Below are 288,358 nucleotides of genomic sequence, written 5' to 3'. Positions count from 1 at the left end.
AATGGTATCACCTGAATCTAGATCTTCACTTTGAATGGACCTAGTGAAATAGATCACGGATTTAAGATCATACATGGATTTATAAATCCTACAGACAGAGGAGCCTGGCAGGCTACAGCCCATGGGATCACAAAAGTCAGACACAACTTAGCAACTAAACCACCATGGATCTATATATGAATTATATATACATAATACATTAATTACAACTGACTTTCCAACAGGGGGTTTAAAAACATGAGTTGGCATCATAAGCACCTGTAAGTACCAGTGATAGATATTTGCTTTAATCAATCCTAAATCCATATGTCATACCCTGTACTTTAAGATTGAGTGGATCAGCAATTTGTTTTCCCAGGGTCACCATCTTCTGGGCACAATCTTTAATTTCTAATATTATTAAATCTGAAGCTTCATTAGGCAAAGTATCTTTTGATATCTGGCTTCTATCAAAGTTCTGGTGTTATTACTATTGGTCAATTTTTTTTTCTCAAATGTTCCTGGGCACAAACAATCCCAGTTCTGGCTTCCTTTCAGGCACCACAAATTCAAGGGCAGAGCTCTTCATCACACTTCTCCAATGTAAGAAGATCTTTAAAACATATGGCCTTCAATTCAGTCACTCAGTCATGTTCGACTCTTTGCAACCCCACAGACTGCAGCATGCCAGGCTTCCCTGTCCATCACCAACTCCTGTCCATCAAGTTGGTGATGCCATCCAACCATCTCATCCTCCATCATCCCCTTCTCCTGCCTTCCATCTTTCCCAGCATCAGGGTCTTTCCAATGAATTGGTTCTTCACATCAGGTGACCAAAGTACTGGAGTTTCAGCTTCAGCATCAGTCCTTCCAGTGAATATTCAGGACTGATTTCCTTTAGGATTGACTGGTTTGATCCCCTTGCAGTCCAAGGGACTCTCAGGAGTCTTCTCCAACACCACAGTTCAAAAGCATCAATTCTTCGGCTCTCAGTTTTCTTTATGGTCCAACTCTCACATCCATTTGGCCTTAGGATCCTAAAATTATAACTGTCTATGACTGAAACTAAAAGTGAAAAGATAGGGAAAGATGAGATAATCTGTCTGAATACTAAAGACTGAATGTAACACAAATGCATAAAATTCATAATGAAATCAAATATCTTTCAGTTTAAGGGAGTAGAAATACATTGTTTTAAAAAAATAGAAGCACATTATAAATTATCTGTGTTATTCAGGAAAGATACATTTTATCACTATTTACATAGGTGATACAATTAATCAATTTAATTAATGATACACCTAGATTTATGGTGGGCTTCCCTGGTGATTCTGACAGTAAAGAATCTGCCTGCAATGTGGGAGACCTGGGTTCGATCCTGGGTTGGGAAGAGCCCCTGGAGAAAGGCATGGCAACCGACTCCAGTATTCTTACCTGGAGAATCTCCATGGACAGAGGAGCCTGGCGGGCTCCAGTCTATGGGGTCACAAAGATTCGGACACAACTGAGTGACTAAGCACAGCACACATTTATGATAATTTGCTTAGCCTTATTGCCCAAGTAGAAACTGTAAAGAAGGTTAAGCCTCATTCAATAAATATTTACTGAGAACTAAGTACATAGCAAATACTATCCAAAGCTCTGAGGAAACAAGATAGGCACAGTCCTCAGCTGTAAAGTCTTACATTTTATTGGATACAGGTGACCAAAACAAGACAAAAATAAATAAAGGAGATGTGCATCAGAGAGTGGTAATTGTATGCAGAGAATTAAAAGAGGTGATATGATGGCAGTGTGTGGCTACTTCAGATGGATTGGTTGGGGTGAGCCTCTCTGCAGATGACACAATATGACCAACATCTTAGTGACTAAGCGGCAGTCCTGGAATGATGGGAGGAAAGAGAACCACCCACCAAGGAACAGGCCTCCTGGAGGAACTGAAATAAAGCTAGTGATCCTGGGGTGTATTGTGCACAAGAGGGGAAGCAGCATGACATGAGGTCAAGGAACCCGGGACTATATCATGTTTGGATTTTATCTACCATGGGAAAACTTCGTTGTGTTTAGAGCAAATCTGACTCATACTGTTAATGAACATTCTAATTTCCCTGTGGACAGTGAACTGTTGGGAAAGAGTGGAAGCAAAGGAAGTTGAGAAGAAAGTTTTGGCATACAGGAGAGAAATGGCATTTGCTTAGAATACAGTGACACTGGTGACAGCTGTATTATTTGGTAATAATGCATGATGTAGCTGGTCCTTGGGTGAAGGTAACATGATGCTGCATAAAAAGTGATGTGTGCAACATGTCCTTGTGTAAATGCATCAGGAATAAAGCAGAAAACAAACATAAGGGTAGAGGATGTTTCCCCTCTCATTTTTGTGTACATTTTCAAGATGCAAGTAACTGAAATTTAGGCACTGTCTGCACACTGAAAATGGAAAGTCTCAGAACCACCACTGTTCTTGGGATACTTGTTAAAATAAGGTATTCATTGTTCTTGGGATCCTTGTTAAAATAAGGTATCATTCATGCTATGACTCAGGATAAGAATCTTCTGTGAAAGAAAAGACTTGGTTCTACTCACAACAGACCAAGAGGTTAAAACGCTCTTTAAAAAAAAAAAAAAAACCTGGGGGGACTAAGAGAAAAGAATAGTCAAAAATAAATAAATAAAAGTGTCTAGAAAGTCAAAAAAGAGGGAGGAGGAGAAAGCAAAAAATCAAAAATGTAAAATGTATCCAAAGGCACTGATGAAACCACTTCTTAAACAAGTAGGTAGCAAATCAATCCAGGATTTCTCCAAGCCAGGATTTCTCCAAGCCAGGATAGTACTGTGAAAGGCACCAGAGATCATCTGGCCCTCAAAAATATTTGATGAATTAACTGAACTGAATTATACAAAGAAGAAATCTTTGCCTTTATCCTCTCTAAGAGCTTTACTGGCGATTTCAGTTCCATGCTAATCATAAAATTTGAAGTATTAAAATAATAATTCAATTTCAAAAGTACCTTGAAATATGTATCTGCCATTCACTTGTCTCTATGAATTTATGCTCTGGAAATTTCTGTTTGTGAACTTCTTCTGTTAGTCAATATATGGAGATATAACTTCTTGTTATAAATTAAAACACACTCAGAGTTAAATTTTCACAGTTGGAGAGTTCTGCACCTTAGGTTACTTTAGAAACCATTACTTATATTAGACTTAAGTTTCATTACTGAGTTAAATAAATTATCCCAATTCCTTCCTCTATAGACTCACAATTTTATAGTCTGAAACTGCTCTTCCTTTAAGGCATATACTACATTTTGCTCTTACTTTGCCTGGCTGCCTTTTTTTCCTTCATAGTAACAGGAATTAGTTTTAATCAGAATTTCTCTTCTATAGGTTTTCATAACATCAACATTGTAGTAAAGTAGCTTTTTATTTAAAAAGGAATGTAGTTAAGTTTCCTTAGGCCATGATGTACATAATTTCCTTAAAATAAGCTTTTATAAAAGGCAAAATATTCTATGTCTTTTTTTCAGAACTCACTTGATCAAATTGTATAAATACTTTCAGGCCTAATACCATTAATATACTACATATTTCTCACCAGCTTCAGCCTGATTCAGTGCTCTTGGCTTTCACTTAGGAATAGCACCAAAACTTTGAAGAAAGGCTTCTTGTAACACCAAAAGCCAAGCTCTGCTTCTTCTCAACTATGCTGTAATTATTTCAATCAGTATTTCAAGAATTAAACACGTTAGTTCTAGATCTCTATTCATGCAATTATTCTTAGAAAAAATTCTCTCCAACTTTCCTTTATGATGGATCTTCAAAAGTTAAAATTAAGTAGGACAAGGATGATCTTATATGCAAAATTTTAAATAAACGGAGTTTGAGGCCTAAATTATTCAATTAAGTGCTTAATTGTTCACTTTCAATTGAGGGGGGAATAAAAGAAGAGGAAGGAGGAAAGAGTAAACTCCTATAAGTAAAATACAATTTTCTTTTAAACCTGAAATAGTAGTTTTCAAAAATAAATCCAGACTTTTTAATTGTCTCAATGTCTTGCCAAGAGTAAGTATAACACAAACAACAATTTTTGAAAAGACTTTCATAGCTATCCTATGGTCATTCCCTCCCATTTTGTGGTCAATAGGACCTTATTATCTTTGCATAGTTGACCAATGGCAGGGAAAAAATAAATAAAGTAAAACAAACAAGCAAAAACAAACAGATAAAATCTAAACTTCATCTGTGCTATGGTTTACAAATGCATACTGAATAATGGAGATATAGCCTTCAACAAAACACTAAATAAGGCTGCTTCTTCCCTCTAAGGAAAGTTAATTCACACTGAGGAGAAATAACTCAACCGATTACTTCTTTCTCGTTACAGATGGTGGAAAAATTGGTAACAGTCAGAGATGATGACCCACTGTCAAGCACAGGGTATTGGTGGGTTGTCCATATTCAGGGCTCAGCTTGGAGAGGCCCAGAATGTTTCTTTTAATAAAGTGGAAGAGATTTGGGGGTGGGGAGTAGGAGATGTTTCCAGGGGCCAAGAGAAGAGAGAGAGATTTGGTGAGAGGCAAATATCTTGGCAGTTACGGAATATAGGATAGTTTAGAGGATATATGAATTGTATCCCCTTCATGGATCACAGCCTTGTCATGGCAAAGGGGCTTGCAGAACTCAATGAAGCTATGAGCCACGCCATGCAGGGCCACCCAAGACGGACTAGGTCATAGTGGAAATTTTGTGGAAAATTTTTAAAGACATAGGAATACCAGACCATCTTACCTGTCTCCTGAGAAACCTGTATGCAGGCCAGGAAGCAACAGTTAGAACCAGACATGGACGAACGGACTGGTTCAAAACAGGGAAAGAAGTACATCAAGGCTGTATATTGTCACCTTGCTTATTTAACTTCTATGCAGAGTACAATATGCAAAATGCCGGGCTGTAATCAAGATTGCAGACAGAAATATCAAAACTTCAGATATGCAGATGATACCATTCTAATGGCAGAAATCTAAGAGGAACTAAAGAGCCTCTTGATGAGAGTGAAAGAAGACAGTGAAAAAGCTGGCTTTAAACTCAATATTCAATACGTGTAAATCTATGGCTGATTCATATCAATGTACGACAAAACCCACTGAAATGTTGTGAAGTAATTAGCCTCCAACTAATAAAAAAAAAATAATAAATAAAATAAATAAATAAATAAAACATCAAAAAAAAAAAAAAAACTAAGATCATGGCATCTGGTCCCATCACTTCATGGCAAATGGAAGGGGGGAAAGTGGGAAACAGTGACAGATTTTCTTCTCTTGGGCTCCAAAATCACTGTGGATGGTGACTGCAGCCATGAAATTAAAAGATGCTTGCTCCTTAGAAGGAAAGATATGACAAACTTAAACAGTGTATTAAAAAGCAAAAACATTACTTTGCCAACAAAGGTCCATATAATCAAAGCTACAGTTTTCCCAGTAGTCATGTATAGATGTGAGAGTTGGACCATAAAGAAAGCTATGTGCGTGCGTCCAACTCTTTGTGACTCTATGGACCACAGCCTGCCAAGCTCCTCTGTCCATGGGATTCTCCAAGCAAGAATACTGGAGTGGGTTGCCATGCCCTCCTCCAGGGGATCTTCCTGACCCAGGAATCAAACCCACGTCTCTTATGTCTCCTTCACTGCGGGCAGGTTCTTTACCCCTAGTGCCACCTAGGAAGCCTCTAAAGAAGGCTGAGCACCAAAAAATTGATGCTTTTGAACTGTGGTGTTGGAGAAGACTTTTGAGAGTCCCTTGGACTGCAAGGAGATCAAACCAGTCAATCCTAAGGAAAATCAACCCTGAATATTCATTGGAAGGACTGATGCTGAAATTCCAATACTTTGGCCACCTGATGTGAAAAGTCAACTCATTGGAAAAGACTCTAATGCTGGAAAAGTTTTAGGGCAAGAGGAGAAAGAGGTGACAGAGGATGAGAGAGTTGGATGGCATCACTGACTCAATGGACATGAGTTTGAGCAAACTTCTGGGAGATAGTGAAGGACGGGGAAGCCTGAGGTGCTACAGTCCATGGGGTCGCAAGGAATCAGAAACCACTTAGCAACTGAGCAACAATGAATTGTCTAATAATCAATTATAAATTGTTTGCATTACAGTGCTTCCTACATCTACTCAAACCACTAATAAAGGTCACTATACAAGTGGGCTTGTTAGTGGGGAGGAAGTGTGGGGAAATCGAGGAAAAGGAATCTTGTGACATTTGGAACACCAAGGCTACAACAGAACAGCACACTCAGAACGGTGAAGTGACTCATCAAATTGACAGCTGCAGCTGAATACAAAGATGAATAAAGAAACATAAGCCGTCCCTCAGAGCCCCCAAAGACCTGGGAAGAATGCTAGAGTCCAATGACATGGGTTGAACTCAAACTTCTCTTGAATCTCTATATTGGAAAGAAAGGAAGGAAGGAAAGAAGGAAGGGGGCAAAGAGAGGGAAAGGAGGGAGTTTTGGAGGTAGGGAGAAGTGGTAAGAGTACCTCTCTAAAATTTGGATTTTATTTGTCTCTAGAAATCTCTAGGCAGAATTAGTCCCCTTATAAAATATGACCTCTGATGGCAAGACCATCTCACTAAATCCTCCCTACAGCATCAGCATGGAGGTGGCCTGGCCTTTTTTAGCTGGTCCCACTTTAATAAGTGTTATTTAGGCAAATAGTATAATTGTGAGTTTTTAAATGTTTTCCAATATACTATTAAAGCATTTCTATTTCTCCCCACACATTCATTTGTTTCACAACAATAATTCTGTTCATCCCATTTGGTTTTCCTTACTTTTCAGGAAACATTGCATTGGGCTTTAAAAATATGTTAAAAACAGTCACTCGTTTCATTCAGCCTGCCGTTGCAATAATAAAGCTGAAATGACAAAAAATAAAATTCACAAATTCTATTGCAGAATGATTTTCATTTTCTAAGAGTGATAGGTGATCTGTATACATAAAAGAAATGTACCGTATTTTTAATTTACTTTTTCTATACATTAGCTTTGGAGTTTGGGAGATCCAATGACTTGATATAGCTTAGTACATGCAGTATGTTGTGTCAGTTTTTCTTATAGCAGAGAAGTTGGCAAACGGCAGCCCTTTGACCCGAAATATGTAATAATAATTTTATTGAAATACAGCCAATTCATCTATTCATTTGCTCTACAATAGCAGAATTGAGTTGTAGCAATAGAGAGCATGGGGCTCACAGAGGCTAAAATACTTAATATTTGTCCCTTTACAGAAAGTTTGTAACAGAAGCAGTGCTAAAGCACTGCTAGATTAACTAAATACAGAGACAACTAGACTGAGTTAGCTATAATGCCATGGATGTCTATTTAAGCAAACCAAAATCCAAGCCTGTATATGCCTCAAGGTTATGAAATGAAAACACTAAGGACAACCCATCACAGACAGCCTACCTTAACTTAGGCTTTAAGTTATAACCAATCAATTAACTTCCTTTCTTTGCTTCCGCACCTCCTACATGTCAGTCTTCCCTTTCTCCTGTTGGTGGAATGCTCCAAACTACTTCCATTTGGATCAACAGTGTCCAATTCAAATGAACAAATGTTCAAGTAAACACTTAACGGTCTTAATATACCTCAGTTTATATTTAATAGCACATCATTACTAGTAGTTGGTGTCACGGTCTGTATAGGTGCTCAAAAACATTTCATAAAATATTAATCTCAAATTAGTACACTGTGTTAGATTTTAGTATTAATTCTCAACCTGGGGTAATTTTTCCTCCCCTCCCCTGGCAATGTCTTGGGGACATTTTTTATTGTAACAAAACTGACGGGTGGGAATGTGGGCCACAGGCATCTATTGAGTGCAGGTCAGAGAAGCTGCTAAACATAATACAATACAGGGGGCAAGTTTCCCACAACAAAGAACTTTCAAGACTAAAGTGTCAATAAAACCAAGGTCAAGAAACCCTGTGTTAAAGGATGATTTGAAGCTGACATTTTGGGGGACTCAGGTGAGTGAGGAGTCCAGACAATTTAGATTCCACACACTCTCCAGTTTAGAATAGATATCCATGCCATGTTCGGGGTGGGGTAATGTGTTTTCTCACCATTTCAATACCAAGAGGAAAGATTTTTCATAAACAGACATATCCTATTTATGAAAACTCAACATTCAGAAAACTAAGATCATGGCCTCTGGTCCCATCACTTTATGACAAATAGATGGGGAAACAATGAAAACAGTTACAGACTTTATTTTTTGGGCTCCAAAATCACTGCAGATGGTGACTGCAGCCATGAAATTAAAAGACGCTTGCTCCTTGGAAGAAAAGCTATGACCAACCTAGACAGCATATTAAAAAGCAGGGACATTACTTTGCTGACAAAGGTCTGTCTAGTCAAAGCTATGGTTTTTCCAGTAGTCATGTATGGATGTGAGAGTTGGACTATAAAGAAAGCTGAGCACAGAAGAATTGATGCTTTTGAACTGTGGTGTTGGAGAAGACTCTTGAGAGTCCCTTGGACTGCAAGGAGATCCAACCAGTCAATCCTAAAGGAAATCAATCCTGAATATTCATGGGAAGGGCTGATGCTGAAACTCCAATACTTTGATTACCTGATGCGAAGAACTGACACTGGATAAGACCCTGATGCTGGGAAAGATTGAAGGCAGGAGGAGAAGGGGACAACAGAGGATAAGATGTTTGTATGGCACCACCAACTCAATGGACATATATTTGAGCAAGCTCCGGGAGTTAGTGATGGACAGGAAAGCCTAGCGTGCTATAGTCCCTGGGGTCGCAAAGAGTTGGACATGACTGAGTGACTGAACTGAACTGAGGCATATCCTAAACAAGTAAAAAAAAATAGACATTTAAAAAATTGAAGCAAATAAATCTTTCAAGTTTCACTACCCACTAAACATGACAGTGAACAAGTGGTTCTAACACCCATTTTAATAATGTAAAAGTGGAGAAGCGCAAGTAAGCACATTGTTCACCATCACAGAAATCAATCATGACGAAAGTAGCCTCAATGACTCATTTTATTTTCTTCCCCACCCCCCATCCCACTCACAATGGCCTCTTCCCCTAAATCCTTTAACACAGTGATGCATTTCTGCTGAGCTAAATCACTGTCCACTTTGTCCCACCATTTCACACATGGGCTCCTGCAGCAGTCAATCAAACAGCAACAATTTGGGGTTTGTGGGTTTTGTTTTGTTTTTATCTTTTACAAAGTGGGTGGATATTCCTCTTCCTACTTTTTGTATGTTGCCACATCTATTAGTGTTTGTACCAAAGCAATGGTGTCTGAGTGAATACCAGTCACTCAGCTCTTTCAGTTTTTATTCAAAGCTGTCCTTCCTCATGCCCACTCGGGCTTTTACAAACACACTTCACAGGTCAGAACCCATAGGAAGGAGTCCATGGGACTCTAGACTAGAAAACAAATCATCTGCAGACAACAAGATGCCAAGCTGAAGTCAAAAGTCCTGCTTCCTTCTGAAGATTAAGCCTGTTACTGGGTCAGCTTTCACTGTCTCCTTCCTTTTTTTCCTCAAGGAAGGCATCCTTCCCCAGGAAATATCCTCAGCCCTTCAGGCACCAAATGGACTGTGCCCTGCTGGGCTTCAGATATGCCCAGACATGTCCACATATTTCTGCTCAAGCAAGACCTTAGCCATAACAGCATTTATAAATTAATACTTTCACCTGACAAGTAATCAAAACTATTAGCATCAGCCCTTCCTGACTGAGGAAAGTTGGGTAACAGACCAACTCTTTGCTTACCAAACTCCTTATTAACTCCAGTTCTTTTCAAACAATCCATATCCAAATATTTAACTTCATAAAAATTAATACTAGAGTAGGAATCTCCCAAGTGAACACATATTCAATGGAAACTATGGAGTATACTCAGAGAAACTAGTCAGATGATTCTGTAGGTAAGTGACTTTATGAAATCAGATATTATGCAACTTTAGGGAAAAATACAATAAAACCGTATTATGAGATACCTTCCTATATCACTTATCCAATTACACTGTGGGACAAAATTGTATTTCTCTATTAAAATGAAATATACTTTATTTCCCCCTCCTATGATATAGAAAGTATATTGAGTTATTTTCCTTGGTAAAAGTGACTTAATGGTGATGAATCATACTTGACTACCTTAAAATTAATTCCTGATATACTGCATTATTTTTAAATAAGTGAAATAAAAGGAAAAAACTAGTTTTATATTGAAAAACCCCTATTTCCTATTACTGTGTTAATGTGCAGAGCAAGAGCAATTTGTGTATTATAATTACATCTTTTTCCTCTCGAGATTCAGCAGAGGATATGCTAAATTTTAGAAGCTCAAACAGAAAGACCTTTGAATAGGTTTAGAACTGCAAAGATGAAATGCAGAACTGAATATACAAAGAGGTAAAACTCAGGGTCATTCTTGGGCTTTGTCTCCTGGGAGTCACTTCCAGTGGCACCAGAAAGATTTGTATAAAGCAGTACATTGCACATAACAGCAGGGTGGACTGTCTATGATCATGGAATCTTGGAGACTGTGTGCTGCCAAGGTTCAAAGAATGAAGAGAGAGGACTGCACAATGGCTTATGTTCTAAGAGAGAATGTTCTGCTATATATAAATGTGAATTGAAAAGTGGCATTTTAGCAACTTTATGAAAATGGGAAATATTTAGTAAACTGAGTCTGTGTTCTTCTCAGGGTCAGCTAATGTGACTTCAGAAACCATTCTGCTCAGTTAAACATGCATGAAGAAGTTGTATTTTGTGTAAATGTATTTCCCAGCATGATTAGAGTTCTTTCAAGGAGATACCTTATTGAATAGGTTTTTCAACTTCACATGTTCACATTCTTGAAAGACTAATGGATCCTTCATTAAGGAGATCACAGCTTTTCAGGTGTCATGCTTGAAGACACACAATGAATTGGTCATTAAGGAAATCCAGCCACGCAGAAAGGACAGAGAACAACGGGTTGACTCTTCTAATGACTCAAACAATGTTGGCAGAGCTGCTTTCACTTACAGGCTGGTTTATAGTCGCAGAGCAAGCATTAATTTTTCAGACATAACAACTAGGTAAAAGAATCAACCACCTCAGGAGCAAGTGACCACCGTCTAGAAAAACAGTTCGTATACAGATTTTTTTTTTTTTTTTAGTCTTAAAACAGATCTATTTACACCTTAATGCTGTCCCATCCTACTTGCCCATACATGTGACACTTCTTAGACATAAATCAAAGTAATCATACGTAGATAACTACTTTCTCATTAGATCATATACATTCAAGAGAGCACAGCTTTAAGATTATTACAATATTTTGTAATAAAAATGCATTTTTCATTTTCTTAATCATTTTACATGGATTTGTAGGCTGAGTCAGATTTGATTGTCTTACTAGTGACGAAAGACACTTGACTGGCCTATTGTGTCCAGTTATTCAGGCCTTAACTTGAAACTCTGTAAGCAATGAGTAGATCTGCATTCCTTCATCTGAGATTATCTAAATATTTGAACTCTAGATTTTTCTGTGCCTGGTGGAAAGGGAGACAAGGATTAGGGAGGAAACCCAGTGTCTGGCAGCAATTTCACAACCCCTTTCTCTGCCTCTTTGCCACTGTCATAGGGAAAAAGATTCTGGTGGAGGCTATTCTTTCAAGGATAAGCTGACAATTTACTAGGCCCCTATAAAGAAAAAAAAAAGCACTCTGGTAATGTCTCGATTAATTCTGAGATTTTTTTTTTCACCTTGTGGTGCTTCAAGGCCAAATGAGCCTTCAAGGAGGTCATAGGAACCTAAGGACATAAGAAATGCCATAATAGGTCAAATTAATGAGCCAGTTACTCTGATAGGCTTTCTCTGAGAGAGGCGACAAGGTACATTTTGTGCATGTTGTCAATTTCAAAATATTTGCGGCTACAAGCTGGAGTATTTCTTAGAGCAGGTATCCATTTCAAATGCCGTGTTCCTTTTACTGCATCTTCACTTATATATTCATTTAAAACTGTCTGAAAATATTTTAATCATGTACAGCATTTTTTAAATTTTTTTACTGAAGGATAATTGTTTTACAGAATTTTGTTGTTTTTTGTCAAACCTCAACATGAAGCAGCCATAGGTACATATACATCCCCTCCATTTGGAACCTCCCTCCCATCTCCCTCCCCATCCCACCCCTCTAGGTTGATACAGAGCCCCTGTTTGAGTTTCCTGAACCACACAGCAAATTCCTGTTGGCTATCCATTTTACATATGGTACTGTAAGTTTCCATGTTACTCTTTTCATACATCTCAGCCTCTCCTCCCTTCTACCCATGTCCATAAGTCTATTCTCTATGTCTGTTTCTCCATTGCTGCCCTGTAAATAAATTCTTCAATACCATTTTTCTAGATTCCATATACATGTGTTAGAATATGGTATTTATCTTTCTCTTTATGACTCCACTCTGTATAATAGGTTCTAGGTTCATCCACCTCATCAGAACTGACTCAAATGTGTTCCTTTTTATGGCTGAGTAATATTATACTGTGTATATGTACCACAACTTCTTCATCCATTCATCTATCAATGGACATCTAGGTTGCTTCCACATTCTAGCTATTGTAAACAGTGCTGCAATGAACATTGAGGTACATGTGTCTTTTTCAATTTTGGTTTCCTCAGAGTATATGCCGAGGAGTGGGATTGCTGGTCATGTGGTGGTTTTATTCCTAGTTTTTAAGGAATCTCCATACCATCTTCCATAGTGGCTGTATTAATTTACATTCCCACCAAGAGTGCAAGAATGTTCCCTTTTCTCCATACCCTCTCCAGCATTTATTGTTTGTAGACTTTTTGATGATGGCCATTCTAACCAATGTGAGGTGATATCTCATTGTGGTTTTGATTTGCATTTCTCTAATAGTGAGCAATGTTAAGCATCTTTTCATGTATTTGTTAGCCATCTGTACGTCTTCTTTGGAGAAATGTCTGTTTAGATCTTTTTCCCCCTTTTTGATTGGGTTGTTTGTTTTTCTGACATTGAATTGTATGAGTTGCTTGTATATTTTGGAAATTAATCCTTTGTCAGTTGTTTCATTTGCTATTATTTTCTCCCATTCTGAGGGCTCTCTTTTCACCTTGCTTAGTTTCCTTTGCTGTGAAAAAGCTTTTAAGTTTACTCAGGTTCCACTTGTTTACTTTTGTTTTTATTTTTGCTACTCTAGCAGATGGGTCATAGAGGATCTTGCTTTGATTTATGTCATCAAGTGTTCTGCCTATGTTTGTTTACCTCCAAGAGTTTTACAGTTTCTGGTCTTACATTTAGGTCTTTGATCCATTTTGAATTTATTTTGTGTATGCTGTTAGGAAGTGTTCTAATTTCATTCTTTTACAGGTAGCAGTCCAGTTTTCCCAGCACCATTTATTTAAGAGGCTGTCTTTACCCCATTGTATATTCTTGCCTCCTTTATCAAAAATAAGGTACCCATAGGTTCATGGGTTTATTTCTGGGCTTTCCATCTTGTTCCATTGTTCTATGTTTCTGTTTTTGTGCCAGTACCATACTGTCTTGATGACTATATTTCTGTAGTGTAATCTGAAGTCAGGAAGGTTGAATCCTCCAGCTCCATTCTTCTTTCTCAGGACTGCTTTGGCTATTCAGGGTCTTTTGTGTTTCCATATGAATTGTGAAATTTTTTATTCTAGTTCTGTGAAAAATGCCATTGGTAATTTGATAGGGAACCTCATTGAACTAAAGATTCCATTTGGTAGTATAGTCATTTTCACAATATTGATTCTTCCTACCCAGGAACATGGAATATCTCTCCATCTGTTTCTGTTGTCTTTGATTTCTTTCATCCATGTCTATAATTTTCTGCGTGTGGTTCTTTTGTCTCCTTAGGTAAGTTTATTCCTAAATATTTCATTCTTTTTGTTGCAATGGTGAATGGGATTGATTCCCTGATTTCTCTTTCTGATTTTTCATTGTAAATATAGAAATGCAAGAGATTTTTGTGTATTGATTTTGTATCCTGCAACTTTGCTAAATTCACTGATTAGCTCCAGTAATTTTCTGAAACTATCTTTACAGCTTTCTATGTACAATATCATGTCATCTGCAAACAGTGAGAGTTTTACTTCTTTTCTGATCTGGATTCCTTTTATTTCTTTTTCTTCTCTGAATGCAGTAGCTAGGACTTCCAGAATTATGTTAATAGTGCTGAAAGTGGACACCCTTGTCTTGTTCCTGATTTTAGAGGGAATGCTTTCAGTTTTTCACCATTGAGAATAATGTTTGCTGTAGGCTTATCATATATGGACTTTACTATGTTGAGGTAGGTTCCTTCTACACCAATTATTTGAAGAGTTTTAATCATAAATGGGTGCTGAATTTTGTCAAAGGCTTTTTCTGCACCTATTGAGATTATCATATGGTTTTTATCTTTCAATTTGTTAATACAGTATATCACATTGATTTGCATATATTGAAGAATCCTTGCATTCCTGGAATAAACCCAACTTGATCATGGTCTATGAGCATTTGATAGGTTGCTGAGTTCTGTTTGCTAAAATTTTGTTGAGGATTTTTGCATCTATGTTCATCAGTGATATTGGCCTGCAGTTTTCTTTCATTGTGTTGTCTTTGTCTGGTTTTGGTACCAGGGTGATGGTGGTGAGAGAGTCAATTACTAGGCAAGTTGATAAGAAGTCCGGGGTTCCCTGAAGAGAGAGGGGTCTGGGGTTCTCGAGGAGGAGATAGGGGTCTGGAATTCTCAAGGAGGAGAAAAGGACAAACTTTTATTTTTCTCTCTCTACATTCCTTAATCTTAGTCACATAAAACGTTTTTTTCTTTAAGCCTGAAACTGATGATTACACACAAACAACTCAGTTTAAACTCTGTGCTAGGGATTATATAACAACAGTGTATCCTGCCTGAGGACAGTTTCTCCTTCCTGAAAACTTCTGAGTAATCCTCATATCTTAGAATGTATATTATAGGAGTGGGTCTGGTAGGATCTTTCTATTGTTAAATTCTAATCCTGTTATCCTAAAATGTAAATTGTGGCCATGGGTCTGATAAAATTTTCACAAACTTGAGACATTCTTTTGATTTATTGTAATAACTAATTTAAAAGTATATAATTCCCTTGCTAAAGACTAGTGAGTGGGGCACTCTCCATCCCCCTTCTGATGTCTATGTCGGAAGCTTTCTCTGTTCTTTTTTATACTTTAATAAAACACCGCTACACAAAAGCTCTTGAATGATCAAACCTGGTCCCTGGCCCCAAAGTTAAATCTTCTTTGGAGATCATGAATCTGACACCGTTCACCATAAGCTATTAGTGGCCTCGTAGAATGAGTTTGGAAGTGTTCCTTCCTGTGCAATTTTTTTAAAGAATTTTAGAAGGATAGGCATTAGCTCTTCTCTAAATGTTTGATAGAATTCTCCTGTGAAGCTATCTGCTCCTGGGCTTTTTTTTGGGCCGGGGGCGGGGGGGGGGGGGGGTTGCTGGATTTTTTATCACAGCTTCAATTTCAGTGGTTGTAATTGGGTTGTTCATAATTTCATTTTCTTCCTGGTTCAGTCTTGGAAGATTGAACTTTTCTAAGAATCTGTCCATTTCTTCCAGGCTATTCATTTTATTGCCATATAGTTGCACATAATAGTCTCTTATAATCCTTTGTATTTCTGCATTGTCTTTTGTAACCTCTCCTTTTTCATTTCTAATTTTGTTGATTTGATTCTTCTCTCTTTTTTCTTAATGACTCTGGCTAAAGGCTTGTCAATTTTGTTTACTTCTCAAAGAACCAGCTTTTAGTTTTAATAATCTTTACAATTATTTCTTTCACTTCTTTTTCAATTATTTCTGCTCAGATATTTATGATTTCTTTCCTTCTACTAATTTTGGAGGGTTTTTGTTGTTGTTCTTTTTCCAGTTGTTTTAGGTGTAAAGTTAGGTTCACTATTCGATGTTTTTATTGTTTTCTTGAGGTAGGTCTGTACAACTATAAACTTCCCTTTTCTGCATCCCATGGGTTTTGAGTTGTCATGTTTTCATTGTCATTTGTTTCCAGAAATTTTTTGATCTTCCTTTTGATTCCTTCAGTAACCTGTTGGTTATTTAGAAATGTGTTGTTTAATCTCCATGTTTCTGTATTTTTTACAATTTTTTTCTTGTAATTGATATCTAGTCTCATAGCGTTCTGGTCAGAACATATGCTTGATATGATTTCAATTTTCTTAAACTTACTGAGGTTTGATTTGTGACCCAAGATGTGGTCTATCCTAGAGAATGTCCCATGTGCACCTGAGAAGAAGGTGTATTCTTCTGCATTTGGATGGAATGTCCTGAAGATATCAACGAGATCCATCTCATCTAATGTATCATTTAAGGCTTGTGTTTCCTAATTAACTTAGGAAAGTTAATTATCTGTTTTGATGATCTATTCATTGGTGTGAGTGGGGTGTTAAAGTCTCCTACTGTTACTGTGTTACTGTCAATTTCTCCTTTTATGTCTGTTAGTATTTGTCTTATGTATTGAGGTGCTCCTATGTTCAGAGCATAGATAATTACAATTGCTATGTCTTCCTCTTGGATTGATCCCTTGATCATATGCAGTGTCTTTCCTTATCTCTTGTAATCTTCTTTATTGTAATGTCTATATTATCTGATATAAGGATTGCTACTCCAGCTTACTTTTGCCTCCCATTTGCATGGAATATATTTTTCCATCCTCTCACTTTCAATCTATATGTGTCTTTAGGCCTGAAGTGGACAGCATATATAGATAGCATATATATGGGTCTTGTTTTTGTGTCCATTCAACCAGTGTCCTTTGGTTGGAGCATTTAATCCACTTACATTTAAAGTAATTATTGATACATATGTTCCTATTGTCATTTTCTTAATTGTTTGGAGTTGATTTTGTAGGTCTTTTTTCTTCTCTTGTATTTCTTGACTATATAAGCCCATTTAACATTTGTTGTAAAGCTAGTTTGGTGGTGCCAAATTCTCTTAACTTCTGCTTATCTGAAAAGCTTTTTATTTCTCCATCAATTTTGAATGAGATCCTTATCAGGTACAATAATCTTGGTTGTAGATGTTTCCCTTTCAGTAGTTTAAATAAATCCTGCATTCCCTTCTGGCCTGCAGAGTTTCTGCTGAAAGATCAGCTGTTAAGCGTATGGGGTTTCTGTTGTATGTTACTTGTTGCTTCTCCCTTGCTGCTTTTAATATTCTTTCTTTGTGTTTAGTCTTCTTTAGTTTCATTAGCATGTGTCTTGGCATGTTTCTCCTTGGGTTTATCCTGTATGGGACTCTTTGTGCCTCTTGGACTTGATTGACTATTTCCTTTTCCATGTTGGGAAAATTTTCAACTATAATCTCTTCAAATTATTTCTCATACCTTTTTTTTTCTTCTTTTGGTACCCGCTATTAATTGAATATTGGTGAGTTTGATATTGTCCCAGAGGTCTCTGAGACTATCCTCAGTTCTTTTCATTCTTTTTACTTTATTGTGCTCTTCAGAAGTTATTTCCACCATTTTATCTTCCAGCTCACTGATTCACTTTTTGCTTCAGATATTCTGCTACTGATTCCTTCTACAGTATTTTTAATTTCAGTAATTGTGCCGTTTGTGTCTGCATGTTTATTCTTTACTTCTTCCAGGTCTTTGTTAATTGATTCTTGCATTTTCTCCATTTTGTTTTCAAGGTTTTTTATCATGTTTACTATCATTATCTGAATTCTTTTTCAGGTAGTTGGCCTATTTCCTCTTCATTTATTTGGACTTCTGTGTTTCTGGTTTGTTCCTTCATTTGTGTAGTATTTCTCTGTCTTTTCATAATTTTTTAAAAAACTTATTGTGTTTGAGGTCTCCTTTTTCCAGGCTTCAGGGTTGAATTCTTTCTTCCTTTTGGTTTCTGCCCTCTAGGGTTGGTCCAGTAGTTTGTGTAACTTTCATACAGGGTGAGATTGTGCTGAGTTTTTGCATGTTTGTTTGTTTTTCCTCTGATGGGCAAGGCTGAGTGAGGCTGTAATCCTGTCTGCTGATGACTGGGTTTGTATTTTTGTTTTGTTTGTTGTTTAGCACAGGGCATTACTGGTGGTTGGGTGATGCCAGGTCTTGTATTCCAATGGTTTCCTTTGTGTGAGTTCTCATTATTTGATACCCCCAGGCTTAGTTCTCTGGTATTCTAGGGTCTTGGAGTCAGTGCTCCCACTCCAAAGGCTCAGGGCTTGATCTGGTCAGGAATGAAGATTCCACAAGTGGTTTGTTATGGTATTAAGTGAGATTAAAACAAATATCTAAAACCAAGAAACCAAAGATGAACCTGAGACAAGCGGCAGTTACAAAATCAGGCAAATAATAATTAAAATAATGGAATATGCACATATACATATATACCCATGAGCAAAGTCAAAACAGTCCAACAAAAATAATACAATAGATTGACCCAGTGAACAAAGGAAATAAAAAATTATATTTACCAATTAAGAATAAAAGTAACTAAAGCACAAACTGGAAAACAAAACTAAAGCAAGGTGCCAAGTGGGGAATAAAGCAATGAAAATAAAACTAACAAATATGTTGAGAGGAAAGGAAAGAAAAAACAGATATGCAAAGTTAAATAGAGGTAGATGAAGATTTGTATACATTAAAGATTAACTGCAAGGGGAAAAGAACAGTAGGAAAAGCAAACAAAGGAATAAATGTAGAAAAAATATAATTGGTTTCAAAAAACTAAAAATTAAAATTATATTAAAGAGAAAAGAAGATTAAAAAGATGGAAGAAAGAAAAAAGGAAAACTCCACAGAACTGCAAAAGCCCAAGGGAGATGTAGAGGTTTATAACAACAATAAAAATGTGACTGAATATACACATATACATATACACCCATAAGCAAAATCAAAACAGTCCAACAAAAACAAAGTACAATAGATTGACCCGGCAAACAAAGGAAACCAAAAATTATGTCTACCAGAAAAAACTAACTAAAGCACAAACTGGAAAACAAAACTAAAGCAAGGTGCCAATTGGGGAATATAGCAATGAAAATGAAACTAACAATTATGTTGAGAGGAAAGGAAAGAAAGAATAGATATTCAAAGTTAAATAGAAGTAGATAAAGAAGGCTTATATATATTAAAGATTAATTGCAAGGGGAAAAGAACAGTAGGAAAAGCAAACAAAGGAATAAATGTAGAAAAAATAATAATGTTTTAAAAATTAAAGAAAGAGAAAAGAAAAAGAAAAAAAGGAAAACTCCCCAGAACTGCAAAAGCCCAACGTAGAGGCAGGGGTTTATAACAACAATTAAAAAATGGACCAAGAAGAAAAAAAAAATGCTCAAAAGCTTAATTAGATTTCATAGTGCCAGTAAAATCGACAACTACAACAGAGGGGGAAGGGAAGGGAAAAAAAGAGAGAGAAAATCCAAAAGAATCTACAGAACAAGTCAAAACATAAGAATAACAAATTTGTTTTTGAGTCACTGCTGTCAGAGTCCTTTCCCTCACTGAGAGTCACAGTTCACCTCACCTCCCTAGGATACCCTCTAACACTGTGCTGATCTCTGGACCTACTGTGGTGGTAGCTCAGATTCTAATCTGATCCTACTCCTCTATGTTCTTGCCTCCAACGTCCACAGTTATCAGAACTAGCACGTTTTCTTTTGTGGGAGCTCTCAATGACCTTTTATATATTCCATAGACACAGAGTCTGCCTAGTTGATTGTGTGGATTTAATTTGCGGATTATACAGCTGATGGGAGGGTTTGGGGTCTTCTTCATTAGTCACACTGCCCTGGGTTTCAATTGTGGTTTTATTTCCACCTCTGCATGTGGGTTGTCCACTGGGGTTTGCTCCTGAGGTTGCCCTGGAGGACTTAGGTTTGGCCCAGTGGGGGGCCAGATGTGAAGGTGGTGCAGCTGCTTGGGTCACAGGGGCTCTGGCAGCACCGGTACTCAGGGGAGTGGGTGGCTAGGGCAGCAGGAAATATAGTGCTCCAGAAGGGTATGACAACCGGTATTGGCCCATACGCTCCAATATTCTTGCCTGGGGAACCCCCACTCCGACAGAGAAGCCTGGCATGCCACAGTCGATAGGGTCACAAAGAGTCGGACATGACTGAAGCGACCCTGCGTGCATAGACGCAAGACTTTTTTTTGCCTGCGGCAGCTCTGCCCCAGTGAGAGTTGAGCGCGGTGGCACTGCTACTTGGCTTGTGGGGACCCTGGCAGCGCCAAGTGTGCAGGGACACGGACTGCCTCCACTGCAGGAGTTATGGCCCTATCAGAGTCTTTTTTCGAGCCTCTCGTAGCTGGCGATCAGAAGGCCTCTCTGGCCAGTCTTTCTCCGTAGCTCCGCCCGTTCAGGCACTTAGAGGGCTCCCTTGCCTGGGGTCCTTCTCTGCTGTTCAGCACGTCAGGCACATAGAGGGCCCCCATGGCTGGGGTCCTACTCTGTAGATCAACGTATCAGGCACTTAAAGGGGCACCCTGGGTGGGGTCCTACTCTATAGTTCAGTGCATCAGGCGTTTGATGGGCCAGCCTCTGTATTGCTCAGCTGCCAATGCTGGCATGTGGGGGGAGAGAGTCTATAGTGTTGGCTCCATCCCTTCTGCGTGACTCAGCAGGTTTCCACGGCTTCCCAGCTTTCCTCCACAGGCATTTCCCACCACAGTCTCCTCCCTCACATCCCTTCGATCCATCTCTCCGCAGTCAACAGCAGCCCTTGCCCGGGGGCTGCTCTACAATCCCTAAACTCCAGCTCCCAGCCGCTGTGTCTTCCAGGGGAGCCACCTCCCTGTCTGCGGTGTGTATGGCTGCAGCAAGGACTCTCTGATTCTCATTCCATTTAGGCTGCCACAAATCAGCTGTTTCCCTCTCAGCCTTAAATGTTTCTCCTCTGATTCAGATAATTGCCCCAATGTGGGGATCAGACCCCTACTTCAGTTCCCCCTCCCTCCGAGGGCAGGTCCAGTCCTGCTAACACTCCTGTTTTTCCCCCTAGTTCCTTTGTCCTACCAAGTTTTGCGTGGTTCCATATATTCTTTTCCACTGGTCAGGTACTCTTGTCCGCTCTCAGCTGGTGTTCTGCATGCACTTCTCTGTGTGAAGGTGCATCCCTGATGTATCTGTAGATGTACTCCATGTCCACCTACTCCACCATCTTGTTCCTCTTCTCATGTACAGCTTTTTATATAGTCAGCTCTATAAATCTCTTAAACCTTAAATTTGGCCTAAACTACTTGCTTCGCATTTCCAAGGGTTTCCTGAGAGAAGTACTGTATGCTGGGAACTGGTAGACCAGTAACTGTGATTATGTGTACTCCATCTAATTGAGGTCTCTAAAATGACTCAATTAGATATTTAAATCCTTCTAAACAAGGGGTCAGCAATTGTTGATCTACAACTCTTAGCACTTCTTGCCAGCTTCTTATGGCCCAGGGTTAAGAAGTTCCTTCTTACAGTCTACTTAAATATTTTCTGTTGTCTACCCAATTTCCTTCTTTTTATCAGAAACAGCAAATGATCAGGATTCTCCTCACAAAAAGTAAATAAATAAATAAGCATTGTTTCTCAGGGCTTAACAACAGGAGCTTGACCGCCAAGGAAACAGGACATGCAGCCGACATGGGTCCATGAGCAGCTGGGCTTGTGGAGATGTACTTTTAATTGACAACAAAAAAAAAATCAGCAATCCAAAAACTCATTGAAAAGGCAAGAATAAGGAGCAAAATCTGTATTGTATTCTTTTATACACCAGAGTAAAATAACTTTGGTACAAGATCTGTGGCATGTTTCCCATAAAAGAAAACACAATGAAACACAATGACATTTTATCAGCTTGAAAGGAAGCAAGTGTTTGCTATAAAACAGATGGGAGGGGCCATCCATGTCTTGAGTTGCAGAAAGGTCCAAGTTATGATCTCTGGGCCCTTGCTAAACTGCCTTGTATCTTGCCTCAGTCCTATAATAATTTTTGGTTGGTCTAAAAGAGAATGGCTTGGTCTCAGAGCTGGAAGGGACCTGAGAGATTTTTTCTTGTTTTATAGATAAAGAAACGAGCCTGCAGAGTTTCATTTCAATGGTTCTCTTGCAGCCACAGAGCCATTTTTGTTGTTGTTGTTGTTTTGAAAAGCTAGGTGTTACATGCAAATGTGACTGCCTCCATACAACCATGGATAGCAGGCCTGCTCTGCTACAACGGTATGGATGGGACCTGTTCTTCCTTAGGACCACCTAAGATCACTACAAGGATAATATCTTCTTTTCAATAATACCCTGTTTTCTTCTAAACTCACACAGCACATGCATTTATTTAGTGAGTAATTAAAAAATAAAAGGCAGACCATATATACCCAGATCCTCACTTCATTTCTCAACCTACTGAGTAATCCAATAAATTATTTACTTTGGGATCACTTGGGTTAAACAGCATTCCCTGCATACTGTACGAGGTGTCTTTGATTTCAGGCTTGTTTTAAATAAATAGTTCTATGAAAATAGAATGGCCTTAACTTTCAGCCCTGGAAATAAACAAACAGTCTCAATCAATGACGCTGAGAAAACCATTTAACATTTTTCAAGAGACTAAGAAAAGAAATATTTTCATGCCTACAACATTAAGTCAGAAATAGCCTTTGGCACATATATAGTTTGGTATTTTCAAAGGTTGTGGGAAAATATAAGTAAAATTAGCAAGGCTACCATGACAACAAGCATTCAGAGGCAGACTTTAAACTCTGGAAATCTCAGAGGGAAGGAGAGGAGGGTCCCTAGGACAGTTCATTAGAGAAGAGGAATCAAGCGTAAGGAGAATTATTGCTAAATGGACAGATACTGGAACAGATATTTATTGTAATGGATTTCCTGTAGTGCCAAATTTTATTGAAAGGGCACTGTAACTGAAGAGAGACCATTTGCTTGAAATTATGTGTTTTTTGCAGTATTGAACTCAATGTGGAAATATATGTCCTACATTTTTATTTCTGCAGGTTGTCATCTGTTTTTGTTTAATGGACAAGAAGCCTCATGTTTGGGAGTAAGAAAAAATACATGGAGTAGTTGTGTTTTTTGTTTTTTTTTTTTAAATTGAGTTTGCCAAAGTGGCTGAGTCAGCACCCAGGAATGGTCACTGAGACTCCCAGTGCTCTATCACAGCATGTTTTCTTCTTTTTCTATTTAAATGAGCTCAGTTCAGTCATTCAGTTGTATTGACCCTTTGCGACCCCATGGACTGCAGCAGACCAGGCTTCCCTGTCCATCACCAACTCCCGGAGCTTGCTCAAACTCACGTCCACCAAGTCGGTCATGCTATTCAACCATCTCACCCTCTGTCATCCCCTTCTCCTCTTGCCTTCAATCTTTCCCAGCATCAGAGTCTTTTCCAGTGAGTCAGTTCTTTGCATCAGGTAACCAAAGTATTGGAGTTTCAGCTTCAGCATCAGTCCTTCCCATGAATATTCAGGAATGATTTCCTTTAGGATTGACTGGTTGGATCTCCTTGCAGTGCAAGGGACTCTCAAGAGACTTCTCTATTTAAATTTCAAGCCCTAAATACATACATTCTTTCATTCGGTCAATCAATATTTACAGGCAATTGCTATGTGAAGTGAGTATGTGAAAGTGTTAATTGCTCAGTCTTGTCCGATTCTTTGTGACCCCATGGACTATAGCCCACTAGGCTCCTGTGTCCGTGGAATTCTTTAGGCAAGAATAGTGGAGTGCATAGACATTCCCGTCTCCAGAGAATCTTTCTGATCCAGGGATAAACCAAGTCTCCTGCATTGCAGGTAGATTCTTTACCATCTGAACCACCAGGGAAGCCTAATTGCTACGTATTGCTCCTCAACAGCTGTTGGGAATACAGGGTTGAACAGAAAAGAGGGTGTATATGAGTTACATCCCAGTCGAAGGGAGCTAGAAGAGAGAGAAATAAGTAAACAAACACATAAACAAGAAAATATCTAGACAAGAGGCCCAGCAAGTGCAAAGGTCTTGAGTTAGGAAAGAGTATGGACATGCACCAAGAACAAAGGAAAGCACGTCTACCTAGGACACAGTCAACCAAAAGGAGTGGACTTGTTGAATATTTGAGGTAGGGTTCAATGCAGTGGGAATTTTCCATTCTTGTCCCCAGTCATCTGTTTTTCACACGTCTGTCAGAATGGTATGAAAACATAATCTCTCACCTGTACTAATGCAGTAGAGGTAGATTCTCTATTCACAAAGAATAACAAAGATAAAACTGCTAGGACATGATGGGAACAGCTTGCGTGTGGCATTTAAGGGAAAGGGAGCAGTAACAACCCTATATTTTCGACCTGAGACAGTGAATGAAAGGTGGTGTTATTTACTGAGATGAACAAGTTAGGGAGAAGAAATTTGAGAGAAAACTGCCTGATGGACCTATAATTTGGGGCATCCATTAAATATCGAAACAATAACAACACGGTCAAAAAACAGTTAAATACACAGTTCATTTCTCAGGAAAAGGATCATGGCTGACGATTCAAACTTAGACGTCATCACCCTATAGACAACACAAAACAGTGGACCCAAATGCAGTAACTTGATGTGCAAAAAGGATTCAGAACCTATAACCTAGTGCTGGGTCACTTCAGTGTAGAAGTGGGGAGTGAGGGGTCAACAAGGAGCTTGGAAAGAAGTTGTCACAGGAAAGAACATAAGGTTAATGTGTGTCACAGAAACCAAGCCAGTAAAGTATTTTCAGAAAGGCAGACCTGGGTCAGATACTGCAGAGAGGTTCTATAAGAAGAAAACAGAGAGTTGGATTTGGCAACTAGCAGGTCATTGGTGGGCAAGGATAAGAATCTTTTTACCACATGGCATGTGGGCCCCTATTTCCCCAACCAGGGATTGAACTCATGCCCCTGCATTGGAAGTGCAGAGTCTTAACCACTAGACTCCCAGGGAAGAGACTAGTTTCCCTGAAGTGGCAGAGATGACTTCAGTTTTAAGTGGATTAGCTTATGAACCATGGGTGTAGAAGGAAAAGCCACAAGTCTATGTAAACATTTGATCAAGGAGGAAGCAGAGTTTTGTTCAACAAGGAAGTAGAAAAAACTGGGCACCTACTGGAAGGAAATAGAGAAGCAAGGGATAAAATTTGAAAACACTTAATTGCCCCCCCCAAAAAAGACTTAGGGAGATAAGCATGATCAAATTAATTTTACCTCCCAGTAGTCTTCTAAACTCTATTTAGGGATTACTTTCTTCTTTCTCTGGATGAAAATTTAGGTAATCTCATAACTTTCCTAATAACTCTTAGTGATTCCAAACTCCTACCTTAAGTCACTAAACATGATCTCAGTTTAGTAATTAGAAGGTCCAGTACTGTTTAAGAGTCAAAGCCTCTAATTTCATTCAAAGACATATATATAAATTATGGGTTTATGGAAAATTTGGATACAGAGCTCTAATCTTAAATCAATAATGCTCATAGAATTAACAAACTATAAACTTCCTAGATGACATCAGAAATGTTGGGAATTTAAGTGAGTTCATTCTCTGTCACATCTCCACTCACGGCTGGCTGCTCTTTCTCATCCTTTCTGGGTTCAGAGGTGAGGAGGGAGGAGGCAGAAGGGAAGGAGATAAAGAACACAGGAAAGGGTTTACATGACTTAGGATGTGTGCTTAGTCACTCAGTTGTGTCCGACTCTTTGGGACCCCATGGACTGTAGCCCCACCAGCCTCCTCAGCTCATGCGATTTTCCAGGCAAGAATACAGGAGTGGGATCCTGCCAACCCAGGGATAGAACCCAGGTCTCCAACATTGCAGGCAGATTCTTTACCATCTGAGCCACTACATGCCTGGTGCTGTGAGTATAGAATTTAAGGGGTAGGTAACCACTTTACTAAAACTCTGGAAATTCTGCATATAGTTTGGGACCTACTCTGGAATGCAGAATCATTTTATTGTGGTGCTCAGCTAAACCTGAAAATTTAATCTTATTGCATATTTTTTAAAACACAGAATAATCTAAAACACGTTCACAGGTTGAAGTGAATGATCAGGAGGGAAAATGATCCAAAACTATCCAATAAAGAGAAAGAAATTTTACACAAGGAAATTTACTGCAGTAGGAGAGGGTGTAGGATCAAGTGAGCCACAGGAGGGACGTGATTGTGTGGTTCTCAAGTATAACACAATCAGTGTTTCCAATGAAGATTTTTAAAATTTAAAATGCAATTTAATCTCATTTTTATAACTATGAAGCAAATATTAATGCTTGTGTCTGTATAACCCATTATCAATAATATTGTACAGTCTTTATACCAATAACACTAGGAAAACAAAAGTTTCCAAGTATTTTAAAGATATCATAAGCATTTAATTTAATGTTTTAAAACAATTTTATAAAGCTTCCCTTTATTGTTAAACATCTAAAAGGTTCACAAAGTCTACCAAGTTATACCAGAAAAACAAAATAGGTACTGACCTGTAATCCTGCATTTGAAATTTCAAAATCCAAAAAGAGCTGAAAAAGTTCAGGCTTTTCAGTTTAAAAGATCTGACCTGAACTGAAAACAAGTTATTCGATCACCCCTGAGTAGGGGTGATCTTACTGTGAACATTCATAACTTTTCTGGGAAAATATTAATCTGTTTGATTATGGGGGTTTGCCCCAAATCTTGCTAAAAATATTGCATAATATATAGTATGGGCACAATATTACATTTTAAAAACTGAGGAGTAAGGGGGAATCTGGCAGTTCCCAGTTCATGTACTGTTGAAGCCTGCCTTGGAGAATTTTGAGCTTTAGTTTGCTAGCATGTGAGATGAGTGCAGTTGTGCAGCAATTTGAACATTCTTTGGGATTGCCTTTCTTTGGGATTGGAATGAAAACTGACCTTTTCCAGGCCTGTGGCCACTGCTGAGTTTTCCAAATTTGCTGGCATATTAAGTGCAGCACTTTCACAGCATCATCTTTCAGGATATGAAATAGCTCAACTGGAATTCCATTACCTCCACTAGCTTTGTTCGTAGTGATGCTTCTTAAGGCCCGCTTGACTTCACATTCCAGGATATCTGGCTCTAGGTGAATGATCATACCATCGTGATTATCTGGGTCATGAAGATCTTTTTTGTACAGTTCTTCTGTGTATTCTTGCCACCTGTTCTTAATATCTTCTGCTTCTGTTAGGTCCATACCACTTCTGTTCTTTATTCTGCCCATCTTTCCATGAAGTATTCCCTTGGTATCTCATTTGACTTCGCATTCCAGGCTGTCTGGCTCTAAGTGAGAGATCACACCATGGTGGTTATCTGGGTCATTTAGATTTTTTTTTTTGGTATAGTTCTGTGTATTCTTACCACCTCTTCTTAGTATTTTCCACTTCTGTTAGATCCATACAGTCTCTGTCCTATATTGCGCCCACCTTCGCATGAAACGTTCCCTTGCTATCTCTAATTTCCTTGAAGAGATCTCTAGTCTTCCCCATTCTATTGCTTTCCTCTATTTCTTTGCATTTATCGCTGAGGAAGGCTTTCTTATCTCTCCTTGCTATTCTTTGCAACTCTGCATTCAGATGGGTATATCTTTCCTTCTCTCCTTTGCCTTTAGCTTCTCTTCTTTTCTCAGCTATATGTAAGGCCTCAAAGACAACCATTTTGCCTTTTTGCATTTCTTTTTCTTGGTGACAGTCTTGATCACTGCCTCCTATACAATGTCACAAACCTCTATCCATAGTACTTCAGGCACTCTATCAGACCTAATCCCTTGAATCTGTTTGTCACTTTCACTGTATAATCATAAGGGATTTCATTTAGGTCGTACCAGAATGGTCTAGTGGTTTTTCCTGTTTTCTTCAACTTAAGTCTGAATTTGGCAATAAGGAGTTCATGATCTGAGCCACAGTCAGCTCCTGGTCTTGTTTTTGCTGACTGTACAGAGCTTCTCCATCTTCAGCTGCAAAGAATATAATCAATGTGATTTTTGTATTGACCATCTTGTGATGTCCCTGTGTAAAGTCTCCTCTTGTGTTGTTGGAAGAGGGTGTTTGCTATGTCCAGTGCGTTCCCTTGGCCAAACTCTATTAGCCTTTGCCCGGCTTCATTTTGTACTCCAAGGCCAAAGCCTGTTACTCCAGGTATCTCCTGACTTCCTACTTTTGCATTCCAGTCCCCTATGAAGAAAAGGACATCTTTTTTGGGTGTTAGTTCTAGAAGGTCTTGTAGGTCATCACAGAACCTTTAAACTCCAGCTTTTTCAAAATTAGTGGTTGGAGCACAGAATTGGATTACTGTGATAGTGAATGGTTTGCCTTGGAAACAAACAGAGATCATTCTGTCATTTTTGAGATTGCACCCAAGAACTGCGTTTCAGACTCTTCAGTTGACTGTAAGGGCTACTCCATTTCTTCTAGGGGATTCTTGCCCACAATAGTAGATATAATGGCCATCTGAATTAAATTCACCCTTTCCAGTTCATTTCTTTCACTGATTCCTAAAATGCTGATGTTCACTCTTGCCGTGTCCTGTTTGACCACTTCCAATTTACCTTGATTTATGGACCTAACATTCCAGGTTCCCATGCAATATTGTTCTTTACATCATCAGACTTTACTTCTATCACCAGTTACATCTACAACTGAGCATTGTTTTTGCTTTGGCTCCAATCTTCATTCTTTCAATGATGATCAAGTTGGATTTAGAAAAGGCAGAGGAACCAGAAAGCAAATTGCCAACATCCATTTGATCATAGAAAAAGCAAGAGAGTTCCAGAAAAACATCCACTTCTGCTTTATTGACTACACCAAAGCTTTTGACTGTATGGATCACAACAAACTGTGGAAAATTCTTGAAGAGATGGGAATACCAGTCCATTTTACCTGCTCCTGAGAAATCTGTATACAGGTCAAGAAGCAACAGTTAGAACTGGACATGGAACAACAAACTGGTTCTGAATTGGGAAAGGAGTACTTCAAGGCTGTATATTGTCACCCTGATTATTTAACTTCTCTGCAGAGTGTATTATGCGAAATGCCAGACTGGATGAAGCACAAGCTGGAATCAAGATTGCCAGGAAAAATATCAATAACATCAGATAAGCAGATGACACCATGCTTATGGCAGAAAGCGAAGAGGAACTACAAACCTCTTGATGAAAGTGAAATAGGAGAGTGAAAAAGCTGGCTTAAAACTCAACATTCAAAAAATGAAGATCATGGCAGCTGGTCCCATCACTTGATGGCAAATAGATGGAGAAACAATGGAAACAGTGACAGACTTTATTTTCTTAGGCTCTAAAATCACCACAGATGGTGACTGCAGCCATGAAATTAAAAGATGCTTGCTCCTTGGAATAAAAGTTATGACCAACCTAGACAGCATATTAAAAAGCAGAGACGTTACTTTGCCAACAATGGTCCATCTAGTCAAAGCTATGGTTTTTCCAGTAGTCGTGTATGGATATGAGAGTTGGATCATAAAGAAAGCTGAGGGCCTAAAAATTGATGCTTTTGAACTGTGGTGTTGGAGAAGACTCTTGAGAGTCCCTTTTACAGCAAGGAAATCAAACCAGTCAATCCTAAAGGAAATCAGTCCTGAATATTCATGAGAAGGACTAACGCTAAAGCTGAAACTCCAATAATTTGGCCACCTGATGTAAAGAACTGACTCATTGGAAAAGACCCTGATGCTGAGAAAGATTGAAGGCAGGAGGAGAAGGGGACAACAGAGGATGAGATGGTTGAATGGCATCACCGACTCGATGGACCTGAGTTTGAGCCAGCTCCAGGATTTGGTGATGGACAGGGAAGCCTGGCATGCTGCAGTCCATGGTGTTTCAAACAGTTGGACACATCTGAGTGACTGAACTGACTAAGGCGGGAATCTGAATTCTTAAATTTTCCCAGCCCCAAAAGTTTTGGATGAAGACCATAAACCTTTCGTATAAACTAAAATGTAGTACTTTTGTGAATTTAAGACCACTTAAATTTAAGGAATCCAAATTTACAGAATTCAGTATGAAGCAGAAACCCTGCCTTTAGAAATAGTAGAAAGAACTTTTTTGTAACCTTGTCTTACCTATATCACCAATAGCACACAAAGACTCCAAGGAACAAATTAAAGCAAGATAAAGTGCATTCTCTCCAAAGAAAACTGAGCTTTTCTGCTAGCTTCCTTATTTCATCTGGCTTACAACATTAAGCATGGTAATAACCAGAGCTCTTTTTAAAGTCATTTGACCAATCCAGCCTTCAGATCCCTAGAGTTCAAGCAACACAACACAGTAAATCTACTTTAGTAATTTGAAATATGGATTACAAATAAAAAAGGAATCTACATTTAATCTATGTCTAAAAACCAAATCTTAAAGTCACTGAAAAGGAGGATAAAGTTTATGGTGCATAATCTTATCCTCCTGGAATTTTGGCTGACCATCAAAATACCTTTTGATACCACAAATCTGCTTTAATCTTTAAAAAGTTCTGCACTTGACCAGAAAGGTTTTCAAAAGCGATGGTGCTGAAACTCGCTGTGCGGTCAACCATTGTATTTGAAGTTCTGCATCACTCACTGGGTTATCACCTAAGGAAAACAGTGCATTCTACTCTCTGAGAATCATGACTACACAAATGTCTGATATCCTGTGTGTCAAAACTGACTCACAATTAAAGAGAATAAATACAGACATGCACAAATGATAGATATTATTTTTCAACCTGAAATGTGGAAACAAAAAACCTTTTTAAAACCTCTTAAGGACAAATAAAATATTAAAGAAACTGAGAATGTCGCAGTTCTGTGCTCTTTTATTCATCCCTTTGGAACTTGACTATGGTGGAAACAGGATTAAAAAATAATGTTCAATAATAAAATGTGGTAATTTGCTTAGAAATTATTAAAATTTCTAAATTGTATAAGAATTCATGCCAAAGCATCAAGTGTCCTGTGGTCAGTCTGCCTTCTAAAATACAAAGAATAAAATATAAGCTTAACAGAGGGCTAAGACACAGGGGCTAATTATATCCCCAGAAAAACAAGATTATAAAGAGAACTCCCTATGAGAATATTATCTTGATGCCTGTATCTCTGCTGTGTACAAAAATATTATTATAAGGTAATTAATATTCATTTAGGTTTTGTTTCTCAATTTTTTTTCTGCATGAATTTCTAGCAATTATAACAGAGAAAAAGGAGGGGAAGAGGATAGAGGCAAAGACGAAATCAAGATGGTGAAGAAGTAGAGCCCATAAAACTCTCCCATTACATACCCTAACCAACTGATGTGAACACTAAGGACAGCTTTATTCTGAGATGCTGGGATTTTGGGTGTCTGTTTCTTTCATCTCACATTCTGTTTTTCTTGGTCATGTTGTTTAGTCTACATTTTTATTTTATTATAGACTCTACACCTTCCTAACAGTAAGCATTCCATCCTGTTTTTTTTTTTTTTAATTTCAAGCACTCAAAATCAATAAAAATAAATATCCAAAGAGGCTTAGGAAGTAATTTCCTAAATATTTTTTACTAAATAAGGTTAAAAATAAACAAAAACCTAGAGTTCATCAAGTGAGATGATGTGTAGTTGGCATTAAGTTTTAGACTTTCAAACTCTTAAGTCATTTTTATTTTTTTTAAAAAAGGCATAAAATGACCAAAAGTACTAGGGTAATACCAAGACCAACAGAAGACATTGTTCAGAGGTTTACTTTTTCCTGGGTGATAAAATTTGCTTTTCCAGTTTCTCTTCCAGTGTCTTGACAAAATAATGATATGATTTAAGAACATAAAGCTTACATTTCATTGTAGCAATTTCTGTTTTCATAGACCTGAGATTAGATGGAGCTGCCCAAGTTTGCACTGCATATTATTAAGGACAGTGCTTCTGAGGTCCGAGCTATTGTTACAGTTCTATTTTCCAAATTTTTAAGTGGGAAATGTTTGTTTCACTCAAGCTCACTAATTTTGGTTTCCAGGATACTGACCTTTCATAATTAGATGTAAAAAACTTAAAAGTTAAAAAGGCAAGCTAGTAGAAATAATGAAAGTATCTATTCAGTGGTGATGCCCCTCTCTGGTTAACATGACTGAAAAGAATCTTTTCAGACCCCAGGTGGGAATAGTAAGCAGTCTTTCTCATACCCTTTCTTCTTTTTCTGTGACTACAATACTTTCTGAGTCTGTTTAGGAGTGTGTTTCTAATTCATTCTTCTTAGCACAACTTGCCTCAAGTCATTTCCTATTTCCTCTCTTGCTGTGAGCAGAGACACTTCTCTGTAGGAGCCCCTGTTGGTCCCAGTGATCACCTCCTTGGACAGAGTATGTGCAGATCCTGCTCTGGGCAGCCAGGAGGATGTCTGCTCCTGCCAGGAACAAGCCTTAACAGAGTGGTAATAAACAAACAGAGGAGGTAACTCAATAACAAAAGAGAATACCTCCCAAGCTTCAAAGTCTTTGAAAAACAAAAGCAGTCCTATTAGAAACTTTTTTGAAGAATCCTGATGACATTTTACAAAGCAGAAGTCTAGCCTAGTGTCCTTTGTCTACTGTTTAAAAATCTTTACTGTTGAAATTAAAAGAAATCGGAGAATAAAGATCTGTTTTTTATTAAGAAAATAATTTAGAGTACATCCATTTCTTGACCTCACTACTCATTATACTTCCATTAAGGGCATTACTTTCCACTTGGCATATTAGTCACTTTAATGCTAAACTTTTGCTCAAAAAGACATACACCCACATTTTTTTAAATTTACACTAAATGAAAATTATTTTATTTGGGCTTAATTTCCCTCAATCGATTTTGAAAATGGGCTTTTTGATGTATACTCAATGCAATAAAAACTACCTACCACCCGGGGTCATTCTAATCCCTTTCCAAAAAAAAGAAAACACTCTCTTAATTGCAGCCATGACGGTACTGTGGTTTCAATTTTTCTTTTCTTTTTTTTTAAAAATTTTGAAATCTGTCAGTGAATTCATCGATACCAATGGAGAAATATGAATAGACCAAGTGATTATTTAACACACTTAAGATGATGTGATTTTTGCTTTGTTGTTATGAATTGTTAAATGCACACTAAGTTCAAAAGTGAATAAGCATATATATTTTCAAAAGAAGTCAAGAGAGCACATATGGAAGGGGAAGCTATATCTCAATTATTATAACTGGGTTAGGATTATACTGTATCATTCTACTACAGACAATAAAAGCAATAGATTCTGATATCGAAAAAAAATTATGATTTGACAATCTTAACTTTCACACATATAATTAAAAGCAAATCGTTCACCTAATGTGCATAGAAATCTCACTGTTCTGTGTGAATAATTCATGTATTGACCTGCAAACAGAGTTTAGCATCATTTAGACTTTCTAAAGAAACATATAGGTAGAACAAAAGGGGTAGCTAGTAAAAGATATAACATCTTTCTTAATATTCCCCCATCAAGTCCTCCAACTGAAATAAACCAACATAGAGAAACGTAAAAGCGTGTGTTTTGCAAACAATCCTTCAGGAAATGGCTCCCAACTCACTTTTCTAATTGCATTTACAGTTTAGGGTTATACACAGGGACTCTTTTTTTTTTTTCATTTATTTTTATTAGTTGGAGGCTAATTACTTTACAATATTGTAGTGGTTTTTGCCATACATTGACATGAATCAGCCATGGATTTACATGGACTCTTAATTCTCCTCCCAGCCCTGTTGGGAGAGTTGTACTTCCTGCCCACCTGAGTGAAGTCTGTCAGGTCATTTGCCTTGCTTTGACCAGTGAAAGAAATGTGTCACTTCTTAGGAAAAGGTGTAAGATTCACATTCTCTTTTCTGTGGGAATTTCTTGTCCAGACAGAGCCTTCATTGGCTTTGCCTCCTGACTAACAACGATAAACAGTGCCTCTTCTCTGTCAATACACAACGAACGTGTAGCCTGAGTGAGAAATAAACTTGTGTGGTGTTAATCTACTGAGATTTGGGGGACTTTTTTTTTTTTTTTACTAAAGCTCAACATTCAGAAAACTAAGATCATGGCATCTGGTCCCATCATTTCATGGGAAATAGATGGGGAAACAGTGGAAACAGTGTCAGACTTTATTTTTTTGGGCTCCAAATTCACCGCAGATGGTGACTGCAGCCATGAAATTAAAAGACGCTTACTCCTTGGAAGGAAAGTTATGACCAACCTAGATAGCATATTAAAAAGCAGAGACATTACTTTGCCAACAAAAGTCCGACTAGTGAAGGCTATGATTTTTCCAGTGGTCATGTATGGATGTAAGAGTTGGACTGTGAAGAAAGCTGAGTGCTGAAGAATTGATGCTCTTGAACTGTGGTGTTGGAGAAGACTCTTGAGAGTCCCTTGGACTGCAAGGAGATCCAACCAGTCCATCCTAAAGCAGATGAGTCCTGGGTGTTCATTGGAAGGACTGATGCTGAAGTTGAAACTCCAATACTTTGGCCACCTCATGCGAAGAGTTGACTCACTGGAAAAGACCCTGATGCTGGGAGGGATTGGGGGCAGTAGGAGAAGGGGAGGACAGAGGGTGAGATGGCTAGATGGCATCACCGACTCAATGGACATGTGTTTGAGTAAACTCCAGGAGTTTGTGATGGACAGGGAGGCCTGGTGTGCTGCTGTTCTTGGGGTCGCAAAGAGTCGGACACGACTGAGTGACAGCTGAACTGAACTCAACTGAACTTAGTGTACCCTAATCTCATAAAGAAACAAGAACATCCTACTGGAGACAGCAAAGCCAGCCAACACCATAACAAGTTTATTCAAAATGACATACATCAAGTTAACAAATCTATAAAAGGCCACTTATTTTTTCATCTTAAAATCCACATCTTATGCATTTTTAAAGATGCATTACTTTCCATTAAAAAAAAAACAGCGATATTTTGTTATAGTGAGGTTTCAGCAGTCATAGGCATTTAAAATAGTAGTCAATAGTACTAACTTTACATAGTACCCTAAAACAGTTTAAATTCATGTTTTATATTAATTTCATTATGATTGAGAAAGGTCTGATTTCAAGTTTCTCAGTTTTATTATGAATGTTGTATAAGGAATAATATGGCAATTCATATGTCAATGCTGATCAAAGCACACTTTGGAAAATAATAGTAGAGTTAGTGAAAATATTATACTTAAATGTTTAAGAGGAAATTAAATACTATCTCTATCAAAGAGAGAAAATGGCTTTATTCTAGATGCTCAAATACATTATCTTTAAGTGAAAAAAAAAGTTGTGTGTTAGATTACTTGTCAGAATCCTAGAAATGTCTCAGAGAAATTATTTGGAAGTTAAAGAGCATTAGCTCAAGGTCTCAGTGTACTCACAAGAGATGACAGTATCGCAAATCCCTGCTGAATGGTGTGGCTTCATCAGGCCTCTCAGGAAAATAAAATCTCAAAGAAAGGCACAGAACACTATAAGCCACGAGACAGGACAGTGCCATGAAGTGACTGAGCATTCCACAAAGCTGGGCAAATGACACTTCCAGACAGTTTTGGGCAATCTAACAGAGAAATGTGTGAGAAATACTAGAATGCAGAGTCATCCAACACCAGTTAAAAATCCAACAAAGGCAAAAAGTCCTAATTCTTTTAGCAAATATTAGTCCTATAGAAATGTGCTTGTGTGTATGTGTTTGAGTGTTGTGTGTTCTACTGCATTTGACAAGTATTTATTGAGGGCTTATTGTGTAAAAGTATCTAGACTTAGCAGATGGACAATACAAAGATGTTTGCAAAACAGCCCATGGTCTCCAAAACTTTACAACCTATGCCATGCCAGGGATTCTAAGTCTTAGTGGCATGATACATATCCTATAGAGCACTTTGCAACTCAGCCAATGCTTTATTATAAATACTTAAAAATACTTAGTTGAATGAATAAACAATAGCTAATAAATCCCATGAATTTACTTTTTATACATAAACTGCAATTTCCGAAAACTTGTCATATCTTCCTATTGTAATATTCACAAAGCCTCTTGCAATATAGGTTCCCTCTACCCCACAGGATGATGAATTGTTAGAGAAATATTGTGAGTTATGATTATCATACTACAATTGAAAGCATTAACATTAATTTAAAGCCTTACATAATAGAAGAGTGAATGGCTGAGCTACAAATGACCAAGAGGAAAAAGGAATTAATTGGGATCACAATTCCAAGGAAGAATATTGAAATTAAAAAAATAACCAATAAGATTTTGATTTTATTGTTAATTTGAAACAGTGATGACAAGTATTTGGAATTTTAGTCTTTAACTTGTATACTCTTTGTATCCCTAAAAATACAATCAGGAAAGTAACATTTATCAAACCTCAGTCCTATAGCAGATGGCATACATATGTGCATACACATGCATATTTACATATTTCTTTCTCCCATTTATTCCTAACACCAGCCTTATGGAAAATGTAGCTCAGTCGGTAAAGAGTCTGCCTGCAATGCAGGAGAACTAGGTTCAATCCCTGGTTTGGGAAGATCCCTTAGAGAAGGAAATGGCAACCCACTCCAGTATTCTTGCCTGGAGAATCCCATGGACAGAGGAGCTGGGCAGGCTGCAGTCAATGGGGTCGCACGAGTCAGACTGGACTTGGCAACTGAACTACCAACCCACCACCAGGATGTGTTAGGTTGCAAATAACTAACAAGAAAAACCTACATAAACTGGCATAAAGGTTTATTTTCACTTCAAAGAGACTTTGTTGATTAATATAACTTTTCACTAATGTCCTCAAAAACCTTTTAGAGATGCTATTCAAATTTCCTTTGAGCTATACCCAGTGTATCTGGGGCTTCCAAAGTGGCATTACTGGTAAAGAACCATGCCTGCCAATGCAAGAGAGATATAAGAGATGGGGGTTCAATCCGAGTCAGGAAGATCCCCTGGAGGAGAGCATGGCAACCCACTCCAGTACTGCTGCCTGGAGAATCCCATGGACAGAAAAGTCTGCTGGGCTATGGTCCATGGGGTGACAAAGAGTCAGACGTACTGAAGCAACTTAGCACGCATACACACAAGCAGCATATCTACTCTGTTTTCTTGGTTTCGGAGATCAACCCTATTGTCTGCTACTCCTAGCAGACACAAAATCTTTCAACAGAAAAGAAGAGTTGTCTCTTCCTGTGTGTTTTCTTGTGAGCAGGAAAATCTCTCCCAGAAGCCTTGCAGCTCACTCCCCTCCCTCCATATATTATTAGCTACAGTGGGTCACACACCCATCACTAAACCTTTCCCTGAGAAAGTGACTGATGTAGATGGTTATGAATTAGCAGCAGTCCAGGGCCTCCTCTCTGAGCACATGGCCACATAGGAGACAGTAAACAATTCATTCAAAATCAGAAATTGGCCAACAAAGCATAAGGTGAACATGGAGAGTAGGAAATCAAGAGTATCTGCTATAAACTTATTCCTTTCCATGCACAAGTGATCCTATTATTGACAAAGTCCTTATTTGCAAATTTTACTACCCACTAAAATTTATTTGTAACCCCAAGAGCAACACTCACAGTACTTTTGTAGTCGCTCACAGGCGTGTGTGGAGCAATGAAAATTCTAAGTCACCAGACATGAACCCATTCCTGACTAAAGACAAAGAAGGTGACACTCTGCCTTATTTCAGCTCTCATACTATAAGCTAGTGTTCCTTTGTCTATTTAGTGCATTTTTTAAAAAAATTTGTGCCCTTTATTGGCAATTTCATACTATTTTAAATGACCCCCAAGAAAAGAAGTGAAATGCTGTCTAGTGTTTAGTGCAAGAAGGCTGTGATGTGTCTTACTACAGAAAATATGTGTATTAGATAACCTTCATTTAGGCATGAAGAATAGTGTCATTAGGGGCTTCCCAGGTGGTGCTAGTGGTAAAGAACCCACCTGCCAAGGCAGGAGACATAAGACAAGCAAAATCAATCCCTGGGTCGTGAAGATCCCCTGAAGGAGGGCATGGCAATCCATTCCAGTATTCTTCCCTGGAGAATCCCATGGGCAGAGGAACCTGGCAGGTTACAGTTGCACGGAGTCGGACACAACTGAAGCGACTTAACATGCATGCCTGCACAATGTCATTAGCCATGAGTTCAATGTAAATGAATAAATAACATATATTAAGTAAGATGTCTTTCAACAGAAACACATAAAACAAAGTTATATATAGATCTATTGATGGACATACTGTGACCAGAGGCTCAAAGGAACCTTACCTTGTAATGCCTCCAGTATCCACTGATTTAATGTGCACAGGAATTTTACAGAAAATAACTACCACAAATAATAAGGATTGCCTACATAAAAAAAACTTAGATGTAACTAGGTTATACAACCATAAGTAGAAGGCAAGCCTCAAATCTAAATTTTATCAGGATTGTTACAAAATTTGGACTTTACCCTGAGAGCAATGGAAAGACACTGAAAGGCTGTAAGTAGGGAGAAATTTGAATGGACCTACATTTCTGGACCATCATTATAGAGAAGGAAGACTGCATTCAGGGAGATCAGGTAAGAGGCTATTGCAGTAATCCAGGCAAGAAGTTATGATAGAGGCATGAGAGAGGAGGAGGAGGCCATGGCCTAGAGTATAAATTATCTCTTAATCTCCCTCACCTATTTCTCTCCTCCACTGACCTCTGATGTCTTCTGAGACCACAGAAAACACAACACCCAATGAAATAAAGATTGGTCTCCAAAACATGATGTAAGAGGAGTTTGAGAGGGAAAAGCATGCAGAACAGAGATAAGAAGAATCAATGTCAAAATATTGCTGGGTACCAGCTAAGTTTGGCTCAGTTTCAGATTCTCACCTAAAAATCTTAGTAAGAACCTAGTTCACAGCCTCTATTAATATTAGAGCATTAAATTTTAATAAGTGGAAAATGGAATTCATAAGTTTTCTCAGTTGCATCCAATTGAGAGTTGACCAGTCATTTGTGATTTTACACATCTCTTGGTTGAAACAGAGTTACAAATACCTGACTGAACACTGGGATACATCATGCAAATGTGTGACTCTCCCTGGAGGACTCTCTGTCCCCAAAGTAATGACTGAATTACAATTGAGTTATAAATATGATAGTCCCATCTGTGATCAACATTAAAATTTTCCTGATGTAGTATTTAAAGTAAATATATCCCAAATCCCCCAAAGCCTTTAGGACTGTTGCACAACTGAGAAGTTAAGTAAAATAAGAATTATGATTTTTAATTTTCACTATCATGTCACATTTCAGTTGGAACATTTTGGAATTTGAAGTCTTGTCAAGTCTCCATGGAATTATCTGAGAGAAGCAGAAAGGAAGGAGAGAAAGAGAAATGTTCACAGCAGAGGATGGTGAATTTTGGAGCATATTAAATCCTTTTCTCTATCCAGTATCAGTGTCCAGTGTATTGTATTGCCTAGTTCTTATGCCATGTGAACAATCGTAAATTACTTCATGGTTAAGAATATTGTAATACATTGTGCTACCATATCCAAGTCATTAATGCTAATATATGGCCACAGGCAAACCTTTGCTTATTGTACACTTGAACCATGTGCCTGATATATTACAGAAATATATACACTTGGATAACTCACTGTACTATAATCCTTTAAAGTAAACTAACAAACTGTCCTTTGAAACTCTTAGCCTTTTAGCAGGCTCATTAAAACTTTTTAGATAATACATCAGTTAGAAGGATTATCAATGAAATTAGAATGAAGGGAATCATTTAGATTATTTTCCAAGTATTGAATTTTAAAAGATACACAGTGAGCATGTATTTAAACTGATTCCTACTTCTGTTGATACTTTGTACACGGTTTGTGCTGAGTATCCCACAACTAGAATACGGCATTTTTCATATTATATTTATCAAGGTAAGTGCTAGCTGCTGTAAAAGATGAGCTCCACCTTCTCTGTGGTGTAACACAACAGAAGTTTACTTTTCACAGCAGGATCAACCAAGGTGTTGTAGGTTGGGCAGCCTCCCACATGAACACTCAGGACCCATTCTTCTTCTATCATCCTTAGGGCTCTGCCCTTCGAGGTTTAGGAAGTCCTCTCTATTCAGCTGATGGACTGTGAAAGAGCCCAAGCTCACCTGTTTCTTAATCACACTGGTCTGGAAGTCACTTCTCTTTATATTCCATCAGTGAGAACTAGTCATGTAGCTCCGTCTACAAAGGGAAAGACACTGAGAGATGCAGTCCCTGGCTGGGTAGCCATTGCCCAGCATTATCTCTTCACTAGGTGGGGCCCATAGGCTGTTCAGCTAGGTTTCTCTGCCACACAGAAGTGTACAGTACAATAATCTGACTGACATAGATCATTCAGTGATTACCACAATGAATTTAGTGAATGAAAATCAATCATCTCATGTATTAAATGGTTATAAAATTAAATATAAAAAGTATCTATGTTTCCTTATGATGAGAACTCTTAGAATTTACTCTCTTATAAACTTTCACATATAACATACAGCACTGTTAATTATATTTATCACATTGTACATTACATCTCTAGGACTTTTTTATCTTTTAATTGCAAGTTTGTACCTGTCAACTACCTTCATCTGATTCCCTCTCACCCCACCTCCACCTTTGGAAACCATAAATCTGACTTTGTTTTTTCCTATGAGTGACTTCGTTTTTGAAGCATAATTGGTGACAATACGATGTCAGTTTCTGGTACACAACATTTTGTTGTTCAGTCACTCCATCATATCAAACTCTTCGCAACCCCACAGACTGTAGCACACCAGGCTTCCCTGTCCTTCACCATCTCCAGGAGCTTGCTCAAACTCATGTCCGTTGAGTAGGTGATGCCATCCAACCATCTCATTCTCTGTCGTCCCCTTCTCCTCCTGCCTTCAATATTTCCCAGCATCAGGGTCTTTTCTAATGTGTCAAAGTACTGTAGTCAAAATAATAGCCAAAGTATTGGTGCTTCAGCTTCAGCATCAGTCCTTCCAATGAATATTCAGGACTGATTTCCTTCAGGATTGACTGGTTTGATCTCCTTGCAGTCCAAGGGACTCTCAAGAGTCTTCTCTAACACCACAGTTCAAAAGCATCACAGTGATTTAATATTTCTATATATTTCAAAATAATCACCATGATAAATCTAGTTACCATCTGTCACCATTCAAAGATATTACAGAATTATTGACTATATTTCCCAAACTGTACATTTCATACCTGTGACTTATTTATTTTGTAACTGAAAGTTTGTGTCTCTTAATCTCCCTCACCTACTTCTCTCCTCCCCTGACCTCTTTCCCTTCTAACAACCACCTGTTTTTTCCATGTATCTATGACTCTGTTTAGCTCTGCTTGTTCATTTGTTTTGTTTTTTAGATTCCACATATGAGTAAAATCATAAAATATCTGTCTTTCTATGTCTTACCTATTTCACTTAACATAAAACTCTCCGGGTCCATCCATGCTGCCACAAATTGCAAGATTTTATTCTTCTTTTTGACTGAGTAATATTCCATTGTATGTGTGTATACACACACACACACACACACACACACACACACATAAACATACTTATCCATTCATCTATTTGATGGGCACACTTAGGGTGCATCTTTATCTTGGCTACTGCAAATAATGCTGCAGTGAACATAGAGGCACATATATCTTTTCTAATCAGTGACTTTTGGTTCCTTTAAATACCGATGAGTAGAACTGTGGGATCATACAGTAGTTCTATTTTTAATTTTTGAGTAATTCCTATACTGTTTTCCATAGTGGCTGCACCAGTTTACCTTCCTGCCAATACTGCGCACAGATTTCTTCTCAACAGCCTTGCCACACTTCCTGTTTGTTATCACTTTTATAATATACACTCTGATAGGTATAAGGTGATGTTTCATTGTGGTTTTAATGTGCATTTCCCTGATGATTAGTAATGTTGAGCATCTTTTTCTGTGTCTGTTGGCCATCCATATGTCATCTTTAAAAATATGACTACTCAAGTCCTAGGCCTAATATTTCCTGCTTTCATAAAAATATAGAAAGAAATTTTAGGTACTTCTAAAAAGGTTTTTAATTTGGCAGGTCTCAGCATCTTGTAGTCTGAGGTCCACTAGGATAATGATCTTATTTACCTACATTATTTTCAGATCTTACCAAATGTCTAACCAAGATTCATACTGATATAGCCTGGCTCCACAGATCAAAACACCATCATCTGCTCTGAATATGAAATTAAGAAATTGTGGGATCTAAATCTTACTTTTTTCTTCACTACTAAAGAAATTACTCAGGAGTCAAGGAAAATAAGTATTTACAATGTGACAAACAGGGAAGTAAATAGGAGAAGAGTTGTATGAACTATAAATATAAAAGTTACCTTGAAATGATCAAAAGCTATTTTAAGTAAATTAAAAAAGGATCCCATTTAAGATGAGGGAGGGAACTCATAGAGCCATAGGAAAAAGGAAATAACATGCCTTTGGGCTCAAAAGAAATTACGCTGAACTTCACCACTAGGATCAGAAGAGAAGAAATAATGTAAAAATATTGATGACCAAACTGCCATGCTTGATAAAGTTCTTGCTCCCAAAGGTCAATTAATTCACACAATAATAATTATTTTAAAAGCACAGTAAGAATGCAGTGAAGTAAGGGGATGTTTTCTATGAATACTTTTTAACAGACAGCTGGTAGAGCAATGCCAAACAATGTTCAAACTACCACACACTTGCACTCATTTCACATACTAGAAAGATTATGCTCAAAATCCTTCAAGCTAGGCTTCAACAGTATATGAACCAAGAACTTCCAGATGCTGAGAACTTCCAGATGTACCAGCTGGATTTAGAAAAGGCAGAGGAACCAAAGATCAAATTACCAACATCCGTTGGATCATAGAAAAAGCTAGAAAATTCCAGAAAAACATCTACTGCTTTATTGACTACACCAAAGCCTTTGACTGTGTGGATCACAAGAAACTGTGGAAAATTCTGAAAGAGATGGGAATACCAGACCACTTTACCTGCCTCCTGATGAATCTGTATGCAAGTCAAGAAGCAACAGTTAGAACTGGACATGGAACGGCAGACTGGAAACGGTGTACAAGGCTGCATATTGTCACCTTGCTTATTTAACTTATATGCAGAGTACATCATGCAAAATGCTGGGCTGGATGAAGCACAAGCTGGAATCAAGATTGCCGGGAGAAATATCAATAACCTCAGATATGCAGATAACACCACCGTTATGACAGCAAAGAGGAATTAAAGAATCTCTTGATGAAGGTGCAAGAGGAGAGTGACAAATCTGGCTTAAAACTCAGCATCCAAAAAACTAAGATCATGGCATTCAGTCCCATTACTTCAGAGCAAATAGATGGGGAAACAAAAGAAAGAGTGACAAACTTTATTTTCTTGGGTTCCAAATCAATGTATATGGTGACTGAAGCCATGAAATTAAAAGATGCTTGTTCCTTAGAAAAAAAGCAATGACAAACCTAGACAGCATATTAAAAAGCAGAGACATTACTTTGCCTACAAAGGTATGTATAATCAAAGTTACGGCTTTTCCAGTAGTCGTGTATGGATGTGAGAGCTGGACTATAAAAAAAGGCTGAGTAGCGAAGAACTGATGCCTTCAAACTGTGGTGCTAGAGAAGACTCGAGATTCTACTGGACTGCAAGGAGATCAAACCAGTCAATCCTAAAGGAAATCAACCTTGAATATTCATTGGAAGGACTGATGCTAAAGCTGAAGTTCCAAAACTTTGGCCACCTGATGTGAACAGTGGACTCATTGCAAAAGACCCTGATTCTGGAAACATTGAAGGCAGGAGAAAGGGACGATAGAGGATGAGATGGGTGGATGGCATCATCAATTCAATGGACATGAGTTTGAGCAAACTCCGCGAGATAGTGAAGGACAGGGAAATCTGGTGTGCTACAGTGCATGGACACAAGTAGGACATGACCGAGCAAGGGAACAAGAAGAACAAGATGACATCAGGTAAGGATTCGGAGCAAGTCTAAATATAGTCATCGACAGACAACAAAGTGTAAAAACAAACATTTTTCATGCTAGCATGGAGGTTTATCTATAGTTCAAGTAGAACTCCAATTTACCAGAAAAAAGGGGGTCCACCTAAAAATATAATTTTGCCACCTTCACAAGGTTCTAAAATTATTTCAAGCTTTAATTAGAAAATCTAAAGAAAGAAGTTTCTATAGAATAATGGAATTCTGCTCTGTTCAGTGGGGCCACCCTAAACATACCTCATGTATTTCTCAACTAGTGCACAACAAGGATGAAATAGAATACTTTCAGGTTAAAAATGGTATTTAGTGGATGTAAAGATAACCTTTTTTAACAGCACAGTTTGGCATGCATTTGTTTTTAATTTAAAACAAGTTAAAATTAATCTTGCCTTAAAAGTTTCATGCCATTTTTTGGGATGATTGGAGTTACCCTGGAGGGTAATGAAACTGGAGTTGGGAATCAGGTTTAGTCTTTAGAGAGAAAGAAACAATGTTCATAATTCCAAAATCATTTCATTAATGGGTGTATATGGTCTGAATTTTCAAATTTAGGGAGCTGACCATATGCTCCCTCTCCTTTGAAAGAAATAGTGGCAAACTGCCACCATTTGACATGGAAAGAACTGGAAATGTATAGTAACAAGAAATTATAACTATGAATATGAGTTCATTATGCATATTTCCTAATATAAATGTGTCATCTCTGTGGTAATTGCAAAGCTTTTTTTCTCCTAAAGTTACAGAGTAATGTAGCCTATCTTGGAGTAACCAACAGGTCAGGCAGAAGCTGAGTGCAATCAAGAGAGAAAGACTAGAAAAACAAAATGCCTGCAAAATAGGCAGCATAATCTACTGGAAAGAGTTGCTCCACAATACAGGAGCATTACCTGTGATTTTTATTGTGTGAATTGTTAATAAGACATCAGGTTCCAGTAGCAACAATATTCACTAGGGACTAGATTCACTTCCTAGGTTCAAATGAACAGCATAGTCTTACAGACGTCTAGAGAAAGATATATAACCTTGTCAAAAACACAGCATATTTTGTTTAAATCATGTATTAAAATAAATCCAGAAGTCACAGTAAAAAAAAAAATTACCTGTAATCATGCAAAAAAAAATCACATATAATTTGTGCACTAAAAAATACATATTGTTTTCCAAAACAAAACAAACAAAAAAAATATGCTCTCTAGTTAACTTTTTTTGTATTAAGCCATTTTAAAAGCATTCTAACATAGAATTCATGGCATTCAAAGCAACTTTCACACCTGATCTGAAAAAGCTCACAGCATCCCTTGGTGTTCAGGAAGGTAAAAGTATATTCTTTTTACTCTTTTATAAAGAAGGAGTCAGTGAGCAGAGAGATTATGTGGGTTATCCAAAGTCACAAGGCAGAAAAGTGGCAGACCCAGGAATCAAACCTCTAATGACCCATGCTGTCACAGAAAGGGGTTGTCAAGCAGACAAGTGGTCTAATGCGCACTTTCACCTTCCAACATGTCTGAAACATGCTTGGTGAGGGCAAACAGGGCCCTAACTCATTCTTACGGCTGCAAGGTAATAAGCCTAAAATGAATTAAAAGGCATATCATGCCATGGCCTTGGGAAAAAACATCCTCTCTCATTGCCATTACAGAGAGAGACGAAATCATATCAAAGTAAGCTAGACAGTTAAAAGGGAATAGGAAATAAAAAGGAAGTGGCCAAGCGGTGCTGGTGGCAGCTGTCTGAAAGGGAACATCAGCAGGATCAAATAACAGAACTTTCTTAGTTGATTCTTAAAGGCACAAACTAAAAAAAAAAAAAGCACATACACAACGTTATGCAGAATCTAAATACACATCCACACACTCAGTTTAGTTTTAGAAGGTATAATGGCGAGCCTCTCACAGGCAGGCCAGATTAAGCACCAAAACCAAATGTCTTTGAAGTCAGAGAAGATAGTCACTTACATGGCCTAGTTTGAGATGAGTTGAAAGCTCAAATCTCTTCATGCCTGGTATGGGGCCTGAAATCCCCTCCAGGAAAACCATTTCTGAGGATTCAGGCTTAAATGCAAACATGTGACAAAGGAGGGATAATTCTAATCTAGAGTTACCCAGTAATACAATAGTTTAAGGGAATATCTGGGAAAGAATCAGACATTATAAAGAACACAGAAGGGGAAAAGGTGAGGAAGACTTCAAAGGAATTTACTGTGCCTAGAAAGGGTGAGCCTTACCACTCAGGAAATTGCTTTGTCAATTTATGAAGCCTGGAGAGCAACCTGCTAGGTGGTATAATAATGAATTTTTATGATCTCAAAAGGTTCCAAAGCAGCATATTAAGTAATTGGTCTAACCACATGCAGTTGGTTACCTGTCTAAAATCTTTCAGAGATTTTATTCCCCTTCACCTTTCCCCTCTACCCTCTCACCCCCTTGGCAAAGCCCTTACACATTTGGAGCCTGCCTACCTGCCAGGCTTCATCTCCTACCTTTCTCCTCTGCACAATACTCTTCCCCTACATACATAAGAAAACTGAAAGTGTTAGTCACTCAGTCACGTCTGACTCTTTACAACCCATGGACTATAGCATGCCAGGCTCCTGTTCATGGGATTCTCCAGGCTACCTAATGGCTATCTACTCCAGGATTCTGAATACTGGAGTGGAAAGCCATTCCCTTCTCCAGGGGATCTACCCAACCCAGGGACTGAACCCAGATCTCTTGCATTGCAGGCAGAATTTTTAGTGTCTGAGACATCACTTTGCTTACAAAGTGATATAGTCAAAACTATGGTTTTTCCAGTAGTCATGTACAGATGTGAGAGTTGGACCATAAAGAAGGCTGAGCACCAAAGAATTGATGCTTTCAAACTGTGGTACTGGAGAAGACTCTTGAGAGACGCTTGGAATGCAAGGAGTCAACCCTAAAGGAAATCAACACTGACTATTCTTTGGAAGGACTGATGCTGAAGCTGAAGATGAAGCTCCAATACTTTGGCCACCTAATTCGAATGTCTACAAATTAGAAAGGACCCTGATGCTGGGAAAGATTGAGGGCAGGAGAAGGGGACGACAGAGGATGAGATGGTTGGATGGCATCACTGACTCAATGGACATGAGTTTGAGCAAACTCCAGGAGATAAGTGAATGACAGGGAAGCCAGGCGTGCTGCAGTCCATGAGGTCACAAAACATTAGACATGACTTAGCAACTGAACAACAACACACACATATATGCCATATTCCAGGTGCACTAAATTTTGTGAAAATAGCAAATTTTCTTATCTCTATAATCTTTCATCCACAGTTCCTTCTGTATTGATATGCCCGAGGTCAGGGGCGGCGGCCAGGAGGAGTTATCCCAAGTCCAAGGTAAGGAGCAGCAGCTGCGCTTTGCTGGAGCAGCTGTGAAGAGACACCACACATTCAATGTAAGAGAAAACCAAGTAAGATGGTAGGCATGAGAGAAGGAATCAGAGGGCAGACAGACTGAAACCACAATCACAGACAACTAGTCAATCTGATCACACGGCCCACAGCATTGTCTAACTCAATGAAACTAAGCCATGTCGTGTGGGGTCACCCAAGATGGACGGGTCATGGTGGAGAGGTCTGACAGAATGTGGTCCATTGGAGAAGGGAATGGCAAACCACCTCAGTATTCTTGCCTTGAGAACCCCATGAACAGTATGAAAAGGCAAAAAGATGGGACATTGAAAGATGAACTCCCCAAGTTGGTAGGTGCCCAATATGCTACTGGAGATCAGGGGAGAAATAACTCCAGAAAAGATGAAGGCATGGAGCCAAAGCAAAAACAACACCCAGTTGTGGATGGGACTGGTGATAGAAGCAAGGTTCGATGCTGTAAAGTGCAATATTGCATAGGAACCTGGAGTGCTAGGTCCATGAATCAAGGCAAATTGGAAGTGGTCAAACAAGAGATGACAAGAGTGAACATCGACATTCTAGGAATCAGCAAACTAAGATGCACTGGAAAGAGTGAATTTAACTCAGATGACCATTGTATCTACTACTGTGGGCAAGAATCCCTTAGAAGAAATGGAGTAGCCATCATAGTCAACAAAAGAGTCCAAAATATAGTACTTGGATGTAATCTCAAAAACGACAGAATGATCTCTGTTCATTTCTAAGGCAAACCATTCAATATCACGGTAATCCAAGCCTATGTCCCAACCAGTAATGCTGAAGAAGCTGAAGGTGAACAGTTCTATGAAGACTTACAAGACCTTCTGGAACTAACACCCAAAAAAGATGTCTTTTTCATTATAGGAGACTGGAATGCAAAAGTAGGAAGTCAAGAAACACCTGGAGTAACAGGCAAATTTGACCTTGGAGTACAGAATAAAGCAGGGCAAAGGCTAATAGAGTTCTGCCAAGAGAACACACTGGTCATAGCAAACACCCTCTTCCAACAACACAAGAGAAGACACTACACATGGACATCACCAGATGGTAACACCAAAATCAGACTGATTATACTCTTTACAGCCAAAGATGGAAAACAAGACCAGGAGCTGGTCTTGTTCATGAACTCCTTATTGCCAAATTCAGACTGAAATTGAAGAAAGTAGGGAAAACCACTACACCATTCTGGTATGACCTAAATCAAATCCCTTATGACTATACAATGGAAGTGAGAAATAGATTTAAGGGACTAGATCTGAAAGACAGAGTGCCTGATGAACTAGGGACAGAGGTTCGTGACATTGTACAGGAGACAGGGATCAACACCATCCCCAAGAAAAAGAAATGCAAAAAAGCAAAATGACTGCCTGAGGAGGCCTTACAAATAGCTTTGAAAAGAAGAGAAGCTAAAAGCAAAGGAGAAAAGAAAAGATACATCCATTTGAATGCAGAGTTCCAAAGAATAGTAAGGAGAGATAAGAAAGCCTTCCTCAGCAATAAATGCAAAGAAATAGAGGAAAGCAATAGAATGGGAAAGACTAGAGATCTCTTCAAGAAAATTAGAGATACCAAGGGTACATCTTATGCAAAGATGAGCTCAATAAAGGACAGAAATGGTATGGACCTAACAGAAGCAGAAGATAATAAGAAGAGGTGGCAAGAATACACAGAAGAACTATACAAAAAAGATCTTCACAACCTAGATAATGATGACGGTGTGATCACTCAGCTAGAGCCAGACATCCTGGAATGTGAAGTCAAGTGGGCCTTAGGAAGCATCACTACGAACAAAGCTAGTGGAGGTGACAGAATTCCAGTTGAGTTATTTCAAATCTTGAAAGATTATGCTGTGAAAGTGCTGCACTCAATATGCCACCAATTTGGAAAACTCAGCAGTGGCCACAGCATTGGAAAAGGTCAGTTTTCATTCCAATCCCTAAGAAAGGCAATGCCAAAGAATGCTCAAACTACCACACAACTGCACTCATCTCACATGCTAGTAAAGTAATGCTTAAAATTCTCCAAGCCAGGCTTCAGCAATACATGAACCGTGAACTTCCAGATGTTCAAGCTGGTTTTAGAAAAGGCAGAGGAACCAGAGATCAAATTGCCAACATCCACTGGATCATCAAAAGAGCAAGAGAGTCCCAGAAAAACATTTATTTCTGCTTTATTGACTGTGCCAAAGCCTTTGACTGTGTGGATCACAAGAAACTGTGGAAAATTCTGAAAGAGATGGGAATACCAGACCACCTTACCTGCCTCTTGAGAAGTCTGTATGCAGGTCAGGAAGCAACAGTTAGAACTGGTCATGGAACAACAGACTGGTTTCAAATAGGAAAAGGAGTACATCAAGGCTGTAAATTGTCACCCTACTTATTTAACTTACATGCAGAGTACTATATGAGAAACGCTGGGCTGGAGGAAGCACAAGCTGGAATCAAGATTGCCAGGAGAAGTATCAATAACCTCAGATATGCAGATGACACCACCCTTATGGCAGAGAGTGAAGAAGAACTAAAGAGCCTCTTGATGAAAGTGAAAGAGGAGAGTGAAAAAGTTGGCTTAAAGCTCAACATTCAGAAAACTAAGATCATGATATCTGGTCCCATCACCTCATGGGAAATAGATGGGGAAACAGTGGAAACAGTGGCTGACTTTATTTTTCTGGGCTCCAAAAATCACTGCAGATGGTGATTGCAGGCATGAAATTAAAAGACGCTTACTCCTTGGAAGGAAATTATGACCAACCTAGTTCAGTTCAGTTCAGTCACTCAGTCATGTTCAACTCTTTGCAATCCCATGAATCGCAGCACGCCAGGCCTCCCTGTCCATCACAAACTCCCGGAGTCTACCCAGACCCATGTCCATCGAGTCAGTGATGCCATCCAGCCATCTCATCCTCTGTCGTCCCCTTCTCCTACTGCCCCTAATCCTTCCCAGCATTAGGGTCTTTTCCAATGAGTCAACTCTTCACAAGAGGTGGCCAAAGTATTGGAGCTTCAGCTTCAACATCAGTCCTTCCAATGAACACCCAGGACTGATCTGCTTTAGGATGGTCTGGCTGGATCTCCTTGCAGTCCAAGGGACTCTCAAGAGTCTTCTCCAACACCACAATTCAAAAGCATCAGTTCTTCAGCACTCAGCTTTCTTCACCGTCCAACTCTCACATCCATACATGACTATTGGAAAAACCATAGCCTTGCCTAGACGGACCTTTGTTGGCAAAGTAATGTCTCTGCTTTTAAAACCTAGACAGCATATTAAAAAGCAGAACATTACTTTGCCAACAAAGGTCCCTCTAGTCAAGGCTATGGTTTTTCCAGTGGTCATGTATGGATGTGAGAGTTGGACTATAAGAAAGCTGAGCACTGAAGAACTGATGCTCTTGAACTATGGTGTTGGAGAAGACTCTTGAGAGTCCCTTGGAATGCAAGGAGTCAATCCTAAAGGAAATCAACCCTGACTATTCATTGGAAGGACTGATGCTGAAGCTCCAATACTTTGGCCACCTAATTTGACGTGCCAACTAACTGGAAAGGACCCTGATGCTGGGAAAGATTGAGGGCAGGAGGAGAAGCGGACAACAGAGGATGAGATTGTTGGATGGCATCACCGACACAATGGACATGGATTTGGGTGGACTCTGGGCGTTGATGATGGACAGGAGGCCTGGCGTGCTGTGGTTCATGGGGTCGCAAAGAGTCAGACATGACTGAGCGACTGAACTGAAATGAACTGAACTGATTGTTAGAGACTCAACTTGGAGCATTTCTCCTGGAAGCCTCACCCAGACTAGGGAACATGACCCTTTTATATGTTCCAAGTACACCATATACATACAGATCCCAGTTAGAACTTTATTACAAAATACCTCAGAAAAGTGAACAAAAACAATTACAGAACAGATACACTCTAATCACTTTACCAACTAACTTACATAGCTAAAAACACACAAAAAGAACCCAAAAGGTTTTTCAAAGAAAAGCAATACCGCATCCCATAATTCAGAAAATCAAAGTAAAAGAGTTCAGTGTTAAAAGCAGAATCAAAACACTTGCAAAGGATCTGCATACAAGTAAGTTCCTTCTTTAGTTCTTAGTTTATTCCCAGAACACATACTGGCCCCAGTGACAATAGAAAGAAAAATGCAACGTGAAACTTAAACTTTGAAAAACATAAGATTTTGTGCACCTATCGTGCAAAATTTGTCTTCCCTAGAATAGCATGTTTAGCCCACTAGTTCCTCAAAAAAAGAAAAAAAAAAAAAACAGAAGAAGGTGATTATTGTGACCTCTAAATGAAAGTATCGGCCTGAAGCTGGACCTCTAACTTGAAAATAAATACACCAATAGAGTCAAGAACAAATAGTAATTCACATTAAAAATAATTAGCTAGAACAGCTGGGTTATCAAAGTGACCCTTTCTTCAGGAATGAATCTGAGAAAATGTAAAATATTATAAATTGCTTAATTATACTTTTGGTTCTCTAAATAGTTGTGTGTTCTTTTACTCAACTTGTTATTCTTCATGATGGTCATCTGCTTTTTTTCTATACTTTGTAGAACACCGTATGTACATAGGAAAAGGTTGTTACTTGGAAATTAGTGATTAATAATCACTCATTCATTGTAATTGATTCTGATTATAGAGAATGACACAGAGAAGGAAAGTACAATGACCTGATTTTTATTTCTGACTCTGAATTTGACCATGCACAGTCATTTAATTTAACTAGAATTCTAGTTAACCTATTATTGAAGTATGGAAAGAATAGATGAATTGCAACCAACAACTGAAATAAAAGTATATGAGGTAAAAGTGTAAGAAGACTCATTATTACTGATGGTTGTCACATTTGAAATATACATGTCTATGAGGGGGACTCTTTTTAGAAGTATCAATACACTCTTCTATAAAATAAAATATTTCCTCTTGACTGATAGTAAACGGCAATGCCAATATACACGAGAGACAAAAGTTCCCATAATTTTGTTATGAAGGATGAAGAGATTTAGCTACTGGATGACCTTCACTCACTGGAAACTCTGAATATCTGCTTTTCAAGTAGTTTTCTATATCTAGAGACACCATCCAAGTTGGAATTAATAGCCTGAACTTAGGCATGATTTAATCAAAATGTCCTTGGTGCCCAGTCCAACATTTCAATTTAAGAATTGAAATCCAGTTTCTGCATTTTAAAAAATCAAATCTATTCTCTACAGAATTATTTCTACAAAACATCTTGGCACCTGCAATGTTGAAAATAGATCCAGTCCTATTTAAGAGAAAGTAACAGCAAATCGGGGATTTGTACAATGGCAGTAAAATTCAGTTAAGTGTGGTTGTGCCAGGTTTTAGTCTAGAGACAGAGGTTTTTATAGCACATTATAAACTCCTGAAACGGGAGGTTATTAGAGGATCAGTTCCCTAACTATGTGGTTCTAGCAGGCTCTGCTCTGTTGCACTCTTTATTCTCCTGCTGGGAGCTCTGTCTTTTGAGGTGCAGAGCACATCCATCAGCCCTTTTCAGCTGTTAAGGTACTTCATTTATTCTAGTGTTCCCTTCATCTTATTCCCCTGCCTCTGTCCCCATGGACCTCAGAGATCTACAGTTCTCTTTGGCCTCTTAAAAGGCATAATGGATCACCAGCTGAACCATCATCACACAGCCCTTCTTGCAGGAAATTATTCCTCTCCTGCTTCAAATGTTCCTTCCTTTCACTTGGTGATTCCCTTTGCTGCTGTTCTTACTGTGTAGTTGCCTATATGCAAAGACGTAAAACTTGGTCAAAAGTGCTCACTTTCCTTTTGAAGTTCTCTCAGGTATTACAGGTCCTTCGATCTTTGCCAACAGGAAAAGTATATATATATATATATAATGTGAAAATACTTGCTCAAGAAAAGTAAGTGCTAATATCATTCCATATCTATTATTTTGCCCCTAACAGATTATTATTCAACTATTTGAAAATTGAGCTCTATTGTCTTAGTATTAGAGCCCTCTCATGTTGAAAAGCACTTCCCTAAATACAATGATCTGTTTTGGTAAACAAGAAAGCTACTAAATTTTATGAACAATTAGAGAAAATAAAAGGTAGCAAAATTCACAAAAAAAGAGGTAATCTCAAAACCCTTGAGACTGTTCATCATCTTTCTATTCTAATGTCTATTTCTGTCCCACACTATTTTTATTAATGAACAATGTGCTGTATGGACTAATACCTCCTGGAAAATCATCAGAACAACTGACCCTTCTTGAATAATCTGGGGTTTAAGGGGCTGACTCTGTTTGCAATTAAAAATCCATGTATGGTCTTCTCTATCCCCAGTTCCTCCATATCGGCTGTCCAGTATTCATGGATTCAACCAACAATGCAGCATGTAGTACTGTAGAATTTACTACTGAAAGGAAATCTTAGTATAAAAGAACCCTTGTAGTTCAAACCTGTGTTTTCAATGGTCAACTGCACGTGCTAGTGGAAACACCACTAGGTTGCTGGCTAGAAGACATGAACTCTAGCCTCAGTGCTTAGTCACTCAGTCATGTCTGACTCTTTGTGATGCCATGAACAGCAGCCCACCAGGCTCTTCTGTTCATGGGATTCTCCAGGCAAGAATACTGGAGTGGGTTGCCATTTCCTTCTCCACCAGTCTCAGATCTATGCTGATTAATCAGCTGGCTTTGTGTAAGTCACTTAAATTCTTGGGGCCTCAGTTTCCTCATCTATATTAACAGCAAGTTAGAGTAGATCACTGTGATTCTTTTGAAGTCTAGTGCTCTAGCCGGAAATTTAGACTAGCTTCTCCTTTTTTCATTGTTCAATTCTTATCCACTCTTTGGGCTTCCCAGGTGGTTCAGTTCAGTTCAGTTCAGTCGCTCAGTCGTGTCCAACTCTTTGCAACCCCATGAACCGCAGCATGCCAGGCCTCCCTGTCCATCACCAACTCCCAGAGTCCACCCAAACCCAAGTCCATTGAATCAGTGATGCCATTCAACCATCTCATCCTCTGTCATCCCCTTCTCTTCCTGCCCTCAATCTTTCCCAGCATCAGGGTGGTAAAGACCACACCTGCCAATGCAGGAGACATAAGAGGCACATTCGATCCCTATGTCAGGAAGATCTCCTGGAGAAGGAAATGGCAACTCACTCACTTTATTACCCCTTTCACACACACACAATTATATTAGAAAAATCATGTACATGAAAATAGTCCTTACATGTTGTTTACAGATATTTTGTATCTTTTACTTCATTTTTCAAAACAGAAATAGTTTGTCTTTTATTATTCTTATCAATGTTTATCATAAGATAACTAGAAAATGTAGAAATGGATAAAGAAGAATAAAAGTGGGCATCACTGGTAGCAGTGTGGTGAAGAGTCTGTCTGCTAGTGCAGGAGACACAGGTGTGATCCCTGGTCTAGGAGGATCCCACAGGCCACAGAGCAACTGAGCCCACACACCACCTTTACTGAGTCCGTGTGATGAAGCCCGCGTGCCTAGAGCCTATGCTCCACAACAGAAGTCACAGCAGCGAGAAGCCCATGCACTGCATCTACAGAGTAGCCCCCACTCGCTGCAATTAGAGAAACCTGTGCAGCAAGGAAGATCCAGCATAGCCAAAAATAAACTTTAAAAAATTTTTTAAAAAGAAAAGAAAAATAAAGGTCATTCAAGATGCTACTAGTCAGATAAAATCACCACTTGTACTTAGAGCATAATCTTCCCAATTTTTTCTAAATGCAATTTTTTTCTTAAAATATTCAATGTTATTCATATTATTTTATACCTGATTATTCAACTAAATATATAAATATTATATTGAACTAGATATGAATAATCATAGTATTCTATACCCCGATTTTTCCATTAAAAATGTATCACAGATCTCTTTTGATATCAATAGATAGATAGGTATCTGCCTTCTCATGGATAAGTAGTATTCCACTTTATAAATGTACATGAAACATTTAACATCCCCAGTTTATGAATATCTAGTATTTTCCTATTTTTTCTATTGAAAGTAATACTGCAATCTTCATCCCTGTGTGATTTATGTGTTTGTTGAACTATTTTATGATGAAAAATTGCTGGAAGTGGAATTTTTTAATCAAAGGGCATTTTAAAGAATTTTGGATATTGCCAAATAACTCTCCAGAAAAATTAATCCAATTCAGAACCCAACCAGAATGGTATAACGTAAACTCCCACACACATACATAGACATACACCCTGGTTTACCTTGGACATTGCTAATTGCTTTAATTTCTGCTAATTTTGTTGTAATGTGAATTCATTTGCAAATGCAATTAAACATCCTTTCATATGTTAGTGAGCCATTTTCATGTCTTCTGTAAATTTTTTCTTTACATACTAAAAATATTAGCCTTTTTATTTCTTGTATTTTGTGAGTATTTTTCAAGATAACTATTTGTCTATATCATTATAGCTGTGGAGAAATTTTTATGTACTCAATTTTGCAACAGTTCTATTTGCCTGGATTTGGAGCCCTACTTAGATATGTTTCACATAGATCAAGATTATAAAAATAGTCACCTATATTTACTTTTATTCTTTTTCATTTTTTCATATTAAAACAGTTAATACCTACATATTAAATATCTACATAATATCTTCATATTAAAACAGTTAATATCTACAGTCAGTAGACTTTCCCAACAAATTTATCATCTATCTTTTCTTCCATTGTATTAAAATTCCACTATTATCACAAACTGAAGCAGCATGCTTGTTTGGATCTATTTCTGGAGCTACTAGTCTATTGTATTAGTCTGTGCACCCCTATACCTACACCACACTCTCAACTAATGCTATTAATTTTGCAAGATTCTTTTAGCTTCTCTGAACCTCAGATCTTCATCTACAAGATGGAGCTAATAAAACCTATGTTTAGTAGGCATCTGACATGCTCTTTAGCCATCATCACTAGAAAACTGTCCCTAAACTTGGAGAACTCCTCACCTAAAAATTCTTGTGAGAGGCACTGTCATTCTATAGACAACTTACAACACCAAATACTCACTTTTCCACCATCTTCTGAAGCAAAGCTCAGTCAAGAGCCGGATTCTACCAGTGGCAGGCACACAAATCAGTTTTGAGTCGGTAACTGAAACAAGGAAAAGAGTCCATGAGGAAGAATCTCTGGCTGTGAAGGCAGCTTCCACACTTGCTGGAGTAGCAGCAGCAGTAGTGTCTATGATATAAACCCAGGGTAAGGAGCAGTGGTATCCTCCCGGGAGCGCGTTTTTCATGTATCCCAGGGATTCCAGAAGGCTCTCAATATCCTTTCCTGCTTAAGCCAAATAAAGTTGGTTTCTATAGTTTGCAACTGAAAATCCTACCATACACAACCATCCCTGGCTGTTTTAGCAATGAAATGAGAAAAGGCCCGCATTCTCAGCATTTTCTCTTTCTTTTTGACTCCCCATTCTACACCCTGATCTGTCCACCAAAAATGCAACTGAAAATGAACTGCATCAATGAGCTTCCTTCTCTTCTGGTTTCCAGTTGAGTTCAGCCAATACAAAGTCTCAGCATGAAGTGTGATGGAGAAAGGAGAGTTGGGTGAAAGTATTCACACATTCCCCTAGTTCTTTCTCTAAAAGCTTACTGTTCACTGACTGTTTCCCTCTATTGAGTTGGAACTCCTGACAGTCAGTCCTCTGATTTCTATTTTCCCCACAGATCTGAGAGTCATGAAAGTATTCTAATTCTACTCCTACTATCCCTGAGGTAACATAATTCCTTACAGCTTACAGCTTTTCTATATAATATCCACACATTTTTTAATTGTCCTACTATTAATTCCTTCCCAAATTTTCAGTTTTAGTATGCTTTCTGCTTCTTGTTTAGGTCCTAATATACAAGCAAAAGCTCCTACTACAGTCCCTGGATTATAAGAGAATTCAAGAAATTTTCCATGAGTGAAAATACCAACTGTTTTCCTTTTTTCTTATTCCATTAGCATGATAATGCAAGGGAGGCAAGAAGAAATTAAGAGTTAGTTTTATGAATGTCTGCAGCCCTCTGGTGTTTTCAAACAAAGGTTAGTGGAGTCTTCTGTCTCCTAAGACTGAGTAGAACATCTAGAAGCATGAACCTCAAGTAGAAATTTGCTCAGCTCATCATCCTCAGTAGACATTCAACCAAAATTTCTCAAACTCTGGCTCATGCCCATTTAGATCCATCAAAGGTGTCAGAGTATATATGCATACATACAAATACTACCACTGCCTTCACCCACAGCCACCCTCAAATTTAACAGGTATCTGTTTTACCTCTAAGAACTTCCCTTTCCCCCATCTTACTCACTGATGTCAGGTTTGGTTTTGAATGGATCATAGTACTCTATCAAACTGTGTGGAAAATTCTTCAAACTCTTCAGAACAGGGAAAACTATCCCTTCAACTATTCTTTCCATGTCCATATAATAAATGATAGTAGATACTACTTAACTGTCCAGCTTTTGTATCAATATATAAGTGTGAAGTGCAATTAGCCATTGAAATAAAATTGGTAATGAATACTAATTACTTCATTCTATGAATACTGGGGTAATGTATTCCAGGACTTTCCTCATTACTTTGAGAAATTGAGAGGTGGCTATATAGCAATCTACAGAAATTCTGAAAACTACTTAAAGCGTCAGACATTAGCTGAAGTTCTGTATAATTGGATCTGTTCTGCACCCCTTGCATATAAGTTTCCTTGATGCAGAGCCCTGAATGCATAAAGAAAGGAGAATGTAGAAGGAAGAGCAGCTTCAATCTGCTTTGCTGTCATTTGGATCTTTCGAGTTCTGAATTCTTTTGGCAGCTCTAATATAACAAGAGCTTTTCCTTCAGTGACTATAAAATCCCCATTTGGAATGTTTTTTCTCACACATTTATGTGAACATTGCCAATGGCTACTTTTCTTAAAATTAATTCTCACCCTAGATAATGATTTACAGAGGTTTACTGAAGTGCTGATAGCCAATACTAGGAACTGTAAAATAGATATCTTTGCCACAGAAGAAAAGTGCTTTATGTACTCATAAGTTCAAAAATCAACAGTTTCTGAAATAAATATTGAAAAATGTCACTCTTTATAATTTATTATATTTTATGTTATTATCAATAACTCCTATCATCACAACAAAAGCAAAACAAAATCACATTATAAGGACAGAAAATTTTTTATGTAAAGAGGATGCTGATTGTTGGGAGTACAGAGAAAACAGAAAAATTGTTTTTCTATCAGGCCTACACCTGAAGTAAAACTAGATTCTGTTTTCAGCTCTGCAACTGACACTATAAAAAGTCACTTGACTTCTCTTGATTTCTGTCATCTGCAAATCAGTAAGTTAGCCTAAATTATCTCAAGGACTCCTCCCTACACCAATTTTTTGGTGATTTCCCATAAATAACCCATAAATTTCACCAATGGGAAATTAAACTACATCAAATCTAACCCCTCCCATTCTTTAGCAGTAGGAATTTCTTTTAGAACTCCCTTTACTTGAAGAATTACTTTAACTTTTAATATAATAAATAATACTTTAAATTGAAAGTCCTAGATATAAATCACAGTTGGCATCAGGTAATGTGAGTTTTGCTTTTGTGCCAAAAGTATCTGTGGTAGCAGAAGCAGAAGACACTTCTTAATAGGTAGCAGCTTCCTGGTGATGTGCAGTGCCCAGCAGGGATAGTCTGGACAAATCAAATTCTAATCAGAAAATGTGAAACTGGAGGTTTTGCCATTTCTCCCTGGTACTACAAAAGTCCATGCAGATCCTCACTGTAGGGCTGAGGCAGGAGGCATGTGCCCTGACCAGAGCCTCTCATTATTTGACCCTGGAATGCCCCGGGCTGTAGATGAGAGACTGCGGAAAATGTAAAGAGTGCCCCATTTGCAACCCGAGACACCAGCACAACTTGCTACTTGCTCAGGTCTTCAGGATCATCAGACGATGAATAACACGATATGGAGCCATATTCTGTCCTATTCTAGTCCATTTATTTCTGATGAGCTCAGGAGCAAGTGGACTGAATACATGAAGGTCAGCCAGCGCTGTGGCATGGTGAGACGGATGAGGGAGTTAAACTTCAGCTCCCAACACTAGTTAATGGAAATAATAGAATCAGACAAAATTGGTAACAGTTTGCAAGGAGTGACCTCACTACAAACTAATACATACATACGTTTCCATTTCTTTCATTTTCAACTACTACTATTGACAAATACTGTGAATGAATCTGCTGTTTTTAGAACCCCAAAAACCATTACTTTCTGTCCTCTCTCTCCCTCCTCCTTTTTTCTCTCTCCCCCTTCCTTCCTCCCTCCTTTTTCTTTTCTCTCCCTAAAAACAGAAAAACACACTGGCAGGAACAGCAGTGGAAAGGCAAGGAAAATCTACTCCAGAATAAATTGGTTGTGCTGAAACATTTGTAATTAAGCATGATAACCAATTACAGAAATACCTGAGGTAGTTTCAGTGATTCTCTCTCCCGTATCAGAGGTCTCCTAATCAATTTGAAATAACCAGACGCTCCTATAGAAAATAAGCAAGATCACAGCACTTGCTAATGAGTCTCAAAAATGGATTTCACTGCATGAAAATGTTCATTGTCAGGAGAGAGACTGTTTTCAGAATCTCGTGGGTCATTTTCATTTGCATTTGATTGGAGAAAAGTCCTTTGTTCTTTTCTCCTTCTTCACATCCTTTAAAACACTATCAATTTTTTTCTAGTGATTTAATATTTTTGTATCAGTATGTTGTACCAAGCCCTAAAAATACACCAAAATAAATCCTTTTGTGCTGAAGTAGCTAGTATCCACTTCAATTATTGCTTAATTTCACTGTTTTGAATGAGTTTTCTTGAATTTAAATTTGCAGATGTATGACACTGAGCGAAATTGTTTGACATGAGTTGCAATCATGAACTCTGAAAGAGACACAAAGCCCGATGGTGTATCGTGTACAGCAGTGTTTCAGCAGATCTCAACTATAGTGGGAAAGCATTTTGAAGGTCACTATTCAAACACACAGGTAGACCTTTAAGAATAGGTGACAGTACATCACAAGTCTGATGAGTATCTGCCTTTTCACAGACAAAAAACAGGGGCAGAAAAGGCAGATACCTGAAGAGGAGAGAACATGATACTTCTGATTTCTTAAAAGCATCCCTACCTAAGACATCTGTAGCTTTGCACTGGTCATCACATGTGACCCACTTATTAATTTCTTAGTAAGTTGATGGTATAAATTTGCTTCCCCAGAACATATTATAAGGAGCTCAGTATGTCTTTTTCTCTCTCCTTTCTCTTCTGTCCTATCCTATCCTATTATACACTGAACACTCTGTTTCCTCACTTTTTTCTTTCCTCTTAGCTGTTCTAGCTCTCTGGGTATCTGCAAAGCCTGGAGGACAGAACATATTCTATCCTCTCACATCTCACTCAGGACCACAAGAAGCAGAAGATATGCAGTCCCACGTGTGCACAGCTTGGTCATTTCACAGCACTCCTAACCATGCTGTTTCCATGTCACCTCTTTTAAAAGAAAAAATTGCCACACTTATGAATAAATATTCTACTCAGAGACACACACATGTGTTTGCCAATAGTTCATCCTCCAAATTTTTTAATTCTAGGATACAAGAAATCTTTATCCCAACTAGTATCACAACTCTTGCTTATCTTCTTTAACTTGACAAAATAATTAAATTTTTCCAGATTAGCTAGAAAACTACTCTTCAGACTCATTACCAAAAAAAAAAAAAAAATTTAAGACCCTTTGACATTCTCTAATACATTTCAGTTTGTATCTCTCTGAAAATAAAGCACATCATACGAAGAGTTGACTCACTGGAAAAGACCCTGATGCTGGGAGGGGTTGGGGGCAGGAGGAGAAGGGGATGACAGAGGATGAGATGGCTGGATGGCCTCATCGACTTGATGGACATGAGTTTGAGTAAACTCCGGGAGCTGGTGATGGACAGGGAGGCCTGGCTTTCTGCGATTCATGGGGCCTCAAAGAGTCGGACACAACTGAGTGACTGAACTGAACAGAACTGAACTGAAAATAAAGAATCCAGAAGTGCACACAAGATTTTGGATGGGGTCTGACCATTGCCAGTGTGGCGACCTTCACCTCCATCCTTCTTTTCTCCAAATAAGTCTATGACTCCATTGGCTTGTATGACTCCTGATCACTGATGATCCTTTCTAAGAATCTTCTACATACAGATGTTCAACAGGTATAGGTTTGTTGTTGCTACTGGAGATAAAAAGTTTTTACTTTTAACTCCATTAAAGCTGACTCATTGGAAAAGACCCTGATGCTGGGAAAGATTGAGGGCATGAGGAGAAGGGGGCAACAGATAATGTGATGGCTGGATGGCATCACTGACTCAATGAATTTGAGCAAACTCTGGGAGATAGTGAAGGCTAGGGAAGCCTGGCATGCTGCAGTCCATGGAGCCCCAAAAAGTTGTACACAACTTAGCGACTGAACAACAAATTTCATCCTGTTAAAAGAAGCTTGTTAAAATATTTTCAGGTTTTGATTCTGTCATCTAGTATATTTGCTATCCATCTCAGCCTTGAGTTGTTTCCAAATCTGATAAGCATAAATTTTATGTATTCACAGACAGCATTGACATATGAATTTAACAAGATATGGCTAAAGGCAGAGCTCAGCAGCCCAGTATGAGAACCCCTTTCAGGTGACATCCCCTAGTTAATCAGCAGTCATTAAGTAACTCTGTAATTGTTGTTGTTCAGTCACTCAGTCGTGTCCAACTCTTTGTGCCCAATGGACAGCAGCACGCCAGGCTTCCCTGTCCACCATCTCCCAGAATTTGCTCAAACTCATGTCCATTGAGTCAGTGATGCCATCCAACTATCTCATAACTCTGTAATAGTGAAGAACAATCTGACTCCAAATTACCTCTGTTTCTTTTACTTTTAACCTCTGAGCTTTGTTGCCTGTGCTTAGTCATGCTGGCTCTGTGTTTTTTGAAAATGAATATCGTCTGTAGCCTGAAATATGCAAGATACCCTATTCTCAGGGCTCTGACCTTAAAGAGTCCATTCATACAGAGATAAAAAGTTGCAGAACAGAGAATAACATGTTTTGTTGGAGGTTTATAGGAACATGATGACCTGACCCGTATAGATAGCTGCAAGAACAAAGGATTCCAGCACCAAGAAGTCTGCAACAACCAACCTCCCCCCTTCCTCATCTTGCATTTCAAAGTGCTTTACTGAGACCCTTCCAGAGTTTGGGGCTTGGGGGCATGAGCCACCCCTTCCTCATCTTGCATTTCAAAGTGCTTTACTGAGACCCTTCCAGAGTTTGGGGCTTGGGGGCATGAGCCACCCATCTCTTTGCATGGCCCTGCAATAAAATTTCCTCTGCTCCAAACTCCACAGTTTTGATTTGTTTGCCTCACTGTGTGTTGGGCACCCAAATGTGCATTCAGGAACAACTCTGCAAAGCGCCATCTAGGTACCAAAAGAGACACAAAGTGGTCCAGTTTACTCTTTCTAATGAAGAAGTTGTCAAGGATTTAAGCAGATGTGACAAGAGAAGCATCTGTGAAAGATAAGCCTGAATAAAGTATACATTAAAACCTGAAGAACCAGAAGTAGTAACTTATAACACTATTATAATATTATCAAACAAGAAAAACTATACTACACTTTTTATTTAAGAAGAGAAATTATTACTCATAAATGAGATGATTATATCAATTTATCTTCCTTATTCCTAATAAAATTAAGTAATTCTACTAAGTTTTCAGATGAGATTATCCATGATAGCCTATTCTCAGCAAAGAGATATTACTTTACTGACAAAGGTCCATCTACTCAAAGTTATGGTTTTTCCAGTAGTCATGTATTGATGTGAGTTGGACGATAAAGAAGGCTGACTGCAAAAAAACTGAGGCTTTTACACTGTGGTGTTGGAGAAGACTCTTGAGAGTCCCTTGGACTGCAAGGAGATCCAACTAGTCCTTCCTAAAGGAGATCAGTCCTGGGTGTTCATTGAAAGGACTGATGTTGAAGCTAAAACTCCTATACTTTGGCCACCTGATGCGAAGAGCTGGCTCATTGGAAAAGACCCTGATGCTGGGAAAGATTGAAGGTGAAAGGAGAAGGGGGCGACAAAGGATGAGACGGTTGGATGGCATCACCAACTCAATGGACATGGGTTTGGGTAGACTCTAGCAGTTGGTGATGAACAGGGAGGCCTGGTGTGCTATGGTTCATGGGGTCGCAAAGAGTTGGACATGACTGAGCGACTGAACTGAACTGAACTGAGTCAGGGAATAACTCTCTAGGGAAAAAAAATGACATTGATATTCTATTGGATCAGACACTAGAAGGGTAAAATTTTGCTTAATGAATTAAGATTTTCACAGGTGGGATTTTGTAATTCAAAAGACCTACATCTATAGTGTTGCCTCAAATTCCAGATAGTAAAAAACTCAAGCAGACACATTCATCAAATTGTTCCCTTGTTAAATGCAAGGAGTTCTTGTCCCTAAAGTTGACCAATGCTTCCTAAAAACTTCAGTGAAAAGACAAAACCAATTTTATGCTCACAATAAATTAGAAATGCGACTTACTAAGTTTCTTAAGAGGAATTAAACATGATAAATGTTTGGCTAAAAATAGAAACCAAAATGGAAATGAATGAGTATTCCCTTTCCTGTGTTAAGTGTCTCTCTTGGAATCTCCTCTTTTTAACGCCTTGCCCTAGGCTAATTTGTCTGGAGCAAAGTTCACTTAGAATATGCACAAAAGAACACAGAGTGTCATCACCAAGCAGGAAGCTTCTGAATACATTCACTATGTCCATAAAATCCAAAGGCTCTGGAATGTCTGTCCAAGCAAGTTGTAGCTTTCACTTCCTGGGGAATACATTCAGAAGAAAAGAGGGGGAAAAAAAAAAAAAAAAAACAAGGGAAGGTGAGACTTGTAGGCTAGCAGGAAAGCTGTAACTCAGACTCGCAAGTAACGCATTCCATTGAGTCACAGAGGACTCAGAGACAAGCTTGTCATTACCAAAGTCATTCACAGACTATTCACTGTTATCCCCAGCAACTCCTCTCTTCTCACGTTGCTTTTATAAAACTGGTTGACTAAACTTCTCTAAATACTAAGCACATCAGCACTTAAACCAGAATAACAGAGCCCTTTTCTGCTGCCCAAACTCACCACAAGATATTTAAACAGAGACTAAAGAAATCTGCTTAAAAAAACATTTTGTAACTATTTGACTCTTTTTTCTTTAGTTTCATGAACTTGTCATTCATCTCAAGCAGGCATTTTGAAATTTAGTCTGATGTTTTTCATTTTAATGGACTAATTTGATAAGCATCATTAAGGCCAAAAAAATTAATATAATCCAATCAAATAATTCTATAGATAGCTATTAAATGTCAAAACATTGCTAAATAGCTTAATGCAATGGGGGAAAACCAGAAGAATCATATATTAATCTCCTAGACTTTTATTGAATTTTTCCTGAAATAATACACTATTAAAGAATTTTAAAAGAAGTATGTAATATTTATCCCAAAATCTTTTTCCTCTGAATATAAAGAAAAAATAATCATTTTTAATGAGATTCTGTGTTTTTATTTACACAATTCACAGTTAATTTGAATACTATTCTCCTAGTCCATCTTTCACAAGTGAGTTCTAGTTAAGAAACATTTTTTAAAGAGCCTTCTATCATACCTAAGTACCTTCCTAGGCTCTAGGATTAGAAATACAAAGGCAAAGGTCAAAATTTTTTCCTTAAAGAAATCATGTTTTCCAGGGAAAACAGATATAAAGAGAGATAGCAACTATTCAATATGACTTATGAACAATATAAGTAATATTGAAGTAATACAAAATAAGGTATAATTACCCCACATAATGATCAAAACAAAGGTATAGTGGGACTTTTATAGATTTCATTTGGAAAATTCAGAATGCTGCCTTGACCATTTCCAGCATGATGCATCACCCCTAAGAGTTCTTGTGGTTCAGTCACTCAGTCATGTCTGACTATTTGCAACCCTATGGACTGCAGCATGCCAGGCTTCCCTGTCCTTCACTATCTCCTAGAGACTGCCCAAATTCAAGTACCTTGAGTTGGCTAAGCCATCCAGCCATCACATCCTCTGTCATCCCCTTCTCCTACTGCCTTCAGTTTTTCCCAGTATCAGAGTCTTTTCTAGTGAGTCAGCTCTTCACATCAGGTAGCCAAAGTACTGGAGCTTCAGTTTCAGCACCAGTACTTAAAATGAATCCCCAAGAAAAAGAAATGCAAAAAGGCAAAATGGTTGTCTGATGAGGCCTTACAAATAGCTGAGAAAAGAAGAGAAGCGAAAGGAAAAGGAGAGAAGGAAAGCTATGCACATCTGAATGCAGAGTTCCAAAGAATAGCAAAGAGACATAAGAAAGCCTCTCTCAGTGATCAATGCGAAGAAATAGAGGAAAACAACAGAACAGAAAGACTAGCAATCTCTTCAAAAAAATTAGAGATACCACGGGAACACTTCATGGAAAGATGGGTACAATAAAGAACAGAAACGGTATGGACCTAACAGAAGCAGAAGATATTAAGAAAAGGTGGCAAGAATACACAAAAGAACTATACAAAACAGATCTTCATGACCCAGATAACCACGATGGTGTGATCACCCACCTAGAGCCAGATATTCTGGAATGCGAAGTCAAGTGGGCCTTAGGAAGCATCACTACAAACAAAGCTAATGGAGGTGATGGAATTCCAGCTGAGCTATTTCAGATCCTAAAAGATGATGCTGTGAAAGTGCTGTACTCAACATGCCAGCAAATTTGGAAAACTCAGCAGTGGCCACAGGACTGGAAAATGTCAGCTTCCATTCCAATCACAAAGAAAGGCAATGCCAGAGAATGTTCAAACTACCATACAATTGCACTCATCTCACACGCTAGCAAAGTAATGCTCAAAATTCTCCAAGCCAGGCTTCAGCATTATGTGAACCGTGAACTTCCAAATGTTCAAGCTGGATTTAGACAAGGCAGAAGAACCAGAGATCAAATTGCCAGCATCCACTGGATCATTGAAAAAGCAAGAGAGTTCCAGAAAAACATTTACTTCTGTTTATTGACTATGCTAAAGCTTTTGACTGTGTGGATCAAACAAACTGTGAAAAATTCTTAGAGATGAGAATACCAGTCCACCTGAGCTGTCTTCTGAGAAGTCTGTATGCAGGTCAAGAAGCAACAGTTAGAACTGGACATGGAACAACAAACTGGTCCCAAATCGGGGCTTATTTAACTTATATGTAGAGTACATCATGTGAAATGCCAGCTGGATGAAGCACAAGCCGGAATCAAGATTGATGGGAGAAATATCAATAACCTCAGATATGTAGATGACACCACCCTTATGGCAGAAGTGAAGAAGAACTAAAGAGCCTCTTGATGAAAGTGAAAGAGGAGAGTGAAAAAGTTGATTTAAAACTCAACAGTCAGAAAACTAAGCTCATGGCATCCAGTCCCATCACTTCATGGCAAATAGATGGAGAAACAATGGAAACAATGACAGACTTTATTTTGGAGGCTCCAAAATCACTGCAGATGGTGACTACAGTCAGGAAATTAAAAGATGCTTACTCCTTGAAAGAAAAGCTATAACCAACCTAGACGGCATATTAAAAAGCAGAGACATTACTTTGCCAACAAAGGTCCATCTAGTCAAAGCTGTTTTACCAGTAGTCATGTATGGACGTGAGATTTGGACTATAAAGAAAACTGAGCACCGAAGAATTGATGCTTTTGAACTGTGGTGCTGGAGAAGACTCTTGAGAGTCCCTTGGACTGCAAGGAGATCCAAACATTCCTTCCTAAAGGAAATCAGTCCTGAATATTCATTGGAAGGACTGATGCTGATGCTGAAATTCCAATACCATTGCCACCTGGTGTGAATAACTGACCCACTGGAAAAGACCCTGATGTTGGGAAAGATTGAAGTCAGGAGAAGAAGGGGATGACAGAGGATGAGATGGTTGGATGGCATCGCCGACATGATGGACATGAATTTAAGCAAGCTTCGAGAGTTGATGATGGACAGGAAAGGCTGTCATGCTGCAGTTCAGGGGTTTGCAAAAAGTTGGACATGACTGAGTGACTGAACTGAACTGAACGGACTTGCCATGAAATGATGGGACAAGATGCCAAGATCTTAGGTTTTTGAATGTTGAGTTTTAAGCCAGCTTTTCACTCTCCTCTTTTTCCTTCATCAAGAGGCTCTTTAGTTCCTCTTCACTTTCTGCCATTAGGGTGGTATCTTCTGCATATCTGAGGCTGTGAAAATTCTCCCAGCAATATTAATCCAGTCTGTGAGTCATCCAGCCCAGCATTTCACATGATGTACTCAGCATAGAAGTTAAAGAAGCAGGGTGACAAAATACAGCCTTGATGTACTCCTTTCTCAATTTTGAACCAGTTCATTGTTCCAAGTCTGTCTCTTGGCCAGAGAGCTGAGGCTCACCTGAATGAACTACAGGCCTGTGATAGTGTAACCGGTCACTTAAGTCAAAGACAAATTATCTAATTGGATGGCTCCCATTATGGGAATAACTGCCCAAGGGTCCATATAAATAACAAATCAGTTATTTAGGGAGCACCCCTGAGTAACCAAGGCCCTCCTCATTTTGGAAAAATCTTCACAGTCATCTAATCCACAAGTGGTATCTTCCTAATTCAGTCCCTCAGGTGAAAGTCAGGGTGTTTTTGGGAGAGAGGCAAGGAAATGTTTGGCTTCCTCACAAGCAATGGAGTCCTGGGGCACATGTGCTACCTTTGGAAAGAAAGTGTAATTTCCACTTGTTGGGCTCTCCCAAGTGATATATTCATTAAAGAGAACAAGTTGACAGTGCCTCCAATGTGGTCATCTGGTTGGCCACTAAGTCTTAGGGGTACCAGATCAGTATTTCCTCTCTGTCTATGCCACTAACCAGGTGGCATTTTTCCAGGGAAAGGAGGAGGGAAAAATATCAGGAGATACTAACAGGTATTTTGCATGAGAGTTTCAGGGTCTGGTGTCATTCTGCTGCTTCTGACGGAATTTTTAGTAGTGAGAACAGGGAGCAAATTATAGTGAGGGTTATGTAGTAGGGGATGGAAGGCCCTTCCAGTCAACTAAATTTAAGGTGCTTACAACAGTTTTGGAGAACTGAACTGTGGCACCTCCCTTCTTGAAGAAGTTTTCAGGTATGAAGCTCCTTCTTCCTCTTAATTTACAGGGTATAAGATGTTCCCTCCCTAGATGTCTGGGTTGTCCTGTCTCCACTGCCACAAAGTTGTTATGTCTTCCTAAAGTAACTTGACCTTTTTCCCCATCATCCTTACTCTCAGATCTTTCATCCAGAAATGTGAAGTGTAAGAGAGATAGAATATCATTATCAAACTTACAGTGGCCCCAAATGTCCAACCTGGGCCCACTAAGCCATCGTAGAGGTACTCATGGGGGTAATTATCACTATGTTCTGAAGTCAGTAGACCACTGTGCTCATTATGCTGTGATCTAACACCACGTCAGTCTCACAGAAGAACCTAGGCTGCTGAAGCAGAATCTCATTAGAATCTTCTGGCATTCCTTTTGGTTGGGCTGCCACCCAGAGAATATATGAACAAAATTGGCTTGGAATTACTCTCAAGGGTAAGAAGAGGTGGCAAAATACACAGAAGAACTTTCCAAAAAGATCTTACTGACCTGGATAACCATGATGGTGTCATCACTAACCTAGAGCCAGATATCCTGGAGTGTGAAATCAAGTGGGCCTTAGGAAACACCACCACAAACAACATTAGTGGAGGTGATAGAATTCCAGCTGAGCTATTTCAAATACACGTGACAGACTTTCCCAAGAAAGACATCCTCCTGGTGGAGCCAAGGCAGAGTCCATGCAGTAACTGATTCATCCTGCTCTATCTTGATCAATGCTTTGGGCCAAATGGAAAGTCAATATAGACACATAAGGAGAAAGCCACCTGGGTTTCTAAACCACATCCTGATGGTTTATAGGATGTGTTCACCTGGAGTAGCTTTAATCTTATTAACTGAAAATTTCTATTTCAAACTAATTTTGAAGGATAATTTTTAATAAATAGATTTTATTTTTAGAGAAGTATTAAGTTCAGTTCAGTTGCTCAGTCGTGTTCAGCTCTTTGCGACCCCATAGACTGCAGTACGCCAAACTTCCCTGTCCATCACGAACTCCTGGACCTTACTCAAACTCATGTCCATTGAGTCAGCAATGCCATTCAATCATCTCTTCCTCTGTTGTCCCCTTCTCCTCCCACCTTCAATTTTTCCCAGTATCAGGGTCTTTTCCAATGGGTCAGCTTTTCGCATCAGGTAGCCAAAGTACTGGCATTTCAGCTTCAGCATCAGTCCTTACAATGAATATTCAAGACTGATTTCCTTTAGGAAGGACTGGTTGGATCTCCTTGCAGTCCAAGGGACTCTCAAGAGTCTTCTCCAACACCAGAGTTCTAAATCATCAATTCTTTAGCGCTCAGCTTTGTTTATAGTCCAACGCTCACATCCATACATGACTACTGGAAAAACCATAGCTTTGACTAGATGGACTTTGTTGGCAAAGTAATGTCTCTGCTGTTTAATATACTGTCTAGGTTGGTCACAACCTTTCTTCCAAGGACCAAGCATCTTTTAATTTCAGGGCTGCACTCACCACCTGCAGTGATATTGGAGCCCAAACAAATAAAGTCTGTCACTGTTTCCATTGTTCTCCATCTATTTGCCATGAAGTGATGGGACCAGATGTCATGAGCTTAGTTTTCTGAATGTTGAGTTTAAGCCAACTTTTTCACTCTCCTCTTTCACTTTCATCAAGAAGCTCTTTAGTTCTTCACTTTCTGCCATAAGGGTGGTATCATCTGCATATCTGAGGTTATTGATATTTCTCCCGGCAATCTTGATTCCAGCTTGTGCTTCATCCAGTACAGCATTTCTCATGATGCACTCTGCATATAATTTAAATAAGCAGGATGACAATATACAGCCTTGATATACTCCTTTCCCTATTTGGAACCAGTCTGTTGCTCCATGTCCAGTTCTAACTGTTGCTTCTTGACCTGCACACAGGTTTCTCAGGAGACAGGTAAGGTGGTACAGTATTCCCATCTCTTTAAGTATTTTCCACAGTTTGTTGTGATCCACACAGTCAAAGGATTTAGCATAGTCAATGAAGCAGAAGTGGATGTTTTTCTGGAACTCTCTTGCTTTTTCTACGATCCATCAAATGTTGGCAATTTGGTCTCTGATTCCTCTGCCTTTTCTAAATGCAGGGTGTACATCCCAGAGTTCTCAGATCAGGTGCTGTTGAAGCCTGGCTTGAAGGATGTTGAGCATTATCTTGCTAGCATGTGAAATGAGCGCAATTGTGCAGTAGTTTGAACATTCTTTGGCACTGCCTTTCTTGGGGACTGGAATAAAAATTGACATTTTCCACTGCTGAGTTTTACAAATTTGCTGGCATATTGAGTGCAGCATTTTCACAGCATCATCTTACAGGATGTGAAATAGCTCAGCTGGAATTCCATCATCTCCACTAGCTTTGTTCGTAATGATGCCTCCTAAGGCCCACTTGACCTCGCATTCCAGGATGTCTGGCTCTAGGAGAGTGATCACACCATCATGGTTATCTGGGTCAAGAAGATCTTTTTTGTACAGTTCTTCTGTGTATTCTTGCCACCTGTTCTTAATATCTTCTGCTTCTGTTAGGTCCATATCATTTCTGTTCTTTATCGTGCCCATCTTCATATGAAATGCTCCCTCAGAATCTCTAATTTTATTGAAGAGATATCTAGGCTTTCCATTCTATTGTTTTCCTCTATTTCTTTGCATTGATCACTGAGAGAGGCTTTCTTATGTCTCCTTGCTATTATTTGGAACTCTGAATTCAGATGGGTATATCTTTCCTTTTCTCCTTTGCCTTTCACTTCTTTTCTTTTCTCAGCTATTTGTAAGGCCTTGTCACACAACTATTTTGCCTTTTTGCATTTCTTTTCCTTGGGTATGGTCTTGATCACTGCCTCCTGTACAATATCACAAATTTCCGTCCATAGTTCTTCAGGCACTCTGTCTATCAGATCTAATTCCTTAAATCTATTTGTCACTTTCACTGTATAATCATAAGGGATTTGATTTAGGTCATACCTGAATGGTCTAGTGGTTTTCCCTACTTTCTTCAATTTAAGTCTGAATTTGGCAAAAAAGGAGTTCATGATCTGAGCCACAGTCAGCTCCTGGTCTTGTTTTTACTGACTCTATAGACCTTCTCCACTTTTGGCTGCAAAAATATAATCAATCTGATTTCTGTATTGACCATCTGGTGATGTCCATGTGTAGAGTCTTCTCTTGTGTTGTTGGAAGAGGGTGTTTGCTATGACAGTGCCTTCTCTTGGGAAAACTCTATGAGCCTTTGCCCTGCTTCATTCTGTACTCCAAGGCCAAATTTGCCTGCTACTCCAAGTGTTTCTTGACTTCCTACTTTTGCATTCCAGTCTCCTATAATGAAAAGGACATCTTTTTTGGGTGTTAGTTCTAGAAGGTCTTGTAGGTCTTCATAGAACCATTCAACTTCAACTTCTTCAGCATTACTGGTTGGGGCATAGACTTGGATTACTGTGATATTGAATGGTTTGCCTTGGAAACAAAGATCATTCTGTCATTTTTCAGACTGCATCAAAAGTGCATTTCGGACTCTTTTGTTGACTATAATAGCAACTCCATTTCTTCTAAGGGATTCTTGCCCACAGTAGTAGATACAATGGTCATCTGAGTTAAATTCACCCATTCCAGTCCATTTCAGTTTGCTGATTCCTAAAATGTTGATGTTTACTCTTGCCATCTCCTGTTTGACCACTTCCAATTTGCCTTGATTCATGGACCTAACATTCCAGGTTCCTATGCAATATTGCTCTTTACACCATTGGACTTTACTTCCATCACCAGTCACATTCACGACTGAGTGTTGTTTGTGCTTTGGTTCCGTCTCTTCATTCTTCCTGGAGTTAATTCTCCACTGATCTCCAGTAGCATGTTGGGCACCTACCGACCTGGGGAGTTCATCTTTCAATGTCCTTTCTTTTTGCCTTTTCATACTGTTCATGGGGTTCTCAAGGCAAGAGTACTGAAGTGGTTTGCCATTCCCTTCTCCAGTATTAGGTTTATAGAAAAACTGGAGAAGAACAGAGAGTTCCCATATATCTACTCCTCCACCAACTCCCCTCTATACACACAGTTTGCCTTATTATCAATATCTTGCATTACTGTGGTACATTTGTTACTTCCATGAACCTACATTGATTTGTCATCATCATCCAAAGTCCACATTTACATTAGGGATCACTCGTTGTGTGGTACATTCTATGGGTTTTCCCAAATACATAATGTCACCTATCCACCATTTAACAGTAATATACAGAATAGTTTTACTGCCATAAAAAATCTCTTTTCCACCTATTCATTCCTCTCTCTAACTTACCTCCATCCCTGTCCCAATTCCTGAAAACCACTGATCTTTTTTTGTCTCTATAGCTATGCCTCTCTTGGAATGTCAAATAGTTGGAACCATATACTGTGTAGCCTTTTCAGACTGGCTTTTTTTCACTTAGCAACATGCACTTAAATTTCCTCTGTGTCTTTTCATGGCTTGATAGCTCATTTATTTTTGTCATTAAATAGTATTTCATTACATGGATGAATCATAGTTCATTTATCCACTCACCTATTGAGGAACATCTTGGCTGCTTTCAAGTACTAGCTGTTATGAATAAAACTTTAGAGAAGAGAATTTTAAAATACTCTATCTCTACCTCTCCCTTTCTAAGGATCCTAATTTTCTAGAAAAGCCAACTTACTGCAAAACTCTATGGAACTGTACTTTTGCTCTTATATTTTAAGCCATGGTAAGGAAGAAATAGAAACTTTTAACAGTGACCTTACTTTCATAGAATACAAAATTTATTTTAATTTTGAACTGATACTGACAAACTTGAGTATCTTGAACCCAATTATTTCTAACTGAATTTTATTAGATTGCCTAAGCAATTTCTATTTCCTTTCTTCTCAGCAGATTTATAATGATGTCCCATAAACTGGAAAAAAAAAGAATCTATCTCACATGCCCATGTGCTCACATGTCATATATGCATTTGCAATTCTTCTGCTTGCAAAAGAGAAGTATTTTTCTCTAAAATTCTACCTATGTGTAAAAAATTAATAAAATATGCTTAAATTCCCACACTCAAATTGCCACTCTTCCACAAATTAATTACATTAATGTCTAAACTGGAATTCAAGCTAACAAGTCTACGTAATTAGATTTTCATTTATAACCTATTGACATCTTCAACTCTTTGTTTGTTCAAGGAAGTTCAACCTAAGGCCTCATTATCCATTATTGATAGCTGTCAATAAGATAACATTATTTTATCTTGTAAGTCTTCCATTGATTTTCTTTAACCCCATGTCAACTCCACTGAAAATACAAGTTCTGAATTAAACTGACAGATCACTTTCTGCCCAATAAACATGCAAACCAGACAAGGGAAGCCTAATCACTGAGCAGGCACCAGAATGTGGATGGTGTGTGCCTTTGCTCTCTAACCTCACCAGGTACACAGCAGCTTCCTTCTTCATGACTGCATTCCTCCTCTGAACATCTGAGCCATTTAAGTTTACTTAGCACTGTGCAAACCCCAGTAAGCAGGCATAGGGCTTCCCTCTGCATTAGTGGCTGTCACCCTCAGTCCCTTAATAATGAGTGATTTAGCTACTCCTTCATTTGTCACTAGGCCACTCTGCAAGTCATCCCCCTAGCCTGGATCTAACTGCTTCCATAAACTTTATTACATCATATTGTTTTTAATTTAAAATGATATCTGCATCATTCCACTATTAAACCATATATGAATTATTTTTATCTCAAGTCCACTCAGTGGTATCACTTTAATGTTATTCCAATAATTTTGTACACCACCCTCCACGACCCCCATCTTGGTTTCTGGCCAAAACACTGTCCTAATTCCAAAGCTAACATCAAAGACCTTTTTGCCTAGAATCTGAATTATCACTACTACATCTCATGAACTTATTCTCAAAGTGCTTTTAAAATGCTAAATGTTACTCCCATGCATAAAATTCTTATAAAAATATCCACTTATGGGTCAATGTCTTTTGAAATCTTAGTTTTCACTTTACTTTTGTTAGGTTTACTTTATTTTTGTTAGGTTTTTATGTCTGCTTTTGTCTTATCTTTTCTTAAAGGAAAGATCAAGAATATTACTGATGTGAGGGTCATTTTTCCTTGCAACTTTTCCTTGAGCAATAGGTTAACTCTTTCAAGGCCCATCCTGCACCAAGTGGGAACTACTCTTCATCACTCTCCACCCCTTTTAGGTATTAAGAGGTAACAGACTGCAGACCAAGGGGGAGGAGGGTACATGTGTTATTTTACTTTATGAAAGTCAAGAGGTGCTAAAGAATTAAGATATTAAAGAATCTTTAAAAGCATATTGGCAAATCAAAAGCAGCACTTCAGGGAAACTGATTTCCATAATTCTTTCTCTCTAGGTTTTATTACCAACTTAGTACTGGGCAAATGTCATAATGACCAGTCACTGATTGCTTAAACATTTTATTTATGATTTTACTATACTAAAGCAAAACTGTTTCTTAGAAAAAATGACAACAAAAACGTTGTGATAAAAACAGAAGAAAATTTCATATACAAACTGGCAATAAAATATCTCCCACTTGGGAGATATCACCTTGACATAAATTAGGAACCTGTTTATGGTGAAAAAAAAAATTACATTTAAATATAAAAATGTAAATGTCTAGTTTGATGTAAAAGCAAAGAATAAACCTGTTCCAAAAGCCAGTAAGTGATACGAAAGACAGAAAAAGGAATATGAATGAGAAAGAAAAGTGATTTTAAAATGCAATTTGCTACTTTAAAAACTAATTCCTTACTCTAAGAAATCAGATGACACATTTCCATGCTGTGGTATAAAAATATGAGAAAGGAGAACAAGTTTTACATTTTAGTAATTGAAAATTTTGCCACATTTCTTTGAAGAGGCCATAGATTCTCTCCTTGATTCAAACACTAATGTGACAACAGAATTACTAAAACAATTCATAGAAGGAAATGGAGAAAAAATAAAAGAAAAAGAAATGATGCCCCCATTTTAAAAATCTTTATGAGTAATTAAAACATGAATTTAAAAACCAAACATTTTAAAAATAATTTTTCTAATTGACAAAATCACTTCACAAAGTTTATACTTCAGTTTAGTTCAGTTGCTCAGTCGTGTCCAACTCTCTGTGACCCCATGAACGGCAGCACGCCTGGCCTCCCTGTCCATCACCAACTCCCGGAGTCCACCCAAATCCATGTCCATCAGGTCGATGATGCCATCCAACTATCTCAACCTCTGTTGTCCCCTTCTCCTCCTGCCTTCAATCTTCCCCAGCATCAGGGTCTTTTCCAATGAGTCAGCTCTTCGCATCAGGTGGCCAAAGTATTGGAGTTTCAGCTTCAACATCAGTCCTTCCAATGAACACCCAGGACTGATCTCCTTTAGGATAGACTGGTTGAATCTCCTTGCAGTCCAAGGGACTCTCAAGAGTCTTCTCCAACACCACAGTTCAAAAGCATCAATTCTTCTGTGCTCAGCTTTCTTTATAGTCCAACTCTCACATCCACGCATGACCACTGGAAAAACCATAGCCTTGACTAGATGGACCTTTGTTGGCAAAGTAATGTCTCTGCTTTTTAATATGCTGTCTAGGTTGGTCATAACTTTCCTTCCAAGGAGTAAGGGTCTTTTAATTTCATGGCTGCAATCGCCATCTGCAGTGATTTTGGAGCCCAGAAAAATAAAGTCAGCCACTGTTTCCACTGTTTCCCCATCTATTTGCCATGAAGTGATGGGACCGGATACCACGATCTTAGTTTTCTGAATGTTGAGCCTTAAGACAATTTTTTCACTCTCCCCTTTCACTTTCATCAAGAGGCTCTTTAGCTCTTCTTCACTTTCTGCCATAAGGGTGGTATCATCTGCATATCTGAGGTTATTGATATTTCTCCCGGCAATCTTAATTCCAGCTTGTGCTTCATACAGTCCAGCGTTTCTTATGATGTACTCTGCATATAAGTTAAATAAGCAGGGTGACAATATACAGCCTTGATGTACTCCTTTTCCTATGTGGAACCAGTCTGTTGTTCCATGTCCAGTTCTAACTGTTGCTTCCTGACCTGCATACAGATTTCTCAAGAGGCAGGTCAGGTGGTCTGGTATGTCCATCTCTTTCAGAATTTTCCAGTTTATTGTGATCCACACAGTCAAAGGCTTTGGCATAGTCAATAGGTTATTTTATGGTAGGCATTATATATTAGCAAAGAAAGGAACCAAAGACAAATAACTTTGAAATTAAGCATCAGTGACAGGAAGTCAAACCTTCTTCTAATAGGGGTTGAAAGGTGACTTTCCTTTTACTTATATCTGAGTATGCAGCACTCCTCAAAATCATGTTGGTACTCTGTACACTCACAACTGCCTTCTTAGCCAGGTGTGAACTGCTCCTTTAGTGAGCAGGCAAATGATCATTCCTGCTCTGGTCTTACTGGAGAAATGAGGGTTGACAATGGCACACATCATATGTGGCCATACAGGCACAAACCTATCTTACTGAAAAACCCAAAATTTCAAGTTCAGACAATGACCCAGGTTCCCATCCTCTTAAAGTTATTCAAAGAAGAAAGAGAGTCTCATCTTGACTTCTCTACCCGACTCATCCTTTCAATAACTTTAAACCTTTAGCTACTTTCAACAACTGGGGACACATAATTCTCAGTATTTTCCTAAGGTTATACAAAAACAAACAAATGCACACATGTGCACACACACAGACTCTTAAAGAATTATCACATTACACACTTTTTCACTCAATAACATAACACAAATATTTTTTCACGTTAGCAGATATAATTCGATCCAAATCTTTTTAATGTTTATATAGAATCAATCCACTGTAAAGACATGATATACTTATTGTACTGTTTTCTTATTAATGAACATTCATGTTTGTGATGGACAAAATTATATGCTTTTGAACCCACAGCTATAGGTGAGATTCCTTAGAATATGTCTAGGTTATAGGAAAAGTGCATTTGAATTTTTAATAGCTATTACCAAACTGATCTCCAAAATTTTTACAAATTCCTTTTAACACAGTAATGTATGAAAAGATCATTTTCATGCTACAGCATAGCCCCATTCAGCATAACACACATTTCCAATCTTCTTTACATTTTCCAAATTTCTAATAGCCAAAAAGGGTACCTTGTTTCAATTTTCATTCCTAAAGGAATTATTAGTATTTAAGTTAAACAACTTTATATATTTATTGGTCTTTTCCAGCTTTTCATCTCTAAATTACCTGTTCATATGTTTTGTCCACTTTATAGTTTAGTGGTTAATATTTTTCCTAGCTATATTAGAAAAAATTTTTAAATACTAGGAATATTTATTACACTTGATAGTACAAATATTTTCACATTCGCTGTTTGTATTTTAAATTAGGATTTCCTGTTACTTACAGAATTTAGAATTTTAACGTACTCATCTGCCCACGTGTTCTCTTTACAGATTCTGGTTTTCAAATCTTAAGAATGTCACCCCAAATTCATAAACACTTTATTAAAACAATTTTAAATTTTTATATTTAGCTCAGTAGTTTATCTTTTGTGTGTGGTGTGAAGGGGAATCCAATTTTGTATTTGGCATTTGAATATTCAATCATCCAAACACCTTACAGATTTGAAACACCACGCTAAACAAATACTAAGTTCCTACATTTGGGAATATGTATATGTGGCCACAGTCCAGTTGAATTCTATTAATCTGCTTGTCTAACTTCCAATCTCATCTTCTTTCCTTATAGTAACTCTTTGTCTCCTTCAATATTATTGTGTGTATCATCATTATTAATTCTCTCGGAATTGTTCTCTGTGGACTTTATCAAATTTTTAGATGCTGCCTGGGACTGAAGTTCATTTTTATATGCATTTAGCAAAGATTTACATCTTTAATTCTTCCCAGCCAAGGAAAATTCTTCCAGACTTAATTTTATATAGGACAAAAATGGTAAAAACTATTCTAATGGGTCCTAAAGGATAAACATTGATGCGAGAACATTTTAAGTCAACTACCTAACACAGTAGGATACAACTATAAAGAAACTATGAAGTTAATTCCATTAATCTTTCAAAGTCTAGACTTCACTCTAAATGAACAGAAACATCTGTCATTTTAAAGACTATTTTTCTTTTCTAACACTGTTTTTGCTTTTGTCCCCCCAGGGTTAAAGATGTGGAGCCAAATTTGGTATGTATAAGGATTTTGTCACAGAGATAATCAAGAGAACTGAAGACATGTCATTTAAGGGAAGTTCAGTTTAACTCAGGTTGGAACAATGAATGGTTTCCTCCTTTCTGCCTGGCCAATGGGATAACAGGGTGCGGTGAGCTTGGTAAATGAGTGATGGTGTGAAAAGACAGAGCATTTTGTCACCCTTTTCCTTATGACCTCTTTAGCCTTGTTTCTGAAACCATCAACCAGGGAGACAATTAGTACCGGTTACATTCTAGTCTTGTGACATGGACAGCTATTCACTAGAAAAGAGACCAATTCATTTCATCCAGGTCACTGAGCAATCACTGGATCATAAAGGCTTTTAGTCACTGCCAAAGTGAACTACGTTTGAACCACCAGACCCAGTTGTGTGAGTCCATCTATCATTGCCATGCCAACTGGTCACCCATACAGATACTGCATTAAATGCAATGGCCTCATAGATGATTTATAAGTTCTCCTTTAAATACAAGTCTGTGTCTTAGGTGTGGAAAAAGTCACACAGAAGGGATCCAAAGATATTTATTTCTGTTGCCTTCACATTCTATTTTATTTACTGTATCATTTCATGTATGAAGTTAAAATTTCAAATCACAGATAATCATTACTTTTCTCTTCATTCTCAGTTTCTCCTGGACTTTACACTGTTTACTGCATGTAAATAGAACATAGCAAAAAAAAAAAAAAGTATTCAGAGTTAAAAACCTTACCATGGCTGTCTTACAAAAGACAGAAGGCTCCAAGCTACAAAAGCATTTATAACTGGACTTTTTTCTCTTCTTCAGACCTAGATAAAAGTTGAGTTAATTGTCCATCCACAGTGGACAGTAAAAGATGACTGTATAAAATAATAGAAGCCTTGAAGAATCTCAGAAATTGTATGGCACTGGAAGAATATGTATTTCAGATATTGACTGTGCTTTTAATAAGATATGAGGTCTGAATGGAATAAATTTTCTAAAACATTCCTGAGGAATATCTACCAGGGTTTCATCTTTCTGGGCATTGGGTTTTACTGCCAACCAACATAAACGAAGATAAACCATTCTTCTAGGTAAAAGAAAAGAACAAAATCTTCTGGGTTTGGGGTTTGGATTTTTTGGTAGTCAGATTTAATCTTTAATCTTGAATGAAGAGCAAGTTCATAAGTACAGAGGACATACTTACCATCTATCTTCTTCAGTACGTCTTCAAATTATTTATACTTTTAAACTGAATTAATTTCATTTGTTGGTGAAATTAAAAGGGACTACTCCATTTAGTACGAATTCTAACTTAAATCATAAAGTAGTAGTTTTCTTGTATCCCCAGTAGATGTTATAACATAAACAGCCAAAGCACCCGTGTGTAAGCTTCACTGTACCATCCAAAGCAGCCAGGTGGATACACTGAGAGAATTAGAACTAGTCAAGTCGGTAATGCAAAAAGAAGTGACCCTCAACCTCCACCAGCCGGGAGCACCCTGATGAAATGCAGTGTGCAGTCAGACTTTAGCACCAGAAACTTCCAGGGAGTGGATGGAATTTTCTCCATTTTGGTCATAATTCTATAATAAACACCCATTTAAAAATGTAGAACCATGTTTATTATTTCCTTAGTTCAAATCAAAGGAGCCCTCTGAGACAACTGATAAGATGCAGTTAATGATGAAAGTGAAAGAGGAGAGTGAAAAACTTGGTTTAAAGCTCAGCATTCAGAAAACTAAGATCATGGCATCCGGTCCCATCACTTCATGGCAAATAAATGGGGAGACAGTGGAAACAGTGGCTGACTTTATTTTTCGGGGCTCCAAAATCACTGCAGATGGCGACTGCAGCCATGAAATTAAAAGACCCTTACTCCTTGGAAGGAAAGTCATGGGAACTGCCATATTACCCAGCAATCCCACTCCTGGGCATACACACCGAGGAAACCAGATCTGAAAGAGATACGTATACCCCATTGTTCATCGCAGCACTGTTTATAATAGCCAGGACATGGAAGCAACCTAGATGCCCATCAGCAGACGAATGGATAAGAAAGCTGTGGCACATATATACAATGGAATATTACTCAGCCATTAAAAAAGAATACATTTGAATCAGTTCTAATGAGGTGGATGAAACTGGAGCCTATTATATAGAGTGAAGTAAACCAGAAAGAAAAAGACCAATACAGTATACTAACGCATATATATGGAATTTAGAAAGATGGCAATGATAAATCTATATGCAAGACAGAAAAAGAGACACAGATATATAGAAAAGACTTTTGGACTCTATGGGAGAAGGTGAGGGTGGGATGATCTGAGAGAACAGCATCGAAACATGGATATTATCAAGTGTGAAACAGATCGCCAGTCCAGGTTGGATGCATGAGACAAGTGCTCGGGGCTGGTGCACTGGGATGACCCAGAGGGATTGGATGGGGAGGGAGGTGGGAGGGGGGTTCAGGATGGGGAACACATGTAAATCCATGGTTGATTCATGTCAATGTATGGCAAAAACCACTACAATACTGTAAAGTAATTAGCCTCCAACTAATAAAAATAATTGGGGAAAAAAAGGAAAGTTATGACCAACCTAGACAGCATATTAAAAAGCAGAGACATTACTTTCCCAACAGAGGTCCATCTAGTCAAGGCTATGGTTTTCCCGGTGGTCCTGTATGGATGTGAGAGTTGGACCATAAATAAAGCTAAGTGCAGAAGAATTGATGCTTTTGAACTGTGGTGTTGGAGAAGACTCTTGGGAGTCCCTTGGACTGCAAGGAGATCCAACCATTCCTTCCTAAAGGAGATCAGTCCTGGGTGTTCATTGGAAGGACTGATGTTGAAGCTGAAACTCCAATACTTTGGCCACCTGATGCGAAGAGCTGACTCATTGGAAAAGACCCTGATCCTGGGAGGGATTGGGGGCAGGAGGAGAAGGGGATGACAGAGGATGAGGTGGTTAGATGGCATCATGGACTCAATGGACATGAGTTTGGGTAAACTCTGGGAGTTGATGATGGACAGGGAGGCCTGGCATGCTGTGGTTCACCGGGTCGCAAAAGTTGGACACGACTGAGTGACGGAACTGAACTAAACTGAATCTTTCAGGAGAAAAAAAAAATAATCTTAGTGACACGAAAACCCAAATTTGAGAAAGAAGTGTGAAAAGCCAACTCAGCTGTGCTGTATTTTTATAAAATTAAGTTCAAAGAAATATATAAAAGTTACTTTCTGCATGAATATTTTTAGAGACTACAAATAAATAATACCATGTACAAACCTGAGGTCTACAAGGTTCTAAAATACTGTTCCATGTTGCTGCCACAAATGGAGTGAGCAAGTTAACTGAAAGAAAGCTTTTGGTTGCATATTAGGAGCACATTACATGGGAGCATGAAAAATAGTCTTTAGTAACCATTGCTCAGTACAAGAAACAGCATCTACTGAAAACAGCACAGAATTTATACTATAAATAAAATACAAGCCTCAAATACAAAGCTATGAAAATGGGAAAATAATTCTGCCTGCTTATTGGGAAATACATTCAGGACATTTATTGTTTTTAGTCCTGCTCCACAGAATATATTACTCATGCTGGTGTTCCTGTCCCAGCAGAGAGAGAGATGACCCTCTACCTAGTGCTTTACATTTTTGCTTCCACCTTCCATAACATAAAAATAAATACATAAAATGAAAATGAACTTGAATATTGCTACATGATGGAAAAGAATGATTTAGAACTGCATGGGAGAAGAACAAAAAATGTATTAATAAGTTGAATTAACTTTCATTGATCATCCCTTATGCCCTAGACACTGTAATAGGCATCTTACATAGATTACCTCAATTTAAATTTTCAAAAACAGTTTAAAAAATTAACAACTAAATCAAGGTGATGAAACAGTGCTTAAGCATGAATTTGGGGTACAAAACTGTATGTAAGTGGAGGCCAAATCACAAAAGCACAAAAAACGAAGTCTTTTCTTCTTTCAAGCAAGAATAAACTAGGGAATGCTTGATTTACAATGTTTATTAGGAACCCACAGTGATGCAAAGAGAGCATCTAACCCTTAGATGTTGTGTTACTACAATGGTGAATTAAGAAAAGTAAGAAAGGAAGGACTGCACTATGAGAACACATGAAGAATAGACCACGAGACATTATTTAGAAACTATAATGGCAATGACTACCAGAAGCTTAGTATCAAGACCACACTAATGTTTTATTTCTTAACTAGATCAGTCATTCTTTGAAAGCAAGGATCATGCAGTCTAAGTCTCATACTCCTAACAGTCACCAGTTCATTTCAGTTCAGTTGCTCAGTTATGTCTGACTCTTTGTGACCCCATGGACTGCAGCACGCCAGGCCTCCCTGTCAGTCACTAACTCCTGGAGTCTACCCAAACTCATGTCCATTGAGTCGGTGATGCCATCCAACCATCTCATCCTCTGTCATCCCCTTCTCCTACCTTCAATCTTTCCCAGCATCAGGGTCTTTTCCAATGAGTCAACTCTTCGCATCAGGTGGCCAAAGTATTGGAGTTTCAGCTTCAACATCAGTCCTTCCAATGAACACCCAGGACTGATCTCCTTTAGGAAGGAATGGTTGGATCTCCTTGCAGTCCAAGGGACTCCCAAGAGTCTTCTCCAACACCACAGTTCAAAAGCATCAATTCTTCTGTGCTCAGCTTTCTTTATAGTCCAACTCTCACATCCATACATGACTACTGGAAAAACCATAACCTTCACTAGACAGACCTCTGTTGGGAAAGTAATGTCTCTGCTTTTTAATATGCTGTCTAGGTTGGTCATAACTTTCCTTCCAAGGAGTAAGTGTCTTTTAATTTCATGACTGCACTCAATGAAACTATAAGCCATGCCGTGTAGGGCCACCCAAGACAGACAGGTCATGGTGGAGAGTTCTGACAGAATGTGGTCCACTGGAGAAGGGAATGGCAAACCACTTCAGTACTCTTGCCTTGAGAACCCCATGAACAGTATGAAAAGGCAAAAAGATGGGACACTGAAAGATGAACTCCCCAGGTCGGTAGGTGCCCAACATGCTACTGGAGATCAGTGGAAAAATAACTCCAGAAAGAATGAAGAGACGAAACCAAAGCACAAACAACACCCAGTTGTTGATGTGACTGGTGATGGAAGTAAAGTCCAATGGTGTAAAGAGCAATATTGCATAGGAACCTGGAATGCTAGGTCCATGAATCAAGGCAAATTGGAAGTGGTCAAACAGGAGATGGCAAGAGTGAACGTCAACATTTTAGGAATCAGCAAACTGAAATGGACTGGAATGGGCGAATTTAACTCAGATGACCATTATATCTGCTACTGTAGGCAAGAATCCCTTAGAAGAAATGGAGTAGCTATCACAGTCAACAAGAGTCCGAAATACCATACTTTGATGCAATCTCAAAAATGACAGAATGATCTCTGTTCATTTCCAAGGCAAACCATTCAATATCACAGTAATCCAAGTCTATGCCCCAACCAGTAATGCTGAAGAAGTTGAAGTTGAATGGTTCTATGAAGACCTACAAGACCTTCTAGAACTAACACCCAAAAAAGATGTCCTTTTCATTATAGGAGACTGGAATGCAAAAGTAGGAAGTCAAGAAACACTTGGAGTAGCAGGCAAATTTGGCCTTGGAGTACAGAATGAAGCCGGGCAAAGGCTCATAGAGTTTTCCCCAGAGAAGGTACAGTCATAGCAAATACCCTCTTCCGACAACACAAGAGAAGACTCTACACGTGGACATCACCAGATGGTCAACACAGAAATCAGATTGATTATATATTTATATATTATATAAATATATTATATATATATATAATTTTTTTCAATAATATATATTGAATATATATTATATATAATCAGATATTGTATTATATTTATATATTGATTATAATATATTTTATATTATAGAGAAGGTCTATAGAGTCAGTAAAAACAAGAGCAGGAACTGACTGTGGCTCAGATCATGAACTCCTTATTGCCAAATTTAGACTTAAGTTGAAGAAAGTGGGGAAAACCACTAAACCATTCAGATATAACCTAAATCAAATCCCTTATGATTATACAGTGGAACTGGAAAATAGATTTAAGGGACTAGATCTGATAGACAGAATGCCTGATGAACTATGGTCATAGGTTCATGACATTGTACAGGAGGTAGTGATCAAGACCATCCCCAAGAAAAAGAAATGCAAAAAAGCAAAACGGCTCTCTGAGGAGGCCTTACAAATAGCTGTGAGAAAAAAAAAAAAAAGGAGTAAAGGATAGATATACCCATTTGAATGCAGAGTTCCAAAGAATAACATGGTCATAGATACACTCAATAAAGGGCAGTGATTATTGAGCAGTAATATCAGAAACTAGGAGACTCTGGTACATTTGGATAATCAAGGCTCAAGATGTTTTACATTTAAGAAGATAACCAAATAGAATTTTTAGACATTCCAGTTATAGAACATGATTTATCCTTGACTGTAAAGTGGTAATACACTCTTCCTGGTGCTAAATACCATCTCTAAGGACACAGTTACAGTGTGGCAAAGAGAATAAGGAAAGGTGGGGTACATTCTTTTTTTCTAGCACTTGTCATCAAAGGGAGATCAGTCTTCAGGGCCAACTGGTAATCCCCAAAGGACGCCTCGACTTTAGGTCATAATTGTCCCATTTTATTTGGTAATCACCCAACACTCTTGTCTTCTTTGGCTCAGAAAGGAATTGTGACTTCAAGCCAGTCAGTTGAGAATCCACACTGTGCTGCAGAGAAATAACACTGGTGTTACACAGCTCTGTTGCTGTCGGTCCTGTTAGCAAAGTCCTTCCTGGCTCAGCAAAGTTTGGTTACACTATGCACTGCTGTAGGGAGAGGATCATGCCAAAAACCAACAGCCTGGGTGTTTTTAGAGAACTAACATTTACTAAGTTCTCATACATGCCTGCAACTTTTCTAAGCTCTTTACACAGTTCGATTCATACAATTCTCACATGAGCCCTGTTAGATGGATACTATAGAATCCATCCCCAGTTTAAGAAGAAGAATTGAAAGAGAGAGACATGGAGAAATTTGCCAAAAGTCACACAGCTATTAGATAGAGAGATGATGGAACCTAGATCCAGGGTTTTATATCGTATTAGTCTTCAGAGCTCCTGGCCACCATGTCACTTTTGCTGAGGTTAGCTAGAATTCCAGCTGACCCACTGTCCTCTTCATGTCTGCCTCACAGTACTGGGGGTCCTAGGAGCTATAGTCCTTCAACCACGGTCATATCACAAGTTCTTCCTTTTCACTTCCCCCTGTGTGTCAGGTCCTCCCTGCACTTTTCATACTCCCCCTAGCTATGTGTATGAAGGCCTAGGCAAGAAAGAAATTATGAATAAGGAAGATGTTGGACAGATGCCAAAACACAGAAGATTTGGCTTGATTAGATAAGCACAATAGTCAGAAAGTTCTTAACTGCCATATCCCAACACAACCCAAGAGCCAAAAAGATTACTAATATTACATAAGAGAGTGAAAATAAAGTAAGGATTTTGAACACCAGAAACACCCTAAAAGCAACTCTATGTGACTGCTGAGAGACATGTTGTTCTTATTTATAAGGATATGTCCCCGATATAGAATATTGCCCCCAAAAGTCACTTTGAAAAATTCTGAAACTGTTTTCCAGACCCATTCACAAAGAGTGTAAAATATTTACTGTCCACTGCAGTCAGTGTTAATGACTACCAAAGGATAATAAATTCATTCTAATAACCTCCCCAGCTAGCAATGTACAGTGGACTGCCAGGGGAGGAACAGTACTCAGACCAGATGCAGAAGGCTGATAGTCTGGGAATATTAACATTTCTCTGGACATAATCTGAGGACTTCACTTTTCCCCCTCCAGTTCCTGGCCTGATACACTACTGCACATAAACTCAGAAGTGCAGCATTGTTTATTTCAACGTTTCTCATCCAAAATTGTTCGTCTTTGCCTAGTTATTACAATTCCACAGTGAATATAGGTGGCTCTGTAAAACATAAAGGCAGTAGGAGGAGGTTGAAGTTGCTGTAGGGTTTGATGTCATTTCTTTACTAGGTTGGAAACTAGACTTATGACCGTCAGGTTTGCTTTTATTATTTCACTTGTAAGGAAATAAGAGATTCCTTATAAGAGGAGTTATCTGTGAATGATCAGATAAAATAGGCTTAAAATAGGCTCTGTATTTTCTCTTCTGTCTCACTCACAATTACTTATAATGATCATGGAATTATTTAATGTTGAAGTCAGAACACTTTTGATAGTAAAATAAGGTAGTAAATAAAGTAAAATATCAATAATTAAACCAATACAACAGGCACACACTGGAGCTATCCAAGGCAAGCTAGGATGGATGGCTACCCTGAAACTAAGCAATCCTCCCACAAACTACTTTCCAACTTGGAACTGAGATTGGTAGAGCTCACCATTGTTGCTCTCCCCAAACAAGGTGGGCTACTTGGCCAATAGTTTACTGTATTTCCACATTTGCTACAGCCACAGCTTCTCTTCCCACTTCTGCAGCCTCCATCTCTTCTCTCCTGTCACTAATAACCAGAAGTATGGTTGCCCATATAGGCATGCACTCACTGGAATTGCATACATTTATTATTTTCCTTACTTACACATATCATTGCCAATCATCTTTGAGTTCTCCTTGAATATAACTAAATGGCATTTAATTTCAAAGTTTATTTTGCAATTGTAGGACCATTTACTCAGAAAGCTTGTCATATAGTCAAAAAGAGTGACCAATCAATTTATCAGCTACAGCCAGCACCGTGGATGGAATTTTCCAGTGCATCAAACTTAGAAGATTCTTATTCCCTAGGAAGGTGAAAATGAAACTTGGGTAACTGTTTTATAGAAATGAAATAAGCTGTTTGCTTTCCAAATCTTTTCCTCAGTACCCAGAGTATGGAGATAGTTTGAGCTCAAGAAATGAGTGAGTGCTTATCCTACATAAAATTCTCACACTACCTAATAATGTAATACCCATAGATTACCACAGTTCAGTTTATGACCCATAGGCACTTTAACAGGAGGTCTGTAAAAATGTAGTGCCCTTAAAAAAAAAAAAAAAATGTAGTGCCTTCAAGGCTCAAAGGAATGAATCCCCAAGTGAATAATTTCAGATATTTGATCCACGCCAGTATTTCTTGAATCATTACTACACAGTAAGGGATAGAATGTTTGTTTGACATGACCCAACTCAAATGGAAAGACACCTAACAAACTGCATCGCTGGGAATCCACTATTCACATAAATGAATCTTCTAAATTACTTATGCACACCTATTCATTTGCCAAACTGCAGTGTCACTCATCGGCATCTTAAATCATTACTAGCTTTCTAAGGGAAAGGGACTAACTTCTTGAACCATAGAGTCATCTCTGTGAGGATTCATCACTGTACTTCTGTTGCAATATCCTCAATGTCTGCTTTGTTGTGGTGGTTGTTGTTCTCTTGCCACTCAAGGTCAGCTGTCATTTCCACTGTCATTAAACTTCCATCTAATCGTGTCACCTCCTGTCCTTCTAAAAATTTATTGCTGCAAAACTGCTAAGTGGTCAAAAACTAGATGTCAAATATAATTAAGGATAGTTTGTTAAGAAACAATCACTTGGATACTGAGTAAGCCTTATCTTTTCTTGTTTTGGATTTGGGACTAAACTGCTAAGAGTTTAAAACAGACCTTGTACATCAAGAGTTTGAAACAGAACTTGTACATGGAATAAGACTATCTTCCCTTACTAAGTCTTCCTTCCAAACCTTTCCATAAAAAGATGTGATTTTCTTTATCTCTTATTCAGTAGCCATTGCTTATCAGTCACGATTTCATGTTCTCTCAGACCCAAAAAGCAGTTAATTCTTTTCCCTTCCTTTTTTATATTATGTTTTAAAGGCTTCACAAAAATAAGAAAGTCAAAAACACCAAGCAGGTAAAAAACCATGTTTAAACATCTCAGTCTATTAAAAAAAAAAAAAGAAACTGCACACAGTGAATCATGTTTGCCTATGCTGGGCTTCAAGATGGTTTGAGAGGTGAACAGGAAACATGCATACCACTGCCAAGTGCTCCATCTCACTCTGGTGTTCCAAATTTTAAAATTCTTGTGCTTGAGGCAAAGTCATGCTAAATTCCCTAATGTCCTAATATCAGGCATTCCTGAGTTACTTTTGTTAGTAAGTTATCCTGAAAATAGCATTATGGAAAATCCAGAATACTAATCAAAGTAAAATAATGATTGACACCCTGTGGCTGAATTACATAGATCACAGGACCGCCATTCTATCTTATGAACTTAACTGTCACCATCATCTCTCCCAATACATTCAAACCAGAATGTCATCAGCAAAACAAAGCAGAGTGCAGAAGTAATTACCTGACTAATTCAGATAGAAATAAATTTCTTTTGTTTCAGCTATGTTATTGGGGGAATCCAGGCAGAAGTGTCTCTGCTACCTGGATTATCTAAGCAATTACCTCAAACCTCCACTTCATTCCGAATCCTGTCAAAGAACATCCACTCTTCAAATTTATAAACAATGGTATCTCTAAGCAAATTACAGAGGTAACATTTAAATCCAGCTGTCGATCCCTCCAAGGTAAAATTCAGAGCATTTTATTCTACAGCTAGCTATGCAGAGAAAGGAAATGGCTGAGAGAAATGCTAAAGTCCCAAGCACAAATTTGCTATAGAATTAATATCACAATTTGTCACTGATAATGAAAGCATATAAAACAGGTCCTGACAGCATGTTATTTCTGTTGCAGATCATTCTTTATAAAATCCAAACAAGGTTTTCCTTTGCAACTGTGAAAATGATTTTTTCCCTAAATGTACAAAGCAAAATAATATTAATATTGTGGTTAGTAGCCATCTGCTTCATGAGAATTCTGTGCAATCATTAGTCTAAACTGATGGCATCATGGCAAGCTGCCATGTCCCAAGAGGCCAGCCTCTAAAACCCATCAACATCTCTGTATTAGTCTCAACTCTGAGAGGGTGAACCACAAACCAGGAAATCTGTGCTATGGGAAGATCCAGATCACTAAGTTCCGTTTAGATCTTGAACCCCCAAATATCTTCCCACCTCAGTCTATATTCAGAAGCATGCATCAGAAGGGCAATCCAATGGAGCCCCTAGGCAGCAAGGGATAAACATGAGGCATCTGGGTCGAATGCCAGGTCCAGCAGAGCAACTAACAACCTGTGTTTCACTCAACAGCCCCGGTTTTCACTACAAAGTCAGGGAAGGATCAAGCTGTGAGGAGTTCAGCTTATCACAAAATCTCACTGAAGTCACCGTAACGTTTCAGTAAAACGCTGCAGAGGCAGCAACATGCAGAGGGATTCAAAGGAGGTGTGAACTGAGTAATATTTCTCACACGGTTTCCACCATAAAAACTTGCACCAGAAAAATCTGAATTTAAATGTTTCATCCGATAAGCTATGTACTCTCTTGCCATTTTTAATAGCCTGTTCTAATGATTTTCATTTAGAGATGCAAAAGGATGCTGTATTTTTAATGTTTAATCAATCTTCAAGAACTCTGTATGTTTGTAATCATGGGCCATGTGAATGCTAGCAGAATAAGATATGTGTCCCAAAATGATTTAGTAAGACACACCATAACTGCTTTTCTCTGGTATCATAATCACATAATCATTTTCTTTTTGGATAGCCTAGATACTCCAAGCAAAGGGTGGAAAAAGGGAGGAAGAGGTAATATGAAATGAAGGAGTCGAACTAGAATGTTAAATGCTGTCTTGTGATACTTATGCAGATGATTCAAGTTCCCCGTATGTATTGCTTCATTTTATGGGAAGATCCCTCATGGCAAATAGATGGGGAAAGAATGGAAACAGTGACAGACTTTATTTCCTTGGGCTCCAAAATCACTGCAGAAGGTGACTGCAGCCATGAAATTAAAAGACGCTTGCTCCTTGGAAGAAAAGCTATGACCAACCTAGATAGCATATTAAAAAGCAGAGACATTACTTTGTCAACAAAGGTCCATCTAGTCAACTATGGTTTTTCCAGCAGTCATGTACAAATGTGAGAGTTGGACTATAAAGAAAGCTGGGCACCGATGAACTGATGCTTTTGAACTGTGGTGTTGGAGAAGACTCTTGAGCGTCCCCTGGCCTGCAAGGAGATCAAACCAGTCAATCCTAAGGGAAATCAGTCCTGAATATTCATGGAAAGGACTGACGCTGAAGCTCTAATACTTTGGCCACCTGATGCAAAGAACTGACTCATTGGAAAAGACCCTGATGCTGAGGAAGATTGAAGGCAGAAGGAGAAGGGGACGACGGAGGATGAGATGGTTGGGTGGCATCACCAACTCAATGGACATGAGTTTGAGCAAGCTCCGGAAGTTGGTGATGGACAGGGAAGCCTGGCATGCTGCAGTCCATGGGGTCGCAAAGGGTCAGACACGACTGAGTGACTGAATTGAACTGAACCTTAGTGCAGGAGCAGAGAAGTGACATACGACAGAGTTGAGGTCCAAAACACATGTGCATGAAACAAGTCACACTTCAAAAACCTACTAGTTTTCAGTGCAAAAATGTTGTTTCAAATAAGTTTTGATAAAATCTTAGATGAAGGCATGCATACATTTGCAAATAAATGCACAGACAAAAGTAACAAATAACACGACTATCTTTTAAGCACACAAATGTAACTTGTATGCACTTATTCAAAACTCTCATAGATGAATCATGACAGATGAAAAATGCCAACAAGGAAAAGAAAACACAAAAGCATATAGCATTGTATTATTTCTTGGTCTAATTTTATGTGTATCATCACTTATTTAAAATGAAACCCTCTGAGGAAGGATCATCAATTTAATCTTGAACTGCTGTATAATCTTATAAGACCTGCCCTCCTCTGCCCCCTCTTCTAGCAGCATCTCTAAGAGGCTGAGTGGACTAAGGAGAAGCAGGCTTTGTGCTTCCTTCTCCCTCCACTTCAAACAAGCATCATATTCAAATGAACAAAATGTGAAATGAATCTTTAAAAATAAAGGACTGAGCTGTGAGGGATCAGGCAGAAGGCAGGAAGATTCCACCAGCCAGTGCTGGGGGCAATGGGAACATTAGGAGACAAACTGGGTATTATCATATCAGCAGACAATGCCTTCATTCCAGCTCCTGTGATTCACTGCTGAGAGCTGGTCACTTCAGGATACTGGCTCTAATATGTCTTATGATAGGATGACTCTGCCTTATGCTTCACCAAGAAAATGATCATGTTTTGCAAAATAAGACTAGCAGAAACCTTACCCTCCTCTTCATTGCATACACTTATTCACAACCACAAAAAGCCAGTCTTCCTGCCTCACCAGCTACAACTTGGGGCACACTTATACCCAAAAGTGTCACAACTATTTCAAACAGATATTATACACTGAACCTCATTAGTATATGAAGTTCAAGTCATACTAAAGATTTGGGTTCAGATCTGTTTGCTTGCTGTGTTACTTAGAATAAGTTATTTAATCTCTCTAGGTTTCTGTTCCCTATTTGTAAAATGAGGTGAATACTGACCTTAGAAGGCTGTCATGAAGAATCAAAAAAGGCAACTTATAAAGTACTGACTGTAATCCCTGGCACCTAACAGGCTCGTGATAAATGGAGTGATTACTGATGTTCAAAAATGTGAAATTTCAAGTTTTCTGAGAATTTTAGGGTCTTGTCTTTGAGTTAGAGACAACCAGACTATCTGCACAAGCTTTTTAAAATCAAAAGCTCAGAAAGTAGACAATTTCATCCTATCCCGAGATTCTGGTTCTAATAGTTGAAGATAAAATACTCTATTTTTTGACGATAAAATACTAGTTTCTAAATGTGTTCTGTCAAACTGTGGAGTCTGGTTCAGGACTCTGAACCTTCCTGAGTCTCCTTGCCCTGCCTGGAAACACAAAGGCTAATTATCCTCACCTTCTACTGAAAAGAAATGTAGTAAACACACAAAGCAGTAATGAACGTGAAGCATTTTATAATCCTGAAGAGCAATATAGCACAGGCTGTTACCAATATAGCCGTGGATGACTATCTGCTACTCTGATGTTTGAGTGCCCGTGTTCAAAGCCCCACTCTGCTATAGGACAGCAGTGTGGCAGGCACAGTAATGAAACTCTCTAAACCATCATTTACTCATGAATCTGATAAAGTAACTGCTTCACAGAGTCACTGAATCAAAAGAATATGAACAAAAGCTTTTAACACATAATCTGGCATATAATAAGTGTTCAATAAATCTTAGCTACTAAAATTGCTTTTAAAGATTATTATGTATTCATGGACCTTTTTCAGTTACAAAACATTTAGTTCCCTTTCAATTTTGCAATTAGAAATTTCTTATTTTGTTGCTTTAGTGTCTGAAAATATTAACTAATTATTACCAACTTTGATACCAACTAAGAAGTTTCAAAATATCTTTTAAATGTCTTTATCTACATTCTTAAAATATTGTGGCTTGTGATACTTTTCAAAAAGGCTCATATCCATGATTCTTAATGAGCTTAGTAACATCTCCTAAGTGGTAACATTCATGGAGATATGTGATTATACTTATAAAGATTTTAGTGGTCACAGAAATAGTAATAATCATTTTCCTCAATTCTCAAGTATGACAAAGAAGTACCAGTTCACATCACACTTTAATACCAATTAATAAAAAGGACTTTTAAAATATTCAGTGTCTCATTAAGAAAAACTAGCTTTCCGTGTGGTTGTTCTTCAAGACCATTATTCCAAATTAGTGATGGGAAGCCATTTTCAATAGTAGGGCCATGCCTTTGTCCTCCTTGCGGCCACACAGAGAATAGCAACATGTAAAGAAATGTCTTTGAGAACAATGACAGGAGTAAAACACTATTTCAACACTTTCAATTTATAGATAAACAAACCAAGGCCAAGAGACAAGAGATTGGTCAAGACTACAAAATTTTTCAGTAAACTACCTACATGTGAAAATATTTTGTGATATTTTGAGTATTATGATGTCTGGAAAACTAATCTCCAAAATGGACTTAACTAAGGTTCTTTTAAAATTCTTCTTATCAACTGATACCCAGATGCTTTTTTCCAGTTTTCTTTTTCCTTCGAAGAGAGATAATAAGTAAAGTTTCCCAGGGGCAAAGAGAGGACCTCAGCTGTGACTGAGAATTCTGCCTGCGTCCTCTATGAAGGATTCCTTTTTGAGGAATAAAGACTGCCCCCTGAGGGTTCAGAAGTGCACAAAGATAGCTCTCCTCAAAAAAAAAAAAAGTAAAAGTCAATGCATCTTTACAGATGGCCAAGGGCCCACAATGAATAAAAAACAAAGGTCAGGAAATAAGTTAAAAACTGATTTTTCTCAACTTTGGGGTACCTCTAGGTAGGAAAAGAGCAGAAGTAGGCATAGGTTAAGTACATACAAAGCAAAGAATAAAACAGAATTTTCCTGATTTAAGAGGTAAATTACTTTATCAGTTTATTGATGAGCTTTCTGCTGGCCCTAAAATTTAACAAAAGCACTTAAGGTTTTGTTTGAACATAAATGCAGTAGAGAGCTGAAACCATTACTCAGATATCTTAAGGCAAGTAATAAAAGAGATAATAATGAAACAACCAAAGTATGTTTATTTTAAAATCAGAAATTTCATACCATGGCAGGTTTTGATTTTCACATCACTGCATATAGATTCTGCAGTAAACTCTATGAATCTGTAAGTCCCTATCTAGCGATTAAGAGAATAGAACTCACTTCAAAGTGTGGGTTTCAACCTCAGCCTTGACTAATACTAACTGTGTGACTTTGAAAAAATTATTTTACCTCCCATTATTCAGCTTCCCCATCTGTGAACACAAGAATGATAATATCTAGCATGAGCCATCAGATGGACTATATGTGATAACATACATAAAGAACAAGTAAATTACATACCAAATGTTAGCTGTTGCTCTTATCAAAATATTGTATGTATCCATTTTCTACACTGCAAGCCTGAAGAGAAAAGGACAGTAAATGAAAGTAGTTTCATACTGGAGTATAGTAGATAAACAATGTTGTGTTAGTTTCAGGTGTACAAAACGGGAGGCATGGACAGGCCAGTGTTGGTCTCAAATGAGATATGTAACTTTGCACAAAGCACTTAACCTCTATCATCTTTGTTTTCTCATCTAAAAATTAAGAGTCTCAAAATTCAAGAATCTCAAGTTTGATAAAGATGTTAAAGATGATTCAATCCCAAAATTGATGAGCTCATTTATAACAAGTGTTGGTCCAGTCTGGAAATGAATGCTTTCAGGAACAGGACCTGTTGCTATGCTGAAGCTGTACCTTTCATCTTGAACAGAACTTAAGAATTTGAAAATTCTTCCATATGTTGAGCTGAAATCTACCATCTGCATGTCATCAAAGATCAAAGATGCCAATGGTAGTAAGTTGCACAATTATTTTATGTCATTAAGAAAGAAGAGACATTGCCAATTATACCATGACATGATCCTTTCTCATCGTGTCAACTGTGAGAGGCATCATAATTTCAGAGATATTAAAATGGGAAAATATGGGTGTCTTAGAATTAACAAAATGCAGTAACTTCCAGAGGTTTCTCCAGTTGATACTACCTGAAGCTTCTATCACATTAAAAGCCATTCTAATTTTCTTCCATATGACAGTTCATGAAGTATTTGAAAGTGTGACTCATGGCCAATTTGAACCTTCTCTTTTCCAATCTTATCACTGTTAGTTCATAAACATGATCTTAAGTCTACAAATCATCTAAAGGTTCTGTCTACAGAATCAATTCTAGTCCATCTAAATTTCTATTTATTTACATGTAAGCACCAAGCATTTATTTTTCAAGCACCAGAAGCTAAAATGATGATCAAAACAAATGCTCTACCTTCAGTAATTCAATGGATATACAGTCTAGCAGATGAACAAGAATATGTAAACAAAAGCTCTAGCTGAAGTACTATAGATATTTTACAAATAACAGTGAAAACACAGGAGGGGGCAAAAAAGAAAAAGGCATTTAAGTGTGATACCTGAAGAACAGATTCTAGGTGAGGTCTGGTCTATTCTAAAGATAACACTTAAACCTACACAAAGGATAATATTTGTGTAATTGTTTTTGTTTCACCTTTTGACAAAACTTGTGAAATTTTAACATTCTCTCTCTATATATATGCATATATAGTCCCCCAATATTTTTGGACAGGCATTATTATATTATCTTTCCCACTCCAGCCTGCCATTATTCCCATCAAGTGCTTCTATAATTGGGAGAGGGATTAGTGAGAGAAAGGAATTTTTCCCTCTGGATGTAAGTGTAGGGCTTCCCAGGTGGTGCTAGTAGTAAAGAACCCGCTTGCAAATGCAGGAGACATAAGAGAAGTGGGTTTGATCCCTGGGTCAGGAAGATCTCCTGGAGGAAGGCACGGCAACCCACTGCAGTATTCTTACCTGGAGAATCCAAGGACAGAGGAGCCTGGTGGGCTATAGTCCATAACATCATAAAGAGTTGAACACAACTAAGCAACTTGGCATGCGTGTGCACATTGGATGCAAGTGTAGGATTTTCTGTTTATTCTGGTCTACACTAGTTATTTAAGAGAATACGCTGACACTGTGCATATCCTCCTACTAGGTTGTTCCTTCTAAACCAGGACATGCTCCTTCGCTGACATAGTACAGTCTACCAAACTTGAGTTGTAGGTATCTCATCAGACAAATTTAGATTCTACCACTACACAGTGAATAAAATATAAAATAATTAATCAAATTTGAAGTCCACTCTACCAACCTGGAAATGCCCTGAGTATTCAAATGTCCAGTGTAGGTCAATAACATTTTGCTGCCGTGCATTTATCTAATTTGGAAATTTCCTGGCTATTGCAAACTACCTATAGTGATGAGTCAAATGATCAAGAGGGAAATGTCTTAATGCACCCTGGGATCCAACCCATTTTAAATACAGGATTGGAAACTCTCCCAGAATAAGAAAACCTGGATAAGTTCATGAAGTTTGTGTGATTTTATTTTAGCTTGTTTTGAGATGTCTATGGCTCTCACAAAAGAGGAATTCCATCGAGGTTTCCTATCTCCTTTGTTTCAGTTCATTAATACACAGAGTAGTTAAAACTTTTTTCCCCCCTTAAACACCAATGTGTGTGTGCATGCATGGGTGTATACACATGTGAGCACACACAGGGCAAAGACAGGAAATAGCCCTTATTCCTCACTGAAATCTGTTCACTTGTGTACACCATGATAATTACGTAATAATCACTGTAACATGTAGACTTTTTTCTGGTCAACACTGTAGATTTTTCCTGGTAACAACACATTTGAGGCAAACTTTAGACAGAAGATTTGGATGAAGCAAAACTACCTATGCCAAGATTCTTAATTAGGCACATGGTTTTAAAAGTGAACTTTTTTCTCCTAATCAAGAATAACTGTTGATGATCATGAAAATGTTTTTATCAGGTAATCATTGCATACAGATGCACATTACTGAAAAGAAAGTCAGAAAACATGTAATTATTTATTTATATGCCTCCACACTATAAGGATAATATCACTTCTTAATCATCTGAAGAGAGATTTAGTGGAAGTTGGAAAATCCCTCATCAAAATTAATATCCCTAGTAATAGTCTATGAAGGAGTATTTTTGAAAAATTGAAACTTTGCAAGCTGTAAAAGGAGAGAAGTACAAGTCATTTTGACTGAAGCATATAAAATAATGAAGTAGTCTAAAAATTGATGAGATACTTCAGCTGCACCAAATTACTAAACAAAACAAGAGAATGTGTGGAATGGGACACTTTGGGGAATGTATTCCCAGTTCACAAGAGCATTCCCTTGCTGCTGCCCTTCATTTGGGTCCTGAGAGTAAAAGAATCTGCCTGCAGATACAGAAGACATAACAGATGTGGGTTCGATCCCTGGGTTGGGAAGATCCCCTGGAGAGGGAAATGGCAACCCATTCCAGTATTCTTGCCTGGGAAATCCCATGGATGGAGGAGCCTGGCAGGCTATGGTCCATGGGACCACAAAGAATCGGACATGACTGAGTGAGCACGCAACACATGAAAGGGCTCTGTGTAGGTGACCCTGCTGCCTCCCTCTGCCCCAGCCCCAGCCCGTGCAAACTAGTCCAGCGAACACTTGACCAATCAGGACTGCTTTCCAAGACACTGGGAATGAAGCAGAAAAAGAAACATTCTTTCCAACAGGTAAGTTCTGGTACAGTCAGTGGTACTGCTCTGAAGGTCTGAGTGAATAACAGAGATGGTCTGTGTGAAGGGAGACAAAACAGAAGCAGAAGCACAGTAAGCACAGGAAAACAGTACTCTAGGCCAAGTCCCGGTGGCGACTCAATACCTGCTTCCAAGCCTTTCCAGAAGCCCTGCAGAATTTCCACTCTTGAGTTTCAAGAGAAGATTCTACACGATGATAGCAAAGACCCTCTTATCAGTTTCAGTTCAGTTCAGTTCAGTCGCTCAGTCCTGTCCGACTCTTTGCGACCCCATGAATCGCAGCACATCAGGCCTTCCTGTCCACCACCAACTCCCGGAGTTACTCAAACTCATGCCCATCGAGTCGGTGATGCCATCCAGCCACCTCATCCTCTGTCGTCCCCTTCTCCTCCTGCCCCCAATCCCTCCCAGCATCAGGGTCTTTTCCAATGAGTCAACTCTTCACATGAGGTGGCCAAAGTATTGGAGTTTCAGTTTCAGCATCAGTCCTTCCAATGAACACCCAGGACTGATCTCCTTTAGGATGGACTCTTATCAGTTGAACTATCTCTAATTAGCTTCTGTTACTTGCCAACATGTTTTGGTGTGCAAGAGAATGAACTAGAAATAGTACTAACATGACACTGGATAATCATATAACCTTAGTAACTCTCAGTTTTTTATCTCTGAAATGAAAATGAAATAATTCTGGGTATTTAAATACCAGATAATCATTTGATCTTAATAAGTCTCAGTTTTTTATCTCCAAAATGAGAATGAAATAATTATGGATATTTAATTGAAAACAATGATTGTAGTAAATAATGCTAGAAATCCTCAAATATCACACAAAAATCTTTTCTGGTATTAAAAAGTGCTGTTCTTTATGTAATGTTGCCACTTAAACTATTCCAAAGCAAATTGATTGCTTATCCATTCTTAATAACAAGTAGTTGCTTTAATCACCTTTGATATGTAGTTTGGTGGGGTTGGAAGAGTAGTATATTTCAAACAGTTAAAGATTTCCTTTGTGAGATATAAACTTGTTCAACGGGGAGACCATTAACTTCACTATTATCCCACTTTTACCATAAAAATCAGTTATTCTGCATATCTTTCTGCAAAAGGCAGTCTTAAAACATGGCTAATTTTTAATGGTGTATATATATATATACATATATGTATGTATATACACAGACACACACACACATAGCCAGTTTTACCAGTAGTATTTCTGACTCATCTGCTTTCCAGTTTTCATTGCCTTGGACATGTTATTTAACCCATGCAATGCCATCATCAATCTGCTTCCTTTGTCTTAATGGGGAAAAAGTCAGACCACTTGTTGAAAGAAGAATTCAATAAAATGATCTGTGAAAGTACTCTGTAAGCGAAAAAGTACGGTAAAAACATAAGGATCTAGAATTTCCAATTAAATGTATAGAATTCATAATCTGAGGAATGGAAGCAGCTTTCTTCTCGCCTATCCTTTCTCTACAAGATTCTGAATAGCTGCATGAAGAGAAAATGTTCAGCCTCCTTTTTGTTAAGTTGGTGGCAATTCTCCATTAAAGGAAGATCTTTTCAAGAAAGAAATTCAAAGTCTTTCCATCTTCCATGTGTGGAACATCTGTGCTAAAACCATTCCATGCACACTTCTTTGAAGCACTGACTGCCTAGAGGAAATACTTTGATTTTGGCTTTATTTAAATGCCTGAACTTCTATTGGAGAAACAAAAGATTTTCTAGTAAGAGCTCAGTTGGGAAGAAAACCAACCTCCAACCAGTTTAACCACTCAGAGGCCAGAGTAGCCTGGATTTTTTTAGCACACCATGCAGTGGAATTCTCCCCTCAACTTAAAGCATACACAAACAGCTGGTTTGGGATACTACTGACCCCGGGTGCAATCACTGTGGTAATTTAGATTTAATTTTCCTAATCCAACAGCGCCTGGCTCCATCATGTTTATATCTTTTATGTAGAAAAACATTACTCTCACTTAATAATACTTCAACATACTTAAGATTTTGCAGTTTAGTTCCCTAATAGAAATTACTTTTTGGTTACTGCTATGTGTACCTAACAGTTCAAATTTGGAGGTTACCCTACTTCAGGAACTTTCATGAAAGATCACAAATGCGAGGCAGACCTAAATATCATTACACACTCTTCTGCAAGTCTTTTGTGTCCTTGTATTAACGCATTTAGAAAGATGGAATCAGCCATAAGTCAGTGGTTAGCCTGAAGGGTTTGGGTTCGACAGTTTGTGCAAGCCCAAGGAAGCATGGCTTCATTTTACATCTTGGGGTTACTCACTCCAAAAGAGTGACAGAGATCATAGGACTATGTGAAAACTTGTCTTCCCAGAAGAAAAGGAAAGACGCGTCTGAATCTATGTCTGCTTGCGTCTGGAGAACGCCTGTTTATGTTGTGAAGAAAAGCCGTCAGTACTGTTATCTCAGGAGACCGGGTTTGTTTTATGCGTGTGCATGTTATGCGTGCTATAACACGAAGCTGGCCAACTGAGGTACCATGTCCCTGGGAATTGTAATTGCTTGGTCGGTAAAAAAAAGATATTCAACCGCTACAGATGATGGCACAAGGTGCACTTTGATAGTATAAAAGAGGAAACAGACGAAGTCACGCAAGTTCTGAATATGTCTTAACCCCCCCCCCCCCCAAAAAATAAGAAAGGAAGAGAAAGGAAAGCCTGGAGCGGAGGGAGTGTTACAGGGAGCGAATTGCTCAGGACTTCAAACACAGGGAGTCATTCTGTCAAGGGGAGGGGGCGGGCGGGGGCAGGCACTGGGCCTCTCTAACAAAGTCCTCCTCTCTTTGCTCCCTCCCACTTCATTCACTTGCAAATCAGTGTGTGCCCACAAGAGCCAGCTCTCCCGAGCCCGTAACCTTCCCATCCCGAGCTGCAGTTTCAGCCGCGGCAGCGAGAACGGCTGAGCGGAGAACGGCTGAGCGGGCAACCGCGGCGGCGGCGGCGGCGGCCGAGACAGGAGCAGCCTGGGCGGGTCGCTGGGTCTCCCCGGGAGCAGGAAGGCGAGCAGAGGTGGGTTCGGTCTCAGTTGGCGATGGTGCATGCCTTTTCTTGTTTTAATTCTGTAGCGCTGATGGAAGCCAATCAGAGAGAGAGAGCCCTCTTTCCCCGGCGGGTGCCGCACGCTGGAGTTGGGAGGGATGTTCAGCCTGCGAGCCCGGGTCGGGGCGGGCGCGCGGGTCCGGCTGCGCTGGCTGCGCTGCTGCCGCTGCCCAGAACGGGCGCCGGTTCCCGGGGAGCTTCGGCGCCGCTCCTCCGCCTTCTGGTAAGACCGTGGAGGGGCTTGGTGGGGGCATATGTGATGGGGCCGCCGGGAAGAACCCGTTGCCTTTCTCTCCAGCGGCAGAGGCTGCCAAGGGGTCTCCGGCATTTGCAAAGTTGGCTGGTCAATTACCAAGGGCGCTGGTGCGTGCAGGACCCGCGGAGCGGTTTGGGGCTTGATTTATTTCCACCTGCCCACATCTCAGGGTCTGTGCAAGGACTGCTTTGGCCGGGTTACATTTCTTGGTTTGGGAGCCAAAGCAGAAAACTGGGTAGCTTGAAAACTCCCGAATGCTCCCAATAAGGAAAACTTAGGCTAAAGAGATGATTTGTCTCAGAGAAGAAGATTTAGAAAAAAAAAAAACACTGCTAGCTTGCACGCCGGGGGCAACGCCTGCCGGCTCACGTAGGGCAGAAATGCTTAGGTTGCAAGGAAAGTCCAACACTGGACTCCGAAAATGGAGCACACCGTCCAGGGAAAAGTCATGTGGAAGATGGAGCTCGCTTGTGCTCTTCCAAGGCTGGCCAGGCACAAATCTGGGGGAAAACGCCTCCCCCGGACTGGTTGGAGAGCAAACCAAGTGCGCCTGGTTTTCCGGTGTCCGATGCATGAAAAGTGACGCCCCCGGTGCGATATTCCGGAATTTAGTAACAGGGAATCTTGCTATGTTGTGTATTGCAGAGCTGGGATTACTTCTGTAGTTATTCTTATGCCAAGAGTTATCGCAGATCTCGGAGATGGGAGATGCTGGAGAGGTCAGCGTGGTGCTGAGAAGTGTTGTCACTGCTGCAATAAAATCCATATTTTATGGGGGGTTATATGCAGGTCCTTGTTAGTGCAAGGGGCTGTTCACCTGAGTTAACTACAGAGAACATCCAAGTACCAAGAAGTTTAATCATGTGGAATAGCCATACATTCTCTCCCCCCTCTCGTTTTTGGTTTTTGTTTGTTTGTTTGGTTTGTAAAGACATTTTAATTATGATATTCACACTATGGAGGTGTATCACCCCATGGCTCAGCCAATATTCATTTTCACTTACTGAAGCACATAATGTAGGAAAGAAGAGGATTTTTCCTGCAAAAAAAAAAAAATGTTGCTGCTGGAGTGAGTGATGTGTACATGTCTGGCTGCTCTGGAGGGGCGCACATGCGAAATACGGGTTCTCTGAGTGGTTACAATCCAGGGGGTGCAAAATCCTCCCTGCATGGGAAAAGGAACACGGAGATATACCTTGTTAATGAACAACTCTTCTAAGACTAAAGAACAAATAAGCTCATACAAACTGTGAGCAGGGATTACTTATTTCCTTTCTTTTCTTGCTGATGCCTGTACCTGAAAAGGAAAAGCTTTAGTATTCTACTTTAGGAGAAAAAAAAAAAAAAACTCTTCCAATTTGGCTTCAGCATCATCCTTTGTGTTTCAGTACTTGCATGGCTTTGTGCTGGCTATTTTTTTAGAGCCAGAAAACAAGTTGTGTGAAGAAAGAGGATATGATCAAGCAGATGTCTTCATTATGTCATAGGGGAGGGCAAAGTTTGTGCCAGAGGCCAGATTTTCAATGCAGAGCTCAGAAACTTAAAAGAAATCCAACAATTTACTGGAAAATGCAATCACATAGGATTGTATCTCGCCCCGTTTTGCTCTTTGGTGTATTCTAATTAAAAAGGTATTGGGGAGAAATAAAAGGCAGATCTTTTTCTACCTGTTTTGATGGTTCATGGCATACTTCGGAAGCAGAGGAAGTAACCAATTTTTTCAGAAAAACATGAGAAGCAGCAGTACATTTCTAAAGGAAAACAGCAATGGTTTAGTTCTCCTGTACTTGTCTACAATTATCTTTTGCTATCTTTGTAAGTGACAGACTGGTGTCTCTGTAGGGACTTTTAGTCCCTTTACTATCTGGCTTTTACATCAATTTATTGCAATTACATTTCTTAATGTTAACTCTGCAAAGATAATATATAGAAACAATCATTTTCTACTAAGTTGCCTACTGTCAGAAAATGTGTATATTACCTCCTCCACCCACTACTTCCATCAGCTTTGCAAGTAAAAACTTACTGAAGCACTCTTCATTTTTAAGCAAAAATCTCTCTTGCAAAATATTTTTCTGAGATTCTTGAAAACAGCTAATATCAATAGAAAGCACAACTATAGCTCCAGGACATCAAATGACACTTCTTTTTTCCAAATGTATCAATAACTTGGAACAACAGGTTCTGAATATCTAACCAGAGCTAACTGTGTGATTGTACCACATAAGGATAAAAAAAAGAGAGATAAATATGACAAATAATCTGAATGAAACCATGTTTCTCCCTAGGGAAGTAAAATGTGCAGTCCCCCCTTCTGGTCCTTACTCGCTTTGCAGTCCGGAATGCCAACTTACTGAGGCTGAATCCTTTGAACTTGGAAACTTTTTTTAGTTGGAAGGGACCTCTAGTGGGTCACACCATGCATTTCTCCCTGCAGTTCAACTGCATCATGGATTTTGTTATCTAAGATAATAAGCATATAACAGCTTTCCCTTCACAGACAAGACAGTATTCCCCAAGTCCTTTCATGACATTTATTCCAGGTCAAAACCATTACTGTCATTTGTGTAGTTCCTCTAATTTCAGGAGCCCAAGAGTATTTACACAGTTTCTGGGTATCTAGACTTTTGATAACTTCTTTATGATTCCAAATGAAAGCAACGGCCAATTAATAAAGAATTCACGACTACCAATATAAAATTTTCCTTATTTCTCATCTTGCCAAGATTGTACTTCCTTCACTCAAATTTACCCAATAGTAATAATGGCATTATAGTTATGACTCAAAAAGTTCCACATGAGGAAGCCCTACCATAGGGGTTCAAGCAAATATATGAAGCAATTGAAAAAAAGCAGAAAAAATGAGGCAGAAAAAAATTAACTAACCTTTCAGAGATCCGTGAACACTGACAAGTTATACTGAACTAGAGGTTTCTAACTTAAAGAAGCCCCCATTCAAATAAGCATATACTAAAAGTCCAAAAAATGTTTAGATGCATATCACTCTTATTCCAGGAGGTGTTTGTCTTTTATTTTTCTCTCTCTCTTTGATGTATCACAACATATTTTAGGTAACCTAGTCCTTAAAAAAAACTCTGCCTGGAACTTACATAGTAAGATAAGTTTTATAGGGGTGAATCAGCCTCGTCTGCTGATGGTCTGCAGGTTTCAACTCTGAATTTAAAAATCTGTTCTAAAGTTTGAAATGTGTTCCAAATGAGATAACATCCAGCAGAAGCCAGTTGCTTCTGCTGCTAGCTTAGTCACAGCAGCCCATTCTTTGGGGTCAATCAGAATTAGGGTCTCGCTTATAAAACTAACAAGCAGTGACTCAGTCTGAATTGCATTTTTTAATAGTATTTCAGCCTAGCTAGTGTCTACTGAACTTACCTTATTTGCTTCACAAAAAGGTGAAAATGTAGATAATCAAACCTTCTCTGATTTAAATTTTTTTCTGAATAATGATTCTAAATACAAAGACTCAAGAACATCATGTTAATAGGGGAAATTGATGAAAGAATAAAATCAAAATTCACACACACAGAGCACCCAATTGTGACACTGTTCCAATGATATTAGAGAAGAAATAAAGAAATGCACAACTTGGGTTGATTTTTTTTTCTTCTTTTTTTTTTCCTTTTCATTCTTTCTCTCCATTAGGATTTTTGTTTTATTTTGAACACAGATGAGAGCTTAAGGCACTTTCCTAGATCTAAACAATATTTTTGTTTTGAGTTTTCCTCTTATGAAGATTAAACTGGCCTACATTTTTAAAGTTCCTATTCCTAAGAAACGCTCCCTTTTTCAAAGTAATCAGATGAGAAAATTCAGGTTTTCTCTAATTAAGGTTTACAGCTGAAAGTGTACAGTCTTTGTAACCCCATCACTCACAAGTAGGGAGATAAGGCAAGAAAAGTATACATAACCCTTGAAAAAGGTGATACACCTTCATTTACTACAGATGTAAATGGAGTAAGGTTCTTTTAAGCCAAAGTGATTGGGTCAGAGGGATCAAGATACAGCCGTTGATCAAGACTGAACTATCCAGGAAATTTTTAACTCTTCCAACAACCAAAACTAACTGAAGAGTGAATGCTGTGAGCACAGATGCATTACTGCAGAGTGGACACATGTGCAGAAGGTTCTGTGTCCCCCATCCCCACAGATTATTAGAGATTATTTTACCTTGTTTCATCTATTTAATATCACTACACTAACACTGTTGGGTGCTCATTTCCTCTGTAAATCAGATCACCTTGGCTGAGACTTATAAGAGGAAAAGTTTAATTAAAGCCAGAATGTGACTATTAAATTTGATGTGCAGTATATAAGTGGGCAGCATGGATCCAAAGCTTTTTCCACCATACTTAGTGCTATCTTGTGAAAGAGAACAACTTAGGAAGAAGTTGAAGAATACAAAGCTAGCCAATACAGGGTATAATTTATCTTCATAGTTCACCACTTGAAAGAACACTGTGTTTTTTCTCTCTCTGTAATTCCCTAATTTGGTAGATCTGCCCAAAAGATGTTCAGGAGACCTAATAAGTTATAGGAATGGAAAACAACAAGAAAAAATTAAGTTGAGGTGGTGTCCCAAGTGACTACAATGAAAAGAGATGGGAGATGAATTTTTACATAAGAGGAAAATGTAAGAATAGAAATAGAATTAAAGTCACCATTTTTATACAGAGTGTACTTTCCACTTTATAAATACTGCTATTATTAGATACAACTTTATAAACATGATTACATCATTAACGTGTTTATAATCACTATGTTTCTCTAACATGGAATGTAAATTTGAAAGTTATCCTTTAAAAAAATCACCATCTAAAGGAAATGATCTGCATGGATCATAAAATAAGCAGAGGAGTACATTTTTAAAAAGTGGTCTGAAATTGCAGCAGAATCAAAGGAAGGTTTTCCTACTGCTTTGAAGAATATTGACTCTTTTCTATTATCTTCATTGTTCTTCCAGCTAAATAGATATACTATGTGTCCTTCTGACAACCTAAAGTATACAAAAGTGATAAAGACCAACCAAATCATTCATTTGGATTCTATATGTGGTATCCTCTTTATTTAGCCCTTTTTTGGTTTGAATTTCTAGGAAATTTCTGTTTGAGCCAAGCGTTTAATGAATGTGCTGTTAACAAACACTTGTGGTATCTTAGAAGTAAAAGTGTGACTCTGAGAAATACAGAGCAGCAGAGGGCATGGGAATGATTTGATTATTTTGACCAGAGCAATGCAGGTTTTCAGGCTGAGGAAAATGTCTGTAGGTTATTCATTTCTTAAAAACCACTTGAAAGTATGCATTAGGGTTTATAGTAGTAAAAAGAATTGTGTGGGGCATTTTTCTGAGCATAATAATGATACTTCTTATAAGAGAATAAATTGTCTTCTCTTATGTTCAGAGAGTGCCTTAAGTTGGAGGGGGTATTTCAGGAAAGTAGCTAAAAATGACAGCTGTTTATTTCAATGTCGGGGGGCATCACAACTTCACAGCACCCCAAAGGCCTCAGTCCTTTCTTAGTGCACTGACAAACTCACTACATGCATAGCTTTGGGGACTGTAGGTAGAGCTGAATAAGACTGTGTTCGTTTCCTTCCTTATTTGATGGGTAAAAATAATTTTCTTCTTTTATGACCACAGTTTTGTTATTTCATTCCCATCACAGTTCAGTATTTGTTCTGAATGACTTCTTTACCAAGTAAAATTTTATAAGAAAAGGGGCAGGGGGGCGGGTGGAGGAAAGCAGGAAGGAGAAAGGAAGAAAGACATCCTCTTAACAATGCAGTAATATTATAAATGGTTGATGGTGATAAGCCATTTTCATTAAACTCCATTCTTTCTATTACCACCATTCAAAAAGTCAGGTAGTTAACCCAGCCTCTATTGACAGTTTGGCAATTATCAGAGAACGTGAGACACAGAAAGGAATTTAGACATTACTTTACCCAATGCCAAGGGCTTCACTGGTAAAGAGTCTGCCTGCAATGCCGGGTTAAATCCCTGGGTTGGGAAGACCCCCTGGAGAAGGAAGTGGCAACCCACTCCAGTATTCTTGTCTGGAGAATCCCATGGACAGAGGAGCCTGGTGGGCTACAGTCCATGGGGTCACAAAGAGTCGGACACGAGTGACTAAAACCCAATGCCCATTGTTTACATTTGAGATACCTGATGACCAGAGAGATGAAGTGACTTGTCCATGGATCAACTGAATTCATTTTGTTCATTATCTCTATCTCTTCTGTAACCTGAGTTCTAGTTGTGGAATATTATAACTTTTTATCATCTCCACTCAATTCTGCCATTAAAAATTAAAAGAGAAATTTAAATCTATAATATCATTATTTATAAATATGCTATAAAGGAGCAGGCATGGAAACTTATGAAGAAAATACACTTTTGTAAAGCTCCTATTGCAAAGAAGAATTAAAATTTTCCTTCAAAATTTTGACGATTACTTGGGAGGCTGATAAAATGTAGGTTTTTATTTTATTTTTAATGATTTGATGGTAGTCTTGAGTATCAGTAATTTGGCAGGCTATCCAAAGTCACGTGTGCATCTTTGCAAAAAAAAAAAAAAAGTTTATTGGTCAGTGATCAGATATGAAACATGATAACAACCTATTTATTGTGTTCTTTATAACTCTCCATTTATTCAACTTAAGGACTAAGACAGTGACCTTCCTACTTCTTTGGAGTTAAAATGTCAATTTTGGCATGAAAGTGTATGGATAAATTATGTTGTTTTTTTCCCTTGATAAAATTAAAATCTGCAAGCAACCCAATCTCAACCCGCCCCTATTTAAAAAAATAACTGTTAATGTTCCATGAAATCCAAAAGTCCAAGGACCACTGGGTTAGATAATGAATAACATAATGTTGAAAAATGACTGACTTAGTTTTCTTCCTTGTTTGGATGAATTGAAAGTAAAGGGGAATGACTTTTGGAATGATAAGCCAAATAGTCCAAAAGATAAAAGTCATTCTATCAAAAGGTATTTTTGGATCCCTTATTTAAACTTCATAGAGATTAATAATAACATTCGGAATAACAATACAATCTTTGACTATATTAATAGGTTCTCCAAAATTGTGCTTTGCCAAGGTCATGGCCAAAATATGTCATCGGCAATGAATTCGCCTATTTGATTACATAGTGGATTATTCGGTGGAAAATAAGAAGTTTTAAATTTATATCTTGTTTTTCTAAAAACCCAGCCAGCTCAATTTAACCATAACCATTATTAAAGAGGCATCTTTTTTTTTCCCCCTAAAAGTGAACTTTATATAACTGCGGATAAACACAAATTTCCTAAGGTGTTGATTGATTTGTAGTTTAAGGTATGCACTGTTAGGTCAAAAAGCAGTTGCTTTCTAGATTTCAGTCATGAAAATGAGCTTATCACATTTTTAGCTGCAAAGCTTAAACCTCCTTTTCAGGATTAAAAAAGGGGGATTTTATTAATCAACTATCGTCCATTTTATAAAATGTTTAGAACTGCTCAATTTCACACTCAACAAAGTATTTTAAGCTCTTCTTAAGAACAGGTTCTGATTTAACACTGATCAAAACTGTGTGGTCGGATTGAGTAATCATGATGAAAAATGATAAAATTCACCAAGATTGGTATAGTACTGCTGATCCTAATTTGTATTAACTAACTATTTGCTAGTTAATTACTTATATAAAGTATGTAGTTGAGATTTTGTCAGTGTTTCATAAAGAAATAAATTCTGTGAGAGAGGCCTTGTGATAAATACCAGTGCCACAGTTTTACTCTCTTTCTGACTCATATCCCTTTTTATTAAGAAAGAGATGTTCAGGGCAGATCCTTATTAAGACAACAGAATGAAGGGGTCACTTACTGGTTAGTGTCATCAAGAGGAGGTGGTTCCAAACCTCCAGATCCAGCTCTGCAATAATTTTTTAATTCAAGGAAAGTATATTTACCTGCAGGTAAAGTGCCTTTGAAATAATTGCAGGCACACCAAATACAGGTCTCGTATTTTAAAACTTTGTCTCGTGATACTTCCCTTCTTCAGTATGCTTTTATTCTCAGATGCCACATTCCAAGATACCTTTACAAATAGCACCATGGTTTCATTTTTCAACTTCCCCCGCCTTGAGTTTAAATGTGTGTTTACTCTGTGTTCTAAAAAAACAATGCAATTAAGTTTAAGAGATTACCCAATAGAGGGAAGGACACTGCTAGATGTCAAGAGATCATGTGAAATGACTTTCTCACCAACTAGAATGCTAAATAGGACAGTTACTTATTTAAAATATGAAGCTAAAAGCTACAAAAGAGTAAAATGCTCCCAAGTGATTTAGTTTAGTCTGATGTAATGAAAGATTTTTATACAGTGGACAGAGAGGGGAGAAATTGTTGAAACCTATGCTGGGTTAACTGTGCACCAAAGAACAAGAAGTTTGCTTTGCACTGTGGATATTCTGAACTTTAATAGAGCATATGTTTGCTTCCCAATTTCTCACTACATTAAAATAAATTTTTAAATGGCTTATTTTTTTTCTCCATATGAAAATCACAGCTGTTTAGAAAAACCAATCATGAAAACAAGAGCCAAACCTGCCCTGATTTGTAATTAAGAAATAGGCAATAATATCCATGATGTTATCAAGGACTTTAAAGCAAGTGAAATTTGGGCTGCATTTTAAACTCAGTAATCCAAAGAAGTAGCTACAAGGCTCTAACTGCTCAGGAGATATTGCACTTGTCAAATACTTTCCAATTTAGTTTTCACCTGATTGACAAGTCCTCCTAAAAACAATGCCAAGACTTTGGAAATTTTCTTGATTCCCTGCACAGAAAAAAGCCCACATGATACAAACACAAGATGCCTTGTGGAATGAACAAATACAGGCTGGGGAGAAAGGAGAAAATGGCTTTAAAATATCACTTCTTTCATCTCAAGATCACAGTTTTAACATGAAGGCATCACTAGCAAATGTAAGCATATAGTGAAGGCTCAATAAATGCTTACTGTGAAATTCTTCTCATACAAACTGCAAAAGATTCTCTTCAATAAATACTTCTCCAATTTATTTCCTTTTCAAGTTTATTCACACCAATGAAAAAATTCAAGTTTTCTATCCCATGCTATAGTGTTTAATAATTTTGACTCCTTTAAAAGAAGCCAATTTCAAAGGAAACCCTATCAATGGTGTCCTCAGAGCTAGAGAGACTAAGCATGTAAACAGAGCTGCCCAGCTTTCAAAATTGGCCACCAGACCTCTTCTTCCTCCAGGCAGATTTTTATTAAACTTGGTATTAAACAATGTTGCCTGGAGCCTGATTAACAATTTATGCCTTCCTAAGCAGATTAGCAGAAGTCTGTCATTTTGATTTTTTAATTCTTGTGTTTGGAAACAGGATGCACCTCTGAGTTTACACTTTTTCAATGTATGTATTTTATTTTCAGAATTCAAACTTAAATATTGTTCTTTTCTGAATTTTTTTTCTTTTACAGTTTTAGTATTCATGTGTGTTACTATATATTTTCTATGCTAAATAAAGCAATTGCTTTTTTACTAAGCGATTTTTTTTCTCTCTCATTCAGTAAATCCTAAATGTTCTTTTAAAATATCTTAAAGATATTTTGAATCTGTTACTTTCGAGAACACAAGAAAGATTATTGGAAGTGAGTAGGATAATAATAAAAGCTAACACTTAGACAGCACTTACAATATTTCAGGCACTATTCTAAATGGTTACATGAATTTAATGTTCACAACAATGTTCTGAAGAAAACACTATTAATCTTCCAATTTTACAGACAAAACTGGGAGATAGAGCAGTTAGGCAACTTGCCCAAGGTCACACAGCTAATACATGTCAGAGCTAAGATTAAATCCTGGCAGTCTTGATAGCCCACACTCTTAAATATTAAATTCTTGTGCCTTTTGTGCTTAATATGTATGTATATAAACCCAAACAGATGGTAGATAGATGAATAGATTCAAATGTTTGTATTTCAAATTCAAAAATAATGTCAAAATTGTAAGGATATTTATACATGCATTTATATATATGCAATATATGTAACATATACATATTTCTCAGGAATCAAAAAATATAATTTTAAAGAAAATGAGAAACATCTTTCCCTTTCAAGTCTCAGTGAATTCATCAGTATATTCCCACAACAAGTTAGATCAATTAATTATAGCCCAAAGCAGCAGATATCAGCCTCACAAAAGTCGTTTAGCTTTAGGCCTAGCTTTTCACTTTAATTTGAGTCAGTCTTACAATCAGTCTTACTGTTGGTCCCAAGGGAAGCCTGGCAAAGTTTCTGGAAGGTTTAGACTCATCACTGATTAATTTATTCATTCTATAATATTTACTGAGACCCTCCTGTGCCCAATGCTGGAGAGACACTGGGATGATAACATACAGAGCACTTTGGGGAAACAGATACTTTCCTTATATTTTATACAAAATAAATCCCATAAGAATTAAAGAGTAAGAGTATAAAACAAAACTGCAACTTTACTGAAATTAGATAAATATATATTCATAATCTTGGGATAGCAATTGAATTCCTAAGCATGAAGCCAGAACTTGAAAACACAGTGAAGGAAGTCAGCAAAGTGAAGGAATGCATGCTTTAGTAATAACAGGCCAATAGTGCCAGCTTTGTATAAAAATGAATAGGACATTCACAGTTCATTTTATTCATCTTCTCCCCATACTTAGATCTTACATGAACATGGAAATTAGTCTTTCATTTCAGGTTACATTATGATCAGTTTATAGGGTCTCTATTCATTTTCAGATTTGGTATTTGACCTCCTGCCCCAGCTTAGAAAGAACCCCCACATCCCTCTTCACTGCCAAAGGCTTATTACAATTTTATTTTTAATAGTATGCCTCAAAGTACGTTAGACATCCCAGGTGGTGCTAGTGGTAATGAATCTGCCTGCCAAAGCAGGAGACCTAAGAGATGTGGTCCCTGGATTGGGAAGATCCCCTGGAGAAGGGCATGGCAACCCACTCTAGTATTCTTGCTGGGAGAATCCCATGGACAGAGGAGCCAGGTGGGTTACAGTCCATAGGGTCACACAGAGTCGGACATGACTGAAGCAATATAGCATACTGTACATGGAATGTTTTCATGTTTCTTTCACTGATCCTACAATTCCCCTGGTGAGTTTGTGGGACAACATTAAGTAGAAATACTTTTCATCAAGAAATCACAAGAAATTAAGATTTAAGTGATGGAGGTTTGATTTAATTCAATAACTATTTAACCAACACTTAGGTGCAAGGCATTGTGTTGGTGCCATAGATAACACCATGGCATCCAGTTGGTTACAATATGCATTAAATACAGGCCTACCTCAGATATATATAAATCCCAAAGAATGCTCAAACTACCGCACAATTGCACTCATCTCACACGCTAGTAAAGTAATGCTCAAAATTCTCCAAGCCAGGATTCAACAATACGTGAACCGAAAACTTCCAGATGTTCAAGCTGGTTTTAGAAAAGGCAGAGGAACCAGAGATCAAATTGCCAATATCCGCTGGATCATCGAAAAAGCAAGAGAGTTCCAGAAAAACATCTATTTCTGCTTTATTGACTACGCCAAAGCCTTTGACTGTGTGGATCACAATAAATTGTGGAAAATTCTGAAAGAGATGGACATACCAGACCACCTGACCTGCCTCTTGAGAAAGCTGTATGCCGGTCAGGAAGCAACAGTTAGAACTGGACATGGAACAACAGACTGGTTCCAAATAGGAAAAAAGGAGTACGTCAAGGCTGTATATTGTCACCCTGCTTATTTAACTTATATGCAGAGTACATCATGAGAAACACTGGGCTGGAGGAAGCACAAGCTGGAATCAAGATTGCCGGGAGAAATATCAATAACCTCAGATATGCAGATGACACCACCCTTATGGCAGAGAGTGAAGAGGAACTGAAAAGCCTCTTAATGAAAGTGAAAGAGGAGAGTGAAAAAGTTGGCTTAAAGCTTAACATTCAGAAAACTAAGATCATGGCATCTGGTCCCATCACCTCATGGGAAACAGATGGGAAGACAGTAGAAACAGTGTCAGACTTTATTTTTTTGGGCTCCAAAATCACTGTGGATGGTGACTGCAGCCATGAAATTAAAAGACGCTTACTCCTTGGGAGGAAAGTTATGCAACCTAGATAGCATATTAAAAAGCAGAGACATTACTTTGCCAGCAAAGTTCCGTCTGGTCAAGGCTATGGTTTTTCCAGTGGTCATGTATGGACGAGAGAGTTGGACTGTGAAGAAAGCTGAGTGCCGAAAAATTGATGCTTTTAAACTGTGGTGTTGGAGAAGACTCTTGAGAGTCCCTTGGACTGCAAGGAGATCCAACCAGTCCATCCTAAAGGACATCAGTCCTGGGTGTTCATGGGAAGGACTGATATTGAAGCTGAAACTCCAGTACTTTGGCCACCTCATGCAAAGAGGACTCATTGGAAAAGACCCTGATGCTGGGAGGGATTGGGGGCAGGAGGAGAAGGGGACGACAGAGGATGAGATGGCTGGATGGCATCACCAACTCGATGGGCATGAGTTTGAGTAAACTCCGGGAGTTGATGATGGACAGGGAGGCCTGGCGTGCTGCGATTCATGGGGTCACAAGGAGTCAGACACGACTGAGAGACTGAACTGAACTGAACTGAACTGAACCTCAGATATTGTAGGTTTGGTTCCAGACCACTGCAATAAAGCGAACCACATGAATTTTATGGTTTACTAGTGCATGTAAGATATATACTGCATTAAGTGTGTAACAGTATTATGTCTTTAAAAATGTGAAAATCTTAATTTAAAAATACTTTATTACTAAAAAACACTAACCATCACCCAAACCTTCAACAAGTTGTAATCTTTTTGCTGGCAAAAGGTTTGAAATATTGCGAGAATTACCAAAATGTGACAAAGAGACACAAAGTGAGCAAATGCTGTTGGAAAAATAGCACTAATAGACCTGCCGAATGCATGGTTGCCACAAACCTTTAATTTCTCAGAAAAATACAGTAACTGGGAAGTGCAATAAAGTGACGTATAATAAAGGGAAGTATACCTATATTAAATATGACTGTTAAAAACTGCCATAAACTTATTCAATGAATACACAGATATTCTGTCAGAATTGAGCCTTTCAGTCATGAAGCAGACTAAGATCTACCATTATTAAATCTAGACTTTAATGTATTGACATCCAAGCTCGGTACCAATATTAATATTCAGCTCATGTACACCAGAACAGCTGTCCAGGTTGCTTACCTCCAGTGTCCCCACTCATCTTCACTGACCAAATCTCACTGGATATTCAGGGAAATGGTCAAGAATCTGTTTGTCCAGCAAACTCTCCCTGACTTCCACTCACCTGTCCCGCCCTCAGCTTAAGATTTTTCACTGCATGATCCTATAATAGCCTCTACTTAGCCTCTAAGTGGGCTTCCCTGGGGCTCAGACGGTAAAGCGTCTGCCTACAATGCGGGAGACCCAGGTTCAATCCCTGGGTAGGGAAGATCCTCTGGAGAAGGAAATGGCAACTCACTCCAGTACTCTTGCCTGGAAAATCCCATGGATGGAGGAGCATGGTAGGCTACAGCCCATGGGGTCGCAAAGAGTCAGACACGACTGAGCAACTTCACTGCACTTAGCCTCTAAGTAAACCTGTTGTTTCAAACGTCTCTACAAGATAGTCCAGGTCTTAACCTATCACACTGTAAGCCTCGAGAGAACAAGGCCTCTGGGTCTTAAACTCTAACATCTCTAACCAAGGCCTAGCACTGTTTTTGACAAATGGCGAGAACACCTTCGATGTTTGTTGAGAGAAGAAATGGACAGTATTCATTATAAAATTGGACTACACTTATATGCTTTTACATTATTCATGTTGGTTAGTTTTTGTTTCTTGTAATCCGATTTCCTCCAAACATAGTGTAAGAGTACACTTAAGAAAGAAAGGTCAGCGCCAGCCTTCTAGACAGCCCAGACCAAAGGGGTGTACCCAACAGAAGGTGCTGTCCCCAGGACAACCTTGGTGTTGTCAGCCAAGTGTCTGACATAGGGTTATAGACCACATAACTGATGGGTCTTCCAATATAATACTTGAATTTTTTACTGGGGATGTTTTCTTATCTAAAAGTTGCAATTTCTTCAGTCACTCTCACCAAGGTGTAGAATTGTTTAGAGGTTTTATTAATGTGTTCAGGTTGAAAATTTTAGCTGCATAAATGTTTTCTCTTTGGAATAGACTAGCATGATAAACCTTGGTTATCTTTTGGTTTATTATTCACCCATAGTAGTACATCAAATGGAATCTACAAAACAATCTTATATACATGTTTTATGAGCAAAATCATTTTCCCCTAAATTCCTACCCTGGACATGTTTCTTGAGGTTCTACAGAAGTCTAACAGCAGAGTCTACATACCTTGTTATAACCTTGAACACAACTACACAAAATAGACTGAATTAAATTCAACTGATTATGTGGTCCTGTTTCATTCCTTAAGTGGCAGTCAATACATGAAATGGGATCTTCATGAATATTATTTGGCAATGAAATATGCAGTTCAGCCCAGCTCTCTGAGCATGCCAAATATTTTGTAAGGTTTGAGATGAAGAGTGGAAGAGGTTTAGATGATGTTCTTTAAACTTCCTCCATTTAATGTGATATCCGTCAGCCTGAAGTCAAAGGTACATGGAGAATTTTAAATTTACTAATCAATAGAAGTTAGTTTGTTTTACCTAAGTGGATTTCCTAGAGTAGAATAGGTACCATGGTACATTCTGGAAAGTTTGTCTCCTATCTCACCACTATGGGAAATTGTAACTTCCAAGGGAAAAGAATAGAACTGTGGGTTCAGAAAAGTTAGGAAAGTGATTCCCATTCCTCTGGTTAACATTTCCTTTGGTTAACTAACACTTTCAATCAGTAACATCTCACATTAACACAAGGAATCTAAACTCTGTAGAGGCAGCCTCTCCCATACTTCACATCCCAACTTTAGAATAGTAAGTAGAGAATTAAAGGATTTTCAGGAGTGATTAAGCTATTGGGGGTAGAGGAGAAGCCAATAAGAAAGCCTATTAACAGTGGAAAGGAGATCAGAAAAGTAAGCTATAATAATTCATGTTCAGCATCCTAAAGATCTGATTACTTCTTACTCTTTATTACCAAGTATTTTCAGCTTATGCAATAGGATGCTTTGGGCTATGAGTGAGAAAAAAATCCTATTTCAAACTGGAAAGAAATAAATAAAATTATATTTTACAAAATAGACATTCCGTAGAAATGCAGGTTCCAAATGATCCATAGATGAGTAGCATGATCAAACACTCTGAATCTTTCTGTTTATCCTTCTTGTCATCTTTAGCATCAACTGCATTCAATGATTCCCCTCAAACTTTAAGATGACTGCCAGTGGCTACTGGAGCTACATCCTTCCTTATTCTTGTCTGGCAAAAGAAAGAGAAAAACCTCTCTCACTATCAAGAGTTAAGGGTAGTGTCCTTCAGTCTGGCTGAGGCGGTACAGGACATATGACCATTTACTATATTATTTTGCTAGGAAATTCCATGTGCTAATTAGCTTTTTAGACTAAAGATCTATTCTTGGGGTCAGCTTCCCTTGATTTTAATTCCATGCGTGGATTCAGAGGGAAGAAATATATGTAGACAAAACTGGGATTCTATCAAGAAGAAAGAAGTTGGGGAATGAACGTTCCTAGTTAACAAACCCTATCTACTACAGTTTAGCCTGAGAATCAGTATTACTCTACGTAAAAAGTCTTAAGTGTTTTAAGTGGGTGAGGGATTCAGTGGAATTCAGTTTCAGAAACCACAGCTTTACAGGTAACAGATAATAAGACCAAAACCCACCTATTCCATCAAGTGAGGGTTATCAGCAAAATGGCAATTAGAGTGATACTAAACCATTTTAATGACCTCCGTTCCTATCTTTTATTTTACTCTGTGCATGAAGTGGGTTTTGGTGTATTTGTTTTGGGAATATACTGACTAGAAATACATCACTGTCCAAAAAGAAAACATTTTTTTCATCTAGGGAGTTGAGGTTTAACTAGCTGGAAGGGAAGTATAATTTCATTTTGTTCTCATAGTCTCATTTAGAAAATAACCTTAAGAGATTCAAAGGACATCAAGCCATGTGAGCACTCTCCTTGCTCTCTAGGGGCTTGGCCTGGGCTTTAACTTTTCTAGCTTTTTCTGAAGTGTTTCCTTAAGCAACATTTTTGCTTTAGCACTGTCCTAACCACTGGAGCTTTAAGAAATCTTAAAAAGTGTTGTTTAAAAATAGCCTCACAAAACAATTTTCTTTTCTCTGCCTTGCTAAAAATATCCCAAATCTTTAAGAATGCTTTTTTTTCCTCTTAGATTTTATTTGAAAGGCAACTAAGCTGAAATGCAGATATTTATCTAAATCCAAGTCAAAACGGTTTGAGAAATAATTGCGAAATATAAAATGAAAACTCAACAGAGTGCTGCCTCTGCTATCTGGCTAATTTAAGGCAAAAGTGAAGTTCTAGGGTTGCTTTTTTTAACAAATGCATTTATGTGGATGTGATATATGCCACACAACAGGATGTTCCTAAAACATCCTGTAATAAAATCTAAAGTCTAAATCTTAACAATTTTTTCCTCATCTTCTGTTCCCTTAGAACTGACTTTGCCACCATGTGAATTCAATCACCTCTGCAAATCTTCAACTATGACAAAAATGTCTTTTTTTACCAAGCAAGTTAGGGGTAGAATTAAGGAGCCATGACCATAAAAGCTTTGAATTTAATTAGATGAGTTATGTATGAAGTTTTGAGGAAAGGGGGCACTGAGCTCTTAAACTGTCCTACTTTGCATGAAAAAGGGAGTCCCAGGTTGACCGTGTAAGTACAAATACTTTCCAGTTGGGCAGATGACCTGTTGGATGTTTCTCATAGTGCATTTTTCTCAGATAAATGAGGATAATGGTAATTTCAACTTCAGAAAGGTGTCTGAGGAGTAACTAAGATAAGCATGTAGGAAGCACTCCCAAAATGTTGCTGTCCTCATTGTTATCAAGAAGTCTTCCAAGTATTCAATCCATTTGAGGGTCTTGGTTATTTTTAACAAGCTGCAAGGTGTTTTTTTGTTTTTTTTTAATTTCACTAATTGGAATGATGCACAGCATTTTTTATGTCACCAATGTAATGTGCCATGGGGGGCAACATGCCCATAATTCTACTCACTGAAACGTGTTTTGGCTGACACAGTGAATGTGCCAAATGTGGCTTAAATTCAGAATTTAAGCCTCTTCAGCACCATTCCCAGAAAATCTGCAACCCGAGAAGGGTTCCTCATTTGGGTTTGCAAAGGTGTGAACTAACTGCAGCCAAAACGAAGTAAAAAATGGTAGATACAAATTCCCTTGTAGCACGCTATTCTCCTGAGGATCTTGTTCGAATCTGACGGCCAGTTGCCCTTGTCCATGTGATAACGTGTGGGGGGGAAAAACAGCAGACCACAACTATGGCATCAGAAACACATGACACTGGCAAGAGAAGGCACACATGGACATGTACACACGCACGCACGTGTACACACACACCAGTTCCACCACCAAAAACACCTAAGACAAAACGGGAAATGAGGTTTTGGTTCAAGATGGAGACGTCAGAGGGTCACGTCCTCACTTCCTCCCATGAACACTGGGAACCCACCACTAACACATGGAACTGCTTCCTCTGAAAACACCTAAAACTTGGCTGAGCAGCTCCTGCCAGAGAAAGGCCACAACTCAGCAGGTAGGAGAGAGGGGACACCATCCCCCCAAAACCAAGCCCCCCGCCAGTCAGGAGGGAACTCAAAACCGGAGGTTCTCCCTGAGGAGCAAAGGGTTGGAACCCCACCTCTCACACCGGCATCTGAGAGCCCTCAAAAGGTCTTTAAAAACTAACCGAGCTCTTGCGCACCAGTCCCACAGGGCTGAAGGGTCAGAGAAACAGCCCTCACAGAGCTCCCAGTGGCAGGACTCACCTGTTGCCGGCAGGGCGCAGGTGTCGATGTCGATGAGAGACGCGGACCTCCGCTGTGGGAGTCCTCACTTGCTTGATGTTGCGGCTTAGCTTCGGTTCGAGGGGCAGGCATCTGCCTTGACACACACATTGGGGACAGCTGGGGTGCTCCCCTACTCCGCAAAAGGGAGGCTGGCAGGCGCCACCACGAAGCCGTCTCTACCCTGCCCCAGCCCTGGCGCCATCTTCCCTCTCTCTTCCCGCCTTCGCACCTTCCCCTCTGCCCTAGCTCCGCCCCCTCTGCGTTCACACGTGAGATTGGTGCCCCGGCTGTAGCCCAGGGAGACACTTCTTGACAGGCTGCCGGCACGGGCACTGGGTGGACATTGCACGGAGACCCCACCCCCACCCCACCGCCTTCTAAGAAAGAGGCCCATTTGCTTGGCTTGGAACTTGGGCTGAGGGGTAGACGTCAGATTTGGCCCAGAACTAGGGGCTCAAAGCCCTTCTCTCAGGGAACAAAGGCCAGTGCATGCCATCATCTTTGCACTTGACCTCTGCCTTTTTACAACTGGCAGTATCTCCCAGACAGGAGCTTATACCCTTCTCTGGAGCCTAGATGTCCAACCCACGGAATACTTCTGGATCGCCTGGAGGACAGCCGGGGCTTATGCTTGTAGTCCCAGAGGGCTGCATCTGTGTGTATGAGCCTCTTTTATATAAAGTGTACTCTTACGTTTAAAAATATAATTATATAACTATAAAATTTGCAGTATATGCTGCTTTGTGTCATAATAATAGTAAAGTCTATTCAGAATAAAATTAGTATTAGAGACTTATAGGAAAAATGTTATTTCAAATTTCAGTTCATATACATAACTTTTGCAAAGTACATGTGATCAATATAAGACATTCAAGCATAAAAAATTACCTTTAGATTAAAATATGTGGGGGAAGTTGAATGGAATTGAGTTGATGACAAAGGACTGGTATAAAATTTCTGGCTGTTAAAATGATCTCATTCATGTATTTTTAGATGAGGCATTGTGGCTATTGAACTGCTACTGTATTAGAATTCTATTAGAAAAAATTTAGAGTGACTTGATAGTGTGTTTTAGTGTTAATATTTACAATTGGCAGGAAGTTACATTATTTTCAATAACTCAAACTTACAGTAAGATTATTTTTTTTAACTTTTTACTTTATATTAAAGTATAGCCGATGAACAATGTTGTGATAGCTTCAGGTGAACGGTGAAGGGATTCAGCCATACATATTCATGGATCTATTCTCCTCGCTAACTCTCCTCCCATCCAGGCTGCCACATAACATTAAGCAGAGTTTCCTGTCTTATACAGTAGGCCTTTGTTGGTTATCCATTTTAAATATAGCAGTGTGTGGTACTTTTAACCACTAACAATGTGGCAGAAATTCTTTTTAGTATCATTTTGATTAACATGCAAGCAAAAAATGTGAGGTGCCCTACCGTAGGGTATGGAAGACTAATGTGTACATATACCACTCATACTGTAGAACTTTAACTAAAATGTTATGCTCTGAGGCTCCGGTTCATCCCTGAATTCCTCAGTTAGGGCACTTTTGCAGCTGGCGTTAGATTCCTGAGAAATCTAGTCCAGGTAGCTCTGTACCAAGCCCAGGCTGTTTTCACTGCAGTCATTCCCCTAATGTGCATGGAGAAAACGTCAGATTGGCAGGCCTCTGCCCACAGGTTTCCAGTTTCAGTATCTCCTGAAAACAATATGTTCATCAAAGCTAAAACACACAGACCCAGCTGAGTCTAATTCTCTTATTTCTCTAACTCTATAATATGGTTTGGGGCTTTCCCGGGTGGCACTAGTGGTAAAGAATTTGCCTGCCAATGCAGGAGACGCAAGAGAGACCGGTTCCATCCTGGGTCAGGAAGATCCCCTGGAGAAGGGCATGGCAACCCACTCCAGTATTCTTGCCTGGAGATTCCCACGGACAGAGGAGTCTGGTGAGCCACAGTCCACAGGGTTGCAAAGAGTCGGACACTACTGAAGCACCTTAGGTCACCCGCACACATAATATGGTTTTACTATTGATACACTCAATTGACCAGACCACCTGACCTGCCTCTTGAGAAATCTGTATGCAGGTCAGGAAGCAACAGTTAGAACTGGACATGGAACAACAGACTGGTTGGTTCCAAATAGGAAAAGGAGTACATCAAGGCTGTATATTGTCACCCTGCTTATTTAATTTATATGCAGAGTACATCATGAGAAGTGTTGGGCTGTATGAAGCACAAGCTGGAATCAAGATTGCTGGGAGAAATATCAATAACCTCAGATATGCAGATAATACCACCCTTATGGCTGAAAGCAAAGAACTAAAGAGCCTCTTGATAAAAGTGAAAGAGGAGAGTGAAAAAGTTGGCTTAAAGCTTAACATTCAGAAAACTAAGATCATGGCATCTGGTTCCATCACTTCATGGCAAATAGATGGGGAAACAATGGAAACAGTGACAGACTTCATTTTTTTGAGCTCCAAAATCACTGCAGATGGTGACTGGAGCCATGAAATTAAAAGACACTCCTTGAAAGAAAAGTTATGACCAACCTAGACAGCATATTAAAAAGCAGAGACATTACTTTGCCAACAAAGGTCTATCTTGTCAAAGCTATGGTTTTTCCAGCAGTCATGTATGGATGTGAGAGTTGAACTATAAAGAAAGCTGAATACTGAAGAATTGATGCTTTTGAACTGTGCTATTGGAGAAGACTCTTGAGAGTCCCTTGGACTGCAAAGAGATCCAACCAGTCCATCCTAAAGGAAATCAGTCCTGAATATTCATTGAAAGGACTGATGTTAAAGCTGAAACTCCAATATTTTAGCCACCTGATGTGAAGAACTGACTCATTTGAAAAGACCCTGATGCTGGGAAAGATCGAAAGCCAGAGGAAAAGGGGTTGACAGAGGATGAGATGGTTGGGTGGCATCACTGACTCAATGGACATGAGTTTGAGCAAACTCTGGGAGTTGGTGATGGACAGGGAGGCCTGGTATGCCCTCAAAGAGTCAGACACGACTGAGCGACTGAACTGAACTGAACTGAAGCATAGTAGTTATGCTAGTATTCAAATTATTAATGTAGATTTAAGTGGGATTACATTTTTCCTAAAAACAATGAGTGGCTTCATGTGGTATATTTGTACTTGGGGACTACATCTAATCACACTCATGCACCATTTCAGATCTCCTTACTTCCCCTGTCTCTCATTCCAGCCACTGCCATGACAACCAGTTTCTACACATATTCTGACCCACTTTTTGCAAGTGCACACCTTGCTTTCTGCCCTGGGGCTTCTCTGTTGACACCACAAACTGAGACACTAAAGGAATCTGTTCCATGCTAAACCCTATACAATCCAGAAGTGCAGGTGATTTGTTCCAGGAGTTGCAGCTTTGACAAATCCAGGATTGGAGCCTATGGCTAAGTGTTCCTCCCTTTCTTCCCCAGGAGAGGAGGTCCTGAGATGCATTTCATACGGTTTCCAGGATGATCTCATGAACTGGTGGCCAACTTGATAATGCTTTCTTGTAATTAATCCTCCTTCTTTCTCTCCTTGCTGCCCCCAAATTCTGCACTCAGGAAAAACACTCCCCCTCCAAAATATTTGCATATAAAACACAGGTAAAATGAATTACAATTCTAAAAATCAAGGCTACCAGCTTGTTTTTCTTGCTCAACTATGTGCCTCCTGAACACCTCCTTTTGCCATTCCCAACTCCTGTTTTGCTGATAGTCATGATTCATTCATAATCATTCATTCATTCATACATTCTTATTTCCTGCAAGGCTTGATGGCTTGCCTACTATATGCTAATGACAGTGATACAATGATGAACATAACCTTGTTTCCTTACTGAAGACTTTGTCTCTAGATTCTCAAAAAAAACTGGTAGGGGCCTCTTGGAACACATTTTTCTCAAATCTGAAAGCACAGGAACAAGCTACTTCACTGGCTGGATAATGGATGATGAGAAAGAATATTAGAACTCAAACAATGAAAGCAAAGAAAGAAGGCTACAATATACCCACTGGAAAGTGTCTCAAGCAATAGCGTGTCAGACATTCAGAGGTAAAGCAGTGTATAGTTTACTGCAGGGATGAAAGGGCTAAAATGAAAACTACATCTCCAGACCACACAGAGGAGAAGTAGATGTTGGTGTCTGCATCCTGTGTGGGGCTCAACCAGAAAACAGAGGTGCTGCTTAGCTACTGGGTAAAGGGCTTCAGAGAGTGGATGGTGGGGTGGTGGGTATTGGAAAACAACACACTATTAAGTGGAAGAAGCCCAGCTTGAGCAGTAAACTGCTGCTTAAACAGGTTTACGCAGAATGTGATTGTATGTCTTTTTAACAACCTCTAAAAGTCTTTTTTTAAAGCCTTTTCGGAAGTAGTTTCCTCTTTTCCTGTTGTACTGTCAGTTGGCAGATGCCTCTGGGAAAGGGGGCTCTGCATTCTAAAAGGCTCTTAAATAATGTTGGTTAAAAATTACTTTAAAAGCTATCTGCCGGATAGCACCTTGCCCTCTTCCTCTGGCCCTCCCCAGTGACTTTCTCCTTCCTGAACCCTATCTGATTTGTCAATTACCTTCTTCAGAACCCTCTCGTTCTCTTGACACCTGTGCTGACAGAACATCCCGTCCTGGCAGGCAGCTGCCAATTCTCATTGGAAAATGATTGCTAAACACTTCAGCACAAGAAGAGTCCCCCCACCCTGCTCATTGGCACCATAGAAACCGCCATTATTCCTCATCCTTATGAATCCCAGCCCTTTTCCTTGTAACTCTCTACCCCTGTGGCCTTCCTGGGTTCTGCAACAGCCATGACAGGGGGAAGGCCCATCTTCAAAAGACAGTGGCTGACCAGAGGATGCTTCGAGAGCCAGAAAGGTGCAGAGAAGGAAGCTGTGCCTTTACAAAAGATCACAATAACTGGACACCAGATCAGGCTGGGAAAAAGCCCAATACACTGGGCAGTGCTGGTGATTTCAGAAACAGATCTTAGGGCCTATCAAACAACTAAGCCACTTCTGATTTTAACATTTTTCCAGGATTAAATCCTGCAGGCTATTTTCATACATCTTCAGAGGAATAAAATATCATCCATATATATATATATATATTTTAAAGGCATTAAATAAGTTTAGCTCTGACACCCAAGAGTAGTGGTCCCTGACCTGAACCCTGACCTCCAACTAGGGATTCCGGATGAGGTTAATGGTTGTTGCACAATCAGATCAGTGTCACATATTGAATATAGGTCAAAGGATGACTGCTCCCTGCAAAAAAAACCAAAAATAACCTTTCTAAGACACCATTTCATATTAGCATAGGACCATATGCTCAGGATCAGAAAGAAATTGTGTTGTATCTGAAAGAAATCACTTTGGGAGAAAATCACATTTGGAGCTAAGGCGTTTGGCAATGGAACTGCATTTCTGTAAGCCTTTATTTACTGATTGCAGATAAATCCTGACCTGAAATTAATGAAAACTGTGAGCGTGTCCTAGTAAAGTTTGGGATGAACTGATGACTTCAAATGATTTTATACTATGACTTTCCTCTTGCTACTTTCAAAATATCTAGCATCAAAAAGTTTGAAGCTTTGATGTAAAAAGTCTTACAGTTCATATTAGCTCATTCATGAAATCCAGAAAGGGATCAGGTCACATATATGATTGATTAGATTTAATTGTTTTTTTATCTAGTTGTGACAATTGAAACTATAATCCTGCTGCTGAGGAGACATTTTACCCAATATTGGATAGATTGGCAAAAATGAAAGCAATAAACTCCTTTCTACTATAAATCTCTCAAATATTCCCTAGAATAATGTCTGTCATCAACTTTAATGTATTTTAATTATAATTACAAGAAAAATCCTTTGTTAAGCACCAATCAACTAGTTAGTGATGGTTTACATGATGCTTTACTTTTTACTGAAAATATTTAATGAATTTTTAAATCCTTTAAATAAAATATCACGTAGAATTAGATATTACATTTATTGAGCTATAATAAACTGCTGTGGGTATGAATATTATTCAACCCATTCTTCAATATAGTTCTTACATTGGATCCCTGTAATAATTTAAAACATTTTAACTTTATTAGTAAAAACATGCCATTAAGAATGCAGTGAAAGTGATAGGTTTGGAGGAACCATCAATATTCAGGCAATAGAAAATGTAAAACCAAATAGCTTGGGGCCAATTCAGTTCCTCCATGTGAAATAATTCTGGTTAGAGCAAATCAATGTTTTGAAGATGTAGCCTAATCAAATATAACTCTAATAAAGTTAGGTAAATTGAGAATTCCACATATGGTGTGCAGAAAACTCATTACTCATTACAAAACAAGGATTTTAATGTTTCCAGGTCTAAATGAAAGAGCGTTGCCGCAAAATAAGCAGATTCGGGGAGTGATTAAGGTTAGGAGTCAGTCTTATGTGGGTTCTTACTATCCATGTGACCTTGTATAAATCGTTCAATCACTATCCTTTTCCCTCAATGTCCTACTTCTTTAAATTATTGGGAGGATTAAATGAGATGTATTATAAGGTGGTCACACAGTTCTTGGCTCACAATAGGTACTAAATAAGCCTTGGTCATTTTGATTAGTAGTGTTATTTTATGATACTGATGATGATGCATGCCTGCTCAGTCACTTCAGTCGTGTCCGACTCTTTGAGACCCCATGGACTGTAGCCTGCCAGGCTCTTCTGACCATGGGATTCTCCAGGCAAGAATACTGGAGTGGTTTGCCATGCCCTCCTCCCAGGGGATCTTTCCCACCCAGGGATCGAACCCACATCTCCTGCATCTCCTGCATTGGAGGCAGATGCTTTACCACTGAGCCACCAGGGAAGCCCAATGATGCTGATATTTGATTATCATTCTATGCAAGTAAAAGCATGACTCCTGAATCCTCCCAGTCACACACACACACACACACACAGAAACCAGCCAGCTCTTTTCATAAAAATCAAATCATTGCATTTGACAAAGAAACTCCACATGGGAACCAGGAGACAAATGACCTAAAACCTGTTTTTCCTGACAATGAGTATACTGTAAAACACAGTTACCATTGTAAAGCGAGAGGTAGGCTTTTTGATTTTTCAAAATCTTTGCCCTCCTGCACCAGGAGTATAAAGAGATTTTACATGTTTGCAAATTCTACCAGAAAACCTACCATATTATTTAAATAATTCATTTATGGAAACTTTCAATACATTTTCAAAACTTATAGCTGACATTTTTCTGAAAACTTAAGGTTTAAAAAAAAAGAAATGAGGCAGTTCCTGGGTTTAAGAAGTTTATTTGCAATCTAATGTTTATTTTGTTGATTCAGTTGCACAAAACCATTACAGTAAATCTCTTGGGAAAAAAAATATGTTGTTGCTTTTAATGCAGGAGTCAGCAGTCTAAGGCTCTCAGGCCAAATCCAGCCACTGCCTGTTTTCATATGACCTGCAAGCTAAGAATGGTTTTCACGTTTTTAAATGGTTAAAAAAATCAAAATAATATTTCATAACAATTATATAAAATTCAAATTTTGGTGCCCCTAAAATAAAATTTTATTGCAACAAATCATTAGCATATCTGTGGCAGCTTTCACACGACAAAAACAAGTTGAGTAGCTACAGCAGAGACTGTGTGCAGAGCCTAAAATCTTTACTATCTGACTCCCTAGAGAAAAAGTCTACCAATTTCTACTTTAATATAGCAAACCCTGCTACCAAAAGCAAAAAAATAATTTGTATAAGCATCCTCCAACTTAGGAGCAGGTTTTATACAAAAAATTCATTTGGAAGTCAGTTGTCCATGAGAACCAAATGATAAATGAGTTTGATACGTAAGCCAACCCACAAATGCTGATTAACATAATTATTTTAACTGTAGTACTAACAGCTTGAGTTATGAAGTTTAGGAATAGGTGGCCATAAGTTGGCAAGATCCCCTGAAGAAGGAAATGGCAACCCTTCCAGTGTTCTTCCCTGGGAAATTCCATGGACAGAAGGAGCCTGGAGGGTTACAGTCCATGGGGTAGCAAAAAAGTCTGACACAACTTAGCCACTAAACAACAATGAAGTTGCAAGAAAGAGGAGAAAAAAATGTCCATAATTTTTTTTTTCCTGATTGCAAGGCCATAGCTGGATACACATAATTCTTGCCGGGTACTGTCATGTTCTTTGAGCAGAAGGACTTTATATTACATATTTTTATATTCCTCATGGTACTTAAATGAGGGCATTCATAAGTGCACAATATATAGTTGTTAAATGAAATGGTATCCATTTATTTCGATGTTATGTGTGCTGAGTAGTCAATATGGCCTCAATTTCCCCTACTTCTCTGTCTCTTACTAATAGGCATAATTTTCATAAACTTGGATCCTTATGAAAAAAATTAGTCGTTCTGATTTTAAAACCTAGACCAACTTTTGAATATTTTCCAGTGCAAAACCACATATAGTGAGAAATACATTTTACATCACAACCAAATGCACATATTCACATATACTTATAACCTAAAAGTTTCATCAAAAAAGACAACCTTTTGAAATACAAAACTGTCTTTTCTATTATATTCTATTCATTTAATTATTTTTCAATTCTCATCAGAATTGCTAAATTGGTTTCATGAACAATTAGTGGGGTCCCAATCCACAGTTTGAAAAGCTGGGTCTGTGATATTCAGGATAAATTTCTGTATATTCACAAATGAGTTGAGTTCTTTCAGGACTATTAATTGAGCACCTTAATAAGGGCTGGTCCAGACACCATAGGGCTTCCCTGGTAGCTTGGTAAACAACCTCCCTGCCAATGCAGGAGACATGGATTCAACCTCTGGGTGGGGAAGATCCACTGGAAAAGAAAATGGCAACCCACTCCAGTATTCCTGCCTGGGAAATCCCATGGACAGGGGTGCCTAACAGGCTGAAGTCTGTAGGATCACAATGAGTCAGACATGACTTAGCGACTGAACACACACACAGCAAACACCCTGCCAGACACAGAGAGCTGATCAATACGTCACTCCCTCTCACCTGAAGGACTGATGTCTAGGTGGGAAGGTAACCAGAGTAAAAGATATGGAGGCTGTACAACACTCAACTCAGCCAGAGGAACACACAGGTTATAGTATCAAGTTCCCAGCAGCAATTAAAGAATTCCCAGTCCAAGGCACAGCTTTGCCTCTATTAAGTTAATATTTTAATTAACTTTGGGTTTAGGACATGCTTCCTGTTCTGCTATTTAGATAGAGCTAATTATTCCCCCAAAATTTAAACCAGTTTTTGAGACTAGAAAAACTTTAAGATATATTTAACTTAAATACAGATACAAATTGAGTGTAAGTATAGATAATACTGGAATTAGGCATTTAGAAGTTTTTTTGCTTAAGTGGAGAGTCATTTGTATTTTCCATTGTCATTAAAGTTTTTAAGTTCATTTTAATTCATTTTTATAACCAAATTGCTAAATAATGTTATTATAATACATTTGAAATTGCAGAGCATTTATAATTGTAGGAATACTAACTTGAAATATACTTGCAATATCTTTTTGAGACCATTACTATTTTAAACTTAATTATAATATATTATCCAATGATGCAATTTTATAAGTAGGGAAATTCACAAAAACAAGAAAAAGTACACAATACCCAATTGTTGTATTTAAAATTATAGCTAAAAGAAGACTGTACCTGAAAGAGGTTTATCTCACATGCCTTAAAGATTTATAGTTAATTAAAGTAAAACATGGGTTGGTAATTTCAAATGTACTGCAATTTCATCCATTTAACAAAGAACCTATTTCACTGGTATAAATTACAGATATGAGAAAACACTGGGTATTTTGCATTTTAAAGATTTTATACCCACTCTGATTTATTTTGAGGGAAAATTCCAAAATATGAGGCTCCCACTCTTTCCTATCTTTGTGGGCTCTTTAGAGTTAGACCCACACTCAGTTCATCAGCGTGCAGTCACATCTGCTTCCCAGATGTGCTCAGAATCCTCCTCCTTTCCTCTCTTCCCACCTGCAAAACCTAAGTCCAAACCATCATGTCCTATGCCTAAACAATCAGAGAAGCCACGAAACTTGTCTCCCTAATTTCTTTCTCCAGCTCCTGTGAAATCCAGGCTTTACACACAGAAAGAGTCATCTGTAAAATATAACCCAGAACATGTGACTTACACTGCTTTGAAAGCTTCAGTGCATCCCACTGCACTTTGCTACCCTTTGTCCACCACCCCATTCCTTGTACACTGTGTTTCAGGCACATTTAACTTCTTTTTCTTTCCCAACTGTGATACTCAATTTTAGATGTCAACTTGGCTGGGCTACCATGCCCAGACAGTTAGTCAAATATTACTCTAGATGTTTCTGTGAAGGTGATTTTTTAGATGACACTAACTTTTAAATTGGTGGATGTTGAATAAAGCTGATTACTCTTTGTAAGGTGGGTGGGCCTCATCCAAGCAGTTCAAGGCCTTATGAGAACAAAGATTAACCCCTTAGCCAAAAAGAATTTTGCCAACACACAGCCTTTGGACTGGATTGGCAGTTCTTCCCTGAGTCTCCTAGCCTACTCCATGAGATTTTAGATTCACCAAATCTTCACAACTGCATGAACCAATTCCTTCAAAGGAATGCAGATAGATAGGTAGGCACATATCCTGCTGGATCTGTTCCTTTGAGAAGCCTGACTCATCTACCAGACATACCAAGCCTTTTCTCACTGTAACACCTTCAATACCTAAGCCCTGAAACACCTTTGCTCTTAATGTTCTCCATCTCTGGAACTACCTCCCCGGGCTCACCATATAACTGCTTCCTTTATAGTGTTCATGTTTTACCTTGGAGTAGCTTACCCAGATACTCCATCATATCATCTCATTTCATTTCCTTCATGGAAATTATCATCTTAAAATGATCTTTATTCATTTGTTTGCTTATATACTTTCTTTTTTACTTGTTTTATATACTTTTAATATTGGTTGATGTCTTAAGAATGATTATGTGTCCTGAAATTAGGTTAATTTCCCTGTATACTTAAATTGTCATGTTTCTGATGTATGTGGTATACATCCACAAAGTTATTTTTTTTCTTTTTATAACATTTTATTTTATATTGGAGTATAGTTTATTAGTTGAGGCTTTCCTGGTGGCTCAGAAGGTAAAGAATCTGCCTGCAATGCAGGAGACCTGGGTTTGATCCCTGGGTTGGGAAGATCCAATGGAGAAGGCAATGGCTTACCCTAGTATTCTTGCCTGGAGAATTCCATGGACAGAGGAGTCTGGAGGGCTGTAATCCATGGAGTTGCAAAGAATCAGATACAACTGAGCAATTAACACTTTCACTTGCATAGTTGATTAACAATATTGTATTAGTTTCAAGTGTGCAACAAAGCGATTCAGTTATATACATACATGTATCTATTCTTTTTGAAGTTTGAGGGAAGATGCCTATCTTGTTCCCTGTTAAGTCTCCAGCATTTAGAACAATCCTGGGAAATAGTAAGCATTCAATAAGTATTTATTGAGTAAATGAATGAACAAATTAATAAAGAAAACATTTTTGTTAAAGTTCAAATTACTTCCTAAACACTCTGTCCAGTTTCAGAATCTGCTTAGTCCAGGAGGTCATTCTCCACCTAGAATTCATATAATGAGATAGTGCTGTGCTGTGCTTAGTCACTCAGCCGTGTCTGACGCTTTGTGACCCCATGGACTTTAGCCCACCAGGCTCCTCTGTCCTTGGAGATTCTCCAGGCAAGAATACTGGAGTGGGTTGCCATGCCCTCTTCCAGGGGATCTTCCCAACCCAGGTATCGAACCCAGGCCTCCCACATTGCAGGCAGATTCTCTACCAACTGAGCCCAAGAACACTAGAGTGGGTAGCCTATCCCTTCTCCTGGGGATCTTTCCCACCCAGGAATCGAACCAGGGTCTCCTTCATTGCAGGCGGATTCTTCACCAGCTGAGCAACAGGGAAGCAATGCCTGGGAAATAATAAGCATTCAGTAAGTATTTATTGAGTAAATGAATGAACAAATTAATAAAGAAAACATTTTTGTTAAAGTTCAAATTACTTCCTAAGCATTCTCTGTCAAGCCTCAGAATCTGTTTAGCCCGAGAGGTCATTCTCCACCCAGAATCCATATAATGAAATAATGAAATAGAAAGCTGGTTAAATATCTCATGAAAAAGTAGCAGCTCCCCTGTTAGTTTCCACACGTAATTGTGGTACTTAAGTCTTAAATTGGAAACCTCAGACATATGCTAAAATTGCCCTAGATCTATCTTTCTTTTTTTCATAGTGGAGTCTAATAAATCTAATTAAATCAGAGTGAGACCATTATTATTCCTTTGTAAACTTCCATGATTAAAAGGAGTTCTTTATACTTCCTATGACAAATCATTCCTATTGGAGAACACCAGAGGGACTTGTCAGGGTGTAGACCTAGTATCAAAGGTTCTACCTACTGACTGGTTTCTTTTTTCTTTTTTGAATTAATGAGAATATGTTGTCCATATTGCCAGACTTAAAGTCAGTGCTGACTTTTTTAACATGAGAACTCAGAAAGTAGGGCCACCTCCAACAGATATGCCAAATCCATTTAAAATTGTTCAGGATATTTTAACTTCCTAAATGCCTTCCAGCACAGTCTTTGGATCTCATCCTATCACAAAGAGTTAATGTAGTTAATTAACGTGAGGATGACCAAATTCCCTATTTTATTTACTCATCTGCTCGTGAATAAAAAAGAGTCCCTGTCCTTGAGAACTCTACAATATAGAGGAAGCAAAAAGGGGTAAAACAAATACATAATTCAATATATAGATAGGTTATTTAAAAACTATAGTATGTGCTATGAAGGAAATAGATCCAGGTGAAGGGACAGAGAATAACTGAGAGAACATACACTCTGATAGTGAAGTCATGAAAGGCCTCTTGAAGTAGTGATGTTTTATTCCCTAACCTGAAGGATGAAAAGGAGGAAGGCCAGAGAGAATAGGGTGAGGAGATGGAGAGAGATGAGGGTACCAGGAAGAAGGTAGTCTGAAGAACTGAAGGGAGGACTATGCCTGATCAAGTTTAAGAACTGAAGGGATCTTTTTCCAGGAAACATCATCCTTAAAATCATCTGGATTTTTTTTCTTTCTTTGCGTTAGCCTCAGGCTAAGATATGTGGCCTCGCCTGAATTCTCACCCTATCTTGGACAGGCAGTTTGCAGGGGGGAAACATTTAAATGGAAACCATGTAGTTTGTCATGCAAATTGAATCTCTTGAACAGAATTCGATTTAATAGATGTCCTGGTTGATTATTATGCAAGCACAGCCTGGCTGCACTTTGACAAAGTCCTTTGTCAACTGCCGAGACTCAGTCTGTCCCCGTCACTCCTCCCTCCCTAGACAAGCCCTCTAGCTCACAGCTGGAACCCTTTAGAAAGGAAACACTTCTGACTGGATGAACTGAAGCAACAGTTTTTTCCTTACATACCTATAGCGTTGATTAGGTAGGCTAAAGTCAGAAACCCACTATTGGTCTTGCACTCAGCCTGCATACATTTAGGTCATGTGAAATCAACTTTAATTCTGACTCAGGAAGGGGACCCCCTCCAGGGCCCAAGTGGGCTCTTGTCCAGCACTCAGAAATGAATTGTCCAAGGAGACACATGTACTGACAAGTCAAGAGACTTTACTGGGAAGGGGCCATGGGGAGAGCAGGGGATTACGGGAACACAGGAGAACTGCTCTGCCTCATAGCTCGAAGTTTTGGGCTTTATGGCGATGGGGTTAGTTTCCAGTTTTTACTGGCCAGTCACTTGACTTGCAGTCCTTCCTGATGACAGTCACATTACTCAGCCAAGATGGATTCCAGTGAGGATTCTAGAAGGTTAGTGGGACATGTGGACTGGCATCTCCTCTTTCCTTGTGACCTTTCCCGAATCCTTCCAGTGGGTAATAGCATGTTAGTTATCAGTTCCTTAACAGGACCTCCTGTTATAACTTATGCAAGTGGTTACTATAGTGCCTAACCAGGGTGGGAAGTTCCCCTAACAATTCTATTCTGAAAAAATGAACCCGAAACATCTCCAATGCATAGAATCTTGGAATTAAGTGGAAACGGTCCTCTAGATTTTTAACTCATTGATGAAGACTTTACCTTCTTGACTTTACCTACTATTATTGACTTGCATTAAACACAGTTAAGAGAAGATGATCGTCAAAGACTGTTGACCTGTGAAAGGAACTGGAAGGAATCAGAAAGCTTGAGTGAGTCATGATAGGATTTGATGACTATGTGCCATCTTGCACTTGGTTTTATTCATCATTTGTTCATCTATAAAATAGAATAAATTCCATTTCTCTGATGAAAACCTTGAGTTAACAGATTCAGGAATGTTAATCACTTAACCAATGTGAATGTTTGTTGTTTGAGATATTGGAAGAGAGTTATTAAGGAAAGACAGCTTGATGTGGTAGGGAACACTTGGATTATAGAGATTTATGCAACTAACCGTTAAGCTTCCAACTTGGCCAGTACTAGTTATGAGTCTTTGAGACAGGTGGCTCCTCAAGTTCTTTAAACTTCAGTTTTTTCATCTATAAAAATAGAGATCACAACTGCTAGATTTTTGTGTGAATTATATGTGAAACCATATGCAAAACCATCAAGGATGCTTTCTCTTAGATAGTAAACTTTCAGTATATGTAATTTGCCTTTCTTTTACCTATTAGCATTTTCAAAAAAAAAAAACGAAGAATTCTTGGGTTGGCCAAAAAGTTTGTCCAGGACTTTCTAGTCAACCCATACCTTTTCCTGTTGTATTTTTAAGAATAGAAAAGTCTTTCCAAACCAGATTTTTTATAAAACTCCTTACAAGAGAAATAAATCTTAAAATGACCCAAGTAACTTTTTTGGATAGGAATATTCACTACTTCTAAAGATGTTTTAATGTTTGAAATATATAGCTTTTGATATATACAGCAACCAGACTCTGACATCAAGTGAACTTTCTTTAAAACAAAATTTTCCTTACTCTAAGAATGTAATCCTACAATCTTATAAAAGTGACCCATAGATTAATAGATATAAAACAGCCCTGCACATAAATCAGAGAGCAAGAATTAGATATGTCCCTTATTTTTTCCATTGTTATCCATGTCTAACTTGATGCATTCTTACTTTGCCTGGGATAATGCTACAGAAAGTTTTTTAATTTAAAAAATTGCAAAAGAGTACATTAAATTGGGCTTAACATGAAAGTGTTTTCTTTTGATGACTCAGATAATAGTATAATGAGAATCACCTCCTGGGTGCCAAGTTCAATGCTAAGGCTTTAGTACACTTTATCTCACTTAATCTTCTCAATATTTATAAGATATAAATATATAAATATTTAGATTCATTATACAATTACATAAAATTGAGATACAAAGAAGTTAAGAAACTCAAGGTAGGACAATTAGTTGATGATGGTTTTATAACCGAAATCAGAATAATTCCACATAGCCTCTATTCATTAATTGCACCTAGCAAAAATTAAAATTAAGCCAATCTAATATAAATTTTAGGTCATTTTCTGTTTTTATCACTTTGTGCATTATCCTGATTAATGCTATTATCATTAGATATTTGAGAGACTATATTCTCTTGCAAAATCCTGATTTTTGGAGATGGTGAAGTCCTTTGTCTTTCTGCAGCACTTTCCACTCTCTCCCTCTCTCTCTCTGTCTCTCTGTCTCACATGTGTGCACACACACACACACACACACACACACACACATACACACATACAAGCTTTCTTTCTGTAGTCTATTCACTCCCTTAACCTATATAGTACGTTCAGCACCTGAAAAAATATCCCTCCCATTTTCTTTCCCAGTTGACTTTCTGCAAGCTCAATGAGACCATCTTTATCTTTTGAGTAGCAGAGATTTGTTTAGAAGCCCTTTTGAAAATGAACCAGATTTTAAGGACATAGTTTCATAGTAGGAGATGAAAATGACTCTTAAGGCTTTCTTGATGTATTTTCATCTCCTTTTCTTTGACTGCTTTGCTCACATGAAGCTGGCTTAGTATTTATTTCTCCTTGAAGAATTTGTTGTCACAAAAATTAATTACTTTGCTGCTAATAAAATTAGGATTTTGGAAAAACGGAAGCTTTGTAACATTATCCCTCCTTTTGGGAAACATACTTGTGCTCTCTAATGTGGAACTTAGGAGTTCTATAAATCCAGTACTTTGTTTAAATAGTTTAATGAGATTCTTATTTTATTCTTTTTTGTAATTATTTGTAGAATGTGCAGCTCTCAGTGATTTAATTCTTAAAAAAACTAATTAGTGTGCTATGGAATGATTTGTCTTTCGTTAATTTCCATTAACATTACATTTTGGTTTTTGTGGTATATGTTGCATTGGGTTCCCTGTGGGCATCTCTGGATGAAATGCGTATTTAACTGTGTCCAATATAATGATTACTAATGAATGAATGAGTCCAAAGGAAAAAATAGGGGATATTTTGATGAGCCTTTCATTTAGAAGGCTGAAGTTTGAAATTCTATAAAGTTAAAATGTATTTTCTCAAACAATTATTTTTTAAAGCTATACTCAGCTGTTGAGCAACACTGCAGTACTGCATAGAGAAAGATCCATCAACCATGATGGTAATGATGGTGGTGGCAGGAGTGGTGATAAATAATAATGAAAGAACAATTACCAATATTCACTAAGTGCTTCAGTGGACCCGACATCTTGACATTATCTCATTTAATCCTCACAATGACCTGTGATTATCCCCATTTCATAAGTGAGAGAACTTGAACTTTGAGAAGTAAATAAATTATCTAAAATCACATAGAGGGCTAGAGGTAGAGTGAAATTCCAAGGTTCCAGAGACAAGCTTTTAACTATTCTCACTAGCATTTTTAGTCTTTATAAATATAGCAAGTAATCTCACAACGTTTATATTTTAGTCTACTTCTCTATGGGCTTCCTAGGTGGCTCAGTGACAAAGAATCTGCTTGCCAATCAATGAAGGAGATTCAGGTTCCATCCCTGGGTCTGAAGATCCCCTGGAGTAGGAAATGGCAACTCGCCCCAGTATTCTTGCCTGGGAAATTCCATGGACAAAGGAGCCTAGCGGTCTACAGTCCATGGGGTTGGAAAGAATGGGACACATACTAGTTCTCTATGTTGTTTAGCTCATCATTTTAAGGCAGTGGTTTTCAGCCTGCAGTGATCCCTGCCCTGGGGAACATTTGGTGATGTCTGGAAGCATTTTTAGCTGTCACAACTGTGATGCGAGTGTTACTGGCATCTAGTTGGGGAGAAGCCAGGGATGCTGCTAAACATCCTACAGTTCACAGAACAGCCCCCACAACAGAGATTATCTGGCCCAAACTCAATAGTGCTGAGGCTGTGAAACCCTGTTTTAAGGAGCTGTCTGTCCAGTGATTGGTTTTCTGGTAATCATGTCCTTATATGGCTTGATTTCTGTTCTAACTGCTCTATCTTGATGAATAAATGACTCTGAGCCTTGTGTTTATAGGAGAGACTGCATAAAACAAATGCAAGGGGCTTACATCATCCCTTAGGTTTGCAGAGGGTATAATGATGTTTCCTTTGGGCTTGATGATATTGTTACTGCTATAGACACAACATGAGCACCCACTAGACTTCACTATGCCAACTATGTTACATATTCAGAAGATGCTCACAGTGATAATGCATAGTAGGCATGATTTTCTCCATATTGTGCATAAGAATCTGAAGAATACAGAGATTAAATAGCTTTCCTAAAGTTGAGTAGCTCACAAGGAGATGGACCAACATTCACATCCCAGATATGGGCTCTGTTCACCTTACCCCAGATATAATTAATTAGTAAGAGCAATTTACAGTCCCGGGTTCTGCTCTAATTTTTCATTGTACTAAAGTAGGGTTTTTCCTCAAAGTCTAACACTTTTTAACTTAGATATAATTGAATAGCTCCTTGGATATTAGAGTTTGAAAAGAAATATTCTCATTTCACAGAAAAACACACTCTAGTATCTCATAAACAGGTTATAAAAATAGATTATTTCTTAAGGATGAGATATGAGGACTATCTCTTCATTTGAGAGGTTCCCTTCTTAAAGAAAGAGAACACAGCACAGAGACGTTGTGTGACCTGACTGTGTTCACACAGCAAGTGGTGGATGGGGCGGGGTGGGGGGAGGCAGGGCAGTGGTCTGTGACTGTGGACCAGTTCTCTTACTTAGAGTCCCTTTTGCTTCTGCCCACCTTTTTTACCTACTTCTCCCTTCAGGGGGCTGATGATAGGAAAGCTATAAGTTCATCCCCCTACTGAACTGGTAGAATGCTTTTACAAACTAGGGACACAAACTCATTATCCTCGTTATTTTCAAAAATTGTTTAGGACCACAAACATGTTGTGGAAAATTAGTCCTTTGAAGAAGAAAGATGAGAGTGGTAAAATCTCACGATTCTCATTATTATGCAGTCAAATCACTCTGTAAAACTAATTAAGGATTTTGCAGTATTTTATGCTCCTTGGAATCAAACGTGAAGAAACAGGATCTCATGACTTTCATAAGAAAATGGTGAGTCTGTTCATAATCTTGAAACCTGAAAACTGTTCCTCCCTGGAAATTTGCCCCTTCTTCCAGCTCAGTATGTTATGTTATGCTTCCTTTAAGCAGGGCTCGTCAACTGTCAAAGGTCATGCTCTCTTAACCGAGGTCATGTGCCAACTCAGGAGACTGAAGGTTTCATCTTACGCTTTCCCACTTCACCCCTTTCTTAAGCTAAATTGGATAAGAGACAAGGAAAGTAAAATATGAAGGGGGGCACCCTCTACCCATCGGATCATGTTTTCCCATGCCTCCTCTATGCTCTACACTACTCCACGATGAATGTGGAAGTTAATCTATTGGAGTTTGGGATGAAAAGCTTGAACCTAAACTAATTGGTTTTTGTCACATATACTTTCAATTATTTTTTGGCTGCTCAATCCTATGTACTGTATGTTAGTACAGAAGTACATGGATATAACTAAAAACAGATTATGTATTTGGATATAACTAAAAACAGATTATGTATTTGGAGATTACAAGCTCTGGAATTTGGGAAGGCCACTGTTCCTTATGTTCTGCAACAGAAACATTTTCTGACTCTTCTAGAATTCTAAAGTATAGACCTCCTCCCCTCCCTGGCAGTGTATCAAAGGTGATACGCTAATCCTTTCACCTTCTAAGCATCACAGGCCTAGGCTTCCTTCAGAATTTAGACCTCAATGGCCTCCAACCCCAATAATAAATCTCTCTCTTAAAAGCAAGTGTAAATCCCATCCTAGCCACAATATGTGGTTGAGCTTCTCAGACACTCCCTGCCCATCAACTACCCAGCTTCCGAGATCCATCCACCTCCTCTACCTGAACCACGTATATCTGGACAAGCAAAGCTTGAGAGCCCTGGAAAAAGGCAGGGATCCTGTATTAGTTGCCTATTGTTGCTATAACAAATTATAACAACTTAGTGGCTTAACACAACACAAATTTATTTTCTTACAGGTTCATGGGTCCAAAGTCACCCTGGGCTAAAATTATCTTGTCAGTAGGGCGTGTACCCTTTGGAGACTCTAGGGAGGATCTGTTTCTTTGCCTTTTTCAGCTTCTAGATGTCACTAGCATGGTGTTAGCTCCTGGCCCCATCCTTTTCAAACCCAGCAGTGTAGCATCTTCAGACCTCTTTCTCTCTGATTTGTGCCCCATAATCACATCTCTTTTTTTAATTCTCCTGCCTCCCTCTTATAATCCCCTATAATTACACTGGACCCACTCAGATAATCCAGGCTAATCTCCCTATCTCAAGATTTTAACTTAATCGCATCTGCAGAGTGCCTTTGCCATGTAAGGGAACATATTCCCTGGTTCTGAGGATTGGAACATGGGCATATTTAGGGGCCCAGTATTCTGCTAATCACACATCTGTGTAGGACTTGGGAGTTGAATCAGCTGAAGAAGGAAACTTCATTCACCTTGATTCCAAAATTGGAGAAATGGAAAAGAGTGTGATTCCAGGCCTAGACATACCTAGGTTCCTACCCTAACTTTACCAATAACAGTATGATCTTAGACATCATTTAACCTCTCTATGAATGTTTCCTCACCTGAAACATGAAGAAAATCAAACCTCATATAGAGCATAAAAATGCAAAAGTACCTAGCATTACAACAGAACCTTAGTAGGTATTTGATTACGGTTAATTAGTTTCCCATTCTAATGTTTAGTCCAAGCTCATGTAATGCTGAATATGGTTGTATGGCATTTCCAAAGTGACGACTGTCCTAACCATGTTATATTTCTTAATCTACTTTGCCATCCAATTGCCAAATTTTGAGTCTAAAGAAGAAGGTTAAGGAACTTAGTGATAGAGAAAAAAGGGACAGAACAAAGACTGCAAACCAAGTGTTTTGACTCCAACTCCTGTGTTTTTCTATTCTATATTACAAACCTCTTGTTCTCCACTTCTGGTCACCATACTGATTAGAAATTAAATGTTTGGCCAAAATAGATTGGTATATAGGAAATGAGGCATATTGCCCATCAGCTTTTGTGAAGTTTGCAGAAAAGCAAAATAGATGAGGAACTGTGGGCTCAGGAAAATATTTTCTCTCTGGAGCTGTTAGGCATTTGAAACAAGTTGCTAAGGCAGCTTGGCTCTTATGACTGTATGGCTGGTGCCAGTTTGAAAGCTTTTATAGGTCTCTGGTTCCCCTGATATTATTGGCTAAACCAGGAAATGTGGTTAATTTTTGTGTAAAAAGAATTGTAACTCTGAAAATAACTTGTGAGAACTAAAGAAACTCCAGAGTTCCACCTAAGGGTTTCTTAGTGAAAGTATTAACTATGAGAAAGAGAAATCTAATTGCCTACAATCATAGTAACTAAATAAAAATCTCCCAGTTCTTAATGTTACACAACATAAAAAGAAATTTCTATTTGTTTCTGTTGTTGTTGTTCCTAACTGGGATCATTAAGGTGCAATGTGATTATGGTCTGATGCTTCTTGTCTTTGGTGACGTCAGGTGCTTGCTCTCCAGTCTCCTGGCTGGTGATTAACAGCCCCTCAACTTGATCCTGGTATGACAATTAGGATTGAGTAGTGTCATCTGTTCCATAATTAAATCTGTCTTCCATATCCTTTGAACACCATATTGGAGTTTAATTGGCTGATGCTATCTCTGCTGCTGCTGTGGCTTGTCTCCACAGCAGAGTCAAGATAACAATGATCCCACACATTGCAGAATACCCCACTGCAGTTGGAGAGAATTCACTTTCTCTTTTGCACGGAAAGCCCTAAAGTCCCAATTTAGAAGCAGTAGTTAAGAAGCCTAGGGCCTGTGTATTCCCCCAAGTACTCATTCAGGGTAATATTCAGGGTCTACCATGGCAAATCAAAAGCTTAGCTCAATATACACATGAAGAAAGCCCTCTGTGTCCAGTTGATAACTTCTCCTAAAAGACATAGAAAATCACTGAGGGCTGATGGATTCTGTGGTAACACTCTGTGCACAGGCCTGTCTATGTAACCATCACAGAGACAATCTCCAAAAAGCCTGGCTTATCTCCACTTTCTAGAGCAACAGCCTCTCTGATTATATATTAAACTGCTCATGTTCAGTTCAGTTCAGTCGCTCAGTCATGTCCGACTCTTTGTGACCCCATGAACCGCAGCACACCAGGCCTTCCTGTCCATCACCAACTCCCAGAGTTTGCTCAAACTGATGTCCATTGAGTTGGTGATGCCATCCAACCATCTCATCCTCTGTCATCCCCTTCTCCTCCTGCCCTCAATCTTTCCCAGCATCAGGGTCTTTTCCAATGAGCCAGCTCTTCGCATCAGGTGGCCAAAGTATTGGAGTTTCAGCTTCAGTATCAGTCCTTCCAATGAACACCCAGGACTGATCTCCTTTAGGATGGACTGGTTGGATCTCCTTGCAGTCCAAGGGACTCTCAAGAGTCTTCTCCAACACCACAATTCAAAAGCATCAATTCTTTGGCACTCAGCTTTCTTTTTAGTGAGACTCTCACATCCATATATGACCACTGGAAAAATCATAGCCTTGACTAGATGGACCTTTGTTGGCAAAGTGATGTCTCTGCTTTTTGATATGCTATCTAGGTTGGTCATAACTTTCCTTCCAAGGAGTCTTTTAATTTCATGGCTGCAATCACCATCTGCAGTGATTTTTTTTTTCTTTCTAACACATTGTCTTATTTTATTCAAATAGCAGTCTGTTCACACATGGTCCAAGAACACTTGAATAATAAAGCAAATATAATCACATGTTAAAAATTGGTCTTCAAACATCATAGCCAATGGTGCCACGCTTGCCTATGATCTCGCCAACATAAAACCACATCCACACCTCAGTGGCCACCAAACCATTCAGTAGAGCTTCCTTAACAGTGAGCTGTTTGAAGCTACCGGTTTTAGCACTGTTGATAATTTTTTTCAAGCTCTGAATTGCTGTAGGGATCTCAGCAGGGGTTGGAGGAACCAGTTCAACCTTGGCATAGTACCAAAACGTGGCCAATCGAGGCTTCGAGTAAGTCACAGCAGCATTGACCAGCGCCAGGGCCTTCTCCGCGAGGTTATGGACAAACTGGGCCATGGTCCTAGGACAGAGAGCCCGTTGCAGTGATTTTTAAGCACCCTTAAAATATGCTTCCAATTTTATTTTTTAAGAGAGAATACAGATGCATTAGGCTTCTTCAACAGGCATATCATCTTGTTTAACATTTAAGAAAGCAACAGAAGGTATTTCACACCATGAGGTGATGTACTAATGAAAAATGAAAGAAGAAACTTACAGCCAAAGCAAAAAGAAACAAATGCTGCATGAAAAATAGAAATAACCAAAACAAAACAAAAATGATTTAAAAACCCACTTGCAGGATAATCCTGATTCTGTTCTCAAGTAGTACAACAAATCCATTCAATTTCATCAAAATCAAGATAAGGCTTAAGGGAAATTTGAGATGTATACAATAGTAGCTTAGCAATACTGTCTGTGACCCAAGTAAAAATATTGTATGTTAATTAATAAAGAAACAATGGTAGGAGATTTCATGAAGTGCGAATGAAAAGATTGGCATGAATTTTTGTGCAAAATGCTTTAAGTTGGGTTAAAACAAACTCTTTAAAATTTAAGATCTAAGTATATAAAGAATATGCTGGAAACCTTATGTGCTGTTTTTAATTTACTTCTAATCTTATGATTATATTTTGATTATGGTTTTCTTTTGTTGGAATTATATTCTAATGCAATATTTTCCTATTCTGGGTGACAAATGTATTGCCTGATTTACATATTTAGATGACTCAGCCAATAGTGATTTATAGGCTCTTCAAACTCTCTTCAACAGTTCACTCATGTTGCAGTAAGAATTAAAATATGTGTATAAAATTGATATCCTAAGCAAATCATTGTGTCTCTGCGTAGTGGTTTAGACATAAGAAGAGTGGTCTGGAGCCCCTAGGATTTGGGACTTTCTTTTTTGATATCCTTAATTGATGGCTGTTCTCTGAGCCAGAATTCCCATGAATCATACTTAGTGAACATATGAAGTGATCCCAGTTCACTTGGGATATTGCATTTGTACTTTCTTTGTAGCTGAACCACTAACAGAGAGAGACAGAGGGGCTTTATCACGTCCGGTTTTAGAACTCTGCCCTAAGAGGAAAGATACTTATTTAGGAAGGAATGATAGTAAGTCTATCATAACTATGTTCATTTTTAAATCACCCTGATTTGTTTCTCTTGTTCTATGAAGATTCTTTTGTATCTTTCATTCTTGATCCTTATGTCAAATGACTCTTTCCCACTTTAGGACATTCCCATTTAGCTCCTGCTTCTGGTCTCACACTACTTTGTATCCAACTCTTTAATTAGAAATGGTTAATTTGACTTCTTGTCTTAAGGCAAGGAAAAAATGAGTCTTAAACAGTATTAAGCCCCCATAAATATTTCACTTTATGTTAATTCCTATGCTTCCAGCTGAGCTGTTTGAAGTTCTCCAAAAAGTGTTTCTTTTCCCCTCAATTAAATACATAACTGGAAAACAGTAAAATAATTATCAGTTTTACTACCCAATACTTTTCTTTTCCAGACTTTAACTCTAGACCTTTAAATTTTTCTTTCCACAAAGTTTGAAACCCAAACCCGGTGTTGTGGCACCCAGTCCCAGGGTTGACAACGCTTAGAAGACCAGGGTTTTGGAGAAATCTTGGAGCTCCCTCAAGTGGACACGTGTTTAATACACCCCTAACCCCTAGAAAACATTTTTGGCTGCACCTTCTCTCCAGGTGGGCTATAGTCCATGGGGTCGCAAATAGTCAGACACAACTGAGGAATCAACACTTTCACTAACACTCTCTCCAGGACAGAACCATTTAATCTTCCCAATTGAGAAGCAGAAGGGTCGTCTTTAAGCTTGAAATATTCCAAAAATAAATGAGAGTTCAAAGTGGTTTTCCGAGTAGATGAATATGAGTAGCCAGTGAAAAAATATTTTCAAGCTTTTTGATTATTGGTTTTGCTTATAGCAGTGTAAATTGAAATTTAAAATTATAACATATTCTAATCACTTGGATAAAATGCTACTTGTTAGGAAAATTATAAAAATAACAGTTGTATGACTCTTAGACTTTTTGCTACATATACTATATGCCAGCCACTATTCTAAGATATATATATATATGTGCACACATATATATAAATTCATTTAATCCGCATACCATCCTTGCAAAGTAGGTACTGTACTAATTCCCATTGAACAGATGAGGAAACTGAGGCATGCGGGGCTTAAATAACCTTTCAAAAGTCAGAGCTGGGACATGAGTCAGTATTCATACTAAGTTCCAATCCAAATTTCACTATGTTATGGTTTTAACATGCAGTGTGAATACACACATACATTCACATGTATACACTATATACACATATATGCATATGCATTTATACATCCATACATATCCACACATATATGTACACATACAAACACATGTGCACAGATATACACATGCACACACAGAGATATACACATACGTGGAGAGAGTGTATAAGGAGCATATTTTATACCCCAAAAAAATCTTTTAAAGTATAAAAGCTATGAGGAGAGAAATATGTTATAAACATTTAAATTACCAAACTTTTCTTATTCTATTTCTTTATTATCACTTAATGTTACTAATATCAGTCTCCTGTCATCTCACCTCCTACTTCAGTTACTCTTGCCTTGCTCTATTAAGACCTTTGAAAATTTGCTTCCTCCATGGCCGCAGCACTTGCTGTTTGCTTTGCTAGAAATTTCAGCATTTCTTCCCATGACTGGCTCTTCATGGTTCCAGTTTATTCACAGAGAAGTCTTCCTTGACCTCATAAAATAGCTGCCCCTCATTCCATAACTCAGTATCCCTTTACACTGTCCATTTGTCTCCATAGTCCTCATCAGTGATCCAAAAATTTATTACTTACTTCTCCGTTCACAGTCCATCTACTCCACCAGAATGCAAGCTCCAGGAGGCAAGACTTTATGTCTGGGACGTATCAGGAACACAAAAGTAATTTTCAATAAATGACTGAATTATTAATTTCCATTCTGATGGCTTTTAAGTGAATAGAACAATATAATGATAATTGATATCTCAAAATTTCTCTTTTCATAATGTTATTCTGTTTATAGTGTATCTTAATATTTGATACAATATCATATTTTAAGATCTTTAAATTTATAAACCTCCAGCCTAATAGCAATTGTATTTAAGGGTATATTTTTATTCTTTATTAATATGTTACTCTTGTCCTAGTTGTAACAAAATCTTACAATGCATTAGGTTTTTAAGAATGTGCAAATATTATGTCAAAATAATATCAGAAAAGAAAATAGGTGAGTTTATAAATTTCTATACACAGAGATAAAACTTTTTAAAAAACTTTCTGTATTTTTAATGAATTATGTTGTGACTTCAGAGTCTTGTCACATATATTGAGTGTGTGTATGTGTGATAATTAAGTCATATCTTTAAATTTAGCAAAACTATCTCAGATTGAGAATGGGAAAGTATCCATAGAGTAATGACACCAAAGGAAACTTGTCGTTGTTGTTTTTCAGTTCCTTAGTCACGTCCGACTCTTTGCCGCCCCATGGACTGCAGCTCGCCAGGCTCCTGGGCCTCCACTGTCTCCCAAAGTTGACTCAAATTCCTGTCCATTAACTCAGTGACGTTGTGTAACCAACTCATCCTCTGCTACCCCCTTCTTCTTTTGCCTTCAATGTTTCCCAGCATCAGGGTCTTTTCCAGTGAGTCAGCTCTTCACATTAGGTGCCCAAAGTATTGGAACTTCAATTTTAGCATCAGTCCTTCCAATGAATATTCAGGGTTGATTTCTTTTTACTAACAGCTAAGATGCTATTTTCCTAATATCTGCCATTCAGAATACAATACAGCTAGAAGAGAAAAAAGGTAGAAGGGGAAATAATATCTCCAGTCCACCACTGGGTTCCTTATTAACTCCAGGATTTCACTGTAAATCACTGAGTATCAGCATTCATTCCTTCCCACTCTTTGTTTCACTTATTCTGTGACACCTTCCCCCTCCCTTGTCCATGTATTTCTTTATAGTTTATAAAAGTGTCTTTATTTTCTAAGCCCAGACCTTTTTACTTAGGCTTCTAATATTATAATGATGATCAACCCAAATTACAGATACATTACATTTAACCCAAATTACATTTGCAAACAAGTCTCTATGTATATATGTGTGTGTATATATATATATATACACATATGTGCACACAAATATACATACATGTGAATATACATGTGTACATATACATGTATATGAAAAGTGAAAGTAAAAGTTGCTCAGTTGTGTCCAACTCTTTGCAACTCCACAGACTGTAGCTCACCACACTCCTCTGTCCATGGAATTCTCCAGGCAAGAATACTGGAGTGGGTTGCCATTCCCTTCTCCAAGGGATCTTCTCAACCCAGGGATTAAACCCAGATCTCCTGCAATGCAGGCAGATTCTTTACCGTCTGAGTCATTAGAGATATGTATATATATATGTGTGTGTATATATACTGTTTATGTATATTTATAACTATACATACAGTTATACATGCTCCTTGTGGTTTTGCAGCTACATAAAAATCATCTTGTTATAAGTCAGCCGAAGCATCCTGTACCCAAGCATTCTATTATCCACAGGTGTGCAATACCAAGGCCCATTCTCAGTATCACTGGGGGATGAGGGGACTTGTCACACTGAAGTCAATGACCTATTGATTGATTGCCTGCTCGCTTTTGTAGGTTTAGACTTTGAAATACTTCAGGGAGCCACTAAGTATCAGAAGCCAGTTGAGGAGATCAGAGTGGAAGAAAATGTTCCAACCACCTAGTCAGTCCAAGAGATTGCTCCTTGTTAATCTCTTTCATAGGGTTCAAAGATGTTTTTTTACAATACTCTATTCCCTCATCTTTTTTTTAACTGTGTACGCCATTGTTTCAAGCCCAAAGTTAGAAAATTCCCACTTTTTCAGTCAAAGCAATATATCAGAGCCAACAACAACAACAAAAGGATAATTCTGTGATTTGAGTGGCTCCTCTATGCCCATATATTTGTAAGGAAATATTGTCCTGTGATTTCATTTCGAAGTCGACAGTTTTATTGCTATCTCCCGTTCTGGTACATTTAGAGTTTTCCTCTTATCTGATTTCTATGTTTCTCCCTTACTCTTCTGTCTCCAGTTTGCAGTAATGACAGAGAAAACTAACAACTCATACAATTTCTCTGTGAGCAGCTACTGGACTAAGTGGGGGGAAATAACAAATTTTATGCATGATTGATTGCATAAACCCTTCATTTCAGAGTAACAAGCCTTAAATGAGTAATTTATTTATAGCAATGAAAACCAAATTGATAATGTCTTGTATTCAAGGAACAAATGAAAGACAATCTCATTCCCAAACATTTTCTTTTTTAACCCAAAATTAAGGGCCAAGAACTGAATATACTGTAACACATGTAAGAAACTATACTTCAGTCACATTTTAGGATATTAACTAAGAAAATTATGCAATTTCAATTTATTATAAAATATTTGTTTTACTGTTTTTGTTAACATTTGATCAGGAAAAGGAAACTGTGGACTGGGAACTTTGTATTACTTTCTGCCTCATGCTGTACTAACAGAATTGATATTTGCACTGTTTCTTGCTTTCAATTGCTAAAAATATATTCTTTTTGACATTTATGTTTTGAAGTATGGAAAACATTTTTCAGCTGTTTTAATAAGAAGCAGATATCTAAAAATATGTAAGTCTATTATAAAGTATAAATTTTAGTAATAGTTTAAGTATAAATAGCAATTTTATACTTTGACAAACCATTTTTCTTTTCTATACTCAACTGGCTAAATGTAAGTAATTTTCTTTAATCACAGGAAAATTAGTGGGGAAATTTGAAGACATCACTACATAATGATAGCACTCATACCAATTATCCTCATTGTACTTTATAGATTACTAATAATCACCTCAATCAAGGTGTCTTTTGTGGAAACAAATCACTCAACTTTATTTCAGTTGTAGTTTGTAATGACCCATTGAAGTATCATAATATACTCCCCTAATTAAGAAGTGATGTGAACACAGTATGAATGAAGGTGACAGGACGCTTGGGGGGAAAGAGGCAAAATTTCCGTCTGATCTCCTTGGTTATCAGGGATACACAGTCCTTCCCCAGCTTGGCCACATGATAACTGGGACAGGGTTCGTGGCCCCATGGTATGCCCCACCACAAACCATTAAGTCCCCTCCAACTTCTCTGGCTAGCTTTGCTGCTTTTAGTTTACTGAAACACTTTGGCAAATAAAGCAGAAGGTTCTTTTGGAAGGGATTCCCTTCCCCCGCCCCTGCCCCCCCAGTCTCCTAGTGTCATGTTGTCCTCCATCTGAACTTGAGTGAACTAGCTGTGAACCTGTTTTGATCAGCAGAACTTGAAAATCTGGCCCCTCATGCTGGGATTTCCTGTCAATATTTTTGCCCAACATCTGAATGGAGAGGAGGGTCCCATTGCACCCCTCTTTCCCCTAGCTGTGTCTCATCACAGTTAGTGCCTTATTCAGTGTGATTTCTGATGCTTGGGGAGTACTGTGGAATCATGCTGATAAGATAGTAAAGAGCAAACTTTATCTCATTTTGCAAAGAAATCCACATAGATTTGTATATTTAAGACTACATTGCCACTTAGCCATCTTATATTTTTAAACATGCAGAAAAATAGCTGTTTGGCAAGATAGTATGTTTAAGAATGAATGAACCCAGTTTGTTTATTTAAAGCTTGCCTGTTCCAGAGCAGATTATAGGCAGCTGAACAAGGTGGGTAAGCAGAGGAATATGTTTAATAAATGGTTAGCAATCACAGACCGTCATTTGCCAGAGGAATATGTTTAATAAATGGTTAGCAATCACAGACCGTCATTTGGAAAAGAATAAGTCAGACTTGGGATTTAGGGCCTGTGTTATCATAAGACAAAGAAAACTAGCCCTTTGTAGGCATCTAAGAATGTTATATGACCTGAGCAAATCTGTGCCTCAGAAGGATAGAGGTGTCAGCAGATGGTGATACCCACATGATCTCCACACTTGATCAGCATCCCAGAATATATAACGTACACTATGGGCCATGCTGTCCTCTAGCTGTTCATTTATTGCCCCCAAAAGATCATACTTTACACTGTTCACCTCAAGGTCAAGGGCAGGCTGGAGGCAAAGAGATTCCAGTCTCTTTTTTATGTACGAATGTTTATTCCTCCCAAATAGTAATAAATTGAGCCTCTCTCCATATTTAATCTCCAACCCTGAACTCAGCATTTTTGATAGGTTAGCCCCCGGTCAACCTTACCCATATAATTAAAAATTGACTTTTTCATTCCTGAGAGAGAGGTAAAAGAATGGATTTGACCTTTTTTTCCCCGCTATTTCTTTGGGTGTGAAATATGTTTCAGGCCCGCAATTCTTCTCTTCCACAACAGTGTTCTTCCTCTCACATTTTCTCTGGGAAACAAAGCAGGAGGAGCAGCAAGGTTAAATGGGCTTTTAAGTCACAAGATACTGAATCCATTTCTAACCTTGTATTGCTCACCATGCAAATGTGAGAGGCTGATGCAACTTCTTGGAAACCCACGTATCAGTTCCCTCATCAGTCAATGGAGATGATAACGTCTGCCCCACAAGATTGTTGCAAGAGTTAAAATTCCGTAAATATTCCTTTCTTTCTTTCTTTCTGGCTCTTCCCTTCAGTGAAAAGTTGAAACCAATGTATACTCTGAAGTTAGGACCACCCAAATCTTTATTCAACTATTCCTATATTTGATTTTTTTAAATAAGTAAGAGACTTGATTTTTTTTTTTTATGGAGGCAGGATTGGTTCAATTTTTGGTCATTGGAGATGTTTTAAATTATCCTAAACTTAACATTTTGGAGAAGGAAATGGCAGCCCACTCCAATGTTCTTGCCTGGAGAATTCCATGGACAGAGGAGCCTGGTGGGCTGCCGTCTATGGGGTCACACAGAGTCAGACACGACTGAAGCGACTTAGCAGCAGCAGCAGCAAACTTAACATTTAAGGACTTCTCAGTCTATGATCTAGCTGTCAGATAGTGACTGCTGGCTTTAAGTTAGTCAGGTTCTATTGTACATTTTAAATATTCTAAAAGACAATCATATAGGAAAACTATATTTCTATCATAGAAATATCTCAGGCTGAGAACAGAAAGGTACCATTGCCAAGCACTTCAAAGAAAGAAAAGCCATGCATAGAAATGGCCTTCACTCCCTCTCTATCCCCACACCCTTCCATCCCAAAGCTGTTCTAATTTCCTCCAACCCCAAAACAATCTCTCTTGGTCCACTTGTCGCCTTGAAAGGAGATAGGAAAAAAAAAAGTAGATAGGAAGAAGTTCTTCTCGATTCTTCCCCTCTTTCCCTTTTGTTTTCACTGTTGCTGGACAAAACATTTACTGTAAACTTGGCAATAAGTAAGAAAGTGTGAAAGAATCACATGTCTTAAAGAGAAGGAAAACGCTGTTTGAAGTGTTAATAGACAGGAAAGATTCACATCTAAATGTGCCAAAGTCTTCTGAAGGACCACTTGAAGGTTTCCATCTCCGGTGGCCCAGATGGTAACTAACCTGCCTGCAATGCAGGAGACCCAAGGTTGATCCCTGGGTGAAGAAGATCCTTGCAGAAAGGAATGGTGACCTACTCTGGCATTCTTGCCTGGAGAGTGCCGTGGACAGAGGAGCCTGGCGAGCTACACAGTCCACGAGGTTGCAAAGCGTTGAGCACAACGGAGCAATTAACACTGAGCAGAATAAACTCAAGTCTGAATAATTGGAACAAACACACAATATTTATTCTTTTATTTTGTTTAATTCACATTATTTCAGTAGTATTTTATTCTATTTTCATTGCTTATACATAGTATTTAAGCTTTAAAGGAAAATAAACCATTATATTGTTTTGACGTCAGAAAAATGGAGAGAGAAGCAACATAAAAATTTAGAACAGAGCCTTCTTAAAAGGTTGAAGCTACTTACATTGATTAATCTTCCTATGGGGATAAATAGAATTCAGTGTTGCTATCTAAAGTGTTCATTAACATGACAGAATCCATTAGAACAGTGGCGCTGTCCACTAGAAACATAAAAAGAGCCAAACATGTAATTTTAGATTTTCTAATAGCTATACTGTAAAAAGTAAAGAGAAACAAAATTAATTTTAACAATATATTTTATGTAACCTAATATACCCAAAATGATCTAGATGGGTGGGGTAGGTGTGGGGTAGGAAGGAAATTCCTAGAGGGAGGGGAGGTATGAATACATGTAGTTGATTCACTTCATTGTACAACAGAAACTAAGATAATATTGTAAAGCAATTATATTTCAATTAAAAAATAAAGATAGGGATTTTAAAAAGAGACACACCTGAAGAGAGTATTGTGCTGTTGTTCAGTCACTAAGTCATATCTGACTCTGTGACCCCATGGGCTGCAGCACACCAGGCTCCCCTTCCTTCACTGTCCCCCAGAGTTTGCACAGATTCATGTCCATCGAGTCTGTGATGCTATCTAAACATCTCATTCTCGGCCTCACCCTTCTGCTTTTGCCTTCAATTGTTCCCCACGTCAGGGTTTTTTCCAATGAGTCAGCTCTTTGCATCAGGTGGCCAAAGTACTGGAGCTTCACCTTCAGCCTAAGTCCTTCCAGTGAATACTCAGGGGTGATTTCCTTTAGGATTAACTGGTTTGATCTCCTTGCTGTCCAAGGGACTCTCAAGAGTCTTCTCCAGCACCAGTTTGAAAGCATCAGTTCTTCGGTGCTCAGCCTTGCTTATGGTCCAACTCTCACATCAGTACATGACTACTGAAAAAATCATAGCTTTGAATATATGCACCTTCGTTGACAAAATGATGTCTCTGTTTTTTAATATGTTGTCTAGGTTTGTCATAGCTTTCCTTCCAAGGAGCAAGCATCTTTTAATTTCATGGCTGCAGCCATTGCCCTCAGTAATTTGGGAGCCCAAGAAAATAAAATCTGTCACTGCTTCCACTTTTTCCCTTTTTATTTGCCATGAATTGATGGGCCCAGAAGCCATGATCTTCATTTTTTGAATGTTGAGTTTTAAGCCAGCTTTTTCACCCTCCTCTTTCACTGTCATCAAGAGGCTCCTTAATTCCTCTTCACTTTCTGCTATTAGATGGTATCATCTGCATATCTGAGGCTGTTGATATTTCTCCCAGAAATCTTAATTCCAGCTTATGATTCATTCAGCCTGGCATTTCATGTACTCTGCATGTAAGTTAAACACCCAGGGTGACTATATACAACCTTGATGTACTCCTTTCCCAGTTTAGAACCAGTCCATCTCTAAATGTTGCTTATTGATGCATATACAAGTTTCTCAGGAGACAGGTAAAGTGGTCTGGTATTCCCATCTCTTTAAGAATTTTCCACAGTTTGTTGTGATCCACACAGGCAGAGGCTTTAGCATAGTCGATGAAGCAGAAGTTTTTCTGGAATTACCTTGCTTTCTTTATGATCCAGTGAATATTGGCAGTTTAGTCTGTGGTTCCTCTGCCTTTTCTAAACCCAGATTGTACATATGGAATTTCTCAGTTCACACACTGCTGAATGATTTTAGGCATAACGTTACTAGCATGTGAAATGAGTGTAATTGTACGGTAGTTTGAACATTCTTTGGTGTTGCCCTTCTTTGGGATTGGAATAAAAACTGACCTTTTCCATTCCTGTGGCCATTGCTGAGTTTTCCAATTTTGCTGACATTGAGTGCAGCACTTTAACAGCATCATCTTTTAGGATTTGAAATAGCTCAGTTGGAATATATTATAATTTTTAGCAAGAAATCAATATTTAAAAATTGCTGATAATATATTTTACTCTTTTTTTTTTTTAAACCAAGTCTTCAAAACCTTTACTGAAATTTCAATTCAGACTAGCAACATCTCAAATGCTAAGTAGACACAGAACTGGTGACTCTGTGTTGGATAGCACAACTCTAGAAATTTTTGCCTCTTCTCTATGCTATGAGTATATTCACTTTTTCCTAATTTTGTACTTAATCATGTTTTAGGATATATAGCAGTTAAATGTTAATCTGAATTTGGAGTTATACATTTACTTCTCTATATACATTTAAGGGAAAGAATACATGCTTAAGTAACCAAACATCCCAGCACAAATTTGACTGATGACTAAAAGAACAATGATGATTCATTCATTCTTTGCAATGGGTATGATATTGCCAGTTAGGTCATCTATTTCAGTGTATCATGGATGTGTGGTTCCAGAAATCATAACTATTCCTCTGCAGGGCATCCCAATGACAGATACATATTGAAATCTACTAAATGTGGAAATTTAGGAAAAATAGCAGTGTAAGAATCAGAGAATTTTATAGCTTCAGAGGTCCCTAGAGGATATCATCTCAAGCACTTTCATTTTACAGTTGAAGAAACTGAGGCCTAAAAAAAGTAAAGAAACTTGCCAATGGCCACAGAACTTATTAGAAATACAGAAGAAATAGAAACTTGGTTTTCTGCCTCCAAGTTCAGACTTTTTTATCCAATGAATAATGAGAATTGATTTACTTATTGCTCACATACTTTAGCTGATTACCAAATCCATATTTCTAATCCATACTGTTTCAGTGGGAGATTATTTCTCAATTTATGTTATGAATTAAAAAAAATAAAATTCAGCCCATTAAAAATCATTGACATAAAGATATGAAATGGTAAAAAGGAGAATTCCTGGAAGTATATGGAAACAAACATTTATAAATGAATGGTTAATAAACCCAACTTTAGAAGCAAGGTGAATTTAGAGTCTGCCTTGATTAGAACCAAAATGTGTGACTTGCAGGGACTGCTTCTCTTATCCACCTGGGCAGTTTAAAGGTGATGCATGAGATGAAAAGTGGAAAATCTGACAAGGCAAAGCATACTATTCATTTTAAAACTCACTTGCACGACAATTATATATTAGAAGAGTCCCAGAGGAATTCATTGCTCTCTGGCGTTGGGATGAAACATGCATTTGTGTTTCACTGGCCTCCACTTCATCAAGAAATAGTCTTCCCTCTCTCTAGTCCAGGGGAAAAAAGCACTTAATGTTAACACAGACAATTCTTCAAATGATCTTTAGATAAATGAATAGGATTTCACTGTTTCTCTTTTTATTCACATCCATTCATTACTTGTGAAATTTTCTGCACAAGGGGAAATGAATTGAACCAGCAGGTCTCAAAGTATGGGCTGATGAACTCTCAGTCCTCAAAAACAATCTGGGGGAAAAGAGGGTCCATGAACTTAGAGTCTGTGAAATTCTGCTCTCTGTGTCTCTATCATGAGAACCACCACACACATTAGCATAATAAAGGCTGTTAGATCTTCTGTGATAAAGAAAAACTTGTCCCCTTTGTTTATCCAAATTTACCCATGTTATTTGATTGAAGAGTTTTTTCTCCTCTTTAGCATCTATAAATATCCCATGGAACTAGACTCCTGTGGAACACACTTTAGGAAATGCTGGTTTTTGTGCATTTTGTTCTTCAATTTGTGGGAAAGAAGTAGAAGCAACCACAGCGTGCCAGACCAGATGCAGTGGTTTCCAGAGGGCAGTGAGGGAATATTTCCACCACCATCAACACCGGAGGTATCTTGACCGTCACTTAGAGACAAAGCATGGTGGGACACTTAGCCAGATCACTTAGGTCATTCTTGAAGCAGAAATATGAGGCTGAATAAGTGACTTCATCACCTTATATCTCAAGAGCAGCAGCTCCATTAAGAACTCCATCCTCTCTTACGAAATCTCCATCTTCTCAGACAGCCTACCAAGTGCCAAGAAGAAATACAGCAATTTTTATTAATATGAGTTGGTTTCTCCCACAATTAGAAAGCATAGTGGTAGGATTCATTCAAACTATTGTCCATGTTCATCTTGCAACACAGAGTAAAGAGTAGAGAGTGTATGATTATAGTGCAACTTAGCCTAAGTTATGTTTAACAGAGTCTCCTCTATCTTCAGTTGCCACATTCTTTCATGCTTTCTCCAATCTTCCTTCCCCTTCTTTTTATCTTGAGCAAATTCCATACCTTTCTGGTTGCTTTGTTATTTTTATAGTCCACTCTGCATGCATGTGTGCTAAGTCATTTCAGTCATGTCCAACTCAGCAACCCTATGAACCACAGCCCACCAGGCTCCTCTGTCCATGGAATTCTCCAGGAAGAATACTGGAACGGGTTTCCGTGCCCCCTTCCAGGGGATCTTCCCAACCCAGGGATCAAAACCATGTCTCTTACATCTACCTGCATTGACAGATGGGTTCTTTACCACTAGCTCCACCTAGGAAGCCCATAGTCCACTCTAGTCCTGTCCAACTGGAAGTTCCAGTGTCAGATCTGAGCTAAATCTGTATCACTTCCTTGACCTCAGTCAGCCTGCAGCTCCATAAACTCCTTTGAAGACAGGGTGTTTGCCTCCAGCTCTTTCCCACCAACCTTTTAGTCATTGATACTCACCACAGGGTGCAGATAAGAGAAAGATGGACAAAGCAAGTGTCTCTTGCCTTACTGGTCGTGGTGTCCCTTGAACATCAACATTGTATGACAGGCACTCAAAGTGTCTCATGTATGAACCAAAGATGAGTTTTTCTGACATCCAACAAGGGACCCTCAACTGCACAATTTCTTAAGGTGAGAGATCCACTTCAGCCCAACCTCTTCCAACTTTTGGGCTTGGATCTCCTTGTGGTCTTTTGCTGTTTGGTTCCCCTCATCCAGAAAGCACCCCTCTTGGAAAGAATACAGACATAAAAGCCCATGGGCAGGCTGTCTTTTGAAGTGTGCCATTGACTCAAGGGAAAATTAAGCTGTTAAGCAGTTTGTAAGTAGTTTGGTAACATCTATTGCTACAAGAGATGAACTTGGGATTTTCAGCTGTCTAATCCAGGAGATGTTTATTCCTCTTTCAGTAAAACCCAAAGAGGTTGTCTTCAGTCTGATGATGGTGACCTTCTGATACACTAGCTCCTTCTTTCCTATACGCTAGGCCTGCAAGTAGCATATAATGCTCCCCTCACAGTCTATTGACAGACCACAGTGTCATGCTCGCATATAGCTGCAAGGTAGGCTGGGAATTATAGTCGGTCCATGTGCCGACAAGGAAAAGGGAAATGTGTTTTGGTGACTATATCTCAGTCTGCCATAGAACTGTTCCACTCTTTTCTTAACTTTTACCACCTTACATGGCAGTAGTAGGTGTCATTCAAGAGGGTCCCTGGACTCCTCTTAACTCCTATTATAAAGTGCCAACCTTATTTCACCCTTGATAAACAGGATGAATCCTAAAAGTGACTTTTTTTTACCCTGTTGGCCCACTGGTACACAGAACTCAATAACCAGGTGGCAGTCTCAACATTCAATTGTTATGTCCCCTAGCGGAAGTAGTTTTCCTTTGCATCATGAGATCTTTAAACCAGGAAAGCCCAAATCCATGGGGTTGAGAAATAAAATATTTACAAGTGAAATTTAGGTGTAATAATGAGAACTGCCATTCTACCCTGGGAATTCTGTTTATGGAGAAACTGTACCATATGTTATTCACTAGATCAGAGCATCATATGGGATAGTAACCTAGTCTCACAATGTTATCTTCCAACTGTTGCTGTAACTGAGTTTTCAAAAGGCCAATCCACTCTTCTTTAAGGCCAGCTCCTTCAGGGCAATACGGTACATGGTAAAAACAAAAAAATCAGAGAGTCCATGGGCATTCACCCACTGCTGTGCTTTTATTTTTTGGAAAAGTTTCTTGTTCAGAGTTGTGTGGCTTGTTGTGACAGTGAATATGGCTGTAAGTCTGTGGAAAATAGTAGTGGCAGAATCACGGCATTTAAGAAAAGCAAATCTATAGCAAGAGTATGTGTCTGTTCCAAGAGGGAAGAGATCTGATAGAATTGATCTGCAATAAGTTGCTGCCTGGTCCTCCCTAAAGACTACAAAGAATTTCTTTGGGTTTTGTAGACAATCTATACCATATTTGAACATGATGCTCTAATTCTCTGCTTAAGCTGTAAGGCTTTGAAGAAGTTCCAGGCAAGTAAAAGCCTTCTAATCCTAATCAGTTTGCAGGACAACTCAATTTTACCACTCCCACTGAGAAAATAACCATAATGTGTGTTCTCACTGGGCCCATTGAGAGGTGGGCTTGACCAAAAATCCATTTTCCCCTTGACTTCCAATATCCCCCATTGTGACCAGTATAGCGCAGTGGTGTCTGGACCCAGGATTATCCTCAGCTTAGAGCCACTCTCTGTGTGCGCACTCTAGTTCAGTTACCAAGTTTGTAGTAGGAACTTTATTTCTACATGAGCTCCCTGATTCCTGAAATGTGAGCACTGTAATAGAAACAGTTAATGAAGATTCTTCTCTCTAACAAAGTAAACCAAAAACAATACCATTCCAGTGGTTTCAGAGGTAGGCCACCATCAAAACTGTAAAGAATGTGCAGTCCCTCTTTCCTTGTACATAATAACTCTGGTAGATGGCTCTGAGTCCCTTGGGAAAGGTTGGGGTCTCTAAAGGGTCTGCTGTCAAAGATTCCATACCTTCTCTTCATTCACAGCTACTAGGTCTAGGAATTGCCTCAAGTCTTAGAATTTGGTTAGTGTCTTGATCTTTATATGGGATGACTCTTGGGGTGACTCTGCTTGCCAAATCTGAAGTTTGCAGATCTACAGATCAAAGAAAACCTTAGTAGACTATTTCAGTCCTAATCCGTTAGCCACCACCAAAGACAGTCATTAGTGATCATCCATTAGCCACAACCAAAGATTTCTTCAGATCATCCCTCTTTGATGACTGTTCTGGCTGAAGTATATGTTCTAACATAGTGCCCATCTTGCCTCTTAAGGTCTCATGGTGCACATTGCCTCTGCCATCCTGGCAACCTGTAGTCACTATGGCAGCTAAGGAGCCTACTTCAATGGTAGCATCACCATATTCATCACCAGCCTGCAGAAAACAACTCTTTGGCACTTTGCAAGGCTGCTGGTATATTTTCTAAATATATTAATGAAAGGAGTGTTCTCTGGATGCACTTGGAGATGGCCAGGATACTATCTAGTTAAGGTGGATGGTCAGTAACAAAAGGTAAGTCCACTTTAACTTCCTATCTCCCTCAACCTTTGGATTCCTTCTACTATATTATACCAGTGACTATCTGGCATCTCAGCTTCATTTAACATGGGCCACTGCTGAGGCAAGTTTTGAGTTAACCAACCAAGTAAACAAAACTGAGAATATCTGATAAATACACACATGTTCAGTCCCTACCTGATATAACACCCTTAGAATCCATTTGAACACATATTCCTCAGAATCATGCAGTGCTTTTCATGTGAGAACCTTTCTTCTGCTGGATCTGATTTTGTAATTGGCCCCACAGAGCCTGCTGGGGTCTGCTGCTGGATACAAGTCTAGAGAAAGTGAAGGAGTTAGTAATTTGGAGACATGAGTAGAATTGGCATCACCCTGCAAGGTAACTGTCCTAATAAGGGGTTACTAGGCCCTCTTCAGTTCAGTTCAGTTCAATTCAGTCACTCAGTCATGTCCAACTCTTTGCGACCCCATGAACTGCAGCACGCCAGGCCTCCCTGTCCATCACCAACTCCTGGAGTCCACCCAAACCCATGCCCATCGGGTCGGTGATGCCATCCAGCCATCTCATCCTCTTTTGTCCCCTTCTCCTCCTGTCCTCAATCTTTCCCAGCATCAGGGTCTTTTCCAATGAGTCAGCTCTTCACATCAGGTGACCAAAGTATTGGAGTTTCAGCCTCAGCATCAGTCCTTCCAGTGAACACCCAGGACTGATCTCCTTTAGGATGGACTGGTTGGATCTCCTTGCAGTCTCCTTGCAGACTCTCAAGAGTCTTCTCCAACACCACAGTTCAAAAGCATCAATTCTTCGGCGCTCAGATTTTGTTGTAGTCCAACTCTCACATCCATACATGACTACTGGAAAAACCATAGCCTTGACTAGACAGACCTTTGTTGGCAAAGTAATGTCTCTGCTTTTTGATATGCAAGACCATATCAGTCTCAACAGACAGAAAAGGAACTGCTGCTTTCAACCAGGAAGGCACAGGGAGCAGTTGGGGTTTGGGAATATTTAGGTCATCTGAATCTTCTGTGTCCCAGAAGGCTTAGTAAAAATAGCTCTTTCAGTTTCTACTTGCAGCCCTCTCCTCCCTAAGACTCAGACCTGAGTCCCTAAAGGGACATATCCAAATGGCGGCATCATACTGTGCTCAGAATTGTCCTTCCCATGTGATGGCTCAGGCTTCATTACAGGTTTAAGCTTGTCTGCTTGACACTCTCCTCCCTGAAGATGATTTCTCTCCTGGGAGGCATCATGGTGTCTCATGCTCACAGACTCTGGGCAGGCTGACCCCAAGGGTCTGCCAGGCACATCGAGACCCACTGGAATCCCAGAGGTAGACACAGCTCATGCCCAAACCTGGAACCTAGCTTTAAAACAACGGAGTATCTTATCCCCTCTCTGGTCAACATACTCAAAGGCATCACATGAAAATGTGCAAAGAAAATGTTTGCCTCAGATTTTACTTACAAGGTTGGCACCAAGTCTATAAATATCACTTTTAAAGGAAGAGTTCATGATGTGAATTTGATAAGAGTTTTAAAGTTTGCTTCTTTTTATGATGGTTTCAGACTGATTTTGTGCAGACTTGTTTTTATAGTCAAATCAAACTCTAAGTGCTGGATTACCTGCCAGAAAGTTAAAATGCATTTCAGTGACTTAATTTTGGCACCATGTTCATATTTATTTTTAATTTTAGTTACCATGAGAGTTTGCTTATTTTTCCCAAGTGAATTAAACCAGATTTGTGTCAAATAAGGATGGAGATTCTTCTTAACGCTATTCAAACTGAGTTACTAAAATAATATGGGCAACAAGGCTGTGGATTCAACTCCTGTCATATGCAGAATTTGTAAATGGCATGACGGACAACCTCCCTAGATGGAGAAGATGAAAGGGGATCAGAGTGAGGATCTTGCAATTACTGAAGGGCTCTGTCACTGCCTGGTCCCCACTCTCTTTTATAAGAAGGGCTGCTACCTTCCACTCCTAAAGCTCATGAAAGGAGGTGTCAATATTAAGGGAAATGTCAATGGGACCACCTGAACCCTGAGAGATGTTTTTCCCAGCAGTTGGGAGACAGTTGGGAGACACAGGGGAACTAGTTCTGACTCACACTGGAGGAAGGGAAAACAGGCTGTGAACTGGGGTGTGAGAGAGGGGCTGACTCACTAGGCAATGGAGCCAGGGGCAGTCTACCTCACTGGGATGGGCTGAAGTTTGTCACGACATGGATGTGTGAGTGTTGCCTGAGAACACAAGTGGGCCAAATGGGAAAGAACTAGAGGGGGTGTCTTAGGCTCTCTGTCCAGTTGGGAGGCCTGGAGGAGCATGGTGACTTCAGCAGAGAGTCTGATGAAGGTGTCCAGGTAGGTATCTTCTTAGGCCATCTTGAATAGAATCATATATGCCTGGAGGTAGGGAATTGCAGAAGAGAGGCCCAGATAGGAAAGATGTGAGGAGGCCATCAAAGTGCCACAAGAGGGGAACGTTCATTTTAATCATATAACTGTGCTCAGTTGCCTTAGCCACCAGGCTTCTCTGTCCATGGGATTCTCCAGGCAAGAATCCTGGAGTGGGTTGCCTGCCCTCCTCCAGGGGATCTTCCTGACCCAGGATCGAACCCACGTCTCCTGCACTGCAGGCTGATTCTTTGTCACTGAGACACCAGGGAAGCCTTCATCATATAACTGAGCCATCCAGAAATATCAACTTGCACAATTTGACTGGTGCAGAAAGTAAAAGGAACTGTCCCACTACCTGTCTGTCCCTCCCTGCCTACTAACAACTTCAGTGTTGACAGGGAGCAGAAACTGAGGGTGATGACCTGAGGCCTAGGGGCTGAGAGAGCGGGAGCAGAAGAACCACGTCCCTTTCTAGCAGGAAGCAAACCTGAGCTGAAGAGGGAAGACTCAGGCTGAGTTTAATTTGGTCATTACCTGTGTATGACACAGTCTCATCACCAGATTGACACCACAGTCCATCTATGAAGTAAGAAAGGTGTCGCATGTCATGGGCCCCAGGAACAAGTAAATATGACTTACACTGAATGAAATGTAAACAGACAGAGGGAGATAAATGTACATTTTTGCCCTCATCCTTCCTCTCTTTTCTTCCCTCTCTCCCATCTACCTTATTGGGCTTTATCCAGGATGAAATGGTACCAAATACCATCCTACCCCTGTAATGTTCTCCACCTGTGTGTCGCAGCTCATGGGTTAGAGGGCTGTTGGTGACCAGGGGATATAATGAGGTTTTACTTTTAGGTTGAATAGTTACTTAACTTAATCGGAGTAACAGAACTTTGAGGACAGACAGAAAACAATGCTTTTATTATTTATACCATGCTTTATTTATTTAGCAATGATTTACTATCTCATGGACTTTTACTTACAAGACATGTTATTGTGCCTAAGAACCCAGTTGTCTGTATAGCAAGCCACCCAGAGCATGCTTTTTCATCTTCCTTCTCATTTAATCTGAGACGTTACCTACAAGTTTCCCATGATTCATAGAATGAGATATAAGCTCTACATGCCACTGGAGTAGGAAGTGGAAACCAACTCCAGTATTCTTGCCTGAAAAATTCCATGGACAGAGGAGCCTGGCAGGCTACAGTCCATGGGGTCACAAAAGTTGGACACAACTGAGCAACTGAGCGCACACGCACACATGAGCACACGCCATAATCTCTAGAGTAGCCAATCAAAAGTCTATCTTAGTGTGTTCTTGGTGGACTCCAAAATAGGGGTAGGTGAGGGGGAACCTAGAATGGCATATGTTCTACCATTTATTATCTTTTTTCACTAAGGTATAGAAATTTATTTTCAACATCCTCTTCCTCCCCATGGGGCCCCAAATGCACCCCATTTCTTAGGCCATAAGCTAAAAATTTAAAATGGTGAGAATAATCCATACAATAGAACCTGCCTATGTCTCATTTTGGAATAAGAGGGCTGGTCAGAGAGAGGGAGGCCCCCAAGCCCCACCACCTGTACAGAGGTACTAGAAAGCAGAGTTTAGGGAAGTCTAAGTTCTTCCCTAAAGTCCTGGTCTTTCTCAAATGCTGCCCAGATTGGCCATCCTTATTCCCAGCGTGGTGCCGGAGGTCAGGCGATGCCACAGAATGAAGGTAACACCAGAGCGTCAGATGTATAAAAAGATTTAAGGAACAGAAGTGATTGGGCTAATAAAGCAATTTATATCTGTTACTGAGTAGAACACAAAGTATACATATGTGTTTAAGACAAAACTAAGATTTCAATAAATTTCACACTTTGGGTCCTGCCTTTAGACCTCTCAGAGATCCTTACGTATGAAATCTCTGCAGCAAAGACAGAGGGTTGACTAGCTACCGTATCTGAAAAGCCATTATGACAAAGAAAAACATCTCAAAGTCATCAATGCATCAAACCTTCACCCCAAAAATGACCTAATAATAACTACTATGTATCTGCTCCTTCTGCACACCCTCTTTCAGTCTCCATGTTAATAACCTGGGACCTGAACATAATCATCCCCAGTTTAAGGTGAAAAGGCTACAACTTTAAAAGGTTATGTAACATGTCCAAAGTCACACAAGTAAATAAAATTTTCACCCTATAATCTGACTGACTCTGAAGTCCATTCTGTTTGCCAGAATGTTCCAGCTACTTCTGTCTGGTGGCATGCTGTTTTTCTATCCTCCTGCCGACTGGAGAGGATTAAACTGAAAGTTGCTCACTTGTGTCTGACTCTTTGCAACCCCACGGACTGTAGCCTGCCAGCGTCTTCTGTCCATGGAATTCTCCAGGCCAGAATACTGAAATGGATAGCCATCCCCTTCTCCAGGGGATTTTCCCAACCCAGAGATCAAACCCAGGTCTCCGGCATTGCAGGCAGAGTTTTTACTGTCTGAGCCGCCAGGGAAGCCCAAGAATACTGGAGTGAGTAGCCTATTCCTCCTCCAGCGGATCTTCCTGACCCAGGACTCAAACCAGCATCTCCTGCATTGCAGGCGGATTCTTTACCAGCTGAGCTATCAGGGAGAGGATTGCCTTGGACACAAAAAAACAAAACAGCAGGGATGCTGTGACAGGTGGCTTGATGTCTCATAGGGCAATTGCAGTAACAATTTCTCATCAAACAGATACAAGTGCCAAAGTCATTTCTCTTTAGTTATAAACAGCAAGAAGTGTCGTGCAGACAGCAATCTGTTGAGCTCTGAAAAGTAGTGATGCGCTCAATTTTTTTTTTTAACTTTTCATGAAAACAAATATTTTTCAGTTGTTGGGAGTATTTCAAGACATGGAAAATACCAAAACACTTATCTTGTGGAATTTATGACCAAAGTTGCATGATGACTTCTACATTGTTCTTAGAAGCTTTTCAGATTTATAGTGTGGTTTACTCTCTAATTGCATGAGCTGAATTAAAGATCCTGCAAAACTGACCTGCAGCCGAAACAGATATAATCAGTAAAAGATCTGTGAGGTTATTCACTAAAATCTTATTCTAGAGATTTTCCCATACGGTTCAATGTAGTTTAGTGTTTTAAAAGCTAAAAGTTTATCTTATATAAACAAAAATGCCTGGCCAACATAAGGAAATTGTTTTAAAGGTTTTTATTAAATATGTATGCTATATATTTCTTCTTTTAAGCAATTACACTATTCACTCTGGCCTGGGAGGCTTTCTTCCTAATGATATTAAACAAGAAAAAAGATTCATTGGCATGAATACGATATTTAACTGTTCAAATTAAAAGCAGACCTCAAAGCAGTTTTTCAAAGAGAGAAGTTGAAATAACTTTTCTGTGAACTAAAGCTGGTAATGACTTGGGGGGAAAAATACCTCTCTGTCCTTTCTCCACTCATTTCCAACTACTCTGAGCCAAGGTATTCCCTGCTAATCATACATATTTTATTTCCATCCAACTTGCTAGGCACCTTAATTTTAAAAAGAATCCCATAGCAAAGTACTTACTCAACATGATGAAAGTTCCCTTGCTTGTGCAATTTCTGTTTCATGACAGCCCTCCCTTTCTATATTTCTTTTCATCTCTTCACTTTAAGGACTTGTTTTAGACTATAATTATTCTTGAGACTCTGGGTTAACACAGCCATTAAATCTTGTATAGGTGGATGATAAATTGGGAAGCTAACAAGTTGTACTGATCTTTTTCTCAGAATTCTTCTTGTTTGAGCTCAACCACCATAAAGCAACGTGAAGAAATATCTACATTTCAGAAAGCAAAATGTACACACACACACACACACACACACACACACACAATTTTACTGCCAGAAAATCTAGATATTTTGAAAGATGGATAGTATCTTGAAAATAATTCATTTCTATAAGCCTCTTAGCAAATGATCTGGGAAAAAATTCTTTAAAAAGGTATGTCATGGTTTATAAATTTTGCATTTGGTAACTTTAGTCATCTTAAAGGATCTTAGTCTTCCCCCTCCATCTCTCCAATGGGAAATCACTGAATTTGCATTCCTTTAAAATAGAGCTGACATGGAATGCAAAGGGTTTTTTTTTTTTTTTTCTATAGATACAAATCCAGATGGTGACTGCAGCCATGAAATTAAAAGATGTTTGCTCCTTGGAAGAAAAGCTATGATCAACCTAGTCAGCATATTAAAAAGCAGAGACATTACTTTGCCAACAAATGTCCGTCTAGTCAAGGCTATGGTTTTTCCAGTGGTCATGTATGGATGTGACTGTGAAGAAAACTGGACTGTGAAGAAAGCTGAGCACCAAAGAATTGATGCCTTTGAACTGTGGTGTTGGAGAAGACTCTTGAGAGCCTCTTGGACTGCAAAGAGATCCAACCAGTCCATCCTAAAGGAAATCAGTCCTGTATATTCATTGGAAGGACTGATGCTGAAGCTGAAACTCCAATACTTTGGTCACCTGATGTGAAGAACTGACTCACTAGAAAAGACCCTGATGCTGGGAAAGATTAAAGGCAGGAGGATAAGGTGACGACAGAGGATGAGATGATTGGATGGCATCACTGACTCGATAGATATGAGTTCGAGTAAACTCCAGGAGTTGGTGATGGACAGGGAAGCCTGGCATGCTGCAGTCCATGGGGTCACAAAGAGTCAGACACGACTGAGTGACTGAACTGAACAAATCCTGAAGTGAAAATAATCTTATTTTTATTTTCAAAAATTACACTTAAGAATTTTATCAAAAATTCCAGAGCAAGCAAAATAAAAATTGTACCCAAAACCCTCTTTTCCCATATAGTTGAAGTGGTATTCATAGCTATTTCAGCCCATACCTATCAAAAAAAAAAAAAAAAAAAAATTCTGTAACAAAAATCTGTATTCAGGGCCTCTAATGCTGATCCTTTGCATCTTAATTAATGGTTGTCTATGACCTGGAGCACCAAATATTGCACTTCTGGCATTATTTGTAGTTGGCTGAGATTCAATTAATTGAAATTTTTTGCTGTTGCTGGAGAAAATGTGAAATGGAGTATTTATAACCATGGGTACCTGATTTTTATTTACAGTCATCTGAAAGAAATTTCACATCAGTGTCAGAGCTGCAGCATCTTCTAAAGTTCAGGATGTCATAAACACTTGACTCTCAGATGCTTTTAAGACATTTCAAAAAACATATGTATGATATGTACTTTTTTCCCTTCATATGGAGAAAAATGCTCATTTTACAAAACTTTTTACTGTGTTGTGGGAGAAAAAATAAAGTTACATTAAAGTCCACTAATCAATTGCTGATTAATAACAATTCCTGATGCTCCCAGTGGAACTATAGCTGAGTTGGACAGTATTTTATAGGACTAAATTATATTTTGGCTTAGTTTTAATATCCAAGGAAACTCATTTCATAATTGGTAGGTGTGTAAATGTGCTGGCACTTCATGTTCTTTATTTTATTAGGAAAAATATATTGGGAAATTGTATTTCCCCTGCCAACTGAAATTGTAGAGCAAGTCAGCATGCTTAAGTACCAAACATGTCTTTTTCTAGGTATAAAGAAAAATAATATGTGGAAGAAAAGGGTTTTGTTTTGTTTTTTAAGTAGACTGCATTTTATGATATTTTGACTTTATGTTTTTTATTAATAGTAAGTGGCCCAAAGACTATAGATGTTTTATGTACTGTTGTTGCACTGCATAAGATCAGCTCTTGGTAAGCAATAGTCTCAAAAGCAATATTGGCTGCTATTTATTGCCTGCTTACTTAGCAATGTGGTAAGTGTTTTACATACTGTATCATATTTAATTTTCATAACAAATCAGTGAGGCTTAACTCAAATGTCTGATCTGGGTTGGCCTAACCCATCAGTGGAATTTCTTCTTTTTTTTTTTAGTTAAATGTTTGTTCTGGGCAAGTTTTTATTTTTTAAATTTTGAATTGCTTTACAATGTTGTATTGGTTTCTGCCATACAACAATGCAAATCAATCATAGTTATACATATATCCCCTCCCTCTAGAGCCTCCCTCCCCCACTCCCATCCCACCTCTCTTGGAATTTCAAGCAAAACACTTAAGGAAGGCCTGTTCTTAAGTCGTTATTTCCCAGACTTGCACAAGCTGTGGCTTCTTAGACCATTTGAGAAATTAATGATCAGCTTCAGCAATACAGGAACAAACTGTAACAGGACTGATGTAAGACATGCTGATTAAAAGAATAACTTCCTTAGTAGTGGCAGTTGCATTAATGGAATATGTGCATTTTCCTTCTCCAAAAGATTTCAAAATTATTTTGGATATTTTTCTTCCCATTTTTCATAAAGCTACTGAGATAACAGGGCGTATCCCAGAAAGATTGATTTTATCTGGGTTTTTTTATAGATTATCAGCTGTTTTTCAACATCTGTTTTACTGACACAAGCAGTATTAATAACACAAGCTTACATTAATAGATGGGGGAAATGGGGATTTTGAGAAGATAAAGCTGAAAAGTTGGTGGCATGTTAAAATTAGAATGACAAACTCAGTATCATCAAAATTTTTCTTTTTCTCCATATTATGCTCTTTACATTAAAAAGTATTTTTTAGTAGCTTTAAATAAATAAAAGGCCATATTACTGACCTATTAAAAAATTACCATGTGAACATTCTGATTTTCTACCTTGGAATAATTAATAGACGAAAGAAATTGAAAAGCACTTGATTTGATGACTGCAGAACATCAAGTAACAATGTACAATTATTTTGAACAACAACTTCCACTGAGAATTAGCTTTCTGCTGGCCTTCACTGTGTTCTGGTGCCCCATTGTTTATAATTACACATGTACACTGTGATAGTGCAGTCGTTAAACTGGAAATTGAACTTCTTTGACAACTACAGTGAAACTTGACAAAAGATGAATGTGATTTTTTTTCCTGTTTCCCTTCTTCTTCTTTCACTTATTTAAACATGTATTAATTAACTTGTTCTGGCAAGTGTTTAGTAAACATTGAGCAAGGGCATTTCTTTAGTGGTATAATTAAAATTCCCTTTAAAATGGTTTGCATGAAATTTTATGCACAATTTGACTCGAGTAAACAGAGGTTCTAATTAAAGTTTTTAAATGGAGGCAATCAAAATTGATAAAAGACCCAGCAAACAATTCAAGCACATTGTCTTCCTGTCTAGTTCAAGCCACATTTGATGGTCAGTTAACATTAGCCTGAATCAGTTAAGATGTCCCCAACTTCACAGGCCCTTTTCTACTTTAGTTAGTCTCAGGGAATAAACCTTTAAATTTTGCAGTACCTCTTGAAGTTGTTATACAATATTTATTCAATTAAATTTCTTCAGAGTTATTACACCAGGATATTATGAGAAGGATCTAATTTAGGTTATGGATCCTCTGCAAATAAAGTGTTGCATAAAACACACTGAATGAATGAAGCTATCCAAATAGCAAGTAGGGCTTCAATTATTTTTTCCCATTACAACTTGCTGTAAAAGGTTACACCTCTGTAAATAGTGCTGTTCTTTGGGGTGAGAATAGCCAGTGTAGCTTTTCAGTGTTAACAGGTAAATGTACAAAGCACATCATCACTTTTTGCATATTTCTTTATGTGTGTAGGGGGAACAGGGATGGTGGGAAAGGTGAAGAGAGATGGAAAGGAATTCACTTTTCTTGTAATACATTGATTGACCTGAAGTGAGAGATATTTTAAGGGAAGTTTTAAACTCCCAGTCTTTAAATTATTCATACTTTTTTCCCCCTTTTCATGATGCTGTAAACAACTCCAAAAAAGCAAAGCTTTAAGTACAAGAATTGTTGTTAATTGATAAGTGATTTACCAGCTCTCAGGATCACTGGTGTCTCTAATGATCTTTTTTTTTAATTCACGGGGATTAAAACAGATTCTGCCTAATCACTTCCTCCAGATCTCTGGGTTCTGAACCTGAGCCAGCCAGCAGTGAAAGCAGAAAGTGATTCCCTCTGGCTTCGAACTGCAGATTTGGAGCCTGCTGTCAGTGGGTAGCAGCCACATCTGCTTTTGTAAAAGAAAAGAAAAATATAATGTAACCCCAACTCTAGTCGGGAGTCTGCCTAGTGCTGGGTTTGCTTAGCAAGCCCACTAGGCTTTCAAACTAATCTACCTTTCCAACTGGCTTCTTTTTTAGCAATAAAGGTGATATTTTGGTGTCTATCCAACACTCCTTTATTATGGTTGTTGTTTTCTTAATATCTTTGAAATTTGGAAGAGAAAGGGAAGTGCTGTCTATCAGGTGCCTCCTTGCACACATGCTAAGTGGCTTCAGTCATGTCCGACTCTGTGCGAGCCTGTGACTGTAGCCCACCAGGCTCCTCTGTCCATGGGATTCTCTAGCCAAGAATACTGGGATGGGTTGCCATTCCCTTCTCCAGGGGATCTTCTCCACCCAGGGATTGAACCCATGTCTCTTACATCTCCTGCATTGGCAGGTGGATTCTTTACCATTGGTGCCACCTGGGAAGGGCCTCCACTTAAATCCTAAAACTGTACCATTCGCAATTGGAAAATGAGGAAATGGAAGCAGAGACTATCAAGCCACTTGCTCACTTCTCAGGTCTAATAAATACTGATGCCGGGATACATGTGGGTAAACTGGCTCAGAAGGTGCTTCTAACCACAGTGATCTTCTATCAGTGGGTATCAGCTCACCAGCCCTAATTTTACACGAGAAACAAAAGGTCAGAGTGGGGAAGAGCTTGCCTGAGGTAAATAACACAGGGAATAAGAGAGAGAAAGACAGAGAGGCCTAACACCCAGTGTTTCCAAATACCACTGTTGGAATTCCCTCACGGTCCAGAGGTTAGGACTCTGCGCTCTCACTGCCAAGGGCCCACGTTCAGCCCTGGTCAGAGGACTAAGACCCTACATGCCATGTGGTATGGACAAATGAATGTCATTGTTGTAACATTTGATGATCATATTGCTTGTGTTCATTCTATATATCCATGCCTTCTCAAGCCAAAAGTTCAAGAAAACTAGGAGCTCTTCTTAATGATTCAAGGTCATCATCGTGAATATTCACATGCTGGATTTCGCTCAAGTGCTGTGAAGTATTCCTAGGTCCATTCTTACAGTCATTAGTCATATCATCAATCATGTGTTTAGTCATCCTTATATTCAGCTGATCATGCGTTCATCCACACATCAACTTTATTTATGTGTATACCTAGTGTATGTTCAGACATTGTCCTCAGCATAGGAATAGAGAGTGTTGCCTGACTGCCAGGACCAGCCCCTTACTCCATCCATTTTCTCTTTAGTTTTCTGCCTGTCTTTTGAAGCCTTTCTCTGCCTTTCTCCTACTAATGGGACTCCAGCCTCCAGTACTCGTTACATGGTCTCTTTAATTTGCTGGGGCTTTAGAAACCTGATGATAAATTTGTTCAAATCTTGTCTGAAATGAGAGTAAATAAAACCTAGATGCTGTTTCCATGAGCAAAATACAAATGAGATAGTGAATGTTGTGGTTAAGAAGGAGCCTCTAGATGAGCTGGGTTTGATCCAAGTTCTACCAGCCGCTAGCTATGCCCCCTTGGGCAAAGCATCCGGTTCCCTCCAAGCCTGTCTCTCCTGTCTCTAGAGTGAAGGATAAGAGTGACGGTCTCTATTTCAAAGAATTATTGTTTAAGACTACATGTTTTGAAAGCATTTATCTCATTGCATGGGGCAAAGCAAACATTGTTTGCTATCCTTATTTGCTTAGACATTTTGTGACAACTATTTTTACCTCTCAGAGACCTATATTGTTGTTATATTTTTAGGGGAGTTGTGAAGATTCTGCTGTAAGGTCACAGCTATACTGAGTGCTTCTCATGGGCAGCAGCCTGGCAGCCTGTAACTCATCAGAGTGAGTTCAGAACAAGGACTCCAGAGTCATATGCCAGGGCTAGAGTCTGGCTTCCTCACGTCCCCATTACATGGACAAGTCCATGAGCCTGGACAAGTCACTCATCTTCTCTAAACTTCAGTTTCTCATCTGCAGAAGTTATAAGTGTATTCTCTACCCCACAGATTCTCATGAGAATTAAATGAAGACATCATATTTGTGATGTGCTAAGCACAGTGCCCAGCACATAGATCAGGGACAGAACACTGCAAATTTATTACTATGTGCTAGACTTCGTATAAGTGATAAAGGCTTAGATATTATATCAGCAAGCATAAGTACATCTCCACTCTTCATAGCACTTTTCATGAGTAGGAACCTTTAAAAATCATCTGTGATGTGCCAGGTTTCACAGTGACTTTATGGTAAACCCAACCATGTGACTCCTTTTGTAGTTTAATAAAGTTAAATTTGTTTTGAACTCCTTACCCCACCAAGGTGGCCTTGTAGCTCCCAGCCAGTACCTTCTGGCTGCCCTTTCACTGAGCTGCTGAAAGAAGACCAAACTCACTGAAATCACTCACAAGAATGTGCAAGTGGTTTTTGACATCTTGCAGTCTTATTCAAGCTCATTGTCTTAAATGGCCACGCGTCCAAAAGAATTAACAAAGCTGCAGAAGAGCCTAATGTACAAGCAGGGAGTAATAGGAAACCAAGTCATTCATACAGTTCTGCAACCTGAACATATAATTTGCTACAGAAATGTTCAAAATTCATGCCATGAATAGCTAGTTACAAGCATAAAATGCTTTCTCTTCTCCTTTGTTCACACAAGTAAATCTTTTGGGAAAAGACAGCATGCACAAGGAGCCAGGCAATACACATAAAGGACTGAAGCAAGCAGGTTTAAGAAAACTGCAGAGAACATGAGAGGACAAAAGGCAATTGAGTGGCAGTTGAACACACTTTATGCAGGCATCCATAAGGGTCGTAGGCAAGTGCCAGCATGATTCAGGAGGCAGCTCCCTCCACTCCAGAAACGAAGATGTCACGAGAGCTTCTCTGGTTCCAAATTAACCCAGAAATAGGCATGTGCTGATCTTTAAAGATGAGCCACTGGCCACAGTTTCTCGGTTGTAAAAGGTAAACCAAGAGATGTGCAAGAGGCAAAGTGTGTCCTCTACTAGGATATTCTTTGACCATTTAGGTATTTGTGATCATCTTAATAGCTAAGACCTCATGGCAACTCATTCATTTTATTCTCACAGCCGTCCTACAAGGTAGATACTATTAATATCATTGTGTTTTATAGATTTAAAAAAAAAATGTAGGCACACATTCGTCCTCTACTTTGCCCAGCCAGTGTTGGGTGAGGCTGAGCTAACCCAGAGATGGCCTGCCAGAATCTGTTCTTAACCATATTCTGATACTTCCTCTCATGATAAAATATTTTGGATCACCCCAACCCCCATGGAAAAAGAATTCTGTCTTTTTGATTCAAATTTTGGGGGTTTCTGGTCCCAACTGAGTATTTCAACTCAACAAATATTCCTTAAGCCTCAACTACATATAAAACACCATTTTCTGTGCTGTAACACATTTGATTTTATCTTCATTAATGCAATGTCTGGAATATGATTTTAGAACAAGGGTAATACTGTTGAAATAGCTTCATCTGGAAACACATCAGTTTGCAAACAGATTGGCATATTATCCACAAATATAAACATTTACAAAAAATTCGGGCAGCATTTGATGACTGTCGCCATAATGATTCATTGGCACAAGAGGAATGCTATGTGATGGAAGATGCCTAGGCTGTTTGACACATTTCAGTGGAGTTCATTACACACACGAAACGGAACCAATTTTACTCAACAGTGACTTTGACATTTACAGAAAAATGAAATGGAGGTTTAGAAATGAAGACTTCATGTAAAATCTCTACCAAAAATTTTAAATTGGTTCTATCCTTATGTCACCACTTCTAGAAGATCAGCCATGTACTACAGACTTATTTTTATTCACAGCAGGTGGCAACCTATTCAAAACAAAGTTCCTTGGGTCATCCAAAAATTGATTGTGAACCACCTTAATTGGCTGTAAAACTCCTCTCAGAATAAAGAACGTGTATATATATTATTAAAGATTTACCTGTAGGAAGACGTGTCCCTTTGGCTTCACTCTGTTTAATTAATCCTGATATCACAGTCCTGTTTCTTTGATTTGCCAGGTTTTAATGGAGTAAAAAACCACCCTCGTCTCCGGTGCACTCAAAGATGGTGTGGGAATGGAGAGATTTCAGGCTGAGTTGGAATACAATAGGGTCAAAAGAAATGCTAAATACTTGTAAATAACCAGCTGTTTCCTACTTAATATGGGCTTCCCTGGTGACTCAGCAGGTAAAGAATCCACCTGCAATGTGGGAAACCTAGGTTCGGTCCCTGGGTTGGGAAGATCCCCTGCGAAAGGGAAGATCTACCCATTCCAGTATTAGGGCCTGGAGAATTTGATGGACTGTATAGTCCATGATGTCACAAAGAGTCGGACACAAGTGAGCAACTTTCACTTTCACTTTCTATTTCATGGACAGTAGAATGTGAGATGTACCAAAAATTTAGTAGGAATTTATGCTGCTGGTGGTGGTTTAGTTGCTAAGTCGTGTCCTACACTTTTGACCCCATGGACTGCAGCCCTCAGGGCTGCTCTGTCCATGGGATTTTCAGGCAAGAAAACTGGAGTGGGTTCCCATTTCCTTCTCCAGGAGATCTTCCTGACTGAGGGATCGAAGCCATGGACCCACGTCTCCTGCACTGCAGGCAGCTTCTTTACCACGAAGCCACCAGGGAAGCCTCAGGGATTCATGGTACATATGTTAAAAGCATTACTAATGGGTTATGCCAATGGGTGAGGATGATTTATGGGTAGATGATATTTTCAGAAATATTTTCTGTGAGCAGCATCATGCAAAGTGCTATGCTACAGTATTTCTGTGCAACACCATTTATTTGAAAAAATCATTTCATAACAGATTTTAAAAAACATTCTCTTGCTAGGGTAAATGGTTCAAGTGTATTAATAATGTTGCTTTATTGAATGTTGACTGGGCTTTTAGTGCCAAAGTTAAGGCTCTGCATACCAAAAAAAATGAATGTACTTGGTTTAATTTGTAAGCCTAGATGGCATTATAGTAATATTGCACTGATTAGAATTAATCAGGAACACCAGATGTATGCTAAGTCTGAATTCTAAAACTTCAAAGTAATTATATTGCCTTTAAGTCTGTCTAATATTTACTTATTTGTTTGTCTGTAAATAATATAATAAAATCAGTATCTCAAAACCAGATAGTTCAAACTGTTATCAAATATGAGTTGCTGGAGAAGCAATTTAATCAATAGAGACGTTTTCTAATTAACATATTATTTGCAAATAAAAGGTGATTCCAAAGTATTCCAGGGAACTTGAAGACATCGTAGTTTGTCTTCCCATTCTATATATCCTATGAAATATTTTACATTATTAATTTGCAATAATCTAGGGGGAAAGATTTTGCTAATCAAAGGAAAACTTCAGCCAAGCTTCTGCATTAATTATTACATATTCTAAATTGATAGAACCTGAATTAATGAGGCCCAGGTTTCTTCTAACTGGCATGCATTAAATAAAAGCTGGACTTGACTATATGCTCTTGTGAAGACTGAAATATACATCCCTACTGGCTGCCAGGCAAATAAATTTTCAAAATATGCAATTATGAATGCTATGTGGACTTTGCCCTACCATCCATAAACATCTTAATTACCTTCTACACATCACTAAAAAAGGCTTCTGCAAAGATTCAAACTATTTTTCTAGAGCAACCCTTTTGCATATCATATTTCAGAGCAAACAATTGCCTATAAGAAATAGAAATCTCCCCCTCCTAAAAAACAGATTCCGGCAAAAATGAAAATAAAAAGTAGAGACATGATCTATTAAGAAATCTTTTAAGTTCATTGCTAAACTGTCATTGGGCTATAATTAGGAAGTTCAAGGTTCATTTTTACAGAGTTTTTTATATTTCTACCTAGTTTGCTCTTGATGCCATGAGGGGATGAGAGCAAAATGGTACAATATTCATTTTGCTTTAAATACTTTCCTGCCCTACGGTCTAATTTTTGTTTGCATGCTAAGTCACTACAGTCATGTCCAACTCTTTGTGACCCTATGGACCATAGTCCACCAGGCTCCTCTGTCCATGGGATTCTCCAGGCAAGAATACTGGAGTGGGTTGCCATGCCCTCTTCCAGGGAATTTTCCCAACCCAAGGATCCAACACTAGTTTCTTGTGTCTCCCGCGTTGGCAGGCGGATTCTTCACCACTAGTGCTACCCATCTAATCTTTGGTTCTTTCCTAATTGAATAACCATCCCTACTATTTTAAAATTTGGTGTCTGTGTATGCTCTTACTTTTTGTCATTTTATTTTACTGCCTGACACCTACAGAATGAACGAGCACATCTGATTACTACTTGCCATGTGGTTTTCCTGTATTCTGATTGCTCAGAAGTCAGCGGCTTTTGCATCCAAGGTCATGTTTGGGCTTCCCAGGTGGCGCTAGTGGTAAAGGACCCACCTGCCAATGCAGGAGACTAAGAAACATGGGTTTGGTCCCTGGGTGGAGAGATCCCTTGGAGAAGGGCCTGGCAACCCACTCCAGTATTATTGCCTGGAGAATCCCATGGACAGAGGAGCTGGTGGGCTACGGTCCATAGGGTCACAAAGAATCGGATCCAACTAAAGCAACTTAGCACAAGATCATGTTTGGAATGTGGGGTTTTTTTCATTTCATATTTTTAGATTTTAATCTAAAATTAAATATACCTAAAAATAGGTATGTCATTCATTTTGACTAGATCAAATTCTCATCTGATATAATATCAGCATGTTAAATCATAAAAGAATGTGTATCCAGTACCATTTTTGCAAGGTAAAATTACAGCATTGAAGTTAGTTCTGATTGTTTTCACTTGAATAAAGTAAAGATGATTTCCAAAACGTTAACGAAATGGAAAGGGGGAAAGGACACATAGAGTCTGTAAATGAGTCTGTCCTCTGGTGAACTTTCGTTTTTGCCCATAATCTTCTGGAGGCAGGCTGTGGGCATAAAGCTTCCGTCTTCTCTGTTTCTACATGGTTACTGTGAAACACTGAACTGAAGTCTACACAAAGGAAAATAATTAGCAAATGGACTAATTCTGATTTTTAAATGCTTCTATTCTTTAATTTTAAGAGAATTTGACTTGCTTGGAAATGCCTCTTGAAAAATAAAAAAGTATTTAAGCCTAAGAAGGAACTATACTATCTTTGGCACGCTTTTGCAGGCTACTGTAGATGGATTCTAAACTTGGAATGCAAATAATAGTAACAATAACAATAGTGGTAGTAATAATGATAACAATGGCTAATACGTATTAATACCTTACTAAGTGCCAGTCACTGTTTTAAGTGCATGTAATGACATTTAATCCTTATAATGCCCTCTGAGGTAGTTACCATAATAACTCCCATTTATAGACCGAGAAACTAAGGTGCAGTGAGATTAAGCATTTTCACAAATTCATAGCAATTTAAACCCAGGCAGTCTGGCTCCAACATTGATAATCTTGACGACCATGCAATCCTGACTTAAGCAGTATTAAGTAGTATTACATGAGTAGTATTATTATATGAGAATTGCTAAGTTATATATTCAACAGTGTCGAGTTTGTTGGCGTTTTTTAACTGTAGAGTTTTGTAGAGAAAGCTATCCCTCTGAATACCAAATATGAGTGGATCATAGTAATTTTAGTAACTTTGCATACTGAGTTTTAACAAGGACACACCCTTTCTTCCCTCCTCTCCTTCTCACTTTTGGATGTCCTGAACCCAGGAGCCGTGACATGTGTCTTGTGGCAAGACGTTCACACGTGTCTGGTCCCATTTCAGTGGATGGAGTGCAGTGAAGGGCACTGAGGGTGGTGGAAGCTGGTTACGGTGGGCAGTGGCCAAAGCACTGGATTAGGCCCCAGTTCTTTGCTCCTGCTAGAATCCCTTTTGCTAGAGTAGAATCTCTTGCAGGGGGAAGTAGGGGAATTCTTCAAGGATGAACGGTATGTCCCCCAGGGTTACTGTCCCTGAGGGGACTCACAGACAAGCTGTCCACAGTTCTCTTTTGATTCCCCAAGTTGATACCAAAAGAGCTGGCTGATAACTAAATGGATGTTCTACCATGCTTGGAGACACTGCTTAAATTTGTACCACTTTAAAAGCTTATTACCAGCTAAGCAGGAAAAAAAAAAAAAAGTAAAATACTTGACATTTTGGTATCTGTGATATTAAAAAGAACTAATATTTAATATTCAAGTGGCAACAGCTTGTAGAGTTTGCACACAACATCCATAGGGATCGATTTTTCTCTAAAACGGCCTTTAGGAGCCTGCATTTTAACAGCTGACACCTCCATTCTCTGCATCCCTCTTCCCTGCCAGCACCGTGGGACACACATGGAGTGCAGCCGCAGATGAGTAACTCCTCACTGCAGGTTTGTCTATGCAAATAACGGAGGATGTGGGAAATGAGGAAAAATGCAGTTTCCACTGAATCAACCTCAGTGCCATCCGACTGCTAGAAATGAATAGATGTCTTTAGAGGGCTTTTCTCCATATGGTCTCTCAGCCCCCCTTACATCCTATCCACGAGAAGAGAGAACTGTCATTACCTAATTGGTCATCAGTCATCCCACACCTGTCCCAAGGCCACATAATGACAAATATACTGGTACCTGGCATTCTTCCAGCATGACTAATTGTCACAGTACTAATTCACTCACCTGTGGAATTTTCAACTTCCCCAGCCTGCTGTCAAGAAGATGCATAATAATAGAATAAAGGTTTAAAAATGCTGAACACTATGAAATATTTCACTTATATTCCACCAGAAAACTTCCATTTAAACATGTGTTGGTTGGCTATAATTATTCATTGCTGAGGTTAAAAAAAAAAAAAAAACTGGTCATATATACATTTACCTAGTAGAAAATTAGGAGACAAAGGGACAAATCTTTCAGACATAGAGGGAAAAAAAAATACTGATTAGATTGCCTAAAACCTGTTCCTTTATCTGTGTTTATTTACCTGTATTTACCTATTTGACTGTACCATATATTGTACCTTACAAAGCCCTTCATTTTTGTGTTAGTATTATTTAAGAAAATATTTTTTCTATTCAAACAGCAAGATAAAGGAGTAATTTGTTGGGGTTTTTTTTCCAAGAAATGTGGGAAAATTTAGGAGGGAGATATAGGCATGCATTAGTTTAATTAGGTAAAATGGTAAACCAAATTGTGATATCTTTGCATCTTTGCCAAGCACTCTGGCATGAGGATTTTTTTTAATGCTAGGCTATGTTTTTAAAAATTAATTAATTTTTAATCAATTGATATTAATTAATATTAAAAATTAATATTTGTCATGGAAAATTATTACCCACAATTATAATAGCTGACTTTTCTAAAGATCTTGTCATCTATTGCCCTCACTGTGGTATTGAGGTACATTTGATATACCTGTGAATATTACAAAGGAACTGTCGGGCCAATTTTAATATACTTACATAGTTGCCTATGATACAAGTAAAATTTAGAGATAAAAGCCAACCAGGATTTCCTCAAAAAAATTGAAGAGAATTGTTCATTTTATTCTCTATACTATTAAATACAAATTCTGTAGCTTGTTCATTAACCCATCCTGTAGTGTTAATTGGGTCATATGAGGAAAAAAACTTTCCCGGTCAAGTTTGGAAAATACTGGATTAAATACAGGCTTATCATCATTGCTACAAAATTTCACTTCAGAAAAGTCAATACACTAATGAGCATTCTTCAGAGAAGACATAAGGTCTTTTCCAACCTTGTTTGACCCGGCTGTTCCATCACAACACATCTCAGAAGCCAAGAGTCTGCAGAACAGGCTTCTGCCTTCCCATCACAGGTGCTCAATACACTTTAGCGAAATTTCAACATTATCCACTTTCAATTGAATCAAAATTGTCTGTGATATTCTTTCATGAGGATAAATATGCAAATAGAATCAGAAACACAAACTCATTTCTTCTAACCAGATCTCAGCCCACATCCTCAGAGGTAAAAGAGTAGTGAAATAATCCACTCTGGCATGTTGACCTACAGCAAGCTATTACTTAAAATAGGATTTTTAAGTGATAGAAAAGGAGAGAGGAAAACAGTAGCTTCATACTCGGCAACCGCCTTCCGTTTAGCATATCTGAAAGACCGTTTTCCTCATTTCAAAATTGATAGCCAACTTATTTTTTTGTTGTTTTGCTATTCAAATTTCTGTCCTCTTTTTTCTCCAGAGCTATTTGCTGTAACACTGAATTTTAAGCATCTCTAAAAATGCTTGATATGTTATTATTCTTTCCAGATATTCTCTGACAGCCAAGCCAAGAACATTAAGGAAGAAAGGAGGAATGAGGCTGGATACAGTGCAGTGAGAAAAGACATTTCAAGGAGAGGGGTACCTGCTACTCAGAGACTGGACTGTGGCATCAGAATGAGAACTTACCGATACTTCTTGCTTCTCTTTTGGGTTGGCCAGCCCTACCCAACTTTCTCAACTCCATTATCTAAGAGGACTAGTGGTTTCCCGGCAAAGAAAAGGACCCTGGAGCTCTCTGGAAACAGCAAAAATGAGCTGAGCCGTTCGAAAAGGAGCTGGATGTGGAATCAGTTCTTTCTCCTGGAGGAATACACAGGATCCGATTATCAGTATGTGGGCAAGGTAGGATTCCGTTGGGCTCTTTGACATTCTGGTTTTAAAAGCCTGAAGAAGTTACTTTTCATAAATAGAACAGGGAGGATGTGAACTCTTCTCCCAATACAGTAAGAATTGTTGCTTATCTGGTAAGACTTTTTTTTTTTTCACTTGAGTAGTTTCAGAAAGAAGACTGTAGCAAGAAGCTGAGAAATGTTAGCACTGCAACAAAGAGAGAGAAATGCTTCAGTTGAAAATGAAACGCCCACAACCATCCGCATAGGATTATCATAAATCCTTTAATTTTTACTTTAGCTTGAAAAATGTGGTCCAGCTATTCTATAAAGTAGGATGTATTAAAAATAGGAATAGAAAGATTTAGTTGTAAGGAAAGGAAGCTTCCTTTTTTTCTTATTCTGAGGGAAAAAAAAAAACATTCTGAGCTTTTGTCCTTTGGCCAGGTTCAAATTAACTATTTCTTAACTCTGCTACCTACAGAGCCGTCTATGCTCTGACCAAACGGAGATCTTTATCCTCAAAACCCACCACTGCCTTAGATTTAGTTGTGTTGCTGCTGCTTTTTTGTCTTGTCTCCAATAATTGCTAATAACCAGGCATTTCAAAAACTTATGATTTAATTGTAGCAAAGTTCACAAAAGAGGAAAATGGTTAGGTAAAGGTGCCATTTCCAAATATCATCTGACCATTTTATTGACTCCAGAAAGTAAAATGAGGAGGCATAGCTTATTATAGCCCTTACGGACTACTGGAGCTGAGTCAGGGAAACAGCTTGGTTATACTGCCATCATGAATTTCACTGAAATTTTATCATCAGTCACATTCCCACTGCAGAAGATCTGCATCCTGCTAAGAAGTGAGAAAGACAGGGATACAGGTCTGTACTTTGTAGATTCTCTGTTTCAGAACATGGTACTGATCAGGAAAATAATTGTCACACATCCTTTCTGTAAACAAACTAGGGACAAACATAATAGAGATGATAAAACATCTTCATTTATGAGTACCACTACAACTTTAGAACATCTATATTTGGATATCATGCAAATAGCATAAATTTTACAGATTCCAAGGGCTGCATGTTCACACTTCAATCTGTTATCAAATATCCCTGAATAACCAGATGCAAATATTCTTTTTAAGTATCTACCACAATAAATGAAGGAAAAGCATTCATGGTTTGGGCTGAGGTAACCAGGCATTTTTCCAATGAAGTGAATTATTAATGTGGCATAAAGTAAGGGAGGAAATATTCAGTGAAGGGGTGAACATCAACATGGATCCTTGAGAGACTAGCCTTGTATTTGCTATGAAATTCACACGCTGTGTGACTGCTGAAGAAAGACAGTCCACTTACTCATACTTCACTCCATTTCCTTTGTGAAATTTGAATAGCACTACATTAATAGGGCAATTATTGTAAAAAAAAAAATCTTATAATCTTGAAAGCACTTTCTACAATACAAATAACATTATTGTCATTAAAGATTAAGTTTTTTAAAGTGCTTTATTTAAATAATTGACTCCCCTTTTTCTTTTCTTCTTTTTCGTCTCAAATTGTGATGCCATTTTACATTAAAAAATAGCATATATTTTTAAATACAGATATTTCAAAACACTAAAAGCAGCAATGGGTAAAACCTCAGAAGAATCAGTTTTATGATTATAATTGTGAGAGGTAATATTGCCGTGGGGAAAAGTTGCGAGCTGTGGACTGAAGCAGATCTGAGGCCATTTCACTGTGCTGACAGGTGCCAGTTGTGTAGCCCACAAAGGTTGTTAACCTTTTCAGGCTTTGGTTTCTTCATCTAGAAAATGCAGAAGTAAAGCCTATGTACCTCATGGAGTTGCAATGTAAAGTGAGACAAGAACTAGTAGTTGGCACACAGTAGGTGCAGAAAGAAGTTATTGTTATCGATGAAAACTCCATTGAATACACTCTGTTAAAGCTTTAATGCATGGAAGCTGATTATTTTTATATCATTGCAAAAGTAAAATGATGTAATTAACAGATTTCTCAGTGGGTGGTAAATGGAGAGGCTTGTGGGAAAATCCCTTCACAATCACAGCTTCAATTTGATTCATTGGATTTGCATACTTTATTGGCAGCAAGAAAAATTGCCCTTCTTCCTCCCCTCATCTGCCCCTTCCCCACCTCCTTGATGTTCTAATCCATAAAGAAGAAATATCCGCTGGGGAAAAAGTCAAGCGCAATAAGTGAAGTTATCCTAGATGCCATCATTGCTCTATCAAATGTATGTAAGAGGTGTTCCTGAACTATTGATAAGGCATTTTCCTGAATCTGTCTTTATATTTTATCAACAAAGAGATAAGACTACAATTTTTTTTTACCACAATTAAAAGTGGGCCAAAAATAAATATTTAAAAAAGGAAAAACAGATTTGCTTCTCATGAGGCAACAGGTTGGTCCACTTTTTTTGCACTGCACAACTTTTCCACATTGATTTCTGCACCATATTTGCTTTTTAACATGGGCTTCCCCAGTGGCTCAGCAGTAGAAGAATCCACCTGCAATGCAAGAGACACAGGTTCAATCCCTGGATGGGAAAAATACCCTGGAGGAAGACATGCCAACCCACTCCAGTGTTCTTGCCTGGAGAATCCCATGGACAGAGAAGCCTGGCAGGCTACAGTCCATAGAGTCACAAAGAGTTGGATACGACTGAAGCAACTTAGCACACGCACGTGCATTGTGGGAAACTCAGCTTCACAAATCTTAGTATATGACATCATCAAAAGGAAGGTAGCACCACCGACTGTTGAAACTGTGAACTACTCTGAGTTAGTAATTCGCAAGATGTCTGATACCTCAAGGGTTGCTGTGTTTCCCTCAATTTTTAAAAATATTTCCCGATGCTGCAGTGAGTTCCCTGCTGCACGCCAGGGTGCCTTGATGCAAACTCTGAGAACCAAAAGACTGTGGTTAGATTGGCATATAAAGATGTACAAAAACTAATAGAACCTTAAACTGTGCTATTGTGCTAAGTCGCTTTAGTCCTGTCGGACTCTTTGCAACCCCATGGACTGTAGCCCGCCAGGCTCCTCTGTTCGTGGGATTTTCCAGGCAAGAATACTGGAGCAGGTTGCCATTTCCTCCTCCAGGGCATCTTCTTGACCCGGGGATTGAACCCACGTCTCCTGCATCTCCTGCATTGCAGGTGGATTCATTACCACTGCACCACGTGGGAAGCCCATAAATAATAGCTACTCAAAGCCTATTCTTAAGACCTTAAACTGAAAAGACTCAACTTTTCATGTAACAGATAGAGGCATTAACTGAGGAAAAGTAAGGCCAGTGAGCAAATGCACTTAAAGTAGAAGAAAGACGTTTTTACATTGTAAGTAATGTAATATTTATATGTGTGTTCTGTTTATATTTATATATGCATTCCTTGGTTCCAGTTATTTGGGTGCAAGTCAATAGGGATGACAGTAACAATGGAGGAAAATGAGAGAATGGGTGTGGGAGCAAGAGGCTACCAGGTGTAGAAGGAAAAAAAAAGAAAGCCACATAAGCATCCACGAAACAGCAGAAAATGGATCTGGAGGCTAGAGTGATAGCCAAGGGGAATTTGCTATATGGCTCAGGAAACTCAGAGGCTTCTCTATCAATCTAGAGGGTGGGATGGGGCAGGAGATGGGAGGGAGGTTCAAAAAGGAAGGGATACATGTATACCTACAGCTGATTCATGTCGAGGTTTGACAGAAAACAACAAAATCTGTAAAGCAATTATCCTTCGGTGAAATAAATAAATAAAACCATGAAGTGAATACAAGATGAGCTTTAAAACTGAAGCACAAAGTTAGCAAGACCTTCCTTCTCATGTTGTCTTAATGCGTCCATTCGTGTGTGTATGTGTGTGTGTGTGTGTGTGTGTGTTCAGTTGCTTTTTTAGTCATGTCCGACCCTTTGCAATGCCATGGACTGTAGCCAACCAGGCTTTTCTGTCCAGGGGGATTCTCCAGGCAGGAATACTGGACTGGGTTGCCATGACCTCCTCCAGGGGATCTTCCTGACCCAGGGATCAAACCCATGTCTCTTACATCTCCTGCATTGACAGACGTGTTCTTTACCACTAGCATCACCTGGGAAGCCCCACTGTCTTAATTAACGCTCCTCCGCATTTCTCTCTGGCCAGAAAGATTTACACAGAAACATGTGCATGGCACAGCTAGCAAGGGACGCACTTATTGTGTATAGAAGTGAGGAAGGGCCGGTTAATTTTCTCTCTCTGGGCCTGGTGCACTGGGAAGACCCAGAGGAATCGGGTGGAGAGGGAGGTGGGAGGGGGGATCGGGATGAGGAATACATGTAAATCCATGGCTGATTCATGTCAATGTATGACAAAAACCACTACAATATTGTAAAGTAATTAGCCTCCAATTAATAAAAATAAATGATAAAAAAAAAGTGAGGAAGGCCAGTTACAGCTGAAAGATTGACAACCCAAACTCTGATTTATGAGACAATTCTCAACACCTCTACTCACCTGAAAAGGTAGTGGCAGGTGGGGGTAGAAAGAAGTGGTCCTGTATTGGGTAAAAGTTTGTGAGCTTAAGATATAGGTATCGATACAGATAAGGAGGATATTGTTTTCTAAAATATATAACCATTTGGGGGGAACTTTTAGCTGATTTAGCATAAGTGGTCTCTGTGCCACCTGGGAGCTTATTAGAAATGTAAATTCTTAGGCCCCCACCTGCGATCTATTGAATCAGAATCTGCTTTTCAACAAAAGCAGAATTTTAGGTGAATTTTATGCATATTAAGGGGCTTCCCTGGTGGATATGTGGTAAGAAATCTGCCTGCAGCACAGGAAACAAGGGCCTGCGGGTTCAATCTGTGGTTTGGGAAGATGACCTGGAAAAGGAAATGACTACCCACTCCAGTGTTCTTGCCTGGGGAATCCCATGGACTGAGGAGCCTGGCGGGGTACAGTCCATGGGGTCACAAGAGTCAGACACGACTTAGCGACTAAACCACCACCACCACTGTACAAGTTAACATTTGAGACGTGCTGCTTTTAAAAATATGTATGTTGGCCTGAGTCTCACTTCCCCAGAGATTCCGATTTAGTTGCTTTTTAATTAAGTATTTATGATTCTAATTTGTGGTGAAATTTGAGAACCACTGCCCTAGGAGAATATTATTGGCAATAATTATAGCAAGATGTGGCAAGCTCAGTGATAAAATGGGCATCCCCAAAGGATTGTGGAAATACAAAAGACAGGGGCTAACTGGGCTTGGGGGTTCAGCAAAGCTTCCTAGAGGAGGTGGTGGGATTGGGATCATGTCTTAAGGGAAGAGCATGCGTTAGCCCACACAGCAGAGGGAGAGTTACCCAGACTTCCCAATTAACTGAATGCAGAAGCCAAGAGAAAGCAGGAGGTTCCAAAAGTCAGAGACTTCAAGATAGAACAATCAGGATTGTGAAAATGTCACTGATGCCAGCACAGCAAACAGAAAAAGGTGCATGTTTTCTTGTTAATGGTTAAAGGAAAGAGTATTGGATTCTATGAAAAATCACTTAGATTATCTTTCAGTTCAGTTCAGCTGCTCAATCATGTCCAACTCTTTGCCACCCCATGGAATGCAGCACGGCAGGCTTCCTTGTGCGTCACCAACTCCCAGGGCCTACTCAGACTCATGTCCATTGAGTCGGTGATGCCATCCAACCATCTCATCCTCTGTCATCCTCTTCTCCTCCTGCCTTTGATCTTTCCCAGCATCAGGGTCTTTTCAAATGAGTCAGTTCTTCACATCAGGTGGCCAAAGTATTGAAGTTTCAGCTTCAGCATCAGTCCATCCAATGAACATTCAGTACTGATTTCCTTTAGGATAGAATGGTTGGATCGATCTCCTTGCAGTCCAAGGGACTCTCAAGAGTCTTCTCCAACACCACAATTCAAAAGCATCAATTCTTCAGTGCTCAGCTTTCTTTTTAGTCCAACTCTAACATCCATACATGACTACTGGAAAAACCATAGCTTTGAATAGATGGACCTTTGTTGGCAAAGTAATGTTTCTGCTTTTTAATATGCTGTCTAGGTTGGTCATATCTTTTCTTCCAAGGAGCAAGCATTTTTTAATTTCATGGCTACAGTCACCATCTGCAATGATTTTGGAGCCCCCAAAAATAAAGTCTGTCACTGTTTCCATTGTTTCCCCATCTGTTTGCCATGAAGTGATCTTTGGCTATATGTAAACTGAATAGAAAAATAAGAGAGAAGCATTGTAATTTTCCATTTTCAGAAAATTCCATGTCCTTCCTTTCAGCTTTACATAATATAGCAATTCCTTGATAATTGGTATATAGTCTAAAATTAAATTCAGTAAGAACATAGGTAGATATAGATTAGACTTTGAAGACATTGTTGTATTGTTATGCATTAATACAAAGATGAATATATTTAAAATCTCAGAACTATGCACATTTATAGGCAAAAAATTCACATATTATCATTAAACAACACACAGCAATGATTAACTCCCTTGCCTCCTCCATTTTATCCTTCACAGTGTTCTTAATCCTCTTATTCCACACAATGTATTGGTAAAACTAGTCTCCATTAGAAGCTCTCAAGGTGCTTCTATTTTTAGTAGCATATCAGATCCAATTCTGTGGAATTTGATAAACTGTATATTTCATAGATATTTTCTGATGTTAGCTTTTTGGAAGTTGGTAAAGGTTCCCTTTGGGGGAGTTTATCCAAAAATTGATCCGCTGTGCTTTTTTAAATACCATGAAAATGTGAGTTCTCTTTGAGGCTCTGACGTACAGGTCCTCCTAATATGCCTTTCTCTTGAGTCTTTAAAATTAATGTCTCCCCAATTCAACAAAGCCACTAGTCTTAGGATAATTAGACAGTAATGTTTTAATGGCCCATAGGAATAAAAGTTGTCAGACATATACACCTTTACAATTAGGAATGAAGCATCATTTGTTCCTATAATTACATGGTCCAAATTCAATAAACATGAAGCAATATTTTATTCGTTCAGAAAGACCATTTGAAAGATGCCATTATTAAGAGATTACTTTCTTATATTATTATTTTTTTTTAAAGATCATAAGCTTAGGAGTAGAGACCTCCTGATACTAATTTGACGGACGGTTTGGAGACTCATTTAACCACTGTTGCTTGAACATCAGCATCAGATTAAATCATCATCATAGCTAACAATTACTGAGTTTTGCTTTGTCTCAGACACACTGCTAATGTCTCAGGTACACTCCTCACCAATGAGGTTCAACCTAATACCTAGAGAATATTTATATCTCTGTTTTACAGAGGAGTAAACTAAGGCTCAGATAGGTCCACTGCTTTAGCGTGAAGTCTCCTACTGCTTGAACTTGGCGGTTGGCCTCTGTCGACCTCACAGTTTCTGTGTTATATCCCCGACCGTGTACATCCACTACATCAGAGAGCCATTTTGAGGCTCAAATGAAGAAACAGTCCTAGAACATGAACATGCTTTAGCATTCAGAGATTGCTTTCAATTCAATACCACAAATACCTACTGAGGACCTGAGGGGTGAAACCCAAGGGTAGAGAGAAAAGGGAAAAAAAAATTAAAGACTACTTTTGAAGAGTTACACAGATGTGTTTGCATAATGATTACTTATATTCTTTCAATTTTTCTTGATTTTAATTTCCAGAACATATCAGTGTTATTCAAAATAGTTATATGTGAGCATTTTAAAATTAGATATGCTATTAGTGGTGTTTCTAGTCATCATGATGAAAAAGTGACTTTTCTTTTTATTTCCCTTGATAACCTTCTCTAAACTTCTGTTCTGGTTCAGTCACCTGCAATAATCTTTTCTCCCCATGTCAGAACAAGTGCCTTGGGCACATCTTTATTCTTCATCATTTAAATTTAATGCTCAGAAATTTTTAACATTTTCATATTTCAACTGGTTAGTGTATTTAAGAAAACTTGGCTTCACTTGCTCCTTGGACGTACTTTTAAAAAATATTTCAAAAAGCAACTACCCAACTGCCCATAACTGGCAGTAATCCTCATTTTGTTTCCACTATCCGTGAACTGATTTCACCTTCTTTATGACAAAAGCCTTAATTTCTTATTTTATATTTAAGAAAATGTCCTTGGTAACAGCAATTCACTGAGTCCTGACCTTCCCTGTCTGCAGTCACTCACATGGAGAACAGAACAGTTAGAATGTCTGACCTTGGCCATAAAGCCAAAGGCAGTGTTTGGCTGCCTGGGTCACACCAACAGAGGAAAGTATGGAAAGCCAAACAAGAGCCCAATCCCTAATCCTGCAACTTCCATGCTATTATGCCCGTGGAATCCTATATCCTTCTGCTTATAATTCAATTTGTTGAAGAAAATGGAGGGATCAAGCTGAATAAAAGAGAGTTAAAGGTTCAAATCCTTTTTGTTCCCACTGAGCTATTTTCCCCTCCATGCTTTACAAACCAAACAGAACTAGAGGTTGTCAGAAGGTTACAGAGACTCTGCATGCTCATTATAACAAATCCCTCTGAATCTAGCCTATAGACATTGTTAAGTATTTCTTTATGCACCACCTTAACTTGTTTGTACTATTATGGAACCATGTAAATATTTGATTTGCACCAGAGTTCTTCATTTTTTGTCATGTTATGGGTCCACTCCAGACACGTAGCAGAATGGTAACATAAATGTAGAGAATGTCAACATCCCAGTTTACATGTCTTTTAGAATCAGAATTGCTAATTATCATTTTGATTGACTCATTCAAAAATCAGATAAAAATCCCTGACATATTGGTAGTCAACAGTCAGCGGATTCTTAAACCACTGATTTATTTCATTTCCATTGGCTTCCCTGGGTAACTCAGCTGATAAAGAATCTGCCTGTGATGCAGGAGACCCTGGTTCAATTCCTGGGTTGGGAGGATCTGCTGGAGAAAGGATAGGCTACCCACTCGAGTATTCTTGGGCTTCCCTGGTGACTGAACTGGTTCAGAATCTGCCTGCAATGCAGGAGACCTGGGTGCGATCCCTGAGTTGGGAAGATCCCCTGGAGAAGGGAACAGCTACCCACTCCAACTACCCACTCTGGCCTGGAGAATTCCATGGACTGTATAATCCCTGGGGTTGCAAAGAGTCGGACATGACTGAGCAATTTTCACTAGTTCACTTCTCTCACATTGATATGAATGACAGGTTTGGTGCATTATTTTAAATATGAAAAACTACGAATATATTGTAACCAGAAAAAAATTATGTATAGCATCTTCCAGTTTTCTAGTCACAGAAAGTACATGTGCGCAAGAAAAAGGAGATATTTTAAAAGATTAAAATGTATACATGTGTGAAATATATGGATAAGTATTTTAGGTGGATTGATGTGTTTCAGAAGACTTGAGGGCAGTAATGAAAGCATAACAAAAACCCTGAAATCTCAGTCTGGATGTGGGATTTAATGCTGACTAGAGGGAACGGAGATTGGAGTTAAGAAGACTGTTGAAGAAGCTATCTCAGTTACGGCATTTTCAAATAGATTTGGAGAGAAAATGCTTTTCATTCATTCAACAGTTATTCACCGGAGACTGTGACGTTAATAGCATGGGCAGCGTGCCTATGTTTGATCCTTAGCTACACTGCGACTACTTGGGTAATATTGGGCGAGTTATTTAACTTCTCTCTGCCCTCCATTTCTTCAGCTGTTAAATGAGGGGAGTGATAAAGTTGTTGAGGTGAGGATTAATTAAGGTAATATACAGAAAGAGCTTAGAATGTGACCAGCATATCATACTCACTAGCAAGGATCTAAGGGAAGACCAGAGTAAGGAGGAAAACACCCTCCCAGTGCTATCAAGTGCATCTTCAGAGGACAGGAAAGGTGAAGAGAAGAATGGACCCAAGGTGCCCAGGTGAGGGTGTCACTATTATTTAGTCTCCTTCTCTGAAGTCAAGTATTACAGGCCAGAAGATGGGACCAGAGCAGCTAAGGCAGCCGCAAACACAACTCATCAACAGCGATTCAAAGTTCTCTTTGTTATCTCAAATAAACTAAAGATAACATGAGCACTACACTTAATGTAATTTGATGATCCTGGTGACTCTTGTAGATCCTCCTATTAAGGCTATTTCTCATTTCATTTTAAAAATCATTATTTAACACCACAGCTTGGAGTTTATATTATTTAAACTACTGTGAAATGTTATAAAACTTCAATGCATCTAACAGTCAAAAATGACTATTGCACTTAGGATATAATAATGTTTCAAATTGGAATTATAGTAGCTAAGTTGTTAAGTTGGATTTAATAACATAAGATCCTTATATTATTGAACCAAAGTTTATTATTGTGGGGAAATTACTTTTGATTTACTTATTTAATTACCCTTTTTAAGAACAACAAAACTTTTTAAACTTTGACCTTTAGTATATTGAGTACTAATTTATATTGGGTTCTAGGTCTGATCTTTCAGTTAATACTTTAGATATTGTATTTAAACCTTTGACTATCCATGTCTTTATAAACTCTGCAAGACCCTAAACTACATACTTCACCCATCTTTTTATCCTTAAAGATACCAAGCACAGATTTTGCACATTGGAAACAAATATTACTTCAATTAAGCAGCAATGACCACAAAAGATAAAAACCTGCCATATTTTCTAAAAACTTCCTACCAGCTTACTGGTGTGGATGATTTGATATGGATATCGTTGATAGTGTTTTGAGTTGTTGACAACTGAAAATCTAGTCTTTAAAGTTCAAGGATATGTTAGGTAGTAAATATTTAAACCAAATTCATTGTGAAAGTCTTTCCATAGAAACTATTTCTAAAAATTTCACATCAAAATGACACAGGTATTTATACTAGAAGAAAACGCGAGCTTCCTTAGTAGAAACCAGAGACATTAAAGATAACACAGTTGTATGTACATCTAAAAGAAAGATAAAAATGAAAATACATAACAAATAATACTGTATCATAAAAGTTGGTTCCTTTAAGACTTTTACAAATTAAAAGTCAGACATTATTTAGGATCTCACAGAAGAAAGTTTGTAACAAATTGAGAAAAAGCCGGGGTTCACCAATAGAAAAAAATATTTTCCTGAAACTCCTGAGAAGCTACACTGTGCAGACGACTCAAGTGCTCAGTGAAAGAAAAATCATTTAAGACCTAAGAATGTTGATTACAGTGATCCACAAAAAATCAGCTATAGAGAAAAATGGAATAACAGAGGGAGAGAAAAATTCTGTATAATGACTAATTCTTTTTTTTTTTTTTTACCAACTATATATTCTTCTAATCAACATATTTTGAGTTCTCACAGGAAAAATAATCATTTCTGAAAAATAATCTCATAACTGTTTCTACTATTTATAAGTACAATTCAGAAGCAAAACATGAAAGAGAAGATGCCAAGAAAGTTCTGCTTTAAAACAGTTATGTAAAACTTTAGCATGCTTTATTGTTTTCTTTTCATTAGTTGTGAAGCTTAAGAATCTGGCTCATTTACATAATCTATATCCTAGCATTGTTTCTTTTTTGTTTTCCCAGTGAAGATAAATACGTCCAGGAAGCAAACTTTCCCTTCAGAAATCAAATTAAGCCATTTTTATACCTGCGTATTCTCTAAGTTTGAGATTACTGCCAAGTAAAAGTGTTTAAAAAAATTTTTTTAAGAAATCAATAAAGTAGAGTAGGTTATAAGAAGTTACTTTATCATCCATTTGTATCTTGAGTGTTCTATCTACTCTCCCAACTCTATATATTCTGTAAAAAGAAGAAAAGGGAGGAACCGTTTACAATTGTACAAAAGCTATGATCTTGACAATCACCAATCTACCTGCCTCTTAGGAGGAAATATGATTTCAAAATCAAATCAAGAAAATTAGGTGACTTGGGCAGACTTGAGTGGCAATACTTTAATTTTGTCTCCTTTCCAACAGACTGGACATCATGTTACTTAAGTTTTAAAGTGATAATGAGGCAGGCACAATCTTTACCACAATTCAAACCATCAAGTAACTGCAAAGAAGCGGGGCCGGGGAGGGTGCTGGATAGGGAGCAACAGAACAGAAAACGAAACACAAGATCATCCCCTTGCAGGTGAAGAGGCATCTTAGATGGTTTTTCAGCAGAATCTTATTGCAAGAAATTTGTCATGAGACAAGAGCAATGATAATACTTTTCCAGATTTTATCAAGCACTACCGTTTACAAACTACTCTGTACATACAGAATTCCTCGTGATCTGAGCACGGTTCCAGTTGAGTGTGATTCAATCCTTTTGGGTGTGAGACGTTAAGAGACCACACACAGCTCCACTACCAGCAGAGTGCCAGAGGTGGGGATGGAGTTCAGATCTTTGATGTGATTTAGTCTAGTACTCTTCCCTTAAAAGACATCATTACCTTGTTAAAGTAGTAGAGGGTATTTCAGGCATGGTGGGCAAATAGAACGGTAGCATAAGGGCTTAGAAGTTAGAGCACTGAGTTTTGTTATTCTGTCACTGAGTCATGTCCAACTCTTTGGGACCCCATGGACTGCAGCACATCAGGCTCCCCTGTCTTTCACTATCTCCCAGAGCTTGCTCAAATTCATGTCCATTGAGTCAGTGATGCTTCCAACCATCTTTTTCTCTGTTGCCTACTTCTCCTCCTGCCCTCAATCTTTCCCAGGACCATGGTCTTTTCCAATAAGTCAGCTCTTCCCATCAGGTAGCCAAAGTATTAGAGCTTCAGCTTCAGCATCAGTCCTTCCAATGAATACTCAGGATTTCCTTTAGGATTGACTGGTTTGATCTCCTTGCAGTCCAAGGAACTCTTAAGAGTCTTCTCCAGCACCACAATTCAAAAGCATCAATCCTTTGGTCTTCAGCCTTCTTTATGGTCTAACTCTCATATCCGTACTTGACTACTGGAAAACCCATAGCTTCAACTATACAGACCTTTGTCGGCAAAGTGATGTCGCTGTACTGAGTTTAGGGCACAGACATCACTGTGAGAACGCTGTTTCTAGAAAAGAACAACACAGTTCCTATGATAGTTTCTTTTGTTAGATTGTGGGAATTATCTTTCTGAACTGACTGGCCTACTTTTATGCATCTGTTTGTGAGTTATACCAGTACAGAATTGCTATTCAGTATATCATAACTTAATCTCCAAATTCAGTAAATGCACACTGGATTCATGCAAAGCTATTAAGGAAAGCAGTGAAATTGGAACCCATCTTGGAATCTAGTTCTTAAGGAAGCAGTTGGAGGTCACTGTCTATTTCCCTTGCAAATGTTCCTTGGCCTCTAGCCCACCTTACTTCTGGATGATCCTGATATGGCCATCCAGATTGGACACATTTTTTTTTTCACTGATTGTTTCCTAGTTATTCCCTTAAAGCAAAAAACAGAAACAGAAAACAAAGCTATTCAAATTGTTTAAGAATTTATAAGCTGTTCCCCTGCAAGAAAAACTAAAGCTAATAAATGAACTCATAACTTTTTCTCCTAGAATTGCTCACTATTATTTCTTCACTGTATGAGTGGGTTACAGAATTCAATTTAATCATCATTTATTGGACATGTACAGGATGCTTGGGAGTTATGAATTTGAATGAGAAATAATCTCTCCCTAAAGCAAACTACTTGTTTTATAAAGAGATGGCTTTAACTTTTTTAGATCCTAAGTAAGAGTCAACATAACTATATTATATCCAATATGTTTTTTACCTTTGAGGAAAAACACATTTAGGGAAAAGTCCATTAGCTAGTGAGGAATAGAATTTTTTTTTAATTTCTGCTGCTTGAATCATCATGTCTCAAATGTCTGCATTTATTAATATTTTCTTCCAAAGTCTATTTGTCAGGAAGAGAAGGTGAGAGGGGACAGGCGGAGTATATGTATGTATGTGTGTCCTTAGATTTGACAATTACTGAAGAGAGTATACCTAAAGGCAAAAAGTTGGATTGTAACTAGTGAGTTACAATGCCTTACTAAATCAATTTTCGACTGGGTATCTGGCTCTCAGCTTGATTTACCACTGGCTTTTTGAAAATGAAAATGTTAGACTAAACAGGAGCTGAGACTAATGTCTCAGTCTGCCAAAGACCTTGGACTTCCAGAGCCAAGCAAAAGGCAGTAAACAACGCCTTTTTGGGAAAATAACTGCATGCGGTGAAGAAATCAAAATGCATTTGTTTAATTGATAAATCCCAAATGAACAACAACATCTATCACAGTTTATATCATTTGTGCCAATAGAATTTACAAATAACTTAGCCTGGGGTCTCTTATAGTAAATATAATGAACTCAATAGTGTTTATAATTATGGTAGGGAGTGCTGACTGGTAGTATGCTCTGATGTGAGTGAACAAGCAGATCTTGGTAAACTCCCTGGGTCTGCTGTTAACTTTGGATAAATTACTTAACTTCCCTGAATGAAGTTTCTCTGTAAAATAGAGAAAATAAAGCTTATCTCCTGGAGTGATTATGAGTATTAACTGATTAACAAATGAAGCACTCCTGCAGTTCAGTTCAGTCGCTCAATCGTGTCTGACTCTTTGCAACCCCGTGAACCGCAGCACACCAGGCCTCCCTGTCTGTCACCAGCTCCTGGAGTCCACCCAAACCCAGGTCCATTGAGTTGGTGATGCCATCTAACCATCTCATCCTTTGTCATCCCCGTCTGCTCCTGCCCTCAATCTTCCCAGCATCAGGGTCTTTTCCAATGAGTCAACTCTTCACATTAGGTGGCCAAAGTATTGGAGTTTCAGCTTCAACATCAGTCCTTCCAATGAACACCCAGGACTGATCTCCTTTAGGATGAACTGGTTGGATCTCCTTGCAGTCCAAGGGACTCTCAAGAGTCTTCTACAACAACACAGTTCAAAAGCGTCAATTCTCCTGCAGTATCTAACACATAGTAAGTGTTCACCAAGGATTAGTTTTCTTCCTTCTTTACTAAAATTCTTGAAGGACCACCTGCAGTTCCAGCTCACCTTGAATTTCAAAGATAGAGAACTACCTTAGTTTGCTATTGCCACTGTAATGAATGATCACAAACTTAATAGCTTAAAACAGTACAAGTTTATTATCTTATAGCTTTGGAGGTCAAAAGTCTGAAATAGGTTTCACTAGGCCACAATCAAGATGCCTGCAAGATGTCTTTCTGGAGGCTGTAGGGGAGGATCTGTTATCTCCTTGCCTTTTTGAGCTTCTAGATGCTGTCTGGTCTACTTGGTTCATGGAGACCTCCTTTCCTCCATCTTCAAAGACAGCAGCATACCATCTTCATCTCTCTCTCTCTCCTCCTCCTCTCCATCATCACAGTTCCTTCTCTGATCCCAACTCTTCACTGCTTCTTACCCTTATAAGGACCCTGGTAATTACATTGAACTCACCTGGATAATCCAACCTAATCTTCCTACTTGAAAATCATCTTAATCACCCCTGTAAAGTATTTTTTGCCATGTAAGGTGACGTGACAGTCACTGGGAATTGGGACATGAACATTTTGGGAGAGCCATTATTCTGCTTACCCCAACTATTATAGCACTAAAGTTTTGTTCATTTAATAGTTACTCTGGTACTTTTGACATTAAATTCAAGATATTGAGTGTAAAAGATAAATGTCAAGGGAGTTAATACATTTCTCCTGAGTTTAGATTTTAAATTCTTTTGCTTTTAGCACTTTTGTCAAAAATTCTCCTTCACATAATGCAGGGTCTGTTTCCGTGGTTATTAAATCTAACAAAAGATAAAAGATTGAATTGAATGGGGTCATATGGAAACTCTGCAAATGCAGACCACTTCCTGGTATTATATGAACATATTTTTAAAGTTACAGCATATGAAATGAGAAAAAATATAGAAGGATAAACAGATAGATATATAGATATAGGATTCAATCAGTGGTTCTCAAAGGAAGCACTTTTGTCCCCTAGGGGACATTTGGCAATGTCTGGAGACATTTTTGATGGTCACAACTTGAAAGGTGCCACGGGTAGCCAATGGGGAGGGGCCAAAGATGCTGCTAAAATCTTGTAATGCCCAGAATGGAGTTACCCAGCCCTAAATGTGAATAGTACAGAGGTCAAAAATCCTGAATTAGATAGATCTTTATAACTCATCACTTAAAATATTGTTTGATACAGAGTAAATCTTTAATGAATGTCATAGTTCAGTTCAGTTCAGTTCAGTTGCTGTCATGTCTGACTCTTTGTGATCCCATGGACTGAAGCATGGCAATCCTCCCTTTCCATCAACAAATCCTGGAGTTTGACCAAACTCATGTCCATTGAGTTGGTGACACCATCCCATCTCATCCTCTGTTGTCCCCTTCTCCTCCAGCCTTCAATCTTTCCTAGCATCAGGGTCTTTTCAAATGAGTCGGTTCTTCACATCAGGTAGCCAAAGTATTGGAGTTTCAGCTTCATCATCAGTCCTTCCAATGGATATTCAGGACTGATTTCCTTTAGGATGGACTGGTTGGATCTCCTTGCAGTCCAAGGGACTCTCAAGAGTCTTCTCCAACACCACGGTTCAAAAGCATCAATTCTTCAGTGCTCAGCTTTCTTTATAGTCCAACTCTCACATCCATACATGACTACTGGAAAAACCATAGCTTTGACTAGACAGACTTTTGTTGGCAAAGTAACGTCTCTGCTTTTTAATATGCTGTCTTGGTTAGTCATAACTATTTTTCTTCCACGGACCAAGCGTCTTTTAATTTCATGGCTGCAGTCACCATCTACAGTGATTTTGGAGCCCAAAAAAGTAAAGTCTGTCACTGTTTCCACTGTTTCCCCATCTATTTGCCATGAAGTGATGGGACCGGATGCCATGATCTTAGTTTTCTGAATGTTGAGTTTAAGCCAACTTTTTCACTGTCCTCTTTCACTGTCATCAAGAAGCTCTCTAGTTCTTCTTTGCTTTCTGCCATAAGGGTGGTGTCATCTGCATATCTGAGGTTATTGATATTTCTCCCAGCAATCTTGATTCCAGCTTGTGCTTCATACAGTTCAGCGTTTCTCATGATGTACTCTGCATATAAGTTAAATAAGCAGGATGACAATATACAGCCTTGACATACTCCTTTCCCGATTTGGAACCAGTCTGTTGTTCCACGTCCAGTTCTAACTGTTGCTTCCTGACCTGCATTTCTCAAGAGGCAGATCAGGTGGCCTGGTATTCCCATCTCTTTCAGAATTTTCCACAGTTTGTTGTGATCTACACAGTCGAAGGCTTTGGCATAGTCAATAAAGCAGAAGTAGATGGTTTTCTGGAACTCTCTTGCATTTTTGATGATCCAATGGATGTTGGCAATTTGATCTCTGGTTCCTCTGCCTTTTCTAAATCCAACTTGAACATCTGGAAGTTCATGGTTCACATACTTTTGAAGCCTGGCTTGGAGAATTTTGAGGATTACTTTGCTAGTGTGTGAGATGAGTGCAATTGTGTGGTAGTTTGAGCATTCTTTGGCATTGCCTTTCTTTGAGATTGGATTGAAAAGTGACATTTTCCAGTCCTGTGGCCACTGCTGAGTTTTCCAAATTTGCTGGCATATTGAGTTCAGCACTTCCCCAGCATGACCTCTTAGGATTTTTAAATAGCTCAACTGGAATTCCATTCATAGAATTGAATGTAAATATCCAGAGAAAATATTTATGTTGTAGGTAACAGACTAGACTATGGTGTCAAAGTACCCTGACTCAAATCCTTCTCCTGTTGGTTGTATGATGCTGAGAAGTCACTGACTCTTACCTTACCTCAGTTTACTCATCAGTTGAGGTGATAGGGAGATGGTAGTAATGAGTAATAAATTATATAATCTATGTAACAAGTTACAGCACATTACTTGGCCCATAGTATGGCTTCATAAATGTTTGCTATTATTATTTTCCCAAATCCTAGATAGACCCTTACCAAATGATTAATCAGATAAGAGAAAACTTAAAGATAAAATATTTTCCACTGTTATAAAAGTCAATCAAATTACTTATATAGAAGAATAGAATTTTTTCTGGTCATGATAAGAGGCAACAGGGTATAATAGAAAAAGAATATGGGATATGGAGGCAACCTGATCCTAGGTTTTGTCAGAGGAAGAGAGATTGTTAGATTCTTTTAGAACCCACTTAACAGATCAAGAGATAAGCCTGGGGACTTCCTTGGTGGTCCAGTGGTTAAGAGTCTGCCTTGCAATGCAGGGGACACGGGTTCAAGCCCTGGTTGGAGAACTAAGATCCCACCTGCCTCCAAGCAACTAAGCCCATACTCCATAAGCAGAGTGTCCCTGCGCTGCAAAGAAAGATCCCATGTGACGCAACTAAGACCTGATATAGCCAAATAAATAAATATTTCTTGAAAAAGTGAGAGTAGCTAGGCCAATTTAATAGAACTTGTGAATCCCATTTATAAATGTAATTACCAAAATTATCAGTGCCAGACTCTGGGCTACAGGCCATTTGTCATTCTTCCTCCTCAGTTATCATCTCAGTTCTTATTGTGGAAATTGACACTTCCTCCCACCAAAACTTAAGTCATGGGGTATTCTTGAAACCTGACCAGTCAATCCTTTTAAAGGATCTCAATCCTGAATATTCATTGAAAAGACTGATGCTGAAGTCGAAGCTTCAGTACTTTGACCACCTGATATGAACAGCTGACTCATTGGAAAAGACCCTGAATCTGGAAAAGATTGAGGGCAGGAGGAGAAGGGGGTGACAGAGGATGAGATGGTTGGATAACATAACCCACTTAATGAACATGAGTTTGAGCAAACTCCAGGAGATAGTGAAAGACAGGGAAGGCTGGTGTGCTGCAGTCCATGAGGTCACAAAGAGTTGGACAAAACTTAGCAAGTGAACAACAATAAATTCTTGAAACTGAGGGAGGAATTTCACATTCCTGGCTACTAAACACATGAAAACTCACCCCTGTGTGTATCAAAGGTCATTTCTACTTCCCTGAGACAGTGTATCTCAAGTCAAATAAAGAAGGCAGTAGGAAGGAGTGGCAAGTTTGTGGGTAAAGGTGAAAAGAGAGCGGGTTTTTGCCTGTTTCCCTTTGAGGCAATCATGTGGTGGGAGAGAAGCTCCTTTTATCTCCTGGGCTTCTCCAGGGAAAGAAAAGGGTAGACGATCTCATTGATGGTACCTACCAAGGACAAAGCAACCCTATACCTAAGGTCACATTTGCCAAAGGCAATGGACAAGTGACAGTCAGACACTAGGGGGTATGTGATGCCAATGAGGCAGGCAGGGTGGGTATAATCACCTCAGACCCTGGAGAGCAGATCTGTGATTTCACTGGGGAAAACCATAGATGCCCCTGAGGAAAATGACGGATGAGAGCTATTGTCTAGGAACCAATGGATCAGAGGCAGTACAGGACTGCCCTCAGTTCCAAAAGCCCCAAATTTCCCACTGATTTGGGCCATGTGGATCTCTGCTCTTCATACACTTAGACATCATCTTGGACTGAATCAGGAGCAAAGGGAGAAAGCAGAAGCCAGAAAGACTAGGATTTATTTAAAAGAGTTATCTAAAGAGACTGTATTATTGAATCAGGAGACTTTATTGGATTGCACTAAATTATTGACTGAATATTCAATCCAATATCGAGTTCCTAGTACTCAATGGGATTAGAGCTCGAGGGATAAGCTACTTAAAAAAAGAAAGAATAAGAAAGTTGCATCTTCCCATGCACATCTGAGTGCAGTGTGAGAAAATATGTGACCCTGCACCTCAAGGGAAGGGCGCTTCTATTTCATTGGACTTTACTGTTTTTATTACTCCAGGCACATACTCAAGGCCTCCTCTGATTTTCTCCCACACGGAGGCTTGAAACCATGCCACGTGCTCTTGCTGGTTGCCAAGTCATTTTTCTCCCCTCAGTGATTCAGCCTTCTCCAAGAAGTCTTTCTAAACCATCAAAGAGCTAACATATGCCCTGACATCACCCTGTTCAACTCACAAGTTCCCTCTGTGTTGCTCCGTATGTTTCCCTTACCTTGTAGCTGTTGTTCAGCTGCTAAGTCACGTTCAACTCTTTGCCACCCCGCTGACCGCAGCATGCCAGGCTTTCCTGTCCTTCACTATGTCCCGGAGTTTGCTCAAACTCATATCCACTGAGTCGGTGATTATTTCTAACTAATACTTATTAACAACACTAAAATGTCTAATTTCTGCTTTTATTCACTTTCTTTTATATAGCAGTCAGTATTTCCAAGCCTAATTTGAAAATGTATGTATAGAAGGTAGATAATAGAAGTTTTTTCTCCATTGCCTTATGTAGCTCTTCAGGCCAGTAAGTGTTTTAAAATGGCCATGGTTGACAGTTAAATTATATTTTAGTAGAACAGTGTTTCTGTGAAATGGAACGTTTTCCATTCATTTTCCATCAGCTTCAGCAACAGGATGATACTCGAAATATGGTTGCATAAAATCTTGAAGCTTCTTCACCCTTAACAGATGACTTCTGTCTCGGCTCTTACAATGTTTGAGGTACTCAAGGGACTACCTTTTCAACAAATCCAGTACAGGTTTGTTTTATTATTGAGGTTTAATTGGTTATTAAATAAAATATTTTATATCTAAGGTGATATAAACAAATCTGCTCTTTTCAACAAATCCTGTACAGATTAGTTTTATTATTGACGTTTAATTGGTTATTAAATAAAATATTTTATATCTAAGGTGGTAACTTGAATCCTCTCTCGGATTGCTCAGATTAGATAATGTGCTTAGTGTTTGGTTGTTGTTGTTGTTTATCACTAATTATGTCCAACTCTTCTTATGACCCCATGGACTATAGCTCACCAGGCTCCTCTGTCCATGGGATTCTCCAGGCAAGAATACTGAAGTAGGATGCCATTTCCTTCTCCAGGGGATCTTCCTGACCCAGGGATCTCCTGCATTGGCAGGCAGATTCTTTACCACTGAGTCATCTGGGAAACCCTAGTTGCTAATTTATCTGGCAACTTCAGGAACATATATTCTTGATACATAGAATTATCCTAAAATCAAGTGAGAAAGCAGGTGGACGACACTAAGATTTATTGATTATCTTCTACATTTCATTGATTATTGATATTTTATCCAATTTTATCTTTATAAATTTCATTCTTTCTTTCTTTGTAATCATTCATTGTTGAAGATCTATAATGTGCCAAATGTCAGGTGCTGAGAACACAGAAGTGAACCAGACTGGTTTGGTGTCTTTTTTCATGAAATTTGCAATATAGTTGTTTGCTGACTGAAACATGAAAATAGCTGTGAAATTCTCAAAAAAAAAAACAAAAAAAAATCAAGAATGTGCTGACGGCTAACTAGGGAAGAAACTGGGAGACTCTAGGAGGAGAATATAACTTAGACTAGCCACTTAGGGAAGACTTCCCTGTGGAGATCAAGATTACAAACCCCTGATGTATGAATTGTTTAAGTTCATCTAATTGCAGAAAGGAAAAAGAGATGCACAAGATGTGTGGGAGAGCCTCATTGCAATAGACCAAGGAGAAATGGTGGTGACTTGGACCAGGGCAGCACAGGTAGGAATGGAGACAAAGTAGGTGGCGAGTCCCCCGGAGGAGGAAATGGCACCCCACCCCAGTATTCCTGCCTGGGAAACCCCGTGGACAGAGGAGCCTGGCGAGTTACGGTCCACGGTGGTCACAGAAGTCAGACAACTTAGCTACTAAACCACCACCACAGGTGGTGAGTCAAGATACAGGCAAGAGGTAGGATTGGCAGGAGTTGGGGCTTCCCTGGTGGCTCAGAGGTTAAAGCGTCTGCCTCCAATGCGGGAGACCTGAGTTCGATCCTTGAGTTGGGAAGATCCCCTGGAGAAGGAAATGGTAACCCACTCCAGTATTCTTGCCTGGAGAATCCCATGGACGGAGGAGCCTGGTAGGCTACAGTCCACGGGGTGGCAAAGTGTCTGAGCGACTTCACTTTCACTTTCAGGGGTCTAATGAATGTGGAGACAGAGGCAGAAGGGAAGATTTAGGGTGACTCTCTGGTGGTCCTTATGATTTTGGTGTAAATGTGAAGTATTCAACAGGTGGATTTTGAAGGTGAAAAGGCTTGTGTCTGGATTCTGACTTTCCTACTGATCAACTAAATTAATTAGATTATTGTAGTAGTCATGCTGTTCATCTTTAAGACAAAACTCAAAATAACTAACTTTGCCAGGTAGTCCTCCTCTCCTTGTCCCTTAAATGTGGATATTCCTTAGGTCCTTGTCTTCCCTCATTTCACATACTCTCTCTAAAAGAGATTATCCATCTATTTTCATAGATTCAACTATTATCTATATGCCATTAATGTCCAAATCTCTATGTAACCCCAGAGCAGACATTTTCTTGAGATCCAGAGTTACGGATACAGTTAATTCCCAGGCAAGTATCTTGGACAACTTATACTCAGTACTTCCCAACTGACTTCATCATCACTCCAAAACCATTCTTCTTTATTTATTTATTTTTGAGTTTTGTCTTAAAGATGGACAGCATGACTACTACAGTAATCTGATTAATTTAGTTCATCAGTAGGAAAGTCAGAATTCAGACACAAGCCTTTTCACCTTCAAAATCCACCTGTTGAATACTTCATATTTATGATGTGAGCGGGCAGGAGGAATAGGGGACAACAGTGGATAAGATGGTTGAATAGCATCACTGACTCAATGGACATGAGTTTGAGCAAACTCCGGGAGATAGTGAAGGACAGGGAAGCCTGGCGTGCTGCAGTTCATGGGGTCACAAAAGAGCTGGACACGACTTAGCAACTGAACAACTAAATGATGTAAGAATAATTTATTAAAGCATATCTCTGAGCTAGGCCTTCTGTTAACCATTTTACATATATTGTTTTATTAATTTTCAGAGCAACCTACCTGTAATCTAAGTATCAGTATTATTCTTATGTGGATGAGAAAAAGACATGGAGAAATTAACTAAGTTCCCCAAAGTTATACAACTACTACATAGCATGACTTTATACCCATTGCTTTCCTTTGCCCAAGATCTTGCATGCTTTTAACATTAGTACTAGTGCTCAAACTTGAGCACTCATCAGAATTACTGAAGGGCTTCTTGAAACACAGACTGAGCTGCTGAGCAACACTGCTGAGCAACACCCTTTGAGTTTCTGATTCTGGTGGCAGATGAGGTCTGAGATCTTGCATGGCTAACTAGTTCCAGCAGCCCACCACAATGATACTGGGCGGCCAAAAAGTTCATTCATAACATCTTATAGAAAAACCCAAATGAAATTTTGGCCACCCAATATTCTGCCATCAGCATTTTAACTTGTAAAAGAATCATCAGATTATAAATTGGTTAACTCATACTAACCACTAACATCCTAATACAGCATTATTAAAATATGTTGATAATATAAAATTTTATTAAAAGATTTTTTACCTATCTAATCCTATGGTCTCTAAAACAGAATCCACTCCTAATCCCTGTCATGGACTTCAAAAAATTACTTCCAGACATAAACTGTAACTAACAAGCTCTTCACAATTTTTACAACATTAAGTGTATTTATTAGCATTATGTATATGTGCATTATGTCAAGATATGTATGTGTATACATATACATATTGAATTCAGTTAAGCTTCAATTTGTCCTAACTTGATTTGTAAATTTATTTTCCCAATTTAAAATATTATTCAGTCTGTTTAGCACAAAGGTGGTCTCCCCGCTGCAAATCCAGTTTCTACACTTCAGTCCCAATCAGACATCTTTTAACCATGGCTGTTCTCTAATTCTTGTATATCTCAGATTAGCACTCATTCCATCTCTTAAAGGGCCGCATTACTTTCTATGAGCATATTAGTCATAACCCAATTTTTTATTTTAGCAAAAAAAAAAAGATCACACAATTCCTTCCCCTGTTAAGGTATTTTCAGATGTGTCATGTAGGTATGCTTCTGTTTAAACTATTCTTTCTTGTCTCAGTGATGCTTAGAAAATTCAGTTTAGTTACGGACTTAGACAAGTGACTCAGTGACACGTAGGTAATGGGAGGGAGGGAGCAGCATTAACTAGCTCCATAAACCACTAAAAATCTGTAGAATTAGTGTCACACCTTTGAATTAGAGTCAAAATCAAGTTGGAGGTAGTGCATAGAGCAGGTAAAAAGATACGGGCACTGCTTTGGTAATGCCTGCCATGGGGTCACATCTGTAACACCAAATTCCTGTATTTACTTATTAAGGTACTACACTTAAAAAAATGACAGAGCTTCCCTGGTGGTCCAGTGGTTAAGAATCCACCTGCCCAATGCAGGGACACCAGTTCAATCCCTGGTCCAAGAAGATTCCTCATGCTGCGAGGCAATGAAGCCCCCTTGCCACAACTACTGAAGTCTGAACACCTAGGGCCTGTGCTCCACAAGAGAAGCCACTGCAATGAGAAGCCTGCTCGAAGGTAGCCCCCACTCACCGCAACTAGAAAACTAGCAGTGAAGACCCAGGGCAAACAAAAAGTTAAATAAATAAATAATTTTTTTAAAAACTTTATTATTTTTAAAAATACTGATTGATGATGATAAATCAACAGAAAAACAAGCAGAGACCAAGAGCTCCTCCTGAAACAAAATGCTCCAGGTACAGTAGTAAAAAGTCCTGAGAGCCCCAGATGAAATGTGACTTTCTGAGGAAAGTGGATAATTTTTACTTGATGGTGAATCGTTAAAAGTGAACCAGATGATTAAACTTAATGGAACAGCCACATTAAACTGAAATTAGTAAAAAACATGCCTCAGGCAGCCTACAACCTTTTATTTGTTGTTGTTTAACTTCTGCCTTTTACAGTGGCCATGATGAATGACATCACAAAAGAAAAAAATCCAATTAAATTCTAAGAGCTCAATAAACCCCTAATGTCTGCTTGTCACCACCACTTTCACTTGCACTGATGTCTTATGTTTCCTCTTCTCCCCAAGAAGAGAAAAAAAGAACTGGCCCCAGGGGGGTTCAACAGAAGCGGAGCTGAGTAGAGAAAGAGCACACTAAAGCTTCCGGAAGTTTCTATCCTGTGCACTTCATCAGATGCAGACACTGTGCTGGAAGGAGGGTGAAGTTAAATTGTTTTATTATCATATATAAAGATATATGTGTGAAAAGGTGCATTTTCCCACTAGTTTTCAAATATTGATAAATCAGAAGTGGAATCTGCCGAGCAATCCCTGTTCACACTCTTAGTTGGCATCTCCGCTGCCCTTTTATAGTGTCCTGGTGTTTGTTCTATAAGTCATCAAAATGGTGCCTCCTGACAGCTAAAAATAAGTTTCTGATTACTTTTACGTGATAAATCTTGTGACCAGATATGGTATTCACCAGTAAGTGTGCAGCGATTACATATTGAAAGTGATGAAAGAACCAGTCGAGGGGAGTCTATAATCTAGCGGAATGCAGAATATAATAAATCACATGGAAAGATAACAGTTGCCACTTGGTAGAAGAATACTGGCTTTTGATAACAGATTTTACCTGAGCGATACCGTGTGTTTGTTAAATGGGGTTTTCAAAGTCCTCAGAAAAAGTTCTCAAAGTCAAAATAAAAACAAAAACCTGTTTATTATTAACTAAGAGCTAATAATAGTAACAGTGTCTTAAATTTGGAAGATATTTTATAAAACACATGTTTTTATCCCATGTTTATGTAGGAATTAACATAGTATTTGTATATCGTCTCTAAATAGTGCTTCATGACAGCCTTGTCCTATAGCTCCATTATCTTCATTTTCTGATAAAGATCCTGGTGCTGCGAGGTTAATTGACTCTTGTATGATCTCACATTTGGTGAGTGAGAGGATGAGCAAGAGCCACGCATGGTTCTCCTGGTGTGGTGCTCCCTGCACTGTGCCAGGCTGCTGACCATGGCTGCCCCAGAGCCAGATCCAATGGGCAATGACATTGGTTTCGTTACTCATGAGATACTGAAATAGCTTTTTAAGAGCTCTCTTCAGTCATTAGAATTTGACGATGGAGAGTTAAAACTTTCCCCAGTGGCTCTTTCTGTGTAATCAGGGTTTCAACGTTTTCTTAGCATGTCACATTACACAAATCATGGTGTTCACTTGTTTTACATTTCTTATTGCGTTTGTCTCACTTCTAAGCAATTTCCTCCCCATTCGCATTTATCTTACATTATTTCTGTCAAATTGCTTTCAGGGCTACAAATTGCATGAATAATATTCTCTTCCTCAAACTTTGCTGTTAACTAGCAGTAGCTGTGTGGTGTTGGACACAGTTTATCTCTCAAAATGAGGTGGTTGCACAGAATAATCTAAAAGTCTCTTCTTGCACTCAAAGTCTAATCTGACTCTCACACGATCTGTGTGATTTGGGAAACTCTATGTACTCTAGAGCCTCAGTTTCTTGACTCTGCAATGATGCATTAAATTAGCTCATGTTTCCCAAAATTAGTTTCTTGGAAATCTGTTTTGGGGAACATCAGTATGGATCACACCCAAAAAGGATTCATAAGCAAAGAAAGCTCAGGAAAGCCAGGTCAAATAATGTTCAGTACAGTTTGGGACTGTAGGTACTTATAGCCTTTGTTAAGTTAATGGGCAGTGGGAGATTCTAAGAAAGAAGCAGAATATGAAGTATTTCCCAAAATTATTGGGCCACAGAACCTTTTTTTCTCAGCATTTTGTATAAATGATTTTCCATGGGACATACTTATATAAAGTCTGGGTTACATGTTTTTAAGTCCCCTTTTGCCCTGAGATTCTATTTTCAAATATGTTTGTAGAAGTTACTCTGAATATTCCATACAGTGTTAATCAAGAGAACACGGAGTTGGTTTGCTTGTTGCTGTTGTTGACATTACTATTGTAACATAGCTGGTGCTCCACTTAGACAGAGTTGAAATAAGGTAGAGATTGTTACCAAACAGAATTTGGGTCTGCTCAACTGCTGAACAGCAAAGCCAATCTACTGACTCCAGGTTGTAATGAAGGAAAGTACAGCATGTATCGTAGGCACCAAGCAAGGAGAATGGGTAGCTCATGCTCAAAAGACCCAGCCTCCCTGATAGCTTTTAGGAAGGGGTTTTTAAAGGCAACATTTGGCATGAGAATTGCTGCTTATGGACCTTCTTCTGACTGGTTGATGGTAAGGTAACAGGGTAATGTTTCAGGAATCATAATCATCAACCTTCTGGTTTCAAACAATCTGGGGTCTACATGCTTGTGGTAGCATGTAAATCACCATCCTCCACCTTATGTGGGGGGCTTGTTTCTGCAGAACCCAAAATATTTGTCAGATTGTTACGTATATCTCTTAGGACTGTGTATAACTATCTTATACACAGAGTGATAAGACTATCTTATCACTGAATGATTTGCTTTTCCTTTGTTTGCACATTCCCTCACTTCCCTAATTAGTAACTGCTTGAGTCTGCTCTTTGGAACTCAGGCAAGGCCCAGGAGGCTAAAGCCTTTTTCTACAAACAAGAAAGAACCAACACAGAAGGGCTTTTATACCCAGGAGGACCTCACAGGATCCTCACAGGTTTCAAGATTAGCAGCCTTCCTATGAACGCTAACCTTTCTGTATGTATACTTACAACTGAGGTCTGAAAAAAGTTCTTGATAAAAAGCACTTTTTGAAAAAAATTGTGAATAGCCTTAGATTATCAGAAGACCTGTGAGATACTGCCCAAAGTCTTGCTGAGGTGGGAAAAAGGGAACTAAAGAAACAGCAGGGAAGTCAATACAGTGGAAATGAAATTCAGAATAAGTAACATGGGCTACATTTTCAAGTTAAAATCATCCTCTTCACTTTAGTTGTGTCTTTATGTTCATTAGCTCAACCCTTTACCCAGACCCATGTCACTGGCTGTTTATCTTATCAGAGCTTCTGCTTGATTGCCTTCAGGGGCAGAGAACCCACTACTTCATAAAGCAGATTATTCAATTTTAGGCTGACTCTAATTTTTAGAAGGTCCTTTCCCATATTAAACTAAAATACCCTGAAGTGTCCTTGGGCATTTTTCTATTGTTCTGGCCTGTAGTTTTTGATTCTTCAAAATGAAGATTACTAAACTTTACACGAATTCCAGTTCTGGAAATTTCTGTGATTATAAGGAAACATGCTCATTAACAAATGGCATTTACTATTGAGGATTTCCATAAACAGTAAAAGAAAAAAAATCTGCAACCCTTAGAAAGACTTGAATGAAAGTTAACTTTGCATTGCATCATGAAGACAAACAGTTTAGGATCACATGCTTGACTTTTACTTTCTTTAATTTTTTTTTTCTACACTAGTTACATTCAGACCAGGATAGAGGAGATGGATCACTTAAATATATCCTTTCAGGAGATGGAGCAGGAGATCTCTTCATTATCAATGAAAACACAGGGGACATACAGGCCACAAAGAGGCTGGACAGGGAAGAAAAACCTGTTTACATACTTCGAGCTCAGGCTATAAACAGAAAAACAGGGAGACCCGTGGAGCCCGAGTCTGAATTCATCATCAAGATCCATGACATCAATGACAATGAACCAATATTCACCAAGGAGGTTTACACGGCCACTGTTCCCGAAATGTCTGATGTCGGTAAGTGAGATGTGATTCAATTGTTTCCTATAGTAGTACATCAGCTGAATCAGGAATCCTATGAGTGAAATTTGCTGAAGTGAATGAACTTGGCTGCTACATTCTAGATGCACTGTGTTTCAAACAATCCATTTAGGTCCTTTTTGGAAGTGGACCAGTATCTCCTGAGATTAGTCTTATTATTTTTAAGAAAACAACATTTGCTCTAGTGATTAGCGAATGAAAAGCAGCAGAGTGAGAAGGGCAGGGAGAAGGAGAGATCATTTCATCTGTTTCCTCTCCCACTTTAAATGTCCACTTTATTTCTTGATAGTCCTCTCTATTTCTTTTAGCCCATAGTAGAATTGGGCATTAGGTAAGGATCTCCCCAGTGGAAAACAAAAGCCCTGAGTTTACAGTTCAGACTGAAGAGTAATTATATTTGAGAAAGAGACTCAAAGAAAACTGTTTTAAAAATCCATGAAAAATACACAGATGATGTCTATGGGATATATTCTTTACTAATTGGTGAAAATTGAGACTTTCATGACATTAATATGGTTAGTTAATACTCTGTGCAGAATTCTACTACCAATTTTAATGTGTGCATTTAGTTTACTTAGATTGAGAAAATGTGAATTTTTCTTAAATTAAGAAAAAAAATCCTACTGACATCATTGTGAACCACATTAAAACACTTCAGGAGAGACAGTGACAAATTTTCAACTACTTGTGTAAAGGGTTATTTTAAGTTTCACTCAGTGTCAAGTTCAAAAGGGCTAGATTACATAATAAAAACATTTCCATCATTCTGTGAGTCAGATATCACGGATATTTCAGTTCACAGTTCCAAGACTTGAACAATAGCTAATCTACAGAAATGATTATAAAACATCCAAATTTTTCTCATGAAGAAGTTGCTCATCTCATTACTTGAAGTCACTTTATTTTGTTAGAAAAATCACAAATCATCACCAAAGTGGAGGATTAGAATTCTTTTAAACAGAAGATTTGTTAGGAAAAAAATATTTTTCCTCTGTGTGGTAAAGGGCAAAAAGAATTAATGAAAGGCTGTCTGATGATCAGCACCAGGCAGAGCAGCTATATAGGCAGATGTGAAAAGCGTGACTGTGCAATCAAAGGGGCACCATTTGCTTCTGAAGCCATTATAGAGTCAAATATGCTTTGTAAATATTTGGGGGGTACCTGGCAATAACAGGTCTTGAGGAAAAGAAGGCTTTTTCCAATTTGCACACAGGCACAGTTACGTTGATATTCATCATTATCATAAATTAACATGCCATTATTGTGATAATAAAGGAATCCTAAAGGAATCACATAAAGGTAGTGGGACAGCAACAAGGTGGTATAAATGGACTTTGGTGTCAAATGGACCAGAGTTTGAAACTATCACTACTAATAAGCAACTACATGGCCTTAGGAAAATAAACAACTTGATGTCTCTGACCCTCCAGTTTCATATCTATAGAAAAGAAATAATAAACATCAACTCCTAAATCCCTATCATAAGAATGAAAGGAAAAAACAAGTGCACAACCCCAAGTACCACACCAGCAACTAATAGGCATTCAAAATATCCAGATAATCATATTCTAAAAGCAATCAAATTGTGCATTGATGTCAAGTATGAACATAGATGTTTGTTGACTTCTACTATTAATTCTCACTCTAAAATCTTATGCTTTCTGGGCTTCTCTGGTGGCTCAGTGGTAAAGAATCTGCCTGACAACGCAAGACACTCAAGTTCGATCCCTTACCCAGGAAGATCCCACATGCCAGAAAAAATAAATAAATAAATAAAATCTTATGCTTTCATTCTTCCCTCATTCCTTGCTAAATTACAAGGATGGATGCTCTATCTCATGCATCAACATGCTCCATCCAAGAGTATGCCACCCTAAGACAGTATAGTGTATTAGTTCAATGAATAGAATTGGTTAGATATTATAAGAGCAAGGTGAAAATTCCAGTATTCCTTAACTGTGACTTCCCTACCCTGTTCATGGACAGGAGAATTCTATCAGTATGTTTACTCTGTCTTATATGAATACCAAAATTCATCCATAAAATGATCTTAATCAGAGGGTCTTACCTTTTTAGGAAGTCACAGACCCCTTTCAGAATCAGATAAAATCTATGACACTTCTCTACTGTGTCATATCCATTTAGGCATACACATAAAAATTTGCATGGAATTTCATGGGGATTAGGGGTACTTTGAATGGTATTTGAATGGTATTTAGAGACTATGGTCTCTAAAATAAGAATGCCAATCTGAAACAGCATAGCTTTCTTTGTACACTTAATTATAATCATCTTTGGGGATTATAAATTCCAGATGTGTATTCTCCACTATTCCAATTAATTCTTTACTTAATCCAAAACTACTTCTCTTAAGGTTCAAGGCAAGGTCTTTCAGCCTCTTAGAATTATCATCCTAGGTGATAAATCTATCACCTAGGATGCTTTTATTTATAAATAACAGAAAACCCAATTCAAATTACTTTAAACAATGAAAGTGTTTAGTGGTCACATTAAGTCTAAAAGCAAAGTGGACTTTGAACATAGTTTGATTTGGACCCTAGCTATTTCTCTGTAATTTTGTCCTTTTCAGCTTTGTCCTCAGACTGGCACTGCCAAGATCACAAAATACCTGCTGCATTTTCAGGCTCCACATCAGAACGTTACATTCAGGGGGCAAAAGCACCTATGACACAACAAACTTTCAGCAAAATCACAAATGGCCCTCCAACTGAACAATACCTAAACTAATCCTTGTAGAAAAAGTAGTACAAGATACCAATATATTTAGGCCTAGACAACTTGAAAGAATCACTGTAGCAAAATCCCAATCAAATCTCACCCTTGGAGATGGACTGGAATCAGTTCCACCCAAAGTCATGATCATTCCCATGCTCCCCTTTAATTTAATCCTTGTTGTTTTTAGTCACTAATGGGAAGTGAATGTCGCTCAATCGTGTCTGACTCTTTGCGACCTCATGGACTGTAACCCACCAGGCTCCTCTGTTCATGGGGATTCTCCAGGCAAGAATACAGCAGATGGGTAGCCTTTCCGTTCTCCAGGGGATCTTCCCAACCCAGGGATCAAACCCAGGTCTCCTGCATTGCAAGCAGATTCTTTAGCAGCTGAGCGACCATATCCAGTTCTTTTGCAGTCCCATGAACTGTAGCCTGCCAGTCTGTCCATGGGATTTCCTAGGCAAGAATACTGGAGTGGGTTGCCATTTTCTTCTCCAGAGAATGATCCCAACCCAGATATGGAACCTATGTTTCCTGAATTGCAGCCGGATTCTTTACCACTGAGTCACCTAGGAAGCCCAATTTAATCCTTTCAATATTTATGAACATTGCTCACATTCTTTCAGAATAAGAAATCCAAGGCTTTTTAGCCCAGATTCCTACTGTGGTTCTCCACTCCCTTGCCATGATAGTTTTGTATAGAAGTATGATTGTGCTTTTTCCCAATGTGTGGGTATCAAGGATCCATAATGAACCCTTAATTTATTTTCAATTCATGTTTCTTTCATTACAGGCACATTTGTTGTCCAAGTCACTGCAACTGATGCTGATGATCCAACCTACGGGAACAGTGCTAAAGTTGTCTATAGCATCCTACAGGGGCAGCCCTATTTTTCAGTTGAATCAGAAACAGGTTAGAATTCCTCTTGCATCTTCTTTTTAAGATCTGTAATTTTAATTGACATGCTCAGCTGAGCTAGCATATTTTTAATAAAAACAATCAGTGTGATTGAATTTTCTTAGATTCATCTCCAAGCACCAATGACATATTTGTAAACATGACATCCAGATCATTTTAATCAAGAAATCTGACAATGGATCTTTCATCTACTGTGTTTATACAAGGGAGATTTGGAAAAATTACACATTGCCTTATTATTTCTTCCAGTTTGAGATAAAACTAAAAGGCCAACCCTTTTTGATAGCCAAGAGGGTTGTTTACACTTATTCTGATTCTTCTTTTTCTAGTCACTTAGTAGGATTGCATCTCTCTACCTTACTGGAAAGCTAGATATAGCCATGTGATTTATTTGGGGCAATGAAATGTGGTAGTCATATGAGTCATTTCCAAGTAAAACTTTTAGACCTGGTGCATAATCCACCATTTTCCCTCCCACTTGCCACAGTGATCATGGATGGAAACCAGTATCAAGTGAGTCTTCAGCCTGAATATCTAAAGGTTATCATGAGCAAATTTTCTTTCTGGCCTACCCAGAACACTTTAGTTTTGTTAAACCACTGAGATTTTACTTTGTTTGTTGTCACATTGTCTAGCTTATCTTAATTGATACTGCCCTAAAAAAAAAAAAAATGGATTGCCTTAACTCTTTTTTCCACATCTCAGTTTTCTGCACTTTCTCCACAAAGTAGCATACTATCTATGACGAATTATGTTTTAATATATACCACTTGTATTGTATTGTAACTTTGGCTTAAAACTCAGCATTCAGAAAACTAAGATCATGGCATCCGGTCCTGTCACTTCATGGCAAATAGATGGGAAATAATAGAAACAGTGACAGACTTTATTTTCTTGGGCTCCAAAATCACTGCAGATGGTGACTGCAGCCATGAAATTAAAAGATGCTTGCTCCTTGGAAGAAAAGCTATGACCAACCTAGACAGCATATTAAAAAGCAGAGACATTACTTTACCAACAAAGGTCCGTCTAGTCAAAGCTATGGTTTTTCCAGCAGTCATGTATGGATGTGGGAGTTGGACTATAACAAAAGCTGAGTGCTGAAGAATTGATGCTTTTGAACTGTGGTGTTGGAGAAGACTCTTGAGATTCTCTTGGATTGCAAGGGTATCCAACCAGTCTATCCTAAAGGAAATCAGTCCTGAATATTCACTGGAAGGACTGATGCTGAAGCTGAAACTCCAATACTTTGGCCACTTGATGTGAAGAACTGACTCATTTGAAAAGACCCTGATGCTGGGAAAGATTGAAGGTGGGAGGAGAAGGGGATGACCAAGGATGAGATGGTTGGATGGCATCACTGACTCGATGGACGTGAGTTTGAGTAAGCTCCAGGAGTTGGTGACGGACACGGGTGGCCTGGTGTGCTGCAGTCCATGGGGTCACAAAGAGTCGGTCACAATGAAGCAATTAAACTGAACTGAACTTGTACTGTATAGTAAATTCCACATGTATTTTTGCTATCATGTTAGGAGTCAAGTTCCTTTTACACAATTTTCAAGCTTCCATTATTGTTTGGATATCAAAACCTTTCTAAGTTACTATATCTAGTTGGAAATCAATGTAAGAGGTGCAATGAACTTGGAAAGAATCCCAAGGAGAAAGAAAATGTTGAGTTTAAAGACAATGAGGATGAAAAATTAAAATTATTCAACTTAAAAGACAAAAGGCTAAGGTGATCTCCTGTATTTAAATAGAGAAGTACTATTATTTGGAGAATAGAAAGCAGTTTCACTTTCACTGGAGCCAGCACTATAGGAATAAAATTGACCTGTTGTCTGAGATATTCTGTTAATAGTAAAGAAAGATATTTTCAGTTTCATTAGTCATTAAGCACTGGAATGTGCCACCAGAGAAGGTTATAAAGACTTCATCAGTGAGTTTTGAAAGACTGTGGTTAATTTAAGCCTAAGCCTTACACAGAAAGTAGATGAAATTTTAGAAGTTCTTTAAGTATTTTATAACTACCTAACAATAGAGATAATTTTTATCTAGCTGAAGAGTGTTGGTCACTGCTAGGATCTGTTGAACTAAAGTTCACCTCAGCTTTGGGGAGAAGATTCTCTAGGATCATACAAGATGATTATTATGAGAGAACCGATACTGTTTTCGTAAGACCATAGTTCTGTGGTTTAGAAGATCTTCAGAACATTCGTTATGGTGGGTATATTTGATGAGGAATCAGTGAATTCAATAAAGTGAAACTCAAGAGTCTGTGCAAGTATACGCACATACATATGCATGCTCAGTCATGTCCAACTCTTCTTGACCCCATGGACTGCAGCCCGCCAGACTCCCCAGTCCTTAGAATTTCCCAGGCAAGAATACTAGAATGAGTTGCTGCTTCCTCCTCCAGTGGATCTACCTATCCAGGGATCGAACCCACGTCTCATGCATCAGCAGGCAGATTCTTTACCCCCCGAGCCATTAGGGAAGTCTTTTCAAGTACATATGACTTTCTTAACAATTTCCTCATAATACACCTAATTGTCTTTTATTCTACTGTGGCATAGTAGTATATCACTGTGCCACATGCCAAGTTATGTTTTGCTATGTCATCTTATAACACTTAACAGTTATACAACTTACAGTCTGCATTACTGAAGGATGTAATTTACATTCGTTTTCATTCTTCTTGCATTATAGGTGAATGAGTTTATGTGTGTGTGTGTGTATGTGTGTTTTAATGTATCTACCTCCCCTATGTGGTTTTAATTTCCTTCAGTACAAAGGTTATCTATAATCAATCATCTTTATGGTCACCCATGACATCTGCATAGTGTTAGGCACATTGTGGGTGACAATCTATATTTGTTTGCATAAATTAATAATTTTGGAAAGTAATTTTTACTACATCCCTTTCCATTTCTGAATTTCATACCCACAGGTATCATCAAGACAGCCTTGCTCAACATGGATCGAGAAAACAGGGAGCAGTACCAAGTAGTGATTCAAGCCAAGGATATGGGCGGCCAGATGGGCGGATTATCTGGGACTACCACGGTGAACATCACGCTGACCGACGTCAATGACAACCCTCCTCGGTTTCCCCAGAGTAGGAACATTTGATTGAATGACTTTCTTCAGGGAACTTTTGTAAAACTGTAACTTTAAGAATGATATTTTTTTTTTATTGTTATTAATTGCCAAAGTTAGTGAACTTAGTAAGAACTTGCACATTTATTAAAAATGAACTGACAGTACTGATGCTCAGTAGATGTAAATGTTTATCAGTAATTAGCTGAGCACTTGCCTGATATGTCTGTTATTATAAAGGCAATATCATTGTTTTATTTTTCTTTATTAATAAGACTACCACAGACATAAATATGCTTGTGCAGAACATATGTTTACAAGCATGCTGCTATTTGTTAGGAAAAACTCGACTGTATATTTTGTGAATTTAATCAGGCATGTAATCTCCTTTAAGTCTTTGCAAGGGGAGGATTTATCATTTTACTGTTTCTAAAAATAAAACTGTAGAAATAACTATGCACTTAAGCCATTTGTACTCATAAATAGTTTTCCACACTATGGTTAACTGAGATACCAAAAGTCATCTCTGAAATCTTTAACAGTCATGATTAGATAAGAAGGAAGATGAAGGAAGATAAGTGCCCACTCTTAAGCAATACACTTGACCTTTTCACTTATAGACCTCAGTAGGTACTGGTTTTCATGTCATTTTTCTTCCAACATCAAAATCCCTTTCTGACCATGATTTCCTAAGTGAAAGTCACTCCGTCATATCCTACTCTTTGCGACCCCATGGACAACACAGTCCATGGGATCCTTCAGGCCAGAACACTGGAGTGGGTGCTGTCCCCTTCTCCAGGGGTTCTTCCCAACCCAGGGATCGAATCCAGGTCTCCTGCATTGCAGGCAGATTCTTTACTGTCTGAGCCACTGGAGAAAACTATTTAATACCTGAATCCCTTCTTCTAGGAGAAAATAGTTGCCCATCAGTAAGTACAAAACCCACTTATTCAAATGTGGCCGTTTTTTTAAAGCCAATCAACTGATTAAGAGCTTCTTTTATAATGGAGATACACACGGACCAATAAGAACTTTTTTAAAAATTATTTTTTATTGAAGGATAATTGCTTTACAGAATTTTGCTGTTTTCTGTCAAACCTCAACATGAATCAGCCATAGGTATACATACATCCCCTCCCTTTTGAACCTCCCTCCCGGCTCCCTCCCCATCCCACCCCTCTAGGTTGATAAAGAGCCCCCGTTTGTGTTTCCTGAGCCAGACAGCAAATTCCCTTTGGCTATCTATTTTACATATGGTAATAGAAGTTTCCATGTTACTCTCTCCACACATCTCACCCTCTCCTCCCCTCTCCCCAGGTCCATAAGTCTATTCTCTATGTCTGTTTCTCCATTGCTGCCCTGTAAATAAATTCTTCAATACCATTTTTCTAGATCCCATATACATGCGTTAGAATATGATATTTATCTTTCTCTTTCTGACTTACTTCACTCTGTATAATAGGTTCTAGGTTCATCCACCTCATTAGAACTGACTCAAATGTGTTCCATTTTATGGCTGAGTAATATTCCATTGTGTATATGTACCACAACTTCTTTATCCATTCAACTGTCCATGGACAGCTGATGTCTGTTGATGGACATCTAGGTTGCTTCCATGTTCTAGCTATTATAAATAGTGCTGCAGTGAACAATGGGATACATGTGTCTTTTTCAGTTTTGGTTTCCCCAAGGTATATGCCTAGGAGTGGGATTGCTGGGTCATATGGTGGTTTTATTCCTAGTTTTTTAAGGAATTTCCATACTGTCTACTTTTTTCAAGTATTTAATCATAGTTAGCTAAATGCAAAAACAGAATAGCTAACTGATTTCTGATTTAACGGGCAGAAGAAAGTTTTTATGAACCTTAAAACATCCATTCAGGAGCCTGACATGAAAAAATCAGGATCACCAACACTTTCTCCCAAGACCTCTTTTCTATGTGGGAATGGCTTGGGGAAGGATAGCAGGAGGATTTACCCATAACTTGTTACCAGGGGACTTCCCCCTCTCCACTCTCTCCTAGAAGAGACTGTGATCATTTCTGCATAATGTCCCAAGGACAGGGATAGGAGAATACAGGAAGGGATTGGAGGCACCCAAGTACACTTCCACTTCCCTCATGATAAAACTGGCCTCTTTTATCATTGTATCAAGAATGAGCTCAATACTTAGTGAATTAAATATTATTAAAGTATTCTACCTTAGTGGGCTTCCCTGATAGCTCAGTTGGTAAAGAATCCGCTTGCAATGTGGAAGACCTGGGTTTGATCCCTGGGTTGGGAAGATCCTCTGCAGAAGGGAAAGGCTACCCACTCCAGTATTCTGGCCTGGAGAACTCCATGGGGTCACAAAGAGTCAGACACGACTGAGCGACTTTCACAGTTTAGTAGTGGCAGTGTAAATTTTCTTTCCAAGGCAATTTGTGTAAATGGTGGGTAAAATGTAATGGGCGAGAGTAGGATAACTTTTGTTTCTGCTATTTTGGGGTGGAGGGGTAGCGCTAAGGACATGCTAGCCTGGCATATCTAAATTGAAACTCACATGTAGTCTCCTTTGACTAATTTCCAACATGAAGATGTAAGAAAAGTGTATGTCTACATAATAGACTTTTTAATTAGTAGTATAAATACAAGAATGGGAGAGATCCGTGTATAAAAAAGACACTAATATTTAAAGGGAAAAAAATCTAGTCAAAACTAGAAAAATTTCAGAGCTTTATTCCTCAATGTATTTATATATCCTAACTGCAACTAAACCAGCTCCACATATGAGTGAAGGAATCTCATCTCTACTTGGATACGTTCTCTGAAGTATGCTGTTTGTTTTCATCTTCAGTTACTATTAACAATGACAGAAAGAACTCTTAAAGAATACCTAGTAACTGGCTTAAAGTCACAGTTCAAGTTAAATTCTTTTCTGTTCTTTCTGCTAGATTACATTAACAGGAGGCTTCGAAAACTGCACCCTCCTCTAACAGTTCAGGCTTTCTCACAATCACACCGTAAACTTGGAAGCCTACTTACAGGACAAGAAAAGTGTTTTCCCTTTGCCAAGAGACAAGTCATGAAATAGAAGAAATATTCTTAACAACCATGAAAGTAAAAACATTAAAGAGACAAGGGCACCATTAATTATTTTAAGGAAAGCACAAATCTGTCTGCATCCATGGTACTATCTGAACAAACTGCTAGAAAATGGGTTTTGTTTTTATTATGATGGGGTGTAATTAGTCTGTGTTTGACTTATATCTGTCTGCTAATTAATAGGTACATATCAGTTTAAAACCCCTGAATCTTCTCCACCGGGTACACCAATTGGCAGGATCAAAGCCAGCGATGCCGACGTGGGAGAAAATGCTGAAATCGAGTACAGCATTACAGAGGGAGAGGGGCTGGACATGTTTGATGTCATCACCGATCAGGAAACTCAGGAAGGGATTATAACTGTCAAAAAGGTAATGCATTTTTAAAAATACTGTGCAAATGAAAGCATTTATTTTTCTCTGGTCCCCAAGTAACTGGGGGCAATTACATCTCACATGAACATTCCTCTCAAGTCTTGCTTATTCATTTTTTTAAGAGTAAGAGTGTTGCATGCATTGCACACATGCCAAGATGCTTCAGTCATGTCCTATTCTTTGTGACCCCATGGACTGTAGCCCACCAGGCTCCCCTGTCCATGGGATTTTCCAGGCAAGAATACTGGAGTAGGTTACCATTCCCATCTCCAGGGGATCTTCCCAACCCAGTGATTGAACCCGTGTCTCTTATATCACCTGCGTTGACAGACGGGTTCTTTACCACTAGCACCACTGGGAAGCCCAAATTTTTTTAAGATGTAGTCTAATTACATTGAGAGTTCTTTGGTTGGCTTTCAGGGGTTCTCAATAATCTTATGCATTCATTAATTCTATACTATTTAATAAATTTGTATTAAAAGGTTCCTAAGTAAATAGCATAAACAAATGAAACACATAAAAATACATGAATAAATAATATAAGTGAAGAATAAATTTTAAAACAGTGCCAGACACCGTTTGAATGCTGGAGATGCAGTAGTACATTCAACAAGATGGTCTCTGCTCTCATGGAACCGCTCCTATGGACAAGAAAGCAAATGAACAAAGAAACACATATAACTACAAATTCCACTACATGATTTGAAGGAAAGGAGTAATACAAGCAGTGACAAAGATGGTTTGAATTAGAGAGAGAAAATATAGAAAGACCACAAAAATAAAGTAACAAAATTTCCTGCAAGCTCTTTAGCTACTTTTTGAAATGCAGTAATTAAGATTTTATATTCTGAATTCCTATTTTTCTCTTACGTAGTTAATCACTACTCTGGAACACGCACACAAAAACTTTATGTTCTGAATTTTTATTTGTCCCCTATGTACTTATTTACCCCCAAAATTGTCATGGAGCAGTGTACTAAAATATGGCAAAAATTAAAAATCAATAAACTGTGTGCTTCAAAGCTAAAAATAATATTAATTTTGGTTACTGTGTTTAATGAGTTCACTTTTATTATGTATCGTGTCATATTTTCTCTCTCCTTTGGTGTAATGTTTTATTTGCTGGTAAATATAAGCATAGGTGGATGTAAATAAGAAGAAAAATTTCCCTCTTAAGCTTTGGATTGTATGTCTTAATATCTGGAAACACAATAAAACATGTTTCAGTGACATTCAGATCAATGTTTTATACTATAATATAATTAGGAAGCCCATTAGTGTGCATTAACCTTTTTAATTTTCTTGGTGCCTTATCAGATTCATGCTGAAATTTTGCCTAGCCGACTAAATCACATTCACTAACATCTTGATTAATTGTGTTTCTAGTGAGCCTTGTCATATTATCATCTAAAACTAAAAGTCAGCAATAAGCATTTGGGTTCACTATGTCTCCAGAAGCAGAGATACTTCTCCTACAGACCTCTGACAACAATGATCATTACTTTCCTTGGCAAATAATTAGCCAGATGCCCTTATCTGGATATCACTTGGAATATTTTAACACCTCATGCCAAAAACAAAAAAACAAAAAACAAATTTTGTTTTATCTGAACAAGGAATAGGAAATTAGGCTGCAAACCAGCGACGCTCCATCCTAGCTATGATCTTAGTTCCTCCACCAGGGACTGAACCCATGCCCCCTACATTGGAAGCACAGAGTCTTAACCACTGGACCGCCAGGGAAGTTCTCTGACAAATTTTAAACACTCAGTGACTGTTCAGTTAAAGCCAAATGTGACAACATCTGACACAGAATGCTCTACCACATATTTGCCAACCTGCCCCTGGTGTGGCTCCTGATAGTCAAATATAAGGACTTTTATAAAAGGGGCCTGTTTAGGTTCTCTCCTGCTTCTAGTGCCCTCTCCTGCCCATCATAAACTTTCATTCCTGGTGCATGACTTCTGCCCACAATTTCATCAGGATTGTGTGGCATCTGAACTCACATGTTTTTTCCCAACATTATGCTGTGTAGTAATGTCTCAAAGCAATATGATCACATTCATTTGTCAGTGGTTTGCATTAAAAATGGCTCATGTCTTGACTTTCTGTGTCTTGACTGCTTTAAATATGTCATTTCTTCCTCCCTTCACTTCCCACAAGCTCTTGGACTTTGAAAAGAAGAAAGTGTACACCCTTAAAGTGGAAGCCTCCAATCCTCACGTAGAACCCCGCTTTCTCTACCTGGGTCCGTTCAAAGACTCAGCCACGGTGAGAATTATGGTGGAAGATGTAGATGAGCCCCCTGTCTTCAGCAAACTGGCCTACATCCTGCAAATAAGAGAAGATGCTCAGATAAATACGACAATAGGCTCGGTCACAGCCCAAGACCCAGATGCTGCCAGGAACCCTGTCAAGTAAGCACACTTCTGTGACATGTCTCTTCCATAAGTTTGCTGATTTAAATTCAAATATTTTCTTGTAAATTGGAAAAGATGAATCCTTTTTTCCAATTAGTTGTATCTTCCTTAAAATATTACTTTACTTCTACTACCTTTACACTTCTTGTGCAATATAAAATATTATTTTAGCAACTAAATAAACCTTAAAAACTCAACATTTGGGGATTTCTCTGGTGGTTCAGTGGCTAAGATTCTGCCCTCCCACTGCAGAGGGAATGGGTTCAATTTCTGGTTAGGAAACTAAGATCCTGTATGCTTTCAGTCAGCCCCCAAAATTATTTTTTTAATTTGGGGGGAAGACATAAAATGAGCTGTAAGGAGTTTATTGCTTACATGGGAGTGGTACAAGGTAATGCAGTTGAATGGGCTGGGATTTCTTTTCAGGTCTTAGATTTGTCGAAGTTGGCGGAGGAAGTACTTTTAACAAACAAGGCACTGGGCTTGAAAGTCTGTTTTTCAAGTGTGGAAGAACCTACCATATAACACTTACAGGCAGAATTATGCTCCATTTGGATGCGTAATTTTTTTCTTTTGCAGACATGGATAAAAACAAGCACAGTTTCATGATATATGTCTGGGAAATCATGGGGAAATTAATAGAGTTGAGTCCAAATATATACCAAGTAAGCAAGCTCTATTTTCCCTGTACACCTTCACTGTAAATTACGTTGTAAGAAAGCCTCATGGCTCTTTGAGACCATCATTGCTTAAGTATGCTAGAATCTTATCACAAAAGCACTGGAGTCCACAGCTTCAAGCCTTTACCCATAGCTTAGTTGACTCGCTGAGAAAAGTGCTAAACCAGAATATTATTGTGTCAATTACACCCCGTGAAGAAAGTAAGCAGACTGAGAAATTATGCCAGTGAGTCCAAAAATCTCTGCTCAGGGCACTTGCCATGTGCCAGGCCTGGTCTAGGCGCTGGGGATATGAGTGAGAACAGTACCCAGTCCTGAATGCAGGGAGCTTGCGTTCTAACTGGGGATGACAGAAATGAGCAAACAATGAATATGTGGGCGTGTTAGTTGCTCAGTTGTGTCCAACTGTAGCCCATCAGGCTCCTCTGTCTATGGAATTCTCAAGGCAAGAATACTGGAGTGGGTTGCCATTCTCTTCTCCGGGGGATCTCCCCGACCCAAGGACTGAACCTGGGTCTCTTGAATTGCAGGCAGATTCTTTACTGTCTGAGCCACCAGGGAAGCCCTGTGATGTGTCAAGTGACACCAAAGTGTAAGCAGCAAAATAAGATGGAGAAGACAAAGGGTGGGACTTCCCTGGTGGTCCAGTGGTTAAGACTCCACACTTCCAATGCAGTGGGCTTGGGTTCAATCCCTGGTCAGGAAGCTAAGATCCCCCACGCTGTGTGGCACAGCCAGAGGAAAGAAAGAACTCAAAAGCATCTGGATACTGTCTTAGATAGTGCAGTCAGGCCTGGCCTTGTTGGAAATCATTTGAGTAAAGATTTGAATGAAATGAAGGGATGAACCACATTGATATCTGGGGAAAGAAGGTGCCAAGAAGAGGGAAAAGCAAGGGGACGACCTGATATCAGAGCTTGCCTGGCATATGGGAGGAGAGGCCGGCCAAGCTGAGAGCAGTCACTGATGAAGAGAAGTTACAGTATCAAGCATCAGGCAACAGAGAGGTTCGGTAGGTGGTGAGTGAAGCAGGTCCTACTGGGATTTGTGGGTCCTCGTAACCACTGGATTTTATTCTGATTGAGGTAAGAAGCCACTGGCAAGCTTTGAGCAGAGTTAACTAATCCAAAACTACTCTCTAAAAGGATCACATTGGTTGTTGCATGAAGAATATTTTTTTTGCAGATGAAAGACTGAGGTTCTAAGGCAATTGTTTCCTAACTTTTCAGCCATTGAGTCCTTTGTTCAAATGAAACCTCATGGCAAGTCCCACATCTAAAACACAGAAATGCCTGACTTATTTTCAGAGAATAATTTTAAATCTCTGGGGAAAGAGACTTTGTTGTTTTATCATTCTACCGGAATATTTCCTTGAATTCCATGACGGGCAACCCAGAGTAGCCACATGAGAGCTCCATCTTCCATATACATGTAACATTATTAATAAGGAAAATGGGCTTCCCAGGGGGCACTCGTTGTAAATAACCCACCCGCCAATGCAGGAGACATACCAGACATGGGTTCAATCGCTGGGTCCAGAAGATCTGGAGGAGGGCATGGCAACCCACTCCAGTATTCTTGCCTGGAGAATCCCATGATCAGAGGAGCCTGGAGGGCTACAGTCCATGGGGTCTCAAGGAGTGGGACACAAGAGAGGCAACCTAGTACGAAGCACGTAGCACACACGCAACAAGGAATTTAAACGATGGCCTTTGCTTATACAACATGAATAACTTTAAGTACTTTCACAACGTGCTTTTACTCAAAGTTTGTATATTGCATAAGAAAACAATCTTAGCAAGTCAATATCAAGACCAATTTAAATGTGCTAATGCTTGAAATTTATAAATACGAACTTTGATTACCTCTTTGATCGGTCAAAATATTTCTAATGAAAGAGATAATGTCTTCTGGGAATTTAGGCTGCATTTTTATATCTGTTTTACTTTTATACCACATACCACTTTTACCCATCGTATTTATTTTGTTTCATTATAGGAAGTAGTTAGCTTGTCAGAAGCTAGGTTGGCTGTCAACTAATTTTAAAATTTTTTCTGCCAGTTTTTCTTTGGTACATATGGATTTCATGTATAGACATAAAGATAAAAATATATATAGATACATTGGTACATAGATGTATGTTCCAGTGGTTTCTTTTATAGGAGAATTATAACTGATTCTTATATTCAGAAAGTACAACCGTATATAGTTTTTGGTTATTCAAGACATAAATATGGAACAATTAAGTGTTAGATGCCATCTTAAGTGTATAATTAATACTAGAGAATTCTTCCCCAAGCATTAATTTATCATTATTTTAGCACAAATCTTTACTTCTTTAGTCACATAAAATAATTTTCTTTCAACTACTGTATGCCACAAGTGTCCTTTGATTTACATGGAAGTCTTATGAAATGTCACTCAGAATACTTATTATGAAAATTTTACATGCAAATACATTGTCTTTTCCTGACCCACAAAGCTCCCTTCAGGATACATGAGAAGACAAATTACTGAATCACAGAATACAATAAAGTTTGAGGGGAAAAAAGGAGGTACCTAGCAGAATGATCCACTTTAATCATGATGAATTGATTACCATTTTCCTTATCAATTACTATTACAATTAATGTGACTGACAGTAAATTTCTGGATATAAGTAGAAATTATTTTGGAAAGAAAAACTACAAATAAATGAGGCTTTGTATGCCTCAAGTGAGACATCTTTCCTAAACAATGTAGACATTTTAGGTCTTCTAATGATTTTAAATCCTACAATCAAGGAAAGAAAATAATATAGAATTATTATATTTCCTAAATTGTCCTCTCTCTTTAAAATCAAAAGCCACCTTTAGGACTTCCCTGGCAGTTCAGTGGTTAAAACTCTATACTTCTACTGAAGGGGTTATGGGATCAATCCCTGGTTGGGGAACTAAGATCTTGCATGCAACACTCATGGCCAAAAACATTAAACAAGTAAATAAATAAAATGAAAAGCCATCTTCAACTAAAAATTCCTCACCCTTTATTTCAAAGCTTGATTGGAAAATATGAGTACTTTTAAAACTTAAAACCATAGCAGGAAGGAAAGAGACAAAGAACAAGAAAAGATTACTGCTGTGTATAATTGTTATAGCTTATAAAAGCAATAAGCAGCATGTCTTAAGCTTGACATTTTTCATGAAAGAAAAATATACATTTGTAGAAAATTATTAAATTTTTTACAAAGGCTATGAATCCTGAGATTTCCTTTTTGGTAATCATGTCCTATAAATATTTATCATCCTCAAATTAAAAATGAAGAAAGGTGATCAAACAAGTTCAATGCAATTGGTTAAATTCTTAATAAATGTTGATTCATGACATAAATGACAAAACAATAGCTCTTTCATCTGTTTCAATACTTTTGACAATAAAACACTAGATTTATATAAACTGAAACTAAAATTCCAGGTTGATATATATGTATCCATTGTGAACTTAATTAATTCTCTTTAAAATCGGGTTTAAATACCCTACAATAATTGAATATCTATTTTTTAGACATCTGCTAGATGATAAAAAGAGATTTTATTAAGATAACATATATTGTTTATTATAAGTCAACAGAAGCATTTTAAAACAAAATAATTGAAATAGAATCTTAGAATATAGTACACTATTTGCAAGTTAGTAACAAGTTTTTTTTTAAATGCATAATTCCACACATGTATGACTAGGTAAGACATTTACTTAAAATATATTTCTATTGAGCTGACATTTTAAAATCTCCTATCATGATGTACATTTTGAGAATGCAGCTGAAATGAGCAATTTTTTTGTTCCTAATAACCTTCACCTATCAACTTTCTTCTGAGTTTTCTCTTTAGGAATCCTCCATAAAACAGGGTGTATTACATATTTTCCTCTTACTTATGGCTATTCCAGAAACTAGTGATAAATTTATAAAGAAGATAGCATTTCTCAAAGTCTACTTGCCTTCCATGAATTTCAGTGTTGAAGACTTTGTCCCTTTTTGGTTTCTAAAACACCTCTTGGTTTTCCTTGAATTCTCCAAACCCTCCTTTTTAAATATGTATCAAATTCTTACTCTGCTCTAGGCACTGTTCTAGTCCCTGTGGGTCTCTGTTCCTGTTCATCCTGTAAGCAACTCAGTTCCTCGCATTTTTCCCTCTTCTCTTCTTAGACAATTGACTCGAAAATCCAGATTGTTAGTCCAAATGTTTATCTTGAGCTTCCTGGACTTTCCTAAGGCACCTCGGCCTCGACATATCAAAACTGATCTTCCCCAAATCCTGTTCTTCACTCCTATCGTTTGTAATATCACCATCCAACCATTCTCCTAATTCAGCCAGTGATCTTTATTAAGCAAGAGTTGGACAGTGACACTCCTCTGCATAAAATCCATTGGAAGATCTACATCAAGTTCAAATAAACTCCAGCTCCTCCGCATGGCCAGCCCATCCCTCTAGAGTCCCAACTGTGAATCTCTTTCCAAGCCTATCTCCTACCTCTCCAGCCTCACTAACCTTAGCCACATTTACCACCCTTTGCTTTTTCAACAAAATGATTTTTAAAATAAAAATGAGTAATAGAAAAATAACCAATAATCCTACTTATGCACACACACATTTTAAAATTCTAAAGATCTAAAACGTTAAAACATAACAATTAGTATATAAACTCAATCCAAATTACATTTTAAAAAAATTGGTGATGGTACTCAAAAATCATACAACTTGTCTAGTGGGTTCTATTAAGACCTCAACTGTAAAGCAATAATTTCTCAGAATATCTTGCTTAATGTTCAGTTCAGTTCAGTTCAGTTCAGTCACTCAGTTGTGTCCAACTCTTTGTGATTCCATGGACTGCAGCACACCAGGCTTCCTTGTCCATCACCAACTCCTGGAGCTTGCTCAAACTCATGTCCATCGAGTTGGTGATGCCATCCAACCATCTCATCCTCTGTCGTCCCCTTCTCCTCCCGCCTTCAATCTTTCCCAGCATCAGGGTCTTTTCCAGTGAGTCAGTTCTTCGCATTACATGGCCAAAGTATTGGAGTTTCAGCTTCACCATCAGTCCTTCCAATGAATATTAAGGACTGATTTCCTTTAGGATGGACTGGTTGGATCTCCTTGCAGTCCAAGGGGCACTCAAGAGCCTTCTCCAACACCATAGTTCAAGCATCAATGTTAAGTTACAGATTTTCAAATATGCGCTAAAGGTAGAAAAAATTTCATGTAACCAATATTCTGGAATAGTTTTTAAGATGTAAAAATAACAAATAGAAAACCTTCCTAAATTCTGCTCTGCATTTTCAGGTATTCTGTTGATCGACACACAGATATGGACAGAATATTCAACATCGATTCTGGAAATGGTTCAATCTTTACATCGAAACTTCTTGACCGAGAAACACTGCTGTGGCACAACATTACAGTGATAGCAACAGAGATCAGTAAGTCCCCCCTTTTGCCACTACCATCCCTGATTGACAGAGAGCATCTCAGCAAGGGCTAGTGAACATGGCTGAAACTCATCACTGTGTATTGATGATCCTGCTCAATACATATTGAATGAAAGAGCTCTGTAATGATTTGTACTAAATGCTTCTTCTAAACACATGTTGGTTCAGTCATAAATGCAGAAGCAACTGTGGAAGTTCTGCAGTTTGGGAACAATAAAACAGGAATGCATCTCTCAGTCTAGTTTGAATTGGTACATGTTGGATTTGATTCCAAAATGCTTGTAAATCAGAGTGTCACACAAGCTACTGAAAGAAATGGGCTCCCAGTTAGACACTGTATGTGTGTGGCAGTAGTGGGGGAGTGGGAATCAAGTAGAACCTAAAATGTAGGCATTGCTTAGAAATAGTTCTTTTAATTTCAGCAACATAACCAGTATTATTTTAGCAACTTAATTATATGAGAAGAAAGAAAGTGATGAATTTAGACAACAAATATTTGTTAACCTTCTGTCAGCTCTCACTATGTGCATTTTAAAAAAAGAATTGCTATATATAAGGTTTCATTGTACTTTATCAATTAATATATATCCAACACAATATTTATTAATATTTGTTTATCAAGGAGGACTCAATATAGAAATATTTTGGCTATTCGCCCTTTAGCTTTCTGTAAAATGCCTGTCTCAAAATTGTTACAGAATTTTTTTTTTGGGGGAGTCGCTCAGTTGTGTCTGACTCTTTGTGACCCCATGGACTATACTGTCCATGGAATTCTCCAGGCCAGAATAGTGGAGTGAGTACTCTTTCCCTTCTCCAGGCGGTCTTCCCAACCCAGGAATCGAACCGGGATCTCCTGAATTGCAGGTGGATTCTTTACCAGCTGAGCTATCAGGGAAGCCCTGTTACAGAATTAAGACATATAAATTTTGACTTTTCCATGGAACACCAAAGTGAGCGATACTAACCACCAAGTAATCCATAGAGTATTTAGAATGAATTTTATTGCAGTCTCCATTAAATGTAAGGCAAAGAAAAACACTGCCAAAGGAATACTTCAAATAAAATAATTATACACAGTGAAACCTGTGTAATATAAACACAATGTGTAGACTTAAGTAAATGAAAGAAAGAGGATTTTTTAAATAGCATTTAAATGTTTAAAAATAGGCTTCTAAGTTATGGCTCATTTTTTAGTTTTTGATTTTAGAAGTTCAAATGATTTTAGCACAGGTATCTAGTGTAAAATAGTCCATATCAAATGGTTCAATACAATAATACTCTTTGTCAGTATAACTCATGAGATTTGAAGTGGCTGAACGATATTGAGTAGAATAATAAATAACCAATATGGACAAAATGAAACACTGCTTTTGTGTAGTGGTAAGAATTTCTCATTATATATTTGCTAGGTAAGAATTTGATCTTCAGGATTTATATGGAGGGACCACATGTGGATACCAATGACAGAGCATACTTAGAGCGTTAAAATTACAAAATTATTTACCACTTGAAAAGGATCATTTTTATAACATGAAATTTTATTTTTCTACTGAGGTAGTCATCTTAAGCATGTTTTAAGCTTTGCACCTAAAAATTTGTTTTTAATATTTACTGTTTCTATGATATATTTGAAAGTCTTAGTGATAAAGACCTTTTAAAACTCACCTTGGAAGCTCTGACTTTGGAAGAATAAATGTGAGCAAAATTTTAGGTGCAAAGGAAGCTAAGAATCTTACTGTCCAAACTTTTTCAATACCTTTTATGCCAAGAGTCAAGAGCTTGTATTAAGCCAGCTCTCTCTCACTCCAGGTCACTGTACTTGCCATTTCCTTGACCTCAAGAGCCAGAAACACTCACATGGCTTAATCCATCTCTTCATTCATGTCTCTATGCAAATGGCATCTCATCGGAGAAGCCAGTCCTCGTCATCCCACACAAAGCTGCATCTCCGTCTCTCTCCAGTCCGTTTTACCTGTTTAATTTCTCCATAGCATTTGCCATCTGGCACATTATATATTTATGTGTTTACAGTTTGCCTTCCTCCTTTAGAACAAAGCTCCGGGAAGCAGGATCTTTGTTATAGTCCCAATGTGTCCCAGCACCCCAAATAGTGGCTGGCACAAGTTAGTATTAGATGCTCACTAAATATTTATGATGAGAACAAACAGACATATGAGTGAATGAATGAAGAAACCTGAGGTGAGAGACTCCAGCCCCTGATTCTTAGAACAGGAATCTATCTTCCATACTTCCCAGGAGATTATCAGAAATGACAGCCAAAACACTCCATTTACCGCAGGTCTTCAAACACTGATTAAGCTCTTTCATTATGAGATGAACAGCCTCAGTTTTGTGGTCAGACAGACCCAAGTTTGAATCTAGGATCCACTCTTTACTATTAATTTCTCTGTGAATGTGGACAAATTACCTAACTCCTCCATGCCTCATCTATAATATAATGAGTTTCCTCATCTATAATATGGGGCAATAATTATATCTATCTCAGAAGTTTATAAGGATTAAATAAAATAATATAACAAAATGCTTAGCACAATGTCTAGCTCTGAAGCTAAAAAACTAAGACCCTTCACAATCATTACTGCCCCATTCTTTTTTCCTTCTGTCCACAGAAAAGTCTACTTCCCTGGCTTTGCTTCCTTTAAAATTTGCCTCTAAAATTCCTTTTCTGGATAGCTCTTCTTTATTTTGTGTTAATCTGGGATTTATTATATGGTTGCACTGTATGGGCTTCCCCGGTAGCCCAACTGATAAAGAATCTGCCTGCAATGTAGGAGAATCCAGTTTGATTCCTGGGTTGGGAAGATCCCCTGGAGAAGGAATAGGCTACCCACTCCAGTATTTTGGGGCTTGCCTGGGGGCTCAGATCTCATCTGCAATGTGGGAGATCTGGGTTCAGTCCCTGGGTTGGGAAGATCCCCTGGAGGAAGGCATGGTAACCCACTCCAATACTCTTGCCTGGAGAATCCCCATGGACAGAGGAGCCCGGTGGGCTCCAGTCCATGGGGTCACAGAGAGTCATATACAACTAAGTGACTAAGCACAGCACACACACCCTGTACATAAAGGTAGCTTTGTCCCCTATATATTTCCTTCAGGTATATCCTAGTCCATAAGTACCAAAGAATTGAATTCTACTTTTTTGTGACTATGATGATACATAATGCCCTGTGGTACTCATAGGAGCCTTGGGGAAACTATGTATGAATGAAAAAGGAGTGAGTAACCGTCATCTAAAGGGGGTCACCCATTAACATATAAATGCCTGTTCCTTTCTTTTGGGCATTTTGCAGATAATCCAAAGCAGAGCAGCCGAGTACCTCTATATATTAAAGTCCTAGATGTCAATGACAACCCCCCAGAATTTGCTGAATTCTATGAAACCTTTGTCTGTGAAAAAGCAAAAGCAGATCAGGTGAGTTTCATAAGAAAGCAAATTAATTAACTCAGACAAATTTAGATCTTCTAATAATTCAGATGATACACAGAGCTGAGGGCAAGTTTTGAATTATCTATGAAATAAATGCCAACAAAATTAATACTATAAATAAGAAACATGATGAATGTTTAACTTGCATAAGAGAGCAAACAGTTTTTAAAAAACAGGAAGTTCGTTAGTCTCATAGACTGATGCTGATCCCAAATTAGTCTTAAGTTTTCATGAAAATATATCAGTCACTGCTTTATTGGAAAAATCTTTATTGGTGAGAAGATATTTTTAATTACCATATATACTGAAAAGTACTAGCTAGAACATATTTTACAATTGCCTATAATTCATTTCACTTATTTACATTGCCCATCTGTACAAGTAATACAAATTCATGAATGTTTTACTGTTTTACAAATTTGTCCCCACCTGAAATCAGTCTTTTCTGCCAGTGATATAAAAATTATGTTAGTTTGTCAAAATAGAAGTGCACTGTTAAAATACATGTTAAAATGGGACTCCAAAGTTGTGGGTTTTATACTCAAACTAGCTCTTTAGCAAGTTGTGTATGCCAAGCTTGCATTTCTAAGCAAGCTGTCCAAAGAGTGCCTCCCTTTACTTAAGTTGCAATGTTGTCATAAATCGCTGTGATATTTTAAGCTTGTTATCACTCTAGGGCTATGTTTCTCAACCCAGGTGATTTTGCCCCGCACCCCCCTGCCCCCCCACCCCCACCAGGGACATCTGGCAATATCTGGGGACATTTCTGGTTGTCACAAGGAAGAGGGTACTACTGGTTTCAACAGAAGAATTTAGATTTGCTGCAAAAAATACTGTTGTAGGGCTGTCCCTTGCTCTATTTCTAGCCAATCAGTTCTCTGCATAGGGTGGATTCATTGTAAGTTTTCTAGAGGCTATCATTTTAAAATTAAAATTAGATATCGTTGAATTAGCAATTTACTGCAAAGCTGTAAGAAACTCTTTTGAGTTAGTAAAACTTGATGACAGCTTTATGGTTTTGATTTTAGTTGATTCAGACCCTACGCGCCGTTGACAAGGATGACCCTTACAGCGGGCACCAATTCTCGTTCTCTTTGGCCCCCGAAGCAGCCAGTGGCTCAAACTTTACCATTCAAGACAACAAAGGTAAATGAGCCCAAGCTGCCTGTCTACCTATATATTTATGTCTGTATCTATATCTATCTAGTCTCATCAGAATTGATCCCATACATAACATGATTTCCACTTCCATTCACCACTTTGCTTTCCGGTTCCAGACAACACGGCGGGAATCTTTACTCGGAAAAATGGCTATAACAGACACGAGATGAGCATCTATCTCCTGCCTGTGGTCATATCAGACAACGACTACCCAGTCCAAAGCAGCACTGGGACAGTGACTGTCCGGGTCTGTGCATGTGACCACCAAGGGAACATGCAGTCCTGCCATGCGGAGGCCCTCGTCCACCCCACGGGACTGAGCACGGGGGCTCTGATTGCCATCCTTCTGTGCATCGTGACCCTACTAGGTAAACTGCTTCTCCCCGCATCCTATCTCCCCATGCTGAGGGGCACACACTGTTACTGTGGCTCTCTAGATTTATCCGCCTCCCCCATTAAGGCATACAGCCTGATCTAGGTGAGTAGAGTTATGTGCTGGGAATCTTATGTGTGTTCACCCATGAACGAGTCTTTGCTTGAAAAGTGGCTTTGGAGAATGAACAGTTGTGAAACTTGCCCATGTCTTTCCCCACTGAGGCAGTCGTTCCACCAAGAGATCTCTTGTCTATCAGGCTGGGAATGAGTTGCAGGGGGATTTGAGGGCAATATATAAATATGCCCTTTCCATTTCATTTGTTTTTTAATATTTAACCTGGCGAACATTCCGTTTTCAAAGAACAAAAGTTGTTGGGCGTGGAGTGTATATGATGAAGGCCATTTCCATCAAGGTAAAGTTTAAAGACCAATGAGAAACTGGAAAGAGAAATGCAATGACTTTTTTTCTCTCATACAGGAAAATAAATAGTGGTGAATTTTCTTGAAATCAGCAAACTTACTTGGATCTACCCACTTGAATAACTATCTTCTTAGCATTGCTTTCTGATTACCACATACACAATGTCTATTATTTCTCAGACTCTCAATAAATAACTTCTATGAGTAAGGAAATAAATCTGGGGTCTAAAAGAAATGAATGTAATCAAACGTCTAACAGTGATTTGAAGGAAAAATTTTTATTCCCAACCAACTAATTAAGCACACAAGTTGAGCTCGGAATGCTCAAAAGTCCCTTGATTGTTATGAAGTAAGAGATCAAATATTAGCTATTACACCCCTTCAAAAAATAAAAGTTAAAATTTGTAAAACTTGCCCACACCATGGGTGGGGGGGAAGTAAGTCAGAGTTAACCTGGATTTCACAGAGGCAGACCAGGGAGTCATTTTTTTTTAATGACAGTGTAGTGACTTTGAGAAGAGGGAAGGAAGACTTCCATTTCTCCAAGAAGAGAAAGCCTAGGGATCCCTGCTCAAGAGTTTCATATGCCAGGTTGACTCTGCTAATTATCACAGAGCCTTGAAACCTGGCTACAGAACTGTGATTCTCTTCGTCAACTAAGAGTTGGAGGGAGTATTTTAAGATATGAGGATAAATAAAAACTGACAGTATGCAAAGACAAAACAGTGTTCTAATGGTGTGAGTCTTTAAATATTGTTTTCCAAGAGAAAGATGCAAATATTCTTTTTTGGTTTAAAAGAAAAAGAGGTTTTTTATTTATTTATTTTCACTTTTTATTTTTACTTTTTATTTTGTATTGGGGTATCACTGATTAACAATGTTGTGATAGTTTCAGGGGAATAGCAAAGGGACTTAGCTATACACCTACCCATTCTCCCTCAAAATCCCCTCCCATCCAGGCTGCCACATAACATTGAGCAGAGTTCCCTGTGTTATACAGGTCCTTGTTGGTTATCCATTTTAAATATACCAGTGTGTACATGTCGATCTCAAACTCCCTAACTATCCCTTACCCCCACCATCCCCCTTGGTAAAAGCGGGTATTTTTAGGAGGGCTAGTCTGGAGACTGTATCAAATAGAATTCCATGGATCCCTGGTCTATGGGGAAAGAACCAGTCTTCATCTCACAGAGGTCATACTTCCCTTCTCTCATCATCTATCCACTTTCTCCACCCTCTTATTTTCCTTCTAACCAGCTCCCTATGACCTCTCTTTTCATCTCCTTCCTCCAATGAACTTGCCATCTCCTCATTACTCCTAATTTGCCTCTGTGTTTCCCACATCTTGTCTAGTCCCTTTGTAATTCTGTACCTAATTAAAAAGGAGAAAATGGGATTTAACCTTTATTAGACTCACATCATGGGCTAGATACGGGACAGGAGGCTTTACAAACGTTTTTCTCACTTAATCCTCAGAACTCTCTGGTCTATATTTATCTGCATCTTACATATGAAAGCTGAGGTTCCAGGATGTGAAGCCAAGTCACACAGCTAACAGGTGATAGAACAAAGTTCCAAACCCAGGTTTTTGCCCCCCAAGCCCTGGTGCTTCCACACTGTACCCTACTTTCTTTACAAGCTTACAGAATGCAGTGCAACTTCCACGCTGAAAGAGAGCTTGAACTAAAAATGAGATGATTGAACAAATCTGGGAGTCTGTAAGAGGAAGAAAGCGGCGTTGACATAGGAGGAAATCTGCCGTCAAGAAAGTGGATCGTGTGGCATCTGTTGTTTTTGTCAATAAAGCAACAGTAAAAACAACTACTACATCTTGTGCCTCTTTGGTGCTTTCGAGTTGGCATAACTTTCACATTGGGCACCGTGTTATTGCTTCTCTTTTACAGAGAAAAAACTGACTTAGAAAGGTCAGATTGTTTAATTGAATCTAGATCTGCTTATCTTAGATACCTGGCTACCTTCTAGTTTTATGATGGGATTTGAACACAAATTGGTCCAAGTACTCCAGCCCCAAAATTTCACTGTGGTCCTCTGGCCTCAAGGGGGTAGAGAAAAGGAAAGGGTCAGTTACTGGGAAGACAGCATATTACTTTCTCAGAGTATTTTTATTCCAAGTGCTTAGAACTCACACTTTCAATTTATAAAAGTCAGCTTTGAAAAAAAGACCTTCCTTTTAGATGATTATGCTCTCAAGAAATTCTGTTAGATGTACATTGGGCCAGTAAGAAAAGACAGGCAATTGTAGCAGCAGGAGAATTAGGCAGTGCACAGATGCCTTTGAATTACTGAACATGCCCTCTGTCTTCTAGACAACTGCGCTTTCAGGTGTGCATAGGACTAAAAGACAAGATACAGGTAACTTAAGCTAGGGAAGAATTAGGAAGTGATAAATGCCTGCTATCTTGCCTTAAATGATGGGATGAACCTGTGTCCATCAGAATTTATTTCTCTGAGAGACATTTAGCTTGATTCTATTCTCTATTCTAAAGACTGGCCTTACTTACAGCCCTCTGTTTTGCAAATCTGTGTCACACTGGAAACTAGCATTAAAGATAGATTAAGGGGCTTCCCTACAGCTCAGCTGGTAAAGAATCTGCCTGCAATGGAGGAAATCCCGATTCAATTCCTGGAAGATCCACTGGAGAAGGGATCGGCTACCCACTCCAGTATTCTTGGGCTTCCCTTGTAGCTCAGCTGGTAAAGAATCCACCTGCAATGCAGGAGACCTGGGTTGGATCCCTGGGTTGGGAAGAGTCCCTGGAGAAGGAAAAGACTACCCATGCCAGTATTCTGGCCTGGAGAATTCCATGGACTGTATGGTCCATGGGGTCGCAAAGAGTTGAACACGACTGAGCAACTTTCACTTTCACAGATCTCCTTGGACACAAGGGACTTCCTTGGTGGTCTAGTGGCTAAGACTCCATGCTCCCAATGGAGGGAACCCAGGATTCAATCCCTGGTCAGGGAACTAGACCCCACATGCCGCAACTAAGAGTGTGCAAGCCACAAGTAAAGATTCTGCAACTAAAGATACCCCATGCCACAATGAAGACTGAAGATCCCGCATGCTGCAACTAAGGCCTGGCATAACCAAATAAAAATTTTTTTTACAAAAAGGTAGATGAAGAGCATCTTTCCACCCAAAACCCTGCAGTTTTCCAACCACCTGGACCCCAGGGTAAAGCGGAGGCATATGGAGCATCCACAGCCCCACATGTCATGGCCCTTCCTCCTCCTCTCTCTCCACCGACCCTACACCTCACACTCTCCAAACACACCCCAGGCCATGGCCTTACTCCTAGCTCTGCCTCTCCCCCAGATAGTGCCCTGGATAACTCCTCATCTATTTGCTCAAATGTTACTTCCTTAATGATGCACTCTCCCCCCATACACACACAAAAATATATGCAGTCCCTCAAACATATACAGAAGTCCTTCCCATCCTCCTTACTCTGCCTTACTTTTTCTTATTTATATTGCACTTATCATCTTCTAATAATTTCCTTATTTATTATACACATTGCTTTTTTCTGTCTCCATCCATCCACCACCACCACCACCACCACCACCTCTGCCTACCTTATCCAGACAAGACTCTTGATCAATTTTTTTCTGTCTAGAACTCTACCTAGCACAGAGTTGGCAATAAATAAATACTTCTTGAACAAACAAAAAATATGTACCATGAATGAAAGGGATACATGAGGCACCAGGATACTCTCTGGCAGCAAAAGAGAATGTTTGCATTTATACAACCACATGCTTGAAAACAGCAGAACTGCATATCCTTGTGAAATAGTCTATAACCCAAACATGCTTCAAAGCATGGTAATCAAGTGCACAAGCTTTTTAGTCTGTCTGACCTGGATTTCAATTATTTGCACACATCACATCTCTAAACCACAATTTCCTCTTATGTAAAATGGAGTTATAATGGTGGTACCTACTTTGTCAAGCCTATTATAATTCAATTAGATTCCATATGTAAAGCACTTAGCACAGTGCTTGGCACATAGAACTGTCTCAACAGGTAACCAATTATTAATATCATTAACATCTGAAATGTTAAATATATAGACACCTGGGTGTGCATATATCCATTATTATATAGGTAGATATCCACATCTACCAAAGGCCATTATTCTGTAATTGTTATTGTGATAATTCAGTTTTCATGGCTCATAAAAACTGGACCATGTTATGGATGAAAGAGTAAAGAGATACTACTGGTACTAGTCTCCCCTGGACAAACCCAGGTTAACAATGCATTTTCTGCCCCAGATGACTGTTTTCGCTCTAAGCTGTCACTATGTTTTTACTTTCTCATCCATATGTTCATTCGTAGATGTGTCTCTTTACAGGTAGCCAGCTGTGTTCTACCCAACCAGCTGTGAAGAAACATCGGGAGCTATTTAAATACAGTTCTTGCTTTGCCTCTAATTTGAATTAGGAAAAATCAAAAGAACAAACATTCCGGTCAACAAACTTACAGAACGTGAAACTCTGAAAGATTTTCTGTTTTAAGTCCCCACAGAAATGTTTGTTTTGTTTAGCCTAAGCACAAATAATCTGGCACGTGTATTATTACCTGTTCCCTTGAAACTGGCTGATCTAAGTTCAAAATGGCTTTCTGAATTGTATCTGGGTCTTTCCAGGTATTATCTGTACTTATATGTAAGAAAGGTATGCAAACATTCACATCTCTACTTTGGGCTTTAAACGAACTTTACACTTTTCTCGGGGAAAAAAAAAAGAAGGCATCAGTGCAAAAGTTATTTTAGAAGTGGAGTTATGCAAACCCTTCAACACATCCCCGAAGGTGCCAGCCTTGTGCTTATAAGCAGTTTCAGAGCATTTCAGGTGTTCAGCATAATTTTCACTCTTTTTGCAGTACTCTCACTGCGGCTGAGCTCTTTTTTATTATTATTTTTTTTCCCTTACCTTGAAACTAATCTGCCATTTCAAAGCAAAAAGGAACTACTGACAAAACATGAAGGTGTTTTATCCTCTAGTTAAATTCTTAAAAACTTTCTTTCAAATATTATATAGTTACTCCGTTGAGGGGGTGGGGGAGGGCCCTGATTTGATCATGTGCGGAGGCAAGTGCAACCTTAAGCAAGGGTAGTTTCGTGGAGAACTTTGAAAACTTCACTTTGTGTTTCTTCCTGATGTTAATTGGGCGGCAAATTAACTTTCCCTTCCCTTGCTGTTTTGTTTCTGCTTCCAGTGACAGTGGTGTTGTTCGCAGCTCTCAGGCGGCAGCGGAAAAAAGAACCTTTGATCATTTCCAAAGAGGACATCAGAGACAACATTGTCAGTTACAACGACGAAGGAGGTGGAGAGGAGGACACCCAGGCCTTTGATATCGGCACCCTGAGAAATCCCGAAGCCATAGAGGACAGCAAATTGCGCAGGGACATTGTGCCCGAAGCCCTTTTCCTACCCCGACGGACTCCAGCAGCCCGTGATAACACCGACGTCCGCGATTTCATTAACCAAAGGTTAAAGGAGAACGACACGGACCCCACCGCCCCGCCCTACGACTCGCTGGCCACCTACGCCTACGAGGGCGCCGGCTCGGTGGCCGATTCGCTCAGCTCGCTCGAGTCGGTGACCACGGATGGAGACCAAGACTACGATTACCTTAGTGACTGGGGGCCTCGGTTCAAAAAGCTCGCGGATATGTACGGAGGGGTGGACAGTGACAAGGACTCCTAATATGATATGTTGCCTTTTTTTCATTTTTCAATACGACACTGAAAGATGTGAAGTGGCTATTTCTTTCTATTTATCCACTGCTCCGTGAAGGGTTCTCTGTTCTATCCGTTCCAAAAGTAAATGGCTGCAGTCCGTGTGGATCCAACGTTAGAGACTTTTTTCTAGTACACTTTTATGAGCTTCTAAGAGGCAAATGTTTATTTTTTAGTGCATCCTGTTAACCATATCTGCCCAACAGGCGCTGGGCTGCAGGAGAGGATGGTCGTCATCTTTTCCCCTGTACTCTTAGGGCAAGTCTGAAACACAGCTCAATGCCACTGGCCTGGTCTCTTACTACATTGCACTGACTCAAGGTCAGCTGACTGCTCTGTACATTTCACACGCTAATGGGATGAGGGATTGTGCTTTAATGATTAAAAAAAATACAGTTTTAGTAAAAGAAATGAGGGAGGAGCCACTGTTCCTGGTGTATCAGCTCACAAGGAGCTGATGAACTATATATGGGTGTGTATTTCTGTCACAAAGAATTTAAAATGATATTTGCCCATCCTGTTTGTCCTTCATGATCTTTTTTCGGCACCAATGACTATTCAAAACATCAGATCCACCAGTGTTTTGAGATTCTCCTTCCTCTTTAGGAAATGATGCCAATTAAACGGTAATGTTCAAAAAGAACAACCAAAAAAAAAAATCTTAATACGACCTCATTCCTTGCCACTGGTTCATAAGACATGCGAAAGTTTGCTGTTGCATCATATAAAGGGAAAGGAAAAATAGCTAATAGATGTTAACAAAGGAAATATTTAGCATAGTTTAAAGTTTGGGCCACCAAATGTATCATGGATCACTTGGAATTATTTCAGCCATCAGTAGGCTAATTACAAATAAGTCTAATCATTTAAAAAGTTCTTGAAGGAACTTTTCTGAGACAAAGTTTAACTCCTTGTCTGTAGTTGTCAGTATTATTCTAATATATTTGAAAGTAGCAGCGTGAAGTACAATAACTCATATGCTTCAGATACTTCTTACACAATTAAATTGCATTAGTAAAAGTAGATTAAACAAAACTCAGATCCCTCTCTCAGAGTTAAATGGGGAGGTAAGAGCCAGTCACACTTGAACTTGACACCCTGTCCTTCACATTCAAAAATATCCATATATTTATATAATGTGATATAGATGAATATTGAAATCATGGTGAAAACCTACATATTATATGTTTGGAAGACGCTCACAAAGGGAAAACTTGGATTCCCTACAAGGGTATTTAAGATTGTAATTAAAATGATAGCTGACTTTCAAAGCATTAAAATTTTTTCATTGTTTTTAGCTTTGTTTCCATGGCAACACTGCCATCCTTGTCTTTGAACTAATGATAAAGTAATGGTCTCAAACTACAAACAGAAAAGTAATGTACAATCCATCGAATCCATTATTTCTCTAATTATGCAATTAGCGTCATAGTTATTATCCAGAGGACCCAACTGAACTGAACTAATCCTTTTGGCAGGTTCAAATCATTTATTTCATATGCTGTTCTAATGATTTTTGTCATTAGAATCTTACATTGTGCAGTCATCAGAAATTTCCAAAGTACTGTAATGAAAACATCCTTGTTTTGAAAACTTAAAAAAAAAACAGGTTCTGTATGTATATAATATGTACTTAAGAATATGCTGACTTCAATTAGTAGTCTTAGGAATTTATTTTCAATTAATGTTAATTTTCTGCAGGTAATCTTAGTGTCATTTCCATTTGAGGATAATGTCATATCAACACATATTTTCTATTTGAAAATACACTGTTGTTTCGTTAAGTTTTAAATAGATGTATTACCCAGGAAGTAAAGACAACATCTTTAAAAAAAGAGAAATATAGTATTTGGGGCTACCCAATTAGAATGAAAAATTGTTGCAACCATATTATTCCTTGTGTTTCCTGAATGGATGGACTTCCCTGTATACTAACAAGTATTTTATGCTTGGACTGTTTCTTGCTTACAAGGTTCTCTTTTCTAGTTCTTCATACACACACAGACACACACACACACAGAAGAATGCAAACAAAATCCTACAGGAGGGCTTCACTGTAAAGAGTCAGTATATATCATAGTCACAGGTAAGTGTTGAAAAAAGATAGCTTAGTAAAGTTAATTAATAAGAACTCTAGTTACTTATAGCAATAGAACAGCACCTTAATCACACAACTTACTGTAAAAAAGAGCTCTCTATCCTCATGTTTCATGTTATGTAATAAATTATATCAAGAGAGATAGTCCTGTAAAAAGAAAAGTATCATCAAAAGTCTTCCTTTTGAACTTTTGGCATTAATTGGAATGTCTGCGGGTTGATGCCAGCAACTTCAAAGTTTAGGAGTAAAATTTACATTCTCTTCATATAAGTAAAAGTAAGAAGTTCTGTAGTGGGATTTCTGAGGTGTGATTGAAAGGTATCTTATATCACCCTGAAGATGGAATAGTTATACCAAGAACAGGTTAATATGACTAAATATTTAAATAACTGTTAAATCTCTTACCACAAAACCTGATGATGAGGTGAATCTCTAAGAAAGAGAATAAATTGAGACTGGGGCTGAATATTTTGCACTAGGGCCCTAAAAATGTCAAGGATATTTGAATGATATCTTCCTAAAATGAAGGCTGTCTGACATTATGGAAACAATAAGAGCCATAATTTCATCATTCTGTGCTAGTTGCACTTCCTTCCACTAAGCTATCAGGTCGAGGATCCAGGTCAGACATGAACGATTACTGGAGAAACCATTAGTTTTCAGTTCAATTTTCACATTGTCTCTGTCCTGGTATTAGCTATTTGCCATGAGAAAGATAGAAGGAGATTGGGGAGAGGTAAAGTTTTAGTATTTGCTTTAATCACAAAGAACCTAAAGTTCATTAAATATAGGGAGATTGCTTTTGTGGGTTATTTCAAGGACTTTGAGGCCCTTCTCACATTATTTTTCACCCTCTGATTCAAAAGGGAAAGTTTCTTCAAATCACTGAGATATTCCCTAGAATAAGCTGAGATTTTAAAAACATGAATCTATTGTGCATAAACTTAAAGCCCCTCCACTTCATGGCATGTTCTTCTGAGAGACCTGGAAAATATTCATTCCCAAATAAAAACTAAATCGAAAATGAGAGGGAGAATCGAAAATGGTTCCATAGAGCCATGAGAGAGGGGATCTGGACCCAGAAAATGTATGCTTTTGTAAGAACTTTCTTAGCTTTACAGTTTAGATGCATAAAGATTTGGTACAAATTTGATACAAATTTGGATACAAATTGACTCCCTTTTCAGATGAAACAAAACCTGCTGATTCAATTCTAACTCAGTATAAAAATTTTGGTTTGATATTCATTTTCAGCTCCCAAAAAGTTGTACAAGAGCTTTTATAAGTTGAATCTCTACCTTAGAAGCAGCCAGATTTTACAGATCCAAATTAACTGTAGAATGCTTTCATTACTTTCATTTTAGGTAATTTTTAAATTTAGATATTTAAGTAATACATAGATTTGAGGTGTTTGATTTGCTGAGCAATACCTTATATCAAATGCTTTGCCTTGAAATGATTATTTCGTTGGCAATAATCATGTATAAACTAGAATTGGGCATTCCCCAATTTTATATACTTGAGAGCCATTTAAAAGAGTCAAAGAGTCGGACACGACTGAGCGACTGAACTGAACTGATGCAGTTGAAAGAGAAAGCTAATTTCTGAGCCCAAACTAAATATTTAAAGCAGGTACAACTAAACTCATTTTCCCCAGGAACTGAACTAACCAAAAAATTATTTTGTCATAGTCACTAGTGTTGAAGCAGTGTAATTACTTTGGAAAAACACTAGAAAGTCATGATCTCCACTATTTTGAAAGGTATCCTCTGAAAAGAATCATTTTAGTGTAATTTTATTCTTTTTTTGTTTTTATCTAGACAAAATCTTTTTGAATTATGACAGGAGATTAAAACTCTAAGCTGTCTACTATGTTTACATTAACACTACAACCAAGACTCCTGTATCAGATTATAAGAGTGGAAAGATTAAGAGTTAGTGTGTGGGTCTTCAGGAAAATGAACTATTTCCTAAGGTCTGACAAGCAGCTTTCTTTTGTAGAGGATACAAAATTACAGTATGGTCTCCTTAAAAGTTCAATGATTCTTACAGTTGCAGCATTTTTAATATCCCTTTGGCATCTTTATGGAACAATTTTCTAAAGGGATAATTCTCTACTAAAAAATATTAGACCCTGACCATATTTAACACGCAGAGCAATGCCTTGACTCACACACTTGTTAAAAGTTAATAAAGAAATAGTTCATTTTTAAAGCCAGGAGTTTATGGTCTCTGCATCGTCAATTTAATTTAAGCATTGCTGAGACAATCTTTAATCTCCTCCCCATTTGGTAATACCTTATTTATGATGCATTTTCAGTTTTTAATTTGGGGGGAACGTTTGCCCGACAGAGCCAGCAGATGAAAGTGCCGAAAGGAGGTCAAATGGAAACAAAGCCTATTACCCACTGTATTTCAGACAGGACCAGGCACTTAGCCGAAGAGCCACTGGGTTATTAGATTAATTTCGAAAGAGCTTTTACAAGTTGCTTAATTCCATTTTTTTAAAAACCCATGGACCACAAACTCAAATTTCTCCTCAAATGGGGTTAATTTGACAAATGAGGCATGGACCCAGCGTTGTGGAAAAAGCATTCCACTATAATGAGATCTTGGTCTTTCTTGTGAGACTACACTATTTATGTAAATATGTCTAGAGGCACCTACTATAAGCTTTTAGTTTTCTATGATCTATTAGTTTAGTGTTTATTAAGGAATCATATGTATAGAATTACTAGGCATTCAAGAGGAATGCTGTGTAGCAAACGTAAAAATGATCTGTTCGGGAGAAACATAGGAGCGCTTTCAAACCACTGTACTATTATGTGATTATTTTCCTTGCTTTGAAAGTAAACTGCGTAAGAATAGGATTTATAATAAATGCTACGGGCATCTTCAGTAGTACCAAGCTAAGGCAATTTGGCAGTCTCCTACTGTGATGTGTGATTTAAAATCCCCCAAATAAAAGCTTTTTGGTATTGATTGTTTTTAATTAAAAATACTCCCAAGTATAAATTGAAGCTGATGCCACCCTCGAAGATTTACTGCCTGGAGTCCTCAGTTCATATGGTTTTTCTCGGTGTCGCTCGTGTCTCTGGCAACGAGAACACCTGGTGGAAACAATCACTGCTCAGCTTTCATCCACATTTCCAGCTAGGGAGATTTTTCATAACTTCACAGATTACATGAGAAACTTTTCTGTATTAGAAGAATGGGGTTGAGACAATTACCTTTTTAGCTCAGTGTGGCGGGACCATTCGTTGTAGTCAAATGGCAAATACACGCTCCTTGAAATGGCTTCTTTTATTTTCCTTTGTTTTCTTGGAAGTATAAATTTAAAAAGAATGCAATTTAAAAAGTGATTTCTCACAAAGAGTAAATATGCCTTTTGCAAATCAATTTTTGTAACAAGTTATTTATATGATATTACTTAATAAACTGTTTTTTTTTTCTAACTTGTTTTTTTTTTTCAATTCTCTCAAACTATTGTTTGTAATCATAGATCTTTTAAATGTACATACTGATACATACTTTATCCTTTCAAATCTGCTGTTTTAACCTCTGAGAGAGCCAACTAAAGCCAACTTACTCTATGATAATTAGCTTGTAAACAATAGTTTCTCCCAACCAGCTACATGTATCATTGGCACAGTCCTGCAGACTTCTTACTGCTGGGACATCAAGATTCTACTATTACTTATAAAATTACTGTCTTACAAAGAAACTCGTTCATCTTCATGGAAATTGCTTTAGATAAAAAAGACAGTTCTATATTTTTGCCCATCCCATATCTTCATCCTTTATTTCACTCACATAAAAACAATTGTCTACAGATTTCTGATTTAAAAAAGAAACAGCAAGAGTCACACCAGAGGGGACTAAGAATAAAATCCTTCCAGCATTCTGATACCATGAGTAAATAAAATGTTTTTAGCATATTCAGAAGTATAATATTTTACATGCTTGTTCTTTTTTAAGCTGCCTCCTATTTCTACAGAGGCAGTTTCATAATTTTTTAATGGGGAGAATTGAATTCATAGCTTTGCAAAGGAAACTTCTATGTATTCATTCATTTGCTCTATATAGAGTAGGCATGCCACTGTGTGCTATGGAATATTCAACAATAAGCCAAATATAAAATTTTTCCTGTCTTTCCAGAAGCTCATGGTCTAGGAAGAAGGGCTGCCATAAATTCATCACTAGGGTACCTACGAGAAGGTGACATGGAGACATCTTCAGAGAGGTATATATGAAAATCTTCGTAGGATGGAGAAACTCTTTCTGCCCAGGTAGAGAAGTCAGGGGGAGGTTTAGGAGTTAGTGAGATTGAGATCATGGGAGATAAGAAATCAGAAAGAATAGCAGGAAAAAGAGAGAAAAGAGAGGGATGTCTAAGCAGTGTCATTGATCTCAGCTGAGGTTTCCTGAAGGAAACTGCTGCTGCTGCTGCTTCTAAGTCGCTTCAGTCGTGTCCGACTCTGTGTGACCCCATAGACGGCAGCCCACCAGGCTCCCCCGTCCCTGGGATTCTCCAGGCAAGAACACTGGAGTGGGTTGCCATTTCCTTCTCCAGTGCATGCATGCATGCTAAGTGGCTGCAGTCATGTCCGACTCTGTGCGACCTCTGTGGACAGCAGCCCACCAGGCTCCTCCGTCCATAGGATTCTCTAGGCAAAAATACTGGAGTGGGTTGCCATTTCCTTCTCCATCTGAATAAAACTAGGTTTGGAAAATTCACATGTCACCAGAACACAGAGGATCACAAGTGTCATAGCAGCTGGCTTTTGTTGTTTCTTTACATTTTTGTTTATTGACATTTGGTTTAATGATGACTTGGTGGGAAACAGAAAACCATGGAAAGGAATGATGCTGTCAGAAATACACTTGTTGAAGGATATGCACACTACACAGTAGCATGCATGGTAGACTAAAGCCAAGCCACTCCCACCCCTCCGCAGCTCTGGGCCACCCAAAGGCAAGCATCGTCTGCAGCATCTAGGAAAATCTCCTGACCTAACAGTAACATAGGCAGGAAGGGCAATGTGCTTTCTCAAGGAAGCAGCTGAGGAAGCAGACTGCTGCAAACGTTCAGCGGGACTAAGCCCTAACCCATCATCTTAGCAAACTGCCCATAATGATATTTATAGTAATTTATTCTGGCTGCTACAATAGACAAACTCCAGCACCTCCAGAAAATGTGTGTCTCACTCTTGTAGCGACGCCATCTGGAGCATGCTGCCTCCAAGGTCTAACGTGGTGGGGAAGAGAGCAAGCTAGATTGTATGAGCTGCTCCTAAGGGCGGGGCCTACTGTCTTAGACTGCTTCTGCTCACATCTCAATCACATAGCCCCAGACTCACTGGACAGAGGCTGGGAGGTGTAGAAAGATGAGCACATGTGAATGTGGTCAGCACATTTACATGTATCTGCCACATTTAAAGTCAGTCTCTGTCAAGCTTGTGTTATCTTTCCCAATCTCTGCCCCAATTATGTTGGTATTCAGTTGTGAAGTCATGTCCAACTCTTCCAGACACCATGGACCGCAGCACATCAGGCTTCCCTGTCCCTCACCATCTCCTGGAGTTTGCCCAAGTTCATATCCATCACATCAGTTTCATCCTCAGTCATATCCATGATAATCTTGAGTGTGTTATCAGAAAAGCAGGTAGGAAGTCATTTATAGGGAATTATTTGGCAATCCAGTGGTTAGGACTCAGTGCTCTCACTGTTATGGTTCAATCCCTAGTCAGAGAACTAAATCATTTTTAAATTCAACCTTCAAGTTGAAAAACATTGTAAGAGGTGTTTGTCTGTCATCCTTGAGTCTAATACCCATGGTAGGCATTGCTAATGAATTGACTTATGGATTTCTAGCCTTAAGCATCTCTAACAGAAATGCCCCAGCAGCTATCAACAACAGAACAATGTTGACCTATTTGCTATCACAAACCTTAGAAATTAAGCTGTCTAGTAAAAGACTTGCTTTATTTGTTATAGTTCTAAGTTTTGTTAACTACTCACCACTGACATTTAGGAAGAGCTTTCTGGTCTTGAAGTTGTAAAAAATTCAGAATAATTAAGGAAGCCGAAAGGGCTCAGCTTGCCATTATAATTAGCTCACATCTTTATTTCATAAATCTGACCCAACAAGCATGTATCTTTTTCAACAATTCAGATGTTAATTTCAGTCTTGTTGATGCATCTCTCTATAGTGATACTGTGTGTGCATGCTCAGTCATGTCCAACTCTTTTGCAACCGCATGGACTATATACCCTGCCAGGCTCCTCTGTCCATGGGATTTTTCAGGCAAGAATACTGGAGTGGGTAGCCATTTTCTTCAGGGGATTTTCCTGACCCAGCGATCGAACCCACGTCTCCTGCATTGGCAGGTGGATTCTTTACCAACTGCACCACCTGGGAAGCCTATATGGTGATACTCATGAGTCTTTACATTCATTCTGCAAAACTTATTTGAGAATCTACAATGGGCCAGGCAGGCTTCTCTGGTGGGTCAGATGGTAAAGAATCTGCCTGCAATGCAGGAGACCTGGGTTTGATCCCTGGGTTGGAAAGATCCCCTGGAGAAGGAAGTGGCTACTCACTCCAGTATTCTTGCCTGGAGAATCCCAGGGTCAGGGGAGTCTGGAAATCTACAACCCACGAGGTCACAAAGAGCAACTGAGCAACTAAGACACAAACACACACACAGCGGGCCAGGAATTGATCAAGGTGATAGGAACACAGGAATAAAAAAGACACACACCCTGCTCTGTGCACACCCTTCCTTCAAGGACTGCCATGATTTAATCTCCCATTATTAATCTTGGTTTGCTTGACTAAACATTTTGCATGGAATGACACCCTGATTTTTTAGATCACTTTTCTGGGTCTAATATTCCTGAATTCAATACTTTTCTAAATATGCTATGAATAGATATGGTTCTTTAAAAGAAGTAGATTGTCTCCTACTTCTGTCTATAAAATACTTATTTCTTTTTCAAAATGACTCCCTTGACATATTAGATCATCTTTATTGCTTCCTGAACCATTTAGTCTCAAAAACTTAACTTTTAACAGTGAATGTCTTGTTTGCACATTGGTAAGAAAATGTCTTCTTATAGTCAGTAAAGGATAGGTTTTATTAAAGCTTTTAAGTTTGCTTAGCTGCCTGATAATACTGCCTTACTTTTATGTAGCACTTTAGAAATAACTACTCTATATATGACTTAATATAATTCTCACAAAAGCCCTGTACGCTAGGCTGTATCATCCCCATTTCACAACAAAGTGGGGCTATTTGTCCTTAGGTCACATCACAGGAATTAGAATTAAACTTAATTCTTTATAAACTCAGGCTCTGCAATCACACCAATGAATCACCCATTTCCTCCTTTTTATGGATAGTCCAATCCCATCCATTTGAGATAAATACTTACTGGAAGAAAAGAAAAGGCTTCCTTTTTCCTTTATATAAATTCAGATGAGGTTTGAATCCACTGGTCACTTCAAACTTAGAAACATTCCTCTCTATAACATCAACCCCAATGCTCCACGAAGGAAAGAAGAACTTGAAAAGCAAAATTCTGCCTGCTGACCCAGTTACTCAATTGATTCTTACCATAAAACACCACTGGGTCAGTGTTTCCAAAGAACAATTGTCCCAATAAATATAAATTCCACCCAAGGCCGCCAAAGCTCTAGTTGTTTATATAATAACCATCTTTACAACAGTGATAATTCACACAATGAAATTGTGGTTAACCTTCTATAGTGTAGCCATGTCCTTCAAGAGCTGGGAGAGAAGGAAAAGAATTAGGACTTCCTGTTGCAATTCAGATTTCATGAGTTTAGAGGAACAAAGGAGACTTGCTCTAGCCAGAAGCATCCATTAGATCCAAGTACCCACCCCAGTGGGCTCCCCGGGAGGTGCTAGTGGTAAAGAACCTGCCTGCCAATACAGGAGACATGAGACATGGGTTTGATCCCTGGGTTAGGAAGATCTCTTGAAGGAGGGCATGACAACCCACTCCAGTATTCTTGCCTGGAGAATCTCATGGACAGAGGAGGCTGGTGGACTACAGCCCATGGGGTCCCAAAGAGTCGGACGTGACTGAAATGATTTAGCACACACAGACATACACCCACCCCAGTAGTCTGGTGTCTGCTTTATCTCTGGAAAATCCACCTACCCCGTTAGGTGGTATCCATGTACTATGGATGGTATCAGATACCAGACACCATGGTGGTATCTGGTACCATGTACTAGAGTAGTAGCTACAAATCTTTGTTTACAAACTAAAAGTAAAGTACTTTTCATACTTTTCTGTAACTGAACAAGAGTCAGACATGACTTAGAGACTAAACAATAACTGAACTTCACCTCTATTTTGAACCTTGATTCCTGTGAGCAACAGAAGCTCAACTTTTATTCATTTAGGTTTCTTTCCATACTGTAATTCTGATACTATAATATCAGTAATTTTCCATACTGTAATAGTGCAGCCAAGTTCTAAGGGGTCAAGGTAACCTTCAAGAGTGGGGGTCAGGAGAAAGATGAGGCATAGTCAAAGCTTAAAGCTCATCTGCTAAGGGAGTTAGGGGGAGTAGATGGATTCCAGAAAAAATATGATAATTCTCTTAACCCTCCCTGTCTGTTCGCCTACCTATCACAAAATGGGGAAGCTGAAGTTTATTGATCAGAACTGCTTTTTATGTTATTGTCATTTCTTATCCTCAAAAGGTCAGGATCAAAAGCTTAAGAAAGACACCTGATTCTTTCCTGACTTATGGCTTTGGCCAAGGTTCAGAAAGTGCTGAAAGTTACCTCTGAATGTCACTGTGTCAAACTGAATGCTAATTTATAACAGTGTTTTTCCTATGCTTTACTATCTATCACAAGCATTATAAAAAGTATTCATGATAGTATTAAAATATAATAGTATATTAAAATTGAGCCAGTCTTCAATGATTTCTGAACATCTCTTATGTGATGAGAACTTTACTACCTGCTTTATTTATAAAATATATTTTTCCTTTATCATAAATCAAGATCATGACTAAGTGTTTTCTGATTTGTGAAAACATTATACAAAAATACCTTGCAAAGTTACAAAAATCGGATCACAATCAAATATATATTTAACAAATAACTTGTAATGAAAAAACAATAACATATGATTCAGACTGCTTTCCTTTGGATCCAAAGATCTGTATCTACCTTAAAAGAATTTGGCCAAATGACACCAAGATTCAAATGATATCTCAAGTGAGAAAAGGTTGAGGGGCAGATTGATTTTGGCATTAAGACCTGCGCTGGGCCCAAGTAGGAATGCTAGAATCTACAACTGTCACTGGAATCCAGTCGCTCTGAAGTGCAAGTTCACAGGTCCCACTCCGGGAATAACCAGAGCTGTTTTATGTACTCCATAGGCTGTAGGCATTCCGAAGTTCCCATTATATTAAACATTAAATTATACCCACACTAAAAAAATTATATTGAGGTACAGTTGATTTACAATGCTATATTAGTTTCAGGTGTGTAGCAAAGTAAATCACTTATATGAATTTGAATACATATATCCACTGGGCTTCCCAGATGGCCCAGTGGTAAAGATTCTGCCTGCCAATGCAGGAGACTCAAGAGATGTAGGTTTGGTCCCTGGGTCGGGAAGATCACCTGGAGTAAGAAATGGCAACTGCCAGGCTCCACTGTCCATGGGATTCTCCAAGCAAGAATAGTGGAGTGGACTGCTGTGCCCTCCTCCAGGGGATCTTCCCAACCCAGTGATTGAACCCACGTCTTGTGTCTCCTGTATTTCCAGTATTCTTACCTGGAAAATTCCATGGACAGAGGAGCCTGGTGGGCTACAGTCCATGAGGTTGCAGAGTCAGACACAACTTAATGCCCATGTGTGTGCACATACACACACAATATTCTATTGCATATATTTACCACATCCTTTTTATCCGTTCATCCTTTGTTGGACATTTAACTTCATCCCAGGCCCGAGGTTTCTCCCATGCCCTAGCTATTGCAAATAGACCTGCAATGCAATCCCACTCCTGGGCATACACCCGGAGCAAAACATGGCCCTAAAGGATACATGCACCCCAATGTTCATTGCAGCACTGTTTACAATAGTAAAGACATGTAGTTTTGATTTAAATTTCTCTAATAATTAGCAATGTTGAGCATCTCTTCAGGTGTTTCTAGGCCATCTGTATGTCTTCATTGGAGAAATGTCTATTTAGGTTCCTTGCCCATTTTTTGGATTGACTTGTTTGTTTTTAAATTATACCCGCGCTTAACGTTGAAGATGTAACCACCAGGGAAGCCCTTGAAGATGTGAATCAAGTTGTAATTCACTAGTTTACATGACATTGTTATATATACTACTAGACTTTCATTGATTCTATTTTTCCAAACTCCTTCTCTATCTTAAAGCCCTTTTTAACAAAAATTTGGGCTTTTTTGGGCTGCAGCTCATCTGAGAGCATAAATAGTGTACTATGGGTAATGTATTAAAAGATGTCATGGAGAAACTAAAGACAGGACTAGGAATCTTCATTTATAGCAAATTACCCAGTGATTTTTATGCGCAGCAGAGTTTGAGAGAGAGCAACACTGATGAGGTAACAAAAGCAAGGCATGCTCAAGGAACTTTGGGTAAATCTCTTTGACTAGCAAAGCAGGTTCTAAAAAGAGTGAGGAAGGATGGAAGTTGTAATAGTTTCACACATGCCTTTCAACTTTCCTTTGCTTATTGACTGCAATGAATGCACTTGTCTAACAAATGATAAAAGGATTAAAACAGGTGTCCTCCCTAGAAAAGTTTGCAAGTTTCCAATTAAAATACCAGGAGTCATTCATACACATTCATTTAAAACCTCAGGTGTAGCTCTTCACTCTTCCATCTTTTTTTTTTTTTTTTCAGAACTTTTCTGGCTACTTTCCCTGCATGTGTCAGTCAATAAGTAAATAATTGAAATCCCTATAGAGTCAATTCTCTGGTCTTCCTAAGCATTAGCTTGTACTTCTCTTTTTAAAGTCAGCTGTTATTCTGTGAGCCTCAGCTGGGGAACTCCTCCTCTCCCAGGGCCCAATCCAAGTTCCACTTCAATTAGCTTAATTGGAAGAAGACACAACCAAATTTCCAATTAAAGTTCTAAATGAGCTATTAGAACAGACTATTTTTGTCTTTTCAGAGAAAGCTCTCCTAATAGTTATTTTTTAAAAGGTAAAAATCCTTAACGGAGAAAGGGTGAGCACAGTCAGATCAATTAATGCTGTTAATCATTCTTCCTTGTAAAATGGGGTCTTTTCACTTAGATAATTTAGAAGTAAGCCACTTATGCATCCCTTTATTAATTTTAATTTTTATTAAGTCAATGTATGTATGTAATCTAGAATGCCTAATATTGATAGTTCTATAAACTTATGGCAAAAACTCCCCACTCAACTCTCACTCACTCACCCAGAGGTAATACCCTTCAACTCTTTCAGATAGCTGTACTTATTTCCATATTTCTTTGTTGTTGTTCAGTCACTCAGTTGAGTCTGACTCTTTGCGACCCCATGGACTGCAGCACGCCAGGCTTCCCTGTCCTTCACTATCTCCCAGAGTTTGCTAAAACTCATGTCCATTGAGTCAAAGATGCCATCCAACCATCTCATCCTCTGTCACCCTCTTCTCCTCCTGCCCTCAGTCTTACCCAGCACCAGGGTACTTTCCAATGAGTCTGCTTTTGGCATCAGGTGGCCAATGTGTTGGAGTTTCCCTTTCAGCATCAGTCCTTCCAATGAATATTCAGGGTTGATTTCCTTTAGGATTGACTGGTTTGATCTCCTTGCTGTCCAAGGGACTCTCAAGAGTCTTCTCCAACACCATAGTTTGAAAACATCAATTCTTGGGCACTTAGTTTTCTTTATGGTCCAACTCTCACATCCATACACGACTATTGGAAAAATCATAGCTTTGACTATACAGACCTTTGTTGGCAAAGTGATCTCTGCTTTTTAATACACTGTCTAGGTTTGTCATAGCCTTTCTTCCAAGGAGCATTTTCTAAACAATTCTTACATTACGTTGAATCATAACAACTTGCTATTTTTTTAGGTGAAAAGTGGTTAACATCAGCAATTTCAGATAGTTCAACTTCATACTGCTATTTCTTGGGTTTAAGATTCTGAACATTGTTAATTGGCTTCCCATTATGGAGAGAAAGGATTAGATGTACTATAACACCCCCACGTGCACATACATGCAAACACACACACACACACATGCTCACTTCTCTCACATTTTTCCCATATAGTTATAGCACAGTTAGTGATGAAGAGTTTACCTTATTACTCTGTATAAATATTACTCACAGTTGAGCCTTACACTGTACTGTGATTTCACTTCCTTTCTTACTCAACTTTGCTTTTGCCTGAAGTTAATAACTGCCTCTTTTTAAAATTTGCTTAGCTTTCTATATACCTGTCATAATTCAGCCACAATCTTCCTGATGTGAATTTTAAATTCCTCTCAATTCTGTAAGGAAATCTGTCAATTCTCTTTTGCTTAGAGTATCTGTCTAGAAACCATCCATCTCTCTGATGTCATGAATGGATTTTTTAAAACTTTTTCTTCTATTCCTGATTGTTTATCTCTATTTTTTTCTGAATTTATTTTCTGCTTACTTTAGTCTTTGTCTTCCACATTAGACGTCTTCCTCAAATGTCTATCAATCCTTAATCATCTGTTCCTAGTTAATAGTGAGGTACTGAAAAGCTAGTTCAGTAGTAAAGTAACTGCCTGCCAATGGAGGAGATGCAGGTTTGATCCCTGGGTCAGGAAGATCCCCTGGAGAAGGAAATGGCATCTCAGTCCAGTATTCTTGCCTGGGAAATCCCAGGGACAGAGCGGCCTAGTGGGCTACAGTCCATGGGCTTGCTAGAGTTGGACACATCTTAGCGACTAAACAACAACAACTTAAAAGCTGATTAGAAGGTCTAAGTGTCATTGGTGGTCTTCCCTATTTCATGCTTGAAGGAAACTGATGATTTCACTGGTATCCTCAAATGACCGCATTCATGAATATTTGGTCTTGAGTCAGTCCGTTTCCACTGAGAAGGATCCTCCAGTTTCCTCCCTGGAAGTCCAGTCCTGGCTGTCAGTATTTAGAAACCTTTATACAAGGAAGGATCTGGAGGAATTTCAGTGTTCGGAATAGAGATTTTCATGTAATTTACCTTTAAGGTACAGCTCTTACCCCTGCCCTCAATTGTCTTCTTTTTCCTGAGCACAGGATCTCTCTGATTCAGCATTTCTAGAGAGTAAACCTCTTACCTTCTGCTGGGATGGAGGAAGAGTAGTGAAAAAAACCAGCTGGATGTGTAGAGTAGGAAAGAAGATCTGGAGGCTAACTGCTCCTGATGCAGATTTACAGTCAGTCTTCTTCCAGCCACCCCCACCCCTGGTAATCAAGTTCCTGGCAGCTCCATGCCTTGACCTTGCCTGAGTGTTGCATTATGAATCAGCTTGCTTCTTATTGCATTCCCACCCCACGCTAGAAATTAGGCTTCAGTCTCTCCATTCTGCTAAGTAAGTTGCTACTCATTTATCCTCCTTTCACCTTCTAAATTCACCCATCAGTGAATATGAAAAAATATTTACGGTGATAGATGTTTGAGATTACAACTTTAAACATGACAGACACTTGGGGTTTATAGTCTAGCAGAAAAAAACACCAAATAATTAAATAAGCCATTATAATAAAGTGCTATGATAAAAGTATGGAGGGAGGAGGAATGTGGATACAAATCATGCCTTCTGAGAGGAATAAATGGTTATGTTAAACAGTGAAAAATTGTCAGGCATGAGATGAGAGAAAGAACACCCAAACAAAATGAAGAGTCAATGAGAAAACTTAAAAGTGGCAGAGACCATAGTCCATTTAGATAACACTAAAAGTTTGGTGTGATTGAAGCATAGTAGAGTGGGGTGGGCAGGGGATATGTGTTGTTTTTGATCAGTTGCTAAGTCCTTTGAGACCCCATGGATGGCAGCATGCCACACGTCCCTGTCCTTCACTATCTCCCAGAGTTTGCTAAAACCCATGTCCATTGAGTCGAAGATGCCATCCAACCATCTCATCCTCTGTCACCCCTTTCTCCTCCTGTCCTCTATCTTTCCCAGCATCAGGGTCTTTTTTAGTGAGTTGGCTCTTGGCATCAAGTGGCCAAAGTATTAGAGCTTCAGCTTCAGCATCAGTCCTTCCAATGAATATCCAAGGTTGATTTCCTTTCGGATTGACTGGTTTGATCTCCTTGCAGTCCAAGGGATTCTCAAGAATCTTCTTCAGGACCACAATTTGAAAGGATATGGTGAGATATAAAAGAGGAGAGTGTAGACAAGGTGGTGACAAGTTATGTAAGACATTTTAAAGGGTTGGATTTTATTCTAAAATGGAAGCCAGGGACTTCCCTGGTGGTCCAGTGGTTGAGAGTCTGCCTGCCAATGCAGCATTCATGGGTTCAATCTCTGGTCCAGGAAGATTCCACATGCTGAGGGGCAACTGAGCCCACAAGCCGCAATTGAAGCCCATGCACCTAGAGCCCATGTTCTGCAACAAGAGAAGCCGCTGCAATGAGAAACCTGTGCACTGCAACTAGAGAGTAGCCCCTGCTAATCCCAACCATAGAAAACCCAAGAAGCAACAAAAACCCAGCACAGCCAAAAATAAATAAAATAAAATGGAAGCCATTGTAAGATTTAAAGAAGGTGAATGACATGATAAGATTTTCTTTTGAAAGATAACTCTGACTCTAACATGGAAAAAGCCTTGGAACAAGATGGAATTACAAGCAAAGGAATACAACTGGAGGCTAATTTGGTTACTCAGGAAAAAAAAAAAAAAAGGTGAAAATAGCCAGTACTATCACAGTCTGAGCAGTGATTTTATTTTTATGGCCACAGAGTCATGAGAGACTTAAAATGATTTCCCCCCTTGACTGGACTGTGGACCATCGCTACATGTTTCTGGACTGAAGCATTTATGTAGCTTGATGTGCTATCATAGACAGGGGGCAGGAAAAGGAAAGGATTTGAAAGAAAGATAATCTGTTCAGTTTGAACTTGCTAAATGGGAGGCATTTGTGTGTCACTGAAGAGAAGTCAAGCAGCAGTTGAAATATATGGGTCTGAAGTTTAAGGTGAACAATTTGGGATGTAGATGTAGCTTTGAGCACCAGCAACATATAGATAGCAATTTCAGGCATAGGAATGGATGAGATTGTACAGCAAGAGTCTGCAGAGTGTGAAGAGGTCAAGACACAACCTACCTGAACACCAGTATTTAAGGAATAAACAAAAATAAAAGCATCTGTGAAGCAGACTGAGAAAGATTTTTCTCAAGAACTGGGAGAAAAGCAGAGGAGTTGTTTCCAATTTAGAGCAAGAGATATAATAAGAATGGAAGGGTTAACAGTACCAAACATTACCCACGGGTCAACTGAGGTAAGGATTGGAAAACTTCCAGTGGACATAGAGAAGAGGAAGTAGCAGATGACCTTGACGATAGCAATTTCAGTAGAGATGGGACATTAGCCAAGGTGTAATGGGTAAGGAGGTGAAGTCAGTGAACTTTGCCAACTTTCTGTGGAAGCTCGAAAGTGGTGAGAGGGTATGATGACAAGGATGTGAGGCACTGATAAAATAATAGATTCGAGGTCAGGAGGTTTTGTAGTTTCTGTGGAGAAGCAAGCATAGCTACTTGTGTGAAGAGTAGGAGAGAGATGACTGAAAAGAGAAGGCTTTCCAGGCATTATAGCACAAAGCTCCAAGTTAGTGCTCAGGACCATGAATTTATAGTAGCTCTAGTCTCTAGCCTGATGTGATTAAAGTTTGAATCATCTCCTTTTCCCCCAAAGCCAGAAAGATGTAATGTGATATAAAGTCATTCACCTTTCCATCAAACTTTGTAAGATGTGTAGAAAATTTAGGGAAATAGTTGTACTTTATTTTATAGAACAGTTCAACGACATATTCAGCAATGTTAAAATTTCAGTCTCTTGACGATCTAGTTCACAGTTTGGAAGATCATGTTTCTTCGTAGAAAAAGCCTTTAAATAAACAACCTATTTGATTATTCTTCCTCCCTTAGTTTCAAAGGCTGTTCATCAGATCCTTAGAGAATGAGCAACTTCCTATTCATGCCCCTCCAAAACATCCTTCTAATCATGGGATTCTAATGTTGCATCCCATTGCCACTTTTGTTTTAAACTGTGTGATTATCTCAGAAAACAGATGACCTCTATAATCAGGTCAGACTCATCTCACTTCACTTCACTTGAAAATTTTTTAAAGCATTGTGCTCATATTATCTATTCTTAATCAAATTTGGTCTAGGTCTACTTCCTCCATAGAAAAGTCATTTTAAATTCTCCTTGATTATTGATGAGCAATATATAATGGATCTTTGGAGAGACAAGGTTGTTAAAGGTATGCTGGTCTTGTTACTACTGTACATAAAGAATAACTTTCAACACCATTTACAGTAATCAGTCATCCTCATTTCTGCTTTGTTGGCAAAGCCCTCTAGGAAATGATATACACATGGTCAATATGGTGTTATACATCCTTGCTATCCATCAAATGTATCTGCCACTTTATGTATACAGTGGGCTCCCAATGAATATTTATTGACTACCTGAATAAGTGAGTTTGTATATCATTGAAAAGGAGTTACTCTTTAACATCTATTCTTCAAGAATGTCAAGCTGTGTCTAAAAGCAATCATGTGACAATTGCTATATTTTCCTAAGCTTCTATACCTTAATTTACATGCTTTCACATTTGCTTTCAGATGGCGAGTGCATAAAGCATTGTTTTCATATTTGCAGTGTTCCCACACAGTCAAGATTCTCAGTGGCGCTATGACACGTTGACCTTGAAATCCACATGTTACAACACTGGATGGTGGCTCAGGAAAATACACCTCTGTGTGTGTGTGTGTGTGTGTGTGTGTGTGTGTGTGTGTGTGTGTGTGTGTGTTGTGTTGTGTTGTTTTAGTGTTGAATATTGTAGCTGGGCTTCTTAATAAGGAGACAAGAGGTTGAATACCTGGGGGACAAATGCTATACATGCACTGAAAGGCTATGTTCATCTCTTCTGAATACTTAATAATGGAGAGGAAACTGGTGCTGAGCAAGCAGAATATTCAGGATATTAGTGTGGGCCATGGAAAACTGCTGCACAGTCAAAACTGATGGAAACAGTCTCATTGAGCTGCTTTGAAAATATACTTTTTATTTCAAAAACTAGGTAACTTTTCTAAAGATTTGGGATTAAGATTGCTTCCTGAGTTTTTGACTCCCAGGTGGCTCAGTGATAAAGAATCTGCCTGCCATTGCAGGAGACACGGGGTTTGATCCCTGGGTCAGCAAGATCCCCTGGAGTAGAAAATGGCAACCCACTCCAGTATTCTTGCCTGGGAAACCCCATGAACAGAGGAGCCTGGCAGGCTACAGTCCATGGGTTCACAAAGAATCGACAGGACTTAACTAAACAACAACAACGAGAAAGGAAGCATTGTTTTCTAAATTTGGCTGTTCATGTCTATTGGTCTATTATTGGGGTGAAGTGTGACAAAAAGAGATCATTGAAGCAGAGCACCAGAAAGTTTGAGCCAGAGAAAAAAATTTTAATCACTGCTTTAGGATAAAAATGATCATTTTCATGAAATGGATAGCCGTTTACATGTAAAAACTATTCTGTTTACTCTCAGTATCCCAAACATCGAAGACATTTAATGTGGGTTTTGCTTTAAGCATAGTCTTGTATTAACTTCTCTTTGTTTCCGCATTCCATTTTTCCAATTGTTTCTGAAAGCATTTGTCATGCACCTAGTTCTATGCAAAGTTCTTTGCAAAGTCATGCCAGAGATAAAAAGAGAGTAGGATTCTTGTTTATCCTGGAAAAGTTGTTAAATATTTTCATGCTGGGAATGGTTCAGCACTGTTCATTAAAAATGCCTGTATATACCCTCAGCAGTTAGAAGAAAACATTACTTGATTCCTCTAGCTATTTTACCCATAATGGATGCTCTTCTAACTAGTCTGTTATGTGGTTTGAGTTGATAAACTCCCAAGGAGAAATTAATAGGCTACCGTTCCATTTGCAGAATTGGATACATTAAATCATGCTTCTAAGTATTTCAAACTCTTTTACTTTGCACTATCTTGCAAAGAGTGAGAAAAGAAAAGAAAGGATTATGGTAAGAATTTTTCTACTTGTAGTAAAATTTAAAATAGTACAAATTCTGAATGTCCTTCATATAAATTAATTTCTTTCATGAAATTAGAAGGATAATTATTTTAAAATTAAGTATTTAAGCATTTTTATTGATGTAAAATAGTATTTGAGGTAGCTAAATGCTTCCCTCAAAGTTCACTTGGTAGAGAATCTGCCTGCAATGCAGGAGACCCCGGTTTGATTCCTGGGACGGGAAGATCCACAGAAGAAGGGATAGGCTACCCACTCCAGTATTCTTAGGCTTCCCTTGTGGCTCAGATGGTAAACAATCTGCCTGCAATGCTGGAGACCTGCGTTCAATCCCTGGGTTGGGAAGATCCCCTGGAGAAGGAAAAGACTACCCACTCCAGTATTCTGGCCTGGAGAATTCCGTGGACTGTGTAGAGTTGGACATGACTGAGCAACTTTCACTTTCACTTCAAATGTGTATAATAATTTGATATGTATTTTTTTATTATTTTCTTGTCTCTATATTTTCTATGGAGGAAAGATTTGTATTTCTTTCTGATAATTTTCAAATTTGAAGGAAAAGAGTATACCTTAAGTGTGTTGACAGAGCAGTGCTTTTATTACAACTTTCACAGTATTCCATTTGATTAGGCAAAATTATGTTACCAATGAAACTGCATCAAATATTTTTCCCAAGTACCCAAATAACCTGTAATTAAGGACCATACTTAATTATCAGAGTTCATCATCCTTTGAGAATGCATGTTATATCTGCAAAAACCAAATATGATAATAATTCATATGAACAAAAATGCAGGATATAAAACCCTGCATTTAATAATAATGCTAAACCAATATTAGAATTGGGTTAACATCATTGAATTGCCTATGGGAAGTGAGATACTAGAAATAGAAAAAAGATGAAGGACTTTCATATGTTTATAAGCTGGTTGAGAAACAAATGGGTAAACCAATGAGTATTTTGATCAACACCTGTAGAGGCCTGTGACCAGCCTTGATTACCTGAGGGTAGATAATCCCACCCCAGCCTGACTGGGGTCTCCTGGCCACAGCTGATTAGACAAATTCTTTAGGGCTCCCTGATGGCTCAGCTGGTAAAGAATCTGCCTGCAATGCAGGAGACCCTGGTGCGATTCCTGGGTCAGGAAGATCTGTTGGAGAAGGGATAGGCTACCCACTCCAGTAGTCTTGGGCTTCCCTTGTGGCTCAGCTGGTAAAGAATCTGCTTGCAACGCGAGAGACCTGGGTTTGATCTCTGGGTTGGGAAGATCCCCTGGAAAAGGGAACTGCTACCCACTCCAGTATTCTGGCCTGGCAAATTCCATCGACTACAGTCCATGGAGTTCCAAAGAGTCAAACAGGACTGAGCGACTTTCACTTCACTTTAGGTAGCTCAAGTTTTGTTTCTATTGCTTGTAGAGTTACTTAAATAGTTTGCATGCATTATTTTGCAGAGAGCAAGGAAAGAAATAATGTTACTTTTGCTTCTGTTAGTCACCCAAACAAATGTTACTTAGAAAACTATGAAAGTGGTAGTTTGGCGTACAAACAATAGGCAGTGGTCAAACCCCAGAAAACTCTGCTCAAACACCAATAGACTGGTAGCCCAAGGAAGTCCATTTTATCATCCCAGCTCCAACACGGAGGAGAAGCTCTGACTTCTGGCATGGAGTGGAAGCTGGCTGTGGCTGAGCATCTAAAGCACCGTAAGTGGAAAAAAGACTCTCTGCTGCTAGCCACCAAAGCAAAAATAGCTCCATGAGGTTGTTACCTCAGTACAAAGGAAACTAACCAAGGTCTTTGCATCAGATCTCTTTCCATTCTCTCCGTCAGACACTCAGGGGCAGGTGGAACAAATTCTAGTGTCTGTCACCTCACAGCCCATGGCTGTTGTTCAGTCTCCTAGTCGTGTCCAACTCTTTGTGGCCCCATGGACTGCAGCACGCCGGGCCTCCCCGTCCCTCACGATCTCCCAGAGCTTGCCCAAGTTCTTGGTCCTTGCCTCAGTGATGCCATCCAGCCATCTCATCCTCTGACACTGTCTTCTCCTTCTGCCCTCAATCTTTCCCAGCATCATGGACTTTTCCAATGAGTCATCTGTTCACATCAGATGACCAAAATACTGGAACTTCAGCTTCAGCATCAGTCCTTCCAGTGAATATTCAGGACTGATCTCTCTTAAGATTGACTGTTTTGATCTCCTTGCTGTCCAATGGACTTTCAGGAGTCTTTTCCAGCACCACAGTTCGAAGGTATCAATTCTTTGGCATTCTGCCTTCTTTATGGGCCAGCTCTCACAACCATACGTGAACACTGGGAAGACCATAGCCTTGACTATATGGACTTTTGTTGGCAGAGTGATGTCTCTGCTTTTCAACACACTGTCTAGGTTTGTCATCACTTTCCTGCCAAGAAGCAATCATCTTCTGATTTCATGGCTGCAGTCACCGTCCTCAGTGATTTTAGAGCTCATGAAGAGGAAATCTGTCACTACTTTCACTGTTTTCCCCTTCTATTTGCCATGTAGTAATGGAGCTGGATGCCATGTTCTTAGTTTTTTTAATATTTAGTCTTAAGCCAGCTCTTTCACTCTCCTCCTTCACCCTCATCAAGAGGCTCTTTAGTTTCTCTTTGCTTTCTGCCATTAGAGTGGTATCACAGCCTGCAGATGGCAGATGTTTCAGCAGCAGTGGAAATTAAATGCTTCAGGAAGAAGGACCACTGCTGAAGTGAAAATGCAAGGAACGGCTGTAGCAGCTGACTGTCTTGTCCCATACTGAGTGCCTGGCTCCGTGGTGCTTGTGAGGATGTCCTTTGAGAGAAGATGGTCCATTCCATCCACAAACGTGGGCCATGCCTGGCTGAACTTGAGTTACCAGCCCCTTCCGTTCTCATGGAACCACTTCTTAGGGCAAAAACAGGCCCCATGTGAACCTGTTCAAGGCCATTTCAGCAGCACCTAAAGTCCAGCCTGTCACAGCTCTCTCTGGACTCAAATTAGCACTATGCGAAAAGTCTTGCTGTCCTCCCCTGTCATAGGACACTCATCAGGTCAAGCCTGTAAACCCCAAGGTCTCTACAAACTCAAATTTCAGTAAAAAGAGATAGAAGAGTGATTAGACCATCTCTCCCAGACAACTCTGAGTTGCCTATGCAAAATGCCTCATTCACCGCTCCTAAGCTAGCCTTACCCTAAGACGAGGATAAAGATCAAATTACACCTCTGGACTTAAACTAGACCTTGTCTAATGCAATGCGTATCTGCCTGAGCCTGGTCTAAATCCAGAGTCTCTTTGCATATTGGGAGAGCGGTAGTCAGAATCTGTCTGTATGAAGGAAAGAAAGCCCCTATTAAGGTACCCCATTATCTAATGAACAGGAACCCACAAGAGAAGTGTCTATATCTAACTCACAAAACACCTCCTGGAAAGGGATGAGGAGTTTTAAGGATGAACAGCAATTTTCCAGACAGAATTGGCAGTCGTCTTCAAGCACAAAGTAGTGCAAATATATGCTTCCCTGTAGCAAAGGCAAGCAATTTAGTATGACTAATGCTAATGTGGGAGAAATTTGAGCTGGAAATACTATGCTAGGGAGTCTGGATTTTCTCCTGAAGGCTATAAGATGTCCTCAAAGGAGTTAAGTAGAAGAGTGACATAATCAAATTAGGGATTCAGAAACCTCAAAACAAGAGCAATGCAGATAATTGAGTAAAGCCCTAAATTAGGAGATTGTTGTACTTATCATCAATAAATAATGAAGGCTAAAAGAGTAGATCTTAAAAGTTCTCATTACATATATACACAAAAACCAACATGTAAGAATATGTGGTGATGGATGTTAGCTAGACTTATTGTGATGGTCATTTTGAAAAATACATAAATATTAAATCACTATGTTATACACTTGAACTAATATAATGTTATATAGTTTATGCACCTATATAACGTTATATAGATATATCTCAATAGATAACGGAGAAGGCAATGGCACCCCATTCCAGGACTCTTGCCTGGAAAATCCTGTGCACAGAGAAGCCTGGTAGGTTGCAGTCCATGGGGTCGCTGATCGGACACGAATGAGCAACTTCACTTTCACTTTTCACTTTCATTCACTGGAGAAGGAAATGGCAACCCACTCCAGTATTCTTGCCTGGAGAATCCCAGGGAGGGGGGAGCCTGGTAGGCTGCCGTCTATGGGGTCGCACAAAGTTGGACACAACTGAAGTGACTTAGCAGCAGCAGCAGCAGCAATAGATAAATTGAGATGGGGAGGCATGGGTAAAAGAGTTAAGACTATATTTTGGTTTAGTCTCTCTTTGCAAAAGCATTGCAATATTGCTTCACTTCTTCCCATTCAGAATTTATCATCAGATTTTTCTCCAGAACATATGAAGTTAGTGATGATGTTTATATATTAGTTTTCCATTGTTGTGGAAAAATTATCACAGACTCAGTGACTTTAAACACCCAATTATTAACTCAAAGTTCTATAGTTCAGAAATCTGGCATGGCATGCCTACCTTCTCTGCTCAGGGTCTCATAAGGCTGTAATCAGATGTCAGCTGGGCTGGGCTCTTGTGTGGAAGTTCTGGGGAAGAACCCGCTTCCAAGTTTATTTAGGTTGTTGGCAGAATCCAGTTCCTTGCAGCCGTAGGACTGAAGTCCCCAATTACTTGCTAGCTGTCAGCCAGGGGCTACTGTCAGCTTCTAGAGAGAGGCCACCTGCATTCCTTGACATATGGCCCCTTCCGTCTCCAAAGCTAGCAATGGTATGTTGTTCTTTGCTTAAGGATTTTTTTTCCCCCCTTTTTGGACATGAGGCATGTGTCATCTTAGTTCCCTGACCATGGATCAAACTCTTGCTTCCGACAGTGGAAGACAGTCGTCTAACCACTAGACCACCATAGAATTCCTGAGCCCTCATTCTTTGAATCTCTGTGACTTTCTCTCCTGCCACTAACCAGGGAAAACTTGCTTTTAGAGGGTTCATGTGATTAGATCAGGCACACTTAGATACTCTCCCTTTTGCCATAATATCGTGGGAGTGATACAAGAGGACAGTGATCATGGGTACCATCTTAAAATCCTACTTACAACACCCGAGGATGGAGCTAAAAGAAGTGATTCTCCTCCAAAACCAGGGTAGTGTGAAGAGGGATATTAAGATCAGAGTAGAGAGTTGACTACGTGGGAGAAGGCTAGGGTGGAATGATATGAAATAACAGCATTGAAACCTGTCTATTACCACATGTAAAATAGATGACCACTGAAAGTTTGATGTGCGAAGCAGGGCACTCAAAGCCAGTGCTCTGAGACAACCCAGAGGGATGGGGTGGGGAAGGAGGTGGGGGGGGTGGTTCAGGATAGGGGGACAGATGTGCACCTATGGCTGATTCATGTGGATATATGGCAAAAAGCCACCACAATATTGTAAAGTAATTATCTTCCAATTAAAATAAATAAATTAATTTTTTTTTAAATAAAGAGAGAGTTGAATAAAAAGCCAGGCTCAGAGAGCCAAAAGGAGAAGTCCACAGGTCTCCAAAGAGAATGTCCAAAAGCAGACACTGAAACAACGATATGGACCCAGAAGAATAAGAGCCAGGAATACAATAGTCTTATGAGTCAAGACAAAATGGAAAAAAGAAACTTTATCTAAAATGGTGACTTGAGCAAAAGTATCTAACCTTCTTCCCAGGCCCTTGCTATAGTGACACAATGATTTTGAAAAGAGCAAACAAGCTGTCTCAACATTTGAACTAGGAAAAAATTTCCTCCACACGCCATGGCTTCAACGAGAAAGATACATATGGAACTAGATGAAAATAATTAGAGGAGGTCTTGGGAAGTCCCAGCAACATCCTTCAAGTCTGAAGACTGAAGAAAAGAACAAATCCTGGGGCAAGCAGGAAGTGTGTCACAAGAGAACCACAATCGTTTAGAAGCAACTGTGCTGTGAGCCCATGAGCGTGCGCCAACCTGCCGAGCAGAGAGTTGGATGGTGGTTGGGCTGCATGACAAGATGGGTAGTAAAAATTGGACAGGCACAACTCCGTGGCTTGTGCCTAAAGTAAAGGTTGAACCACACAAAAACCAAAATACAGATATTTGGTGCCTGGAAGACAATTAGCAGAGATTCAACATATAGATAAGTGGGATTTCTGAAAGAAACCAGAACAAATGGAACAGAAGCAGCACTCAAATGGTAGCTAGCATTCATTGAGAACTTATGATCGTCTGTGTGCTATGCTAAGCAAAGAACATATATTGCCTCTAGTGGTACTCCCTCAGTTGCTCTTGGGAGCAATCACAAGCTTGTTGATAACTCATCCAACACTCTGCCTTCACAGTTCTTAACTAGTTCACTTTCCTGAGTTGTCATTACAACTTACCTTGGATGGTACCAACATGGCAACTCCTGCTTCCTTTTTGCTTGCATTAGCCTTGATTAGTTGTGGGGTGTTTGGGGGCAGGAAGGGAGAATGGAGGGGTTGCCACATACCTTTAATTTTCAAATTTACTGTGTTATTTTGTTCAGATGTGTCTCTTTTAGACTTCCTCTTGTGGAATTACGTTTTTAAGCAATATGAGATATGAGTTCTTTTTGTCTTTCTCTCAACAGATTGTTTACTTCATTTACATTTATTAATCAGATGCTATCTTTTGTCTTAATTCTTTATGTTACGTATTAAATATTTCCATTGTTTTCTCTATTTTCCTCTGTGATCTGAGTTTCTCTATTTTGTTTTTGTGTGGTTTTGTGTTTATAATGAATTTTTAGTTTTTAGATTTTTGAATAATTTTATATTTTTGAATAATACATCCAAATAACTTTAAAACTTATTCATCCACCTTAAATAGTATCTACCAACTTCCCCTAGGGAAGATGAGGAAATTATCATACATACCTCACCTCCCAAATTTACACACCCTCTGCATACATCACTTGGTTATATTGCCATTTTAATTTATTCTGGTGTTATCTTTACGCATTAAAAAAACACACTCAAACCTTCATAATTTAAATTACCAGCATTTGTTAGAATTTCTCATGCTCCATAATGAAATAAGTGTAAACAAACATTTCCTCCCGTCTCTATTTTCTTCTGACCTCCTGATTATTGTACTGAGATCATTATTTCTATGTTGTTACAATTTATAACCTTTGCATTCTCTTCTAATACCATAATTTCCAGGTGTTTAGTCCTGGTGCTATATCTAAATAGCATCAGTATTCTCATTTTTCTATAATTGAACCCTTTATTTTTAACTCTTATCTTGATTGGCTGGACATCCTAATCAAATAGGTTTTTTCCTCCCCCCAAAAAACTAATGAGTGCCATGTTGCCTGAGCTCTTTGGTATGTCAAAATAACCTGTTTGTGTTCTATAGATTTGAATGACATTCAGCTAAGTAAAAAAAAAAATCTCAGAATACACTTTCATCCCCTGAATACTTTATAATAATTGCCCCTGCAGTTTCTAGCATTTTTACTAGGAAGTTTAATGTTGACTTGGTTTTCCCTTAGTATAGGGTATTTCATTTTCTGGCTTAGTTTTACTCACTAATTCTATGAGTATCAGTTGAGTGTCTGTTGTTTTCTAAATGCTAGGTCCACATCAGTTTCTTTATTCTTGATGTCCAGCAACTTTACCACTGTCAGTTGTCCTACGGCAGTGATTTTTTTCCTTTTACCTTTAAATTATTATGGGATTCCCATGAATTCAGTTCTCTTTTTGTTGAAAAGTGTTTGAAATTTTATTCACTTTATAATTTAATTCCTTTCCTTTTGTGTTTTTCCACTTACCCTTTTAAGTGTGTGTGTGTGTGTGTGTTTTTGTTTTTTTTTTTTCCTCCTTCTGGTCACTCTACTTGTTATTTTGTTTTGTTTTTCTTGTTTTTTATATCTTTCAAATATCTATACATTAGTCTATGCTAGTTTCTTTCTAACTCTGATGCATAATTAAATGAGGGCAGTTCCATCTTGGTCAACTCTATGCATGGAGTCTTATCAGCAAGGAATGGGGCAGAGTGAAGGAGAACCAAAATCACAGAGCCTCAAGGAAGCGGTGTCTTCTCAGAAGACTTTTTCATCATCTCTGCTGTGCCTTTGCTCCAAGCACACATCTCTTCCCCATCACCTGCATTCCTTCTGGAAGGGAACAGAAAGCCTCGAGACCTACAGGGAAACCCCACGAGGCTCAAGTTCTCTTGTGGTGACTTGGCCTTTATTTTCATTCTCCTTCAGCTGACCTTGAGCCACTGATCAAAGCTGATTCCATGCACACCATACAATTCAGGGGTATGGAGGTTAAGAGGACAGGCTCTCTAACTGACTAGTAAAACCAGATCGTGATCATACCCTCAGCATAAGGTTACTGTGAGGATAACCCAACTTGGTGGCTATAAACCATTTAAAGCAGGGTCTGGAGCATTTCCTGCCCGCATGCTAAGTCACTTCACTCGTGCCTGACTCTTTGTGACCTTATGCACCATAGCCTGCCAGGCTCCACTGTCCATGGGACTCTCCAAGCACGAATACTAGAGTGGATTGCCATGCCCTCCTCCAGGGATCTTCCCAACCCAGGGATCCACCTCGCATGTCTTCTGCCTCCTGCACTGGCAGGCAGGTTCTTTACCACTAGCGCCACCTGGGAAGCCCGCCTAGAACATTGTGAGCACTTGATAACAGTCGGCCGTTGTCATTACTGATATTGCTATTAGTGGTACTGCAATTTCCATTGTATGCCTCCAGGATGCTTCCTGCAAAGTTAATGGGTTTTTCTCCTTCAAGTCCCACCGGGTCTGCAGCTCCTCAGTGTAGGATGTGGAATGAATGTTTTCCAGCAAGGGGTAACCGGTGAAGTGGTTCCGAGCAATGCCAGTTCTGTTGGAAAACTCTGCAGTGTGCAAAGAGTGTCAAATGTGAACCTACTTTTGGCATCCTTTTGGAAATGAGGCCAAATGTCCCTATATTTAGAAGCAATTCTTCATAGTTTGGGGTTGTATCTGTCTCCTGGTTTCATTAAAGATGGACTCTTTTTTAGAATTTGTGTTGCTTTCAGTTGATATTAGAGAGTAGAGCTTAACACAATTATCTTTATGCTGCCATCTTCGAGCAGAAGCTCTTAATGTTTTTAAATCCAGGAATATTTTTAAATAAGTGACAGAATGGTTAGCTCCTCTTTTTCTCCACTGAAGCTTAAATATGAAGACATTATAAGAAGGATTTAAGAGTTAATGCAGTTTAAAAGGACAACTTAAACCTTAAAATCAGTTCCTAAGGGAGGTTATTAAATCTTATTCCAATTTTATACTTGTGACTAAATATTTTTTATTTAGAAAATGGCTTTGCATTCCAAATGGAAGTATAGTTATAAAATCTTGGTAAATACATTTCAAGTTGTTATTTAAAGCTTCTGTGAAATTTCATCTGTGTATAAATAGATTTATTTTTACATTTCTGTATAAATATTAATATCTATGTATGTGTCTGTGCATATATATGTGCATATGTATGTATGAATACAGATATTCAAAAGATACATTTCAAGTTACATCAATCCAGTTTCAATCCATTTTACCCAGGACAGAGTTTGGATTTTATGGACTTTACTTTCCTTTGAGTCTATGTCTTACTTCATATATTAAGGAAAGTAAAATAAAGCAGCTGATGGTTCTTCATTATTTTCATGATGGGGATGATGATAATCTCACACTACATTTGTAAACTATCTCATTTCTTTTTCAAACAACCACAGGAGAAAAAGCAATCCTTATGTCTACTTCACAGATGAGGAAAATTAGGCTTAGGAGACAAGTCACATGCTCCGAAACATCCAACCAGCAAGTCACAAATTTATCAAGCCAAACTGGCTCAAAACCTACACTCCTTAATAAGTAACTACCTCCCCTCTTTCTCCAGTCCTACCTACTTATGTCACAATACTTACTTTACAAGGGGAAAAAGGTAAATTTCAGCTCAATAATTGTCCAAGGTCACCCAATGCAAAAGAGAAAGAGAAAAGATGCTCCTTTCACCACAGCTCTCAAAAATTAGAAAATTGAGGCTATGTGTCTCAGAATAAAGAGCAAGTGAGAAGCTTTTAATCAATATTTTAAACCTTATTTATAACATTTTAAGACTTATTTTCTTATACTAAGGCAGGGCGGGGGGAAATGCTCTCAAGAATGTTCTTTTCCATCTATGGCCAAATCTTAGAAAAATATGAATGCATCTCCAAAACAAAGGGCCACTAGGCTATTAGACACAGGGGAAAAGAAATTGCTCTGAACAGCGGTGCATAAAAACTGAATTTTTGAGGTATAATAAATATGATTCTCCTTGAAGGTGATTTTTTAAAAAATTCGGGTTGGTGAAGTAAGTCGAAAGAGACAAATACAGCTCTGCACTTCTATATGCCGAGGTTAATCATAAAATGCATCTTTGCTTTAAAATCCCATGAATGTCACAATAGGAAACCATCCAGAGTCACTTCATAAATGGACCATTCTGCTTGAAACGTTGACAAATGACTCCCTGGCTTTGCTTCTCTTTGCTGAGGAGGGAAGCAGTGGCCTTCCGGGGCAGCTCCTTAAAGATATTTCTATGAGATTTATATGGCAAAGAGCACTCTCAAAGGCAAATCAATATATCCAGGTTGAGCATTCTGATATAATCACACTGATCAAGAAAAGTGTTTCATTGCCACAGATCTGTCATTTCTTCCCCTCATTGTGTGGAGATGCCTAAAGATCATATGTCCCTGAAACAAAGCTCTGAATGACTGTCCTCAGTCATGTAGGATATTAACAGAATTCCGTAAAATCAGCCATCACTCTGGCTGCAGAATTTATTTCTCTTGGGAAGACCATTCAGACTCAAACATGGCAGGAGAAGTACATATCAGAGGGCAAAACTAATGAAGAAAGACAGGCCCAGATCATGGCCGTGAATCTACATATACATAAAACCATTAACCTTGGATATTTTGCATGTGTCACTTTAGTCACTTCTGACTCTTCGCAACCCTGTGGACTGTAACCCACCAGGCTCCTCTCCATGGGATTCTCCAGGCAAGAACACTGCAGTGGGTTGCCATGGCCTCCCCTCCAGGGGACTTTCCCCACTCAGAGATCAAACCCACATCTCTTATGTCTCCTGCATTCACAGGCAGTTCTTTACCAATACTGTCACCTGTAAATCCCATAGGCTGTGAAAATGCTGGTCTCACTGCTCCACACTGTTTCTGAGGGGAAGAAGCAGAGCCGTCTTGATTACCAGGCGGTCAGGTTCTCACTAGGCTCTGTCTTAAACTCTCTCCAGTTCCCAGAGGTGCACAGTCCAGCAACCCTCCTAATGGGATCCAGTCTCTGAGCCTCACTGACCTACTTTTTCTTTAATGAAACTCAACAGTGCCCTGATTAAAATTTTCCTAGTTCTTGGCATTGAAACAAAAAGAGGGAGAGAGGAGAAAATTTGGTCTCAAAATTGTGTGTAAGAATGTCTTTGGGACTTCCCTCGTGGTCCAGTGGTTAAGAATCCGCCTGCCGATGCAGGGGACACGGGTTTGATCCCTGGTTGGAGACAATTCCACATGCTGCGAGGCTACTGACTCTATGTACCACAACTACTGAAGCCGGGATCCTGGAGCCCGTGCTCCGCAACGAGAGAAGCCACTGGGATGGGAAACCCAGGCAGGCAACGAGAAAAAGCCCTGGCACAGCAACTAAGACCCAGCGCAGCCAAAAATAAGTAAATAAATATAATTTTTAAAAAGAGAGAGAGAATGAATTTAAGAAAAGAAACAAAAAAGAGAGAGAAAAGGAACAGGATAGGGTCTGTGGATGAAGTTTTAGAGGATGAACAAACACCCCATTCTTTCCCTGTTATGGGCTGAATAGTGACCTCTCCTCCTGTTCATATGTTGAAGCCTTAACCTCAGGACTGAAGAATGGGACTGTATTTGGAGAGAGGTCCTTTAATGAGGGGATTAAGCAAAAACTGGGTCCTTGGAGCAGGCCCTAATCTACTATAATTAGGGTCCTCATAGGAAGGAAATTTGGACACAGGCAGCTCTAGAAGGATGATCATGTGAGGACATGGGAAAACAGCTATCTACAAGCCAAGGAGAGAAACAGAAGAAATTAACCCTGCTGACAACCTGGCCTTGGATTATTAGCCTCGAGAACTGTAAGAAAATAATTTTTTATTGGGCAAGCCACCTGGTCGTTGATACTTTGTTACAGCAGCATTAGCAAGCCCAAACACTCTCCTCTGGAGCTCTGAATCAACTGATAAATAAGAGATGAGAAATAGAGAGATGGGAGCAAAGGGTCAGCCATATTTTTCATTTGGGAAAGTGACTTTGCATCAGCAGTTAATAAGGTGTGCATTAAAGTCAGAACAGCAGGCCTGGGACTTTGCTGGCTATCCAGTGGTTAAGACTTCCCCTTCCAGTAAGAGGGAGAAGTATGCAAGTTTGATCTCTAGGCAGGGAGTTAAGACCCCACATGCCTCAATGCCAAAAAAATGAAAAACATAAAACAGAAGAAATATTGTAACAAATTCAATAAAGGCTTTAAAAATGGTCCTCATCAAAAACAAAACAAAACAAAACAAAACAGCAGGCCTTCTCTGGAAACTGTATGGAGGAACCTAGGAGGCACTCTGGGTAGGAGGATAGATCTGAAAGAAAGAGGACCAGAGCCAGTATGGAAGAAAGAGAATATGAAGGAGTGAGTGAAGGGCAGAGAGAGGTTGGGAGTGTTCTTCCCTGACCTTTCTTCTCTGGGTGCATGCTTAGTCGTGTCCCACTCTTTGTGACCCTATGGACTGTAGTCTCCAGGCTCCTCTGTCCATGGATTCTCCAGACAAGGATACTGGAGTGGGTTGCCATGTCCTCTTCCAGGGGATCTTCCCAAACCAGGGATCAAACCTGCATCTCGTGTATCTCCTGCATTGGCAGACGGATTCTTTACCAGCTGAGCCACCAGAGAAGCCCTCTTCTCTGGGTGACGGTGTGTAATTCCCTCCCTTGATGGAAATGTGAGGAGTGGGAAATGAGCGTCTCCAAGCCCCGACCCCCAGCTGATCTCATGCTTTATTTTGCCCCATGCTTTGCAAAGCTGAGGGTATCTCTGCTCATCTTCACCTGGAAATGCCACATGCAACTGAAATGCCCCAAAAGAAATCTCACTTCACACCCTTCAACATGCTCATTTTCCTATAATTCTTCCCTTAAGGAATGACTTCAATGTCGAACCAAGGGCCAGAGGCAGTCTCTGGGGATTATCCAGTTTTCTCTTTCTGTGCACTTTCAGCCTCATGGATTCTTCCTCTTAGTGGTTCACAGACCTGCTCCAGCCCATGGCCTATCCACGTGGCATTCTGTGCACTGTCATCAGAGTGAATCTTCTAAAACTCCATCTAACCATAGCACATCATTTCAGATCTTTCAAACTGCTTGTGTAAGTGCTAGGAAATCTATCTGATCAGACTACCTCTAGTTTTCTGTCTAAAAGAGCCAGGGGAGCCAGATTTCAGAGGCCACCAGGAGTCAGGGACTTTGGGCGTTGACAAAGAAAAAAGGGAAGACAGCTCTGCAGGAACTCATGGGGAACCCCCACTGTCAGTGAGGGACCAGACCCGAGGACTGTCCCCTGTGCTCCTCTCACCCATTCCTCCCCAGGGAAGAGGAAAGACCTATTGGTGAATGGAAGAAATGTACCGGTATGTCCCTCTTCTCTCTGGGGACTGCCTGCCCACAGAGATTGTGCCATTCTCTTAGGACACAGTGTAGGTTTTCATTCAGAGGCTCCATCCCTGCAGGAAAAATCCTGCCTCCCCAAAACGGATACTGAACCAATGAGTCTAAATTCTTACTTGGGGGCAATCTAAGGAAGTCAGTCTGAGCCTCGCATTAAGTCACTTTCTCCAACAGCTTTATCAGCATTAAAGATACTACTTTGCTTGCCGTCCACCTGACTCTAGAGTTTCAATGCTGAAGCCACTTAGAGACCCCTATTGTTTGCTCGTGATCCTGCCACTGGGTAATGGCTCTGCGATGTTAAGAGCCACTGAAATGACACAGTGAAAAAAAAAAGGGGAGAGGAGTCACAGTTAACTATTTCAGCTCATAAAAGAGGTAAATAGCAGAGGGGTCCCTTTGCTTTTCAAGCACTTGAGGATCAGTTGCCACGGGGCCAGGCAGTCTTTACTGCCCCCTTGTGGAGCTTGCTGCTTTGCAGTACACCTGAGCCTTTGAGGGCTCATCTTCATGAAAGCTAGTTCCCACTTTCTTGCTCATCGCAGTGACATCAGAGCTTCCATCATTACTGCTCCATGTTTAACTCTTTACAATGAATTTATTAGTGGGCTGTGAAGATTCTGGATTTCCCAGGTGGCTCATGGGTAAATAATCTGCCTGTCAGTGTAGGGGATAAAGGAACCTAAAGTCCAATCCCTGGGTTGGGAAGATCCCCTGCAGGAGGGCATGGCAACCCACTCCAGTATTCTTGCCTGGAGAAACCCATGGACAGAGGAGTCTGGTGGGCTACAGTCCATGGGGTCACAAAGAGTCAGCCATGACTGAGCAACTGAGCATGCGCGTGCACGCACGGGCACACATACACACGAAGATTCCACTGTCTGAAGTCTCTCATGCCCAACATCTCCTTCTACCTCTTAGCTACCAGCTGACTTCATGGCTTTTCCTCTGAAAGTGACAACAGCCTCCTTACCCATCTCACTGAGTTGTGTCTGTCTGCTGCAATTCATCCAATTCATTGCTGACAGATTCATATTTCCAGCAGGCATATTTAGTTACATCTTTCCCCTATTCAAAACCTGTCAATGGCTCCCCACTGGTTTCTAAATTAAATAAGACTCTTCCTGCTGAAATTCAAGGAAAGACCTTCACAATAAGGCTCCAATTTTCCTTTTCAGCTCTGTCTCCCAGCATTTTGTGTTGGAGTCGTGGAGTTAGTGTCACCGTAATACAACTCAACAGTTTTCTGCTTCCTTGTTCTTACTGCCATGTTCCTACTTCCAAGGATGTCTCTTTGCCCCTCCAAGATAGGCCTTTAAGGATAAGCAGAAACCAACACACAACTATTCAATGAAATCTTTTCTTATCTCCCCAATTTTTGAGAAAAGTTTGACCTTTCTCTTTTGACACCACAACATAAGTGCTTTTCTTACTGCATTTATTGTATTTTACTATTGTATTGACTCACATCTTTCCCCCAACAGGGCTTCCCCAGTGGCGGCTCAGATGTAATGAATCTGCCTACAGTGCAAGAGACCCAGCTTCCATCCCTGGGTCAGGAAGATCCCTTGGAGAAGGGAATGGGCTACTCACTCCAGTGTTCTTGCCTGGAGGATTCCATGGACAGAGGAGCCTGGTGAGCTACAGTCCATGGGGTCGCAAAGAGTTGGACACAGCTGACTGACTAGCAGTTTCACTTTTTCCTCCAACAGGACACAAACCTTTCTTTGGACGGATGCTCCTTTCCTATTTTCAGCCATGCGATTTGGGTGGAATTTACTCCTCCTTTGTTTTCATAGGAAGAACATAATCCAATCCACTCACTCCATCTCTTCTCCTCCCCCATCCCTGAGTCTTGATATTTTGTTTACGGATGAAGATATGATCCAATTAACACCATGAGGGATAAGAGATATTTACTGGAGCTTTTACAATAGAAGTTTCCCTTGTCTTCCAAAGACAGTACATTCAAGAAGACATTTTCTCTCAGATGGTGGTTGAGGATATGAGGTCTAGAATTACAGAAGCCTTCTTACTAACATGAGGGGAGCCAGCCTGAAGATAAATCTGGCACAAAGAGGAAGAGGACAACTAAAACAATCATGAAGGAAATATGATATTTTAAACTTCTGTGTGAGACAGTACTTGGAACCAGGCCTAGTTTTAGACTTTTCAGTTAAAAAACCCCTGTAGGTAATAATACCATAGTATTTCATTGAGTTGAGTAGATCTTAAAAAGTTCTCATCGCAAGAAAAAAAATGTTTGATGGATGTTAACTAACACTGTGGTGATCATTTTGCAGTATATATACATATATCAAATAATTTTATTAGTTTACTTAAAACTAATACAATGTTACATGTCAGTTATATCTCAGTTAAAAATAAAATAAAACAAAATATTCATTGAACCACAAAACCAAATGATGACTGCTGATGTCAGCCATTGATGAAGAAAATGTATATGAACATAAAAAATATTAATCTTGACATGCTATTATGTGTCTTACCACATGTATGAGAATAAAAAAAATTCCTAAATTTGTTTGAGCCAATCTAAGTTTGGTATTCTGACTCCGGCAACAATTTTTTCTTCCTCATACTAGACATATGGTATCTCTTTAAAGTTTAAAGCTACTGGAGAGCTCGTAGTAACTTACATTGCAGGCTTATAATAGACATCCTTTAACAAGATTGATTTTTGCAGTGGGAAAAAAAACATTCCCATGAATTCACTGAGACAAATTTTTAAAAAGAAAATAGAATAAATATTCATTAAATGCTTGCTGAATTGGACGGGATACACTGATACTGACTAAAGGCACATTTTACAAGCAGATTGATTATGGAAAATAGCTTTCAAAACTATTTTCTAAATTTCTGGTTGTTTAGGAAAGTAATCAACAGTCTCCTTCTGTTAAACTAGGTGTATAAATATATATACATATATATATATATATATACACACATAAACACATACATACACACACACACATATATATTTCTCAAAACCCCCAGTATATTAACAACAAAATTATAAGGACTCTGAGGACATATGCTTAACTTCAGAAAAGCGAGTCTTTCATAAAGTTCAAAGCCCCCAAGGGTAATTCCTAGGAGTTTCAAAATTTGTCCTATTCATGGCTCATCTCAGAGGGTGGGCAGAGCTCTCATGCATATGTGGCTCCAAGTAAGAGTTTCACGGTTTCATTGAGTCTCACTCTCGTAAAAGCTGGAGCCCCTGTGCCCAGAGTTGGCAAAACTGCAACAGCAGCTCAGACTGCTGTATCCGTTCCCGACTGCTGTGTAACAAATTACCATAAATGTAGTGTCTTAAGACAACACCCCTTTATTAGGCCATAGCTCTATAGTAAGAGGTCTGGCATGGCATGGTTGTGTTCTGTGCTCAGGTTACCAAAGGCTGACAGCAAAGTGTTGTCTAGGTTGAGTTTTTATCTGGAGACTTAAAGAAAATAATCTGCTCCCAAATCAGGCATGTTGTTGGCAGAGTTCTGTTCCTTGTGGTTATACATCTTCGGTCCCTGTTTCCTGGTTGGCTGGGACCACTCTTAGCAGCTCAAGGCCACCCATATTCCTTGGCGTGTGGTCTTCTCCACCCTCCAGGCAACAGTTGTGCTTCGATTCCCTCTTGTGCTTTGAATCACTGACTTCCTCTGTCTCTGACCTCTAGACCCAGATTTGAAGGGCTCGGGTGATTAGATCAGGTCCACCCAGGTCACCCTATCTAGTGCCAACTGATATGAGACCTTAGTTACCTCTGCAAAAATCCCACCATAGCAGCATCTAGATTATTGTTTGACTGAATAACTTGGAGAAGGTGTGTGTGCACCAGGAACCAAGAACCTTGGGGTCACCTTGAACTCTGCCTGCTACACCAGTAGAGATAATCAAATGCCAGCCCCTCTTACCAGGATTCAGCAGGATCTCTTGGGCAGTAACAACTCCTGTGAACCTTGGGTGTTCCTGCTCATTTTTGACTGGCTTGATCTCTTACTGCCCTTAAACCAGGTTGACAAGAAAAATCAAGCTTTACATTCCTTCTCCTTATTTCCTTTCAGTATCTTAGTCTGCTCAGGCTACCATAACAAAACACTGTAAACTGGGTGGCTTGAACAACAGAAATCAATTTTCTCATAGTTCTAGAGGCTGGAAGTCCAAGATCAGGACGCCAGCATGGGAGGGTTCTGGTGAAACTCTCTTCTTGGCTCTCAGATAGCCACTTCTTGCTGTTTTCTCACCTAGTTGAAAGGGAGAACGAGAGGAAACTTGCTGGTGTCTCTTATAAGGACAACAATCACATCATGGAGTTCTACCATCATGACTTCATCAAAACCTAATTAGCCATGCAGAAACCTCATCTCCAAATGCCACTGCATTGGAGGTTGAGGCTTCAACATGTGAATCTGGGGGCACAACAGTGCAGTTCACAGCAGTATCAAAAAAAAAAAAAATGACAGCAAAAATTCCACCCATCACTCAGGGATGATCAGCACTTTAGACACAATGCCATTCTGACTCATAGAGAGCAAAAACAGAAATATCTTCCCACCACGGCTCCATCGACCCCATTCCACCACTTCGCACTATTGCCTAGAGACACATTTCCATCTAGGCTGAATGCAGGAAGGTCAGCTTCCCCGGTGGCTCAGTGGTTAAGAATCCGCCTGCCAAGCAGGAGACCCAGGTTCAACCCCTGGGTCAGGAAGATCCCCTGGAGAAGGAATGGGCAACTCACTCCAATATTCTTGCCTGGAGAAGTCCATGGACAAGAGGAGCCTGGTGGGCTGCTGTTCACGGGGTCGCAAACGAGTCGGGCATGACTGAGTGACTGTGTGTGTGTGTTAGTCACTCAGTTGTGTTCAACTCTATGTGACCTCATGGACTTCCCTGGTGTCTCAGAGGGTAAAGAATCCGCCTGCAATGCAGGATTCAATCGGGTTCAATCCCTGGGTTGGGAAGATCCCCTAAAAAAGGGCATGGCAATGCACTCCACCATTCTTGCCTGGAGAGTCCCCATGGACAGAGGAGCCTGGCTGGCTAAGTCCATGAGATCACAAAGAGTCGGACACAACTGAGCAACTAAGCACTGTGCTCCTTCTAGAGGCTCTAGGGGAGAATCCATTTCCCTGTTCTCCAGCCTGTTTCAGCCTCTAGAGGCTATCTGTGTGATGGTGCTCTAGCGGTCCCTTCCTTGTATCACTTTGACCTCTGCTTCCATCATCACATGGCTTCTTTGACCTCCTGACTCCCTCTTATAAAGACCCTTGCAATTACCTTGGGCCTACCCCGATAATCCAGAATAATCTTTCCATCTCAAGATCCAATCACATCACATTTTCAAAGTCTCTTGTGTCATGTAAGGTAACATAGTCACACATTTGGAGGTATAGGACATGGACATCTTTGCGGGGACCATTATTCTGCCAACCACACTCCAACCACACTCCATTTCCATTATACAAAAGTATAATGACTTTTGTATCACAAAGCAGACTAAATAAATGTGCTATAAGAAGTGATATTCTGAAATTATACTTCCAGGCAAGACAAATCAATTTTCAGGCCAACAGTTTCTAGTTAGAGAATATCATCTGGAACCAATTTGAACTGCGTGTGTCTTTGGATGTTCTGCTTTGTGGACCTATACTGAGCAAGAGAAATGAGGAGGTGGTATCGTCTACTAACCTTCAGTCTGTTGTACCTATACTATTTCCATGTCTTTGGAAGCTCTCTCATTTAGCCTTTATTTTCCCCTAAAGAATTTTATCTGTGCTTAAATTTATTTTTAAAGGCAGTCTGAGTGCCAGATAACCATAAGCCCTAAAATAGTTAAAAATCGGTGAAGAAAATAGTGCAGAGAGTGTAAAAGTGTAGTAAGCCTCCATTACACTTCATTTGCAAATTCTGTTTATGTATATTCTAGTTGTTGTTTATTAAATGATTGTTTTCATTATCCAATTGATACATTGCTCTCTCTGAAAACATTGTTTGAGAACCTTGACTGAAAACAGAATCCCTCACAACTAATGGAAATATGTTTCATGTGGCAGCTTTTCACTTAATGGCACGAATTTCAGGAAAGAATTCACAGTGATAGAAGAGGGTTAGGTGTATTTCCATGTAGTTGACTAAGCAGCCTAGGGTTGAATTTCAACAAAGGCACCCTGTTGTAGGTATAAACTATGTGTATGGAGCCTGATTTTTTTATTAAACCTCTTTCTGTATTGTCAGCTGTGAATAAGGCCTCCCCTAGGTGGCCAGACCAGTAGCCAGAAAGCCATGGCCAGGTTTCAGGTATCACATTCTAGGGAAAGCAATCCACCCTCAGTGCTTCCAGAATGCTGTTATTGAGAAAGCAAAATTGCACTGTTAGAGGTCATTAGCTTCCATTCACCTCTCTGTGGCCACACAAATAGAATTGTTCTTTGATGGATCCATAATATAGTTGTGGAATAGCATGATTATAGCCTTGGTGTCATGGGTCAAAATCAATTTTTAAAAATAAACCTAGTTCATGCTCTGATTTTCAAGAGTTGCTTCAAATAATTTGAGAAATTTTTTCAGGCTGGAAAGCTTGAATAATCCTACTAATTGCTGTTACCAATCAATAAACCAACTTGAATTGATTTGGAATCTAGAACATAGACTTGCCTTGAGAGTGAAGTTGGTAGCATGTTGAAAATGCTACTTGGCATGCACTGCCTGAAGAATACCTGCACGATTTTTATGTCTTTCAAGGTGCTCTCATGGTTAGCCTCTATTTTTCTCTAAAGACATCTATCTGTACTTGCACTTATTTCTAAATGATCTCTAAGTACAAGTTAACCATGAGTCCTAAAACAGTTGAAAAACCGATGAAGAACACAATGCAAGTAGATATTCCTTGGTGGTCCAGTGATTAGAACTCCACACTTTCACTGCAGGGGGCACAGGTTCCATCTCTGGTCAGGGAACTAAGATCCTGCATGCCGTATGGCCAAAAAATTAACAGTGCAGGGGAAGGTGTAATTTGCATCCATTACAATACATTTTATTTGCAAATTCTGTGTTTTACAGCTGTTGTTTTGTCATTCAGTCACTCACTCATGTCCAATTCTTTGTGACCCCATGGACTGCAGGACAGCAGGCTTCCGTGTCCTTCAATATCTCTCAGAGTCTGCTCAAACTCATGTCCGCTGAGTCGATGATGATATCCAACCATCTCATCCTCTGTTGTCCCCTTCTCCTCCTTCCCAGCATCAGGGTCTTTTCCAGTGAGTTGGTTCTTTGTATCTGATGGCCAAAATATTGGAGCTTCAGCTTCAGTATCAGTCCTTCTAATGAATATTCAGGGTTGATTTCCTTTAGGATTGACTGGTTTGAAGCAATTGCTGTTTGTTAACTATTTAATTTTGTTTCCATTATCCAATTGGAATATTCCTCTCTCTGAGAAAATTGTTTGAGAATGTATTTCTACTCCAGAGTTCCATCAGCCCAAGAAGGTTGTTGGTCAGAGTTATTGATACAGAAATCATTCAGACTTAAAAACAAAAAAGTGGTCTTAATGTTTATTACACAGGGATGATGTGCTAGACAATACTACAAGGATTTGCAGGCTGTTTCCTAGACCCCTGTCAAGTCATAGCCTTTTGCTCCAGGGACCTTATGTTTTGGCATGGGTTAAATGACCACTGATTTCAGGCATAACTCCCTCTCAGCCCTCTGCCTCTGAGAGGACAAGGGCAAGACTGGGGGATCAGAGTGTCACAGATTTGTTTCTGGGAGCTGTAATTGAGCTCTCAAGACCCAAGGGCTATGTGAGAAGAAGACGATGATTAGTGGGCAAGAGCACAAGCTAAACCCACTGTATGTGTGGATGTGTGTGTGTGTGTGTGTGTGTGTGTGTGTGTGTGTGTGTGTAAGCCTTAAAAGTCATGCCAGTGCATTTCACAAAAGACAGCCCAACGGTTACATGTACCTTCCCACAGCTCCAACTGCTTTGACACCATGTGATCTGTCTCCAAATCACTGTTTGTCCTTCTCTTATTCTTTTGCCTCTTAATAGCCATCCTTTTGGTCTGGTGGTTGCTGTATTTGCCCATCATGCTTTCATGCTTAGTTGTTTAGTGGTGTCCAACTCTTTGCAACTCCATGGACTATAGTCCACCAGGCTCCTCTGTCCATGGGATTCTCCAGGCAAGAATACTAGAGTGGGTTGCCATTTCCTCCTCCAGGAGATCTTCCCAACCAGGCACAGAACTTTCGTCTCCTTCGTCTCTTGCATTGGCAGGAGGATTCTTTACCACTGAGTCACTTGGGAAGCCCTGTATTTGCCTATTGTTTTTGTTTATCACTAAGTTGTGGTCGATTCCTTTGGAACTCCATTGACTGTAGCCTGCAAAGTTCCTCTGTCCATGGGATTTCCCAGGCAAGAATATTGGAGTGGGTTGCCACTCGCCCATAGAGTCTAGGAATTCCTACAGAATTCTTGCAAAGCCACTTTGCAATGTATGGTAGTCCCTATTCTCAGACACTTGGGTATACTTTCATCTTTACTGTGAGTATTCTGTTAGCCTAACATATATTGTGAGTATTATGTTAGCCTACAACATAAAAGACAAATGCACTCAGGCTCATAAATAATTCTTTCCTAGTCTATATCACAGTAACACAAGTATGTTGTAAGAAAAACTCAAATAGCAAAGAACAATTTATGATGGAAAGAAAAGAGTCTCCTACCTCCCCCTAGTCCCTTTTTCAAGAAAAACCTCTTAACTATTTTTTAATTCTTATATTTTTTTACTTTCAAAATACTAAATAACATGAATATGAGATTTGTGGATGTATCAAATTTATATTTAGCCTATTGTCTTCCAGGAATGAAAGATGAGGATTAATTAACTTTTATAACTATGCTCTTTCTTTCTTTTTATACTATGTGATGTATTATCATCTTTATTTCTTTGCTTGTTTATCTTTAATTACCTTAAATAATATACTTATGCCTCAATTTCTTATGTAACAGGTTCAATTTTCTAAAGCCATGTTCTTGGTCGTAAAAAGGATTAACTTTATTTTCTCTAACTGAAAGACCCTATTGTGCTAGCTGGCAGAAACCTCAATCATGATTAATTTCATTCAAACTCGTAATTTTACATTTAAACTCTATAAGGTCAGATTTAATTCCTCCCTTCCCACTCACGGTTCACGGGAGGGTAGGTCACTTCCAGAGGGTTGCTGTGGTGCTATAGCACTGACACTAGGTCAGTAGGTTGGCTTCCATTGGTGATTATAACCCCCGACCTCTTTAGAGAGTCCTTATCTTTGGTCACTGACATCTGTGCTGGCGTCCACCACCATGATCTCTGGTTACTAGCCCACACGGTTTGTATCATCCAAGTTCTGATAAAAGTGCCCATCAGATCCACTCACCATCTTTTTAAAAAACTATATATATATGTATATGTATTTTCCACTTTCTGCTTTAAGGAGACAGGGGCAGCAGAGGATTAGATGGTTAGATAGCATCACTGACTCAATGGATGTCAATCTGAGCAAACTCCAGGAGACAGTGAAGGACTGGGCAACCTGGCTTGCTGCAGTCCATGGGGTCGCAAAGAATTGGACAAGACTCAGTGACTAAACAACAACAATATATTTTTCTGACATAATTTCTTTCTTTTTTAAAAAATTATTTTTGGCTGCATTGAGTCTTCATTGCTGTGTGCCATCTTTCTCGAGTTGTGGCACACGGGCTTCTCTAGTTGTGGAGCACAGGCTCTAGAACGCGTGAGCTCAGCAGTTGTGGTCCATAGGATTAGTTGTGCCTCAATTGTGGGATCTTAGTTCCCTGACCAGGGATTGAACCCATGTCCCCTGCATTGGAAGGTGAACTCTTAACCACTGGACCAGCAGGGAAATCTCTCCACTAGCCATCTTAACCCTACTGTGATCCCTTCTCACTCATGAAGAGTTTTCTGGTTCTCTTCTGTTACTGTGGGTAAAAAGGAAACTCAGCAATGCTGTCTTAGGCCCCCTTGGCCTTGACTGGCCCCCACCGTAACTCCCAATTTATGGCTAAGGGACCCTTCTCTTGAGCATTGAGAGGACTTCTGTGAGGGTAGCTTGCTGCCTCCCAGTAGCTGAATGCAGACAAGCATGCACTGCTCCCCTCCACTCCCACTTCCTCTTACTCAAACCTGTCTCCTCGCACCCAGGACTGGGGTGGAGGGTGGTGGGCAGAGTATAAGCCCAAGTACTTGCTTATTCTCTAAACCTCTAATCTCCTTCCTCACTTCAGGCAGACCCACTTTTAGGCCCTGATACCTTCAGAGATTTTTCCCTTTGGATATGCAAAGGCAATCTTTTAGAATTCAATACTTATTCTTTCTCAAAAATCCTGGCTCTTGCAAGTTGGGGAAAATCTTTGGCTTTCTAGACAGTGAATTTCAAATGCAAACTCAGAATCTCAAAAGCCAATAACTTGATTTGTGCTTGTGGCTTTGTCATCCCTCCTCTACTAATAAGCCCAGAATGTCTCAGTCTAATATATGATATTTAATACAGAGAAGATCTTGGGGTTAAAAGCAAGAAATAGTGAGGATAGGCAGGTAATTACCAAATTGCACCATAGACTGGGGTTCCAAAGACAGCATCCGTCAATTTCCCTGCACCTACAGTGAGTCTATTTGCATCCCTGTCTTTCATTTCTGTCTTCCTCTTTCACTCTATTAATCCTTTGCCATTCAGTTTCAAATGATAAAATACCTGACTTATAATGACTCAAATATATTTGACATAAATTACTTGAGTATTGACAATTTGAGAGATAGTCAATTCAGAAGTGATAAAATTGGATGATGGTGATATGGAAGACCTGGACTCTGTTCATCCACTGTACCATCCTTAGAATATTGGCTTGTTGTTTTATGGCTGCAAGATGATTGGTTCCAGGAATCACCTTCATGAACCAGGAGGGAGGAAGTGGAGACATAAAGAAAGGGCTGGGGCCAGTTGCATCTATTTCTTTAATCAATAAAGCAAAGGTTTCCCTAGAGTTGTTCTCTCCCTGAACTTCTGTTAATGTCTTATTGGTCAGAGCTGTGTTGTGTGGCTCCCATAAGCTCTGTGGGTGACTGGGTAAGTACGTACACTTAACAACCTCTATGGAAAGACAGAGAAGAATGTGGGAGGTTGGAAATAGATGTTGTGTAATCCAATTTGTAATGTCTGCCAAAGTCTTCCCTTTGGCTCCTCAATATCCACATATACTAGAGAACACACCGTATCACCAAGGGAAACACCCGCCTCATTCCGCTGCTACACCACCTTGAAGTTCACAATTTCTGAATGATGGCTTGTCCTCTGCCAAGTGTAGGTGATTCTCCTTGGAGTCAGGTGGTCTATGCTAAGAAACAATACATCTGATACACAATGGAGGAGAAGAGATAGAATAAATGAAAAACAAAAAAACAAAACCAGCAAACTAAAAAAAAATAAAACAGGACAAATAAATACCCACCCATTTGGGAAATGGTAGACTAGGAAGTATAGAGATGTTACTGTTCTTCTACATACATTAAACCCCACTATAGCAAGGTCAACCTTGGCTCTGCTTTCTATGTGAAGCTCCTGTGAGTCCTTCTGCCCTTGGTTCTGATCTCTATAAGACTCACTGCTGACCATTATCTTCAGTGGTCTACTAGCAACTGGTCAAGAAGATGCCCCTCCAGAATGGTTTATGACTTTGCAGGGATACTGCTAAACAGTCTATAATACACAGGACAACTCATCACAACAAAAAATTATCTGGTCCAAAATGTCAATAGTGTGAAACGTGAGAAGCCCTGGCGTAGGCCATTCACAATAGTCTCATTCCCATTTCTAATGATTTTAATAGGCATAGGCATGAGACCCAATTCCTGAAATCCAATGTGATGGTAAGGAAGAGCTCCTGGGACATTTATGGGAATGGTATTCTCAACTAATTATAGTGGCACATGGTAAAAAAAAAAATTTTTTTTAAGCAATCTCCTTCATGTAATACCTACTGCCATCTGTAATCATGAGGAAAGAAATTACTAACATATTAAGGATAGTGGACCAGAGAGATGAAAATCCCAAGTCCTTGATGACAGTGCTGAGCTACTCCATTTAGGAATGCGCCATCTCCAGACTTTTCTTTAGATGAGAAAATATATATCCTTCTTGTTCCAGTCCATTTTAGCTGGACTTTCTGTTACAGTTGAATGCATCTCAGCTAATACAGGTTATCTCTTGGTCCTTCTTTTCTGTATGGTTGGTTTTTGTCCTATGATTGATGAAGTTCATTTGTATTCAAGAGCAGAAACCAGAAAAGCTGGTGTGGCCTTCCTCTACTGGGGTGTGTGTGTGTGTGTGTGTGTGTGTGTGTGTGTGTGCATGTGTATCTACTCAGTTGCTCAGTAGTGTCCAACTCTTTGCAACCCTATAGACTGTAGCCCACCAGACTCTTCTGTCCATGGAATTTTCCAGGCAAGAATACTGGAGTGGTTGCCATTTCCTACTCCAGGGGATCTTCCCAACTGACCCAGGGATTGAACCTGAATCTTCTGTGTCTCCAGTATTGGCAGGCAGATTCTTTACCACTGAGTCACCTGGGAAACCCTTACTGTTGTGTATGTGGATCTACATCCCAAAGGCCCTCTCCTTTTTTGAGGGAATTCTGATTGACAAACTTGCTAACATGGATGATACATGCTAATTGACTGTTTTAATTTGGAATGGGTGAAGGGGCAACCTGTGTTAGGCTGCAGGGCTATGACAGGTAGAATGAAGAATGGCCTGCTTTAGGCACCAATACAGAGCTGGGACCTTGACTTTTTCTCAAAGTTCATATTTGTTTTAGAAAGCATCCCTCTATTTTTGTTGATTGGTTGATGATTGGTTGGTGGGTTGGTGGACTGGATGATTGGTTGGTTGGTTGATTGGTGGGTTGGTTTGGCTTACAGATAAGTCCTAGGTCTCTTGCTGTTCTGCATGCAGAGTCGGGAGACCCAACTGTGCAGTTCTTCCATCAGCTATCTTTGAGTAGTGCCTTCACTTCTGTTTATCCCACTGTTTGATGTAGAAAGTGTGAGCCATTCAGTCGTGTCCAACTGTTTGTGACCCCCTGGACTGTAGCCCGCCAAGCTCCTCTGTCCATGGAATTCTCCAGGCAAGAATACTGGAATGGATCCCTTCTCAACCCAGAGATCAAACCCAGGTCTCCCACATTGCAGGCAGATTCTTGGCTTCCCTGGTGGCTCAGATGGTAAAGAATCTGCCTGTAAAGCAGGAGATCTGGGTTCAATCCCTTGGTCAAGAAGATCCCCTGGAGAAGGGAATTGCTACCCATTCCAGTATTCTTGCCTGGAGAATTTCATGAACAGAGGAACCTGGTGGACTACAGTCCATGGGATCACAAAGAGTCAGACACAACTGAACAACTCACACTTTCACTTGATGTAGAATCTAGAGATTCTTCAAGGTTGTTGCCTCCCACTGGTACCTCTGCTTTCCACAGCATGTTGTAGCCTTTCTTCCCTTGACACACTTTCTTTCTTTCTCTGTCTCCCAGAAATTCATTGAACTTTCTTATCCACTGGTGACACACATTTCCATGCCCTTATCTTGGTCTTCTCACTATGGGTTAACTACTTCTATACGTATTTTTCCACAGTGGTTTTGGAGAAATGTCAAAAGGCAGATGTGTGCTCAATCTGTCTTCTTAGAACTGAAGCACATACTTGACAGTATATCCTGATACACCCTGCATTGTCTATGTCCAATAATGACTATGATCTTTTAATTTGTTTGAAGTAGTCAGCCTATCAATCCTAATATTTCATTAATTTTTAGTCCAGCTACATAGTTTGATGCTTGCCTGTGAAATAATATATGGATCTGCAGAGGAGGAATAGAGTTGAAGTAGTCTATGGAGCTTATAAATCCAGCCCTTGTGACTGGAACAGAGTTTGACAAATGGGTCTCATGGAAACTTCCTCTTTCATTAGCAATGTTACTACGGCAACATGAACATTGGGTCTGATCTTAGGAGAAGCTAATCTCTAAATTTGAATTCCCATGACACTCAGATGATACAGGAGATGTAAGAAATTTTCTGAATAATTATTTTTAAAGTCTCTAAAACTATAATCTTGTTCCAACTTCCAACCTCCATTTCACAAATTTATCTAAGAAAGAGTCTGAAGGTTGGATGCTAACCATGGAGCAGAGAGGTCAAAGAATGCCAGAGATAGGGTGGCAAAACTCCATGGGGAGATCTGAGCAGAGTAACAAAGGGGTGGGATCTGGAATCATGGTGAATTGTTTTATTTCCTGCTCTAGTGAAGTACCAAGCAACAACATGGGACGTGGACAGCCCAACCGGCAACCTGCCTTTTTCCTCATACTAAACACTGCTCAATGAGCCACAGATTCATTCCTCCTACCCTAAGGGACAAGGTCCCCAGTGAGCACTTGGAGTTTTTTCTTCCTGCAATGAAAGGCCAGGAAGTGTCTGTTGCCCCTGGTGACAGCAGCAGCCAGCTGTTCGTCATAGCACCTGTGCCTTCAACTACTGTTTCCCCAAAGCTACTACTGTTCCCCAAAAACTACTGTTTCCTCCAAAGCTCTGAGCTGCTGGCCTCCCCACAGAAATCTAGCATTTATAGTCACTTTGTGCTTCATATAGTCACTTTAGGGCTTCCCTTGTAGCTCAGTCGGTAAAGAATCTGCCTGCAGTGCAGGAGACCTGGGTTCAATCCCTGGGTCGGGAAGATCCCCTGGAGAAGGAAATGGCAACCCACTCCAGTATCCTTGCCTAAAAAATCCCATGGACAGAGGAGCCTGGTAGGCTGCAGTCCATGGGGTTGCAAAGAGTCAGGCATGACTGAGTGACTAACACTTGTGCTTCATACTCTGCATGAAATATGCACAATGGGAAAACCATTTCATGTTCACCTTCTTGCTTCTTTAAACACCCACATGTGTTCTTGGAAAGAAGAGTTTTAATAAAACTCCTATGAGAACTGTATAGATGCAAGACTAAGTGAAGATATTTTTTTAAAACTAGTCCTTTAAAATATTTCCAGTGTGGACATATTTTATAGCTCTCCCAGGGGAGAAAGCAACTACTTATTTACAACATTGTGCTGGGCACTTATTCCCCTTTAGTCACTGGATGGCTCCTATTATCTCATTACTCTTTAATGGATAATAAGGCATATTTAGAAGAGAAGAGACCACATAGGAGGGAATTCTGCATGAGATTGTCACAGGGCAACCTAGGTGGAAAATAACAGACTATTAGTGAAATGCCAAACTGGAAAATAAGTACCTGAACACAACATCTGCAAGGTAACAAAGATAGAGAACAACGCTGAACTGTTTAAGGTCTAATCAATCTAAAAAGAATGCTGAAAATAGCTAAAACAAGGCTGGGGACCTGTTAAGAGTTTAAAAGAGTTTGCTTTCAGTTAGTTGGAGTATTTTCCACTCAGGCTTAAAACTGTTTTTTTTTTTTCCACATTCTCACTGTAAGGCTGTTTTTACAATAACCACTAATTATTCTTTTCTTCTTATCTACATTTCAGATGTCACTTAGTCTCTTAGTTGTGTCCAGCTCTTTGCAACCCCAAGGACTGTAGCCCACCAGGCTCCTCTATCCATGGGGATTCTCCAGGCAAGAATACTGCTGTACATTGCCATTTCCTTCTCCAGGGGATCTTCTGACCCGGGGATTGAACCTGCATCTCCTGCATTGGCAGACGGATTCTTTACCACTGAGCCTCCAGGGAAGCCCTCAAGTTCTCATTCACGCTTAGTTACTTAGTCATGTCCAACGCTTTGTGACCCATGAACTGTAGCCCACCAGGCTCCTCTGTCCACAGGGATTCTCCAGGCAAGTATACTGGAGTGGGTTGCCAGTCCCTTCTCCAGGGGATCTTCCCAACACAGGGATCGAACCGCGGTCTCCCACATTGCAAGCAGATTCTTTACCAGCTGAGCTACCAGGGAATGTACTGCACTATAATTTGACATCTGTATGCACTACAAAGCAAT

General features: G+C 38.9%; 2 protein-coding genes across 3 annotated transcripts; one reads left to right on the top strand and one right to left on the bottom strand.

Annotated features, from left to right (window-relative positions):
- The first annotated feature begins 101,030 nt into the window (after nt 1–101,030).
- CDH6 (cadherin 6) lies at nt 101,031–243,684 on the top strand. Of its 2 annotated transcripts, none has more exons than XM_043488899.1 (12): nt 101,031–101,267; nt 179,239–179,595; nt 207,871–208,165; nt 211,719–211,838; nt 214,792–214,959; nt 218,207–218,394; nt 220,561–220,814; nt 226,819–226,955; nt 230,276–230,397; nt 231,441–231,558; nt 231,690–231,941; nt 237,614–243,684. In XM_043488899.1, the coding sequence occupies exons 2-12, from the start codon at nt 179,368–179,370 to the stop codon at nt 238,102–238,104; spliced, it is 2,373 nt and encodes a 790-aa protein (XP_043344834.1). In that variant the 5' UTR covers nt 101,031–101,267; nt 179,239–179,367; the 3' UTR covers nt 238,105–243,684. The 2 variants fall into 2 exon arrangements, with proteins under 2 accessions (XP_043344834.1, XP_043344836.1); XM_043488901.1 differs by lacking the exon at nt 101,031–101,267 and adding an exon at nt 101,414–101,520.
- LOC122454421 (ATP synthase subunit g, mitochondrial-like) lies at nt 141,934–142,347 on the bottom strand. The gene has a single exon (XM_043488902.1). The coding sequence runs from the start codon at nt 142,342–142,344 to the stop codon at nt 142,033–142,035; it is 312 nt and encodes a 103-aa protein (XP_043344837.1). The 5' UTR covers nt 142,345–142,347; the 3' UTR covers nt 141,934–142,032.
- Nucleotides 243,685–288,358: the final 44,674 nt, after the last annotated feature.

Source organism: Cervus canadensis, chromosome 16 (assembly GCF_019320065.1).
Source record: "Cervus canadensis isolate Bull #8, Minnesota chromosome 16, ASM1932006v1, whole genome shotgun sequence".
Classification (NCBI taxonomy): domain Eukaryota; kingdom Metazoa; phylum Chordata; class Mammalia; order Artiodactyla; family Cervidae; genus Cervus; species Cervus canadensis.
The sequence above is the reverse complement of the archived record's forward strand: the minus strand, read 5'-3'. Positions and strand labels throughout refer to the sequence as shown.

Coding starts and splice junctions, on each gene's coding strand:
- LOC122454421 (XM_043488902.1), bottom strand. CDS start 142,344: ATGGCCCAGTTTGTCCATAACCTCGCGGAGAAGGCCCTGGCGCTGGTC.
- CDH6 (XM_043488899.1), top strand. CDS start 179,368: ATGAGAACTTACCGATACTTCTTGCTTCTCTTTTGGGTTGGCCAGCCC. Junction 220,815..226,818: donor GCTGCCAGGAACCCTGTCAA/GTAAGCACACTT, acceptor CTGCATTTTCAG/GTATTCTGTTGATCGACACA. Junction 230,398..231,440: donor AAAAAGCAAAAGCAGATCAG/GTGAGTTTCATA, acceptor TTTTGATTTTAG/TTGATTCAGACCCTACGCGC.